The 288,358-nt window shown below is 38.3% G+C and overlaps 12 protein-coding genes across 14 annotated transcripts; 5 read left to right on the top strand and 7 right to left on the bottom strand.

Moving 5' to 3' along the window:
* Positions 1-17,467: 17,467 nt before the first annotated feature.
* Positions 17,468-29,623, top strand: LOC140242905 (neogenin-like). Its single transcript, XM_072322653.1, has 7 exons — positions 17,468-17,606; positions 18,614-18,808; positions 20,802-20,969; positions 21,414-21,551; positions 22,255-22,415; positions 26,079-26,229; positions 29,370-29,623. The coding sequence occupies exons 1-7, from the start codon at positions 17,468-17,470 to the stop codon at positions 29,621-29,623; spliced, it is 1,206 nt and encodes a 401-aa protein (XP_072178754.1).
* Positions 29,624-74,338: 44,715 nt separating this feature from the next.
* Positions 74,339-100,421, top strand: LOC140240381 (CWF19-like protein 1). The gene is given in 15 exon segments (XM_072320155.1): positions 74,339-74,403; positions 77,350-77,434; positions 79,185-79,269; positions 80,319-80,420; positions 89,552-89,763; positions 90,448-90,648; positions 91,390-91,515; positions 92,295-92,451; positions 93,084-93,119; positions 93,122-93,156; positions 94,386-94,478; positions 95,407-95,523; positions 96,938-97,051; positions 97,725-97,822; positions 98,401-100,421. Coding segments are annotated over 15 exon segments (1,623 nt in total). The 5' UTR covers positions 74,339-74,380; the 3' UTR covers positions 98,540-100,421.
* A 1,892-nt stretch (positions 100,422-102,313) lies between these two features.
* LOC140246190 (U6 snRNA-associated Sm-like protein LSm3) lies at positions 102,314-116,777 on the bottom strand. Its single transcript, XM_072325636.1, has 4 exons — positions 116,672-116,777; positions 107,124-107,237; positions 105,957-106,052; positions 102,314-105,179 (listed from the first exon to the last, which is right to left on the bottom strand). The coding sequence occupies exons 1-4, from the start codon at positions 116,690-116,692 to the stop codon at positions 105,093-105,095; spliced, it is 318 nt and encodes a 105-aa protein (XP_072181737.1). The 5' UTR covers positions 116,693-116,777; the 3' UTR covers positions 102,314-105,092.
* A 1,674-nt stretch (positions 116,778-118,451) lies between these two features.
* On the top strand, positions 118,452-133,302 carry LOC140246189 (DNA repair protein complementing XP-C cells homolog). Of its 2 annotated transcripts, none has more exons than XM_072325635.1 (16): positions 118,452-119,880; positions 120,337-120,451; positions 120,886-120,967; positions 121,782-121,939; positions 122,521-122,641; positions 122,991-123,083; positions 123,629-124,394; positions 125,840-125,983; positions 126,531-126,683; positions 127,859-127,916; positions 128,481-128,592; positions 129,460-129,549; positions 130,015-130,192; positions 130,836-130,929; positions 131,544-131,637; positions 132,945-133,302. In XM_072325635.1, the coding sequence occupies exons 1-16, from the start codon at positions 118,500-118,502 to the stop codon at positions 133,203-133,205; spliced, it is 3,900 nt and encodes a 1,299-aa protein (XP_072181736.1). In that variant the 5' UTR covers positions 118,452-118,499; the 3' UTR covers positions 133,206-133,302. The 2 variants fall into 2 exon arrangements, with proteins under 2 accessions (XP_072181736.1, XP_072181735.1); XM_072325634.1 differs by lacking the exon at positions 130,836-130,929 and adding an exon at positions 130,685-130,778.
* Positions 133,303-136,606: 3,304 nt separating this feature from the next.
* Positions 136,607-144,256, bottom strand: LOC140240371 (uncharacterized). The gene is made up of 6 exons (XM_072320144.1): positions 144,059-144,256; positions 142,764-142,887; positions 141,734-141,832; positions 140,723-140,950; positions 138,622-138,730; positions 136,607-136,921 (listed from the first exon to the last, which is right to left on the bottom strand). Exons 1-6 carry the CDS (start codon positions 144,187-144,189, stop codon positions 136,683-136,685), a joined length of 930 nt encoding a protein of 309 aa, XP_072176245.1. The 5' UTR covers positions 144,190-144,256; the 3' UTR covers positions 136,607-136,682.
* Positions 144,257-150,750: 6,494 nt separating this feature from the next.
* On the bottom strand, positions 150,751-172,755 carry LOC140240363 (uncharacterized). The gene is made up of 3 exons (XM_072320132.1): positions 172,635-172,755; positions 156,895-156,984; positions 150,751-150,935 (listed from the first exon to the last, which is right to left on the bottom strand). The coding sequence occupies exons 1-3, from the start codon at positions 172,657-172,659 to the stop codon at positions 150,751-150,753; spliced, it is 300 nt and encodes a 99-aa protein (XP_072176233.1). The 5' UTR covers positions 172,660-172,755.
* Positions 172,756-186,970: 14,215 nt separating this feature from the next.
* Positions 186,971-201,296, bottom strand: LOC140242894 (ataxin-10-like). Its single transcript, XM_072322644.1, has 9 exons — positions 201,238-201,296; positions 199,533-199,724; positions 198,163-198,342; positions 197,415-197,585; positions 194,441-194,702; positions 193,541-193,649; positions 192,707-192,885; positions 189,315-189,378; positions 186,971-187,390 (listed from the first exon to the last, which is right to left on the bottom strand). The coding sequence occupies exons 1-9, from the start codon at positions 201,294-201,296 to the stop codon at positions 187,179-187,181; spliced, it is 1,428 nt and encodes a 475-aa protein (XP_072178745.1). The 3' UTR covers positions 186,971-187,178.
* An 8,299-nt stretch (positions 201,297-209,595) lies between these two features.
* LOC140240353 (lysine-specific demethylase RSBN1L-like) lies at positions 209,596-218,932 on the bottom strand. The gene is made up of 5 exons (XM_072320121.1): positions 218,428-218,932; positions 214,236-215,253; positions 213,495-213,668; positions 212,205-212,310; positions 209,596-210,421 (listed from the first exon to the last, which is right to left on the bottom strand). The coding sequence occupies exons 1-5, from the start codon at positions 218,792-218,794 to the stop codon at positions 209,981-209,983; spliced, it is 2,106 nt and encodes a 701-aa protein (XP_072176222.1). The 5' UTR covers positions 218,795-218,932; the 3' UTR covers positions 209,596-209,980.
* A 5,517-nt stretch (positions 218,933-224,449) lies between these two features.
* Positions 224,450-247,097, top strand: LOC140240341 (3-hydroxyacyl-CoA dehydrogenase type-2-like). Its single transcript, XM_072320110.1, has 4 exons — positions 224,450-224,612; positions 228,063-228,227; positions 229,871-230,273; positions 245,583-247,097. Exons 1-4 carry the CDS (start codon positions 224,589-224,591, stop codon positions 245,771-245,773), a joined length of 783 nt encoding a protein of 260 aa, XP_072176211.1. The 5' UTR covers positions 224,450-224,588; the 3' UTR covers positions 245,774-247,097.
* Positions 231,483-238,979, top strand: LOC140246188 (uncharacterized). 2 transcript variants are annotated; one of them, XM_072325632.1, is made up of 5 exons: positions 231,483-232,216; positions 234,018-236,664; positions 237,122-237,332; positions 237,622-237,709; positions 238,169-238,979. In XM_072325632.1, the coding sequence occupies exons 2-5, from the start codon at positions 234,033-234,035 to the stop codon at positions 238,385-238,387; spliced, it is 3,150 nt and encodes a 1,049-aa protein (XP_072181733.1). In that variant the 5' UTR covers positions 231,483-232,216; positions 234,018-234,032; the 3' UTR covers positions 238,388-238,979. The 2 variants fall into 2 exon arrangements, with proteins under 2 accessions (XP_072181733.1, XP_072181732.1); XM_072325631.1 differs by having other exon boundaries at positions 231,483-232,221.
* Positions 247,098-249,745: 2,648 nt separating the features above from the next.
* On the bottom strand, positions 249,746-285,690 carry LOC140240325 (uncharacterized). Its single transcript, XM_072320107.1, has 18 exons — positions 285,206-285,690; positions 277,036-277,286; positions 276,167-276,299; positions 275,346-275,474; positions 273,985-274,143; positions 269,810-269,950; positions 268,543-268,680; positions 267,489-267,629; positions 266,968-267,099; positions 265,938-266,072; positions 264,981-265,106; positions 264,091-264,225; positions 263,253-263,381; positions 262,285-262,401; positions 261,381-261,501; positions 252,176-252,320; positions 250,940-251,057; positions 249,746-250,365 (listed from the first exon to the last, which is right to left on the bottom strand). Exons 1-18 carry the CDS (start codon positions 285,252-285,254, stop codon positions 250,205-250,207), a joined length of 2,460 nt encoding a protein of 819 aa, XP_072176208.1. The 5' UTR covers positions 285,255-285,690; the 3' UTR covers positions 249,746-250,204.
* On the bottom strand, positions 256,254-257,319 carry LOC140246330 (uncharacterized). Its single transcript, XM_072325804.1, has 2 exons — positions 257,315-257,319; positions 256,254-256,632 (listed from the first exon to the last, which is right to left on the bottom strand). The coding sequence occupies exons 1-2, from the start codon at positions 257,317-257,319 to the stop codon at positions 256,254-256,256; spliced, it is 384 nt and encodes a 127-aa protein (XP_072181905.1).
* Positions 285,691-288,358: the final 2,668 nt, after the last annotated feature.

Here is a 288,358-nt window from a genome sequence, read left to right as displayed (position 1 = left end):
CTTCGTATCAATGCTAACGGTGATCGGCAGTATCATCAACAGCGCCCTCTACACTACCGGGACCATGCCCCTTTAAGCGTCTTTGGCTCAGACGTTATAATGAAAATCTACCAAATAAGGGGTAGTGAACAATGGGCACTGCGTATGAGCGCACTTTGGTAACGACATGGCTCCGCAAAGATCACAGGACCACTTTTGACCAATCAGTCTTCAAAACTCACAAGCCGAAAACCGAGTTGGCCAGACTCTCTTTATATACGGCACTGGTTGTTTTACAAGCGGAGCGCCACTACGACAAAATATTGAAAAGTTTGAATGAAAAGCCCGGGCCGAGCCAAAGAGATTTTTCTCCTCCCACTGGGGAAAATCTCTTTGGACAGAGCCCTCCACTGAAAACGAACAGAATTGCGCGGCCGAGTACCGCAATTCGGTGGATTCCAAATACGGTGCCCCACCTATCGGTTGTAGCGGACAGGCCGATTTTCAACTTTGGGGTCGACATCGCGCTATGCAGCTAGAGATACGCTGCAGCGCAGCAGACAGTAGCTGCATGCGCAATGCACTGTTTACTGTACTGGCCTAGCGCCTGGCGATCGGTATACGCGGTAACTAGAGGTACGCGTTACGGTCGCCACAAACAAACCCAAGGCCCAAGGCGAAAGTAGCAGACCCCCAAGACCTAGCTGTCTTCCGGCGAATGTGAGTCGACGAACTGAAGAAATACCTGAACAGAGGCGCCGGAAGTAGGGGGGGGGGAGGGCGGCCGCCCTCCAATCCAAAAAGTGGGGGGGGGGGGGCAAAACGCATTTTGCCCCACCCCCCCCCCCCACCCCCCCCCCAAAAAAAAAAATAAATAAATAAATAAGTAAATAAATAAAAATAAATAAATGAATAAATAGATAAAAAATAAATAAAATGAAATAAATATACATAAAAAATAAAATACAAATAGGGAAATTTATTAGCCGTTCGCTGTTAGCTAAGACTAGTAATTCTAACTCTCATAAATGTTTAGACATTCATTTTTCGTTGCGTGTGAGCAGATTATCTCAACCGCATTCAACGGTAACCGTTGCAGTTTTTAGAGGCCTTTGGCTATGGAAAATCGTGTAAATATCAAAATGTTAGCTTTAAGCACTGGCGGATTTAGAGGCGGGCTCAACTGGCCCTTGCCAACCCTCCTTTTGAAGCAACTTTTTAAAAATTCTTCTTTGTTTTGTAATAATTTTCATACGTGTGCCCCCCCCCCCCCCCTTGAGAAAAAAAAAAAAATCTTCCATACGTCCCTCTTCCTCCGCTAGTTGTTACTAACGTGACACCTGACGTAGCTAGCGCTCCCGGAAAAAAGTTTTAACCCCCGCCCGGTGCGTTCCGTTCCCCCCCCCCCCCTTAATTTCCAAAGCGAAAAAAAGTATAGCTACAAAACGGCAGTTTTTATACTGTAAAATGTCAAAATTTTCAAGCTCGCTCGCATTTAATCGTTATGCCATTGTAAAACAGAATGTTACTGCCAGTAATAACACGTTGTCAGCAGTTGCACCTGGGCCGCCCCCCCCCCCCCTTTAATTTCCAAAGCGAAAAAGAAAATATAGCTACAAACGGCAGTTTGGGGACTGTAAAATGTCAAAATTTTCAAGCTCGCTCGCTTTGCTTGCTCGCATTTAATCGTTATGCCATTCTCCTAACGTTGCTGCCAGTAATACCAGCAGTTGAGCCCGGTGCGCCTCCCCCTTAATTTCCAAAGCGAAAAACATAGCTACAAACGGTTGGACTGTAGAATGTCCAAATTTTCAAGCTCGCTTGCTTCGCTCGCTCGCATTGAATCGTTATGCCATTCTCCTAATGTTGCTGCCAATAATTGCCAGCAGTTGCGCCCGGTGCGCCCCCTTACTTTCCAAAGCGAAAGATATAGCTACAAACGGCAGTTTTGGGACTGTAAAATGTCAAAATTTTCAAGCTCGCTCGCTCCGCTCGCTCCGCTCGCTCGCATTTTATTGTTATGCAATTCTCCTGATGTTGCTGACAGTGCTTGTCGTTTCACACCGTCATTCCATAATCCATGTAAGGAAAACTTACAATGTTGCTCAATGACTGCGTTGTTGAATGTATCACATTCCGTAATGTATTGTAGTCCCATTAAAATTGCAGACTGACAGCGCACGCACACACGCACAAGCATACACACCCTCAAAATTACTCTTCCACAAGGTGTCCCCCCCCCCCCCATGTCTCGACCCACGGTACGCCATTGTACACACACACACACACACACACACACACACACATATATATATATATATATATATATATATATATATATATATATATATGTGTGTGTGTGTGTGTGTGTGTGTGTGTGTGTGTGTGTGTGTGTAGGGGAAGGTGGGGCATGATGGGACTCGGGACAGGATGGGACAATGCGATAGTAGAGGGCACTATAATCTGCACTGATAAAAAGCACGCTGTCAGGAAGCCATCTTTCGCTCTGTGAAGCTGAGATTCTCTTGAGCTTTGGTGGACAAACGCAAAAATTGATATCGATGACGGCAGAATCTCTGCAGTTAAGAAATGTATAGTATCCCTGGCGTAATATGAAGAAAGGAAGAACGTTGATATTGTGTGGGTTTTATAGTATATACATCATGTTAATTTCACAAAATGTAGGCAGACTGTATGTCATTGCATGTGTTATGTAGAGCTTAGAAGTGTAGTGTGTGTGTGCATGGGGCAGGATGCGACATCCATCTCGGGGCAGGGTGGGCGGGTGTCCCATCTTGCCCCATCATATTTGATAAGGTTAATGTGACGTTTTATTCTTTTTTCAGTCTCAGAATGGTCCGGAATTACAAAAGAAAGAGCGACCATCTCAAATGGAACACGGAAATATGCGTCTTCGTTGTTTGTCCCATCGTGCCCCACGTAGGTGGGGCAGGATGGGACAGATTTGATTATTTTGAGATGGCTATTACGTAAAATAAAAGTAGGCAATTAAGATGATATTACGTGTGATAGTGTAGCCTTACACAATCTTTGTAAATCCTGTTTCATGTGGAAGTTTGTGAAGTAGTATTTGAAATAAAACACATTTAGTGAAATGTGGCCCATCCTGCCCCACGTTCCCCTATGTGTATATTGTGTAACATAATAATGGTATATCGTGAGCCCCCTCCAATATTTGCCCCCCCCCCCCCCCCAATCCAAAACTGCTTCCGGCGCGCCTGTACCTGAATGATCGTGGCATACCTCCCGTGCAGTCAGGAGAGGCGGGCCTAGCCAGACCAGAAGGCCAAGAAGCACAAGGAGGCTTTGGCAGCCCTGGGTGAGTCTGTTTAGAACAGCAGGTAAGTAACAATTTGGCATGTGAGATTCCTTTTTTTCCAACCAGCTTTGGTGTCTTTTGCCAAAGAAATAAGTCAAAAGCCAAGCCTGCATTTTGGGGTGTACATACGTCGCGTCGAACATGCAACACGGAAAAGCCAGTTTGCTGCTAATACCATACCGTATCAATCTATCTCTCGATCTCGCAATCGATATCCGGCCGGCCCATGCGAGTAATTTTGATGTCGACTTTTTCCCATAAGGCATTGCGGATTTCGGCCTGTCCGCTACAACCGATAGGTGGCGCACCGTATATGGAATCCACCGAATTGAGACCGGCCCAGCCCTGCACTGTAAACGGGGTCTTAGATGTGTGTATTGAGAGTTTTATGACTATGTAGACACGATTGACACACGATGTAATGTTGTATGTAGCTTTGATGATTTGGTGAGTTGATGTAATTTATCATCGGTTGAGTGGTTCGTGATAAAACATTAATGAACATATTTGATATGAAATAAAAAAAAATCATGCACTTTCAATAAAATCGTGTCATTATCACTCTCTGAGAGAAAAAAAGTCGAAAACTGAACCCTGGTAACAGAGCTAGTTAGGGTAGAATAGCAACTTATCATCTTTTTTATCGAATCGTGTTTCTTTTCCGCTAGTTCACCTTATCGCCACGCTCAATCATGGTCGAACATTAACAGAATTGATCATTCAAGTCACTACATAACAAAAAAAAACAAAGAAACTTATATGATATGTGCATGTTTGTTGACATTTTATCATTCTATCAGAGGTTCCTCTTTGGAGATCTTCGATGGCCTTGGCTCCATCGGCACGCATCGAATCGGCGAATTCTGCAACACCCATGTACAGCAGGCTCATTCACTGGATTCCAACGGCAGGTTTCTGACGATCAGATTCACTTCAAGCTACTCTGTGACTAACAGAACTGGATTTGTCGCGTCCTTTCAATCGCGTGAGTATCTCGTGTGTCTGGATGTCCTTTTGAAAGAAACCCACAGAACAACCTTTTGTGATTTGTCGACTTTATTTAGGTGACTAGCAGGATATTTCACCCTGACACATCACCATACAACCGAAAAATAAGCAGAAATATCTATCTCTCGTGCGCATGGAGTAATAATATAGTTCAGCATTAACATGTGTGTCAGATCACTGTTAGCACGGGAACGGGGAAAGAGTAGGTAAAGGGGCGCTTTCCTGAAAGGACTGAGGGAGTTTAGTACATGAGGAAGTTAGGAAATATTTGACGCATTAACCAACGATCTTACAAAGATCATGTTTCAGTCACCAATAAGACTCATCATCCTTCACGATAAATCACATAATGAAGTAGAGAAAATTTACTTGTCATTTGCATTTTTTTTTCAGTGAAGGTGCCCATGGACTATGCGTTTTAGTAATATGTTTTGTTCAGGGAAAAGGATCGTCATCAGCACCAGCAGCAGCAATAGAACCATCATTAGTCATCATGAATATTTCCACAGGACCTAATTCTCGGAATGATATGGACAGAGAAATAGTTCAAGCTCCGTCTCTTTTATCATTCCTTTAAAAATACACTCAATTTTGTTTGTACTGAATTCATTTGTGTAGCAGTTTTCTTTATCTCGTTCGACACTCTTAGTTCATGCAGTTCCTTAATTGTGTCTAGACCTCAGTGTAGACGGGGGATTCGGGCGGGTGGTGCTCTGGAGAGACGGACCGTCCATTTTAAACAATGGCCGTTCCTTCACTTTCTCTGCGCGCGCCACTATCTTCCGCCGCGGTTGCAACGTTTCAGCATCTCGCTCGCTGATGATCATGCCGCTCTTTCGTGATTAAGTAATGAACATTCATTTTGTTATTTTCTTCGACGTGCACATTTCCCACTTCATAAGCTGTCATTCGTTACACAAACGGATAGCTTCTGGGAATGAGAGCCCTGCAAGCATATAATATTATATACATACTTCTTTGTAGATTCCTCATGTTTCACAAGTATTCATTCTCTAATTTGTTTGTATTCGACAATATTTACATTGAATTCTTGAAGTGTTAATAATTGCCGTGGAAATTGTTGAATATGGAAAAATGAAATTAATGTGTCCTTGTCCAAAGATGTAGGCGCCAGAGGTTTCGAACTCGGGAGTCCTGCACGAGTGTCGACAGCATTAGAACTCACGACTACTAATACTACAGTGTTTTTAATGGTCCCTTAAAGGACAAGTCCACCTTCATATACATATGGATTGAGTGAATGCAACAATATTAGTAGAACACAACAGTGAAAGTTTTGGGAAAATCGGACAATCCTATCAACAGTTATGAATTTTTAAAGTATCTGTGTAGTCACTGCTGGATGAGAAGACTACTACAGTGTATGATGTCATGTGCGTACGATATAAAGAAAATAAAAAGAAAATTTCACAAAACTTTACTTTTTGAAAAAAAGGGTGATATTATTCCTCCTGCCTTCTGAAAGAGAGAAGTCAAGTGTTCTTTTGTTATGCGAGAAAAGTGAAAATATGTTAAATTTTCTTTATTCTTTCTTTATAACGTTGTACTCATGTGACATCACAAGCTATAGTAGCCTTCTCATCCAGTCTTGAGTGAGCAGAAACTTCAAAAATTCATAACTTTTGAACGGATTGTCCGATTTTCCTTAAACTCTCAATGATGTGTTCTACTAATATTGCTGCATTCTATCAACCCACATGTCTATGAAGGTTTGTTTGTTTGTTTGTTTATTTATTCCCGTCACAATCAATCAAACATATACAAATATAAAAAATAATACAATGTTGAAAGCGGCTGGATAAGCCTCACTCAGTAAATATTGCCATCATGGCTTACTGTTTTTCAGGAGGGTCCAGTTACATTTACAAATCATATACTACATAAAACTACTTATTACACAATTACACACGAACAAATCAAAAACGTCCTCCCCCCCCCCCCCATCCTAACAAAAAACCCAACATAATCAACTTTGATTAAGCTCAAGCCCTGCATAGAGCATTATACCTGTCTATAATCTGTCACCATTTATAAACGTGTACTTTATACTCTATTACCGTTTTACTCTGTAACATATATTATATAATCTAATAATTATAAAACACAAATCAAATCTATTAGCCGGAAAGACCCATTAACGAATGAATATACTCTTTGATATACCTTTGAAATAAATTAAAAGTTGTTGCCCTTTTTACATTAAAAGGAATCACATTAAAGTGAAAGCTCCCTCTATAAGAAATCATTCTCTTACAATGATTAGTCCTTGGTGTTGAAATCTTTATGTTATAATCAGGTCGCAATAAATATCTATTCTCTTTAACTTGAAAAAATTCACTTAAATAAGGCGGTACCAATCCATTCAATGATTTATAAACTAATTGAAGAAGATGCTTTCTTCTTCTCGAGGCAAGGGAATCCCACTTAAGAATTTCATGCAACCTAGAATTAGAAGTATGATTGTATAAGAAAAAGGATCAATTTTCAAAATGATTCTCCCTGCTCTATTCTGAAGTTTTTGAATCATATCCATTTGTTGTTGTTTTTTTTTTGCCAGAATCCCAAAATATCAGCATAATCTAACTGGGGCAATATGAAAGACTTCGTTCATCAATAATACGACAAAGTCTTCCCGTAAAGCTTATCATTTTACTCACTCTCCTACAAACATTATCAACTTGCATATTCCAATTTAACTCTTCGTCAACTGTAATACCCAAATACTTAACACATTTCACCTGTTCAAGGCTTTTAGAATTCATACTCAAATTTAACTCATTATACTTATTCAACAGTTTTCTATTACCAATTAACATACAAACTGATTTGTCACTATTTAAACTGAGTCTGTTTGTACACATCCAATCAAAAATATTATTCAAATCTTTTTGCAACATCATTTCAACTTTTTGAGGATTTGTGTCAGCAAAATACAATACTGTATCGTCGGCATACAGGTGAATGTTACATGCATCAACTTTATATACCATGTCATTTATATAAATGACAAACAATAGTGGTCCCAAAATCGATCCTTGAGGGACCCCGTAAGAAATATACTGTTCATTTGATAATGTGTTGTTTAATTGCGTTACAATTCGCCGATCACTTAGATATTCTCTAAACCATTGAATGCTTGTATTACTAACACCTAACTTTACCAATTTACCTAACAATATGTCGTGCACCACCGTATCAAAGGCTTTTCGTAAATCGACGAAAACTGCACCAATATAACAATGTTTATCCATTGCATCAAGCCAATCATCCGTGACCCTGATGAGAGCCGTTAACGTTGAATGTAGTCTTCTAAAACCAGACTGCTCTGATGCTATTAAAGCTCTGTGTTCTAAATAATCAGACAACTGCTTATGAATAACTCTTCCAATAATTTTGAGACTACTGGTAGCAAAGAAATAGGTCGAAAAATATCTGGCTGACTCCTATCACCCTTTTTAAACAGTGGAATTATTTTAGCTACTTTCCATCGGGCGGGTACTACTTTCTCAATAATAGACCTGTTGATTAAATAAGTAAGAGTTGGTGCAATCTCTTCTGCTGCCAATCTAAGTATACTAGAAGATATTCCATCAATACCCGTTGACCGTTTATCTTTAAGTTTCCTAAATTCCAACAAAACTTCATTTTGAGACACACATTTCAATTCAAATTCATTTTCAAATAATTTTTCTTCATTTACAAATAATCTACCTTGCTTTTTATATGGAATTGATTCAGACAGCGTCTGGCCTACTTTAGCAAAAAATGAATTAAATTCATCAGCTAATTTCTCATTTTCTTCATAAACTGTTACATTTGAAGATTTTTTACCTGGGAACAACGTTTTCATTGTTTTCCACGCTTGAGCAGAATTACTTTGATCACCCGTTAACTTCTTAACATAATGATTTCTCTTTGCTTTTCTAATTTCTCCTGTTACTTTGTTTCGTAATTGCCTATACTGACTCATCAAATCATCATCCTTCTCTTTGCAAGCTCGTAGTTTCAGCCTATCACGCTTTTTAATGAGTCTATGAATATGAGAATTCATCCAAGGGGAAGGCTGTTGCCGTACTCGCTTTTTTCTAATTGGCATGTGTTTATCAACCACTTGCATCAATAATTCTTCCCATCTGTACACAGCATCATCTAAAGTGGGGGACTCTTCAACAGTTTGCCATGGTTGTTGATCACGTCTAAAATTATCCATATTTATTTTATTCATATTTCTGTACTCAATATACCGTGGCTCAGCTTTTGGACGATTCCATTTCCAAATCAAGTAACTCATGGAATGATCACTCAAGCCGACATGTATTACTCCGGATGATTTCACATAACTAATGTTGTTTGTAACCATAATGGTCTATCAAGGTTGCAGAGCTGTGAGTACGCCTAGTGGGTTCACATGAATTAACTTTATTCACATTAGACATTATTCACATTCATATATTTGACACGAGAAGAATTGTATTTCATATCCATGATATCACAGTTTACGTCCCCCACAATTATTATATCAGCATTAAAGCTGTCCAGAAATTGAAGTAAGTTTTCATACAATTCTAAAACTTCTAATCTTGCACTTGGTGGTCTATACCAATTCACGAAGAATATGGGTTTTGATTTAAGTGGACATAATTTGATACAGATTGCTTCTAATTTGGATAGGGAAATATGTTCAATGACCTGAAACTCAATACTAGATTTTACATAAATCGCTACGCCACCACCCATGCGGTCTCTGTCTTTACGAATAACTTTGTACATAGGGACAAAAATTTCTTTCTCTATAACACTGTCGTCTAATCTTGTTTCATTTAAAGCAAAAATATCTACATTATTTTCGTTTAGAAACAAACGAACCTCATCGATATTTTTCAACAAACTGGTAATATTCAAATGAGTAAACTTTAGACCCTTTTCAGACAACTGTTGATATATAAGGACCCGACAATTATCATTAACATTTTCAAATTCATGAGAGATATTTATACCATTCACCGTGACCTGTTCAATTTCCTGATTTACTTCTTCACTAAATGGTAGTATAGCAAATATACATTTTGGGCACAACCAATTCATAAAATGTTGTAACGGGTCATTATAGATAATGTCGGAAATGTTAGCACACGATATGTGAATCCAATTATGACATCCTGTACATAAAAGAGCTTTTTGGTTTGATTCTACAGATTTTTGGCAACAGCTACAAGGATACAGTATCATGAATGAGAAATATGGGCTATGAGATATACAAAGTAGCAATTGCAAAAGTAAAAAAGAAAAGAAAAGAGAGAAAACACACACACACACACACACCAAACCCCACAAAATTACAAAACAAGTAAACTGTTCAAATGTCAAACGATGAAAGGAGAGAGGAGAACCTCCCAGGGTACATAATTTATGCTGTGTTTCATTTTACCTCAGTTTTCGTGCATCTTCGATCGTACTTATTACTTTTCTGATGGACTTGGCATTTTCCGCAGGCAGCGCTACGAGAATTCGCCCATCCTGCGACCATGCTGCGGAGATTTTGGTTGACAACCTTGCTTCCTTGAGTATTTCATAGTTTGACGCGGTCAGATCCTCAGCGATGGATATCCCTGTGTTTTTGAGCCGGTGTCACAGGCGATCCGTTCCGGCCAGTCGATAAGTTCCGCCGGAACTTATCGGCGGACTTTGGCCAGTATATCAGATCCCCCAGATCCAATCGGCGGGATTTTTGCCTCACCGCCGATAAGATCCCCCACCGCCGATTCGATCCGGGTCTCTTCCATATACAATGTATACAAAGTGGTAATGGGGAAACACCCCTTCATTAAAATGTACTCTTCCAGTCTCCCTCTACAGCCAATGAACTTCTCCAAATCTCTCTGACCAGCCAACCGAACAAAGTTGCCAATTTGAAACCCGGACTACAAAGCGATTCCTTTTTTTCCCCCTCCCTTATCTCTTTCGTCGTCATGGTGGCCATGGTACAGTCACAGAACTCTGCTCTGTAGAGTTCTGCACGATGTGACGTTGGTCATGCCAACCTCTCTCTGATTTGAATGATTTTGAACAGAATAACCGAAGGAGTTACTGTAATTGGGATGTTCGGCATGCTTCATGTTAACTACTGTAATACAAGGAGCTTCATATTAAACATACTATGAGCTCAAATAGTCCACCTTCATTTTAATGTCTATGTTCAGGGCACAGAGTCTAATCATTATAGTGCGATATAACGACCAATATAATCGCCAACGTCATACATGCATGTTCGTTTGGTTCATTATTTTTTCAGTTGTAACAACTAAAGATGACGGGATGAATTTTGTTTTTGTGTGTTCAGTTGTCTTTATTATATCTTGTGTCCGTGTGTATGTGCATATGAATGTGTGTGTGTGTGTGTGTGTGTGTGCGTTTTCTCTTTTGGGGAGGCGGTCTATCAATACACAGAGATTACTTCAAACAGGCAAGGTATTCTAAAGAGATACAGAATAGTTTTGGTTGAGATGGGCGATTGAAAATCTAACGTTTTGCAAGATAATTAGAAAGCACATTTGAAATAGAGAGCATACGATTCTAAGAGAAATTGAAAGTACATTATACAAAATCGGTTTGGACTGAAAAAAAAAATACATGTGTAGTGGGCAGATAAGGTGGGTCCATCCTTTAATTAGGGTCTCTTTGTTTATACAGTGCGTATAATATATATATATTTTTTCGGATATCTCTTTTTAACTTTACATCCCATGCCCCTGAACACGGCCACCATTCCTTCCCACACAGAGATTAGCTCTTTTCTACATCTCACGCACAGCTCTGCGAATCATTGTGGCTTGATGGCGTAGAGCTTCAAATTCATCAGTGATTCTTTGTCTCAGAGTTGCAATGTCAGGTTGAGGGATTATGAACACTTTGTTCTTGAGATAACCCCAAAGAAAAAAAAAATCGCAAGAAGTTAGATCCAGAGATTCTGGTGGCCAATCCACATCATGATACAAGGCAATCACCCGATTTCCAAATACCTCAGCCAATCTGTTTTCTTACTGCAACTAGTCGATGGGCTGGTGCGCCATCCTGTGCCCACCATAGGCGTCTGAACACACCACTTTGTTGCACAGGAAAATTTTCCATTAATTCAGGAATCACATGTTCATTTAAAATTTGTAAGCATCCATTTTCGTTGCGGTTGTTTTCAAAGAAGAAGGGCCCTAGGTATGTCTCACCAGTCTGAACATTCCAAAAAAAAAAAAAAAAAGGTGAATTTAAAAGGATCTATGCTGGTCTCACTAACTGAAACTTGGTCCCAAGTCCGATTTGACCCATTGTCCAAGAAGAATGATTACTCAGCCATCCATGACCGTGTAAGAATAAATAAGATGTTGAGTTCAAATTTCATATTTGCATTTTCTCAATGATGAGATTACAAAATTATTGACAATAAAACAAGAATACCAAATATATACAATCATGTCTTTTGATTGAAGAAGAAGAAGAAGAAAAAACATTCTTGACACAAATGTACATGGTCATATCATAAAAAGATGTCACAAATGAGTATCAGAAATATGATTGGGCCTACATAAAAAGCTTTAACGCTTGTAAAACTGTAGGTTCCCAAAAAAAGGCATATAATTATACAAAGAACGGATATGTTTGTCTTGACCAACTAAAATTATATCAGTACAAAAATCGATAAAGATAAAGTAATGAACCACATAGATATCGCACAAACCAGACTGTATACGGTTCTCGCGGTGTTTGAAAAGGAATGCTATGTATTAAAAAAAAAATGTATCGCTACCATTAAATAACTTTAATAACTTGAAGCTGCGGACAAGGACAAAAGACTGGGAGTATTAAAAAAAAAGTTGCTAAACACTTGGAAGTGTGTATGCACTAAGTAATAACTGTTTTAATTTGCGTTTGAAGGTGAATAAAGACAAAGAAGAAGTAATATCTTGAGGGAGGTCATTCCAATATCTGGGTCCAGTAAATATTATTGTTTTCTTTGCAAAAATGGTGCGAGTACGGGGAAGGTGATAGGCGTCACTCTGGCAAGTGGGATAACAGCGGATAGAGCGATTCCTTTTGAACATGTGGACAAAAACAGATGGTAATTCGTTAGTTGTTAGTTTATACATGAAAATTCCGAGATTGTAATAAAATAGGTCTGGAATTTTCAGAATTCTGTTTTGATGAAAAAACAGTTGGTATGAGCCAAATATCCGGCGTGGTTTATGATTCTTATTGCACGCTTTTGAATACGGAGAAGGGAATCTAATAATGAGTGAATTGCATTTCCCCACACCATTGGAAATGGAAAAATTGGATGTCATTGGTAAGAGGAGATATGGCTTTATGATGTTGCTACTTACTTTGGAGTAAAGTAAACACCATCTTCACAAATTCGAAATTAAATCTTGTTGCTTTTTTATACGCACTGTAGCTACATATATCTCAGCAATTTGAAGCTAATTTGTGTAAAATGAACTCTGAATTCTAAAAGAATTGAATGCTGTTTAATATTGCAGGTTTCTCATTATTTGTTTGTTCTGAACACCATCTTATAGTCAATACTGTACCATCCGTTCAATCTTGAATGTCTTCCCTTTTCATGATAGGGACTGCGGCCCGAAAAAATATCTTCTGTTAAAAGGGGATGGCTAGTAACTGATCATTGGGAATCAGTGGGAATGCTGGGGGGTGATTGTTCCAATCCTTGGGGGATACATTTAAGAGTACATTTTTTGTTCTGTGAAAATTATTTGCTTCATAATGGTCTCACATTCAAGTAATGTGCAGTTTAATGTTTCCGGGTTAGCATGCCTGTACAGTGACGGGGAATTAAACAACACATTACTTGAATATGAGACCGTTCTGAAGCAAATAATTTTCATACAACAATAGATATATTAATGTACTCTTTAATGAATCCCACTAGAATGGGAACAATCATTCCCGAGCATTCCCACTGATTCCCATTGATCAGTTACTAGCCCTCCCCTTGAAAGAAATTAGAGTGCATGCAAAATATGGGGTATCACAAACTCACGTAAATTTTCTGACTTCTAGTGATACCCTAACTTGAATATCCAAACAGTGCACCTATGTCCGAAATCTGGTGTTCCACAAAAAAAAAAGTTACATTTTCTCTTCGTAAACATTAAGTTTCATTTATATATGTACAAACATTTTTAATGGAAATACATATTACATGCACATGTAAAAGGTGCGAAGCCAATAGTGGCGATGGGATAGACAGAAATTGAAAGAGATAAGAAAATGAAAAACAGCTATAGTAAACTACATGTAACATGAATTGACAGGAAACAGACAGAAATATGGCTTAATGTACCCCAAAATGGAATCTTTATTAAAAAAAAAAAGTAAAAAGGGTAAAAGCGGTAGACTAACAAAGAGAGAGAAAAAAAAACCATAGAATTAAAAATAGAAAATGAAGAAGAGATTGAGAGTGCAAAGGAGAAACGTAAGCAAAGGAAAATGTTATTTATCTCGAGTTATAATAACTTTAAATCAACAGCTTAAAATAAAGAAATTTTAATCCATAAATTTTGTCTCATTATGACATACGGGAGAAGGCCTTGGAGTGGTTCAGGAGAACCGAAAAACAATATTCTCTGAACGAGAATAACTCAAGTTTCAATTTATCAAATGTGGCGTCCCTCAGGGTAATATAAATTAGGTCCTTTGCTTTTTATAGTTTATATCAATGACTTCTGCAAATCATCTGACATATTCTCATTTATGCATTTTGATGATGATTCAAATGTTTTCTTTTCTCATCAAAACCCATTTACTCTCGTAGACACCGTCAACTCTGATTTGAAAAAAAGTAACTCAGTGGATAAGATCGTCATAAAACCTTCAGAAAATTAAGTATACACTTTTTAGTAAATCCTTATAAATATTAAGCACAGAAATTATTTTGATGATACTCGATTAGATCGTGTATCCTAATGTAAAATTTCTTGGTATCAGAGTAGATGAAAAACTTTCGTGGAGGCCTCATGTTATCAAAATAAGTAAAATGATTACGCGTAATATTGGTATCGCATTGCAACGTCTTCTTTGTTAAAATTGTATTTTCTTTAATAAAATTACCTTATCTCAAATACGAAATTTTAGCATGGGGCAGCGCCCATCAAATTTTATTAGATAAATTATTGTTATTGCAAAAAAATGATCACCCTATACACCTAGGCGGTCTGAGTTTCATCTACCCCTTTTGAGAACCCTAAGCTCAAAATACATTTATATACACCGGCTCTAAATTTTGAAATTCCTTAAGTTCTGAAAAAAAAAATCTCCATCATTATACTCTTTAAGCGTTATTCATTTTGGTTTTTTTTGTTAAATTGTGGCAGAGATATTTATTTTTCATTATCTATAATAGGTTACAGCAAATAAAGATTCATCATCGGTAACACCCTAACGCAATGAAAAAAATCACATTATAAAGTAATGAAATTAGGCATTTCATTTCCATAATTTTTCCACAGCTGCATACAGTCACCAGCTGCTGTCCGAAATACATCCTCAATCATCAGGCAATAATTGAGCAAACTGAGGCTGGATAGAACACTATGGTTCTTTTCTACAATTCCTTTATCCAATCTATTGTCATGTATAACTTGATTTGTTTTTATGGCAATCTTACACAAAAGGACAAGGCTATAGAATAGATAGACCGCGAAAGTGGCAAAATATCATTGGGTTGGAATTGCCAGTGGTACAGGATTTACACGTGGAAAGAATGATGGTCAAGGTAAACAAGATGATGACCGATTTAATACACCGTCTGTACGGTTACTATTGCCTGAACAGATCAGGTATCAGACTCTGTCCTCCTCGCACAAAGCGTACCCGTTTTAGAAGTGCTTTTGTCCCGGATTCCATTCACACGTATAATGCCCGAGTAATTTATAAGTTGTAATGATTAGTTTTTGGTGTATTTATTATTATCATTAGTATTATGCTCCCGCATATCCAAAGAGTATAAGAAGGTATACAGGAATTGTGTGTGGTTGGTCGGGCGGTCGGCCGGTTCGTCGCAAAGTTTACGTCGCGAACTTTTCTACAGCTCTGAATTAATTCTGATGAAATCTGGGGTATATGGTGATATTGAGTGATTATCTTTATACTGTTGAAGTAATTGAGTTCAAATTTGGTGATGATGAAAGTGAGGTGTAGATTTGTAGGATATGTTTCTCGTGTGTGTTTGATAGAGAAAGCATTGTTATGGTAATCTTATTTTTTTTTATATTTTGTTTTTGTTTTTTATTCCCACAGTATTTAAGTTATGTAATTTTAAATTTGAAATATGTAATGATTTACAGGTGTATATGCAAGACGCATTTGGCGTTATTTTGATAAGGCGCTGCCATGGTAATTATTATTATTATAATTATTACATATATATATCTATATATATATATATATATATATATATAGATATATGTATATATATATATTGGAATTTTTTGGAGTGAATTATACAAACATATTGGGATATGTGGTGATATAATTGTTTGGTGTATAATGATGATGTATGAAAGGATATTATCAAATACATTTATGAGTGGAATAATCATATGAAAGTGATATACAGCTGTATATTAATAGTTTTTGTATACATGTAGTTGTAAATGTCGGGTTAATGTATTATGTTATTATGGTGCATACGTTACTGTATGTTAATGTGAGTGAGTTTCATTTTGTACTCTATGACATGTCTGATTGTGGTGTACCTGTAATGTATTGAATGTTAATTTTGTTGCGATATCCAAAGTATAAAGAATTTCCAGAGTGGACAATTTGAGTAATCAATCAATAAATCTCCTCTTCCGTTTATCCTGTTCAGCGTGTAGGCATTCTCTCTCTCTCTCTTTCTCTCCTTCTTCCTTTAATTTTGTTTTTGCTCTAATCCTTTCATTCGTATATTCCCCTCAGTTTAGTCATGTCACGTTGTTGTGTCTCTGTTGTTTGTTTCATTTTGTCTTATATCTTTTGTATTATGCATAATTACGTACTTGTAATTATAATAAGTATTTTTGAAGATATTTTAGAGTGGTCTAAAATCTACAAGCAATGCTCCTGGTCAGAGAAGAAGAGAAGAAGAGACGACAAGTGTATGCAGGGTAGTTCTCATTTTTACCCTGCAAACATAACTTTGTAATTCCAGTATGTCTGCATATCTTTATTAGTTTGTTAATTACCATTGAATGTCATACTTTGTAATGTATGTTTGCTTATGATTGCATTTTTGATTTACTTTGTGTTATGTTTTGTTGAAAGAAAAATGAGAATAAAATAAATAAATGAAATGAAATCCACATGCATAGCTCCATTTTAGTCCCCTGCATACACATTAACAATTTGTTTGCAGACTATTAGACCAACATTCTTTTTTGTTTTGAAGTACAGCTGAACAATAATTTTCTTATCAGAACAAAGCTCACCGAAAAAAAAAAAAAAAACATGTTTATCCTTGCTGTACCCTACCAGCAAAACCTCCCTCTCTCCTCCTTCCCACTTCAAGCAGTCTCTTATAAATGTAGGACCTATAACTATAGTATTATCATGCTCTTTCGTTGAACTGTTCTTTGAAGTTTTGTCTATAAGAAGGCTAATCGCACACTGTCTGTGCAACGGCTCCAGATGATCGACTCGTACGTATTTGTGCATGCTATTTAGCTAATACATTGTAAGCCCTACAGTGATTCATTTCTTCGCGCCACTTGTACGAGGCTATAATATGATTCATTTAAGGGAAATTATCAGAACGTAAAAATAGGTTTGTCCTTGATGTCATTTTAAAAATGAAGAAATAGCTTTCTTAGATTTTTGGCTTTGGTATAGGCATCCACAATAATCAGATATTATTTTGTTTTTAATGAGGCCTACTCGCACAACCCGGATAGGATCGGCGGTTGCGGAACGTTTCTGCGTACTGCCTATTGTGCGGTATATTCGTTCCGCGGAACTAATCGACTGGATTCAGCCAGTATATCGGTTCCCCCGGAACCCGGAACGGATCGACTGTGACACCGGCGCCTCACTGCCATGATGGACTGCCGCGCACGGTAAGTCGCGAATTTCACGATGATCGGCCGGGGACGTTTCTCGCTACTCCGCTTGGCTTCCGATCCCGATGCGACCACGGCCCATAATGTTGGAGTTGACTTGGTTTGCGATTCTGATTTCCTCTGCCGGTCCGGAGTTGCCGTGATGTTGCAGATTGGTGAGTCGTCACGGCGTCCCCCCTCTGGATTGCCCCAACACGGTGGCTACGGTCTATGTCTTCGATGCGAAGATCAATCCGAAGTTTGTCTTTCGCGATACGAAGCATGATTTCGTCAGTATTTTCACCCTTGTTTTCCGTTATTCCAAATACTCTTACACAATTTCTCCTTGAGTACTGCTCAGCATCCTGCGATCTGTGCTGGAGTTTATTCATTGCTTCTTGCTGGCTGTCAAGGCGTTTCTCAAGATTCTTGATTTGTTTTGCTTTACTTTCATTTTCAATTTCAAGCGTGACGATCTTTGACTCATTCAAATCAACTTGTTTCGCAACTTTACTAATTTCCTGCTTTAGTTCCTGTAGTTCCTCTCTGATCGCTTTCTTCACCGTCTTCTTGATAGTTTCTATGAATTCTTTGTTGCCGATGAGATCCAACACTGTCAAGCACGAACATGGTGACTCACACACTGCCTGTGATTGTCGCGTTTGCCTTCCAGTGTGCGAGTTTCGCGCACTTTTCTTATCAGACGACGGGCGATCTGGGCCATCCATTTAGATGAGTAATTCGAAGGGTTGCACACATCAAAAGACGAGATGCTTCCTTTTGTCACAAAACAAAAGAGTTACTAGAGCTTGTGAATCAGAGTCGCGCAAGTTCGAGTTTACGTTGACCGATTTGGAAGCTTCTCGTCACCCAGCTCTGGCCCCGTGGAAACTTGGCGGAATGCCGTACGTCAAAACTGCATACACCATCTATAGATAAGACCACTTCATAACGTATATTTATTAACTAGATTGCACGAAATAATGTTCAGACTCACTCCTGGGAGGTCCATAATAAAACGGGAAAGAAGCCAAATCGTTCACATGTCGGATGAAACTTGACAGATGTCGATGTAAAAGTGAAAATTTGAACTAGAAATTAGGCCCGTACGTGTCCGTGTCCGTGTCCGGTCATTAGTCATTTAATCTTGTCCTTTAATTTCCCCAATCTTTCTCCGGCTTAGATGAAGAACCAGTGTGTGGGGCACCTGCCAGCTCTGAGCACGCCATCATTGAACTTTGCGCACCTCCATTTACATCGGGCACCATTTGTAGATACACGTGTGAGCTAGGTTACAGGAGAAGAGAGGGAAGCCCGCTACGGATCTGCGAACCACGTGTAAAAGGGTGGTTGGGGAAGCAGCTGATTTGTGAACGAGGTAGGACTTTTGAAATCATAGTTGGGATAGGAGCATTGTTAGAAGGGGAACCATGTTTACCGTAATGAAGACACTCTTTAAAAGTAACGACGGCGTTTCTTTTCATTGTATCTATTGATTCTTACAACTTTAAGAGTCGATTTTATGCTTATTCATATCGCTGGAAATTGTAATATCATTATAATGATTTCATGGTCATCCCCGTCTTCGTAATATTTCATAGAGAATGAGGAAGAAGTGAGATAAGAAACGTCTCTACTACTTTGAAGGTGAAAATAGCAAATTATGGACTGTAGGCCTATGGTGTAAGGATCATAGCAACAAGTTCTTTTGCTTTACGGGACTAATAATTTCTTAAGTTCATGTTGAAATGAGTGGTGACCGCTAGTTAGGATAATATAATTTCCAATGCTGCTTGCTCATGTAAATCATCGGTGCAAAACAACACTGTCAATCAAAACTGACATGATAACAATACTTTTTCGCATTTTGTGCATTCAAATTCGTATGTTTGAAGGGGTGCACTGGCTTTGGTCAAACGATTTCATGTTTAATGCTTTTAGATTTGTTTTAAGGCACCTAAATTAGTGGTCACAAGTTCAAATTCGGATGTAAGCATTCAATTTTGTGTTAGAGCGCGGATTTCCAAGTTTGTGCATTCATATTCGCGCGATGGGCTTGATAAGCACTTAAAAGCACTTTCAACTTCGTTTTTGAGCAAACGATCTTTGCAATTGAGTATTCAATTTTGTAATGCACGTACACTTATAAATAAGTAAGAGTGACTATGTACAGCTAATTATTTAATGAAACTTTTATTCTTTTTTTAATTTTCATCATCATGAGCATTATCATTGTTCATTTGAACATCCATACCTTTTTTATGCTAAACATGATATGTCAACTTCAATACAAATTCCTCCTTTCATGTCATCACATGGCACTATATCTTTATCTCTAATTTACATCTTTATTTTCATTAAGATCATCATAAACTATTGTTTTTATAATTTTCAATTGACATAATTGTGATCATCATACTGTTTTGTGATCTTCATCCTACATACTTATTTGTATCATTGTGTGAGCCACATGTGGATCACACAATGATACATTGAATTTACATTCAATTTAAAGTGCAGTACAAGTAATGTACTTTTTTAATGGACATCATTTATGTTTAATTTGAATGATACTTTTATGAACTTGTTTGCCCATATGCGACAGAATGCTCGGAAAGAGGTGGCGACAGGTGGAGACGACGTTGAATTACCATTGCCGAGAATGTATGCCCATTCGATCAATTAGAATGAGCAGATACGAAATCGGTTGCCAAAGTAGACAATTTGAATGAAGAAAAACGATTTTGAATGATGGTATTTCGATGCCTGAGAAAATTTGACGAACATGAATGCTTCTGATATGAAATTGAATGATAAAACAATGAAAACTGGCCTAAAAACCTATATTTTGATGTGATATGATAGTTATGATAATGACTTGATGTGATGTGATATTATATGATATATGATCTGATATGATATGATAAAAATTATGATATAAGAACAGCATTGGTTTAACAAAAAAGCATTTAAACCTTCAGGCAGAAGTCAACATAAGTATGTTTTCACGAGAAAGAAAATGAGCTGGTATAACGTTGAACAAAAAACCACAAAGTACAAGAAACATAATAGGGAAAGAAGTCTGCGGTATCTACACGACAAGAGATCGCAGGAGTTGTGATGGGGCTGACACCGCTACGGACAGGGCACCTATAGATAGCACACGAATGGGTAATAATTGATTAAAAGCTACTTGTTGATACCGTAAGTTTTATGTAAGTACGATTGCAAAAGAAATATTCTGTCTACCAGTCTGTAACAACCCTTTGCTTCGTAACCAACGACCAAGGATGTTTAAAATGAGGATATCTTTTAACAATGTTGGTTCTTTTGACATGTTATCATTTCTTCCTTTCTATTTACATTATCAGTCAATCCGGTTCAAGAACCAGGAGGCAGTTGCAATGTTGACCTGGAGTTCCTAGACCGACCAGTGAGTCGTCAAAGCTTTGAAAATGACTTGATCCAGCTGGACTGTGTGGTGAGCGACCCTAATGCTGAAATAGCTTGGTACAAAGATGGACAGAGACTACGATCAGGTGATAAAAATGAAAGCAATATTACTTATTTCGCTTTCACCGAATTATCAGTTGAGACCTTTTCTCACTTGTATCTTCATTTTCAGCCCTGTATACAGTCTGTAAAATTTGGTGAAGAAAGATTGTAACCTTTCTCACCTCCGAAATCTTGACCTGAAATGTGTGTAGTGTATATATATATGTATATATATATATATACATGTATATATATATATATATATATATATATACATATTATAATGATTAACGTCAACTAACCTAGCTCACAGTAATATGACGTAAGTGGCGCTGGAAGCAGGGTTGTAATTTTTGAAATTTAAAACGGCATTTGGTCCTTGTGTTTGTGTATGCAAAGGAGATATAGAAACGCAAAAGAATATCTCGCTGTGTTCAAATCAACTAAATTATTATTAGTGATGGTATATAAATCATTCTTAACCCTAGGCAGCGTTCCGGGCATTTTCATTCAATCAGCCAACGACCTTCTCATCATACCCGCATTCGACTTGACTCACGAAGGCCAGTACGCATGCTTGGCCTTGGTGAATGGCACCGAATGTCTCAGAGCTGACCTAAACATCAGTAAGTCTACATCTTTATGCTTTTAAGGTTGTGCATCAATACTCACAGGAATAAAATATTTTGTAATTACATTTGATAATATAGGGCCCATGGTCAAGACGTTATGCTTTATCGACTGCGGTTAAGTCGGGCGTACACATATCATCTGAAGAAGAATAATCATGTAGGCCCCAAACACATTAAAATTGTGTTTTGCAGAAGACCACGCGAAAAATTAGGTACTGTATTGCTTTTTCAACAGAAAATTGATAAAAATCAAACTTGCATTATCATTGGTTTCTGGAAGGAAGGAATTAGAAAATACTTATACAGGGGTAAAATGGATAAACAAAGCTATAATACAGCATTTCCAAGATTTGCATCCTGATACTGGTGAGAAATAGTGTCAGTTTGTAAAGAAGTACTATAATGACATTGTATACTAAAAAGAAGTACACTCGGTATTACTTCGAAACTGAATTTAACAGTAACCCTACGCTTGTGCAAATATGTCAATGAGTGTGTATCCTTCTACCAATGACAATAATGCAATCCAAGTATTCTTCCGTTTCCCTCAATTTAATCAAGATGAATTTTACAAACATGACATCCTATCAAGGCAAACACCTTAGATTGACACAGACAAGTAGCGATACTTATGCAGGGTTTGGAAAACTTCAAAAGGAGTATCATCATTTTGGTTCTGCATTTCTGCACTTTCTAGCTTTCAACACAATGGGCTTTTTCGCCCAAACACCCGAAGATGCCTTCGCCGAAGAGGGCGAAGAACATTTGTTTCAGTGCGTCCCTGAAGATCCAACATATGACGTCACGTGGTTCAAAGGTGACGAAAGAATCTCCATCGGAGATGCAGATGTCATACAGGTCAGACCATTACAATTCATTAGTGTTTTTCAGTAAAGTTGGTTCCGGACCTCTGTAATCTGATATGCTGATTTGCTGATTGCCATGTATAGAAGAATAATTAGAACTCAATGCCAATTGTGTGATGGTAAAAGTAAAAACCCACGTTTACCTTGACATATATAGGGAACAAGTTCTTACGACGCTCAGTACTAATAATTGAAATTACCTTATGAATTCCTGAAGAGCTGAATTAGCGTGATGTAATGTTGATGTGTAAGTGGTGGCCCTGTCCTTTGGAGTTTCTAGGTTTATCCCTTCGTTTCGTTTTATTTCATTTCCAACACATATGATTACAACATCTGAATACACATTATGATACTAATGATACAGCATTGCAATAAAAATGAAACTGTGTACAATTCTACAATTAAATATGTGTAATTTCAAGACAAGTACAGAAAAATAATGGTTGGAAATGGAGGGAAATGCTAAAAAGCAAATATTGTACAGGCCGGCGCAGCGTTTTCAAAAGGCCCTCAGCTCATTCGCTCCCCTTTTTTTTTTTTTTTGACAAGCAAAAAAAAAAAAAAAAAAAAAAAAAAAAAAGGTCTTCAGACAAAAACATACTTCAAGATCTCTATCTATTTCTATTTTAGTGCCACTTACGTACTTCCGGGTTAAAAAAAGTGTGGGGGCCCAAAGTGATGACACCTTATGTATTCCTTTGTATGGTGCACAAAAAGTGTGGGGGGCCCCCACGGCTGCGCAGGCCATGTTGTAGTCTACAGTCCCCTCATAGAAAAACGAGGCAGAGAAAGTGACCTATGACAGAAACGAAGTACTTGGTATATACAGACATTAACAAACACGAGACAGCTCTTTTGAAATGAGGGAAAGAGGAAGGTGAGCAAGCGTGGAATAAAATGACAGGAGGAGACTATACCTACGACTATCTACACAGTGGACAGAAAAATGACGGATCAAAATCGGGGCACGTGAGGCATGACATATAAGCTCGCCAAAATAAAGGAGAGTAAAAAGGAGTTGTAGTAAACGATAAACGATTGTGGAATAAATGAGACTTGAAATCATGGCTTACAAAGATACAGCTCATTCTGAAATATGAAAACTTCTTACAAACTTCTTTATTTAAAGGTAAAGCTAGGTATTCAAACATGAAGCTCCCTTTATATTACTGTCAAGTTAATTCCAAGATTTCGGACCAGAAAAAGAGAATACAGACTAGCTTAAATAGTTCTGGTTATAGGCAAACGAAATTCATTCGAGTGCCGGGTAGGATATGAATGGACAGTTTTGTTTTTGATGAACATAAGAGTCAAATAAAGAAGGGAGAGAATTATTGTAAATCGTCCTCAATACAAATGATACAAATCTTAAATCTTTAAGATGTTGTTTTCATGAAATTAAGCATCGGCATGACATCTCCAGGATTCCTTACTAATAATATGAAGAGCTTTTTTCTGTAGTAATAATATTCTTTCATAGAGTTCAGTATAACATTAAAAACACTTTTTAAAAGAAAAAAGATTAACTTTATTCATAACGCCTATGTTTCTTGAGATACTACAACAGTTATATGGAGTCAATATAAGTTCCAAGTAAGTCTTTTATAAAGAATTAAACCAAGGAATTTGAGAGAATTCGGGGAGAATATTCCTTGATAGAATTTCCAGGGAATTACTGAAAAAATGCATTGAGGTTTTCTTTTTTTACTTGTTGAAAATTCATTTGCTCTTATCCACTAAAGTAATGTCATCAATTCTATGTTTAAAGTGTTAATCATTACGTCAGGATCAGTGTTAGATAAAAACACATTAGCGTCGTCGGTGAATAATAGAAAAGTAAGAATAATTGGTCATATCGTTAATATAAGGAACAAATGGAAAGGGGTCCAAGTAAGCTCCTTGAGGAACATCATAACTGACGTTTTGCATAATAAATGTGTAACCATTAATAAATACATATTGTCTGCGATTTGAGATAGCTCCTGAACCATTCCAAGGGCTTTCTTCTGACTCTACAATAAAATTACTGCTTTTGGAGAAGTACATCATGTCAATGGTATCAAAGGCCTTTAAACTCCAGTAACAAGTATGATGAACTTTATCAATGCATTTTGAAAATTTGTCAAGAAAGGTAAGGATTGCATGGGATGTATTCTGTTTTTGCCGAAAACCAAATTGATAATTAGAAATAATTTCATGAGTATCTAAGAACCACAAAAGACTTGAATCAACAACTTTTTATAATACATGTAATTTCGACACAGAAGTAAGTAAAGAAGTGGGCCTATGATTACAAACATCTTCCTTATCTCCTTTCTTATACACTGAAATACCTTGGAGACTTTCATAGCCATCGCGACAATACCATTACTTAGAAGGATAGATTAAACACAATCATGTACCAGCGGATGAATAATGAAATTCACAATATTTTTCAAAAAACACATTGTCGATGCTGTCATGCCCGGCACTTTTTTCCAAATTCTGGACGATATCCATTAATTCGTTTCTATGCAGGGGAACAAACAACAAAAGCTTTAGAGGGAGTTGGTAAAGAATCAAAAGACTTCATATTCATCTGAAGAATATTTTTGTGCAAGATGACTTCCTATTTGCGAAAAATATTAATTGGAAATATTTGCTAGTAATGTAGCATCATCAATTACAAAATTATCATATCTAATTGAAGTAATGCAGGGTTTTATATCCTTATTCTTGTCAATGGTTGTATTGATGATTTTCCATGTATTTTGAATATCATGTTTAAACAAACAAGTATTTACGTTTTTCATAACGTAATATTTGTGTGAGGGCATTCTTGTAATTATGAAGTATACTTATTATGAGATTCCTAATTACATTTCATCCCATCAACATGATACAAATTATTCCTTCGGTTAATTGATTGTAGCAAAGACTTAAATATCTCTTGGAGTATCAGAACTCTTTTGTAATTTTCAAGTTTTTTTTTTCTTAATGATAGGAACATGCTTATTTACAAATGAAATGAAAGTACCTATTAATAAATCATAAGCTTCATTTGCATTCTCAATATTATACATCAGACCGATCTGCTCCGCTAAATTAATCTCGTAAGCTAGCTATTATTTGACGTTACCTTCCTTGAAGTTACTACAGTTGCACATAAAATAATCTTATAATCAAGGGGAATACGAGTGAAAATATGATAATGCTCTGACAAATCTGATAAAAACAATATACTAGAAACGGGAAAAGGATTAACATAAAATGTATTATCAAAGAGAGTTGTCGAGTGATTAGATACCCGAGTAGGTATGGACATCAATGGTAGAAAAGATGTATACAGACATCATGATATCAAGAAAAGACTGAGCAGTATTGGTTTGAAACTTAGATATAGGTCAATGTTAAAATCCCCCATTATATAACAATTCTTTTTATCATATTGGATTATGTGTTATAATAAAGATTGTAATTAATTAAAGGAATGGGTATTTGAATTAGGAGGTCTATACGTTATCAATTTCAACACGACATCATGTTCTTTGAACAATGACGACTTATTGTAACTTAGCTGATGCTGAACTCGTTATTCTTAGCCTCATAATAGGGACCTCCTTGTCGTTGCAGAAAGTGCAGCCAGTGTGAAATTAAAATCCTGTCATGAATACAGATACCGGGCGGTGGTCTGATTCTGCGCAATCTTGAGCTCGAGGACGAAGGGAAGTATACTTGTGTTCTAACAGACGTCGAAGGAAGAGTGAAGGCTCGGGCGCACGCTTTGCTTTTTCTGGCAGATCCGCCAATCCCCGACATACCTAATCGTAAGACATCACTAAGCAACAAAGAGTTAATGTACGATAATTTCAGGTTTCTAAATCATAGATTAAGCCTTTCCGTCAGGACGAAAAAAAAATATCAGAAGAGATGTGTAAGTTATCTTGAGTTCAAGACTCTGGTAAACTTCTTTCTAGACAACAATGACAAATTGCACATTACCAAGTTCGAGTGTCACATGAAGGAACAATGAATGTTTCACTATATGGGTAAGATTTGTCAATCATGTCAATGAAAGTGGTCAAATTGAGAGTAAGAGGCCATCCTACACGACTACTGCATGGTTTGTGTTTAGGGTTTCTTCTAACCTTTTATGGTTCATAACCTTCAACACGGCCACGTTGTTGATAACTTGGTCACTCTTACAAAGGCTAACCCATTACCTTTTTTCTGTTTTCATACGAATCGAGAGAAATTGATTATGTGAGTGGGCTTTTGAGGGAGTGACCAAGTTATCGAACAGTGTCGAATAGGAGGCCATATTAAAGGTTATGGATCATAAACCCTAAACATAAACCTGCATTTGTACAGCTGGCCTAATTTGACCACTTTCATTGACAAATCTCATCCATTCAGTTAGACAGTGTTCCTTCATGTGACGCTCAAACTTGGAAAAAGTCAATTTGCAGTTTTTGTCATTAAAGTTCAGTCATGCATGACATTTTTCAACATTATTAGATATCAATGAAAAAGAGGAAGAGTTCCCCTTCCTCACGACCAACATTGAGCTCTACAATTGTGAAATAGTAGCGCTCCAAAGTTCGATTGCCTCTTTGTCTCTCCCACCGGAGGTGAAGGCGAGACTAAGGGATCCAAATGGCGTCGGTCCGTCGTCCGTCGTCCGTCCGTCGTCCGTCCGTCGTCCGTCCGTCGTCCCTCGTCCATCACAAATGTTAAAATTTACCTGCAAGACTCTCTTATGATGCATAACTTGGCAACTGTTACAGCAATGGCAGCCACACTTGGGTGATAGAAGCACTAGAGGTATCTTCAGGGTATGGTGTTGTCGGAGGTCATGTGATGATGTCAAAGGTCATTTGAGGTCATATATCAAAGAGTATGTGCAACACTCTCTTTTCTATGTTAAAGTTTACATGCAAGACTCTCTTTTGACAAATAACTTCACATACGTTGCTTGGAATACAACCTAACTTGGGTCATAGATGCACTTGGGGTACCTTCATGTTATGGTGCCGTTGGAGGTCACAGGATAAGGTCAAAGGTCATTTGAGGTCATACGTTAAAGTTTACTTGCAAGACTCTCTTATCACACGTAACTCGACACATGTTGCTACAATGGCGATCAAACTTGGGTGATGGATGCACTGGGGGTACCTTCATGTTATGGTGCCGTAAGAGGTCACATGATAAGGTCAAAGGTCATTTGTGGTCATACGTTAAAGTTTACTTGGAAGACTCTCTTATCACATGTAACTCAGCACATGTTGGTACAATGGCAATCAAACTTGGGTGATGGTAAATGTCTCTTGGGAAGTTGAAGGTAACCACAAGGTCAAAGGTTACAGACAGGGGTCAACGAACTTTTAGGGCCCAATGTTAAGTTTTTAGGGCGCATTTCGTTTATGGCTCATAACTTTTGATCCCTTTGTCCGTTTGTGACCAAACTTGGATGGAAGATGTCCCTTGGGGAGTTAAAGGTCATCACAAGGTCAAAGGTCACAGAAAGGGGTCAACAAAATTTTAAGGGCCCAATGTTAAGTTGTTATGGCGCGTTTCGATTAAGGCTCATTACTTTTGATCCCTTTGTCCGTTTGTGACCAAACTTGGATGGTAAATGTCCCTTAGGGTGTTGAAGGTCACCACAAGGTCAAAGGTCATAAGCAGGGCAATTAACTTCTGGGAGTTATAAAAGATATTAATTCCTTGTACGCGAATGGGCGAGACACAATTTGGCGATTGCCTTGTTTTTATACGCACTGTTTAGTGATGATCATTTTGACAATAATAATAAATGATAAATTTTGTTTCATTAATGACTTACATGAAAATTTATGGGCTGTTCAGTTTCACCACTGTTCTTTGTCATTTTACACGAAAGAAGAGGGAAAGAGGGACAATGAACTCATTTAAGTTAATTCAACCCGACTTTGCGTGTAATAATGTGCGCATATAATTATGATACCGGGAGAATTTTTAAAACATTTTGTTTTTAAAGAATATCATTATGGCTTAAGAAATGTGCATAAATGCTTTGAGTTATTTAAACCACGAAGCAATAATAAGAAATATAAGTACAAACCAACTAGATTTCTTCGTTCATCCACTGGTCACACCCCTTCGAGTTCCCCGTACTCATCATTCATGGGGCAACAGAACTTTCACCCAGTATGGATCTTCTCTCTGGAACTCACTGCCTTTGAAACTGAGAATGGAGACCTCTTTCCCTCTGTTCAAGAGGGAAGTGAAGACCTTTTTATTTCAGTAACTGTTCTTTCTTTCAATTGGGATCTTTTCCTGAATGAGGCAATGTGGGAGGAGGTCTTACCTTTCTGCGCCAAGAGTGCCACTGTGTGACAGACATGGCGCATTACAAGACTCCATTATTATTATTATTATTATTAAACAGAGTTTTTTCATGTCGAGGAATTAAATTAAAAAATGTCCTTCACTAGATTTAAATTGAATAAATAAATTTTGATTAACGAGACTCTTTTCAGTGATGGAGTCATGTGTTTTGTGTATATTTGTTTGTTTATTCTTATGTAAAATTCTTATGTAAAAGTCCAAACATGTATAGATTTTGCGTAGAGTTATTTGTGTCCGGGGGGAGAGGGAGGGAGGGGAGGGGAATAGAGAATGTGATATGTAGCCTGTAAGCTCAAGTGTTTTGTTTTTTTTTCTTCTTCTTCTTCTCCTTCTTCTTCTTCTTCTTGTTTTTCTTCCTCTTCCTCTTCTTCAGTATGATTTTGTGTACAACATATTATGCTGTTTTTGTATTACCAGATGTAACTGTTGTTTTTTTTTTAAGATGCACGGACTTGTTGAAGAACAGCCTGTGGCTGAAACAAGTGACCGTGTGGAATTAGAAATAAATAAATGAATGAATGAATGAATGTAATAAACCAGTGTCTCCTTTTCTCTTGTCTGTGTATCTGTCAATACATAGAATGCGAGGCACTTGTTACACCGGACCACGTGATTGCTGGACCCTGTTCGCCTCCGTTCACCGCCGGCACGCTCTGCACCCACGAATGCGAGCCGGGCTATAGGAGAACGGGCGGGAGCGCGAGGCGAATCTGCGAACCAGCCGTAGGTTGGCTGGGGATTCAGCTGACGTGCGAAGAAGGTAGAGCAATGCGAGGCACGCTAGTATCACCACAACGCTTTAAACTTCTGAAATATCTGATTTCAAACATATAGACGGTGTGTTGATACTCTACATACATACCTAATGTCATTTACGTGTACAAGTGATTATACCAAGAAATCATAAAGTGGAGACGTAGGTTGGCTGGGGATTCAGCTGACGTGCGAAGAAGGTAGAGCAATGCGAGGCACGCTAGTATCACCACAACGCTTTAAACTTCTGAAATATCTGATTTCAAACATATAGACGGTGTGTTGATACTCTACATACATACCTAATGTCATTTACGTGTACAAGTGATTATACCAAGAAATCATAAAGTGGAGACAGAGAAAAATTATATCTTGTATGAAAACTAAAACCGTCTTCTCGTGCGTAAAGGAAACTGGGTGTCATCAATAATGTTTATTGTACACTAGTATAAGCCAACTTTGTTCCCTTGTACCATGGTTACTGACTTTCTTACAGTATAACAAAGAGAGGGAGAAAATATAACCTGACTTGAAGGCGCAAAAAACATCAACTTATGCAAAACCTTTTCCCTCCTAAAAAAATTACTATGAAGCAGTGAATCAGGTTGATAACCAATCGTAAACAGTATTGAGACAAATATCGTTGTATGAGAAATGCTACAAATAGAATATACAGCTTTAAACGGCTGGTCGTTGTATGTTACCAACAGATTTTGAACTTCGTCAATGTTCCTCACAATTCCCATCATCAGTCGCTCAAGTTCAAGAACCAGGAGGCAGTTGCAATGTTGACATGGAGTTCCTAGAGCGACCAGTCAGTCAGCAGAGCTTTGAAAATGACTTGATTCAGCTGGAATGTGTCGTGAGCGACCCTAACGCCGAAATAGCGTGGTACAAAGATGATCGCAGATTACGTTCAGGTGATCACAATTTGTAAAACAAGTATATTATGTTGTCATCAAAACTGAAATCGTGTTCTCCTTTAGATTCCTCTCTAGTGGGTTGTCGTAAAAGTCGTAAATTTATTTTCCCTTGATTTTTATTGTTTTTGCTTTGGGTAATACTGTATTTCATCCACTTAGCTTAAATACTTTTTTCTTTATTTCTGTTTCCATATAGAATCTTAATGAAATCTCGATCTGTTTTCACTCTCTTTTCTAACTCCACTTTTGTACATCACATTTGCATAACTATTTATTTTCTTGCAGATAATCTAACAACCTTATCTTCTTTTAACATTATACTATTGCAGGTCGATATCAATTTTGATATCATGTTTACCAGGAATCCTGAACATAATATTGGTTACTTTGTTGATGTATTTACTTACCAATGCTCATCGTTTCTTCAAGTGCACCTTGATCTAATGAATGTAATTACATGTTATATCTAAATCACCATGCAGAAACGAGACATATTAAAGGACAAGTTCACCTTCATAGACATGTGTTTTGAGTGAATGCAGCAATATTAGTAGAACACATCAGTGAGTTTGAGGAAAATCTGACGATCCGTTCAAAAGTTACGAATTTTTACAGCTTCTACTCAGTCATGACTGGATAAGAAGACAATCATATAGCTTGTGATGTCACATGAGTACAACGGCATAAAGAAAGTATAAAGGAAATTCACCTTATTTTCACTTTTCTCGCATAACAAAAGAACACTTGACTTCTCTCTTACAGAAGGCAAGGGGAATAATATTATCCTTAACATACATTAGTAACAAGTCCAAGAAATGTGCACTTTATTCAAAAAGTACAATTATGTGAAATTCTCTTTTTATTTTCATTATATCGTTGTACGCATGTGACATCATACACTGTAGTAGTCTTCTCATCAAGCAGTAATTGCGCAGATACTTTAAAAATTCATAACTTTTGAAGGGATTGTCGGATTTTCCTCAAACTTTTACTGATGTGTTCTAATATTGTTGCATTTACTCAATCCACATGTACATGAAGGTGAACTTGTCCTTTGATGAAATGAAGTCAAATGCGTCTATAGCCTCTATATATCTCTTTCGACATTTGCTATCTCTGTGCATTATATCTCAATAATTTTTAGCAATCCTACGCATTTACCTAAACTGATATTTTCAGTCCAGTGAACATCGATGTGGCGTAGAAACATAGAGCAGGAGGCCGATCAATTTTGAGTGGATAAAAATCATCATCCCATTCAGTAATCACGACAGTGAGTCGGCTATAGCGTTTTAAAGAATGCAAGTTATATTGCAATGATATTTAGATTTGTCATCTTTTGGGGATATCTTATTATATTCAAAGCAACTAATTTCCCTGTAAATTATTGTTTACCTTAGGCAGCGTTCCGGGCATTTTCATTCAATCAACCAACAACCTTCTCCTCATACCCGCATTCGAATTGACACACGAAGGCCAGTACGCATGCGTGGCCTTGGTGGATGGCAACGAATGTCTCAGAGCTGATCTGAGCATCAGTAAGTCTGCTTTTATCCTTTTTAGCTCATGCTCACTCGCAGGAACGAAATAATGTATTTTGATATTTACCATGGGTAATCATACCATTACGTCTTTATCGACTGTGGTTCAGTTGGGTAAATATTCAATTCAATTCAATTCAATTTTTTCTCATTTTCCCAACAGAACATAACACAGTATAAATTAGGAAATACATCACAAACTATACATACAATTTTGCAAATGATATCAAATGATACAAATAAAGTTTCATATATGAATATATATATATATGCATGTACACTTGCAAAAATAATACAAGGTTATGTTTCAGTCGAGAAAAAAAAAAGAGAATTGAGAGGTCCACTAAAAAGCAAGCTTGTAGATTGTGAACCACTCAAAGAAAAATCTACTAAAATACTTATTTGTATAATACAGCACAAATATAACTTAAAGGGGACCTCCGGATGATTTTCATACTTTTACACCTGAACAACTATAAATTAGTGAAACCGAGTACAGAGTTTCTGAATTCATAGTGATTGGGATGAGAAATGAGAATGTTTCCAAAATTTATAACAAATTGCAGTGAACAAGGATGATGACATGGCAGCCTCACCATAAGAATGCATGAGTTGGGGCGCAAGGATGCAGAACAAAAGAAGAAAGCATGCATAGATTCTTCACAGGTGTACTTGTTAAGCATGGGGTATTGTAATGGAATTACACTGCTACATTTCTGAAGTATGTGAGGCTCTGATGTCATCAACACTGTTCAGTGTAATTTGTTTAAGATTTTCATTTTATTGGTTTCTCTGCTCAAGGGCAACAATAAATTACACGAATCTATATGGAGCTGTTGATTTATGTACTACATGATGTTGAATTATGAAAATCGTCCGGAATGCCCCTTTAAGACAAGACAGAACAAAACAGGAGACACACAGCAACATGATACGACTAGACAGAATGGATGTAAAAATGGAAGGAAAGAAGAAAAAAAGAGAATGGCTACACGCTGATCAAGGAAATGGAAGAGGGAATTGAAGAGGGAATTGAAATATACTTGACAACAAGTAGAAAAAGAGAAATTCAATTTTAGTGCTTTGCAGACGACATTGGAGGATGAAACAAAAACCGAAATGCTGGAGCTACGCATCCTTGTCAATAGTCCTGTTGGAAGAAGGTGGTGTGCTGTACCGTCGAGTGGAGTTGAGCACCGGCGTGGCCAGGATTTGATCGGGGGGGGGGGGGGGGGAGCATGTGTCCCCCTCCCACGTCAGAACTTTTTGCATTTTGATGTTGTAAATGGTGCAGTTTGACGCATGTTTTTGCGTGTTTTATCGACTTGAAACGGTCCCACTGCTTCAGGTATAAAGGAGTAAATTTTGATGTTGATTATTATTGAACACTTTGTCTATAAAATGGTATCATTGAAATAAACTTGTATTAATTCTTACACTGAATGTCGTGAACACGACCGAGCCCGAGGGAAAGGTAGCGAGCGAGGGGGAGTGGGTGTTCCCCCCTCCCAATGAGAACTTTTTGTATTTTGATGTTGTAAATGGTGCAATTTGATGCATGTTTATCCTTGTTTCATCGACTTGAAACAGTGTCACTAAAAATGTCTTGTTTAAGGTAGCAGTATATTTTGATGTAGATTATTGAACAATTTGCCTATGAAATGGTATCATTCAAATAAACTTCCTGCATTAATTCTTACACTGAATATCATGAATTCAACCGAGCCCGAGGTGGCGGAGCGAGCGAGGGGGTGGGGCGACCGGGAGGGTGTGTCCTCCCTCCCATGGTGAGAACTTGATGTTGTAAATGGTGCAATTTGATGCATGTTTTTGCATGCTTTATCGACTTAAAACAGTCCTACTTGTTTAAGGTAGCAGTATATTTTGGTGTGAATTATCATTGAACAATTTGCCTTTACAACGGTATCATTTAGATAAACTTCTTCAGGGGCGTCATCAGCTTTTTTTTTTTTTTTTTCAAGGGGGGGGGGGTGCGTTTTGACACTAAATGTAACAAGACTTTTGTACAGACATTTGGAATTCAGGAAGTTCTCAATCCCCAGACTTTTAGGATTTTTTTTTTTTTTTTAGGGAAACCAACAGGGAAAGGGCTCCGGCGTAGCTAGGCGGATTTCATTTTTTTTCCCCTTTTTTTGGGGGGGTTTTGTTTTATGGGGTGGGGGGGGGGGGGGCTATTAGTATGCGAGAGAACGAAGCGACCGAGCCCGAGCCCGAGGGAACAGAGCGAGCAAGGGGGGGGGGGGTTGTGGGAGGGGGTTGTCCCCCTTCCACGGTGAGAACTTTTGGCATTTTGATGTTGTAGATGGTGCAGTTTGATGCATGCTTTTGCTTGTTTTATCGACTTGAAACAGTCCCACTTGTTTAAGGTAGCAGTAAATTTTGATGTCGATTATTACTGAACAACTTGCCTATAAAGCAGTATTATCAAAATAAACTTCTTGTTTTAATACATGTATTTACACGAAAATCATGAACGCGACCAAGCAAGAGCAAGCGGAGGGAGCGAGGGTGTGGGAGGGGATTGTCCCCCCTCCCACGGTGAGATTTTTTTTTTTTTTTCATTTTGGTGCTGTAAATGGTGCAGTCTGATGCAGGTTTTTGCGTGTTTTATCGACTTGAAACAGACCCACTTGTTTCAGGTACCACTACTTTTTGACATAAGATATTGAACAATGTGTCTATAAACTTAACTCTTTATGTGCCACGTTCGCACGTCCGGCTCAGTCGACGGCGTGCCAACTTCGCATATTCTGCTCAACAAACAAAGCCGCCAAAACCGATCGATAAATCCCTAATCACTGCTAATCCCGCGGCACAATGAAAGCGTTTTTCGTGCTTTTGTTCCTCTCATTATACGGCTTGCATTCTATGTGGTGATTGACTATCAAGCGGTTTTCCCAACTAGATTTGCTCGTACATTCTAAGTTTCTGTCACGGTTTTATGTGCAAAAGTCACGCCTTTACAGTAATGTAGCAACTGGTCATTCGAAAGAGAAATTGAAAATAGATTCGTCATACAAATTATGTTGAAACAAAGTTTGACATTCCTCTTTAACTTTGCCTACTATTATGCCCATCTTAACAGAAATTTGTAGAGGTTATACAAATTAAAAGAACAGAATTCTTTCTCAAAGCATGACTACCTTCGTGTCTCGGAATAACGTGGCACACAGGGCGTTTCCACCATGGCACATAAAGAGTTAAATAAACCTCTGGTATTAATTCTCACACTGATGTCATGAACGCGACCAAGCCCGAGCAAGCGGAGCGAGCAAGGGTTTAGGGCGTGGGAGGGGGTTGTCCCCCTCCCACGGTGAGAACTTTCTGCATTTTGATGTTGTAAATGGTGCAATTTGATGCAGGTTTTTGCGTTTTTATCGACTTGAAACAGTCCCACTAAGGCTACGGTCACAAGTTACAACTCAGAGCAGCGACCGACCGATTATTTTGTAGCCTGCTCGGTCGCTGCTGGAATTTTGGCACCGCTCAGCCGTTTTTGGAGATGTTGAGCAGGCTGTAAAACCCTAGCGATGACCGGGCAGTGCCCTGTCGATTTTCCGTCGGTCACCGATCAATTTTCAGAAAAATTTGGGCGAAATATGGGGTTCAGCAACGTGCAGAGTCCGAGCAGTCTCCGAGCGATGCCCCATCGGCAACTGGACAATCTCCCACCGGCCACCGGCCGATTTTTACGAAATCGCTCAGCGACCGACGGGTGATCGATAGGTCATCTACCGGTGACCCGTAGGCGTACAGGCGGCCACCCGCCGGTCTCAGGCTGCCGGAAATTTTTCACGAGCTACCTGTGTTTATTAATGTATCTTTGTGATTTATTAATGTATCTTTGTGATTTGTGATGTGTTAATTAATTAATTACTAAGATAAAACTAGAGGCAAAAGATCTGAGTTAAATTATCAACTAACAAACCTCAGCTATGTGATACCACAGATAACTAGAAATTGGAAAATAAAACAAAGGGAGGAACACCCAAGATGGAACAAAGATTAGAATAGATTAGAATCTTCCAAATTATCTGGTTGGCTTCTATATTTTACAGTATTTTTCTATTCCTATCTAATTTCATATTCTAATTTTCCCCATCTCTTGTCATTCATTCTTCTTCGATCAGCAGGCATTTAATGAATGATAAGGTAACCAAACCATATTTTACAACGTGAACATATCGACACCAACTTTTAGCTTTCATCTCTTTTGCCTCAAAGTGGTTGCCTCTCACTTCCATGTCCCTCATGTTGGTTGCCGAGATGTTGAGATGCTGAGATGTTGGTGGGGTTTCCTTGCCTCTTATCCCTCCTCCTGCTTCTTCCACATTGCGCTAGATTATCTTCTCCATCTAGTCCCTGGTTTCCTTCAGTGCTTCTGTCATTTTTGTCTTAACATTTTTAGTCCTTAAATCGCTCGACGGCGACCGCTCGATCTATTCTCTTGGTTTTCTTCTGTGCTGTTGTCATTTCTGTCTCTATTATTTTTGTTCCCTAAATCGCTCAGCAGCGACCGCTTGATTAGGTCAGTGCCTGGGCGGTTCCCGCTCGGACACCGAGCGTATTTTGGGCAGCGAGTGAAAACTGATCGGTCGCCGCTGAAATTTTAACTCCGCGTTAAAACTTCAGCGGCGACCGACCGATGCCCTAAAAATCAGTGGTGCCTGGTCGGTCACTGGTCGGTCATCGGTCGTTGTCCGACCGGTTTAGGCTAAAAACTCGCCGACCGGTCGCCGAGCAGGCTGATTTTGGGGGTTGTGACCGTAGCCTAAGGTAGCAATACATTTTGATGTAAATCAGTATTACACAATTTGCCTATAAAATGGTGTAATTTCAATAACCTTCTTGTATTTATTCTTACACTGAATATTATGAACGTTGTCTGTTAAGCAATCAAACAGAAACAGAACAGCATGCACACGACTCGGAGGGTGTTCATATAAAGGGGCATTTCTCCTCCCAAACGAAGATGATTTTGTATTTTCAGACCTGAAATTCAGCGATCTGGTGCAAACTTTTGGTGCAATACAACTGTACTTGAATTTTTCGCAGCCCCCTCCCAAAAAATAATAATTTAAACAAATAGTTGGGGTTTTTTTTCGGTGAAATGTTAATGGCTCTTATTCCGAGTGTGCATCAACTCTGTGTATGTACAAAGAATAGTGAGATAGAGCTTACGGGAGGATGTGGGAGGGGAATACCCCCTCCCACTCGACGGAGCTTTTGAGTTTTTAGAATTGAAATAAAGCGATTTGAAGCACACTTTTTGTGGAAAATCCGGAAATTGTCATTCCCCATAGTGTACAAAGTCTATAGAAGGGACAAGGCAATGGGAATGTGGTAAGATACCTCTCCATATTCGATTATATTTTTTCAGCCTTCCAAATCCCCGGTCAAAATCTGGTGGGGGGGGGGGCGACTGCCACATCCCCCCCCATACGCCATTGGGAAAGGGCTAATTGTTAATTGAAAGGAGATCATTATCCCCTCCCCCACGACGGAACTTTTGCATTTGTTTTTATTAGATAAAGTGACAGAATTGATGCACACTTTCGATAAAACATATGTAAATCTGTCATTCTATAGGTGTATTAAGTCCATGGAAAATAAACCGAACGGGGGAAGGTGTGGGAAGAGGTATCCCCCTCCCACACGTGAGAGACTTTGTTTTTTAGGATTGAAATTCAGCAACCTGCCATCTGGTGCACACTTTGTGTGAAATAATTGGACAGGTTTCTAACAAAAAAAAAAGGGGGGGGAAGAAAATCTTTATATCTCGGGAATTATAATTTTGTGGGGTGGGGCAGATATAGTGCGCTTGCCCCTCGAACATTTCATGGAGGCAACTTTTTTTTCTGTCAAAAAGCAAGAAAATCTTCTCATCTCGCTAATTATCAATTATGGGGTGGGGGCAAAATTATGATATGCTTGCCCTTCCTATGTTTTTATGGGGGTAAAATTTTTTTTCTGGGGTAAACTTTTTTTTTCTGGCAAAAAAAGCAAGAAAATCTCATCTCGGGAATTATGGGGGGGGGGTGGGCAAAATTGTATAGGGACTACTTGCTCCTCCAATTTTTTTTTTTTTTTAATGAGGCAAATGCTCGCCTTGGGCTCGCATTATCAATATGGATTGGTCAGAAGTAACGTGCTGTACATAGACCCTACATACTTGTAAGTATCACACGTATACATGCAAACGTGTACAGGCGCGGTGGAGCACCCCAATTTGCATCTCATTATCGCCCCGTTCTATTTGAATTTCCAACGGGCATCCACGGCTGCCCGAAACTGTGTGCATGAAAAAGTCAAATCTTTACCTTCTCCTTGTGCCGCTATGCGTGCCGCTAGTAAACTCAAACTCCCCACACTATCTAAGTTTTTAAAAACCTTCCTTTTGATGAAAAAATTATGAAATTTGCTGCACTAGAACTTGAGATATTAAAGCGTTTTGAAAATCACCTCTCGCAAAACATGCTCTCTGTTTTTTTCCGACTGGACTATGGCCGGGCTCCAATGTGTCCGAAATTGGCAACATAACTTTATCAGGCCTCCATCCATATATGGTGAAAGTTTTCGCTTGGTTCCACCTGTACTTTTTGAGAAATCAACATGTTTCTACAGGGTTTGGAATAGAAAATTGTAGTAAGCGAAACAATTGAAAATGACGTCATTTCTTTTCCCGTAATATTGGGCATGCGTGGTACGTGAGATTCAGGATTTCGTGCTCATTGTTGGTTTGCATGTGACGCAGTCAATTTTGCTGAGTGTCGCACGGCGGTGACTGCTGAGCTGCTGCCGCGCACGCTGCATGCAGCAAAGCGTTGTGTGTGCTGTGACATGCAACGCTACAGTCACGCGATTATAATACATGGGACCGACCTGTACGCTTTGCGTTCGTGTCATTTTTGACATCACCTTCTGTTTTTTTCCGACACAACCATGGCCGGGAATACTACGGTATGACATTTAAAATGCAAGCAGATAAATAAATTTCGGTGTACTTTGTTCGAATGGCGCTTTAGTTCCGCAATCACACTTCGTGAATTTTAGGATGATTTTCGAGGCATATTTTTGGTAATTTTGCTCGCCAGGTTTTCGCTAAAATTTCACATTTTGTCATTGTCAAATCATTTAATATGTTATATGTGCATATTCGGACATGTTTTCAAATTCAAACTAACTCAATTTTAATCCGAAAATAGGTTTCCTTAAATTGTTATTAGCTTGAGAAGTTGTTTACTTTTTCTCAACTACGCGAGTACATGTTGTTTACTTTATGCAAATGAGGCTCGGCTGGCGATGGATTTCTGCGAGATAATTGGGGTGCTCCACCGCGCCTGTGTACGTGCTCCGTACCGTACGGATGTACAGTACGGTCGATAAATAACAAATAATCAACGTTGGTGAAGGTGATGGGACAAACTATCACTTCCGAGGCGATCTGGATGTAGCTATCTTAAGAGAGCGTACACAATCAGATCGCCGAGGAAGTAATAGTTTGTCTCATTGCCTGAAACTAAAAGTTGATTATTTGCTTTATATTCCACATCTAGGGTCCTAAAAATTCCCATTTTATTCCACATCTGAAACCGTTTTAGCTGTCTTTTGGTATCCTTAGGGCTTAGGCTACGTGTGCGCGCTGGACGTTCTCCTCTCCCTGCGTCGTGTGGAAAAGTAGCTTTACGCTGGGACGGAACGTATCTATATATATATAAGTCTCGAACTACTGCTGCTGCTGCTGTAGCCTTTAAACAAGGCGACTTGCTCTGCGTGCCCCCGTATAGCGCGTTTACCCCACAAACCTGTTGGCCGGCGAGCGGAGCGAGCCGCCTTTATCCACTCGTTCAGGGATGTGTACTTTTGTCGTTGTTGTTGCTTTATATTCTTTGACAAATTTGCGTACAAATTTGACGCAGAAAATACACACGGCACCAAGGCAAGCCTCGTTAATATTAAGTAGAATAAGAATAGTTAACCAATCATAATTACGATCGCTCACTATGTAAGCAAGTTCTTGCTATGGCTAATCTATTCTATAATGTATCATAATCTATCTATGCTTAGATAACCTATTTCAAATTTGCAGAGACACAGAAAAAGATTTGTTTTACAATCGTGATACGTTCAACTACTCATTTACCCTGTACTGGAATCATCATGTCTGCTCCGCACGTGTTATCGCAAACTTCGATCGCGATGGCTTGTGTGTAGAGGGGAAGCATGGGGCCGGGGGTGAAAAAAAACACGCAGCACGTACACGTGGCATGGTACAAACAAATCGGACGTAAGAAGTCGAACATTCATGAGCTAAAACAGACAAATAGCGAAATCAATGTCCACTGAAAAGGTCTTGACACTGTAATGTATGTTCCAAAATCATGCTTGGCTTAGTTTTGAGAGGATTTTGTACACTCTGAAGGTTTTTCTCGCTCGAGATCAGGAATGAGATCGCTGAAGTAGCTACTCATACAACATGTACTGTAACATGTGACTGCTGCAGATGCATCGAAGTGCGAGAGTGCGGCAAGAACGCTGGGAATGCACCAGCTACGCGGTGTGCTAAATTCTTGGGGCGAAATTAGACTTCATTGTTCAGCTCGTCTAGTATTTATATTTTTATAATAATTCCAATTCTTCGTAAAATCACGATTAAAATACTTGATATGTTCGCTTTATATTTTAGAAGCGTAATATGAAATATTTTTTGGGCTTTTTTCAGTCCGAGAGAAAAAAAAATTGAATAAAAAAGTAATAATAAATAAAAAATTCTTAAATCAAGTCTAAATTCCATGCGCCTTCTTGTAGTTACCCCGCAGTTGCCCACGGATACGATGCATAAGTAATCAACTGTTTACAGAGTCGTACCTACCCTACTGCTCCTGTTAGATTGTAATTGAGAGCGATTGTAATTTTTTCGGTGGTGTTTATAGTTTTATAACCCTAGAAAATAAAAAAGACAAATTCAATCATCAAATGGTGTGAAAGTTTTAGTCAGAATTCCCTATCAATATCACTTGTTGCCACGATAGTTTTCAGATTTCACTTGCTTCATTGTCGAAGCTGTTCGACGTTTGAAAGAACTGCTTCACAAGAAATCACCTTTGATTTACGATTTGTTTTCACAAATAAAAATTTTATCACTTACATATTCTTTTTATCAGGTTAATCACCTGCTATCACCTGCTCAGCAGGCTCTTTTTTTTTTCATTGATTTAACACAATGGTGAACGCAGTACATCAGATTATAAGTTCAGTTCTAAACAATTCATTAGTTGAAAAATTAGCTAAGAAAACGGGATTTCATCGAGTTCTAAATGAAAACTTAATTAATTAGCATCGCCATTTAGATCTAATATTCACTACAGAAAAACCTAATGCAAACTTATTGTCAAGCTTTTGGTTGAGTTTCTTTAGAGGCACAAATTTTGGTAGCACTAAACACGAGTGAACAAGCAAAATGAAAAAAAAAAAATAAAATGCAGGTCTCTAGACCATTCCCGTCTGTGCACGAGCGAGCATCAGCCACCGTTTCAGTGCATAGGGCTAGGCTACTCGTGTCATACTCGCCATCGTCAACGTCATGCTCATGAGGTCATGGTCACACGAAATAAATTGCATCATCATAAGGATTCGTACATCAACATCACCAGAATCATGGACATTATCATCATCATCACTATCATCTCAACCACAGCAAATCCCTGAGTATCACTCCCATCATTATCATACTCTTCACACTCACAAAACACATCAGCAAACGAGACGTCAAGCTAGACATTAGTTATACACGACTTAGGTGGAAAACGAGTAATGAATACACGTAGACTATCGACAATGGTATTTTACCGTAGAAAAAAAAAATACACAGAACATCTTGCACCGGAAAAAAAAATCGAGGTAGAAAACTACGATGAGGAAAACTAGGGTGAAAACCAGATGCCTAGATTCTGGAAGACGAACGATGAAGACACTTTACGGTAAAAATGCTAACACGAAAACAAACGAGTGGGTACCATACGTACCATAGTGTACGATGTTCTCGCACACACGTAGATAATCTACATCGTGTTCAATAAAAAAACTCAACAAACACTCGAACAAAAACTCACCTCTAAATTGTTGCAAACTAGATAATTACTTAAAAAAATGAACAAAACACGCTCAGAAGTACGATTGAACTCTGAGAATAAAAGACATAGAATGATACGAAAGCGAAAGAGAGAAAAGAGAGAGAAATGGACGGGAAACCTAGAAAAGTTACACAACACTCACTAACGTAAATGGAATTCGACACTACACACACAGGTAATTATATATCGTCACGCACTCATCTCTGAGGAGATCGATATACCGATATCACGATACCGCGCGTAAGAAATCACTGCAGTTGCTGGGGCAACAATGATACATGCGCGCTGTAAACATGAATATCGATTAGTTTCTCAGCAGTCTCGAACCCCTGGTAGGTGTTTTGGCCAATAAGAGACATTCTAAAATAGATTTCTTTGCATAAATTATTTTTTTTTTGTCCATGAAGGATCTCTGTGATTGGCTAAAATTATTCTACAGCTCCTGGCTAAGTCTAGCCTTTTGTCAAGGCCCTCTCGCTGTAATGGGCGAGCGAAGCGAGCCCAGCCGAGCGCGCCAGCGCGAGGACCTTTTGAGATCTGCTTCCCACATCATTATTCACGTTAACCCTTCTGAATACTCATTTTAATGGCTTCCGGTCAACCAATGGAATGACGCGCTCCCCGCATCCTCAGCCTTGGTGTTGTCATGCCTCTTCACCATACAGCGAAAGGGCCTTGACAAAAGGCTAGGCTAAGGTCTGAGTGTCTGGGTAAGCACTATTTGGGCACCCGTCCTGCTTCATCATGAATATTCATCATCTACATGTATCCGTAATACCGTGGAAATACATGATTTTTACATTTCCCGGCAAAACTGAACATTTTTCCATCTCCCGGCGAGACGTTTTAACATCCCCCGTTGATGCAATTTTTCGTGATTCTTATATTTCCCGGCGATACGTTTCTACATTCTATGGCACGTATCCAGCGTTCTGCCATTTACTAGTACACTAGTATAGAATCTTACTGCCTGATGAATATTCGTGAGGAAGCGGGACGGGTGCCCAAATAGTGCTTACCCTAAGGAGTCTGAGGCACAGGTCGTAGGATGCCCTCTTTTGGTCATAAATAATGCACCCCACGCTGGATGTGGGGTATCCCGCGAATGGGTTAAAGACTCCAAAATCTATATCTAAGAATGACAATGTGTGATTTCTTATTCTCATGCTAAGTAGATATAGTATGAGATACAAAGGTATGAAATAATCATTTGAAAACACATTAAATGTAGACCTGGAGGGGCTTTTTGTATAAACACACTTACAAAAGTAACTTCTTGACCTTTGCATTTTTACCATTGTTTATGAATGGTATAAAATGATTTGTGGACTGAATGTCTCTTTCATGAAAAAAAAAAGCTTATCCTGCAATTAGTCCAACATAAAAAATTGAGATGATTGAAATGAAAAAAAAAAATGTACAATGCATAGATGAATGAAAAATAATTGAGTGTATGATAAGAATTAAACAAAATAAGTGAAGTGTGTGGAATATTTCAAATGAATCAAGAAAATATTTGAAGTGCATGTAATATCTCACGTGAATCAAAGAACTGCCCTTTATTGTAAAAAAAAATGGAAAAAAAATTACAGAAAAATCAACACATGAACAACTACATAGGACTACTAAAAATTACACAAAATAATTCTATGCCAAAAAAATAAAAACAAAAACCGCAAAAAATTACAGTCACAAACATAACTACATAAAACTACCAATGATACTTCTCAACTACACAAAATAATATGCAAAAAAAAATATCTTTTAAAATCAATTGAAAACAAACTAAATGAAGATTACTCAATACTACACAAGATAAAAAAAAATACAATTCTACTGTATGCCCAAAAAAGAGAACAATTCTGCCATAGAAAATAAATTAAAAAACTATATAAAAAACTACTTATACAAAACTAAACAAAAAGTTCTATGCAGAAATGAAAATAAAAACAAATTTCTACCATTATTATTTACAGTTATAAACAACTACTCAATACTACCCAAACAATAATTTTACTTCGTCAAAATAATAACACAAATGTAAACTATACACCGTTAAACGACACTGTCACCAAAATACATATCCCACAATTGCGTTTATAAAAAAAAACAATTACAGTATGCTTGGGTGACCCGCACCTCTTCATAGTTAATTTTTGTTCATATTTGAATCACATTTCGTCACTGAAATTCTATGAAATCACCTTCACATACAGGAAAAATGCTGAAAATTCCAATGGAATCGCACGTTCACTGATCGATATCGAAAATTTACAGCTATCGTCGCCAAACGCGAACGATGCGGAATAGTTGTGCGCTAAGGAAGGGGCCCCGCAACTCGTCACCAGCGTTCCCATAGACTTAGCACGTAAAAGACGTGTGCGGGTGACCGTGATGTTCCCATAGACATACACGTAAAAGATGCGTGCGGGGAAAGTGGTGATAGCATTTTAACACGTATTCCGATTAAAAATTTCAGATTTTCGCGAAAAACTGTTCGGTTTTCACCACAATTTGCTTATAGTAGGGCAGATATGTAACAAAAACTGGTCGAAATGCTCACATCCGGCGGAAAGTATGAAATTTTGCATATAGGGGTATTTTGGGGCGCTGATTTCAAATATTGCCGGATCCAAGAGATCTGACCACGGGGTTGGCCGCCATTTTGAATTCCAATATGGCCGCCATCACAAAACAAATTCAAAGATCCCTATCTTCAGTTCTGAATGACCTGTGGCACCAAAATTTTATACACATGAGCGTTTTGACACATTGAATTTGATGACAGATTGATTCTGAGTGTCTGACAAACATCGAATGGCCGCCATGTTGAATTCCAATATGGCCGCCTCGACGAAATATTCAAAATTCCTATCTCGATTTCTAAGTGGTGAGTGACCCTGAAATTAGGTGTAAACAAGTATTTTAACATACTGAGTTAAAATATTAACTGATGTGATGTGTCTGACAAACGCAATGCCTGCTATTTTGAATTCAAATGTGGCTACGAAGACAAACATCACGACTAACATTCACGGGCATGTCAAAAAGTGCAGCAAAAAGGAAGCATAATGCACCTTTCACTGACGTCACAATGTAAATACATCAGCGCGCACTCTATCAGTTACAAACGCGCGCTCAATCAGGTAGCCTATTTTACAAACCCGAGATAGAGATTTTCAACACTCCAACATGGCAAATATGTATGAAAATAAAAATTGGCTGCCGTGCAGCTTGTCAGACATATCAAATAAGTCTGTTATTGAAGTCATCATATCACCATGCTTTTATATATCAAATTCCAATGCCTAATGTCATTCAGAACTGACGATAGGGATCTTTGACGGCGGCCATATTGGAATTCAAAATGGCGGCCGACCCCGTGGTCAGATCTCTTGGATCCGGCAATTTTTGAAATCAGCGCCTCAAAATACCCCTATATGCAAAATTTCATACTTTCCGCCGGATGTGAGCATCTTTTTCACATATCTGCCCCACTATTAGCTGTGGTGGCCCTGCCAAGTTTCCAGCGTACTGAACACATGCCCGGTCATAATTTTTTGTTTAGTGTGCTTAAAACAATAGCGGGGTGACGGTATTCGGGCCCCTGACGAGGTGCCTCGCTATACTTGACAAGGGATGCCGAGGCGCGTAGCGCCGAGGCAGGTAGTAAAAAATAAAATCGCGCCCCAATATGATCAGTGCATGAAGAAGCTCTCTACGTCGCAAACTGTGCGGACGTGAAAATAGCCCAGTTCGCGTAGTGAAAAACTTAAATAAGGCCGCGTTTATAAGATTTTGCGTGCCCAGAATCACTGTTTTGAAACACTGCTTTGAAACACTGTTTCAGATCAGTTTCGTCAGGAGAGCGTTTATAAGGGTGCGTTCGAGCGCTCTAAAGCGAACCAAAGCGAACTGAACTAAAGCGTACCGTACCGTACCATGCCAATTTTGGAGCGTTCGAGCGCTCTGTGGAGAAAGCGTACTCACGAGTTATTTTTAGAAAGGTCACGCTTGTTTGTAGCAAGAATGTCATTCACCCCTGGCGCTTGAACTACTTACAGCTGTCCAGAACAAAGAGAATGATGTTTTTGCATTGTGACGTATGCGCATGATACGCGCATGCTTTACAACGAACTTTTGGTACGCTTTGGTCCACTTTTGGCTCGGTACAACAGTACGGTACGGTACACTTTAGGAGCGTTCGAATGCTCCTGGCGCGGGTACGGTACGGTACAGTTCGCTTTAGGAGAGCGCTCGAACGCACCCTAAGGCCAAAAAAAAAAAATTGTTGCATTGGCGTTACCCGCCCGACCCTAAAAATTCCGCCGACCCCATGTTTTTTTATTATTTTTTTTTTTGCTATCGATATCAAATATCTTGTTGATTGCGATCGCGATCGCACAAACCCGGAAGTGGAAACGGCTCTGGGGATATCGGATGTACGAGGGAGAGATCTAGCGCCTCGCATAAGCCTTCCTTGATCAGTACGTCATCTGTTTCCAACACGGACACGTACTCTAACAACATTTATTCAGTGTATACGTAGCATTCAGACTGCGATGTATTGTACACAGTTTTGCCGTAGGTTTCTTGTGTGGAGAACTTACACGAATCTGTATATGTGGGACTGTAGTAGAGATCGCCGTGTGCGATCAAAAGATCGTACATATGGGTCAATTTGCATCTATCTTATCTAAGTCAAAATAGTAAAATATGAAGTGAAAACATTCAGGATAGGGATTTCAACATCTTTAAATTCAGTGAAGGGGTATAATTCCAGTAATATCGGCCTCATAAATGATTTGTAGAATAGATGAACACAGCACATTCGGTGTAGCAGTTGTAACTGTTTACTGAGCTGAGCACGAGTATTACACGTAAAATGCAGGTAGCAAAAAAAAAAAAAAAAAAAAAATCCGCCCAACCGACCCTATTTGAAAATCTCATGTTACGCCAATGCAACAATTTTTTTTTTTTTGGCCTAAGGGTGCATTCGAGCGCTCTAAAGCGAACCAAAGCGAACTGAACTAAAGCGTACCGTACCGTACCATGCCAATTTTGGTGCGTTCGAGCGCTCTGTGGAGAAAGCGTACCTCACGAGTTATTTTTAGAAAAGGTCACGCTTGTTTACAGCAAGAATGTCATTCACCTCTCGCTTGAACTACTTACAGCTGTCCCGAACAAAGACAATGATGTTTTTGCATTGTGACGTATGCGCTTGATATACGCGCATGCTTTACATCAAACTTTTGGTACGCTTTGGTACGCTTTTGGAGCACATCGGGAAGTGGTCCACTTTAGGCTCGGTACAGTACGGTACAGTACACTTTAGGAGCGTTCGAACGCTCCTCTGGCGCGGGTACGGTACGGTACAGTTCGCTTTAGGAGAGCGCTCGAACGCACCCTAAGATTTTTTTCTCCAAGCGTGTTAGGGCTCTGGCTCAGACTGTGCCATTGCGCAACTCACTCTGCGCAGTTTTTCCTCGGCAAAAGGTCAAATAGGGTGCGCGCAAGACATTGTGACGTCACATAAACAGTGTTTGAGATCACGGTTAGCGTTTATAAGATTTTTTTTTCTTGCTAGAAACACTGTTTGGCCATAAACAGTGTTTCAAAACACTGTTTCTGGCCAGAAGAAAAATCTTATAAACGCTAGGCGACGCAAGCTAAAAATAGATTGACTTTACGCGCGCTACTGCGCACGTTCAGAACATGTTTTTTTTTTTCCTTTGAACGTCCGCGCGTATTGACCGATTCTGTGACGCGCTATGTGCATTTTTGGCATGGGCAGCGCCATTACGCCGTGTCTCAGCCGACCCCCCCCTTCCCACTCCCCTTTCCTCTCCCTACATTAGCACGCGCGCAGAATGAAAAACTGATGGTTGCTTTAGCCAATGGGCGTCTCGTACTGAGTGCGCGAATGCTTGCTTAGTGCGCGAACCTTTGTTACAAGTGCGCGGTAAACATGTTGCCCGGGGGTGGGGGAGAGCAGGGGGGGGGGGTCGGCTGAGACACCGCAATTTGAGCTCATGGCTGCGCCCAGTGCCATAAAATGTCTGCTGCCCTCAACGAACCCGAATCGGTCAATAATATACAAATGATGCACAGGATAGAGTGTGTTAGTGAAGGTGCGGCGCGCTCGAGAGTATTGACAATGGTGCGACATGCACGAGGCGCAGCCGAGTGCATGTTTGCAACCGTTGTCAATACTCGAGAGTGCGCCGCACCTTCACTAACGCCACGAAATAATCCTGTGCATCATTTGTTTTATAAAATGGGTCGAAAACTAACAGCATTATTCACGTACCTTTGTGGGTCAATACCAGTCAGCTACATGTAGCACTCGCTCAAAAGTCAAGATGTCCGAAGATGTTCGTCCCAAACATTTACGCACGTCGCACTCGGAAATCCCGCACATAAGTACTGTACGTACGTATAAGAGTATACGTACGCCACGTGTTATGCACAAGAAAGGCCGCCGGCTGTTGTGGCAGCCCGCGGCCCGAACTAGAAGTTGTTTACAGGATTGACAGCGCGTATAGTAGCGCGTAACGCACTTGTAACAACTTATTGAGTGCGCACTGCTAGTGTAAACATTGTGACGTACGTCAGGCCAGGGAGGTGGAAGAGAGACTCTTCTTAGTGCATTTACTAAGAAATTAATGCACGCACACGTGACTCATTTCAGCGCTTCCAATTGGCTACATTCTTAACCCTATAAAGCCCAAGCTATTTTGACCCCTCGCAGGCCCAAGGGGGGGGGGCACATTGGGCCCCCCCCCCCCTATATAACTTTTTTATAATTTCATGTACCATCTTCATATTTGGCACATGGGTAGAGTAACTCATACTCTACATGACGGTACATTTGAATGTTCTCAAGGTCACCCATGGAAGACGATATTTACCAAAATATAAAGAAATACATAGGAAATATGCTAAAAACATGATTTTTCTGTATAATTTCTTTATCCCCATTATATATGTCTTATTATAGACCAATCATTTTCACATTTGCCTCAAATGATAAGAAAGCAAAATCTTATTATTTGTTATGGTTGAAATTTCTCAAGGTCACCACATGAGGGCGCTATTCATATCAACATAAAGAAATACATTATGAGACCTGAGATGAAATGTTTGTGACGAATACATGTACAGTTATGACATTTCAAATTTGCATAATAGTGGAATTTTGAGATTGCAAATTGAAAATATGATAAACTAATGATATTAGAGGCATAACTTGGGTGAAGGAATCAAAATAACACAAAATAGAAGGGAAATCTTTAGAAAATATTATTGTTTTCAATTATCTCCATTATATCTATTGTTTTATGCCTTTGTAACATAAAAACAAAGGAAATAATAAAAAAAACTTTCCAGGACCATAAGGTACTTCAACTTTTGCTCCTTAACAAATTTCAGCCAAGAAACACCCATTTCATACACTGTAATGCTGTAAAATGAAATGGAAACAGAAAAAGATGCAAAATCTGACTGACATGGTTGTCAGTTTATGGTTGCCATGGCAACCAGGAACACCAAATATAGCTAAATTATATATCAAAATGTTTGCAATAAGATTTTAGGAAAAGTCACCAAATTTGGTTGAAATCGGACTAAGGGTGAAGGAGTGGCAAATGAAAATCTGGTAGGGCCCCCCCCCCCCCCCTTGGGCTTTATAGGGTTAAACCCATTTTATAAAATCTAAAGCTCCCTAATGAATTTGCTGCGCGCACCGCGCGGCACTGAAGTGGAAGTGCGTTGCACTGTGTACTATCAAGTGACAAATAAAATCTAAAGCTCCCTATTGAACAATTGATGCGCGCACCGCGCGGCACTGAAGTGGAAGTGCGTTGCACTGTGTACTATCAAGTGATCTAGTTAAATGATAGGCCCAAACCACTATTTCGGTGCAATTGGTCAAAAATCGCGTCGCTTATGTTCCTACTCACCTAGGAGAAATAAAAAGCTCTTTCAAAATGTTCCTGTGATTCTATGTGATGCCAAGGGACATATAAGCAAAAACTAAAATCATTTCGAAGGCGAGATTATACCACTAAGCCATTGATGGAGGGTTAAGTTCGGCCAACAGGCTTAAAAGTTGTATGTCGCCAACGATGATTTTTTATGTTTTCTCAACTTTGTGGGAAAATTTGAGCATAAAGAAGAAGCCTACTCACAGTTTCAGAAAAGTAGCTTAACGTTCTATGAAAACCTAGCACAACATTTTAAGCTAACCATTCTTTAACAACAAAATACCTGATGGAAATGTGTCGCCAGATCTGCTGAAACATACGTTACCATCTTTGTACAGCAAACTTGGGTATGCTATTCTATACAGTGAGTACTACACAATATTGTATTGTTTTTCTGACCAAAAGGGGTCTAAGTTTATGTTAAAAGATATTTCATCACTTAGCTTCAAGAGACATGCGACTGATAATCTCGCAAATATAGATTTTAAAAAGGTAGATTTAAGAGAAGTAACATACGTTACCATCTTTATAAAAAGTATGAAGGTGCATGGCTCTGAATGATTGTTCTAGAGTTGAGACTAATGGAGTAGATTGTCCTCATACCCATGGGTGGCAAAAGATTCATTATTATGTTGCTAACTTATACGATTTAATCCACAAGTGTAACATACGTGATGTAACTTACGTTACCACCAAATGACAGAAAACTTAATACACCATTAATTACCGTCTAAATGTACATTTCTCTATCTGTGCCAACGATTTGAGATCATGGGCTAGCTCATCAACCTCTTTCACTGGCATCTTGAGCATTGGCAGCGCGAAAAATACCTTTACATGATGTGTTGAAAAACTGAGTAAGTATTTGATTGTTGGAAATGTGTTGTTTTTCATAGAATCATGCTTTACTTCTGTTTATTGTGTGTTTATTGAGTCAGTAGTTTTCACCGTAAAAATCCATTATTACTTTGCTGTACAGGTTTATTCTTTTGAAATAAATCACTCAATTTATTAAGTAACGTATGTTTCAAATTTTGGTAACGTAAGTTTCAAGATGTTGTCATGTCAATAACAGACAATCCATGGAAAAGCACATTTAATTTGAGATAATTTAATTGTTGCAGTTATGATGTTGATGAGTTTCCCCGTCAAAAAAATGTTCTTGTTTGTTTGGAGGATGCAGTAAAAGGGGACATAATCATAGTATCTTTTAAAAAAAATCGTTTGGTGGGCGTTGATGTTCAACTTGGTTTAATGATGTCATATTTCAAGGACATAATGAATTTAACATTTTTTAAGAAAATTCAATGAATAGCTAATAAAATTATAGATTACGCAGATTTTTACTTCAAAACTAGTGGATCAGGTCCCTGCATTAATGTAGAAACGTAAGTTTCTAGTTTTGGTAACGTAAGTTTCATCAATTCATGTCATTGAAAAAGGATATTTTAGAGAATGTGCGTGGATAAAAATAATATCTAATTGTTCTAGAACTATTGTTGAAGGAATTCTGCAGGGAAATACGTCTTTTCAATTATATTTATCTTCGGTAATCATAAGCCAATATGGTGATTTACTACCTGACTATTTTTAACGGAGAAAATTAACTCAAATTTGTGTCGTAATATCGTTGATGATCTCACATTTTGAATGAAAATACAGAAAATACAATGCATTAAAGAAATGTAATTTCAAACTATTACTGTGTATAATATCATAGATCAGGCCTACATGATAATAACAATGATCATAATAATAGTAATTATAGTAATGTATGTTTCAGTAAGTTATATGTTTAAGACGTTAACATTTTTTCCTTCCTTCTCGGTGAAGTTAATACAGTTGCAATGGGGAAGAGCAGTGCTTAAATTCTAACCGCATGTAAGCTGCAATCAGATTGGGGAAAAGGCATATCTCTAGGCAAAGATTCAAGAAAAAAAAACAACATGTACCCGTCGCATAGTTGACAAAGAAAAGAAGAAAAAAAAAGTCGCAGTTCTTTTTTTTTTTTTTTTTTTTACCCTACCACATCAGGGTAACTATACGGGAGGGGGTTCGGGGTCCCCCGCCCCTTTGCCAGCAGTCAAAATATAAACAAAAAGAAATAAAAAGAAAAAAATGAATCGCGGAAACCCCCTCGCCCGTTTGAAAAAAAAAAATGAAATTGGGCTTGTACTGGCAGTATAGAATTGAGCTGAAGCCTTTTCTTTTATATTTCTTCAATTTTATTTTCTTCCCTTTTTTCTTGCTTGTCAGTCGATGAAACCCGGCAAAAGAAATGGAAAAAAAATGGCACGGGAGCTTTTATTTTTCTGCCTGTCAGGTGATTAAACCTGAAAGTAATCATTATCAGTACCTTTGTTGTGCATGTTAAGCAACTTGTCCTTTCAATTTTCTTTTTAAAGATTCAGAACATTTTTCCAGGAGACAATCGGATACGGCAAGAATTATTAATACAAGACTTGTTATTCTTGTTATCCTTGTGGAATATGATGTTTTATGCATACATAACAAGAAAAATCGAGTTCGTCATTTTACTAATGACAATTTCATTCATCCTATACCCAGTATTGTGCTAATGCAACCGTGTAATTTGACGTTATTTCATGGACCTCATTTGCCATAGCCAACTTAGTAAAGTGGTCGTTTATTTAATTAACAAAGAACATTTCTTGGTTCCTTCTTTCCCTATCTCTTGTTTACCGAGTTCAGGCATTTTAAATACAAGCAATACGGCGTTATTGTTCTTTATGAAGCACTTTAACAGAGTAATCATCTCGTTTCTGCCGTTTCTTGTTTCATACAGGTGTTAAAAATTTTGTGAATACTATTTTATTGCAACTGCTATTTTCAAACTGTTCCTGCATAGAGTAACTGTTGAGACAGCTGATGAGTCTGCAAAGTTATGGATTCGAAACATATCTTTCAACAGCATGAAGATAACAAGTTACAAGACATCGATATGAAGATAACAAGTTACAAGACGTCAAGCATACGAAAACTTTCATTATGATAAAATTAAAGTGAAACCTACGTTACCCATCACTCGTTTTATATTACACGTACATCATGACAATATTTTCGTCCGGATAGGCCCGAAACAGCATGTTCCCAACTCTTATCATTTCAATGCCATAAAATCATTAGTATGAAGCCAATTGTCTTCAAAATATCAACAGCTACGGATTACTGTTCTACTGCAGAGTTTATACGCGGACATGTTATAAAGTTTTGCAGTTTTACAACTATTTGAATTTGAATTTTTGAGAATTGTATCGCCATAATATTGCGACATCGTGTTATAATGTACGTTCACTTAGAGTTGACGAAAAATCAATGTAAGAATATATACCAAAACCAAAAAGAAAATGTACCAAAAGGAGTTGCACATGTAGTAGTATTATCTTCGTAACTTACGTTACATTAACGTGAAACATACATTACGTGGAATCTAACGAATATATTTTTACGCACAAAGTTTCACATGTTTCATCGATGATACTCAAGAATTGGGTGGCTATTTGGGACTGATAAATGTTGAAATTATTTTCTGAAGAAAGTCTGACGTCAAATCATCGAGAAAACAAATGAACATTACATGAAATAAGGTTTAACACAATAGGACATGCTGTGTTCTGTATAGCATACAGGTCATTGGCCATCCTTCCCATCTGCAGGCAGCATTTACAAACATGGCAGCCGATGGGATACTTCACATCTGACGCATAATTATCTCAATCATAGACTGTAGTCACCAATCTTAAAGCATTTGAAGTAGAATGACATTGGTAACGTATGTTACATGATGAAATTTACGTCCCATGAAAGAAATTATCACACCACAACAATAAAACAAAATTATGTGTTCATATTTTTCAAATACAAACTTGAATATTTGTCTCGTGGATTGGTATAAAAATGAGACCTGTTCTAACAACTCTAATTTTCCCGTTTTGTGATTGTCCAATTGTGCCGAAATAGTGGTTTTGGGCCGATAGTGTAGAGATCTTGGGCATAGAAATGTTTTGCGAGATTTAAAAACGAATACATACATGTTCGGTTCTTCATTCCTGTTTCTTCCAGCTTACAACATGCTGGGCTTTTTCGCCCAAACACCTGAAGATGCCTTCGCTGAAGAAGGCGAACAACATCTGTTTGAGTGCGACCCTGAAGATCCAACATATGACGTCAAGTGGTTCAAAGATGACGAAAGAATCCCCATCGGAGATGCTGATGTCATACAGGTTGGACTGCTGGATTTTTTTCTTTCTTTCTTTCTTTCTTTCTTTTAAATAAAGTTAGGTCCCGAACCTCTGTAATCCGACTGGCTGTTTGCCAGGTAAGAATGATATTAATTGAATAATTTCACTTTGATTTATGCGACGGTAAAAGTCGTCCAGGTGATAATGCAAAACTCTGTGGGCGACAGGTTCTCACAACGCTCAGTGATTGAAACACCTTTATGGATTCCTGAAGAACAGAACAAGCAGGGTAATGTTAACTTGTCGCCAGGAGCTTCTGTGCTTGTCACCTGTCCTCCGGTGACACGACATTGCTCCTGTGACAGTTTCTCCGGTCCAGTGTTTTCTTCGAGGACTCGGAGTTAGGCCGGAGGTTTTGAATTTTGATATGGTTGTATATAGGGTTACTTTGATGTGAGGATTAGGATTATGGTTTGCTTTATGTTTCATGAGTAGAATTTATGGTTAGCTTAGCGTGGAGGTATTTCATGGGAGCAAATGTCAAGGAACCCTACTTACCCAAGCTCATTAAGAAGTGTGAGTAAAAAAAAAAAAAAAAAAAAAAAAAAAAAAAGAGGCTACTGCTAGGAATAGCCTAGGCAATATTCTAATATGTTGCAGTGATATGTCACTTACGATATAGATCCGTATATCACAGATGTATTGATATAGCATGATAATTTGCATCAGTTGTATGTTGAAATATTTTCTTCCGATGTTGCTCCAATGGAGAGTACTGCCTTATTATTTGCATTATTTTATTTTATGCTAAAGCTACTGCACAACAATAATTACAACTTTACGAGGTATCTACTGTCACTTTTTTTTCTTGTTTTAAAGCACCAAGTCACTATTTTTCTTTTCTGGTTTTTTTTTCTGTAGCAAAATGTGTTTTGTGTATTAAGATTAAGAGTTTTATGAGTACATATATAATTGGTGTTGTATTACATTGGTATCACATATTCAGATAGGGCCTCATCCACGTCAAGCTCTGCTTATGATGACGGTCCCTGTATTGATTTCTCCTTTGTTAATAGATACAGTATGCCTTAATATTATGTTATTTTGATTCATAATTATGCCACTTCAGACTGAATGTTGTTACGCAAATGATTTTTCTTTGTGTTGATTTGTATGTATCTCTATCATTTTGTTTTCATTTGCAATTGTATTCGGAGAAAGAAAATGCAGAAATAAACCAAACAAACAAACAAACAAACTCTCATATTTTTTAAAGTTAGTATTTGCCTATCCTTCAGCAGGTTTATACATATTACTATTACTTCTATGTCCTTTGTACAATGATAGCATTGCAACTTAGCTGATGCCAAACTCGTTACTCTCGTTAGTAGCTAGGGGGCCTTCTCGCCTTTCTAAAAAGGTGCAGATTAAGTACAATAAAATCCTGCCATGAATACAGATACCGGGCGGTGGTCTGATTCTGCACAATCTTGGGCCCGAGGACGAAGGGAAGTATACTTGTGTTCTAATAGACGTCGGAGGAAGAGTGAAGGCTCGGGCGCATGCTTGGCTTTTTCTGACAGATCCGCCAATCCTTGACATACCTAATCGTAAGACATCATCAAAGCAAGTTAATTTCAGGTTTTAAAACGGAGAGTATCTGTCAGAACCGATTGATAGTGTAATAAAGGTGTAAGTCATCTTACACCTTTTTAATATCATACGAGTAAAAAAAAAGAAGAAAAAACCCTAAAAACTCGCGTTTACATTCGCTAAAGTTATTATCACATAATTTTGAGAGGAACATTGAAAGCAGAATAATTATTAAGATCAGTTACATTTCACCAAGAACATACCGAGAGAATTTTGGACAATAAGTTAACTCAAAGGAAACAGATACATATGGACATAAATGACTGTCATATTCGCAAATGTAAAGGGGAAATCGAGATTGACACAATTCAGAATAGTACCTGCTTATATAATTCAAGCATTTACTCTGAAAATTGTCTTATATTTTGATTATTTTTAATTATCTTTTCTTCTATACCCATTTCTCTCTGTTTGCCAAATCATGCTTTGTCGAGAGACGAAAGGACCTTTTTTGTGTCACATCTAATCCAGGATAATTTTACTTTGCCGTATCACAGTCTGCGGAACGATTGCAGTTCAGAATGACCCGCCAACCGTGACGGAAGGAGTTCCCTGGTCGATCTTTTCAAGTTCCGTATCTGAATCGGATTTTGAATGGAGTGATTCTGATGAGAGGAACAATCGGTATAGGATCATCGGAGGAGGTCCTGTGGAGGAAGGGACGGCTCCCTACATGGTTCGCTTGTACAGCACCACTGACAGAAAGACATTCTGTGGCGGCACACTTCTCGACCAGCAGTGGGTGTTGACAGCTGCACACTGTGTCCCGCCCTACAGATCTGACCACATTGTACTTTACTTCGGTGATCATGACACCCACTCTCGTAGCAGTCACGAGTTCACAAGAGATATAGCAGAAATAATCAAACACCCTCGCTACAGGAAAAACGATATCGCTCTAATCCGTCTACGGCAACCCCTGAGGGAATTCACAGATTATGTGAGGCCTATTTGTCTATTACCTTCAGGCTTTTCACGTCACCTTCTGGCTAGAGCCTCTATCGGTCGTGTCACAGGCTGGGGAAGTCAAGTTGCTGGAGGGGCGCCCTCTACTGTACTCAGAGAAGTAAATGTTCCGGTGGTACCACGAGCACAGTGCCAAGTGCCTGCTCCGAAACCCAACCTGTTCTGTGCAGGTGCACCTGATAAGGATTCCTGTGAAGGCGACGGTGGTGGTCCTTTCGCAGTCAAGTATAGAGGGCGCTGGTATCAACTGGGAATAGTTATTGGAGGTACTTCAGAGCAGTGTGCGGCACCCGGCGAGTACAGCTACTACACCAGCATTGCTCCTTACCGAGACTGGCTGCAGTCCTACAATGTGACCATCGCTGCTCCGCAATTCCTTCAAGACCTCTATGGAGGAAGTAGCGACACTAATGTGGAACTTGCCTTCGTCAGAGCATCCGGGAATGTGACGATAGCTGAGGGTAGTCCACTGGATCTCGAGTGTATTCCAAACCGAGATGATGCTTCTGTGGAGTGGTACGTCGATGACGTTAGAGGTAAGTGCTCTGCAGACGTCGTTACATATACACCTTGCATCTCTCTCTCTCTCTCTCTCTCTCTCTATATATATATATATATATATATATATACATACATACATATTGTTGTTGGCATTCTTTTGTCTCGGGAGACAGTGGAGTTGCGTAAAAAGTCCATCAGTCTGTTATTTTTTTCTACACCGTAGTATGTTATCTACATCGCCTCCTGAGGCTGCGTAGCCATCTTTGACAGGCACTCCCTCTGGCAGATGGCGCAGATGTAGCGGAGATTTTTGCCGGGCTGCAGGGTTGTAATGTCATATTATATAGTTTCTTGTTGTGGTCTTTCCTTGTCTTTTCACTTCTCTCTCTGTCACTCCTTTTTTATCCCTCCTCTATATGGTGCTCGATCTCTGGCTGATGGCCACGGCCTTCAGTTGTTGGTATTGACGTCGCAATTAAGCCTGCATGTCATGTTCTCTTTGCAGACATCTGCCTTCCAACGACCCTAGTGCCGTTAGCACGCTCCCCGTAGAGTATATGTCCTTGTGGCGATTCTGTCATCGTCCATATGACTAACATGACCAAACCACCTTGGCCCTAACGTCTTTGTGTGAGGAATGCAAACATGTTTAGGTTTTCTGCTTGCATGAGGACATCTTTTGTTTGGGACACGGCGAATATAACCTGTCATTATTTTGATGTCAAGGATTTGCCGGAGACAGCATTTCTGTTCTGTCTTGGTTAGCTTATTGTTTTCTCATGCCCGTCTGGAGGGTCAACCATGGGCCATCACAGCAGGTGCCTCTTGGGATAGATTGTGGATGAGGGTATCCTAGAGCCAAGACAGGTGAACTTCTCATCCTCTTGTAAACTGTGGTCCACAACGTATATGTATATTTGGGATGTCTGATGTGTCCTGACCCAAGATGTTTGTCTTCTTGAGGTTGATAGAAAAAAGGCCAAAGTCTCTATACATGCTTGCTCAAAACAGTTTCAGTTGGTCCACGAGCCTCGATCTGTTGGGCTTCTTATGGGTGTGATCAACGGCGTAAATCCGTACTGAGGAGTGGGGGGGGGGGATGGTCACCATCACCACGATTACAAGCCCATAACCGGACCGGGGGGGGGGGGAAGAAGCTTGGTGCCCCCCCCCCCCCACACACACACTTTACAGGGACCGGATGTCCCACTCTTTTGCATGAAATATAAAGTTGGAGGAAAGTGGCAGCAAAAATATGAAGACTTTTTGTTCTTGTTGCTTTCTTTTTTGCTTGTCAGATGACTTTCGGCGGAAAATCAGACCTTAAAAGTATGAAGACATTTTTTTGTTTTTTAAATATCTGTGAGAGGGAGCGGAGCGACCGAACGGGTGGAGGGTGTGTAGGGGGGGGGGGGTATCCCTCTCCCACACGAGGAAGATTTTGCATTTTCAGACCTGAAATTCAGCGATCTGGTGCACACTTTTGGTGAAAATTTTCTTTTCTTTTCTTAAAAGAAAAATAAGAAAATGAAATATTCACAATATATTATTGAAAGACTAAATCGTGGTATCTCAGCTCTTGCTCCGCCTGTGCGACATCACTGTGAAGGCCTACTAAATAATGGGGCCTATCACCGGCGTAGACAGGATTTGACCTATAGGAGGAGCGGTTATGTGAGGGAGCGAAGCAAACGGGGGGGGGTATAAATCTTTTTGCATTGAAAATTTTGACATTTTACAGTCCAAAAACTGCCGTTTGTAGCTATATTTTCGCTTTGGAAATTAAGGGGGCACACCGGGTGCAACTGCTGTCAATCACTGGCAGCAACATCAGGAGAATGGCCGCTATTTGATAGCGATTAAATGCGAGCGAGCTTGAAAATTTTGACATTCTACAGTCTAAAAACTGCCGTTTGTCGCTATACTTTTTCGCTTTGGAAATTAAGGGGGGGGGGCCGCGCCGGGCGCAACTGCTGTCAATCACTGGCAGCAACATCAGGAGAATGGCATAGCGGTCAAATGCGAGCGAGCGGAGCGAGCGAGCTTGAAAGTTTTGACATTTTACAGTCCAAAGACTGCCGTTTGTGGCTGTATTTTTTCGCTTTGGAAATTAAGGGGGACACACCGGGCAAAACTGCCGGCAATTACTGGCAGCAACATCAGGAGAATAGCATAACGAATAAATGCGATCGAGCGAAGCGAGTGAGCTTGAAAATTTTGATATTTTACAGTCCCCCAAACTGTCCTTTGTGGCTGTATTTTTTCGCTTGGGAAATAAAGGGGGCGCACCGGGCGAAAACTGCTGGCAATTACTGGCAGCAACATCAGGAGAATGGCATAATGATTAAATGCGAGCGAGCGAAGCGAGCGAGCTTCAAGATTTTCACATTTTACAGTCCAAAAACTACCGTTCGTAGTTATATTTTTCGCTTTGGAAATTAAGGGGGACCGCACCGGGCGCAACTGCTGTCAATCACTGGCAGCAACATCAGGAGAATGGCATAGCGATTAAATGCGAGCGAGCGGAGCGAGCGAGCTTGAAAATTCTGACATTTTACAGTCTAAAAACTGCCGTTTGTAGCTATACTTTTTCGCTTTGGAAATTAAGGGGGGCGCACCGGGCGAAAACTGCTGGCAATTACTGGCAGCAACATCAGGAGAATGACATAATGATTGAATACGAGCGAGCTTCAAAATTTTCACATTTTACAGTCCCAAAACTGCCGTTCGTAGCTATATTTTTCGCTTTGGAAATTGAGGGAGCGCACCGGCCGAAAACTGCTGTCAGTCACTGGCAGCAACATCAGGAGAATGGCATTATGGTTGAATGCGAGCGAACGGAGCGAGCGAGCTTTAAAATTTTGATATTTTACACTCCAAAAACTGCCGTTTGTAGCTATATTTTTCGCTTTTGTTTGTCCCACTTTTATGGGAGAACCATCCCCCCCCCCCGATCGACGCCTCTGCATATGAGGGTGCTTTTGTTAAGTGAAAGATCTGCTGCACCCTCTTTGATGAATTAGGGATATATACGTCAATGTCAAAAGTGTACAAAGTTTATCGAAAGGGATCCTGTATAGCGGAGCTTTTGCATGCTTATGATTGCAATACAACGATCTGGTGCATAGTTCTGGGGATATTTGGACAATTTTCCATTAAGAAAGTTCGAGATTTGTCCTCATCTCGGGAATTGCTTGGGGGATAAATGATTTTTCTGCCTAAACACTTCCAAAGGGGCGGGGCAAATGCCCCTTTGCCCCCCCCCCCCCCCCGAGATAGATTTGACGCCCCTGATCTTCCCTGGGAATGCCCATAGATGTATCCTGACCGAGTAATCAGTCACTGTCGTTTCTCAGGAATGATTCAGGAAATGGAGGGGATTCAATTATGACGATATAGTTTTTGTTACTGTTTGTTTGTTTGTTTGTTTTCGTACATATTTTGCAGATGGTCCCCAGTTACTCGCGTCATAGCATGTTTACATGTAGACCTATACTATTTGACGTTGTCAACGTCTCAGCCATACCTTACAGTGACTGTATGTCGATGTTACTTTCTTCGCGAGCGAGCGAAGCGAGCGAGCGCTTGAGAAAATTATGTATACATTTTCCTACAAGATAGAATACTGTTCAGCTATGTTACCTGTCTGAAGGCCGGCGTACAAACGTCATGCAATAATTATGTCAAAATTGTTACAATCACATTTCTGCTTCCTCCATTTTTTCCTCAAAATTCAGGGGGGGATGATTGTTTATACAGGCCATCCCCCCTCCTCCATTTCAGGGGGGGATATATCCCCCCCATCCCCCCCCCCCGGGATTTACGCCCATGCTACCAGAGCAGCAGCATCAGTAGAGGATACTTGATAAGGATACTTCTGACTTTAGTCTTGGCACGCGGACGTGGGAAATTGAATACTTCCCGTCACTTCTGCTAGTGTACAGACTGCAGAAACACTCAATCATCTAATGTCTCAAAGGCATTTGATAGAGGCAGAGAGAAGAATATGTCAAATAATGTTGGAGCGAAGACCGTAACGTACTCCGTTCTTTATTATGGAAGGCCGCTGGTGTTGAACCGTTGTGTTGTATGGTGCCTTGCGTAATTATCACGGAAAGATTTGAGAATCCTCGGCAGCTTTGGTGGACAAGCAAGATGAAGAGGTCCTTTCTACTCACCAAGACATAGGCCTTTGTTAGATCGACGACAAATGTAATGACATTCTGTGAACTTTTGGACTTCTCCTGAAAGCTGGCGCATATAGAGAAGATCACGTCAGTGGTTTATCTGCGTCTTGTAAAGCCTACTTCGATTTTGGGTATATTAGAGAAACGAATAGTTTTAGCCTGATCGAGATTACTCGGGTAAAGGTCCTTCCAACAGTATTTAGAAGAGATATTTCATGATAATTGTTGCAATCACAAGGGTCACCTTTCTATTTGTCGAGCATGATAACATTGGCATATATCCCTCATATCCTAAGGGAATGTACTCTTTTTCCATTAGCATTAGCATTTCTGTGCATTCTACTTTTGTATTCTTTCTGGAGATGCTTTCTGAATAGTTTCATCCTATTCAAAAGTGACAACACGTTTGTGGATGGACTTCAATAACTGACACTATCCTACCTGTATTACTTAGCTATAGAAGTGGAACAAGAAACTGACTTGAAAGCTTGGTCCAAATGTTTTTCGTTATATCTACTTCTGTAGAAAGTTTGTTTTATTATTATTGTTGTTGTTGTTGTTGTTGTTGTTTTATGATAGCAGAGAGAAATTTTGGATTTCCAAATAACAGGTCATCATTAAAAGTAGCATCACATCATATCCCAACGCTTGTATGCTCTTTTCAATATTTTCCATGTGTTATATGCAGTAAACTCAGCTACAAGGGTGGACCCAGGAGTGCAAATAGACGCCACGGGGTTGATATTTCGCTTTGCCGAGGTCAGGCAGGATTATGCGAGGACCTACACGTGTGAGGCACGTGTCGGTGAAGATGATGAGGAGCAAGTCATTAGTGCCCGGATGTACTTGAGTAAGTTGGCCCTTCAGCAGAAGAGCATTCTCTGAGCCCCCACCACTATTAAATACCATTGTATAGTCTTTTCATTCTACAATGTTCTTTTTACCTTATTCTCTGTTTAATGAAGTGAACCATAATGTTTTGTCGAAAAATGAATTAAACTTTGAAATTGAAATTGAAATTAGTGTCTCTCTCTCTCTCATACACACACACGCACACACTAACATTCAAACAATCAGCTTACGGAGATCAATGGGTCAAAAATCTTGCTAACATTGTTCACTTAATTCCCCTCTAGCATGCCAATGCAAAGATTATATTGTTGAAGGGTTGTTTCTGCACAAGTATCTTATGGTTAGCAGTAAACCCTTACCTTGCATGATGCTGGTGATTTCATTTCATCTTGTTATTGTCTTGACAAATGAACTCTCAACAAATTACTTTTATTCGCGCTATATCATTATAGGCAAGTTATGTTCACGCATTCTCCATCTTGTTCAGGGAGAGTTTGATGTTGTGCACTGATTACCGGTGCTCAAAAAATGATTACATCTCCCCACAGCGTAATCCAAAATATAGCTGCCTATCGTATGATAACAACGGCTTATTTGTCTTTATTTTTCAACCTTAAAATCTAATACAATCCAAATAACATTCTGTTTTAAGCATTTACAGTGTGTATGGTTCGTTAGCAAATGCCAACATTAAGAGAGCTATATGTGATCGTTACTTTTATGTAATTTTAACTATAAATGGAACCTGGCTTTTTTAATTTGTTTGTCTACTTCTCTCTTCCACATTTCTGTCAGCTGTGACCGAAGCACCGGGACTCTAGACAACTAAATCTGCTACATGTCTTTTGAAGTTCCAAGTGACATCTGACAAGATATCAAGCGTCATCTCTTCACTTCTTCGAAGCGTCTCAGCATATTCAATTATCACAGTCATTAACAAGCACCTTCAAATATCATCCAATATTTCGCAAACACTATATAGTGGAATTCGCGTGGTTTTTTTTTTTCCATATGCAAGAACCGCAAGTTAATATGATTCTCATTCCGTCACTGCGTCCCATGGACCATGTAGGGCCATTATTACATTATGAACATCCAGACAAATGGACACTCTGTATACAAGTATGTCGCTATGACAGCATTGCCACGCACATTTAGTATTATGTAATAAATGGTGATATGGATGCATTGGCTGCTGAGAGCAATCATGTGACCAGTCTTTCATTTCTAACATGTTTTTGTATCAATGATCGATACCGATGACCGGTACTAACGACCGCTCAGAGATATTATTTCATTAATTTGTTCAATAGTCGGCTTGCCGTAATCTCAAGAAGGCTTATGAAATACTAGAGGAGTAGCCCCAAAAAATGTCGGATACGGATAATATGCCAGCATAATATAATGTATGTATTTTTACCTTATCCAGACCCTCATATATTAGTTCAACTAAAGAATACTTGATTACATAATATCTCAATTTGGATAAAGTCAAAAAGGTTATGACTGAATGTGCAAAAAAAAAACAACAACAACTGCCCCAAACTAAAAATATGTTATTCAGTAATATTATACCCTCTCTTCCAGATGATATTTGCTTTGATGATTGTTTACTTGATCAAGAGAACTTTTTTTCTTCTTGTTCTGTTCTTTTAAACTTTATTCAATTTGATTCTTCCTTATCTGCATTATGGACTTTTGGCCTGGGGTAACTCAAGTAATTTTTTGATTGATGAGAAGGTTCTCCGTATTATTTGTAACACCAACTTTTATTCACATGTATACCTCGTTTAATGAAGAGGACAGTTTATGCATAAATTCAATCAAAATGAACCTCCAAAGATATCATCTGAAATGTTTATTAGAAATAGTTCGGTTCATAATTACCCGACAAGACAGTCTAACTCAATGTATTTACCTTTGATTAGAACATTATCTGCTAACAATTTTTTTTTTTTTACATTCACTAGGGCCTAAACTCTGGAATTCATCAGAAATAAGTTTAAAAGAAATAAGTATGTTGAGTAATTTTAAGAATCAATTTAGGAATGAATTATTACAAAGATATTCTGTTTGAAATTATTAATCCTCCTGCTTGATATCCTCTTCTCTCTCTATCTCTTCTTTCCCCTCTAGCTCATCTCAACTTATTCCATATTCCATTCAAAATCCTCTCCTCTTATCACACTCTCTCTCAATTTGCGGAGCTTCAGTTTCAGTTATTGTTGGGATTCTTTATATTATTTCAATATACATTCTGTTTATTGTTATATGTCTCCTGTCATTGCTATTGGTTTATTCTGGGTACTAAGTAGTACAAGTTATACTTTTGATAATAGTCTCCCCACTTCGGTTCTTTTGGCTCTGTGTGTTGCAAGTAATGTTATTATAGTACATGTATTATCGTTTCAATTATTTTTTATTTAAAAAAAAAATGACAGAACATTATCATGTAGTAATAATTGAAATAATCATAACTTAGTTATATTTGTTTCATGCTTTTGTGAACTCAAAGTGGAAATAAATTCAAATCAATCAATCAGTCAATCAATCAATCAATCAATCAATCAGTCAATCAATTTAATTTTCTGCCGAAACTATCTTTGTTCGAGTTGACTCATTACCTTAACCTGTTGCTTTCCATGGTAACGATCGTCTGCGCCATTCCACCATAAAGCAATTAGTCAATACACATTACTTACAGTCGGGTGTTAGTGCAAATTATCCGCCCTCTGTAACTTTGGAACAGTCCAAAATATACTTCGCCTCGTATGTTTCACTGTTCCAAAGCTACTAACGGGTGGATAAATTTTACCAACGCCCTCTGTAATGTACATTAGTGCACTCCCGTTCTGGTTACAACGAAGTAAAAATTCAGGCCGTAATATTATCCACTGTATGTATTTATAGTCTATATTTGTCCGGTTATGACGAAATTTCGATACAACGAAAGACAACAGCCTTTCCCAAGGACTTCCTTATAATGGGATTCCAATGTAAACAAGAGTATTACTCATAGGGAAAACGCATATTTTAGTTTTCCAGTTGTGATCACTTTACGAGTGTGTTCACAATGTATTGACATCCATATCTAATTGGTGTTGTCGTCGTTACATCACCGACTGAAAGTGATCCACTTTGTGTTACATTCTATTTTGATATTCAATACATAATAACGTGCTGTAATAGAGAACAGTCTGTCTGGCAATATAGGACCACTCATTTTGTAATGCATGTATTATGCATATGAAAGTCCTTTTTCGTATGGTCACGTGTAATTTTTAATGTACACCGTCAGTACTGTTATGCAACTGGTATAGTCTGGAGCGGCTAACCATGTTGTATAATACAATTATCAAAAAACTTTTAAAAGAAACTTCCCATGGCATGGTATGGTATGAACATTTTAATTAAAGTGTTTTTATTTCATTGTGGTTCACTTCAGAATACTAAAACATAAACATCTTTGCAGAATTTGCAGAAAACAATATTATTATTTCTAATGTACTCTTATCATGTCATCTATTTTGAAGTTTTGATATTCTTTTCAATGCTTGCGTCTTGAAAAAGAAAGATAATCTAAAGAAAAGGAATGGAAAATTAGTAACAAGAATAATAAAGGAACAGGACTCAACAGAATAAAATCAATGGCATGAATGAATATTACTTGTACAATGTGTCGTTATGTTGTAAGACAGGGAATAAGAGTCTGCTTTATTGTGACTTATTTACTACGTAGTCCTATACATTACACGTCCCCATATGAAAGTCGTGCGTCAATTTTATTGTGTGTGTGTGTGTGTGAAGGTTATATGATTTTGACTTTGTGTACAAGGTGGATGTGCTGCCTTGATATATATACATGTATATATATACATATATATATATATATATATATATATATATATATATATATATATATTGTATGAATTAAAGTCTGTGATGGTAAGAAAGTATGAAAAAGGACTCCTTAACAACCCCCCCCCCCGCCCAAAAAAAAAAAAAAGAAAAAAAAAAACACTTTCTGCATGACGAGTGCTGTGGGAATGGTAGTCTTGTTACCGGCCACATTATACCTGTCATAATATGGCCGGCGCCACGTTTTCAAAAGTGTGTGTATGTGGGGGGGGGGGGGTTCCACGTGAGACTTCTGGTGCCACTTCCGGGTATATACCTCATTGTCTCCAGGCTTCTTCAACTAACAAGCAAAAAAAAAAGTCTTCAGCGCAACAAATAAAACTTTACCGCGTAGCGCCGCTTACGCACTTCCGGGGTAAAGAAAAAAAAAGTGGGGCCAAAGTAGTGACACCTTATGTATTCCTTTGTATGGTGTAAAAACAAACAAACCAAAAAGTGGGAGAGGCAAGCCCCCCCCCCCCCCCCCGTTCCGCCGGCCTTACCTCTTATCATATAGAAATGAATAGGAAAATGAGATTACATCAAGCCAATGCCCATTCCGTGTTCAAATTTGCTGTAAGTAAATAATTCAGCTCAATTCATAATTGAAATTCTACTCCGTTTTTCGACAAGAGAGACATTTCACTTTCTTTCGTAACAGGGAATAAGGTTTCATTAGCAAAACAAAGCAAACTGACAGAGTATGCAATAAAAATTAATGTGTGGAACCTTTTAGAACCTTACAGTATAACTTGGTGATATTCGTGGCAATCCCCTAAGTTAGGCTAATGTAGATTATAGGCAATGATTTCATATCCTCACAATACGAATAATTTGGAAGTCATTTTTTTTTTTCGTGATCAGGAATTTAGCATTTTAAACCCCTCTCCCTTCCAGTGAAAATGTAATTCCACATTAACATAAAAAATTAAAGCAAACAAACGAAATGATAGAACACAGGGGAAAAAATAAGGAGAAAATGAATACATTTTCACTTTCATGTTCTTAACATGAAACTATATGGTGAAAGTCAATAGATTAGATCTGTTTAAGCAAATTGATTTGTCTGCCAACATGGTAGCTACCCACAAATTGACACTGCATACACACGAATGTACATACTGTGTATTTATTTTTCTATTCCAATGTGCAAAAGGAAAGATTACAAAATTGCATAATTTTTCTTTTAAAAAGCAAACAAAATTAAGATTCTGCAACGTCATATTGCACAGAGAAGAAAAAAAAAACGCACGGTTAATTGGCCTTGAAAGGAAATTATTTGTAAAGTAGGCCCCGTCTTTTCGCATAGTCGGTTTCTTTCCATCTTAAAAGTTTTTTTTTTTCTTTCTTAAAATTCAACATTTTGTTGAGACATCACCGCGTAATAACTGTCAATCAAAGGTGAAGTGCGATAACAGACTCTTCTTTTAATTTGTTTTGTTTTGTTTTGTTTACAAGAAAGAGAGAGAGAAAAAAAGATAGAAAGAGTAATGAAGTTTATTCAGCTCTGTCTCTCATGCTACGTTAAAGCCATAATGTTACCTTAATCATTTGTTTCCACTGTTACGCCAAAGCGCAATTAACACACTACGGCGGATTGTCCATTTCTTCTTTTACAATATTTCTTTTGTACCTCGACAAAGAAAAACGACAAAAAATGTGATCATTCATATAAAGATTTGACCTTTATGTTACCATAAAAACAGGTTAAGAGAGAATGTAATTTCATTTAATGATTTATTTGTTTTTACTTTATGGTATTTGTGATAAATCTGAATAAAAAACAAACAAACAAACAAACATGCACACAAATTTTGATGATTGAGGACTGTATATAATTTTGTTTGAAACGTATCAGCTGTTCTCTCACTTACTAGTAATGATAACATGAACTTCTTGTTATTTCGGAAACTTGAACGTGAGAATTTGAAGGGCGTAATGGAAAGGGAACCTTGAGCCTGCAAAAAGGTAATGCTTAAGGGTGGGATTTCACGGAGCACGCGAACGATTTGCGAAGGACGCGAATGACAAAATCCAACATTCGGAAAAGTTTTTCTCCGAATGTTTTCCGACAATGAAGCCGAAAACTATTCTTGCGCAATTTGTTCGAAGTTTCCACGACGCATGTGCGGATGTCGTGTGTATCATTGCTAAAGTACAGCATGTTACGTACACGAAGAACACGCGACGGAAATGCGAACAACGAAAAATTTTCAATAATCATGGGAGAAAATGTACCCAAGGAGAGGTGGAAGCTGTCTTGAGTTGAATTTTTTTCTTTCCTCTGTTTCTCCTTTCTTATTTTTTTTCCTAGGACATATCTCCACTAGTAAAGCCTTTGATCTTTTTTTTTTTTTTTTGCAGTTCCTCCAGCACATAATCTCTATAGTTCTTTTGTTACTATAGTTGTTAATAATTGTTTGATGTTTAGATGTATGTTACGATTTTTATTTGTAGAAAACGTATAGGTCATACATCCCCCAAACGTGCGCTAAACGTTCACGAGAATATCTCAAAATGAGAATATCTCAAAAGGTACGCGAACAGTTTGCGATTAAGTCGTAAAATGTTCGGAAAAACTTCGCAGATTTCGCGTAACATACGCGAGACATTCTCCAAAGTTTCGGAGTCTGTATGGGGTTTCACGAACATTTTGCGAACATCGCGCGTGTCTTGCGAAGGTCTTGCGCATAACATGACGAGGCTTTAAAGACACTTTCGAGAACAATTCACGAGCAAATCACGACCAAGTGTGCGGAAAAGGTTCGCAAAAAATTTCAAACTTTTTTGAAATTCTCGCCGAAGTAAAAACGACATTCGCGAACAATTGACGACGCTTCCGAACCCTCACGTTCGTTTGGCGATCTTTTGCAGACTAAAATACGAATGCTGGATTTTGCTATTCGCGTCCTTCGCAAATCGTTCGCGTGCTCCGTGAAATCCCACCCTAAGGGTGTGATCTCACGGAGCACGCGAACGATTTGCGAAGGACGCGAATGGAAAATCCAATATTCGGAAAAGTTTTTATCCGAATGTGTTCCGACAGTGAAGCCGAAAACCATTCTTGCGCAATTTGTGCGAAGTACTCAGACGTATGTGCGAATGTCGTGTGTATCATTGCTGAAGTACAGCATGTTACGTACACGGAGAACACGCGACGGAAATGCGAACAACGCATCTTTTTTTTTCTTTTTTTTTTTTTAGTAAGCATGGGAGAAAATGTACCCAGGGGGAGTTGGGAGCTGTCTTGAATTGAAGTTTTTTTTTTTCTTTCCTGTATTTCTCCTTTCTTTTCTCTCTTTTTTCTATCATGTGCGTGCCTTGAGTTTTCCTTAGGACCTATCTCCACTAGTAAAGCATTATTTTTTTTTTTTGCAGTTTCTTCAACACTATAATCTCGAGTTTCAAATGCAATTTTGGATTACTTTAGATTCATTTTAAGCGTATTCGTCGGGGTTTTTTTTTTTGTACATCAAACATTTCTTTCTCTTTGCTAGTCTTTAATTTAATTTTTACTATAATGTTGTTAATAATTGTTTGATGTTAAGATATGCTACGATTGTGATTTGTAGAAAACGTAGGTCATACATCCCCAAACATGCGCTAAACGTTCGTGAGAATGTCTCAAGAGGTACGCCAACAGTTTGCGGTTACGTCGTAAAATGATCGGAAAAACTTCGCAGATGTCGCGAAACATACGCGAGACATTTTCAAAAGTTTCGGGATCTATTTGGGGTTTCACGAACATTTTTGCAAACATCGCGCGTGTCTTGCGATGGTCTTGCGCATAATGACGAGGCTTTTAAGACACTTTCGCGAACAAATCACGAGCAAATCACGACCAAGGTTGTGTGCGGAAAAGGTTCGCAAAAAAAAAATATATATTTTTTTTTTTTTAATTCTCGCCAAAGTAAAAATGACATTCGCGAACAACTGACGACGCTTCCGAACCCTCACGTTCGTTTGGCGATCATTTTCAGACGAAAATACGAATGTTGGATTTTGCCATTCCGGCGCGTCCTTCGCAAATCGTTCGCGTGCTCCGTGAAATCACATGCAGCGCTTGAACGCAAGCGGGCGCTAGACCAACCCACCTATACCCGAAAAGGCTCTGTCACCTACCGAACATGACCACACAGCACAAAGTCGCAGTGCGCTATAGAGGGTCTACTCTCTTGGTTTTGCCAAGGAGGTTGAAGAGATGGAGTTCGAACTGGCTGTAATTATTCAAATAGTTGTCACTTTTCTATTGATGTACAAAAGAATTCCACAGGTGCATCTGTGCCTTTGGTGGCGGGGTTTGATGCCGCCGTCTTGCTGAGCAATCTGAAGATTCATTTTGAACGTTAACTTCATGTTGGCTATATTTTGCTTCTTTATCTATTAAATGAAACGAAATCTTACTTAATTGATAAAGCTCATTAAACAAAGGTCAATCCCTTCAAGAAATATGTGCAAAAGTGTAAATCAGAGCTGTATCATGTGAAAGTGTTTAAAACTTTTCCACTTAATTCCTCCAAATAAAACTGTTATGGAATAATCTTCGAGTATAATTCTATATTAATAGATAATCAGATTAGTGGCCGGGCACGGCCAGTCGAGTAATTTTCATTTTCATTTCATCATTTTTTGCGCAATTTCTATTCGCGCATCCCCGTGTCTGTACAATTATCTGTACAATTATACCACCTATCTTTTATAAGTAGGGATGGCGAAAAGTAATTACCATCACAAAGACATATTTTCGTTAGAAAGTGGCTGATGATTATGCAATGAAACATGAGTCAATTGTCTTCCTATCTGCGCGGCAGATCCAGTTTGCCACATGCTTCGAATACTTTCGAGTGGCGACATCGAACGTGACTTCAAAGGAAATACGACAGTTGTGACTCCATTCTCTTGAACCTCCTTGATTTTACTCTAGTTCGCAACGTCGAGAAAAGCTCTCAAATTATCACTTTGATTGATTGTGCGTTTCGGAGTTTTGTTTTAGTGTTTTGTTTAGTCACTTTTAAGCCAATTTATGCACTTTTGGCTCTTCAAGTGACTTTTGTGTTAGCTTTGAATTGAAGGCTGCCTGATCACCTATTATGTAGAGGTCTGCTTATATCTATAGTCCTGAATTTCCCTGAAATGAAGCTATGTCTCTGTAGTGAAAGTGTTCTCTCTCCTATCTTTGATAACACCATGAGCGTCTTTGTTTTACTAAATTGGAGGTGGGAACGTTCGGTCAATCACATTACATCTGAAGTAGAGGACTGGTTCCTGTAGTATTCCGGTGTCAACATAATAGAATTATTTTCATTTTTGATGCTTTATGTGCAATATCATTACCCTTAATTATCATCATTTTTGGTAGGCCTGTAGCTTCTGATCGGATCCCTCGCGATTGTACATCGAACGTGACTTCAAAGGAAATACGACAGTTGTGACTCCATTCTCTTGAACCTCCTTGATTTTACTCTAGTTCGCAACGTCGAGAAAAGCTCTCAACGTCCAGATTCTGGACGTTTTTTATCATTACGCATCCACGCGTTGCTCCACAGCTTATCGCGCTATCCCATGTAAGCGCTCGGTGCCAACAAACCTGTCCGAAAATGCGTGCGTGCGCGGCAAATTAATACACGAACGTACGGTGGGGCATACGCGTGCTGCAGCGGTGTGTGCGCGCGGTAAATGATTACGCAAAACAGTCCAGGCAGTGGACTAAAACAGTAGTAAATCTATATTCAAATCAACGTGGTATTTCCATACTTACAGTAGCAGAAAATCGTCTTTCGTGACCAGTCGCTTTAATATATTTATTTCCTTTGATAGCTTTATACATAGCTTTCATTTCATTGTACCAGCATGGTGTGAGAGTCTACGCAATCCAAAATCACTCAAGCAGAACTTTGAACTTGAACCGAGTCAATAAAAGAAAGGCACACCCCGGATGGTTCGCAACATGAACCCGTATTTACATTGTTATTTGTTATGAATAACATTACGAATCAACCTATGCAGTTTTTATGAACCCAACACATATATCGCTACATCCCCCATTTCATCTAACCATTCACCCATCTCCATTAACAACACATGAATCTATATAAAGAATACGCACATTGTGGGGAAAATTATCAATAGATAGATCCCCATTAAATACAACAATAGAATAGAATAGATGCAATGGTTCGCCGTCATTATGCGGACGCGCATGAACCCTGCTCCAGCGCTATAATACACACCAAAAGCACACTCACCCAGGAACCAGACATCACCGACGACACCAGCACCCATGACAACAGCGCACCACCATGATGAAAAATATCAGCAAGCACCATCTGAAATCCAACACACAAACATCACAGATATTCCAAGAGCAACTCAATCAATCAGAAAAATGAATGAATATAATGAACCATGTATTGTACCACTAGTTATACAGAATAGGAAGTGAATTAGTCAGAAAGATGAAAATCTGATACAATATGTACCATGTTTAGTACCGTACAGAATATAAAATTATGACATCAAAAAACTAATTTCTGCGTGATGAAATCGGATCAAAGGAATGATAAAATAAAGCTATCAAGATTTAAAGCAACAGCCATGATATTTAAAGCTACGGAGTCCCTCGTGTTGTGATACTCATTTACAAATTCCCCCTGAAAAATATAAAAATTCAACAAACTTAATACTGACCAACATCATTTTTAAATGAAAAAAAAAGAAAAGAAAATGACACTGGCTACTAGCAGATCATGTCAGCAGTCCCTTTAAGGCTGAAAAATCATACAAATGTGGAACTGTAATACACATTCAAATTATCAAAATATGAAAATGATACGAAAAACCTCATAAAATTACAAGCCTATAAGCAAGAAAATTGAATTGAAAAGGAGAATTGAATAGAAAACTATTGAAAAAGCTTTAAGAATGATGATTTTTCTTTATTCTATTTAAAACTACATCCCTGATCGTAGTGCTGTACTCTCAAAAACTAACTGAAAAATATAAAAATACAACAAATTTGATATTCACAGTAACAATGGAAATAAATACCCTCTTTTCAAATCACATTGAAAAACATGAAAAGGTACCACTCATAATGACCAACATCATTATAAAATGAAAGAAAAGGAAAATGACGCTGACAGATCACGTGAGCGATCCCTTTAAGGCTGCAAAATCATACAAATTAATTGTCATGAAGAATAAATTGTAATGCACTACCAAATTATGAAAATATGAAAATAATACGAGAATACAACAAACTTAATATTCACTCTAAGAATTGAAATAAATACCCTCTTTACAAATCATATTGAAATATACTGAAATACACAACCAAATTATCAAAATATGAAAACTTAATAATACGAGAAACTTCATAAGATTACAAGCTTAAGCAAGAAAATTAAATTGAAAAAGAGAAATGAATAGAAAACTGTTGATAAAATTTAAAAAAAAAAAAACCTGCCTCCTCATAATTCCCAGGATATGAAGATTTTCTTTCTTTCCTTCTTTTTTTTTTTTTTTTGCTCGAAAATTTTCCAAGTATTTCACCATGTCATGAGGAATAAACTGTACTGTAGTAATGCACAACTAAATTATCAAAATACATGTATGCCTGATGAAATAATACGAGAAACTTCATAAAATTGCAAGCCTAAGCAAGAAACTTGAATTGAAAGAGAGAATATAATAGAAAACTGTTGATAAAGCTTTTAAAAATAATAATAATAATAATAAAATTGAGAAAATTAAAGAGAGGCAGAATTCACTCTTCCAGGTCACGTAAAGCGATTTGCTTCCTAAAATGGCTGCTGTTGGGCTCCATGCATACTAGTAGCTTTAACTGCGAGAGTAGACCTCTTGGCGCACTTCTATGCTCGATTTGTCACGGCTCAAGTTCCGGCTCTTTATACGCACCAATATGCTAATTTAGCCGGGTATTCGTAAGTATAAGTTACACACTGTAGAGAATGTGACATGGCAGAACAGCCACTGAAGATGTGAGTACCTTTCTTCATTGTTTTTATGATTCTGTCATGAACATCATGCTTGCGTAAAAATGTACCACATGTCCATCTCTGTCTCGCAGTTCCTTGAAACGCTAACATTATGTAAATAGACCTAGAAACTAGTGCAACGAGGTAAATTATTGTTAAGCACGCGTGTTCAGTCCCACATGTTTATCTCTATGTTGTAAATATACTGAAGTTTGCTTTGAATAGAGTTCTAACGCATAACGTTTAGGCCTAACGTTAGATCTAGAATGGAGTTGGTCTAGACATGATAACAAGGGTAGATCTGTAGACTTCTATAAACGTTACAGTTGATATTAGGGTATAGATGTTCTAATGAGCTGAGGTAACTATAGAAGGAACGTTAAGAAGAGCAGCCCTAGCCCGACCAGACGCTGTTAATACGCTACGCGAATACAGCGTCTGACCAACGAGCGGGCACCTACAAAGTGGGGAACCACAACACAACTACAAAACTTATGAAAATTTATACGTTCTTTATAAACAATGTACACGTTACCAAACGTTACTCACCTTGAGTGCATGCTTGTATTACAGAAGGTTCGTAAGTCCATTGAGAGCCCTCGTGATAAGTCCGTGGAACCAAAAAATGATACTTTCTGGCGGATTCCCTAACACCGTCAGGGTTCATCGTTGCAGAATTCAAAATGGCGCCTTGATCTCTGCGGAAATCTTTTGCGTGCGTGCGATGCGCGCTGCTTGAGTGTTGGTGTAGCAGCACGGTCGACAGCGCGACCTTTTGAAAGGGCATTCAGATCATGTGACCTCCCGGATATTGGAAATGGCCTGGCGTGAAAGACGATGTACCGTTCGTGAACCGTTCACACATGCTGCATATAACCATCATTTTAGGTAAGTTATCAAATCTAAATTTCAATATTCATAGCATAGATATGAAGTCTCATTATCATTTTGTTCGTCAGATGAGTTTGAAGTGACAAAAAAATGATCTAAAGTATCAAAATTCAATCCGATCGCATGCTATCGTTGGACCCTCTTCGTGTTTGGAGCTTCGTTGGTACAGCCCTGTCGCGCTACGTATGTACAGCGGCGACTGGGCTGTGTATAGTTAGAGCAGCCCTAGCTAGAAATATGGTCTACTAGTCATTGTCAGACATTGTTGTCACATTGTCATTGGTAATGGTATAGTCTATAGTACATTTAGTTGTAATCTTGGCTCTCTAGGGTAGGTCTAGAACCTAGTCTAGTTCCATTCTCTAATCTAACCTACTTTAATGTGGACAGGAAAATCCATCTGTCTGGTCCTCTGGAGGAGCTAGTAGAAGTGGAACTGTAGAAGCAAGACTCAACAGTTTTTATCATTTCTTGTTTAGGATTTTTTTTTTTTTTTTTTTTTTTTACATTTAAATTTACTGTTCTTCTCCATGTCACGATATAGACTAACGGGGGTTAGATCTAAGAGGAGATTCTGTGAAGCCAGATAAAGTCTCGGGGGAATATCTCCAATATTATGATCAGATAATTTACATAAATACACTAGGCCTACATAGGCAAACTGAACCTAGGCCTACACTCTTTTAAGAGCCTCTAATTATTCGTTTCTATAAACTAGTCTAGAGGGCTAGACTCTAGGTCTATTGATCATTATTATCACTCATGCATGAGCTCAGCACTGCTGAGCTACACAGCTAGCTGTAGACAAGCTGAGCAGTGAGTAGTGGCAGTATAATTTACAAAAGATTTGGATCTTCCTAGATGTAGATTGCCTATCTCATGATCATGAAGTTCTCCACTGCCACATTTTATTTTACTTGAAATGTTAAAGGGGAAGTCCTGGAGTCTGGAAAAATAAAAGTTAGTCTAAAGAAAAATCTTACCATACTAGCACAACAGTCAACCAGTGACTAAAGTGAAGGTTTGATCAATATTAGATGAAAATAACCAGCTGATTACTAAATTGTGCCCAACAAAACAGCATGTGGCTAGTTGGTAAAGACACACACATGTGGTTATAGGATCCTACTATAGTACTACACTGCATAAAGTTACAAAACTTGGGAAATCTTTGACATATCGTTCACAACTTTTTTTACTTTTAATCAGATGTTGATCAAATTGCCATTTTTTGCCATATTTTACTCCTTCTTTCCAGGCTATTATTACATTATGCCTTTGAACTGATCTGGGAGTCCCTTGAGGCTTTAATAGCTTTATTAACTTAATTGAACATGTGGGCCGAAGGGTAACTGACACAATGATTGGATTTGATAGGTGTACCAGACATACTTGTTCACAGTGACCTGGTAGCTACGTAAGTGATGAAAACAGACTAGTATCAACTTTATGTACACATGTATGTTGCATATGCTTGGGTGTTTTTAACATTTGAAATGGGAAAGAGTTCCTTATGTCCCCCCCCCCCCCCCACCAACTTGCACAAAACAAACAAACTAGGCCTACTATTCCTTTTTACCGATAATAAGCTAAATAAAGGTTATGCCATTTATGGGAAGACTTCCTGTAACCTTTATTTAGTCCACCATCAGCAAAAAAAAAAACAAAAAAAAAAAACAGCAACCTATCTAACCATTATTTGTGTAAACTAGTGGGGGGGGGGGGGGACATAAGGAACTCTTTCCTCGAAATGAATTGTGCTGTCATGTCTGAAATACACAGTGTATTCCATTATCCGATAATGTCAATGGCAATGTCATGGTCAAGAAAATCATTTGTAAAGTAGATATAGGTAAATGCTATGCTCAACAATAAACCATAGATAGCAGGTGCTAAATAAAAAGGTAATAAAGAGTATGTGCAAAATCTATGTAAACAGAAAAAACAAGTGAAGCCAGGCCAACAGTGATATGATATGTGCCGAACTGTCAATTCAAGGTCTCGTGATATGTTTTGATGCACTGCTCATTTTGTTACATTATTATCTTCCCAATAAAGCCTGGTCTGTGGAGATGTGGAGGGCAGATTTTCACAGCTCTTCACAAGAATTCGAAATGTGATTAAGAAAGCAGGACCATTTGAGGTGAGTCTGGAGATATGCCATGTCCCTGCAGATGCACAACATAGCACTGGCCCATCATTGTGCAATATAAGGGTAGACTATATCAAACAAATGCAATCTACAGTAGCTTTGTAAAATTTAAACAAAAAATGATAGTGAAAAAATGAAATGAAGATTGAGTTAGGCCTACACTGTGTAGTCACAGCAAATTGTGTGTCTATTCTTTACAGTTTCATTTTCACTACATTTCTTATCACCTAGTTGGACCAGCCCCACCCCCTTTTTATGCCTCCGCCAGCGAAGTGGCCGGAGGCATTATGTTTTCGGGTCGTCCGTCCGTCCGTACGTCCGTCCGTCCCGTTTTGTTTTTGTCGATATCTCAAGAACCGTGTGGTGGTTTTGCATCAAACTTGGTATGAGGGTATATCCTTGGGGGATGATACTTTGTGTGGATTTTAGGGTCACAGGGTCAAAGGTCAAAGGTCACAGGTTATTTTGTGAAAAAAAAAAATTGAAATTTCATGTTTTTCTCCATATCTTGCAAATGGTTCAAGGTATCTTCGTGGAACTTAGTATATATGCTTGTACCGATGGGCAGTGATTATCTAGGGAAGTTTGGGGTCATGGGTCAAAGGTCAGGGGTCAAAGGTCAAGGTCAACTCCTCAAAATATAACTACTTTCCTTATATTTATGCAATGCCTGAAGGATTTTTTTTTAAACTTGATGTATGCATGTATTTAATAACCCAATATATATTCTGTGGGAAGTTTCTTGCCAAAAGGTCAAAGGTCAAAAGGTCAAAGGTCAAGTGAAAGTGCTAAATTGCACTTTTTCCTCCATATCTCAAAAATAACTCGAGGTATTGTCATGAAACTTACATATTTATGCATGTTCTACCTAACAGTGATTCTCTTTGGAACTGTGGGGTCAAAGGTCAAAGGCCAGGTTTCGATAATACTATTTTACCATTTCATACTGAAATTATACTTTTTCCCAATACCTTGAAAATTACTCAATGCATAAACTTGTAAAAGGGTCAAAAGTCAAGTGAAAATCATCAGTTCCCCCAAATACCTGCACTCTGACATTTTAATCATTCATCCAATTGAACCTAGTTCTAGGAAAGTGAACATTCAGCACATTTGTGGCAAACCTGTCATTTTGATATTTTGCCAATTGTGTGAAACTGTCGTCACACATTGTCAAGACATTGTACTATAGACCTATTAGGAGAACCATGTATTATGGCGGAGGCATACACCAGTCGCCGTAGCGACATTTCTAGTTTGTTAACAAAGTTTTATTTTCATTATATATTCAGATTTTGAAACACTGCTTTTGTAAGTTTGGTGTTCTCTGTATTTGACATCCAGCACTCATGAAATTGTCTAGTATTCAAAAAGGTGCTTCCTTCTGCTTTTCTGCTTCTCTTTCCTTTTAAATGTCCTCTTCATAGTTTAGTGTTATTTGCATTAGTTTTATAGTGATGTGTACATACCAGTTATGTATGAAATTAATGTAAACTTTATCTTCATGATGCCCTGAACTTTACAGTCATTATCCCTTTCAGCAGCTCCTTTGTGTTTGTGTGAAGCAAACAAGTGTAAATCTCACTTATGTATGTTCAAAGTGTCCATTAATAGTGAACATGCCCAGGACAAGTACAAAATATTTCAAATGTGCCTATATGATCTTTCATTCTCTATTTGCACTGACTGCATTCTTGTGAATTTCATGTGAATAATAGATTCAATTCAATGTGGTTTTCAGATGCTTCTATGTGTGGGAAATTTCTTCGCAACTAGTGAATCTGCCCTGGCAGAATGGAAACTTCTTCAATCTGGTAAAATGGAAGGTGAGATTTTTCAGCCTTTATCCCAAATGCTACTATCATTTGGTGGAGGGGTAGTGGGGTTACAGGATTTTTGTAGGTCCTACTTTTCACCATGACATATCCCCCCCCCTCCGCTTTTGTACCCCTCCCTGACAATTTCCTTCGAAAGTGATATGAATAGCAAGTACAATGTACAAAGATATGCTGTGTTAAGGAAACCATGAGGAGTTCAGCTGGGTTTATTAATTCCTTTTTTTTCCACTTTCTCATTTGACCCATCAGCATAAAAGCTCCATGAAGTTCCATACACTGTACATTGATTCACCAGCTCTCCTATGTGATATAATTTATCCCACTTTATTTTTAAAAATATACCACTAAAATAGACTGAAAAATCTGGTTACTGGATAGACACACTTCTGAGAAAATTGTCTGTAAACCGTAAAGGGATTGTATAGGTTTGGTTGAGACCTAATTTCAGGTTTCTAACATTTTTTGGCGAGATAATAAGAAACCTCTTATGAAATATGAAAGAGCCTGTAATTCCATGAGGAATCCAACGTTTATTTGATAATTGGTTTTGAAATGGCTGAGATATCCAAAACAGAGCGATTCTGATAAAGTGTGGGACCCTCACTTTATTATGATTGCTTTGTTTTACTTTGTGTTTGGATGTTTCAGTCATTCCAAACCAAATTTTCATCAAATAAACTTTGAATTCCTCTTAAAATGGTATGCTCTGTACTATTTGTTTTCTCGGTGTCTCGCAAAAAGTTAAAAGCCCAATTCTCATCTCCACCAATACTGTACTATCCCTTTAAGTGTGGCAAAGCATGTACGTACATTGTAGGGGAATACTCTTTCATAATTGCTCTGGGTATTATGTTAGTACTATATACCAGATAAGTAGCAAACCAGTTAACAGTATCTTACCTGCCAATGATATGCATATCCAATAGTTGAAGATAATTACTTTCATCTGCTTTGTATACCAAGATGAAAACATGTATCTTTGCCAGCCATGAGTAATGCTGAGCGATTTTATTCTGCTCGGAAATGCTCTTTTGCAGTACCCATTTCAACGTACATCTTGGGCCCTAATACTTCAGACCATGAAATCTTCTACGATGACAGTGATGGATGCAGCATTTGTGATAACCTCACTTTTCTTGGTAAGTCCAAGTGAAGCATGCCTAACAAAGGTGCCATTAAAAGCCAGTTTGCATTGGCCTGTTCAGAAACAGATGTTATGTATGCTCTACCCTTTATACTTCAGATCTGTTCTAGATGTTCTCATGTCTCATGGGTGGTCACTTGATGGTAGTGGTGATGATGATGATGGTGATGATTATAATAATAATAATAATGATAATAATAATAATAACAATAATGATGGTGATGATAATAATAGTAATAATAATAATAATAATAATAATAATAATAATAATAATAACTGTGAACTCTTATAAAGCACTCATTTTACCTAAAGAGATGAAAATGGTGCTGTGGAAACAATGAATAGGTGTGTTACATTATATACAACATAGTATCATAGAAGATAGAGCATAAGAACAATAAGCAAACAAACAGTATACATGTACATGTAAACAATCAGCAATTCAAATTAATAAGGTACAGGTGTAGGTATTAGAGGTTCAATTTGAAAGCATCAATAGAAGGTGTTCAGATGTTGGAAGGTTGTTCCAAAGTTTTGGGCCCATGTATGAAAAAGCACAATCTTGAGCATGAAAAAGAGACCTTCCAATTCTCTCTTACAATATAGCACCATCGGTGGCTCATGGCGTCAATTTGACAATGCCTCCCTCTTCACCTGTATTTTTTTCTTTTATCCATAAGGTCATATACATGTAGTGATCCCCCAGTCACAGTTCTGTGCCATTGATGGATGTATGAAGGTCAAGTGTCAAGGGTCAATCTTTAATTGCTCTGTTGATGTTGTGGCACAATTGTTACGACCAAAATCACTCTGAGAATGATCGCACAAAAGAAACAATCAACTAATGTTCAGGCGGTTTATTAACAGTGATATTGTGGGTACAGACTCGTAATCGGTGTTCACATCAGTACAATAATGATCAATAAAAACAATTATAAATCGGTAGTGAAATCACTTACAGCCAAATTTGAAAGCAAGTAATCCTTTGACAGTGTCCAGATACGATGTTCGATGCACAGATGAGTGATCCTTGACGCACCGATGAATGATTCCTCCAACGAAACTCCAGAGGCACTGGTTGCGATAATCCTCGGTATTAATCCGGGGTAAAAATCCAGGATATACGTCCACAGCGAAACGTGCAGAATCCACAGGAAACGGGCAGAATCCAAATGTTATGACGACCACGTCCAGTTGATGCGTTGAATGATGATTCACTTTATTATGTCCAGCAAGGAATCCAGCCCGTCACAGCTTTGCCGTAATAATGTCCGTTGACACTGAAATATGGAGTCTCTCTCCAATGTAGGCAAATTAATTCTCTGCAGGCAAAATGTCTCCCAGGCCTTATCTCCACAAACCCAGTTTGTATAGCAGGTCAGCAGGTAACACAGGACTGACTATAACAAGTCGCTTCAGAGCCAGAAGTGACGTAACTCTCAGAGCAGAGGTGTTGGGTACTCTGCCTACCTCAGAATTTCTCCTGCTTATATACTATCCATTCACCCCTTTCTAGTACATTCTGTAATTTTCTCCAACCTGGGGCCACATACCTGAACATACTAGCAAGTCCAAATTCCAGGAATCCTGGATGACTCACTGCCTAATATGTGCATAACATCATTGCCAAAATTAACTACCAATCACATTGGGTTACAAGGGCAGTGCCTCACTCAGCCAGCACTTCCTAGAATTTTCTGGAATGGGTTAAATCATTCTAGATTGAGTGAGCTATAATGTATTTCCTGTCACATGCATACATGTACTGTAGCTACATTGTATACCACGTAGAAAATTCTCCACTGATCTGGTCAGCCTGTATGTACTATATCTATATCATATAGAATGTTCTCCATTAATCTGGTCACCCTGTGTACATACACATTAAAACAACCATGCATACAGCCTTGATACATGTACATAACTACTTGTGTGTACATTTGTGACACCATCCCCCATGGGAAAAAGAAAGCCTTGCCGTAGCAAGGGTTTCTTTTACCTTCACAATTTCTCATTGTTATTTACAACGAATGTGAAGTACAATCCAAGTCAAGCAACAATAATCACATACTATCACATGCCTTTTGAATAGCTGCGTTAATTCCATGTTCTCTTTTCATGGATACCATTTACAATGATATTGCTTGGATTCTCGAAGCTTATACATGTACAATCATGTCAAACTGTTTTGCATACATTAAGGGATATGCTAAACACATACAATGTACACTGTAAGTGATATGCGGTGAAAACTTTTCACCTTTGATACTCTCTTCATGTTACACTCTTGACAAAGCGTCAGCAATTACATTATTTTTGCCTGCCACATGTTTGATTTTGAGAGCATATGGCTGCGTCATCATGCTCCATCTGAACAATCTGTTGTTCTTCATTTTGAACCGGTCTAGAAAGACCAAGGGGTTGTGGTCAGTATAGACCGTGATCTCCCCTTTGCTATTTGTCAAGTACACTTCATATTGCTGGAGGGCAAGGATAAGACTGAGAGCCTCCTTCTCGATTGTTGAGTACTTCTTTTGGTATGCGTTCAACTTTTTGGAAAAGTAGCTAACCGGTCGTTCAGTGCCTTCTTCATCTTCTTGGAGCAAAACTGCTCCCACTCCTACATCGCTAGCATCTATCGCCACCTTGAATGGCTTTTGGAAGTCAGGAGCTGCCAGAACAGGCTCATTAGCAAGGACGGCTTTTAGTTTCTTGAAGGCTTTTTGACACTCATCAGTCCAGGTGTACTTTGCCTTGCCCTTCAGTAGGTTTGTTAGGGGGGTGACTACAGTGCTGAAATTCGGTACAAATTTCCTGTAGAAACCAGTCATGCCCAGAAATCTGAGCAACTCCTTCTTGGATTGGGGGATGGGAAAGCCTAGTATAGCTTCTACCTTGGTTTCTCTTGGCAATACCTGTCCCTGACCGACTACATGCCCGAGATACACCACTTTGGCCTTTGCAAATTCACTCTTTGCCAGATTAATCACCAATCCAGCCTCCTTGAGTCGATCAAAGAGTTCCCGCAAGTGTGTAATGTGCTCTTCCCACGTGTCACTATACACTAGGATGTCATCAATGTATACTACACAGTTGTCAAGTCCGGCAATGATTTGGTTTGTCAGCCGTTGAAAGGTGGCCGGAGCATTTTTCATGCCGAATGGCATTACTTTGCATTGGAACAAGCCATCTGGTGTGGCAAAGGCAGAAATCTCCCTGGCTTTTTCGGTCAAGGGCACTTGCCAGTATCCCTTTAGAAGGTCTATTTTACTGACATATGCAGAATTTCCGACCCTGTCAATGCAGTCTTCTAGTCTGGGAATGGGGAAAGAATCTGTTTTCGTCACGGCATTTACCTTTCGGTAATCTATACAGAATCTTTGAGACCCATCCGGTTTGGGCACCATGACGATTGGGGAGCTCCAACTGCTTTTACTCGCTTCTATTATGTCATTGTCTAGCATGTACTGAACCTCTTCCCTTACTTTTTGCAGTTTGCTCGGGTTTAGTCTGGAAGGGTTTTGCTTGATAGGGTCAGCATCTCCTACATCAACATCGTGTACAGCCAGAGGGGTGCAGCCTGGTTTGTCTTTACACAGTTCTTTGTACTCATGTAACAGACTAGTCACATCTTTCCTCTGATCTTCAGGTAGGTAGTTCAGTGCCTCATCTACTTTCCCTAACATCTCTGAGTTAGACAACCTGGCACTAGAGGGCTCACTTCCATTCTCATCTTGAGCTTCTCCCTCTTCATCTACTTCTTCTTCTACCACCTGAGCTACGCCTACCGGCTGACTAGCCCTTCTCTCATAGTACTCTTTCAGCATGTTTACATGACACACCCTCTGATCTTTTCGTCTGTCTGGCGTACTGATCACATAGTTCACATCATTGAGTTTCTTTTTGACACAGTATGGGCCACTGAACTTGGCTTTCAGTGGTTCACCTTGTATGGGCAGCATTACAAGAACTTTGTCACCTGGTTTGAAGGTTCGGACTTTGGCATTTTTGTCTGCCTTTCTCTTCATTGAGTCTTGTGACACTTTCAAGTGTTCCCTAGCTACCTCACAAACCTTTGAAAGCCTTTCACGAAACTTTGACACATAGTCAAGTAGGTGGACCTCATCATCCTCAGTCATGAATTTCTCTTTGATGAGCTTCAGTGGGCCCCTAACTTCATGACCGTACACCAACTCAAATGGGCTGAAACCCGTCGACTCATTTGGGGAGTCCCTCATTGCGAACAGCAGGAAAGGGATGCCCTTATCCCAATCCTCGGGATACTCCTCACAAAATGCCCTAATCATTGTCTTTAGGGTCTGGTGGTAGCGCTCCAACGCACCTTGGGATTGGGGATGATAAGCTGACGACTTCAGCTGCTTCACACCCAAACGATACATCACCTCTTGAAATATGCCTGACATGAAATTTGACCCTTGGTCAGACTGCACTTCCTTGGGCAACCCATACCTAGTGAAAAACTGCACTAGAGCATCTACCACAGTCCTAGCAGTGATATTTCGCAATGGGATAGCCTCTGGAAACCGTGTAGACATATCCATGATTGTCAAGAGGTACTTATGACCTGACCTAGTCCTAGGCAAAGGTCCAACACAGTCAACTAGAACCAGACTGAATGGTTCTTCAAACGCAGGTATCGGAATCAATGGCGCCGGCTTCACTGAATGCTGTGGTTTACCAGCCACCTGACATGTGTGACAAGTCTTGCAAAACTCAGCCACATCCACATTCAACCCTGGCCAATAGAAATGCCTCATGATCCGATCCTTTGTCTTTCTGACGCCTAAATGGCCGCCAACAGGTAACTCGTGAGCAATCCTCAAGATCTCACCGCAGTAACTGGGAGGGACAACAACTTGACGGACCACCGTCCAATCCTCATCAGCTGGCCTATGGGGAGGTCTCCACTTCCTCATCAAAATGCCATCTTTGACATAATAGCACTCAGGGACCTTTTCAGCCTCAGCCTCAGAACATGCCGTCTGAGACAAGCCTTTCAACTCAGAGTCTGTCTGCTGTGCTTCAACCAAGGAAGACTTGCTAAACAGCCCATCACTGTTAGCCTCGGAGCCTAATACAGCAACCCCATCATTCAAATCCTTGAAAAAGGTTTCTGCCAACCAAACACCGGAATTCTCCTCCACATCAACAGAATCCGCATCATCTTGAACAGCTCTACGAGCCTGAGACCTAGTCACAACACAATCTGGGAAAATCCCAGGAAACTCCTCCTGCAACTGCTCAGTTTCAGCAACCACCACTGGTTTATCCGAAACAACTGGAGACGCAACCACCTTGTCCCCAGCCAAGTCATTCCCCAACAGGAAGTCTGCCATGGGCAACTCAGGAACAACTCCAACAGTAACAGGACCAGAAACTAGGTCACACTTCAAATCCACTCTATACAGTGGAACTGACATATAACTGTCTGCCATGGGCCTGCCATGGGCAACTCAGGAACAACTCCAACAGTAACAGGACCAGAAACTAGGTCACACTTCAAATCCACTCTATACAGTGGAACTGACATATAACTGCCATCAACAGTCTGAATCAAGACTTTTGCATTCACTGCACTATCTGGTGGAAAAGTCATACCACCATCCACCATCAACGACTGAGAGGCCCCCGTATCCCGCAGGATGACTACTGGCTTACCTGCCTCACCAGAAGTACATGGGGTCACCTCACCATCAAACAAAAAGCTACGATAGCTCTCATCCACCTGCTTCAGCCTATCTTTGAATTTGGGAGATCGACTTTCAATGGCCTGTGTTTCACTGAACGGGACACTGTTTTCGGGTAGGACACTTTTTGACATGACAAATCCCATGTCCTTCTTTGTTTTGTTTTGCAACTTCCAACACTGTGACTTTACATGCCCTGTCTTGTTACAGTGAAAACATTTGATGACATTTGCACTTGTACTGGACCCTTTGTCAGATTGAGGCTTTGGTGCCGATGAAGTTTCAGAACTCGTGCCTTTTTCAGGACCAGCATTCTTTGGATTGCTCGACTGAGTTTTGTCTCTTTTGTTTCCAGAGAAATTCCTGAAAGGTGGTCTGTTGTCATTTCTATGGGTCAGCTCATACTCATCAGCCATCAAGGCTGCTTTATGCAAACTTGTCACTTTGTGATCATCCAAATGCGACCTCACACTGAAAGCAACACTCTTTTTGAATTCTTCCAAAAGAACAACCTCACGTAGGTTATCAAAATCCTGATCCACTTTCAGGGATCTGTACCACCTATCGAACATCATTTCTTTTTCACGAGCAAACTCAACATGTGTCTGGCCTGGTTTGCGGTACGAATTTCTGAACTTATGTCTGTACGCCTCTGGCACCAACTCATAAGCATTCAACACTGCTTTCTTGACTGTAGCATAGTCACGTGATTGCTCTTTTGAGAGAGATGAGTACACATCGGCTGCTTTGCCGACAAACACACTTTGAAGGAGCATGGGCCAAAATTCTTGTGGCCAGTTCAAACTGTCAGCCACCTTCTCAAATGACACAAAATATGCATCAACTCTATTTTCTTCAAACTTTGGCACCAATCGAATGTTCTTGGCCAAATCAAACTCAGAGGGAGCCCTTTCACGATTTCCAACAGTATGTGCATGAGTCAATTCCATCTCACGCAATTTCAATTGTTGCTCCACTTCAAGTTTTTTCATTTCCATTCTTTCCTTCATTTCTAATCTCATCTTTTCTTTCTCCATTTCCATTTCCATTTCCATTTTAGCAAGCTCGAGCCGTGTTTGATCAGACATTTGAGCTTGATTTGGAGTGTCAATTTCTTCTTTGAGCTCCATGTGACCAGCTACCAAGTCAAGAATCTCTGCCTTTCTTACACCTTGTGGAACATCAACATTCAAATGCTGTGCAATAGCAGTCAAATCACATTTGCGTAGCCTTTGCAAATCCTTGAGGGACAAATCTGTCCTCTGAACAAATGCCTGAACATCCATTGTACTGATTGACATTGTCACAATGTATTACACACAATATGCAATTGAACAATCAACTCACTGGTATTTTGTCTGTACCAATATTCTAGGTTCCGGAACGTTCCAAATTCTAAGTTTTGGCTTTAAATTCACTTCCCGGACACAAGCCCCCAATTTTGTTACGACCAAAATCACTCTGAGAATGATCGCACAAAAGAAACAATCAACTAATGTTCAGGCGGTTTATTAACAGTGATATTGTGGGTACAGACTCGTAATCGGTGTTCACATCAGTACAATAATGATCAATAAAAACAATTATAAATCGGTAGTGAAATCACTTACAGCCAAATTTGAAAGCAAGTAATCCTTTGACAGTGTCCAGATACGATGTTCGATGCACAGATGAGTGATCCTTGACGCACCGATGAATGATTCCTCCAACGAAACTCCAGAGGCACTGGTTGCGATAATCCTCGGTATTAATCCGGGGTAAAAATCCAGGATATACGTCCACAGCGAAACGTGCAGAATCCACAGGAAACGGGCAGAATCCAAATGTTATGACGACCACGTCCAGTTGATGCGTTGAATGATGATTCACTTCATTATGTCCAGCAAGGAATCCAGCCCGTCACAGCTTTGCCGTAATAATGTCCGTTGACACTGAAATATGGAGTCTCTCTCCAATGTAGGCAAATTAATTCTCTGCAGGCAAAATGTCTCCCAGGCCTTATCTCCACAAACCCAGTTTGTATAGCAGGTCAGCAGGTAACACAGGACTGACTATAACAAGTCGCTTCAGAGCCAGAAGTGACGTAACTCTCAGAGCAGAGGTGTTGGGTACTCTGCCTACCTCAGAATTTCTCCTGCTTATATACTATCCATTCACCCCTTTCTAGTACCTTCTGTAATTTTCTCCAACCTGGGGCCACATACCTGAACATACTAGCAAGTCCAAATTCCAGGAATCCTGGATGACTCACTGCCTAATATGTGCATAACATCATTGCCAAAATTAACTACCAATCACATTGGGTTACAAGGGCAGTGCCTCACTCAGCCAGCACTTCCTAGAATTTTCTGGAATGGGTTAAATCATTCTAGATTGAGTGAGCTATAATGTATTTCCTGTCACATGCATACATGTACTGTAGCTACATTGTATACCACGTAGAAAATTCTCCACCGATCTGGTCAGCCTGTATGTACTATATCTATATCATATAGAATGTTCTCCATTAATCTGGTCACCCTGTGTACATACACATTAAAACAACCATGCATACAGCCTTGATACATGTACATAACTACTTGTGTGTACATTTGTGACACAATGAGCACATTAGGCAGTTGAATGAAACTTACTACGACACGCTGTGTGTTTGGCAACTATCTCAAAATAGGTTTTACATCATCATGAGGTTGACTAAGAAGAGGGTAAGCCTTGCTAGTAAGTTACATAGAACTATAGCATCACCACAATCTTTGTGGAATACCTTACCCATCTTCCTTTGCATTGAGTCCTTTAAAAATGTGTGGAGAGAGCACCTCAAAACTCCAATATTTTGCCATGCATAGTGTAGTCAAATCCCTTGACTGTGGATTGACCGCCTCAAACTCCTTATATAGTGTACTCCCATTATAACAAACTGTAACAAACACCGTTATAACAAAATTCTGGTTACAAAGAAATAAAATCCAGGTCGCAAAGTGATCGGCTCTATGCTTTTTCTTGTTTATGTGCTTGGTATAACGAAATTTCAATATAACGAAAGAAAACTGCCCGTCCCAAGAACTTCGTCATAACAGAAGTCCACTGTATTTTGTCATGCTTTAAAGTGACATCTATACTCTTGACGAAGTTGTGAAACTAGCAGTATAGTGGGAGATGTTAATTTTCTTGAGACAGTGTCTAACACATGCACTGATAAATGTCTTCTTTTTTTTTTAAGATAGTCATTTATGCATGTAGATGATGGGATTTGCACAGCACAACGACTGTTTTGTATTTGATCACTGTCATATGATGTCCCAGATGCAATCCAAAGAATGATATTGCCATAAGGATATAATTATGATGAGAGTGAAGGGTAAAATGCAGTGTGCTGAACTTATCTCTTGGACATTATGTCATTCTCAACCAAATCCAGGTAAACGGGGCATCTACTCGACAGCGTCAGGCTTGCAGATTGCATACCTGAGTGGAACAGAGTCCAGTGGTGCTGGAGATGCTTGCCACTTCACAAGAGCAGATATAGATGCTCTGGGCTTGCCCCTGGTGTCCAACAGCAAATTCAAAGGTGTGGATGTACTCTTGACATCTCAGTGGCCAAGTGGTGTGACGCAGTATGCCAATAATGCAGTAAGTTCCTATGCACATGGTTGTAAAAACATTGAAGGTCCAGTTAAACCTTTGGGAGCAGTGATTTCAAAAATGTTCAAGATATCACATTTGATGCATATGTGTAGGTCTGTTGTATCACAAAACATCCTGCCATATAAGATTTTTGCAATAAAGCCTAAAATATGAGGAGATATCGGTATTTTTCTCAATAAACCATAACTGTATACGGTTTAGTCTGGAAGCATTCTTATTATAACTATTGTTCACATTTTGTGTATTCAACAATACTTAACATCGATTATACGGATTCAAATTTTTACAGTGGTTGTTTCTATCCCTACCTCACATTTTAGAACTATTTTAAAGCACTAATGTTGGGTTTTTGTTTCATCTGCAACTGGTAAATTATGCCTTTAATGACGATGTCGGGGTCAAGGCTAGAAATCTGTGTAATGTCTGCATTCACGCAAGAAGAAAGGAATTCATTTATTTTTTTTAAGTGTGATCTAATATTGAGATAATTGGTTAATCAGTGATATTCTCTTAATCATCAGGCTTTTGTGATGCAAAGCCATGTCCTGTTTGTGATATCCTATTTGTGATAAATTTATTAATCAAATATATTTACCAATGGCAAAATTGGAACAAAACATGATATTAGGACGTGATTGCAAAATAAATGTTTGTTTCACTGGCTTGCAGGAGAATGTCAAACCTTTGAATCCGTCACCTCTCATCGGAGAACTGGCCCTGGCACTTCGACCCCGCTACCATTTCTCAGCAATGCAGAACGTCTTCTATGAGAGAACCCCGTACAGGAACCACAGGGTCTTAGCAGAGAGTGCCAAGCATGTTACGCGGTTTCTTGGCCTTGCTAAAGTTGGCAATGCGGAAAAGAAAAAGGTTTCATTGATATTTTTTTCTATCCTCCTCTCAAAGCCTGTCCTAGATTAACTTGTAAACTTATGTGACATATTAGATCATCAAAATAGAATTCCTGTATCAATAGATACATTTTCTTGTAAAAATTTTCTGACATATTTCACAATCAAAATAGAATTTTGGTTATCAGTCGGTACTCTTGAATAAGGGCAGGTTTGTGCGATTAACAAATGCAACTTGATTGAGGGTCTTGGTGTGAAAGTCACCTGATATGTAAGAGGAGATGAGGGACACAAGGACCCAGGCATATGAAAGTATTACAGCCCATTTATCTATAGTTTTAACCATTTTGAAGTCATAATAAGGTTATAATCTTAATTTTTTTTAGAAAATGCAAGTACTGGAGAAAATCACAGTTCTATGGTGTAAATCCTAATACAAATAGATTTATATTTGTCTTTGCAAGAACTTTTTATTTGCATTTTTCATGGAGGGCCCCGTAGAATCAGATAAAAAAGAACTACCATGGTGGACAGATGCAGTGTCTCTTTTTACAGAGTAAAAGGAAAATTTAGATTTATGTTAATCCCTCATCACAGATATGACTCACATTGTGAAAATAATGTGTGACTGCTGCATGATGTACTCTATCGACTGTTACCATTAGAGAATATCGGACATCGAGACATTTCAGAAGACGCTGCTTTTGCTTTTTGATTTTCAACATTCTTTGGTTTTTTTTTCCCCCATGTGTTTGTGCAGTATCTGTATGCTTTCAACATCACCCCCATGAACAGACTGAATCAGGCAGAGCTGGTCAAACAGCCGGACGAAGTCACTGAGTGTCCATTCTCTTGGACAAAGAGACCTCGCCAGGAAGAATCAGAGGTATTTTACCAAAGAAAAGACCTTATTCGGCTTCCACTTGTGAGAAGTTTGCAAATGTGTATACAAGCTTGATAACTCGGCATGCTAACGTCAGCACTGCATATTGTACACAGGTGTCAATCATTGAATGTGCTTTTATGTTAATCATCATTGCCCAATTTGGAATGGAGAAAAGCATTGTCTAAAGTATAGTTTCATTTATCCACTGTAATCGTGTGCTCAAAGTATTTAAGAATCATTTCTGGTAGTATTTTGAAACTTATATTCTCGTGCAGTCTGTATTTGAATGACTGAAGTATGGATCATTGTCTGCATGTAGGCCTAATATGTACCTCCAGTCTGTTATCGCTGTTCTTGCTGAATAGTACTGATGAGCCAGGGCCCTGTTTCATAAAACTGTACATAAAAGTTATGAGCGACTTACAAAGGACTGGTGATCAGTTCTGATGTGCTATACTTACCAGAATTTTAATGATTCAGGACAAGAACTGATCACCAGTCGTTCATAAGTAGTTCATAAATTTACAAACAGCTTTATGAAACACCCCCCCCCCCCCCCCCCCCCCCCGGTCATTTATCATGCATTGTGATGTTCATCCCAACAACTGATAGGTTTCATGAAATTAATCGAAGTGTACTTTTTTCTTTTTGTATGACTTCGGAAAGATCAAAAGAAACAGAAAACTATGAAGAATCAATTTTAAGTGTTACGCTGATGCAAAAAGGGAACATTTACGACTGATTCGCACCTCTGTCTCACTGTGCCACCTTCCAACCAGAACAAGCAGTTCTTCTTCTCAATGGGTGACCGGTCAAAGCAGGGAGCACATCAAGGGCACAAGAGGCATCACCACCAAAGGGGCGGAGGTCACCAGCGACAGGAGGGTCAAAGGTCAGATGGAGAGAGGCAACACAAAAGACCCTTCAAGAAGCATCGTAGGTCATAAGAGGAAGAGGGCTTCATCAATAATTACGGCAGTATCAAATGACACCAAGGATCATTGTCGTCAATATTATAGAATGAAAGGGACCTCCTTTAATTCACATACTGTATGGCATGTTCTTCTCTCTGTTTTTGTTGTTGTTTTGTTTTGTTTTATGTTTTTTTTTGTGTGTGTGTGTGTTGTGTTTTGTTTTTTCTTAGTGCTATTGATGATCAAAACTAAAGTAGATATGGTTGGGATGTGAGGAGATGTTTCGTGTGGTAGTTTTGCCTATACTTCCAAACTGCTTTAAAACTAGGATTACAGAAATGTGTTGCATGTACACAAGAGCCATCACATTTTTGTACATTTTTTTTTTTCCTGCAATGAATGGAAAATGGCTTATGATAATAAGGCAACTTTTATCAGAGTTATATTTGTGACATTTGGGCCAATGAGCATGCAAAACGAATGCTTTGGTTTGAACTTTTTCTAAGAAAAAAGTAAATATTATAGCCGTTGACTGTAGTCAGGGAGCCGAGACGACAGATGAATATTAAGTGTGTTCCAGTTCATTCAGTACATGTACCACCTGCCATCATGGGTTAATAACAGCCTTATGTTTTTGTATTTATAACAGCTCAGCCACAGGTCCGTGCTGGTTTTGTCTTGGCAGTCCAGAGTTGAAAAGCATCTTGTTGGCAGTGTGGGAACATCGGTGAGATATCCAATTTCTTGAAATTGATCCGAATGAAAGCATGCATATGCACAGCTTGTAAACATGGTGCATGTTCAAGGAAGTACACCTATCTTGAGCAAGTTGTAGACTGTAACAGCAAATGGTTAGTTATGTTAGCTAGATGTATGCTATGCTTAGACCATTCGAGGTTTGTACAAAGTACAAAGGTGCAGGAGTGAGTACCACACAGATGTATGATTTGTGTGTGTGTGTGTGTGTGTGTGTGTGTGTGTGTGTGTGTTATGAAGTGGGGATAGTATAGATCCTAATCAAATGATTGGTTAAGAGATATCATACGACCAGTCTTTTATTCTACCCACAATAGCCACATTTACTTTTCACTGGAAATATGCTTATGACCAGTATTAACAACCGCTTATCTGCGCTCAGCTGCATTGCTTGTTGATAATAATCATACCTGCCAACTGTTCAGTTTTAATCTGAATATTCAGATTTCTCACTGACAGAAAAATGTATTAATGCATTAACTTCAGTGTGTTCTGATTTTTAGGAAATATCTGTTAATAGTAAAGTATATGAAATTTATGAAAGTTCCAATTTTTTAATAATTTTTCTTTGTTTGTTCAGATTTATTAAGTCTCAGGATTGGCAGGTATGATAAATGCATTACAATTATTCATACATGGTTCAGTATACAATAGCTGAACCACAAGGCAAGTAGGAGTTCAGCACTAAAAATTGACTTATTTCTGGTAACATTTTATTTTAGTGAAATGACAAGGATCTTTCACCATTTTATGAAACAAATAGTGCACATAATTTTGTCTGATGTTAGTAACTATCCGCCTTCTCTCCCTTCAACAGTCCATAGTTACTACAGAGGAATAATTCTCACTAATGTCCTCTATAAAGTGGCTTATTTGTATGATAAGGCCTTTTCTAAGGCAGGCCATTACAGTGCACTCCTGTTATACAGTAACGAACACAGTTATAACAAAATTCCGGTCACAACAAAGTCAAAATTCAGGCCACAACATTGTCCACTCTATGTATTTTTATTGTTTATTTGTTCGGTTATAACAAAATTTCAATATAACGAAAGAAAACTGCAGGTCCCGAGGTCTTCGATGTAACAGGAGTCCACTGTGAATAAGAGTATCACTCAGAGAGAAAACTTATATTTTATTTCCTCAGTTATGATCACTGTACGATTCTGACCACCACTTACTCCTGTGATTCTGCTACAGTGCTATGTGGCCCTAGCCAAAGGAGCACTTGTCTCAGACCACTGCTTAATTCTTCCCATTGGACACTACCAGTCTTCCCTTGATCTGCCTGAAGTAAGTTTTATACTTTTCTGTGTGTTTTCTTGTTTATTTTGCATACATATAGCAGGGCTCCACACTAACTTTTTTATTAGGTAGCCCGATGGGGCCACCAAAATCATCAATTTCAAATTTTTGGTGGTCCGAGAGAAAAATTGGTGGCCCCCCCCCCCCCAAAAAAAACAATAAAAAACATTAAAATTCCTGCTTTTTTGTTGTTGAATAGTCGAATATCTAAGTTTTATCATAGTAGTAAGAACTGGAAGCTGGACATATCAGCCTCAACAAACTCGCAACACTCACTCTCAGGCACTCATTCAGTCCTTTTCATCCAACCTTTAAACAAATTTAACTGCTGAATGGTAAGACTAAGTATAAATATTCATTGACAGGCACATGGGTTGCAACAACATAAAGAAATGACACTTTTCAAAAAATTTTGCCCTTTTTTGAAATTTGGTGGCCCGACTTTCATTTTTGGTGGCACCGGGCCACCGGGCCACCGTTAGTGTCGAGCCCTGCATATAGCTAATGATAGTATACTGTAAATAAGGAATGTTTGCGTGCATATTACTTTCGCTAATTTCTAAAGAGCCAAGATTTACAAAATTAAAATGCACGCAAATGTTCTTGTCTACATTATACGCATTGAATGTTAGAGGCAACTGGTGAGAATTTTGTGCTGTGTAAAAGGGTATTGGATCCAATTTGCGAAAAATTTCATGCCACAAAAATATGTTTTACAGTACATTAACTTCTCACAATGTGTATTGATATTGATTCTTGCCACCTAACAATGCAAATCTTACATTTTCATGTTTGTACCAGTTTATCTGTTGAGGTACATGTTCTTAATTTTCATTGCATCGTTGATGTTTGCATTTATTTATGCAGCATTTGTTGATTTTCATCTGTTTTCCCTTTTTTACCCCCAACATTGAAGGATGTACAAACAGAGTTAGATCAATTCAAGTCTGCACTGAGGAATTTCTACAAGTCTAAGGGGAAGACATGTGTTATCTATGAGAGGAACTTCAGAACACAACATCTTCAGCTACAGGTACACCAGTAGTGTCAGTGTGTTATTTTTTTGTACTTTAATGATGATGCAAGTCTGTAATTTAAAGACTGACCTCAATCCTCAACCCTATGCCAATGGGAATAGCAAATATGTGTATGTGGTGTACAAGTATTTGATCATTGGAAATTACCACTTCTTAGTGGCAATAGCTTATGATAACTTCCTGGCTTTGATGTGTAAATGTGACCCGCTACAACAAAATGATCCTAAAGTTGGGCGAGGTCGATTATTTGAAAATTGCATGATATAATCCCCTAATCTTTCTGCTTTAAATTGATATATAGCACATTTTGTAAAAATAATCGGCTGCAGAGATATCGATGTTTAAAAGAGAGCATGTCGAGACGTCTGGAAAATAACTGTTTAGAGAAAAGCGCCCTAAAAGTCTTCCTTTCGACGCAATCGCGATCAAGGGACACACAAGTTAGTTTTCACCTCTGGACAATAGAAGGTAAGCCCTAGCAACCCCCGAAGAGTTCATTCAAGCACATCAGCGTTGGCGGTCTCCTCACCAACCAATCAGTGACCAGGATGTGAGAAGCGGCTGAGCATAGCGCACCCCGCCCGCACGCACCAGTCGACTGGGCAGTGTGCGAGCTTCACGCTTCGGTTAGCAGCAAGCAGCAAACTGACCAATGAGATCACTCTGGTCGTTGTTAGGGGCGGAGCCTATCTGTGGCGCTCAATCCAAATTTTCGAACCAGTTTCTGCTTCGTTGAAACGCCAAAAAACATGGCTCAGAAAAACGCTATTTTTTAATCTTTCCTTTGATCATTTTGCTTCAAATTTCGACAGATGATAGAAGGCATGTTAGACTCCAATAATATATCAAAATCAGAAAATCGTAAGTTTTGACCAATTTTAATGCTCTGACTTCAAACTCGATTTTCACGGCTTCGACAGTGCGCGACTTTAGGACCTTTTTGTTGTAGCGGGTCACAACTGTACTTGACCCTGATTAAGTACATTTGTTTTCAGCAGTAATCGTTTTAATTTCACATCTCACTTTAACATCTTTGGTGGCGTTTAGCAGAGCAAAGATTCAACTTTACATACATTTGTATAGGTGATATAATCTGTCTTCAGTTACCAAGTAGGACACAGGGCTGGCACTATGTTTTTCAAAGTGAGGGGCCAACTTTATGGGAACAGGGATCAATTCGTTTTCAGGATGGGGGGGGGGGGGGAGGTTGCTGTTACTTTTGTACCAAAATAGGCTGACAAGCAAAAAAAAAAAAAAAAAAAAAAAAAAAGGGGGGCATCTTATATTTCCTGCATAAAAGTAGGGGGGCCAAAAAGTCAGATACTTTCCACAAAAAAGTACCTCAGCCTTTGACCCATGTCTTGTATACAAGAATGTGAGCAATTTTAATAAGAGTTATATGTCATCCAGGTCATACCAGTGGACAAGTCAAAAGTAGATGACATCAAAGAAGTGTTCTTCAGGATTGCAAAACAACACAAGCTGGAGCTGGCAGAGATCCCCAAACATACAGAACTCAAACAGGTAGAGCTAATTTTCTTTTCTTTCTTTCTTTCACTAGTTCTGTTTGTAATTGTTTATTTCTAGCTTGGTTTCAAGGTTTTTAAGAGGATCATTTCTATCACAACACACACTTATTAGGACATACGTGTAACAGTGAGTAGAGAGTTTGGTACCAAACAGTTTCAGAATGTGCGATTTGTAGACCTATCCACATCAGCAGGATTCAACATGGAAGTGGCTGTTATACTTTAATATCACAGTTAGTCATACAAAATGTATAGTGTTTTTTATAATAAAGCAATTCATGTTGCATCTTGTATAATGTATATGAATTCAAAATGCACATCAGAAAGGACTTTACTGAGAAGTGTTGAATCTTTGTGTTTGTCATGAATTTGTGTACAAGCCTATCAGGGAGAGGACTGAATGGACAAACAGACAAATCTCTTACTAACCCAACTCTGTATAGAATGGCAGTTAGCCCAGTTCCAAAGATCGCAGTACAGTTGCCTATGTCAACATCATGTTTTTAACAGCGGATAGTCAAAGCATATGGGAACACCAAAGTGGCAAACTTTAATTGTATGTGCAAATAATAATCTTTAATTTGAAGTTTGTGTGAGGTGATGCTCTTGTATGTCTACCCAGATGTGTTTTGCTCCAGAAGAGTTGACTGTGCTCCTTTTGTGTTTAGATTCTCTCCTGTGGATCCCCATATTTCTATGCTGAATTGAACAATGGTGAGAAGCTCCTTCACAGGATAAAGAAGTTCTTTCCTCTTCAGTTTGGCAGGTAAGTGACTGTGTTTCATTTTGGTTTTATTTGCATGTCGTTTTTCAGTGTATCATACTTGCAGATTTCAATTTGATATATTTAATCATTCATGCAGAAGGCAAACAGACGCCTTATTAGTAAAGATGAGAAAATAGTACTGATAGTGGGAAAATTTAACATGTTTTCACTTTTCTAGCATGATGAAAGAGCACTTGACTTTAGAATACAACTGTCAGAAAGTAGGGGGATTGATATTCCCCTTAATATATGTCAGTAACAAGTTAATGGGATGTGTACTTCTCATGAAAAATTAAGTTTTGTGAGATTCTCCTTTGCTTTCTTTATATCGTTGTCCATAATGACATCATGAACTCTTATCCAGTGATGACAGCACTGAAACTTGAAACATTCATAACTTATGAATCAATGTGATCTGATTTTCCTCAAACTTTCATTGATGTGTTCTACTAATATGGTTACTTTCACTTGATCCACATTTATATGTGGGCTTTGATTTCATTTAACCATGACACCTCACATGGAGAATATATCATTAAAGGCGTACTCTGATATGAAAACTTGCGTCTGTCTTGCAGAGAGGTGATGGCAGCGGAGGAGCTGTTGGACATGCCAGACAGAATCAACTGGAAGAACTGCAACTACACCAAGGAGGAGGAATCCAAGATGGCCGCTGCATTCCGAGAAGACTTTCAGCCGTTTGATTTCAATGAATGACCACGACTCTTCCTGGAAGAGAGGAGCAGACTCTCCTTGGACGTTCACATGACATGATAGGCGCAGATGAGAGCCGACTGGCCGAATTGTGATAACGCAAACACCTTGAGAGTGATTACCTGTCATCTCATAGTGCATGGTCAATTTTGACACCTTCAGAGGTTCACATTTGCACAGAAGGCAATCTCTGTTTGGAGGACCACGACCAAGCCTTTGGCATTGTGCTCAACGTTGACAAAAGGGTGGAATTGGTTGCAGTGCAGGCAAATTGCTGTGAAGCCTGGTCATGAGACTGTTGGATTCCTAGTGGAATTTTAATGAATGCTTCAGGATTTGTTAATCTCACCTCACCAACAGTCTGTACTGCTTTCCTTTTAACACTGTGTATTTCATACATGCAAAAAGAGTTTTTTTTAGAAGCATATATTACTACTTCAGACATAATGCGATACCTTTTGAGGTATCCAAATGCATATAACCCCCAAAAGTGTATTAGTGCAAGCGTGGATCAGTGTGGATCAATAAGAAAATCAATGTATGACAAACGACCAATCAGATTACAGAGATTCTAAAGCCCATTTTATAACACTTACCAGTAAATAATTTGAGTTCCGAAGTGAAGTATCCAGCAAACGACAGGGGTTGTTGATGAAAATCGAAGTAGAAGAGGCATAAGATATCGTGGATAGTATACAATACCTATGCTCTTTAAAAAGTTCAGTGGAATTAAACAGTAAACTGCACTGTACATGCTATATCATATTTGGCATATCAATTCCAGTGATTACTTTCATCTGAATTATCAATTTCTCACTGGTTGTCTTTTGAAAGTTGGAAAATGAAAGCAACATGCTATATGTTATAGTAAAACCAATGGTAATCTTTTAAGTGTTTGTTACAGTATCATCACACATATTTCAGAATGATATTTTGACCATGCATGACAGGTCCAACATAGCATTGCACAGATTAATTTTCCAGTACAGTGCACTCCCGTTTATTAACAAACACGGTTTATAACAAAATTCTGGTTATAATGATTTAAAAATTCAGGCCACAGGCTATCCTCTCTATGTTTTTTATTGCTTATTTGTTTGGTTATAACGAAATTTCAATAAAACGAAACAAAACTGCTGGTCCCACGTACTGCGTTATAACAGGAGACCACTTTAGTGCTGAATTTATGCATTCTGTGCATTTCAGTAAAATCTGATATAAGCAGACCTCTTCGTAAGTTGGAAGTGAACAGAAATGATGAAACCTAGAGAGTAGCCTCCAACACATTTGAAATCAGACTTGTTTGTTTGTATTGAACTTGATACTCATTTACTGTTGTTATTTGGAAATCTTGTTGGTTTTGTTTGGTTGTTTCTTTGTTTTTTGGCCCAATTGGAAAGTAACATAAATATCAGTAGAATGTAAAAAAGTCTGCCACTCCCCAAATTTGGTGATTCATAAAAACCCTGTAAAATGAAGAATTGGAAATTTGATGAAATGAATATGTGAGCAGACAGTGGGCTCTAATTGTAATAGAATCATGGTCAGTGCTTTTCCCTTTAGACTGGCATATGCCTCATGAAATCAACCTCATTTACCTGGACTTAGGTCTGGATAAAAAAATGGTTCAACTTTCTACACGAACTTCAGGGTCCATGTACATCACATTTGCCTCGACTCATTTGATGTTGGACTTTTTTATTGATGTTCAAAATGGTGTGTGTAATGCCAATTGTTTCCATATTTGTCACAGTTGTAAATTGATTAGAATGTGAATAAATTTAAAAAGGCCTTTTTTTTTAAAAAAGAATAAACATTACCTTTTTATTGTGATGAGTGACCTAAATTCCTAACAACAACAAAATAAAAATAAATAGAAAAGTTAGATGATATATGTGCACTTAACTGTATGATATGTGCATCTGTGTATGGTGTTGCTGTAGTATGCTGGGTATACATTTGCTCTCACGTTCAAGTCTTGTGGAGAAGTGTGAACACACTCTTCCAATGCTTCATAAAGCATCATGCTGCCATAGGCACTTTATGGGCATTGAGTGTTGTGCGTGTGTGTGTGTGTGTGTGTGTGTGTGCATGTATGTAGATGTGGGGTAAAGTGGACTCCCGATATCTAACAAACACAGTTATAACGAAATTCCAGTTACAACGAAGTAAAAAGTCAGGCGGAATCTTTAACCATTCTCATGTCTTTTTATTGTTTATTTGTCGGAAGCCGAAAATTGCTCATATATAGATGTACAATAGATTTCCCCATGGAGCCATACAATATGTATTGCTCATGTCCCATTTCAGTGAAAGATAACATGTACATCACTTTTATATGAAACATTACAAAAAAGTGAAGGCATTTGCCAGCTGTACATTTATACTCTTGTGCCAAGCATATATAAGTATCAAAATACACCTTTCTCTTTTTTTTTTCTCCCACATTACTGTTATGATTTTAAAGAGTAACTACATTTTCAAGGTCTTTGTCAACTTTATGTCCATCCAGATACATTGCAGATTTACTCTGGCGTAACTGGTACACATACATGAATACTTGAAATATGTGTATCTTGGTGCCATAGCTATCACTGCTGCTCAAACTACAATGTACAATTCTTCCACTGAACACACAAAATGTTCTGTAGTGCATGCATACTATGAGATCTTTATGTATTTGTGGTATTTGTCACCAATACAAACTGTACTGTATTTGTGACAAATGCCACAAATCCATAAAATCTCATATAAATATACAGTGCGTGTCAAAAGAAGTTCTGAAAACATTTTTGTCCCCGCCGAACGAGTTCGAGCAGGGGACTATGAAACGGGCTCCGTACGTGTGTGTGTCCGTGTGTCCGTCCGTCCGTCCGTCCGTGTGTCCGTCCGTCCGTGTGTCCGTCCGTCCGTGTGTCCGTGTGTGCGTCCGTGTGTGATCAAAATGTTCAAAATGCTACTCCTTCGCCATTTCTAACCCGATTTTGATTCTGTTTGCTTTATATGATAGCACTACATGGGAGCTTTGAAACTTCTATACAAAATTTCAGTTGTGACCTTTGACCTTGACCTTTGACCTATATTGTACATTTTGCTTCAAAATGCTACTCCTTCGCCATTTCTAACCCGATTTTGATTCCGTTTGCTTTATATGATGGCACTAGGTGAGGGCTTCAAAACTTCTACACAGAATTTTGACCTTTGACTTCTTTGACCTTTGACCTTGATTTTTTACCTATATTGTACATTGCCTACAAAATGCTACTCCTTCGCCATTTGTAACCCGATTACAATTCCGTTTGCTTTAAGTGATGGCACTAGGTGAGGGCTTCAAAACTTCTACACAGAATTTTGACCTTTGACTTCATTGACCTTTGACCTTGATTTTTGACCTGTATTGTACATTTTCCTACAAAATGCTACTCCTTCGCCATTTCTAACCCGATTTTGATTCCGTTTGCTTTATGTGATGGCACTAGGTGAGGGCTTCAAAACTTCTACACAGAATTTTGACCTTTGACCTTGATTTTTTTTACCTATATTGTACATTGGCTACAAAATGCTACTCCTTCGCCATTTCTAACCCGATTTCGATTCCTTTTGCTTTATGTGATGGCACTAGGTGAGGGCTTCAAAACTTCTACATAGAATTTTGACCTTTGACTTCTTTTACCTTTGACCTTCATCTTTTTACCTATATTGTACATTTTGCTACTAAATGCTACTTCCGGCGGGGACATATATTACGCACCGCGTAATTTCTACTTTTCCTTGTTATGCTTGTGTTACAGTGTGTATACAACATACAAAATCAGTAAAGACAAATTCAAATTTTTTGTAGAAATATTTTAATAAAAAGTATGTACATAGTTCAACAGGACAAAAAAAAATGAATGTGTGTTTGTAATTCTTATACACACCTACAAGATCAATGGGATATACCCACCACAATGTTCTTCATATCACAAGATTTTTCCTTTGGACCTTTTTTTTTTTTTTTCAAGTAAATGTATTCATGGAAGTAAAACTTGCAGTTCTGATACTGTTGGTCAACTTTTTATTTGAAGGGCATTCACAATGTATACAATAGCTGTGACAGTTTATCATAACAGCACTGAGCAGATAGATACTTTTGATGATTTTAGAAACCTGAAGTGATCACATCACAATTACAACAATCAAAAGTCTACCACACATAAGATCGGCTGGTTCATCACATCCATGAGTTTCACTCAAGTTCTCTTGATTCGTGTTATCTCTAAAATAACATTTTAACATCTTTTGAAAAAAATTATAATTTTAACTAGACTTGTGTAGAGACCTCACAGTTTTGTTTCTGTTTTGTTTTTGTTTTCCTTCTCTGGTTGTTTCTAGATCTGTATCTTCTGATGAGAAGCAAGCTTACATATTGATATAGTATGCAACACACTTACTACAATGTAATTACAATTAAGTTTTCCTTACAAAGCAATAGGCAGGTGCTATCACTTCTCCCCACATAAACTCAGAAATACATAATACAATGTAATTTGATTGCATAATTTAGATATGTATTTGTTGAGACAACTGTAAGTACAATTGTACGTAGACATGGTGCTAAAGCCCTCTAGGTGCAAGTTTTGCAAGCAAGAGATGGCCATCCATTTTCACACTGTATTTTCCGTAGTGTTTCACAAAGATTACTTCAATTTGTGGTAAACTCTAGAAGGTGATCATTAGCAGGTTACCATGAATACAGCACATTACAATTTACTACACTGAAATATCTTCTGAGGCAAAAAGCATGGGTTCTACACCAATAAATAATGCTTCATTCTTGAATCTTCATCTTTCATTTCTGCAGCTGCAGATATTTGCATTATCAAGTTTATCACACAGATGAAACAAACATCGTAGATACATGGGAGTCTTGTTTATAACACGGACACCTGGGGTCCGTTTCATGAAAGTCTTGAGAGACTTTTTGCTCATAAGACACGCATATGAGAGACTTCATGAAATGGATTCACTTCTCTTTGAAAGTCTCTCATGGCTACATATGAGTGACTTTGGCCATTCTGAGATGTATGTCAAGACTTTAATAAAATCAAATGTGATGACTTCATAAAACGGATCCCTGGGCCCTGTTTTATGAAGAGTTCAAATTGATTATATAGTTGATTTCAACTGTAAGTCTCTGGCAGTCTGTGCGGTAAGGAAATTTAAAGTCGATTTTATCTTTTGATAAAACGGAACCCAGGTCTGGCAAAGTTACCTCATTACATCCCACCCTCAGATCTGTACACATAGTATGGCATACTGGTAATAGTGCCGAGCAGGAAAATGGGGGGGGGGGGGGGAGGAAAGTGCTTTGAAGAAATTCTCACTGTATCATGGCACAGACGGGACCTGCCTTTTATCAAATAAGTTTAACAATGAATCTTCACACTGTCTACAAATCGTCTGAATATCTCAATCATCCTTTACAACATAGCGCTGTTGGAGCAAAATAATGGTACTTCAGAAAACAATGTCTTGATACAAGGCTCTACACCAACTTTTCTTCTTGCGGCCTGTTCGGGCCACTAATATCTTTGAATTTGAAAATTAGGTGGCAAAAAAAACCCAAAAAAAACCCTTATTGGCCTGAAGTAAAAGGAAATATAACATATCTATTTTGAATCTTAGGTTGCCAATTCTGGCAACCAAAAGATGGCTTTTTGGAAATTTGGTGGCCGACATCAACTTTTGGCAGCCCAGGGCCTATGGGCCACTGCTAATGTTGAGCCCTGCTTTAGCAACATGTATTGCAGAGATATTAATTCTAAATACATAAAAACAAATGAACAAAATTACTGTCCCTCTTTCGATAGCATTGTGTGTATCTATTCAACAGAAGTATTCTAATTTTGACGAGCCACATGATTTTGCCCACTTCTTGGTTCCAGACAACAAAATTTTCCTTGCTACATCTGCACAAATTCTTTGCTGTTCCTCTTTGGGTTCTTTTTTTTTTTTTTTTTTTTTTTTTTGTTGTTTCTTCGTTTGGTTGGTTGTGTTTTTTGTTGTTTTTTTTTTTTTTTTTGGGGGGGGGGCAAAACTTATCTTGAAACAAAAGAAACTTAAGATTCCCAGAAATTAACATTTCTTGGGTCCCGACAATTTACTCAGTTGAAAGAGGACTCTCATATCTGACCCTCGCTATAACGGGGACTCCCCTGTAGTTGTTTCTTAAAACGCAAGTAAGATACACTGTACTCTATTCTAAACAGTTATGCAAAGTCAGTCTTGAAGTGTGCACAATTATATTGCAAGCAAAACTGTTCATACAATATTCATATCTGTAGTACAGTTGGAACTCATCTTTTCTGTGGATCTGAGCTTATTCTTTGTGAATATTCCCAGCTTGAAGGTTGATTATTCTGAAATAAGTTTGCTTCAAATATCTATGATCTCATCATTACCTTCAAAACCCTTCTGGTAGAGGCATTAAGAGAAAATGATTACAGGACTAGATATGATACCAAACTGAAGTGTAACCCTACACATGTATGTCAGCATGATGCAGATCATGCTGCTATAATGACCCAGACCTCAGGGGTGGAGAGACCAGAATGACACCATCACCTCTCACAAACAGCATCTGGACATTCCTCTTTGTACTCTGGAAAACAAATAAACAAACAAAACAAATCATATAAAAAGAGTTATGAAGATCTAAAGAATAAGTAGGAGGCATGTATACCAGTTAAAGACAGTTGACAGAAGAAATTTGAATGGTTTGAGTATGGTAAAGTGATGTCAATCTACAAATCATTTTCTAGTTGGTCTTAGTGCTGCTTGCATGCTGGAGAGGTACGCTGTAGCACGATCAAGAATTAAATACATTGTATTTTGACAATGTACAACTATCAGGTCAAAATTCCATTGGAAGTGTAAATAAATCTTGAATTTAACAGGTGAATCTTGGTCAAGGAACAGGTTAAAAAAAGGCAGGAATATTGAGGTGATATGACTTTGATGGACTCTTTAACTTAAAATGGACTGTATTTGACCATAAGAGTCATGTACATATCATGAGATCTTTAGTCCCTATCATTGCAGCTGGACTGAACAAAGTATACAAGTTTGATACTATTGCAGTGAGTTTTCACAGTACATGTATTTATCTCTAAAGGTGAGAGTGATATGATTTACAATGATAAATATACAGTTAAACTTGCCCAGGTCGAATCTATTTGGACTGCAGAAATACTGTAGCTTCTAATCAGAGAAAATTTGACTTATGAGGGATTAATATCAATAGAATATAAAAAGAGGACTTGAAAAAACCTTCGACTTAGGTGATTATTCGACTTTACGTGAGGTCGACTTACGCGAGGTAATCTGTAGTATTTTTTTTTTGCATTAGCATAATCTTTGACCTCTTCATCAGACTAACCTTGTAGATTTCTTCGTAGGTTTCTTCGTCAATTTCCACAGTAGTGACTGTCTCTTCCACATCACCAAGGATCATGTTGAGATGCTGATCATAGGCCTGGAATGACATATCAAAATAATACTATGAGAGGTTCACACGTACAACAATGAATGAATGCTGACACACAAATGTGCAAGGTACAGTGGACTCATGTTATAACAAAGTCCTCGGGACCAGCAGTTTTCTTTTGCTACATTGAAATTTCATTAGAACCGAACAAATAAACAAAACACAGAGTGGATGATGTTGCGACCTGAATCTTTACTTTGCTGTCATCAGAATTTTGTTATAATGGGAGTGCACTTACATGTACATTTATTTCGCACTTGAGTTTCTATAGACTAAATTCAAACATCAATTTGGTTTTAACCATCTTTGTAAATTTGGACCATACTTGAACAGCATACTTAGATTTTTTAGCACCATTTGAAATCTGTTACATGCAGTGTATGCAGACCTCATGATTTCTCTACTTCTGATCACACAATCTTCATGAGACTTAATAATGAAAGAGACATCCACATACATTACACCATACAGAACATAGTCAATGTAAGATTAAGTGTCATAGCTCAATTAAGAGAGCACCCAGGCAAATGTCCTCTTGATATGTCCGCAAAAATGAATGGTGCTGCATTTTTTTTAAATCAAGTAAATTTTGGGCATATTTGCTCCTATCTTTTTCATAGACAAATAATTTTGAGGAGAAAAAGATACAGTGATATGCGGCAGGATATAACTTTCAAGGAAGCTGTTGGGCACATGCCTCAAGGACTGTACAACCTGTATTTTTACATATAACACAGGTGCAGATTTCGTAGTCAAGTATATATTTTCAATACACATGTGACATAAAAGGGGAACAGAGACAAGAGAACAGGTAGGTCCATGACAATGAAATTCATTCTTTAATTAATATCTGAATTCAATGTAATTACATTAATCCTGATCTTATCAACAATTCCAATATTACTAATTCTACGATATCTCATACATTCACACCAACAGTTGACTAATACAAAAAAGAATAAAGCATAGATGATGCAACACACAGGAGCTCTTCTCACACTTTCAAGAAAAAAATTAGATCATGAGAAGATATCACAACTGAAGTCCACTGAATCTTACATGCAGTTTTCCTTTCAATTCTCTGTCATTCCTCATCTTGACATAGATCTTCTCATCCAGACTGAGACGAATCAGGTCCAGTGGCTCCTCTACAGTATTAGCTGGCTGTGTGGGCTGTGTGTAGAGGATAAAATAACAACAATTACATGTATATCATTCTCACCTGTTAAATTGCTTTCTCAATCTGTGCCCATGTATATTGAAAGAAAGATTTCCTGTAAAACAGGCCTTATGGGAAGCAGTGTTTGAATTTGGTCTGTGAAATATCAATTTTAAGCTATCAAGAGAGGGAGAAACGGGGGAATGAAATAAGTAAAAGAGTAATAGTGATGATGGTGATATGATCTAGTCAAAGCTGGAAATATTGCTTGGCATAAACTTTGTGTTTTTAAGAATTTGATATATTTTTTTTACTTTTGTTATCTAAAGCTGAAGAAGCACTCTGAGAGCACAGACCTCCACCACAAAAGCAGCTCATTTCCATCACTGATCTTGTTCTTCCAAAGAGATCAGTGATTTCCACCCATATGTATGCATGCTGAAAATCGCCCAATTTGCCGATACACATGTAGAAAGCCTTTAGTTATGTCATCAACTTCCAACTGCATGGCGCGCCTCGCCCTTACAGAAACTAGAGCACGCTTTCAAGTTCGTTGACACTACCTGCCAAAATATCGAAAATTCTTCATAAAATCCATAAAAATTCTAGGATCACTACCAAAATTCAATCAACTGTTCCTTGTCTCATCCTCAACCTCTCCTGTACGTTACATCCAACTTTGGAATGTTCACAACTTTTTGAGTAATTTTGCACAAGACAAACTAACAAACCAACAAACAAACGCCGATGAAAGCATATATAACCTTCTTCCTTGGCAGAGGTAGTAATTTAGGCAGTCATGCACTTTACGGTCCTATTATTGGTACCTCATTCCCCATGCATCAAGGTGATATCCTGAGAAACCCCCACGCACTGAGCAGCTGGCGAGCTGCTCTTCTTGTATGGGCAATAAATGTTGTATCCCCAAAAGTAGACGATCCATTTTACTATCATTATTACCCATCTTCGAGCAGTAAATTAAATCAATACAATGTAGATCTACACTTCCAGATTTACGGTATCAAAATCCACTCAGCGCCAGGTCGAACCCTACACGACTGTGCACAATTCAGGTACTCGGCTTGCTCACAGAGTCGCAGCGATTGTCCCCCTTTTTTCATGCTAACGTATGGGAATTTGCCCTCTGTCCCGAAACTCAGGTATGCTGTTAACTATACACAGCCCAGTCACTGTATAAATAGCGACAGGGCTGTACCAGAGTGGTGCACAACAAAGAGCAAGCTCAGCGCGAATTTTACAATAGCGTTGAGTTTTGACACTTGACATCATTTTTTGTCACTTCAAACTCACTAAATGTAATCTTCATTAATGACACAACATACTTAACATAGCTATGTTATCGATATTGACATAAACATTTCACAACTTACTGAAAATGAAGATTACATACATTATATGCAGCATGTGCAAACGGTACTGGTATGTACAGTAAGGGTACCGGTTTTCGACACATTAGCACATTTCCTTGTTTACCATCAATACTAGCACCGGTTTACCTCGGAATTTCGATATGAAGTTGAGCTACTAAGGCCAATAATAATATGCCTTGAATGAATTCCCATGTGAACGCACTCGTGTTCAATTTTTAAGCGATTTCCGTCACGCCGTCGCTGGCATCAGATTTCGACACCCAGCATCATTTTTCGACACAATCACAGAACGCGCATCACGCATAAATCACATGGCGCGTACAATACGCGTACACTGCACTGTGGACGCAAACCGGCGCAATAACTTGTTGTTTCCTCTATAACATGTCCTAATATGAGAATGTCGAAATCTGGTGCCACATTCTCAAAGCCATGTCTTTCTACAAGTTTGCTCATTTATCACGAATTCAGCCATGAAATTACTAAAGACGATTATGAAATCAAACATCAGGATTTGGCAAACAAACTGATACTAAAGTAAGATAACCGGCATGGGTGAATTTCATTTTACGGCAGTTGTACATACAAAATGCATCATATTGTTTTGAATCCCTGAAAATGGCTGACATCAACATTTCTGCTGACACTGTATTGCTTTTCTCCTAAATATTCTACTGTCGGATCATGATGACAAGTGACAAACGATGTTTATATAAGAAGAGAAATGTGGTCGATAACTTGGTTGATTGTTGAAGTCAGACGTTTGTATCGAGTATAAAATTTACTGTTGGGTGTCGAAATCAGGGTCCTGTCGAAAACTGGTGCACTAACGGTACATCTATTCTGATAATCGGGAGTTCACGCAATCTGAATGCACTTTTAACGTTAAAAGGTTACGCTGTTGACCGTGGCGTGGGTCCATGCTGCTACCAAAGAAACCACCAGAAAGATTCTCGTCAAAACGGTCTGAAGAAGCCGTCCTCGCCCTGAGTGAAAGTGACTCTTCATCCGATGAAGAAAACAACATTGACATTAAGCCGCAAGTAAGGGATAAGAAAGCTTCGGTTACATCCATGCCCAAGTCTCTTTCTGATGACATCAGTTACAATGATGCAGAGTCAAAGGCAAAGCCCATAGACTTACCGTTCGTGTTAACGTTAACAAGTTTCCTAACGTTAGAGGTGCCAGTCAAGTCATTTTTAACTTTTTTGATGAGCCAGAACTGAAGAGCATGAACAAGAGAACTAGTAGAACTTTTAATTTCAATTGAAACTAGAAATATCACTTAAGGTGATTAATACCCCCGCCCCGTGACGACAGTCTTACCCAAGGAATGATCTTTCCTTGATCTTCTGCCATTTAAATGCCATTACCATGGCAACGCAGCTTCCGACACGTCCGAAAAATATGTCTTGCACATCTTCCCACCAAGACAATTGTGTGTGCCACATTTCATAAGCTTTTGTCAAAAACTGAGGAAGGTAGTTCAATTCACAAGATCTTTCCTTGATCTTCCACCATTAATATGCCGTTACCATGGCAACGCAGCTTCCGACATGTCAAAAAAATGTGTCTTGCACATCTTCCCACCAAGACCAATGTGTGTGCCACATTTCATGAGCTTCAGTCGAATACAGAGGAAGTAGTTCAATCCGCCAGATCTTTCCTTGATCTTCTGCCATTTATATGCCGTTACCATGGCAACGCAGCTTCCGACACGTCATAAAATATGTCTTCCACATCTTCCCACCAAGATCAAGGTGTGTGCCACATTTCATAAGCTTTGGTCAAAAAACTGAGGAAGTAGTTAAATCCGCAAGATCTTTCCTTGATCTTCTGCCATTAATATGCCATTACCATGGCAACGTACTTTCGGGTACTGTCAAAAAATGCGTCTTGCACATCTACAATCAAAGGCACACATCTGTACCAAGTTTCATGGAAATTGGGCAAAAACTGAGGAAGTAGTTTGCAACACAAAATTTTCCATCATTTTGGCTCATAATATGTGAGCTGTTACCATGGCGACATACTTTTTGTCACTGTCAAGAAATGTGTCATGCTGACCTATATCCTAAGACAAACATTCAATATGAATTCCATGAGAATTGGAAGAACACAGATGAAGCAGTTTTGCCATGAAGCATTTTGCCCTATATTTTACCAATAACATGCCGTTACCATGGCAACGCACTTTTTGCCACTGCGGAAATATGTGTCTTGCACATTAACATATATTCAGATGAACATCTGTACCTAATTTCATAAAAATTGATCAAAAACTGTGGGAGGAGTTCGCGACGCAAGATTTGTACCCATTTTTGCCCATACTATGCCGTTACCATGGCAACGTACTTTTGGGTACTGTCAAAAAATACGTCTTGCACATCTACAACCCAAGGCACACATCTGTGCCAAGTTTTATGGGAATCGGTTGAAAACTGAGGAAGTAGTTCGCGACGCAAGATTTGCAACGGAGCGAACGCCCGACCGCCCAACCGCCCGACCGCCCGACCGTCCGCTGATTCCTATATACCCCCTTCAAACTTCGTTTGGCGGGGGTATAATTAAAAGTTACCATAGTAACACTACAGTCAGTGACCGACCAGAGCATTTCACTTCTCAGCCAATCAAATCCAGAACCAGAGGCTGACGAAAAGGCCCGGTCCCACTGGCCGACGGACACAAAGCGTATGCAGAAAGGACACAGCGGACGAGCAAAATTTCGGGGATGGCTTCATCCGCTTTCATCCGCTCCAGAAATTGACAAAATTGGCGAAAATTGGCGGTAACAGAACGGAAATAGAACGGACGTGGGTAGTATGTAGCGGGGATGTTAAACGGATGTTCATCGGAAGCCTAGCGGATGAAAGCGGATGGAAGGGGATGACAGCTCCAAAGGGGTTACTGGAGATAATTGCGAAACGGACGCATAGCAGAAAAAGCGGATGCAGAGGGGATGCTTTCGAAATGCTTTATATACGAGATGCATACGCTTACATCCTTTCTATTAACGTGCTATTAACGATGTAAAGACGTTCCACGTACCATATCTTTCCTCCCTCTTTCCGTTTTTAGCTGCAGCGGATGTGAGTTGCGAGGATGCCCAGAGGATGCAGAGAGGATGCAGCGGACGTTTAATAAATTAAGGGATGCCGCACGGACATACAACGTCTGTTGCTCGTATGTCGCGGATTTACATCGTACACAGCGGAAAGTTCATCCGTTCTAAAACTTTTAAGCAGCTTAAAACTTTTTGCGCGGATGAAATCACAGTGGACGGATGCTCGATGGATAGAGCGGATGAAACACGTATGCGATGGGTACACAGCGGATTCGTAGCGATTTCCAACGGATGGCAAGATTTTTTGTATAGTAAGGGTACTAGGTCTCGCGCAGGGACGTAATGATCGCGCATAGCGTAACTGCGTATAGCAAGCGATATTACGCGTAGGACTAAGCGCAAAATTTGCCGATACGCCCATGGAATAAACATACCTGACTTACCGCTCAACATGAGAAGGAAGCAGGTAAGAAATTTTGATTTCCAACAAATTTTCCACTAAATTTCCAATTTTTTACCTTGTACAAACCTACCTTCCCTTAAAATCTGTTCTAAGGATGTTGTAGCCTAGACGTGTCGTCTCGTTGTCTCGTTCGTAGTCGATAGAATTCGTATTTACTTTTGTTCGATCGATCGTTTACCACGTGACGTCATCATACACAAGAACAATGTATGCTGCCAGCTACGCTGAAATACTGTTAATAAATGTTGTTTTAAGTCAAATTTTAACACAACGATTATAATATTACAAAGGAAAAAATATTTCAGTCTATCGAAGTTGAAGTGTGATTTCAATTTGAATTTGCTTGTGATTTCTTGTGCTAACTTGTGATATATTTGTGACAGGGGAGGGTCATAATGATACTGAAGAAAACAAATTAGATGAGAGTGTGACAAATGGGTGACGAAAATGAGAGGGTGACGAATGGGTAAGCACACACACAAACACACACACACACACACACAAATATATGTTCATATTTTACTTTTTTCCATTTTATATTACATGCATATTATTGGTTAAAGTGATTAGAAATACTGTAAGAAAACTATAAATGAAAATCATTAACGATTATGAAAATATCAATTATGATAAAAATAATGATAACGAGACATGAAAACTCGTCACATTGAGGACGAGTTAGGTGATACGCTTGTGATCATCAGATGACAGTCATCTGTGATCGACAAAGAAAAGAATGTGATATAGGCACCTTAAAGTTATATTGAGCGTGCTTGCGAAACCGTTTTTGTAACCACTCGGCCACGGGTCATCCACGGAAATGGTAAGACAAAAAAAAAAAAAAACCCAATGTATAGATATAACAGGGGGAAAGTCAATGCCCACTCAACTAACGTGGCCGTGTGAACATCTATTGCATTGCTAGACGGAAAAGCGGCCTTGTAACGACTGAGGTCGCTATGCCATTTCTGGCAACTTGGAAAAAATACGTCCCGCAGACATAAAACCTATAATCGGCTGGTTTTGATACCTTGCCTTTAATCATAATTTTCAGTGTAATGACGTCATCAAATTACAAAACAATGACATCGTCTTGAAAGACAATTGTTCAAAGTACAACACCTCAGTCGTCGTCATTACATACTATGATCGGTTTGACAAAGTCAACCTGCAAAAGTTTGCTGCAGTCGAAGCAATGTGGTCTCCAACACACAAAGAAGAGGGATATGGCGTGTGTGTGTGTCTGTGTGTGTGTATAGGTGCGTTTATATACGAACGTGATTTCTACATGGACGAATATGTAATACAAAGTTGAGGAAAAAAAACAGTAAATAGCTAAGTATTTTGTTTCGTGATCTTGTGGGGTTCGAACCCGCAACCTCACGTCTCTGAGACGTCGCCTTTAACCACTCGGCCATACGTCTCGACAAGAAAATATGGGGAACATTATGGACTTGAAAGACAGTTGTTCAATATATAACACATTCATCGTACGTTGTCAGTTTGCTATTGACATGACGATCTATCACATGAATATGAGGCAGGTATCATAACCTGTATGAAATTATTATAGGCATGGTTATCAAATTCCCCTAAAATTTCCTTATAATTGCCTTATTTTTACACACAGTTATGCTATCCCTTTAAACTCGTCACAGTTTAATTAGAATCATTAACATCATACATTAGTACCATATTCAGTTCCATAGCTGATCACGTTTGCTAATTAATTAGGATTAATTGTCTAGAATGTGTCATATGGCCAACCTGTATACACACGTATACACACACACACACAATGCTAAATGTATGTATCAAACATCTGTAACACAACTTTGAACTTACTGTAGGAATTATCGCTGCACTTATCATTCATACTTTTTATCACCATCTGAAACTCCACAAAAACCACTAATTGACAAATAATCATCAATACAGAAGACTGACTTAAAGGAACAATGCAAATACCTTTTTTACAATGTATAGCTTGTTACATGTGTAAATCAGCACAAAGTAACCACGACTACATTGTGTTACTGAATTGATATGAACAAATTTCATTTTGTTACAATATACTATATCAGTTTAAAAAGCCCAGCCTGCAAAATTTTGCAGCAGTCGAAGTAATGCAGTCTCCAACGCAAAACAAAGGTATACTGTGTGAGTGTGTGCGTATAGGTGTGTTTACATGCAAACGTGTTTTCTACATGGACGAAGGTGTAGTACTCCATTGAAGAAAAAAAAAAAGTTAAAAAAAATCATTATTTTCTTTCGTGCTCTTGTGAGGATCGAACCCGTACGTGTGCAACCTCATGGTTTCTGAGACGACGCCTCTAACCGCTCGGCCATTCGTCTCGACGAGAAAATTAGAGGAACGTAAACTTATGTACGTGAAAGATGAATCAGGAATCGTTTCGTCCGCATTCCATTCTCATTTTCAGTTTTAAATTGCAAAATTGTCAACCTCATGAGGATATTTCAAAGAATAAAATGCATGATTACTGCAGATTATTGTCACAGCTACAACATACTTAAGTTTCAGAGGAAATGAAGCAAAATCAGCTGAGATAAAGGTGCTTAAACGTTGTCAAGTCAATGCATGGTTTCTAAAAAAATCACCTCCCATAGACATAACACGTAAACTTGTCCGATTTTGCGTCTTTACCTTTAAACACAATTTAAAGCATGATGACGTCATCAAATTTCAAAACTATGACATGGACTTGAAAGGCAAATGTTCAAAGTACAACATATCTGAATTTGGGATAATATTGAGCTTAAACAACAGAGATACGAGCAAATGAATGTCAGAAACAGTACCTTAAAAAATTTAATTCCACTTTTTTTATTTCAGATGATGATATGATGACGTCATAATGTATTCATGGAGATATTGATGCTTGAAACGTTATTTCCAATTCATATGTTTTTGTAATATGCAATAAAAACATAGGGTAACCAGACGTTTTAAAGAGCTATGGCGAAATAAACAAAGACATGTTTTTCGCTATATTTGCACATAGACGCGCACACGAAATTTCAACTTTGCCGCCAACGCATTCCTTTGTTATAGGTCAAAATTGATCGGAAATCAATGGATATTGTTGCTTAATGTATCAGGAATCCAAATCTGTCAAAAAATGTGCATTTTGATTTTGCTTACGCGCACTACGCGCGAAAATGTGCGGACGGACGCGAACGCGCGAAACGCTTAAAATTGTCTGAAACTTCGAGATTTCCCATTGGTAAGTTGTTTTGAGCCTTTTAAAAGTTTGACGCGCGCGTACGCGCGCGTAATAATGTCCTAGGTAATTAGCATTAAAATGTAAGATAGAGCGTGACCTGAACTTAATGTCCACCGAAAATGATACAGAAATGACCTTTAGTTATGAAGTTATGATCGATCATGTAACATGGTCCGAAAATCACAAAATGGCGCCTAGATGACGTCATAGACATGTTACTGTCATGAAAACCTTATTGTGGCTAGATATTGTCATGAGACATGTTCCCTGAAAATGTCATGTCATTCTGTAATGTCACTCTTGAGATATTGATGACACAAAATTGTCCAGAAAGAAAGAAGAATAAAAAGAAATAAAGAGAGATTTTGACAATCACAATAGGTGATACGCTGATAGCGTATCACCTAATAAGAATGATAAAATGATGATGGTGGTGGAAGTGATAATATTAATAATAATAATGAAAATGATAATGATGATGATGATGATTATGATGATCGATGATGGTGGTAGTGATAATAGTAATAATGATAATAATAATAATAACAATAATAATAATAATAATAATAATAATAATAACACATATAATAATAATAATAATAATAATAATAACACATACAATAATAATAACAATAATATACACAAGTTAGGTAAAACTGCTGTTGCTTAACAGGGACAAATTTAATATCAAGTGAAAAAATACAGCAGAGGGGCAGACACTTTCACGCATGAAACTACAGAGGGCAGCTGCGCGATCTTTACATACCCCGAGAAATTGAAGGCAGAAAAAAAAGTCCGACATACAAACGGCGACAGCGCACTACTCCGTCATCGTATCATCAGGAGATTCTGGGAAGTGATTTTTCTGCATTTTCGTGATATTCATTGAGAAATTCAGGTACGATTACGGAATAACTTCTATTATAAGAGCATTTCAAATTTTCGTGCGCGATATCTAGACCCCTCAACCATACGCTTTACATCCTCTTTGCATCCGTAAGTGCAGTGGGACCGGGCCTTGAGGTTGAACACACCCCCCCCCCCCCCCCCCCCCCCCAAAATGCCATCACGGTCGACCGGACACTACGACTCACTTCTTACCCATTCAAAGCTACAGGTTAATTGTACATAGGAGCGTGCCGAGCCGAGTTGCAGGTTGCAAACTTGGCCTTGTACCTGGCTCGTACACACTGTTTTGCCACTGTTTGTACCATGATTTCAACCGCTATAATTCACATTGTCCCAGTCATCATACCCAATTTTCAAATTACTTTAATGAACTTACAACTTCTGCTTCTTCAGCCATGATGATGGTGATCGTTCGCGTTCTCTTGTGGCTATTTAAAGTATTGACTGTCTGTCATCACGTCTCTTTAAATTGTAACGTAGAGGTTAGACTTTCGAACCAGCCTGCCCAGCAATCACGAACACCTCTCTCTACAGCACTCCGCCCGCCCGGTGAAGATTATGAAACATCTGTAATGCAAGACTAACTAACTCTCGCGACCTGGGAAATGTATACATAACATTTGACTTTTGTTGAGTAACGAGATGACTAACTTTCGGTTCGAAGACACGTGCCCTGCAATGTTTCCCGCGAATCTCTTTGCAACCGACAGAGCTCACTCAGTGATATATTGCTAGTATTCAAGAAAGTAATAATATTGGTAAGAACGCTTTATTCATGGCTCAGGCAGGTGGTATGACTATGACTACGAGTCTCCAGATCAGCTGTTTACTCTCCCTCGTCGCGTACGAGTAACCCGAATAGCAGCCTGCGAGCTGCGCCTGCGGGCCCGTGTCCAGCCAGTGAGGTGAGTTTGGTAGAATCAACCGCCCGAACGGCGTTCAACTTGGCATTGCATAGCGGTATTAGGAATAGGATTGGCCAAAGCATTGTAAGAATGTACAAATGAAGGCAGTGTTTTTAACGTAGTGGTAGTGGTACGGTACTCTAATAATTATTTAAGATCTGGGATGATGCTCAGTGATAGATGCAGATGTGCATATGTGTACACTGTAGTGCTCAGCAGAGCAGAATTGACATCATCACAATTCTACAGTACAAGCTGTAAATTACCTTTGTAGTTTGAAATTCTACTCTCTAGCTAGTGCAAATTTATTTATTCTTTTCAAGCAGCACCAGCAGTGCCAGTGACTGAGCAGAAACTTTAAAAATTCATAACTCATGAATGGATTGTCCGATTTTCCCCGCCAAACTCTCACTGATACATTCGACTTTATATTGCTGCATTCACTCAATCCACGTCGGGTGTCTATGAAGGTGGACTTGTCGGTGTCCTTTAAGCCCAAAATGACAAAAAGACAAAGCGTTCCATTTCGCAGTTGTACTGGTCGCACTTTATACCTTTGGCCTTGTAATAGGGAGGAGATGTCAGTAGCTCTTTGTAACATGTCTATAATTGATGACTTGTAAAGTTGTCATATATATACAAAATTATAAAAATCTGCTGTAATTTACAACTCGAAATTATGTAGATCTAAAACAAAAAAAAAAAACTATTATGTAGATCTAACTGTTATGTAGATCTAAAACCCATTAATAACTGCATGTAGATGTGTTGTGCATGGTCAGTAATTTATTGCTGCTTGCTGCTTTTTGAGCATGTGACTGTGAGCAAGTAAAGGGTTTTATTTTAAACAATAGCAGACATAATTTTCTGTAGAACCTGTCAAAGTTTACCCGGTACTGACAACTGTGCTCTCTGTGATATGAACCATCCTAACAGAATCCACATTGATCATTGATGTCACTCTTGCTATGTGTTCATGTTAATTTTCCATTGATAATCGTAGTACCAGTATCAACTTACTAATTGCCACTTGGCTGCAGACCTTATTTTCACTGGTTGCAATTGCAGTGAGGATTTTTTTTTTGTTTTGGTTGTCTCTGATTAACTGCAAATAGTACCATAATTCCCTGTGTTTGTATTAGATATACAACAAAACCATATCCCTCATGTTGCTTGATGTTTGTATGTATCAAAGCATGTTTTTTTTTCTTTATTCCTGCTGCAGGTGGATTCACTTCCTACGAGTATGAGAAACTGATAAAGTTGCAATTGTAATCATCTCTTGAGAGCAATAGAACCATGGCAAGAAGGAAGGCAAGGAGTACGTCACAGCATCCTCAACAAGAGAGATCAAAAGCATCAGTGCAGGGAAAAGTAAAGCAAGCGAGAGAAGAGATTACAGATGTAAAAGTACCATCAAGAAAAATTGACAAGGAGAAAAATGGCAAGGGCAGTATGAGCAAGAGAGTGAAAGGAAGTGATGCAAAGGGACAGTGTCCCAGTGTAGAGAATGGAACCAGACCCAAAGGAAGAAGTTCCAAGCTCAAGGCTGTCCAAAAGATCGCAGCTATGAAGAATGATGTGGCTTCTAGCGATAAGGAGGAAGAAGATGTGGTCACTTTCCACTCTGAATCGGAATCTGAGGACGATGATATTGATGATGATTTTGAGTTGCCAAAAGTCAAAGCTTCATCACGTAGATCGAAGCAGTCTACTAAGCCTGTGCAGACACTGAAGGATGCAAGTGACAGCTGCAAAGCAGAAGAGGTGCAAATTTCAAAGAAACCACCAGAGAGATTCTCGTCAAAACCGTCTGAAGAAGCCGTCCTCGCCTTGAGTGAAAGTGACTCTTCATCCGACGAAGAAAACAGTGACATTAAGCCGCAAGAAGTGAGGGATAAGAAAGCTTCGGTCACATCCATGCCCAAGTCTCTTTTTGATGACGTTAGTTACAATGATGCGGAGTCAAAACCCATAGAGTTGCCAGTCAAATCATTTTTCGATGAACCAGGAGAGCATGAACCAGAGAAGTCAAATAGTTCTAAGAAACCTTCCCAACTCAGTGGAGTGACCTCAAAATCTGTTTTGAAGTCGGAGTACTTTGGAAGTGAGAGTCCGACAGATGGTAAATGTGAGCTGACAGTCACGCAGAAATCAACTGACAACTTCAAGAGGGAATCTCCCCAAAAAGAAATACCAAATAATCTTGTTCCAGTGACTCTTTCAGAAGATGAAGAAAGCGATTCAGGTGATGAAGGAGGAATGAAGGAGCAAGGAAAGAGGGTGGCAAAGAAAGTTGCCCAAAAGAAGAAAAATTTGTCGAAATTGAAGAAAACTGAGAGCACTTGTGAAGATGACGTCTCTATGAATTCATCTACGAGAAGTGGAAGAAAAAGGAAGGGGATAGAACCATGCGGAAAACCATCTGAAAAGCCACCCTCCAAGCGGCAGGCCAAGAAAAATCATCAAAATGTTGATACCCCCTTGAAGAATGGTCCTTCCAAGAAGGGGAGGGCGGTTGTGAAAGTAGAGAAGCTGTCTGGAAAAGGTATGACAAGAGCTAAGAGGAAGATTCAAGAGAAGAACAACATCACCATTGCCGAGGCGAAAACGGTCAAGGGAGATGAGGATGCCGACATGTCATCTGATGACAGTCAGTCAGAATGGGAGGAAGTAGAAGGTAAAGCCTCTTGACATAATAGTAGCAGTCTTTGTAATGTATGGCATGATCATGCATGATTTGCACACAAAGTTACAGTCGGATTTAAGGGGGAATTGTTAGTTGATGTGTCAACTTCACTAAGATGTTGACACAGCACCCATGTGCCAAAATGCTACCATTTGTTGTCATTTTCTGTCATAAAATGCAACATGGTGTTCACAAAACAATGGAGTAATATGAATTTTGTACCAGGTAATCCCTTCTTTATGCACATCAACCTCATTTATGTGATCTAATATCATATCTGTTGATCTTCCTTGCATTCATAAGAATTCATTTTCTGGATGATGTATTCTCATCTGATTTTGGTTAGGCTATATGTTGTAGTATTTGCAGTTTACTGTCCTACATACACACATACACATTGTACCAGTATTCATATTCTTTGTGCCCTTTTCTTATGTATGCTCTCAGACACACCCCTCAATGAATCAGGGGAACCTACCATTAAACCACAGGAAAAAGAAGCAGAGCAGACGTCCCTGGAAATTGACATAGACCTCCCTGGGACATCCAAGGACAAGAAACGGTGAGTCTCTGAAAAGTTTGAAAGGCGTCTTCAGTGATTGATCTAATCCAATAAAGGCAACTCCTGTTATGACAAAGTCCTCAGGACTGGCGGTTTTCTTTCATTGCACTGAAATTTCATTATTTTTGAACAAATCAAGTTTTTAAAGATATGCTAAGACTATAATTTTACTCTGAATTTTACTTAATTGTATCCCACATTTCATCGTATGAACCATGTTCATTATAATGGGAGTGCACTGTATCTTGAACTGAGAAACAATGCTGTTGTAGTCGGTGTTGCCCTCAGAATAAATCCAAGTCTCTTCTATGTTCTCTTGTCAAATGGAATGGTACTATAAATTTCTGGGGGGTTTTCCACAAAAAAAAACAACAACATGATTTTGTTCGATGAACATGCAGCGTGAATTTGGCTAATCTTTTCATCAATTTCAGGAAGAAAGAACACCTCTGGGCAGCATATTTCCAGTGGCAGGTGAACAAATACAACAAAGAACGGCGACTCCAATTACACAAGGTGATTTGTAGAGCAAAGTTTTCTCACCTCTGACAATCGTTGACAGCTTGGGGATGTTCATAGGATTCATTAAAATGGTATAAGCTCCGTTTTTCTGACTTCATGTCAGTGAGTATACACCGTAGTGTCTGACATCTTTTTCTAGTCTTTGTGTATGTGTGGAACTCTGAAACTGTCAATCACGTAGAAGAGGCGGTAATGAATTAGACCCAGAAAAGGATAAAAAATAATCCAACAAAACTCAAACAAAGAAAATTTAAAGTAAAATTCATGTTATATGGATGCACTATTTATGCAGCATGTCTTGTCATTTCAGCAATTTACCCGAATAAGCACAGTTTGATAGGAAGAAGATATCAGGATACAGGGCAAAATATTTTGTGGGTCAGATGTTGCTTATTAAGGCCAGAGTCTGAAATATCATTGTTCACATAACACTGGTGGAACTTCAATAATTTGACCACATTTATCACAGTTTTTACAACAGTGTAACAATGTAGAGGAATGAACAGTTTATTAGCAAAGCATTTTACAGCCGAGTGTGGTACGCGGTCAAGTATGTGTCTGTGAATAGAATAAAGCAGGCTGTCAGTCAACATCAGTATGTCTTCATGGATTATCTTTTCAAAATGTCATAAATATGTGCCTTTTTGTCCATATCTAATATTTCACATAATCATCAGTTTAGAGTTCAGGTTTTACCTTGTACGTGAAAGCAAATATTTTCGGTTGTAAGTCACTGGACTCGCCACAAATCATGTGCAGTGAAGGTTGACTGTCTTGTATTTTTGTTGCTGTTATTGTTCCTTTGTAGGCCCATCTCGTTACTCTAATCGCTGCCTGTCTCCATAGCAACAGAGTCTGCAATGATGAAGAACTCCAGTGCCTCGGACTCTCCATCATACCCAGGGACATTTTGAACCACAGAACCAAATCACTTAACATCAACTTCATCACCAGAGTTGTAAAATGGTAGGTGTGCATTCAACCAGTCCTAATATTCCTTGCATCTAAGGCTGTACGTGATTCAATTTGTTGTGTTGTGCGTAGACTACTAATCTCTTCTGAGATTTTACAGTTGAGATAACAAAAAGGAAATAATGATACTTGTAAGTACATGTACAAAAGATGACACAGATTTTCTTCTTTGCTTTAAAATCCCAAAAGAGGATCCCAAACAAACTGAAATTTTAGACTAAGTACAGGAAAGTATTCTACTTAAAAAGGAAATAGCTTCAAATCATGAAGTTTTTCTCAAAAATAATGATCTGAGTGAGGCACACACAGATATAGTGCCTCACTTGCATTCATGTGCACAGTATGATATTTCCAACCTAAATTCTCAGGATTGGGTGCACAGGATAGGTCCTATGGATGTGGGGAAGAGCTGACATAATTTCCCTGGCCCAAGAGCTTTCTTTGTCTATAAACTTCTACCAAATTGACAAACTGGATCTTGAATGGTTAATATGCTGCATGTGTAACATTTTTTAAAGAGTTTGTCAGACATCTTGCATTTCGTACATTGTTTTATTCATTTTCTACCATGCCAGGTTTGGTAGCTCAGTTGAGGTCATTGATGAAGTGAGGGAGGACAAGAGATCATCTCTATTTCAAATTCTCCCATCTCGCTTTGAGACCAAGAAAGTGGCTACAGAGAGGGAGAAAGTATATGTGAGTAAAAACAAAAACCAATTAAAATCAATTTATTGGCCATACACTTGTAGTTGCATTGGAACAGCATTCATGAATTGTGAGCTAAAGTCAATTTCTCACAGTGTGCATGATGAGATGGCATTACAAATTTCCTCATGTAATCAAAACTGCCTGTTCATACTGGCACCATCTACCTTTTTTATTTCAAGAATGACTTGTCTTTTTTTTTTTTACTTTTTATACAAATGACGCGAGATATTGAATTGTCACTGTGTCAAAAGCATAGCCCTACTGTTGAAATTCTCTATGTAGTGATTATGTGGTTTTTGCCATGCCTTTAGGTTGTTGCCTTTTCTTGCGATTTCAGATGTGTGCCATTGTGCTGAGGGCCCTCAAGGTTGATGTCCGTCTTGTTTTCTCACTACAACCTCTGACCTACAAGGCTAAGCTTCTTACGAAGGTGAGGCAAGGACTCAAAATAAGGAATTTCCTGCTATTTTGATGAATACTAATCATCTCCATGTGACTGTTCGAAATGACACTGATACTATGCAACATTTTGTCAGTCTTTATACAAAGTATCTTTGCAAATACAATTCAACTGACTTCAGATCTTACAAATGAGGGAATTTTACTTCCGATAGGTTGAGATCTGCTATATCTGGTGGTATGATGTAGAAAAGATTAAATGAATTCTTCTTAGGATAAGAAATTTTATGTTTTATTTTTAGTTGAGTTTGGATTTATTTTATGTGATTGAGATATTACATCTGTAATCTTGTAAATCAGTGTTATGAAAATGAAAATATAAAAGCTGTAGAAATAATATAGATTTTGTTGCTGCACATAGAATTGAAGAAAAAAAAATAGGATTTGATAGATTGAGAGTAAACCTATTCTTGCTTAAGGTGTTTGCCAACTTTTAGACTTTCACTTGTTTATGTGCATGAGATACATTGTAAATGACTTTTACAATCATGTCTGTTTCATCTCTGGTATCTGCAGAAATTCAAACGAGAGAATAAGAATGCAGAGGTAAAGAGGCCTCCAAAAAAGGAAGCCTTTAATGTGGATGGACCAGAGGAAGCCTCAACATCTCTAGGTGGCAGTGGGAAATCTCTGGCATCACCACAGTCACAAGGGGAAGAAGCTTCAGAGAAACCCATCAGTGGAAAGGCCAAGACCAAGTCCAAGAAGAGCGCTGGAGAACCAGGGAGCAGAGACACTCACCAAGCTGTGAATCCTGCGTCCAAGGGTAAATCCACAACTTCCAAGAGAAGCACCAAAGGAAGCCAAGAAGAGGCAACAAAGACAGTGAGGAAGCGTGATGTAAAGAGTGATAAAGATCCAACTCCGGAAAGACTGCAGAGGACTCTCAGGCAGAGGACTGCAACAAAGAGGAAAGCTGCCTCCAAGTCCAAAGATAGGGTTGACTGGTCAGACGATGAGGACATATCTGATGAGGATGAACACAGTGACTTCGAGGAGGAACTGAAGCGTTCCTCCACCAGACAGAGACCAAGATCTCAGCCATCGAAGAGAGCTTCCAAGGGGACCCCTCGTCACCCCTCCAGAAAGAGGGCAAAGTTGGACACCTCAGTATCCAGCATCGAAGAGGGGTTTTCGTCAGACAGTGACTTTGAAGTGAAGGTCGTGAACGTTTCCAGGCCGCCTCGGTCAAGTGAGAAGAAGAATAAAAAGCGTTCCAGGAAAATTCTTTCCAGCGAGTCAGGAGATGATGTGATAGTGGGGGAAACTCCAAAAGCTAAGGGTGAGTTGATGTTTTTCACTCATTAAAGGGACTGTACAGTACTGGTTGAGGTGGGTATTCAGGTTTACAACATTCCTAAGTGAGATAATGAGAAACCTCTTATGAAATATGAAAGAGCATGTAATTTTAAGAAGGATTCAACGTTTATTTAATGAAAATTGGTTTTCAAATGTGATAATAAAAAGTGATAATAATAAAAGGCAACAGGCCACGCTTTTTATTAGGATCTCTTTGTTTCACCTTGTTTTTGGATATCTCAGCCATTTCAAAACCGATTTTCATCAAATAAACGTTTGATACCCCTTAGAATTTCATGCTCTTTGACATCTCATAGAGTGGTTTCTGAATATCTCGCAAAACATTAAAAGCTAAATCCTCACCTTAAAGGGATGGTACAGTATTGGTGGAGATGAGAATTGGGCTTTTAACTTTTTGCGAGATACCAATAAAACACTTATAATATAGTACAAAGCATACCATTTTAAGAGGAATTCAAAGTTTATTTGATGAAAATCGGATTTGGAATGACTGAAACATCCAAAAACAAAGTAAAACAAAAGGGGTTGGATATCTCAGGCATTTCAAAACCAATTTTCATCAAATAAACGTTGAATTCCTCATAGAATTACATGCTCTTTCATATTTCATAAGAGATTTCTCATTATCTCGCCAAAAAATGTTAGAATCCTGAAATTAGGTCTCAACCAAAACTGTACGATCCCTTTAACCAGAACTGTACAGTCCCTTTAACCTTAATAGGATTTAACTTTCCATGTGTTGTATGTATGGCCCATTCACAAAGGAACAGGACGATATGGATGAAAAATAACTTTGGATGTTATGTAACCATATTGAATAAAACTGTTCAAAAGTCGTCACCTTACATTGATTCTGGATGTGTGCTGTCAGCATGGTGAAGATTAATGCGTAAATTTGTGTTTGATTGTAGAAATATATAGAGTGCACTAACACACACACATACACACATACACACACACACAAAAGTTTTCTCATCATCTCATGAAGGACATCTTAGAAGACATTGGAGTTGATAAAGTATTGTAGGTATATGTTATTTCATATATGAATTTGTAGCTGCCCAGTAACCTGCCCGAACACCAGTTTTTTACACAGAAAGAGTTCAAGGGTCTAATGAGAGCTTATTATAACGACAGACATCAACAAGTTACATGATGCCGTGTAAGGAGTACTGTGGTTAAATGGATAGGGCCCTGGATGTCTGTACTGCCCAGCGCATCCATGAACAAGATGTTATGCCTATTATGTCACTTGTGATCCCAGCGTGTAAATTAGTACTCCACAGTGGGGATTGATAATTGAAGATAGGCACTCATGAAAAATGATGCATACTCTGAAGAGACTACATAGGAAGAAAAAGAAATGTATGATCATCATGATTACCACTGTTATTGGTGTGATGCCAGGCTCTGACTGTTGGCTTGAAGTATACCTGCCCTCTGAGGGTCGCTGGATCTGTGTGGACTGTGTGAGATCATCTCTGAACAAACCAGAGATGTGTGAAAAGATGGCTACTCAGCCAGTCACATATGTCATTGGAGTCGAGAATGGTGAGTTATTGGCTTCAATACTATTACCCTGGAAACAAAATCCACTCACATGACATAAATACGCTGGAACACCATAATACCACAAGGACAGTCACATTTACAACATGATGCATATACAAAAATTTTACTGTCAATTCTTGTGTTTGTATGGTTTTCTAGTTAAAAGCAGTATTATTATTGATTGCATCTCAACCTTAAGTGTTCTCAAAATAATATCTGAAGCAGGTTAAGTGTTATTAAGAGGTGATCCCAGCAAAGGTCTTGTACCACAATGTAGTATTGCTTTTGCTAAAAAAATCTGTGAGCACTGATTGATTTTAGAAAAACCTCAATATTAAATGACTGGTGTCTAGCAGCTTTCTCAGTATAGCAATGTGTTGTGAGAATGAAACACTCGAAACCACAGTTTGCTCTGTGTTATAACTCTCACCATGAAGTGAAACCAAAGGAGGAGATAGTGTTACCAGTATTTACAATGCTATAAAGTGCTCACTTGCCGATTTGCATGTCATTGAGAATAAAGTCGAACAATCTCTTGGTCCATTAGATGGCTGCATTAAGGATGTCACGAGGCGGTATGCCTCCAAGTGGTTGACAGCCACTCACAAGCTCCGCCCCGATGAAGAGTGGTGGGAGGAGACACTGAGGCCTCTCCGTGGCAACAAGAAGCGAGACAAAAAGGAAGATAATGACTTGGAGAGTGAGTGACCAAGTGCTAGAGATACACAATAGTGTGTTCTGTTCTGAGTTGATGATAAATCAAAACAGTAATGTACCCCGTACCTTTGCACCACTTTTTTGTTTTTTTAATAAAAGTATGATTTACTATTAGCAGAATTTATTTTTGAATTATGTCGAGCTGTTTCTGTCATTACAAATGTTCTCTGTTTGTTTTGTGTTTTCCATTGTAACTATCAGTTCTTGAAATCATTTTGGTGGAGCCAGGTTGTAGAAAGTGAAGGGAATATTGGATGAAATTTCTGAAATTCTTAGATGATTTGATATGCTTCAGATTTAATATATCTCATATTTAGTGTTGGTCTACTTTTATTGAATGACACAAGACCTTGCATGGTCTGACAGACATGCATTTTAGCAGGGAATCGGTGTCTTGGAGAAAACAGTCCTACACTTTATGCAATATACTCCTATGTTTGTGACAGAGGCCAATGTAATCTACAAGACTGTATTGTTAGATTTTTCCAATTTTAATGTATGTATTTTATATTAATTTATGCATAAATATTTTTTTTTTTTGCCTATAAATCAATAAATAAAGCTCCAAGACTTCTAATTTTTGGTGAACATATTTTTTTCAATATCCTCAACAATAATGTTGAAGCAAAAATTCGGCATCATAATTATTTCTTATGTATTTTATTGTTTATTGAATTTCTTATGTATTTCTCTGGGTTTTTTTTCACTTTTTGTTTTTGTTGTTTTTTCCGTCAAAATTTGTCGCAGAAACTTATTAAAGCATAATCAGGCTAAAATAAATCATTGTCAGTCATTGAAAGTAAAAATATATATTTTTATATGAATTAATTGCAAAAATACAATTTGCATTGGATTTGTACACAAAATCATGTTTTTGAGCAATTTTTGGGTTGACGAATTTTTTCAAAGGGGCGTGGCTTCAAAACGGTATGCCCGGGAGCGACAAATTTGGTCTCAAAAGTTGCGCGATACTTGAAAGAAAAAAGTGTCGCGGCGAGAGCATCACGCGTTGCGGAATAATCACGAGAAACGTCAAGGGGGGCCAAAATGCCCCCCCCGGTGGGAATAGGGTTAAAGTCCATGAAATCATGTGTTCCTGTTAGTAGTAGAGTGCAGGACTTCATTAATCGTAAATTGAAACTTGTGTTGTGATTTCAGATGACCTGATGGACAAGCCACTCCCGACATCAATTGCAGAATACAAGAATCATCCTTTGTGAGTTCACTCGTCACCTTGCTCTAAATTTTGTTTTGATGCATCTGTTTCATTGATGAAAGTCCCTCAGTTGCGCTACAGACAGAATTCTTGCCTCATCACACTCTTCGTACTCTGTAACGTAGTTATCCTAGGTGGAACAGTTCCTTCACTGAAACTTGTAAGAATGAGCTCAGTGACACAAGAAACATAAGTCTGTAAGTTTCATAGTCTATCACCCATTCTATATATCTGTAAGGTAACAATCATCCAACCACTCTTATTGTATTTCCAACTGAGAATAGGATAAGACTTAATTATTTATGTGCTGTTTATATTTTTAGCATAGAGATCACATCAGCTAGCTATTACATCTTGTAATTCATGGAATTCATGTGCTGATTTTATTGTAAAAAGGTGCATCTTACTCAACTCAGTACACTGCAGACTTTGTATTGAATTTACTAAACCTGTTGATTGGATGCTGAGTTACTCATGTGTTAATGGTTCCAGTTTTTGGTTATGGTTTCATGTATTTGTTTCTTTTTTCCTCTTCTGGCTTCTTCATACTGATGGTATTTTTAGGTATGCCCTCAAGAGGCACCTGCTGAAGTTTGAGGCACTGTATCCAGAAGAACCAGCCATACTGGGCTACTGTAGAGGGGAGGCTGTCTACTCCAGGGAGTGTGTTCACACTGTAAGTTCATAACCTCCCCTGAACCCACACTTTACATAAGTAGATCACCAATTTTGCGCCTGATGGTGTTGATGTATCTATCATTCTGAATAGATGTCACAAAAGTGAGACTATCAATGAGTTGGATTCATATAATCTTACAAATCCCTTGGTACGGTAATGGATTTCATGTCGGATGTCACATGGACGCACAGTGTTGATAAATGTAGAGTCTCTGTGATGATTAGACTTGAACAGAGACTAACCCACCAATGAGGAACACTAACTTATGGAGACTTTGTTGGTAAGCTCATCTTGGCTAGTCTCTCTGTAGCTCTGTATACAACCAGTCTTCTCATTAGTAGGTTGGTCTTTTTCAAATCTAATCATTAACACAGAAACTTTCCTCTTATCAACACACACACACCTTTCTGGATTTATCCAACTTTGAGTTCAACCACATTTTGGAAGGGCATTGAAATACTCCAGCAAGTCATGGGTAAGTGCATTGGTGCCAAAGTGGTCAGTGCACTCTCTCAGTATTTGGTTCAGAGATGGTAGTCTGGGAAAGTGAATCAAGAAAATTCTTAGCTTTTCTTCTTTTGAAAGAAAAAGATAATATGGCCCGGTATTTGTACTTTTAAGTACAGATGATGCAAGTTTTTCTTGTCTTTAAATCCTCATTAGAATATACAAATGTACTATTTACCAAATAATGTTTATTGCACCATCTCTTCGTTATTTAAAGTGAATAATGTATGAAGATGCCGTGTGCTGCTCACATTTGGTTGGTAAAATATGTATCCCCCCCCCCCCCCCCCCGAGTAAACCTTGCCCACAGTAAAGACTCTGTCAATGCACATTCTACTTCTACATCTTCCTTCCTAGCTGCATACACGTGAGACATGGCTGAAAGAAGGGAAAGCTATCCGTGTTGGGGAAAAGCCGTACAAGATGGTGAAGCCAAGACCAAAGTGGGTGAGTTTTTTGCCATCGGAGCACTCTCAGTGAACCATCATTTTTGTAGGATAATGTTTCATGTCTTTCAGACTTAGTGACTTAAATATCGGTGACAGGTTTGTGTGATGGTGCACTGATAAGCGGGCAGAGAATGAACTTTTCAGTGATAAACAAGTGAGATGTTGCTTTGTTCACAACATGAATGGATTCAACCTCCATGTGTGCCAGTTATACTATATCTGTCAAAGAACAATTCAAGGGTTCCAAAGAATAGGTGATTAGAAGTAAAACCAGTTACTGCTCCACAGTCATTTATGTACATGCTTGATGTGACACGTCTAGGATTGTGCACAGAGCATATTATTTAATAAGACCTATGAGCAGAGCTAGAGCGCAGAACAAGAAAAATTGTTAATGGTCCCATTATTTTGCACTGATGTACGCTATCTCATGTTGCCCCGTTTCTTCCAACCATTGTTGCAGAAAAAAGGAGAGGGCATGATAAAGACCGAAGAGGCCATCCTGGGTGTGTACGGCAAGTGGCAGGTGGAGGACTACATCCCACCCCCAGCAGTGGATGGCAAGGTGCCGAGGAATGAGTACGGCAATGTGGAGCTCTTCAAGCCATCCATGCTTCCAGCTGGCACCGTCCATTTGAAGAGTATGTTGGGATACCAGATGGATTGTTATAATCCTGGGGCCTGTTGCATAAAAAGCTGCAGTCAAGCATAAGTCAGAAAATCAAACATAAGTCCTGTATCTGCCAATCAGAATTGAATATTCAGAGACATGTGTTTGATTTTCTGATTTATGTTTGATGTCAATTTTTTTTACGACAGGACCCAGAGCTGCCAAGTCTCCCAGATTCAGCAGACTTCCTGAAAATATTCAATATTTCTTTGTGTTTTGAAAAAAGAATAGATAAAATCTTCCTGATTCAGGAATTATTTTTGCCCATTAAGATGCATGTAACACACAAGTAGTGTATCTCCCTGCTTGCTCTTTGGGATCTTCCTGATTATGTTGGTGTAAATGGTGTACATCACTGCCAGAATAGCTTCATAGTTTTAAAAGCCACAAGAAAAAAAAAAAGGAGACATACAGATTTCTTTTTACTCCTTCCTACTAAAATCATTTGTGTACATTTGACCAGTTCCTGGACTAAACAAGGTGGCCAGAAAACTGGACATTGACTGTGTTCCAGCTATGATGGGATGGGACTTTCACTCTGGCTTCAATCACCCTGTGTAAGTTTGACCGTTTGTCTCCTTTCTTTCGCATTTCTCCATTTCTTACTTGACCAGTCCCTGGACTTAATAAAGTAGCCCGTAAACTGGACATTGACTGTGCTCCGGCCATGATGGGATGGGACTTTCACTCTGGGTATATTCATCCTGTGTAAGTGTTCTACATAGTCTTTTTCTTTTTTTTACCAAGGGAAGGAGCGCTTGTGAAATAGACCATACTGATATATAATCCCATGTGGCTTCAAGATAAGGTCACTGAATAACATTAGTGAAGTAAGACAAAAGGTTTGTGTGTTTTTTTTTAATCTGTTCTTGTTTGTTTCGTTTTGTTTTATTTTGTTCAAGACATTAGCTGCGACATATGCAGTGTATGTGTGACCCTGACAGCAACCTATGCCAAATGTTCTTCAGTATTCACAGCCTGTGACAATTTTCTGCCTCCCCATATGTGTGTGTGTGTGTGTGTGTGTGTGTGTGTAATGGGTGGGAGGTTAGTTGCTTCAAGTTGGTCTGGAGAATGTTTTGCCCACATTTAGAGTCCATACTGCTTTGTGCACATCCAGGAAAGCTATGTATGTCACTTAAATTGCCTAGCCAAGTCTCAGCATTACCTGTACTGGCAATCTTGCAGCAAAGACACTCACCAGCCCTCAAGAACAAGACTTTGTCAAAAAGCAGTGTTATGTCTCCCCGTGTGGATATTGAATTGACTTATGTTTTTGTTTGCTACCAGAAATAATGTCACATGACTTCTTGTAATTTCAGAATGGATGGGTTCGTGGTCTGCAAGGAGTTTGAAGAGGTACTGGTGTCGGCGTGGGAGGAAGAACAGGCGGAGATGGAGAGAAAGGCAAAGGAGGTAGGAAGATGTATCTTTTTTTCAAATTCAGTCATTTGGTTTGATATTTTTGCCCTTATTAGCACCAGGAGAAACCAAATATTAACCAGTCTTCCAGTGTCAGGTCGTTTGCCAAGTGAACAAGGTACTGAACTGATGATGATAAGATCATTCCAAAGACATGGGAGTGCTGGCAGTCTGGTACCAGTATTTCTTTTTCTCTTTCTGTATGCATCTATCCATCTATCTATCCATCTATCTGTCTATCTATCCATCCATCTATCTATCTATCTATCTGTCTATCTGTCTGTCAGTCAGTCAATCAATCAATCTATCTATCTGTTGATCTGATCTATTTTTCTTTCTCTCATTTTATTTGTCTATCAATATTGAATTTTGAATTATTGAATAATGTACACTTTGATTAATCACTCTCCTGTTTCAACTGTTCTATTCAAACAGTATTCTACTCAGTAACTTTGTGTTACATTTATCTATGAAAAAGAAATACAGAAATAAGACCTATCAATAAACCAATCAAATGTATTATAGATTTGATAGAGAAGTCTTTGATACATTTCCTGTCTTATATCAAATAAATAAAGTGATATGTCTCAAACACATGAGGGCAGTGTAGACCCCAGAATAGGAACACATACTTAAACTACTCTGTACTTGAGATGCCCACCTTACAGTAGTAGATGTTGTTATTCAAAAGATCAACACTGGAGGTCAATGCAGTAACTAGTGAAAATGAAGCGGGAAGTACTCAATCTTGATGCTGGTATTGTACTTGTGGTAACGTTATGAACCATTGAATGTATTAATGTGTGATCTGATGAAGAAATCAAGGCTTTCTCCTGCCCCTGTGTGTGTGAGTTCCAGTCTGTCATTTTGTGTGATTGCACAAGGTAAAATTTCCAACAGGAATATTATGATGAGGGGCTGAAACTTCTTGCTTTGTTTGCCATGAAATTTGCACACGTAGCAAGTGAGGAATTTGTATGTCTATTTCCAACCAACAAAGAACTGAGCAGCTTTCTTAGAGGAAGACACCCACCTTAGAACTAGGCCTGTTGCTGCTAAATGAAAAGAAGCAGTGTTATACAGTAGAACTCCATATTACAAGGTCGGATATTCTGTGATACCTGATGTAGTGTGGTAACTTTGTAGATCCCATGCCTTTCAATACATTCTCTTATTTTTATCCCAGATATAACAAGATAACTGATATAATGACAAAATATCATTGGTCCCGAGCAGCTTGTGATGAGGTTCCCCTATATTCACCAGATTCCTTTTGTTTTTAATTTTGTGAATCCTGCTAGAAACGAGAGGCTCGGGCCATGAAGCACTGGAAGCTGTTCATCAAGAGTCTCCTGATCAGAGAGAGGTTGAAGAAGCAATACAGCAATGCTGAGAGTCAAGCCGACTGCTCGGCAGCGTCGGGGGAGGGGAGGGGTAACAACCAGGTAGACTCCGGCAGCAGCAAGTCCACCTCCTGGCCCGAAAACAAGATGACATCATTCTCTGGTGATGCTTCTAATCTGCTTCCATTTGAGAAGAAGAGCAGAAAGAAGAAGAAATAGTTCACCAAGTATTTTTTTTTTAACATCTCTATGTGCCAAAGTTTGAAATGATTTTTATGTCAGACTTGAGAGTATATGTCACTTCACGTTTGATGCAGCTAACTTGTATTCTCGCATCTAATGAACATGTCTATGTAATCCAAGATTCAAAGACATTGTCACCATGTATTTTGCCCCATGAACTGAGACTATTACAGTAGTAGATGTCTTTATGATTTTCATTTCTGCATGCGTAATGTAACAAGGGTGCCATATTTACTTTTTCAAACCACCAAAATTCATTTCTTCTACATTTGATGCAATGAGCCTTGATTGCAATGGCTACCTCCTTTCCAACTTGACCGAGTAATCTGCTATGAACAAAATCTGAAGTGCTGAGACCTTCATTTTGTGATATTTTAAGTTGGTTGGTATGTACTTGTAAAGATGTTTTATTTACTTAAACATGTATTCCACAATAAATGTGGTTTATGAGCAGAGGTTCATTCATACAAATTGTATACATTTTTTTGTGTGACTGCAAACTTGTATCCATCATGTTATGGTAGCTCTGGTATCCTAGGTGTAGTGGGTAAATCTACGGTCAAAGTTCCACACGTGTCTGGAATCAAGTGGATTTATTTAGATGCAGATGTAGAAATGTGAGAATATGTCCTATATTGAAGCCTGAATACTTTTACACACCTGAAATGCACCACCCTTCAGACCCATTCAAAATCCAGGTTCACTCAATTCAGAAACCTGCTAGACTCATGTCTTCCAATAATGTAAATTACACTTAGCCTACAACACTCATGTGCAACTGCTAGAATGAATTTCTGATTATGTATTGTAGCAAGGTTACCAAGGAGGATCTGGAGTAACCAGATAACGCACTCATCATTCTCAAGTCTCCTTCAATGCGCGCATCATTATTATTGATATGAGTGCATGCATTGCATGGAATAAAAGACGTTGGAGTTAGAAGAAAAACAGCTTTACTCGAAAGCAGACAAAAGTTCATTCAACCAACCATTTGTTATTATTATTTCAATACCTACCCCATTGTTGCAGTACTAAGGATTAACCAGATAATGCACTCATCATTCTCGAGTCTCCTTCAATGCGCGCATCATTATTATTGATATGAGTGCATGCATTGCATGGAATAAAAGACGTTGGAGTTAGAAAAAAAACAGCTTTACTCGAAAGCAGACAAAAGTTCATTCAACCAACCATTTGTTATTATTATTTCAATACCTACCCCATTGTTGCAGTATTAAGGATTATAATTTGGACCCCCATGCACTAGAAGTATCATTATGCCAATCAGGGCTGATTACATATGTCCATCATTATTGAATTTCCCTTTGTTCATCTCCCCACTTGCTTTGTTGTTGTTGTTGTTGTTTTCATACAAAAGGGACATTCAGTACTACACATTGTATTTTGCATGGAAACTGATCAATACAGTGTATGATAGAATGACATTCTACTTACATTGCAAATGTACAGTACTATATTTTTCATGTGATTTATGTGGCCTTTTTACACACTTCGATCCACATTGTTAGCCATGTTGAAGATTTGGAAGGAAAGTGTGTGGTATTTTCACACGTGTATATTTGACATTCTTCTAGTGCCAAACTATACTATGTGTTCACTGCCATAACAGTACATTAATATGCAGACTTGATACACACTGTGTCAGTAGTGTACCATTTACATAGGAAGCTATGTAGAGCAAATTGGTTGACCTGGGCCACATTTCATAAAAATTTGATATGATAGCAACTCTTGCTGGGATGGCAATTGTCATGGTAACGACAATAATCCAGCTTCCTGATTGGCTGTTGCTATTGGAAGTTGCCATTCCAGCAAGAGTTGCTATCCTAGCATCTTTTATGAAATGGGGCCCTGGACCCAGTACTGCAGTAAGTCAGCATTGATTGTGAGACTAATCTCGATATTAAATTAAGGCAAACTACAGTATGTTCTGGATAAACTAAGAGCCTGCATATGATAATTAATGTTTGCTCTCCGTCATGTCTGATTGGCATGACAAAGTCATGTTTCAGTTGATGATTTAATTACAAGTACATATTTGTAATTGCAAGTAATCATCCTCGGTACAGAGAGTTAAAGGGTGTGTACAGTCCTGGTCGAGGTGAGGATTTAGCTTTTAACATTTTACAAGATATTCACAAACCACTCTATGAGATGTCAAAGAGCATGCAATTCTAAGGGGTATCAAAAATGTATTAGATGAAAATCGGTTTTGAAATGGCTGAGATATCCAAAAACAAGGTGAAACAAAGAGATCCTATAAGAAGGCGTGGCCTGTCGCCTTTTACTATTATCACTTTTTTGGATATCTCGGCCATTTGAAAACCAATTTTCATCAAATAAACGTTGAATCCTTCTTAAAATTACATGTTCTTTCATATTTCATAAGAGGTTTCTCATTATCTCACTTAGGAATGTTCAAAACGTGAATCTTCACCTCTACCAGTACTGTACAGTCCCTTTAAGCTAAGAAATGTGAGAGCGCATACTGATGACAAGCAGGTAATCAATCACTTACCGATATTTGACAGGAGTCTGCCAAAGTGAACTCTTCCCAGTTCAGCAACATGTGAGTACACCTGTACCTTTTCCTGCTTTTCATTTCTGCTACCATCATTGCATGCATCATTATGCATATTTTATAATACATGGTACATACAGTGGTTTCTCAGCACACGAGTAGAGGTTTGTTCTAGTCGATGATTTATTTTGCAAAACATCATTATGATAAAAAAAGACTGAAAGACGAAAAGTGTTATGACTTGGATTGCCGGGCTGATTTTTAGTTTCTTTAAGAATACATTTTATAAGATGAATAACTCTGGATCAGAGTCGAGCGTTCATTTCCTGTTGATGTTCAGAATGATGCGAGTCTTATGAGTGTGTCGACATGTGCAATGTTCATCGTGTTTCTTCACCGAAGACGTATTATGCTTGTATGACAGAAATGATTGGTGTGAGATGTACAGGGTAAACACATCCTTGACAATTGTAGCCCTGCTATCAAAACCAATGTGTGTGAAATATCATCCAAGTATTGAAAACCTCCCACAGAGTTATCTTTAGAATCCTCAAGTGTTTTCAGGTCAATAAGGAAGTAGAGCCTGTCTGAGAATCACATCTGCAGCCAAAGAAGTCCTTTGAAAATTGAAGCATGATGAGCATTTTAACAAAACAAAAAAAAGAAGAAAAGAATAATCCTTTCAATTTTCATATACCTTATCATATGTCTACAGTCTGCAGCTACTGTTATTTAATACTGCAGTACCAGCTGGAGTGAAAGTCTACTCCATTATGTAGTCAGTTGTCCCCTACCCCCCCCCCCCTTTTTTTTTCTTGCCAATTCAACACTGGTTTGTGAGTGGCTTTAACAAAAAAAAAAATGTTTGTGTGTGATGAATATGATGGAAATAGTGAAAGTTGTGCTGAAATCTAATTGGGAGGGTTTGGATTGGGAGTTTTGTAGATGTGGCCAGGCGTGAGGCCAGGCGTTTGAGCTCTCCTCATAAGGGGTCTGGCCGGGACGCGGGTGGCTTCGTGGAGTGTAGTGACCTGGGGACCCTGGATTGGTAGATTTCCTGTCAGCTTCCTGGATGGTGTCCTGACGGGGGTCAGCCAGCGGTAGTCTGCCTTGATCTTCGCTTCCAGCTCGCCCAGCTGGGAGGGAGAACCTGATGTGAGCATGTGCAAGTAGAAAGGCATATGTTGTAATGCATGCCTCATTTGATCCCGATTAACAAAAAGAAGACTCTTTACACGTTATAATATCTACCCTCCTCTATACATTCACATCCCAAACGTTGACTGATTTCGGAAATCATTAACTGTTTCCCTGTGTACACTTAAGTACGTGTACACAGTTCTCTGCTGTTATGAGGCAGAATCCTCATGGATGAAAATGTTTGCTGTTATAAAGATTTTACAAGTAGGCCTATCTGATATTTGAGTCTCGCTTGTGAATTACTGCCCGCATTGAGATTAATGATCGATTCGAAAGCGCCTTCTTGGTTAGCCATGCATAAATTTTGATGGAAGACATGTCACACGGTGTGCTTGGGTGCCGCTTAAAGGGAAGGTAAACCCAAAGAGCAATGTGGATTGAGTGAAGCAGCAACATTAGTAGAACACATCAGTGAAAGTTTGAGAAAAATCGGACAATCGATGCAAAAGTTATGAATTTTTAAAGTTTTGGTGTTGGAACCGCTGGATGAGGAGACTACTACAGGATATGACGTATGAGTGGACAACAATACAAAGAAAATATAAAGGATATTCAACAAAAATTCACTTTTCTAGAATTATGAAAGAGCAGTGGACCAACCGCTTTCAGAAAGCAGGGGGAATAATTGCTACCCTTAACATATGTCAATATCAAGTTGATGGAATTTGTAATTTTCATGAAAAATGGATTTTTGTAGTATTTTCTTTATATTTTCTTGATATTGTAGTCCACTCATACGTCATAACCTCTAGTAGTCTCCTCATCCAGCGGTTCCAACACCAAAACTTTAAAAATTCATAACTTTTGCATCGATTGTCCGATTTTCCTGAAACTTTCACTGATGTGTTCTACTAATGTTGCTGCTTTCATTCAATCCACATTGTTCTTGGGGTTTATCTTCCCTTTAAGTCTTGCAATGGGAGATTACTGAGAGGCCGAGATGAGAGGAAACGGAAACTCCAAATTTCCATCATTTCCGTGTTGTCGGCTTTTCTTACCCAGCGTAGCCTCTTCAGTACAAGCAATGTTTCCTCAGAGTCCATGCTATTGTCTTTACGATATTATTGCCATGTGGCTGTTCTACGACGAGATGAAGAGGGGAATTGTGATTAGCGGGCATCCAAAGACTTGGACCCACAATCTTGGCAGCGTTTCATGAAACTTGTCAATCACTGACTACTGTTAAGGAAATCCGTGCTTCTGATTGGCTGAGAGCAAATTTGTCAGTGATAATCTCTATACAAAACACTTGATGAAATGCCCACCCCCTGTTAAAGAAGCCATTTTCCCGTTTTATCTCGATGCACCCACAAAGTCTCAACGGAGAAGAGGACTGTAGTATTTGTTGTGTGACATATTGTTTTAAACCCTTTCTGTGCCAAACAAATCTCACACCCAACCTATGAGCAGGTATCGGGGCAGGTATACATGTAGTATCAGTGGCGGATCCAGAGGGGGGCGCTACCGGCGCACGCCCCCCCCCCCCTTTATTTTTCGTTAAAAACAAAACAAATAAAAATGAAAAAATGAAATGAAACCCGGAAGTGGCAGCAGAAATATTAGTTGCGCCCCCCCCCCCCCCTTTACAGAATTCCTGGATCCGCCCCTGAGTATGACACGCAGGGGGTTATATGCGGACATGTGTCGTACCTTTAGCGACGATAAAGAGGAAGTTTCGGATGCCTTCGAGAGAGATTTTCTCTAGACTGAAGTCGCCTTGCACGGCTTGTCGGAGGACCCGCATCCCATCCTGTCGCACCTGAAATGATTATAATCACCAATGTATTACTCATGCATTCTGCCTTCAACTCGCGTAGCCATGATTGATAATGAATCAATGTGTATGTTTTTTCGAAAGTGATTTGTTGATTTTATTGTGCCATGCAGAAACAATAAATGAAGTAAAATGGAACTGTGTCAGGAAAGAAATACACCATGCATACAAATTACAATACATGTAATTGTCCTTTGTGGTACAAATTGGTACAATGCTCACGCTGACATGATGAAGCTGCCCCTGCCCCTTCTAACTTTTTCGCTTTGGTGTATGCTGATATCAATGACGTCAACATCTTTATTTTGACCCCATCTCTTCTTTTTCTTACTCAAAGAGATGTATTAAATATTTTCCGAATCGATACTCTCGCAGGGAATTGTATATTTTTATATGGGCCTTTTACAGCGGCTTTTTGTACGTTATTTGGTCCCTTACACTTCTGTATTGCATACATTGTAAATGTCGTTCTTATTGTATATGTTTTGTTTTTGTTTTGTTGTTGTTTTTTTGTATGTGGAAAGGACAAAACTAAAAACGCAAAGCCAAACACCAAAATATAAACAAGTGGATTTTATGTTATGCTAACATGATGACAATCACGTGTAGAAGGTAAATTCAAACGAGTGCGTCAAGTTCCGTGACACGACACGATAATCCGAGAAAAAAACTCAAAGCCAGTACTGTTTTGTATATACAGGTTCCACATCACTCTATTCACACGATGGCTACGATTTGACGAAATTTCAGTGGACATAGTAAGATAATACACACTCTTACTGTAAATGTACTATGTAGGCCTGCTGACTGTTATCCATGCCCTTGCTCCAGAGCATTATTTACTTCAACCCAAGAAAGACGGGTATAATGATCAAATGCATTTGACAGACGGTTCCCCTTAAAATCAGAGTCATTGTTTTAGAATCATTTTATACGAGAGATAAAACTCCGTGCATACCGTTCTGCAAATTGACCGCAGATGATCATTTGAGATGAAAAACACACTTTGTCCATAACCTATTTTCACTTTTCGTATTGAACAATGGAGGCCATTAAGCTTGCCGACGTGAGATAACAGATATGACACCGTCCATGTGACGTGGCGTACATGACCGCCGAAGGGTGCAGACAATGCAAGTTTCATAAATCGGTGAAATTTGATCAGAAATCTAAACTTTAGAATTGCTACACGCGTAGCTAGACAAGAAGGAATAGATCAGCATCGCAGAAAGTGAAACTTTAAAGAGATATTTTCCCCCTCAGACTTCATTGTTGGTGTAGTGATAACAGACATGCACAGTGAAACTAAAAGCATAATCAGACAATCAATTCATGAGAAAAGATATTTGAAATAAGATGACTTCCATGTGCCGTCCTCATTAGAGGGAAACTCTATACATTCCAGAACAATGTTGGAAGAAAAAAAAAAAAAAAAACAGGGAAAGAATTTTTCAACTTCTCTTTTTTTCTTTTGAAATGGAAAGTAGACGGTCCCTAGATTTGTCACTGAGATTTATTCTCCATAGGTTGGAAGAGTTAGGTCAAATGCTCTCTTGAGGCCTTATGTTGGGAAACCATATTTTATGTAGTTCTGTTTTCGTCTTCTTCTTTTTTCAACATGTCTTTATATATATATTTTTTTTTTCGGTTGTGAAATCACAAATTGTTGTATGAACTCTCATCTATACGGAGGATGGTACATGAAATGAATCAAATTTTTTAAGAATTCATAACTGTTGACGGGATTATTAAATCTTTTTTACATTTTCATAGATATGCTTCGCTATTTTTTCTGCACAACCACATTAATTATCATACTTTTGTGAAAACTTTCTCCCGAATCATGTCCATTCTTCATGGATTTATTCTGTCTCTCGGCTCTGTTGAGTTATTTTTTTTTTCAAACTCCACCGAAGTCATACTCAGTCAGCACCACCAATGGTTTGATTCTGACATTTTTGATTAATTAACACTTACCAGAAAGTGGTGTTTCTTAATGGCGGGAAGTTTGTACACGGAAATTCTTTTGTCGTCTATCAAAGTCTCGTCGTCTCTTTTCTCAGGATCAGCCTTGACCTCTAGTGACTTCTTGGATTTGAGCTGTTCTGCTTCTTCCTTGTCCATTGTTGGTGCATCGACAATATTCGGACGTGAGGCGACTGATTCATCTTCTGATTTATCCTTCTCTGCGTTTGATTCTGAAGTCTATTAAGCGAATGACAAATTAAGCAGATAATGTTTATGTACGTTGTTACAAATCATGCTCCAAACATTTGTCAGAGCCGATTATGCCCCGCTCCCTTTTTGTTCGTGCATTCTGTCAAAAATATACAAAGTATATTACTTCAATGACAGACATATTCCAAACAGTTCTTAATTTCACAGACATTTCACCGCAATCGTATAGTATATCATACCGCAGGGAAAATAACGCATGTAGGTGTCATATTTCTGGAGGGGGGGGGGAAACGAGGATCTCGTTTTACACTTGATCAGGCATGACAGCTGTCATGATCATGTACCGAGGAAATTGGCCTGGCTTCCATTATTTTCAGGAGGCAGTTCACTGGAATTTCTTCTGATAATTCTTATCTAATATATGTATGTGTTCGGCAGTAGTAGGGAGAAGAACTAGGGGAGGGGATGAGGTACAACTCTTGGGCATTATTGATGATGTCGTCAATATCAGCGTCCAGGCAGTCAGTGTCTAATGATACACTATCCGTAATATGTGAGTGATTGAAGTGTTCCCAGTTATTCTAACCGTGCTCCTCCTAACAACAACAAAAAGACGGGACACTAATGGACAAGATCTCCCTCGTTGAATTTCGTTTAGTTTAAGTCCTTTGGGATAACTGCAATGTGAGACATACTATGAGTAATTGCACATTGAAGCAACAGACTCCTCGTTAAGATCTGTCAAGATATGTTATCTTTTAATCGCGCGTTATGGCGCAAGCCCCCTCTCGACACTCGAGTATTACAAACCTTATCGTCTTCTTCAAGCGGTATCTTTTCTACTTCTTCCTGCACCCCGTGCTCTATTTCCACTGGCACCTCACTCTGCTCCTTGACTATGTCATCAGTCTGAAATGTAAAAGACAGACAAAAATTCTTTATTCTGAGACGAAATGCAAAATTATATTCCAATACAAAAATCAAGAGTAAGTTAAGGATCTCATCGAAAATTACGTGTGAGGATGTGCAAAATCTAATTTTCGTCATGACCATGTTTTCCCTTCAAATCGACTTAAGCTAACTTTGTGCCCGCCCCCTTTTTATCAAGATTTTCAGACATTTAGAAATTAGTGTGTTAGGCCCCAATCATTTTGTAGATGACTCTTTTCAATATCAGCAGACAAGACATACCATTATTATGTATCCATGAATACGATATCACCAACGGTTCCAAAACACTTTACAGATAGCTCAGCCTGTGTGTTTGTTTGTTTGTTTGTTTGTTTGTTTGTTTGTTTGTTTGTTTGTTTGTTTGTTTGTTTTTTGGGGGGTTTAGCTTTTAGGAATATGACAGTTCTGGAAGGAAATTTAAAGATCTGGCACAGGCCTGCACAAACGTTAAATACTGCAGTATACGCTTGATTAGCATTCATCTTTGAAGTGTTGAGCCTCGAATGGGTATATAGCAAACATTAAGAAACAATGGCGAAATAAGCTCAAGGCGGAACGATAGCCGGATGAGGAAGGAAGATTAACCCTCATATCTGAAATTAACATTTCGATGCTAGATGGGAAATGTTGGAAATACCGTACTGCGCTGTCATAATTATAGACCATTATTATTGCAAAGACTGCAGAGATTTAAGAGAGGAATATGGTACCAATGTCTCGGCATTCTACCGGACTCAAGTGACTGTCATGGTTTTACGGGTTTCAATCCGGAATCATGGTTTTATGTGTGGCTATGAGGACTTCACGCTGAAAGAACCTTCGACATCTGAAACTGATGTATCTATATTTATGTGTGTTCATGTGTTTTCTTGGTCCCTTCAACTCGTACCTGTGTTTGGACGTCCTTTCGTGCCCGATCCCCTACGATGATGTAAGTTAGCAGACGACCCACCGAGATAGCGACCCCAGCTGCCCAAAGGCCAAACAGCACTCCGTTCTGATACACGTTGGCGCTTGTTAGTGACAACAAAAGTATACCACTTATTTTCCCACTTTCCAAGCCTTTCTTTCACCCAGTTGGACATCTATTTTGCATTTTACATCGTATACTCCAGAAGAGCTCATACTGATAGGAGGTTATAGAAAGAAAGTCATTTTCGCATTAATGGAATTTATGTTGGTATGCGTGTATGCGTAGGGACCTATGTATCTTATATGGTGCGTATACCCTGTACATAATACGTTCATATCGGAGGTATGATATGCCATATATTCACTCTTCCGTCCTCCCTCCCCCCCCCCCCCCCCCCCGAAAGGGAAGGGGGGGGGGCTAAAAGCCAAGGGCCCCTTTCTGGACAACTGCTTGAGTGAGTACGTTTAAATATTGTAACTATCAGTTCATTTTTTGCGTCTCACGCAAGATGTCAAGTATTGGTAAAATAAACAGTTCATTTGCATCAAAGCAGAACACTAAATAGAAAAGCATCAAAATACCCAGTATGACCAATACGTGAAGTCACAGCCCAGAAAATCAAAGATGCTGTAGTAAGTACCAACATGTATGGGCAAATTTAACCGCATGAGCAAAAATCGTCCAATATTCACTAAATCTAATGTATTACACTAACTACTCAGTATGTTCGCCTACGCCATGTAGGCCTGCAACGTTTTGTATATACTAGTCAATTGAATACTAAAGAGGGGGATAGAGTAAGAGCTTTACTTTAGGACCGAACGGATTTAAAACAAAGATTTAGCAGAAGCCCTGACTTATATTTAATATCATAGCAATTGTCACGGCACATGCAAAGAAATTCCTGAATGTCGGCATGGTTTCGACATCATGCATAGGCCTACGTTTAGGCCTACCTGTATATGCACTATAACCGAAATAGCAAAGCACCGGCTGCAGATATGTGCACGATGATTAGAAAACAGTTACAGGCAAATGTATAAATACGCAGAAGCTATATAGCATATCACGGAAATGGATTTGTAAAGAATTTATATTCCTATTGGGACAAAATAGGTAACCTACTCAGTATTGAGTTATTCCATAAGATAATCACTATTCACCTGATCATTCTATACATGGTCTACGTATAGGAATCTCGTGCATAAATGCTTATCACGCCGGGAACTGAAGCAATATGAAGTTTACCAAATTACCAGTGTTGTCCTTACCACATCTCTTGTTCAACAGAAGTGCTTATGTCGTAGTTGTCCTGTCCCCAGCCAATTTCGAAGTAATCTGCCACTGGGTGCAAAAAAGCGAGAGTAGTAAGGCCCAAAACTGGAAGCCTAGGAAAATTCATTTTTCATTTTCTGTTTCTTGTTATTATTGGTGGTGTGTAGCTCTTGCGTTAGTTTTGCCGTTTTATGTGTCCATTGCTAGGCGATGAAATGTAATAAGCACGGTGGCATCTTGATCCTGTGCCAACGCGCTTCGTCTTGTCAATGACTATGCGCACAGGAAATTATGACGTCATTCGCGCGAAGCAGCGTGACCTGTGTCCCACTTTACAGTCTGCACTGCTGCCGTAGGACTGGTTCCCTGTAATATTGCTCCCTCCCCAGGACTCGCACCTCAACCAGAGTGCACATTTGCGAATAGTAATGACGATAAAGTAAAACCGATTTCGGTATAGCATTGTACAGAATTACGATGAATGGCTTTGTAAGATTGATATCGTATCGTAAATCGATGGCTAACATTTAGAAAAAATTACTTGTTCATACATGGCACTCCTGTACACTGTCTACCCACGCGCACAGATTGTGACGTCACGCTTTCGAAAAAGATGAACTGTGACCTACTTTACTCAGGAATTTCTGCACACTGCATAGACACGCGCATAGATGATTGTGACGTCACACTTTCGAAAAGATCGTGTACTTACTCAGTAGTACATTGTACAGTGTACTTCAATCACATTCTTGGGTTAACTCCCACTTACTGAGTAGGGTTGGGGGTACCACGTATCGACACCCTAAGGATCTGTAGCTTGTTTATTCTAAAAATATAATACAAATCCGCCTAATTCTTACCTCAAATATGCCATAAATACTGCAGTTTTGAATGTCGTGACCGTCTCGTTGATTATGAATCTCCGTTTTAAAATAGCGCAATTTTAGTGCGTGCGTTCCGTTTTCTTCGCGCAGCTAAAAAGGGAACCTTGCGATCGGCACCCCCTCTCCTCCATAGGTATACACGTGAATTTCACAGCATAGGTAATACACGTGAATTTCACAGGCCATAGGTAATACACGTGAATTTCACAGCCATGCGTCGTTACTGATCGGATGTGTAATTTTTAGCTTGGTTTGTTTGAGTTTGATTTTCGTTTCTTCGTTTTTATTGTTTTTATAGCTAATGACACTTAATCCCGCGCGTACTTTTTCGTTCTATACGCAAACAGCCATGATACGCAGGGTGTCGATGGGAAGGTGCCCTGTCGATAGGTGGTGCCCCAACCATACATGTATTTCATTCTCCGCTCACCCCTTTGATCCCTCTAGGCCAACCTACCACTTCGAACTCCCTTCAAACCAATTCTCCCCCCCCCCCCAATCTTTCTCTTTCTCGCTCTCTCTCTCTCTCTCTCTCTCCTTCTCTTTCTTTCTTTCTTTCTTTTCTTCTTTTTTTTTTTTTGCCTGTTGCTCTAGTTTTTACTCTGCTCTCATGTGTGCTTCCTCGCCGGTTAGATTTGTTTGTGTGTTTGTTTGTTTGTCTTTTAATTTGACGATATGTGATTGGTTTTTGTTATGTAACTGTATATGGATATTTTCCGTCATGGTTGTAGTACGTTATGATGCATTTGACTCATGTTGATTAATGACTTTAATTAACTGCTTTCATTAGTTACCATATTTTCTTATGACAGTGGTTTTTTTTTTCTTCTTCTTCTTCTTCTTCTTCTTTGTTGGTAGGAATATGGAATGCGGAAGAATGTAGGAAGTGTAAACAGAAAGTGTTGAAGAACATTGGATGTGCGATGCAGGCCTATGGTGAGATATTGACAATGATTACATGACTCAAGCAACATTGATTGATTACAGTAACGTAACCAATTCCAAGAGACGGGCCGACAAGTAAAATATCCTTGTACATGAAGGCACCGATAGAGCAAGACTCTCTAAATCACTTGGAGAATGCTTACGTCACGTTTGCACTTACCAACAAAGAAGGGGTGTACCTGGGGGGCATTTCATCAAGCTTTACTGTTTTTGTCAGATCATGTTTATCATCATTATTGTTTCTGACAAATTCACTATCAGCCAATTATATGCAAGGGTTTCGGTAGCTTAAAGCAGTTTGTCACAAAATAATCTGACAAAGCGCTTGATGAATTCTCCCCTCCCCCGTTCACTACAAAAATCCCGAAGCTGTACTGAATATTACGACAAACATCCACCAAACGAAAAAATAAACACATGTTCCACTTGAAGCGTTATTCAGCGGTATATGATCTAGGAACATTATTGTTCTTCAGTGAAGCGTCATGAGAACACCGTGTGATGTAGCTCAATCTTGCCATTGTTGGTTTATTCATGCTTATTTTCAGCATTCTTTACAACTTAATCAGTACTTTGTTATGTTATAATTCCATGCTCACTATTTCCGACCCTGATCGTCATTTTCAATGACAAAAAAACAAAAAACAAATAGTATTTCTGCTCGCAAAGAGAAAGGTAGCAAATACTGCATCTGTTTCTCATAATACTTGTAGACTCAATCCGACATTGGCTTTCACAGAGCATTTCATAGTGCTTCAAAAGTACTAACAGCTGAGCATCACATCACTAAAAACACAATTTGCATAGAGAAATATGATTAATCATCATTATGAATCGTTGGCGGTAACAAATTTGGCATGGCAATTAGCATCGTAATTACACTGTTAAAACATGTCACAACAATATATCACAATATAGACAGCCGAACGGAAACGAGACTCAAGTCTGAATTACACTGAAATGTATACTCCATAATACTAATTAAGATAATTCTGGATGGTTCGTGGTAGCGTTAGACACAAAATATAAGTTTCTGGTTGAGACCATTTCATGATGCCTTCAAAGGAATGCGATCTTTAATGGGAATGTACAATTACAACTACGCTCTACACACCTTAAAAGCAGCATGTTTAAGGTTGTTTTTGCTTTTGTTTTTTGCTTGTCTTACCTCCCTTTCGTTATTTTCTTTTTCTTTTTTGTTGTTGAAAAGTAGTCAAGGGAATGTCAGATGAATATGTTTCAAGATCCAAGATAACGAATGGATAATTATAAACGGCTCTACACATGCGCACTCTCAAGGCGCAACGGTTATTTTGTCCACCACTTTACGGTGCACCGTTACTTACTACAGACTTGAGTGATCCCAGGGATTGAATTTCAGTAAACTTTGTAAGCTGCCGTCATAAGAAAAAAAATAAAAAAATCAACAATCAGTAATCAATCACTTCCTGAAGTTGTCCCGTCAGAACCAAGCCTTGATAAGTGATAAGAGCATAAATTGAATAAGAAGCGATCGTTCATAACTGTGGTTCATGGGGGTACTCCATTATGTCTGCATGTTTATATATACTCTCTTTCAATAATGGAGTTATCAAAAATTGTATAATCCTGGCGGTACGTGGTATGGAATACAAGATGGAGCCATGACTGTGAAGAAAGCGAACTGTTCTGTTTGCGTTCATTAAGGGATTCTCCAACAGGAAGAATCACATATACAAGATTTCCGCGATGATGCTTTGATAAGCTCAAGTTTCTCAATCAATGTTTACTGCGTCAATACACGGTTAAAATCTATCGTATACCTTGACTGGCCAATTGTACAAATCGCTGGTATAAACTATAATATTATTGGTTTGTGTTAGACAAAATACTATTTCTACATGGCTTGAATATACACAATAACAAATCTTTAAATTCGAACAATTTACATCGATAAGTATAGAACTGATGTTCCGATAATGATTATAAAACATCATGACATATTTCGTGATAATCACTGTTAAGTGACTATGTACATCATTGTAAGCGATTGCACAATATAATATCCTAGGAAATAGACGTGAGCAAAAAGGTATTTGGCTTCTAAAATGACTACTTGTAATCTAAAAATGTAGGCCCTACTACAATTTCCCAACCAGCATTTAATTCAGGCACGGTTTGTGTCGTGACGATCGCTTTAGATACACAAGTAACCATAATGGTCGCATAAATAGTACAGCTCCAAACTGCATATATACACCAGGTGTATTTACAATCATTGCAGATCCATACACAGACGAGGCAGAGTATATCGTGATTCAGCCACTAAACATGCTAAAGGAAATGCCCTTTCGTTGAAATGATTGGTTAAAACTGCATTAAGATCAAGACAAATTATGAAAAACCATAGATCGCGAAACTGACCAAAATGCTAATCATATTAAATTACATGCAGGAAGAAGCATTATAGAACGTTATTCATAATAAATAAGCTTAAACACGCAAAATATTACTTTTTTGATATCTTACTCATTGCACTTTAGGAACTCATGCCTTGCATTGATAAACATTTCAGTCAGTCAGTCGAATGTAGCTATCAGTTCGTAACTAAAATTGCAAGGTGACGGTTCAACAGCCGCGACCATTTACCCCTCACCAAAGTTCATTTAAAGCCAGCTTGTCTGTTCTTCACTTGTCTGTTCCGATAACTATGAAGCCAGAATTGTACAAAATGGACACATGTTTACAAGTTGTAACACAATGAACTTGTTTCATATTCTATTTCAGACTTACATGGTCGCACTGTCGTATGTCAAAACCACTGGACGATAATCTGCATTTTTTCCTATTGATTTGTTGGGATAAGTTTTCTTTAGTTTGTTCAGAAGCCCTCAAAATCTGCCTAGTGACATGGTGGCGCACGATGATCTCATATACATAAATGCAATGGTGGTTTCAAAGATAAGACACTGAATAAAAAGTATTTGAAGTGGATATAAAGAAATGGCCCTTGGGGTTCTCAAAAAGATAACGGATGATTTTAAGTCTGTTCAGTCTATTCAACGAGCTGAATTTCAAAGCCTAGAAATCAAGAATTTCTGATAAGGTACCTCTAGGACAACGGCTTTAAAACACCTACAGAGTTAAGAATATCTTGTATATATGGATACATATAGATTCCATAATGTGCCCCATCTAATTTTTCTGTGATACATTGGTCTTGGCGTCGTCATTGTTCCCTGTTTTGTTTGGGTGTTTACTCACCAATTGCCATGAACCTCACAGAAAAGAAAAAAGAACAAAAGACCATGTATAGCTAAGGTTCCCTGTGTTAATTTTCTTATCAAGTGTTCTTTGGACCACGCTTCATCTGTCCGTTTGCAGGAAAACAGGATGTTATTTTCTCGAGGATACGAATTTGCCAATTATGTGGTTTACTTTGACAACTTACCGTCTCGGTAAGATATAAGGCCATTTATTTTTTCCCTTCTTGTTCTCTGCTTCGTGTCTGTATGTCTTTGTTGTTATTTTGTGTGTGTATGAATTTAGGTTCAACTTCTGATTTTTGCACTCGTAATTCCTGTTGTGTCACAAGAAAAAAAAAATCCTGAATGCGGAACCCGCTGCACATAATGCCAAAAGCAGAATTCTCATCTTCCCAAGACAAGCTGTCCCCTATCAACAACCTTTGGCGTAATGTAATGAGTTTGGCGCAGGTGAAATACATATCATCCTCTCCGTTCATCGATAAATCATCAGGGGTTTTTTTTTTTAACCGTCTTTTAAAACGTCGTACTCTCACTCTCTTGCTTATGAATGCCCCATTATTCCCTCCGAGTGTTTGAATACCCCATGTTTGTACAATCCCTGCAAACTGTCATATGCCTCGGAGGAGCCAGTTGCAACATCTATCTCGATAGACGTTAACACTACAACGGGCAGTCAGATCTAATTCGATGTCTGCAGAGAAACGGATTTTATATTATGTCAACTCTCACTGCAGAGATATCGATACCGTCATATACCCTGTACAAATCCATCGGACCTTCAGCTTTTAAACATGGCCCGTGCAAACATAATGATTGCTTTCCTGGACATTATTAATAAAAAGAGACACCGCCTTCTATAAACGTTGCTGTCTCTGTAAGACACTGACAGAACACAATTCCGTCGTAAGCGCAAGTCGATTCCTTCCTTACGTGGGAATGTCCTCTTATCATAGTGCTCATCTGTCTCTTGCAACAACTACATGGTAACACATATAAGTATTGACGGTTATCTTCCGTACCGTTTCAATTGAAGTATCGTCATGGTCAACAGGGTATCCTACAGTTTGAATAACAAAGTTCTTTTGGTCTTTGCACAAGTCAAAGATCATCTTTCAGAATTCATGTGTGACAGGGTTGCTTCTGTAATGCAACATCTCAGTGCTAGATTGTTCTCTATGTGGATCGTTGCCTTTCTCTCTCTCTCTCTCTCTCGGTGATCTGTTTACTTTGCTTGACAGCCACAGACAAACGTGGAACTCATCTAGTGACGTTTTACAAAACACATTTTGCTCACATTGGGGAATCTCCGGATTTGCGCCTCATCAACACATTGCCAATCCCATTGCCAATTCCTACGTTGACGTATGCAGCCGGTATGAAGGTCTTCTTAAAGCTTCGACAAAACATTCATGCCGACATCCGTTCCTAAATGCATCTACGAGGAGGTCGAGGGAAATGGCGGAGTCGATTACTAGTACCTCTCCTGTATCGTCAGTCTGGAGATGCATACCTCTTTGCGTTGTATTTAAAGAGACAGGAAACAAACTGGGTATCACACCCTGATCGTGTCAATATATGTGCACCTCAGGGGTTGAGGCAGCCCACCCCTTGCTACACGTTAGCTGGAGCCGTCGACTCGCTCATTCGCACATGACGAGTGGCTCGTGTGTACTTCCGCCGACATCTCATGAGCAGACACACCAGGAGGAAGAGGAGGAGGGGGATGAAGATACAGCCGAGACCAATGAGGAGGAGGACGACGCTTTTAGGACCGCCCACCATCGCAAGGAATAGACCTGTGGTTATAAAAGAAGAAGGTATTGATGATAAAGTTGAGTTACTACTATAATGGCAAACTTCATTGGAAGACAAATGCATAGATTGGACGACAGAAGATGTGCTCTGATGATCGACAGAATTTACACCATCCCGACAATAATGTCATCTTCCGCAAGCCAAACATGTATCAATAACAAGAATCTAATCGTCAGCAAAAAAAAAAAAAAAAATCATTCTGCCCGAAAATCAGCTGCCAAAACAATTGGGGAAAATGTTTATATCAGTGGATGACCCATAACCTTCATCCGTCAATTCCAGTGTTATAATATCCCTTTTCTTTTCTTACGCGCACATTACACCCGCATCTTCCCATGTTTGTCTTCTCTGCGTTTTTATATACTTAGTATATAAACGGTTGTCTATCACTGCAAACGATGCTATATCGTTTACTTAGTTAGGTTAGGCTGTCGTTATCCATGACCTTTGTCTGTTTGTATCTCGGAAAGCTCGAACCAGATGACAGCTCGATTATTCGTCATTGGAGACAGCGACGAGTAAAATTTCAGACATGACAATTTGACCTATGCTGCAGACTGCCAGATCGCAGAGAACATGGACTATAGCTATTTTCAAACAGTACAATATGTGGGTAAGTTTGTGAGGCTCTTGAGTACCAAAGAAAAGTATATACCAAACTATTCTACACAATCATTCCCCTAAGCTCAGGCAAATACATACACACAAATGCACACACACATGCACACACACTTTTTTTTCCAGTGGTATTTATTCATTTCAAGTCAGATAATATAGTTATCTAACAATAATCTACATTGTTAGTATGCACTGTATATACTGATAAACAGAATATTCGCATAATTTGGATGCAATTAATAGAAATATTTCCTTCTTGTTTTTTTTTCTCTCTCTCTCTCACCGTAGAAGTAGACATGAAAAGTTCACAATAAAAACACCCGGTATCTCATTTGTTTCATTGATAAACACACACTTACACATGCACACATCTGGTGAAAAGTGTTACAAACTCTCATGTGGGGGCGAATCAGACGGGGTTACGGGGTAACCCATAAGAAATATGATCTCGTGTACGTGACACTTGTGGTTCAAGTTGGCAAACCCTCAAGTAGATCAGTATGAGCTTTCAGGAATACAATGGACAAACAAACAAAAAATGGGAGGAGATCGAAGTTGGAATAAAATCTTCAAATGTGCAGGTCGACAAACTGAAAGAATTTCGGTCAAATTTAGTACTTATCGTGACCCTTATATACTGCTCCAGAGTTACTAATTAGAGGAGATAGAGTTATAATTCATTGGCGGTGGAAGATACCCATAAACAAGTCGCCGTTAGATATTCAGTGCTGGAGCACTGTATGGGCAAACCCTGGTGGACGACCTATAGAAAAGGTTGATGAAGAGACTGAACCTCGCTAGGGAGAAGGGTTGCGGTCACCAACCTTAACATATCACAGTTCACCAACACGACCAAGGAATAAATCACTTCACCGACAATATTTCTGATCAATTTCGATTCAGTAATTAAGACACAATAACTCTTTCAACATCTTATTCGTTTAAGCACTCTTCTCGTTTGTCAGTCAAGGGCTGCCCCCCCCCCCCTCTCTCTCCCTCTCTCTTCTCTCGTCCCATCACTGTTTTATGATACATGTATACAGGCCCTAATCTCTAAACATTACATTGCAAGCTTCAGATTTACTTGACTATCACAGACGCCGAACGTTGCATACAAAAATGAACACACAATGAGTAAAACAATATTCCCGTCTTGATGCTGATTTAAACGGGACATCATATGAAATCAGGTGAGTGGAAACGGATTATTTCATGAGCTCTTTTCTCACGTCCCATTTACACTGCTACTTTCTATTCTTCGTCATCTCCGGTATGATGGGCGGAGGACTATACAGTATGTTCAAAAAAAAAATTACAATCAGATTTTTGCATTGATAACATCCAATATGATTAAACTGTCTAAATGCTATTTCAAGGTCTTAAAATATAACATCATAGCTCTATTTTACAGAAAACCCCATTCAATTTGGTGAAGCGGTCACAGAGAAACGTGGATTGTTGTAAAGCATGTCATGAGTCTGATTCTTCCAAGTTTAGCACTTTGATGCTCTTGTGTGTGAACACAATAGACAGAACTTGGAGGGAAGAGATTGCTGGCATGCTCTACAAAATTTCTCATTTCTCTCTGACCACTGAAGCACATCGAATGGGGTTTTCTGTAAGATGTGGGCAATGAGTTATAGTTTCATACCCTGAATTTGTATTTAGATTGATTCACTATTTTTAAAGATATCATTGCGGAGCTCCCGTTGTATTTTTTTTTTTTGACATACAGACGGTACATACAGAAAGAGAGAGAGAGAGAGAGAGAGAGAATGTATACATCAAACGCGCAGTTCCCTAATCATGCTAATGACAGCGAATCAGCTCTATAATTGGAGAGCCACCAAGCAGATCTATTAAAGATTTCTATCCCTCTAAAGCATTACGCATAAAAATATTAATGAATTAATGTGTTTACGTTTCTACAGATGGAGTTCACTATGTTACTCTAAATTCGGACAAATACGGTCAGTAAACCTGCATCCACTTGAAGAGAGCACATTACGTATCAAGTGGATCGAGTGATACCTAATAATTGTGTTCCAAAGATTTTTAATCTATCGAGCTTTTTAACCTTCAGCAACTTGGTAGGACCAGGCAAAAATACCCTTCTGATAGTTACGAATCCTAAATTTCATTGATATGTAGAAGATATCAAACTCTATATAACGGAACAGATGCAAATTCTATTTGAAAAGAGTCAACATGATCCTTGATTGGAAAGTCAAAAGCTGTGTGTACATACAAGTTTCATCTGACATCAGACCTTCAGGTTACAAAGTTGTTGTGTTTGTGTTCTTGTTTTCTTTGCAGCGCGACCCTCTATAAATTTGCCAGAAAGAAGATCTCTACACCTCATTTATTAAATCCTTCTCAATTCATTAGTTTCTCGGATACCACCGATCACCGCCACCCTTTAGACACTCGCCCCTTGTTATATTTTGTAGTAAAAGGTGTCGTACTAAAAGACGACTCAAGTTTTGTCGGTTGAGGCATCCATTGCTCGGGGCAATTTAAAAAACATGTTATACAGAAAGACGGCAGTCCGCTCGTGCTTTTTGCTAAATCTCCGTAAATCACGACAGAAAGGTTCTCACCTAACTGCCGATGGGAAACATTACAGGAATCCATATAGTGTGCATCGCGGGTAATTTCTCCTGCACTAGAGTGCGGCTGTACTCCGATGTTGATTAGAGTACGAGCAGCACCTTTGGATAAGAAAGAGCTTGGCGGCAAATGTTGCGAATCTCAATTTGTTATGCTCGCCCAAATACCCTATCTACAATTGTTCATTTGCAATTTCTAATCACACGGTATATGTCACGCACACAGTTTCAAAATTGCAATATTTTCCGCACTGCTTGACGCGAATCGAGGAAGGAAAGATATTCATACATGTTTCAGTCCTCCCGAATTTCTGGTTTCAAGACAATGTCTTCCCAACCTTATAGGGTACAGCAGAAGTTTAAAGGGCATTTTCACTTGTTTGTTTTCAAAATTCGTTCTAATCATTCTTCATGTTCTTCTTCTGCTCCTTCGTCTTCTCCTCCTCCTCCTTTTCCTTCTCACTCTTTTTCTTCGTCCTCCTCATCCTCCTCTTCTTCATTTTTTTTTTCAATTTCTTCTCCTTCGTCTTCATCCACTCGTTTTTTTTCCCCCTGGTGGTTGTATTCCTCCTAGGTGGGATTACCAGTAGGCATGTATGCAGTGTACATTTTTTACTCCCCTCTATATGTAAAAAATTTCTCCTGTCTCCACCCAACTACTTTCATCTTCTTACTGATGCATGTTTTCCCCTCTCCCTCTTTCCCATAGCCAGTCTCTTCCTTCCATGCAGCATACAGCCATCTTCTCATGCCCCAGTCACATGCACATTTTACTCCCATCCTCGCTTCCCTCAGCTTTTGGTTCAGTTGTCTCCCCCTGATTCTTGTTTTGTCCCGATAAATAGGGTGTTCATCAAGAGCTCGACATCAACGAGTCACACAGTCCACGAGCCACACAGCTCGTGAGTCAAGCAGCTCATAAGCTTGACACTATAAGTGAACAAGTCCCAAGAGCTCGACATCAAGTGAAATAGGGCCACGAGCTGTACAGTCTACCAACTAGACACTAGGCAAAGAGGGCCCACACTAAGCAAGTAAGGCCAACGAACTCGACATTACATCATGGGCTTTGCTCACGTAGTGTCGAGCTCGTAGGCCTTATTTGCTTGGTATCTAGCTCGTGGGCTATATAGTAACTCGCGAGCTGTATGACCCTTGGATATTGGTATATGGACCTAATTTCAATGTCCAGCTCTTGGGCCGTATGACTCATGGGTGTCTAGCTCGTGACTCCGATGAATATCGTAGCATATATAGCTACGTCCACCACTGCTACTGCTTGCACATACAGTGTAGTATTGCTGGTGTCATCGTAAATAGTACCCATTTAATTTGTCTGATACTTTCTTTTAATTATCACATTACCCCGTTAACTACCCCCCCCCCCATCGACTTGTAGTGTTCACCCTATATAGCTGCTTGAATTTCTTAATCTATTTCGAGATCTTACCCCTGTATTTTCACCGTTCTAACCATCTGCCGGTCGCTCATTCAACTATAATGTTAAAATCTACTGTACTAAGATAGAGGAAAAATAAACAAATAGGATTGTATAAATTTCATGAAAATCGGTATTAAGTGTGATGATGTCATAAAAAGAAAGAAAGAAACAAATGAGATTTTGGTCAATGATTATAATAGTGATTGCAGCCTTTTCCCAATAAAACTTGTCATCAATGGTTTATTACATAATCATCATCAGTTTCAAATACATAATATTTGTCACATAGTGCCGCTGTGACATGGGTGACGTCACGCCGGCCTTCCCTGTCTGATGCCTGAAGTGGATGGGACGCAGTCGAGCAACTACAAGTCCTTTAATGTTTTCACTCCAAGATGTTAATGGTATCCCTCGCCTCCTTTTGCATTCCATTTTCTCTTGAATTAGAGTCTTTTTGCATATAACTTCTTACTATTACAAAACAACAAAAACTGATAGAAACGATATTTCTTTTTTTTTATATATTGAATGTCAGAAAGATACAAACTCAATGAAGACATGTGTGTGGGCTAGAGAGGTACATTTGTATCATCTCATCTAGTTATACTTCATCTATAACATGCAGACATTATCACTGTATCGTGAAAACATGTGAAGCCATTATCCTTCTCATTTAGCTCTGCTACTCTTTTGTCTGGCATTACTTCACGTAACTGTGGCAAAGGGAGGGGGTCAGGATTGTGTTCGAAAGCACCTGTTATACGCTACACAGTCGCCTTAAATTTTGCTGAAACTCTTGGCGCGGTATAACACCTCCCATACTGAGCCAAATAAGAGAACTAATCGAAATTAGGCTCACCACAGCTATTTATTAGAGAGTGTGACTCATTTCAGTGATCAACAGCCCAGTCATGGTTACGATGCAGCATGCAGATCAGAAATTACGTCATCAGAAGGTCACTGAGAGGCACCACATGGCATGCTGAGACAAAAATTTGTTTGTTTGTTTTTCATAATCAATCCCATCTAAAGTAAGATTTTGTGACAGAAAACTTCAGCAGAAAAAAAAAATGATTAAATTGAAATCGGTTGATTACTGTATCACCAAAATAGAGGGGATACATGGAATTGCATGTGTTCTATATTCTGTTTCCTATTTTTCTAAATCAAGTCTTAAGCATAGATTTACAGTTTGACATTGAAACCAGCATATAAACTGATTTCGTCCATGATTTCGGGTCCTGGCCCATTTGGCCTTTCATGCCAACTCACCCGATGGAAGGATGATGATGAAGTAGACACAAGCAAGGATGCCGATGATAAGCCCGGGTCCACAGTGCAGACCACCGCACGCCTTGCAGCCTGCAGTCAGAGAAAAACACAAGTCAAAAACATAATAATGACAGACATAATATCATCAGATATCAGAACACAGCATAGAATGGCAATATGACAATGATAATTCTCATGTCTCTGTATTCATCAATCATTGTACCGACTATTTTGTTTTCTTTCACTCATTATGCTTAATCGTTTATTCATTTCAAAAGTAATTCTATCTCGTATGCCACATGTCTGCTAATTGATTCATCCAGTGATCCAAATATTTAAATAACCTCACTGGCACTGGTAAAACGAAAATAAACACGAAAACCTTGATTGACTCATGAAACAACCTGTCAAGGTTAGAACTTTTTTTTTCCACGGGTAGATTAGACACAGACACATCCCCGCAGCAAGAAAAGCAAATGAACATATCATAATAGCGTCATAATACAACTAATTCGGTGCTTACTTACGTCGATGTACATGTATTACAATTTGTCAGTTGCATTAAAAAAAAAAAACTCGACGCAAAAGTTTCATTAATTTGTCATAATACCAGTTACATGCAATTATCATGCTTTCTTACAGAGTATCATGAAGTTCAACGAAAAGTGAGAAACAGACGCAATCATTGGGGGAAATGAAAAAAAAATCTAATCTTTCTCATGGCATGTCATTTTTTGTTGACTTGCGCGCGTTTTAATTGGACAATACGGACAAAGTAGAAGAAGCATTTCTAAATCTGCTAGAAAACTGAAGCACATTAGCCCTAATATTAAAGAGACTGCAGGAGGTACAATTATTTTCATAAGTCTATCCACTAAGAGGGTATCTTCATCACACATTCACGACATATTATTTTCTTCGTACCTGATAATAAGTTAAACATAACTTCTAATGGTACTAAAAGAACATAATATTTATTTATGTACAATGTACGTTGATCCCAAACTGTGAAGTCATTGTCTTTTTCAGTTCGCCAATGATGAATACATTGAATATGGGCTAAAATAGCAGTGTCTTGTTAATCTTACACTGCATTTCAGCGTCCATCATCATATTGCTAAGCTACGAAGGAAAAACAGATGCTCATTTACATCTTTCTGATGCATGCTCTTCTGTTGCAAGTGTTGAAGCTCAACTATAAATAGATCTCGCGAATGGGAGCTGCCATACAGGTGTTACTTTTGCTTAATCATACCATGTTTATAAGACTCTTAAATGCTATTCTAGTACCAGTTGCACACAGAATATCAACATATTATGGAATATTATTGCATGTTCACATACAAGACATTCCTTTTGTTGATGACTTAATATTGACTGAAAATTATGGAAAACATGGCAAGAATTTTGCGATAGAACACGACCCTTTTTCTTAATCATAGCCTCGCATAGCCTTTGACATTTCAGTACACGTCTGGAAGCCAAGTTTACGCTAAAGTCTTTAACCATCTGCAGGGAAAAAATGCTCGTTTCCTATCCAGGTTTACAAGGCCATCGCAGTTTTGCCAATCTTTCATCTTTCATTATGAAATTAAACATACACATCAAATAGATACCCTCTCTTTGTTCTAGTTGGTTTTACAACCAACAGTGCAAGCCTCAATAAGAAAGGACTATATCTATATGTGTGTATATGGACATCTTCCAAAATAATCATGAAAATGATTATCATCTTCCAAAGAACAGAATTCTTTTGATCATTCATTAAAACAAGCACGAAGCTTTAAGAACTTAAATAAAAGCTTACAAATGCTTCTTGAAAGGTATCAATGGTAATGGGTTTCATGGTATAGTGAAATGTCTGTGCTTGCCAATGTTTTCTGGCAGTATTTTCAAAAACGTATACTCAGATGATATTCTCTTCTAATCCTATATTATGTAATTCGTTAAGTATATATATATATATATATATATATATATATATATATATATATATATATATATAACATGTCGTACAAAGATCTCATATTTGCAAGTCTGTGAAACTGATTTGTGGTGTGAAGTATATCAGACGGAATCGATTTATCATTGCGTTGATGAGAGAATGTGCCAGAGTGTGTGCATGTGTGAGGTGTGTTTGCAATAAATAGATGCCAAATAAATGTAATCATACAAAAGGAAATAAATGCATTGGAAAGACGTGCTTGAGTTGCAATTTTCACAACAAAGCACCTATGAATGTTTCACACTTTTACACAGGTATAAATTATACTTGTGTGAATGTCTGCATGTTTGTGTCGCTGATTTATTTCTGCGTATGTTTTCTTAAATCAGATAGATATAAAAACAGATAGATCGTAGACAAGATAGATGGACATATAATATATATATATATATATATATATATACATATATATATATATATATATATATATATATATATATATATATAAGGCTCACTTCAAACAAAGCTTCCCTGTGCTCAACGTATAATGTTATAAATTAGATGCCTAGTCTATCCATTCCTAGTTGGGAATAATAATGACAATCATGTGAATTCCTTACCCCACATAGTTAATATATTCATGGATTTTTCCCTCAGGAGAAGGCCGCTTGGAATGAAAGCCGTATTGTAAATGAAACAGATCATTTGAAACTGCATAGAAATCGAATGCATATGCGTCGTCAACTTAACGACCCTTAAATCCAGTGAACGAATAATTCACCAACTTGGCGTTCCATGGTCACCTACCTCAAGCAGTTGGTCATGTGACTTGAATGCCACTTGCAAAGTACCTATACAAATGTACTTATTTAGAAATGTTTTACCATGCTCTAACCGTGTACAAAAAAGACGATTCTGCCTTTCAAGTCACGTACTTACTTACTTGTGTGCTGAATAGAGTATACGAGTTGTACATGATATTGAAACCAAGAGGGTAATTTGAACGTCAATGATATAAAATGTCTTGTTAGAAGAGATAAACATTACGGATGAGGATTTTGATTACACCAACATTTCAACACATGCCACTTTTTTTTTTTTTGCTTTAATAACATATTTCACTCTTGATTCACATATATGCTATCTGATTAACATTTCAAAGACTAACCATCAGGAAACTGAATCCTCCATCCTCTATACATGTAACATCCATGCGCAACATTACGCTCATTTTCCCATAATGTGTTTCATACCATCAAAGCCTTACTAACTAATTCAGTTTCACATAATGTACGTTGTATACCCATTCGCTGCTTGTGTTTCGATCTGTCATTGTAATGCACGCATTGCTAACAGCGCCACAGTCATACATAATACTAACATCGAGCTATTTGACTGCGCGTCACAGATCGATTCGTGAAACTCGATCACATCTCGCTGACACTCCACTGGGTAGGACTCGGCCAATTTATCTACAGCCACCCCGTCATGATCCAGATAGTCTCGTACCATACTGTCAAAACCCATCTCTTCCTATGTTCATCTGTTTAACACGTAACATTTCATTTCATTTCATTTATTAAGTTTCCACACAAATTATACAGTGTTGTATTTGTAACATAATACATCCATGACAATGAAGAGTAACACATAATCTATTAATTTAGTATATAATAAAGACTATCATAATGATATTACATGACGCAAAATGAATTCAAATCACTGTAGAGTACGTTACATTCGTAATGGATGATTAAGATTATGTGCGGGGGGTACATAAAAGCAGATGCTTGTGGGGGATAGAAGACAGCTCCCCAGGAAAAAAAACAAACAAACTAAACTTAACAAGTTACACTCACACACTCACACTGCACGCACGCAACATTTACCACATTCCCACTTCTACAAATCAAATAGTCTAAACCAATTTTATTCTAATCCTCAGTGTGCCAAATTGATCGCCTGTTCATTGGTTAGTGTGTGAAATTTCTTGCGTATATTTGACATGTGGTTCATGGTGTGCAATCGATATTTTTGCCAGATGTTCATTTGGTCTATCCAACGGTTCGTCTAACTCACGTGTTTGATATCCATTTTCGTCTATATAACTCAATGTGTTTGATATCCATTTTTGTCTAACTCATTGTGGTTGATATCCATTTTCGTCTAACTCAATGCAGTTGATATCCATTTTCGTCGAACTCATTGTGTTTGATATCCATTTGGGCTGCAACTAATAAAGTCTATCGTCATCCCGTCTAATCACCTCTGCTTGAAATATCAGTATGTTGGTATAATAGCCACATTGGCTCCTTTCCATATTACCAAGTGATTACAAGGTTTAAGTTTTAATTGGTTTGATTAGTTTAGTGTCAATTTGGTCATTACAGATACTCATAGTGACAGATTTGTCCAAATGTAGAGTACATGCCGTATAGTTAGCGTATAATCAAGGATTTTGGCCAAACATTTACATTGTAGTTATTGAATAACATTAAATCAAGGGAATTTACTGTTCAAATATTCTCTTCGTAAATCTGGTATTGTTACGCGTGCCTGCGAAAAGCTTTTTGAAGAATACAGACTTTGTTCTCGGAGGGTTTGTTTTGTTTTTGTTTTGTTGTATAATGGTAGACGAAGATTTAGAGGACATGGACATTAGATTGGATGAATATTATAGATGACATACACAACGGGGACCCGAGGGGTGATAGATCTAGACGAATCAGATGTAGACAGGTTTGTTGTAATAGACCAACCTGATATGAGAACAATTGATACACAGACGAACTGATATGTACGCGAAATGAGAAGTGAACATGCTGGGTATAAACAACTTTGGTACTGCCATAGGAAGTGGACAACCTAACAATATATAGACTACATGAATCGGTTATAGACCAGGCTGATATGAGAACAATTGATACACGGACGAACTGATTTGTACGCGAAATGAGAAGTGAACATCCTGGGTATAAACAACTTTGGTACTGCCATAGGAAGTGGACAACCTAACAACGGACTACATGAATCGACCTATAAGGAAAAAAAAAAAGGTAATTGTAGCCATACAGGGGACCAACGGATCATTAAAACATAATGGAAGTTATAAAGAACATTATTAACAGTATCAATAATTACCAAAAAAGTATTAACAATTTGATTTCTTTTTTAATGAGAGGACTGCATACTTGACTACAAGCTCTGCTCTTTAGCAGTCCCCTCCATTTCCAACAACTTTGTTTCGGAGTTTACCAGAAAGATATAGCATTTATTTGTATCTCTGTTAACAATTCCCTGTGTCTTTGCATTGTTATACTGATTTCGTGTCATTATTTGTATATCCAAACATTTTATTGCATCCTCAGTTTGTTGAAGATTAAATAAAACAACTTAAAGTAGTCATAATGGGTCTATAATGATAATCGTGGTAGGGCTTATACTAGGTATGAGTTATGTATTTTAAGTGACAAACTGCAAGAGGACCAACTGGCTTTATACCACTGACAACACCCGGACAAAATGGCGCCTGAGTAAACATAGCGAGTGCTTCCCATCGAGAAAATGAATCTCGAGTCCGAACTCTGTTAAGCTATTGTTGCCACATTCAGAGAAACACAATCATTACAGATCGAAAATGCGTTTGCAGCAAATAATTTGATCGCTAAATGTTAAATCAAGGTTCGATCACACCTATTTACGCGCTGACATAGGGATTTTACTCAATTTGTATGGGGGGGGGGGGGTTTCCCAGCCCATAAAGAACAGTATCAAATTGCCTCGCAGTGCAGGTTATGATTAGGTGGTAATTCACATCTGATGCACTGGTACTGTAATAAGATTAAACTACGGAAATTACGAAATTGATTGCATTCATCGACAAAGGTATTTGCCTTTTTAACGTTATACATCTATGCCGCTACAGAGGCATTTGCCTCTCTCTTCCATGAATCATTTCGCAAGGAAAATCAGCACGGCGATTTTAGGAGCACATTCGAGAAAAAGAGCGAATGTATCCCTTTAATATGAACAGCACATGGCCACGCAGAGTCACAGCGACAGTGTCTAGGGTTACATCGATACAACACGAAGTAGGCATATAGTTCGTGACAGTAAGCTTTGTCATCGTATAGCCTCTCTTGTAATTGATAGAGCCTTATGCAGGAAGTAGAAGCACAAATAGTGCAATATACTATACCCTACACCACAACCAGGAATTCAGAGTCACTCTCTATTCTAGACGTCCACGTTTTCTGCTCGTCGATTCTTTCCTCGAATTAAATTACAGTGGTCTTTTTTTATTATGTTGATGCATTTAGTTCAGTAGTAGGTCTACTAGTATACAAAATTATGCACATCAGTGAGGGCATTAATATGAATAACCCACACAAGGTACACCTTTGGAACGGTCTGTATAACACGCCCAAAGCGATGAAGCCGAGGGTGTGTGGACTGTTTCGAAGATACCGAGTGTAGGTAACAATACGGGGATTGTCCTTATGCCCGAACAAAATGTGTATCGTTTGTTTTATGAGATGATAAAGAAAATCCTTGATAAAGAAAATCCTTCGAAAGAATGGCAAATGTTGGCGTTTTAAATACCACGGCAGCCATTTTTGCGAGTAAATAATACGACAAAATCTCATCCCGTCACCATCCCGACGCGAAAGTGCTAATGACCGGTCATAATAAGCGCGAAATTACGCGATAGACAAAATAAATGCCTGGTCACGTTTGCGCTCGCTACCAATCTTGAAGTTGATCAGGATCTGCTTCATAATTTTATATTAGGTCATATAATCACGTGTACAAGTTCATACTTTGACAAATTATCTGGATTGTATGCTAAGATGCTTTTCACTTCTTTGGGATACATTTCATCTGTTATAATAGCATATCTATAAACTGCCCTTTTCGTGCTATGGAACCAAGACTGTGACAATCCTGCTCTTCTCATCTTAGAAGTGAAAGTTTTTCACACCTCTGGTCCTACCAAGCCATTCAATTTAATTCAGTTCACCCTATTTTTTTTTCATACAACATAAGAAAAGTATGAGAAAGGATCTTGAATATACACATTGGTTGACTGCAAGATAAAAATTAGCCTCATAGAGGGCATGTATACATAATAGTTTCAAACCAAATTTGATACATTATGTACTGTATGTTTTAACAACATAAAATGAGGGTTCCAATAAAAGGCATTGCTTGTATAGGCCTATATACTGTGGAGAACTATACTTACGCAAGTGGTTCAAAAACTTATGCTTTCTAGATTACAGTTAAGACAAGACAAAGCACACGGAATCCAGTCACAAATCCTGCATATAATGGCAGAGACAGACCCGTAAGTATGAGCCTTTAAAAAATCAAACAAGATCACCTATACACCATTTATCTTCTACATTTCGACATTAAGTTACATGCAAGCATTTGTCATTCTGTCGGAGCAGGCATTTTCTTTACCAAGCGAAGTAATCGAGACGTGAGGTTTCTTTGGGTGACAAAACACTGAGGGCAGCGAAAGTGCACTTTCCGCTGTCGAAATGGTTGCGTTGAAGCTTTCACACAGATCTGGGGCCCGTTGCATAAAACTCCAACCAGATTTTTTTCCGGTTGAAATCACAAAATTCCGGTTGGAAGCTCCCAACCAGAGTTTTTATGCAACGGATTTTACATTCTTAAGTTAGCAACCTTAAAAAATTTAGGTTGGGCAAATCCCAACCTGAATTTTTTAAGGTTGCTAAAAAAGTTTTATGCAACGGGACCCTGGATATTAAAGGGAAACCAAAACCCACAGAGAAATGTGGATTGAGTGAAAGCAGCAACATGAGTAGAACACATCAGTGAAAGTTTGAGGAAAATCGGACAATCGATGCAAAAGTTATGAAGAATAAAAGTTTTGGTGTTGGAACCACTGGATAAGGAGAGACTACTTGAGTTTATAACATCGTGTGTGGACAGCAACACAAAGAAAATATAAAGAAAATTCAGCATGCGATCACTTTTCTAGCGTAATGAAAGAGCACTTGACTAACCGCTTTTAGAAAGCATGGGGAATAATACCCTTAACATGGGTCAGTATCAAGTTGATGGAATGTGTAATTTTCATGAAAAATTAATTTTTGTGGAATTCTCTTTATATTTTCTTTATATTGTTGTCCACACATGACGTCATGAACTCTAGTAGTCTCCTTATCCAGTCGTTACAGCACCAAAACTGTAAAAATTTATAACTTTTGCATCGATTGTCCGATTTTCCTTAAACTTTTACTGATGTGCTCTATACTAATGTTGCTGCTTTCATTCAATCCATATTGCTCTTTGGGTTTTGGTTTCCTTCAAAATGAAGGATGGTGTGAGTGCAATCATAATTCACGTGCAGATACACGATCTCATTGTGATTGTATACGTGTGCGTTCTCACTTGCCATACGGTCATGATGTGTGTCGGTCTGAACGCACACTCCTTTCTCAATGATGACAAACTTCACTCCTATCCTAGGTTGACTCGACGGGGAATGAGGTAAAAATCGCACAAAAAAAAAAAAAAAATATATATATATATATATATATATATATATATATATATATATATATATTTCATGAAAATCTTGGAAAAACAAGGGAGTTACAGAAATTTTTGATTTGTTCATGCTTTCGCAATAAGCACCATCGGTCACAATTAAGATCATAATTTATGAACAAGAAGTGATAATACTGTAAATCCTATTTGCACTCTAACAGTAACCTACCGATTTCCAATTGCACTGCATGTACATGATAAACATTATGATAGGCCTATATAAATCAATAATATCACCTAATATCATCATGTGATAAATCATCATTGGTGCTTTGGTTCAATGGGAGAATTATCATTTGCACAATCATCAACATAATAAATGTTACACTATATTCTAATTAATCATCAGCAAAACTGATCAGTCAATAAGCATTAGCACATACAGTGAAAAGCAATTAGAGCAAAGAGCTCTTTCATGTTTTTATAACATGCCACTGCGTAATATTGATAAAGAACTCGCGATGTCAACTACGTTAATTGGAGGTTTTTGTTTTGTTCTCACGGTCTATACAATGTGCAATAGCGATATTGGATGTTGTGCCAAATTCTATTTTTTCTGGTTTATATGTAATGAATACCTTTGCTTCTGCCTCACTTCCTATTAATGACTCATTTTAACAGATGTTTCCATGTACTCTCGAATTCCGCCTGAGCTTATAATCATTTTTTTTTTCTCTCCATCCTCCAGCCAATATAATGGCAAACACATGAAAACAGGCTAACTTTCACGTTAACAATATTTCGTAATACGTAAGAGAGAACACAGCCCCTAAATGCCCTGTGCATGGATGGTAAATTGAGTTGATATCATTTCAGATCTTAATAATAATGTATAGTATTTATATATAGACCTAGAGATATTTTTTCTTTCCTTTTCCTGTCTGACAGGCCGGTGATTTGATTTGAGTATACTCAGGATACCAATAATGGAATTAAGGTATGATGAACATGACTGATATTGCGTTATAGCTCGCATCATGTAGAATCCCAGCTGTTTTTTTCCTGGTGGAGTTATTTCCCCCGACTACACGGATACAGATCCAGAAAATGTGCTGCTGACTCCATATTCCCGTAAAACGAGTGATTTCTCATTATTCCTGTAATACGTAAAATGTCACACGACTACCAGTACACGCTTCATCATTTCATATTCGGCTGGAAAGAGAAAGAGTGTGTCGATGTAGAATGTAGCGTCAAAGGAGATAATATTATTCAAAATAAATCACATTAAACCTAAAAATCACGAATATTTTGCAAAATATGTCACATTATCGGTCTTATTCGCCGAAGAATCACGAGCTTTATAAGTTGAATCATGGACCTACTACACAACATGGACTTCATCACCATTGCATTATCACCGCCGCGCGCCGCTACCTCATAATGTGCATCTTATAACGAGTATCAACATTCAGATGTTTGGACAATGGCGATTGTGTAATCGTGCATCGTCAATGACAAAAGAACCGTTTCCCTCATTTCAGTCTTATTTGGCTGAGGTGCCTTTCAGACCCAACTATACCTTTGAATAAACACCAATGACGGGGGGGGGGGGGGGGGGGTGGGCAGCAAACCTCAAAGCATGGCAAATTTTGTGTCACAAAATTGGTAATTAGGCCTACTCTACTGAAGTGGACACTTGTGGACACGCATCTAACGGGGAAATCCAGTCCAAAAATAAGTTAGTCTGATAAAAAAAGAGTAAAATCTTACAAAGTCAATGGTAAATATTTGACTTAAATCGGATGAAAAATAAGGAAGTTATGAAATTTTGAAGTTTTGCTTATTTTTGCAAAACAGTTCTTGTACATTGGATATGAATTTGCAAATGAGTGAGCTGACCATGTCATAACCTCGCAATTTTCCATTAACCGTGTACCAAAAATGATGAAAATTCAATTCTGTCATTGAAGTCTAAAACATGACGTTAATTTTGAATAGGTGAATAACTTCAGAATAGTGACCAGTTATATCATCAGGATTTGAGCCTCGGGCATACATGTAATTGCGTTTGAATGAAAATTGGAAATTCCAAAATTTTATGTACAAACTACAGTATATGGCAAGTTGTGAGGGTATGACCCATGCTTACTTTGCCATTTGCATATTTATATTGACCGTTCAAGCACTGTTTCCTGGAAAAAAATAGCGAAACTTCAAAATGTCACAACTTCCTTATTTTTCACCCGATTTCGATCAAAGTTTTACCGTTGAACTCGTAATATTTTACTCTTTCTTATCAGACTAACTTGGACTGGATTTCCTTTGATGGTGAGACATACATAAACTATCATCCAAAATTACTGTCTATGTTTTCTCTGAAACGATGTGCGAAAAATGGGGGAAAAAACCAACTTGATTATAACAAAGTGCAATCGATCTGCCAAAACATTTGCTTTCTCTTGGAAAGTACGTGTATTTCGCAAATAAAATTGTTTGAGCGATGATTTCGCATTGTAAATTACATTTAACTGTTCATGCATTTCTCTTGATTTGATCTTCTGCGCATGTAGTTTTTAGATTTCTCTTAACTGTTTTTATCCAGGTTGGCTGACGGCGGAAATGATGAGATCAAAGCAGGAAAGCCCGTGTAAAATGTAATTGTAACGCCTTTGACGGAAACAGGTGCCTGAATTAATTAACGAGCGATGAACGTCCCGTGTAGTAGGTTCATGGTTGAATCAAGGATTAGTTGAATCAAACCACTTCAGATGGCAGTTATGACTGTCTCTCTAAAAAAAAAAAATAAATAAATAAAAATCGAGTGAAAATAATCACTCTTGAAGGAGTGAATACAAAAAAGAGTGAATTTTGAGTGAAACTGGAGTGAATTTTGAGTGAAAATGTTCATTTTCACTCATATTGGAGTGACCTCAAGGATCATTCGAAGATTTTGGAGTGATCCCTGAGGTCACTCTAAAACGAGTGAAAATGAACATTTTCGCTAAAAATTCACTCCAATTTCACTCTAAATTCACTCTTTTTTTGTATTCACTCCTTCGAGAGTGAATATTTTCACTCGATCTTTTTTTTAGAGAGAGATGGATCTCACATGCTACGTGCAATCTAGTCCAGACCTCTGTTTTAATTAGTGTTCATTTTGAAAGGATTCGATCTGTGTATGCACTCACACACCATATTGGACAAACATAATACACCTATGAATAATATTCTATTATCGACTGAAAATGACAACATGCTGTTAATGGCTTTAAGTGGTATCGACCTCAGGACTCGGCAGAAGAGGTCGTATCGTCTTGTGTGAGCGATTTTACGCGCGCCCTTGTGTCGGATATATGGATGTATAGCGTTGTATTCACCTGTCTCTCTGTGAGGGAATATTCATGAGATACCAGCCAGCCACAGAAACACATTTTGCCATCACCTTTGTTGGGTGACACTGTAGTCTCTTTATTATAACCCTACGTCGCGTACACTATCTGCAGGGTTTGCGATGACTTTCCCCCATGATTATGGCATTCACAGAAGCCAATAAATGCCAATGTCTTTCACAGGCCTGTTTCCATCAACGTACACTGTGTAGTTGTACTCTGTTTTTCTTACGTGGATGAAAAAGCAGTATTTCATCGTCCCTGAATATTCCCATCTAGATTATGCTACTCAAAGTAGTAGCTTAAAAAGAAAATCGGTTATAATAACAAGTACACTGTATATAATAACAACAAGAGATAATATTATGAGCTCTTGGCCTCTGTTTTCGATCAGTTAAAAGTCAACTCATGTTTCCGTTCCACGGTCATGTTCAAAAATATAGGGACAGCCTCTAAACTAATGCTAGTAGGCTTGGTCTATCAATTTTTTACAACAATCGTGACGGTATAGGCACGGTGATCCGTTACATTTATACAATATGAATTAGTAGAGGTATGATACCATCATACACAAGATCCCACGTGAAATAGCTCCGCCTATATTCTGTCTCTGTATAATGTACACACTCCAGAAACTATAAATCAGGGTTTCCCTTCTTTCATTATTTTGACGCTTATGACTAAGTTTTAGCAATACAGTTGTGCCACATTATTTTCCCTTCCAGTACCCATCCCCCCCCCCTTCCAACTCTACAAAACATTGAGCTCCCTCACCACTCCCATTCAAGCATTAATACATCAAGTGCCAAAAACCATCTTTTGTGGCGTTGTTTTGTTGTTGTTGTTGTTGTTTTTCGTTGCCGTTCCTTTTATCATTATAAATTTATACTCTACAATGTCAGTGTTTCGAGAATTAGAGCCCTTTGTTGTTCACATCATTAATTTTGTATTTGGTTTGGTTGCAGAGTTTCCGAAGGCCGCTTGATTGCTGTATTCATAATTGATTATCTTATCGGCAACACATTTTATATGATCAAGATTAATTATCCAACTTGTGACAATCCTTTAAAGGACAACTCCCCTTCGAAATGGAGAGAATGCAGCAATATTAGTAGGTCACATCAGTGAAATTTTGAGGAAAATCAAACAATCTGTTCACAATTTTTGTTTTCAGTGCCGCCATCGCTGGATGAAAAGACAAATATAGGTTGTGATGTCACATGAGTTGCGCAGAACGATATAAAGAAAATATAAAGAAAACTTAACATATTTTCACTTTTCCGCTTAAAAGAGCACTTGATTTGCTTCTTTCAGAAGGAAGGGGGAATAATAATAATACCCTTAACATCGTATCACGTCACTAACACTCTAGGGAATGTGTACTTAAAAAAAAAAAAAATGAAATGTTGTGAAATTCTCTGTACATTTTCCTCGTGTCGTTCTACACATGAGGCATCATAATAATAGAAGTCTTCTCATCCAGCAGTGACTGCGCAGAAACCTGAAAAATTCATAACTTTTGAATGGATTGTCTGATTTTCTTCAAACTTTCACTGGTGCGTTCTGCTAATATTGCTGCATTCACTCAATTCACGTGTATGATAAGATGTACTTGTCCTTCAATTTCCTTGACACTTGTTGGATTGTGAAATTGGAGCTCGCTCTACTCGTGAAGAATTATATTACACATAATATCATTTGATTCAGTTTGAATGTCTCTGTAGTTTGGCATGGTTGATTTGGGTCCAATCTAACTATACTCATCAGAATCATCTAAACCGAATGCTGTTTTGAAATCGAACGCACAAGATTTTTTTAAGTTTGCCTGCGGTATCGCATCAGATGATGGCAGGGCTATTTTGCTATTATCAATTCATGATCGAAAACTGTCACAGTTTGGTGGCGAATGGGTCACGATCAATTTGCAATCAAAATGAGATGTCCTAGAATTCGAAATGGAGCTCCCTGGTAGATGTTTGTGCGAGGAGTAATATTTCAATGCATGTAGAACGTGACATTTAAAGAGCTTCATTCCTCAGGGCGCGGCAATCTTGCACCAGGGTAAACATTTTAGCGAAGTCTCGTCTGAATATTGATGGGGGGAAAACTCGGCTGGGCGCGTGGAGCATGCGACAAGGAGCTTCGGAGCGCCGAAGTAAAAACAAATGCCACGAGGTGGTATTTCGTGACGGCGATGTATAGTGAACGGTATTCCCATCAGTGAAGCGCCAAATATGGCATGAATTCATTTCATATTCTCATCATTGTCTCTGTATCCATAGGTGTGGTGTACAGAGTCGAAATGAGCTCAGTATATTTAATCACTGTGGTTACAGCATCGGTGTGAGTTCAGTGAACAGAAGACCTGCAATAGGCAATAGGTCTCGACTTTGGCAACGTGCGCCGCATAAGATTACAATGGCGTGTTTAGCACTGGTCCCGAAAGTGTTAATTGCATTAAGACACCATCGCTTTTCGACTCAAAGGCGGCTTGGTGTGATCACGTGATTCAGAGAGATTGGAACCAGGGTACTGAGTATTCTGTTTTATGTGAAGTTCCGGTCAGGAATCCATCATGAGAGGATAAAATGCCAGGATGTCCAATCATTAGACAACTGAAGCTTATGTGCAGGAAAATAAAAGGTGACACCGATCTATTCACGAAGGGGTGGGTATATAGCAAAGGAGTGTAAATATGGTGTGTCGTATATTGTTGTAAGTGGCGGAAGTGAGGTATGTGAGCACTAATAACAACGTATAGGGAGTATAAACAATCGCTATAGGGGTATTCGGTGAAAGGAACATATGTTCAGCTCACGTACTTACTTTGGTATCACTCATAGACTTATCGAGTGAAAACGCAAATATTCATATTAAAGCAAATGGGATCCATGAAATAACAGAAGCGACTTTTGTATGTACTCTATAATACCTTACTATATGTTATAGTGATCAGTGGTGATAAAATAAAGCGTGACTCTATCTACCACTGACGCATTCTCATATAATAATAATAATAATAATAATAATAATAATAATAATAATAATAATATCAATTTATAAAGCGCAAAACCTATAGACATATATTCTTCTGCGCTGCAAAAGCTTCTGATGTGCTTGATAATAACGAACAGTTAAAAGAAAAGATGTGTTTTGAGTCGTGATTTAAAGACTGCTACTGTGTTATATATATATATATATATATATATATATATATATATATATATATATATATATATTATATTATATATCAAAATCAACAAAAATGAAATAGGCAAACACACAAACTTATAACTGCCACAACTGTTGTAATAGCCATTATGTTTCCCTTCATGTTTTGTCGTCGCATCATAGAATTTGACTTCGACTTTTTTTTTTATTTGACTCAAGTGAAATCATGTTAGTTCATGATAAGCACTATACAGGTGCAGCATATACGAATATTAATAATTTCAAGATGACTCAAATGTATTATTTCACTTTTTGATACACAGTTCTTCCATGAATCTCAGCAAGTATAATTACAGTATATTATGCTGAATAGCATAATATGCTAAAACATCCCTGCATAGGCCCGGCATACCATGATGAAAAACTTTGGAGCCACTTAGCTTTTGTACGGCATTCAACCTCATGCAGCACTCCAATATACCTTTGGAGAAAATGCAAAGCATAGTATCATAATCTATTATGTCCATTCCCTTAAATGAATATTACACACTAAATTTACACAATAGTATAAAGACAGGGTCATGCACTCTGAAAACAACAACAACAGATTCTCTTCATTCTAAAAAAAAACATTAAACAGCACGTATATTGATAGAGGGAGGACCGGCCGGTGCGCGAAAAATTATTGGTCGATGTGAAACTCCTACCTTTTTCTACTGAATTCGACTCCATTGTGAGCGTATTGTGACAGCTCGCCTGACCGAAATCCTCTCAGATTTATAAATCCAAAGACGCGTGTTTCAAGTTCAGCGATGCGTCTGTCTCGAGTCCCGAGCACAAGTCATTGTGTGTGGTTCTGTCTGGCTCTGTGGCAGCAGTACAAGTGCACGGCCTTTTCCTATCTTTGAAGTCGTCTGGTGTCGGGATATGAGTCAACCCTGGTGACCGCAACGCCGGTATGTATACGATGTGAGCGTAACATTATCCTTCGTACACTCAAAGTGCTCTGCGCATGACTATTGTGTCCTCGCCAGGAAGGGGGAGGGGAAAGAGAGGGGAGAGGGGAAATGGGGAAATAGGAGAAGGGGGTAGGGGAGAATGAGATGAGGAAAGGGTGAGGGGGAGAGCCTTGTGGATATTGGGGGGGGGGGGTGGTTCACCAGGAGGGGAAGGGGCGGTGGTTGTGGATAAGAGGGGGAGAGCGATCGAAAGCTGAGGGGGGGGGGGGGGAGAATGAAGAGAGGGAAGAATTGGGAAGGAAGGAGCACAAAAGAATGGGAGAGAGGGAGAATGTTGTACACTATGTGTGTGTATGGGAGGGGGTCATGAAAATAGGGTGCGGCGAAGAAAGGAAATGGACAGTCCACACCTGAACAAGGGAGGTGCGACAAATTTTCCCAAAACTGAGGTGTGATTATGCCTCCTTGGTTTACAAAGACAATAACGGTCAGTGGTACTTACTAAGTTGTGTGAGTGTGTGGAGGGGGTGGGGGGGGGGTTGTATCTGTCATAGTAATCGCTATAGGAAAATTAACAGTTCTCCAAAACGTGTTCATCGAGTTTTACGTGAGTAACATCCCATCTGGTATTTATAGTATCCACACACATTTTTACTTTCGTCTTATTCGCATATCATTGTAGAATATACTCTACTTGAGTGTTGTTTTTGTTGTTTTTTGCCGCGAAAGTGAAATAACAGAATAAGGCTATTTTTAATCGGCATTCAGGACAAATGAGTGTTCACCTTAAAGGACAAGTTCACCTTCATAAACAAGGATTGAGAGAATGCAGCAATATTAGTAGAACACATCAGTGAAAGTTTGAGGAAAATTGGACAATCGATGCAAAAGTTATGAATTTTTAAAATTTTTGTGTTGGAATCGCTGGATGAGGAGACTACTAAGGCTCGTGATGTCATATGAGTACAACAGTATAAAGAAAATGTAAAGAAAATTCAACATATTTTCACTTTTTTCGCATAATAAAAGAGCACTTGACTTGCCTCTTTCTAAAGGCAATGGGAATAATATTACCCATAACATGTCAGTCACGAGTCAAGGGAATGTGTACGTTTTTCAAAAAATGAAATTTTGTGAAATTCTCTTTATATTTTCCTTATATTGTTGTACGCATGTGACATCATACACTGCAGTAGTCTTCTCATCCAGCCATGACTGCACAAAAACTTTAAAAATTCATAACTTTTGAACGGATTGTCCGATTTTCCTCAAACTTTCAATGATGTGTTCTACTAATATTGAATATTGAAGGTGAACTTGTTCTTTAATTCAGTCTGTTGCAAACCTTAACTCCGCTGAGATGAGCAGCCAACAATTCTCGCTGAACAATTAAGGTGACCTCGAGTTAAGATTGTCATATGAATCGCAACTCGAAATTGCAAACTTCCATTGTTCATAATATTTCACGGTGTAATACGGACAGTGAACATTTTAGTGGTTTCTGTACTAAAAGTAGTCTATTCTCTCCTTCCGGTATTTATTTCTAGTCATTGTTCAATGTATTAATGACAGTCATACGCATACAGCGAAGTTCAAACCCGGTTATATGGTACGAGTACAGAGAATTCAAGGCCAACAAGATGATTCGTTCAGCCAGTGAGTCATTCACTCATCTGCAGAACAGTGGGTTTGAATAAGAATGGCGGTCTCTATGAACGTCAAGGTAAGGTCGACACATAATAGCAAAGATAAATCCCTCCGGTGCTTGTCGTGGATTAGCCTTTTGTCAAGGCCCTCTCGCTGTAATGGGCGAGCGAAGCGAGCCCAGCTGAGCGCGCCAGCGCGAGGCGCAACCCCACTCAGCTGGGCTCTCTTCACCATACAGCGAGAGGGCCTTGACAAAAGGCTAGTCGTGGATCGGCTTTCTCTCAATGATCGAAGACGCGTATGAATATGATAGCTCAATAGGTCTCTGTAACAGCCGTATGTTGGGAATTTTCTGGTACACCAGCCAATACCGAGTGGATGGCCAGTTTTTTCTGCTTCCTCGAGGACCAGTTGTTCATCATCTTTATCATGGCTACCTCTCATATTTCACAAAGGGGGATCTGCGGAGCTGATCTGCAATGAATGAACACTCATGTTGAAAGCCTATTATGTCATGTGTGTGTGTCTACCACAATACAAAGACTCCAGGGGTGTATTCAGACTTTTCTGAATGTGTACGTGATTCAAAATAATATGTGTCACGACATTATATACATGCATCTATCTTTACCTTATATATCATTATCTACACTAATGTGTCTACGAAATGGACAATTGAATGAAGAAGACCGGCAGAGGTTAATATTGTCAGATTGTATGATGTAGGCATATACGTGTGATATACTCATACCTAAATCAGTCATATAGCAATGTGCTTGTAGCTTTTATCATTTGAAGTGACATCGGTCCTCTCATCAGCGACCCACTTGATTTCACCTTTCAGCACCTAAACTGATTCTTCATGCCTGCTATTTAGTCGGCTCTTACACAATGTATTTCTATATGCCTATAATTAATTTCATTCTTGATGCTGTTTCTTTCGCTTTCGTTCATGTGCAGTGGATTAAAATCAAAACACTGCTAGGCCTATATTCTTCAAGGGAAGTTGAAGTCAATACATGCAGTGTATACTTCAGCAAAATTAATGAATGATAATAATAATAATAATAATAATAGTGGTCTCTTATAAAGCGCTGAAAGTCCATCAATGATGATGCTCATGGCGCTCTTACTTTATGGAAATAGCGATAAATGTGTGTGTGGGGGGGTGTGTGTGTGTGTGTGTGTGTTTGTGGAACAACATAAAAGATAGAATAAAAAAATAGAAGCATGATGACCGCTGTCAAGAATACATAGCGGAATATCTGTGAGAGAGAATATTAGACAGAATGAAAGAATGAGTGAATGTATACTGAGAGAGATATAGGGAGAGATATGGATAACAATATCCCAACTAAAAGGCATAGAAGACAAAGGTAGTAACAATATACTGCTGGAAAACTGGCGGTTGACGAAAAGATATCAATGCTCCCGTCTTGTATGCACTTAAGGGGTTTTTCTTTTTCAGACACTCACAAACCAACAAACCTGCACCTGTCAGCAGCAATAAACGCACAGCAAAAGTTGAATATGGTGAGATATATCGGGGTATGACATGCAGTTACCTTATTTGTGTAATACTGTTTGTAGACATCTTCATTCCACAATATCTCACTGATTTTCAACAGACTTTGTGACAAAAATCCCTGACCGTGGCCGCTAGGTGAGTGACCTCGATGAGTGATTTTGGCATAATGATCACACGTGACTTTATTTTAAGCTATATCAAGGATCTTCAAAGAAGCTGTATATTGAATTATGCAGTCCTAAGCGCGCTGTGTGTGTATAGAGTCCAGTGACCATCATGCAATGTAAGCCTAACATCAAATTCCGTTACTGCGCACTTCTGTGTCCCATAGGATGGCAACTCTTGCTGGAATGGCAACTTCCAATAGCAATAGCCAATCAGGAAGCTGGATTCTTGTCGTTACTATGACAATTGCCATTCCAGCAAGGGTTGCTATCATATCATATTTTCTCCTGCTCATCACTCCTCAGTGAAGGGCGCTGATGCATGAAGTATTTGCATGTATAATTGAGCCCCAGTTTCACTCTGCTTTGAAAAGGGGAAAATTTGGCTTATTTACTCGGTTTCTCTCATCACATCATTATCTCATAAATTGCATATCGCTGAGAAGGGCATGAACTATGCGAGCGGTAAATAGACCAAGGTCTACACCACAGACACGAAAGGGATCTAATTACCGATGGAAATGTAACACGGAGAAGTCTCAGTTTTGTTTGTCCAAGGGAATATCCAAATATAAAAAAAAAAAAAAAAGTCGTAGCACTGGCACCTGATGGGGTGCTAATTTTGTTTGGTTTGATTAAGCGTAATTCACTACAAGATATTTTGTATTAGGGTCTACATAGTACAGTAAAGCCCTTAATGTGCAGTACACAATAATATGGGGCATGAGTAAACTGGTTTGTAGTAGGGCTATGAGGCCTACCGGAAGAACACCCAATGTATCAAAATCTATATTCGGATATTTACTCATCTTATCTTTACCCATTTAGTCATGCAATTATATCATTCTGTGAAAGATGGACCCGGCTTAAGGGCATTAAAAGGTCAATCAGGAGGTCAATCAGGAGGTCCAGTTTTACACTGTTGTAGGAATGAATACTAACTTGACTACCAAGTGGCCTGGAAGAATAACGTTAAGATGATGGAAGAGCTATCTAGGTTTCATCAGCATAATGAGAAGTTTGGTGGCAGATTAAAATATCTTTCGTTTGCAATAATCAGTCGTACCTTTGTTCTCCATGCCGTCCTTGTTGGCCGCCAATCACCACTCCTTCTCTCAACGCCAAAACACCTGTCTCCAAGAGGCTCACCAACCAGAAAGGCTTCAAAGGCAGGGTGAAATGCTCTCCTCCTTTTCTCGTGTTTCCTTGATTCAGATAAGGTCAGAATCCTTGTCCTTTCTAGACATATTCATCACGTCTGCACTGATGGTACAGGATGCCTGGTGGGATTTAGGCAAGGCCTGCCGAGCAATTCGTCCTTACATTCATTTCTGCGACATTGCCGGAGCCGATTGGGTGGCTTTCACTTGAACGCTGCAGGAGTAGACCTGAGATTTTTTGGCGTACATCCTCACTACACTAAACTGCGATGTACATAACACGGCGGATGGATGGCGTACAAGGAGCGAGGATGGAGCAACGTGAATTTTTCATTGATCAGCGGCCGGCGGCTTGCGGCAGAAGACAGTGTGTGTGTATATATATGTGTGTGTGTGTGTGTGTGTGTGTGTGTGTGTGTGTGTGTGTGTGTGTGGGTCTGTAACGCTGACTTCATGGATGCAGCGTGTGTGTATTATGTGGATGCTGTGTGTATGATGTGTGTGGGAGAAATGCTTTGAATGCAGTCTCGTCTCGGGGAGAGGGAGTGCAAATATCATTGCAGGCCTAAACAAGCTGTTTCATTTACCCCGTATTTGTTTTAAATTCTCTTTTGCATTTGGCTTGATATCCTAAAGATGTGTCTTCTGCGTGTTCACGACGATTTCATCATTAGGCGGAATATATTTTTTAATTCAATGATAAGCGATTTTTAACTGTATCTTTTTAGCTGGTATTCTAATCTAGTGAAGCAACCCATTTAGAATGGGAAATGATGTTCCCGTTTCGTTTTGCTAACCCAGATAAGCAGCTGCCTCTACACGCCGCCAACGCAGGTAAATGTCTGTTACAAACGCCGTAATAAGCATTTTCATTATATCGTTAGTGTCTTTAAAGGGTTGTACTAAGCAACCTGAAAAGTGGCTTAATTGTGCATGCTACTGAAAATTGAGATGTTCCATGCAAAGATAATCCTAAATAACAAAAATGATTTATTTCTCTACTAGGTATTTTGTCTGCTGATGGCTGACAAATGTGTACATTTACACATTCTCTAATCTAAGAAAGTACAACTATATTGAAAACAGGTGTAAGAAGTATACCGTAAAAATAATTCAGATCCAAAGAAATCTGTGTGATTGTGAATATAATACATAATGAATGTAAGTGTGCAACATATATAGGCCTATTGTCAGTCTTGCAGAGGTTTATATATATATATATATATATATATATATATATATGTATATTATATATTACATTATATGATTTCTAATTATGTGCAATCTTACATTATTCCAAGTTTTCAAAATTTGAGTGATTTCCTAATATCTAAAGATACATAATGTACAGGCACATTGTAGAAATAATTATGATAAAGCATATAATTATCATTCAACTTTTCCCTTCCATTATACGTCTACACTCAAAACTGATACATCTACTCTCACATTCTTAGCAAATAGTTTCATTTCCCATATTTCGAAAATCCCTATGTGCGTACATGGCATCTCTGTAGGGAAGCAGCGGAACACATTTTCTCGTTCCTTGCTTCGCATCTTTGCCTTTTTCGTCTTTCATCTGCTCACTAAATAATGATAACAAATGATATGAAAAAGTCTATATGGCACTTATAACCAAATTGAAACAAGGAAAAGTAGAAATTACGCGGTGCGTAATATATGTCCCCGCCGGAAGTAGCATTTAGTAGCAAAATGTACAATATAGGTAAAAAGATCAAGGTCAAAGGTCAAAGAAGTCAAAGGTCAAAATGCTATGTAGAAGTTTTGAAGCCCTCACCTAGTGTCATCACATAAAGCAAACGGAATCGAAATCGGGTTAGAAATGGTGAAGGAGTAGCATTTTGTAGCCAATGTAAAATATAGGTAAAAAATCAAGGTCAAAGGTCAAAGAAGTCAAAGGTCAAAATTCTGTGTAGAAGTTTTGAAGCCCTCACCTAGTGCCATCACATAAAGCAAACGGAATCGAAATCGGGTTAGAAATGGCGAAGGAGTAGCATTTGGTAGCAAAATGTACAATACAGGTCAAAAATCAAGGTCAGAGGTCAAAGAAGTCAAAGGTCAAAATTCTGTGTAGAAGTTTTGAAGCCCTCACCTAGTGCCATCACTTAAAGCAAACGGACTTGAAATCGGGTTACAAATGGCGAAGGAGTAGCATTTTGTAGCAAAATGTACAATATAGGTCAAAAATCAAGGTCAAAGGTCAAAGAAGTCAAAGGTCAAAATTCTGTGTAGAAGTTTTGAAGCCCTCACCTAGTGCCATCACATAAAGCAAACGGAATCGAAATCGGGTTAGAAATGGCGAAGGAGTAGCATTTGGTAGCCAATGTACAATATAGGTAAAAAATCAAGGTCAAAGGTCAAAGAAGTCAAAGGTCAAAATTCTGTGTAGAAGTTTTGAAGCCCTCACCTCGTGCAATCATATAAAGCAAACGGAATCAAAATCGGGTTAGAAATGGCGAAGGAGTAGCATTTTGAAACAAAATGTACAATATAGGTCAAAGGTCAAGGTCAAAGGTCACAACTGAAATTCTGTATAGAAGTTTCAAAGCTCCCATGTAGTGCTATCATATAAAGCAAACAGAATCAAAATCGGGTTAGAAATGGCGAAGGAGTAGCATTTTGAACATTTTGATCACACACGGACGCACGGACGGACAGACGGACACACGGACACACGGACACACACACGTACGGAGCCCGTTTCATAGTCCCCTGCTCGAACTCGTTCGGCGGGGACAAAAAACAAACAAACAGATTAAGAATAAGAAATTATATCCCCCGTCCCTAAGATGAGTGCAAAAAAAAACAACCCAAAAAACATGTTCTTGATAAATCAAAAACAAAATACCTTATTATTGAAATGATGTTTTTCTGAATAATTGTGATATAAGTGAAATATGTACATATCAAAACGTGTTGTAGAAGAGTGGTATACAATAATGGAGTGCAATGTATTTTGAGATTCATTAATATTCAAACAGTTTCATTAAGTTTCCACTGCCTTGCTCTTTGTGTTTTACGGTTCTTTCATTTAAAATATCTCTGACATTTTCAAAACAGATTAATGTACAGAAGTGTAAAAGACTTATCATTATTACAAATAAACAAACATATAGAGAACGTTTACACTAAACTAGTAAGTCGCTATGGCGACTGGTGTGCCTCCGCCATAATGCGTGGCTCTCCATTAGATCTAGAGTAAGTCTTGACAAAGTGAGATGACAGTTTTCAATGCAATTCAATTATTCATTTTTCCCTCAATAAAAGAAAATACACAATACAATGTACAAGGTGATATATTTACAAATTCAACTTTCGCAATTTGGATAATGTAAAACATATGTACAGATGGCAATATATCTGCAAAAGTAAAAGAATGATGTACACTTTGTCATTGAAAAAAAAAAGAATTAAATGTGATGATGGAAAAGAGTGCTCCAATAACAAGCAACGCTTGTAGGACGTGGATCACTAAAAACAAACAAACAAACAAACAAACAAACAAACAAACAAACAAAAAACAAACACCTATAAGCCAAAAACGTGTTCCACATAACTGGCAAAATATTAAAATGACACGTTTGTCACAATAGTCTTGGGTGTTTATTTTCCTTGAACTAGGTTTCATTTGGATGGCTTATCGTTTAAAAGAGCAGGTCAAAATATGGAAAAATTGTGACATTTGAAAATTTTCCCTTGACATTTGACCCCATGGCCAAAATCTTTCGATCCCAACGGAATCATTGTGCAGAGTGTATGCATTGAGTAATCATCAAAGTATGGCCCAAAACTTGCCCTAGAGAATCATGTGCATGTATACACTAAGTTTCAAGACAAAACCTTGAGGCATTGCATATATATGGGTGAAATAGTGAATTTTTAAAGAATTTGACCTTAAACATGTCCAACAAGGCCACTCATACACACATAATATGCCAAGTTTCATTTGGATACCTCGAACGAAATTGATTATGGACAGACGGACAGACAACCTGAAAGCATTATGCCTCCGGTGACGCTTCTTGGCGCGGAGGCATAAAAAACAAAACAAAACAAAACATAACAAAACAAAACAAAACAACCCTCAAACTTATGTTTCTGAGACAATTACCCATTTTTTTTTTTATGGGGAGCATCTATATAAATATATGAATATATATATAATATATATATATATATATATATATATATATATATATATATATATATATATATATATATATATACATTATTATACATACATGTTGAGTAAGTTGTCAACGTGTTGGTGTGATAATATCATAAAAAATAAAACTGTTCATGCTGTATTCACCAAGTTTATTTTGGCATTTCGGCACACAAATTTTCAGGCGATTCGCTCTTTCTCAAGTGTTCTTAATACCGAGAGAACAATAACAATCAATCAATATATAGTATGTATATATAAAATATGTGTGCTTTTCTGTGAATCGGATTAGCACAGTACACGGACTGCTTTCAGCAGTGTCTCCAGGGGGGCATTTCATGAAGGAACTTGTCGGATAAAATGTCCGACAAGTCAATTATATCCGACAAGTTTTGAGAAATTCTTTAGTCTGATTGGCTGATTTCTCTGAACTTGTCGGATATAATTGACTTGTCAGATATTTTATCCGATAAGTTCCTTCATGAAATGCCCCCCAGGACTTTTATTTTGCGTATCCATTTATTATGATCATGAATATCGGAATTCAACACTTTCAAACATTCAGAAGAAATGTACGCTTGTTCCCCTTCACACTAGGGGTCTTATTTCAATATTTCAGAACTTTGCCGCGTCCCCGTCTGTTCGTTTGGTTGGTCAAACACAACATCTCTTGGCAGCATTCACATTCAGGATATTCACACACACTCTCTCTCTCTCTCTCACACATACACGCGCGCGCGCGCATGCAAGCACACACTGCATTGGAAGAAATACAAACTAATAACTGACAGAAGGTCCAAGGCACACAGAAATTCATTTTATCATAATATAGTAAAATAAATTTTGGTATATTGTACTACAACATACATTCTTATGCATGGTCCAGTAAATTTCAAGCAAACGATTCATCTGTATGTCCTCACATTCCCTTGAAAAACTGGTTGAAGGTCTTGTTTCCTTTTCTGCATTTTTGAGCTGCAATGAATGCAGAAAACGTTTTTATAATTAAGTACAGTACTTGGTGCAGGCAACTGGAGAGTTTGGCCAACTTCATTATGCAGGGCATAAATCGTATTGTCTCATCGTTTCTACACTGCACATTCTCTCTGTGATTATTCATAATATTACATGTACATTGTAATTCATCATAACTCAGACTGTTGTATGGTACAGGTATCATCACACAAAAAGACAGACAAACTAACATGCAAATTCTGTAATTGATTTCTCTGATGTTTTTCAATCAAAGACAACATAACTTTGTAGGAAAAGTAAGCAAGGCAGAATAGACATCACTTTGCAAAAAGAGAAAAAATGTATTCTTTTGGAAGGAATTAATGGTATTATACACAAGCAAAATGGGCAATGCCACTTTAAACATATTTGAGGAGTTACTACAGGAGTCACTACTTCCTGTACTCATTTACTGATACACTTGTATCACATCATTCGGGATTCAGAAATGACACTTAATATGTATACAATGTACTTTAATTTTAATAAACCCTGAATTGTCATGCATGTAATTTCAGAACATTCAATTAAAGGACAAGTTCACCTTCACAGACATGTGGATTGAGTGAATGCAGCAATATTAGTAGAAGACATCACTGAGAGTTTGAGAAAAATGGAACAACCCGTTCAAAAGTTATGAATTTATGAAGTTTCTGCTCAGTCACTGCTGGATGAGAAGACTACTAAAGCTTGTTATGTCAACGATATAAAGGAAACATAAAGAAAATTCAACATATTTTCACTTTTCCTGCATAATAAAAGAACACTTGACTTGCCTCTTTTACAAGACAGGGGGAATAATATTACCTTTAACATTATACATCAGTGACAGGTTGATGAAATGTGCACTTTTTTCAAAGAGTTAAATTTTGTGAAATTCTCTTTATATTTTCCTTATATTGTTGTACGCATGTGACATCATCACAGTGGTAGTCTTCTCATCCAGCAGTTACTGCACAGATAATATAAAAATTCATAACTTTTGAACGGATTGTCCAATTTTCCTCAAACTTTCACTAATGTGTTCTCATAATATTGCAGCATTCACGTAATCCAAATGTATATGAAGGTAAACTTGTCCTTTAACCCTAATCTGGCTGGGGGGGCGGAATCCGCCCCCCCCTCGACGTTTCGCGCAATATCTTCGCAACACGATAAGCTCCCGCCGCGATGTTTCATGACTTTTTTCTTTCAAGTATCGCGCAACTTTTGAGACCCAAAGTGTTGCGCCCGCGCGTACCGTTTTGACGCGACGCCCGTTCGAAAAAAATTTGTCAACCCCAAAATTGCTCCAAAACGTGATTTTGTGTACAAATCCAATGCAAATTGTGTTTTTTCAATTAATTCACATAAAAATTCATATCTTCACTTAGAATGGCCGAAATTAATTTATTTTAGCATAATAATGCTTTGAAAAATATCTGTGACAAATTTTGGCCAAAAAAACAAACAAAAACAAAAGGTAAAAAACAAAGAAATACATAAGAAATTCAAAGAACAATAAAATACATAAGAAATTAATTTCGATACAGATTTTTTTTTATCCTATGTCTCAGAAGAATGATACAAGAAACATTTTAAAAAAGAAATTAGCTTAATTGGAGCATTAATAAGTGATTTAGAGCCCAAAACTGATTTTATGCATAAATTACAATAATTAATTAATATAAAATATAAGAAAAATTTTTCGGAGAAAGCAACCATACATTTTGATAGAGTACGTCGCGGGCGTCGCGTGTGCCGATTTTCGGCGCAATCGCGCGTTCCATAGGCGAGATCTGAAGGGGGGGCGGAATCCGCCCCACCCCAGATATAGCATAGCCAAAAAAGCCCAGCCTGATTAGGGTTAAGGTAGCTCACGAAGGCAAGAATGAAGAGAATAGATGCTTCTTATGTGGGAAAGTGTAAGCAAAATGGAACAAATATCAAGAAAATTGTCACTATTCCATTGTTTGAGTCATTTCTGATGTGTCACAGACACCTTCTAACAGTCACCTTGATCAAGTACAATAAAATATAAAGAGAATTTCACAAAATTTCATCTTTTGAAAAAAGTACATATTCGCTTGACTCGCTACTGACATATGATGCACCACGCGCTACCCCGGGGTATCGTAGTAACCCGGGGTACCACGTTGTGTAGCGCCATCTCACGTTCACTCGAGTACAACCGCAGAGTTACTGTGTTACGTATGCGCACTGTACTGACCCGTGGTACGGTGCGATACTCAGTATAGCGCTTCATGCACTGACTACACGCACTATATAGCCCGCTAGCTGTGCCAAAGTTACGATCTCGTAGACGTAGTTTCGATCCCGTAATTTTGTAAGCTTTGTGCACTTTGTGCCGAACAAAATATCCTTTCGCAATTAGGATCAAGCTGCAAAAATGCCAGCAGGTGATGGGGGCTATGCCGCACTGAAAGGAAGGGCCGGAAAAGAAGGAAAATTTCCAGAGAGGAGAGGCTGGAAAACGCGAGGCTTCGCGCCACTCGGAAGTTGGGGAAGGAAGGGGCCGCCGATGTTCTGGAGGTCTTTCAGAAGGCCAGTGACGCCGGGGATAAGGCGGAGGCAGATGGCATTATTATGACCCTGCTGGCTCAGGGATTAATTGAGAAAACTACAGGATGAAGAGGGGTTTTTTTTACAAGAACAATGGCCATAATTGAATGTTGAAGAATTAATCACACACAAAAAAATTAATTTCCCACTTTTTGGTAACCCAGGGTACAGCCCTAAAAAAAAAAATAAATAATTCAACAAAATGGCTGATTTTTTTCTGGTACCCCAGGGTACCATTTATGTCATCATATGTTATGGGTAATATTATTCCCACTGCCTTTAGAAAGAGGCAAGTCAAGTGCTCTTTTTTTTATTATGCGAAAAAAGTGAAATTATGTTGAATCTTCCTTATATTTTCTTTATACTGTTGTACTCATACGACATCACGAGCCTTAGTAGTCTCCTCATCCAGCGGTTCCAACACAAAAGTTTTAAAAATTCATAACTTTTGCATCGATTGTCCAATTTTCTGCAAACTTTCACTGATGTGTTCTACTAATATTGCTGCAGGTGAACTTGTCCTTTAAAGATAGAAAATTACAAATATCGTGTAAACTAAGAGATATTACAAATATCGTGGAAACTAAGAGATATTCAAAGAGTGAAAACCAACACAGCACCGTTGTGCTGCACAAACTTGTGCGTGACGAGATGACGCCTCCTATAAGAGCAAATTAAATCATCAACGGCGCCTCGCCAGCAGATGCGCTATCATTTAGATAATATGCGTCACCTATAAAAGAGACCATTCGTCGTGTTGTAAAACAAAATCTGTTACAAGCGGGAGTGCTTTGAATTGAGCTTCCAGAGTCTTTACAAATCAATACATCAATAAAATTAATCATAAGCAAGCAATAATAATTTCGCACTATGATGCCAATAAGGCGCGCGGTTACCATGCTGCTAAAAAACACGCGCCTTTGGCCAGGCAGCCATGGTAACCGCGGGGGCATGTGCCGTGTGCTCATTGAATGAGACTGATGGAGGGGACAATCCTGTCCTCCCACACATGCATTAAGTTAATAATTGATTTAACCCTATGCAGCCCCAATGAGGGGGGGGGGGGGCTTATTAAGAATTCTGCTTCATTCATGCTTGATTCAAATGAAGTTATGGGTGCTTGGTTTAACACTACCCATACAGTAAAATATCCTTCTGTTGTATAGTATTCCTCCTGCCATTATTTTCTAGATTATCAGGCTGTTACTTTTGTAAAACATTTAAAAACTAGAAAAGCACTCTGAGAGCGCAGACCTCCGCCAAGCATGCAGCTCATTTCCACCACTGATCTTGTTCTTCCATAGAGATGTACATGTATTTGTAATTTCCTGTACTTATAGCATTGTGTACTGAAAGTCGCCCGATTTCCCAATACAGAAGTCTTTGTTAGGTCATAAACCCTCAGCTGCACGGCACGCCTCACCCTAGCAGAAACTAGAGCACGCACTTTAGTGCACGCATGCAAACCTCAATACGCGCAGCCTGAACTCCCAAGTTCATTGACCTTACCTGCCAAAATGTCAAAAATCCTTCATAAATTCCCAAAACATTTTCGGATCACTACCAAAATTTAATCATCTGTTACTTGTATCATTCTAAACCTTTCCTGCAAGTTTCATCCCAATCCGTTAACTACTTTTTGAGTTATTTTGCACACGGACAAATGAACACACAAACCAACAGTAACGAAAACATAACCTCCTCCCTTGGCAGAGGTAATAAAACATGGCACTCCTGGGCATTGGTTATGTGGATAGCTTTTTAAAATATGTTACCTACCTGAAACAAGCGTCTGTAAGATTATTTCATATTGTTTTGCCTTTTTCAGAACTTTCATCTGCTATTAACCATCAGAAATATCCAGATTACTTGTATCCCTTCTTTGCACAATGAATGTCATCTACTATTCTGCAAACCACCATCAAATTCAATCTTTCCAAGAACAGGCCTATCCCTTCACCAGAGTCTAAAGATTACAGAAAGCAGTGAAATATTGCACAAAATCTTTGAAGCAATCGACTCTTCACAGTTCTAGGGTGTATCTCCAGCGCTTGAATCTCTTTTCTTCTCCACAGCTGTCACAGACACTTTGCCATCTTCTCTGAGGACCGCTTTAATTCCCAAGTCAGAGATAGTTTTGTTGCCAGCCACACCTTGATTCTCCATGGATGCGATGACAGCTTGGTTCTCCACGTTGTTCTCGCACAGATTACGAATGCATAGTACTGCCCACTCTCGGATGTCTGCAAAAAAGTGTTGTGTTAAGGAACCATGTGACCCGCTCATCAAAACTGACCTACATGAACCACATTGGAACAAGGTTTATGTGATTGCAGGACATTATCATTACATCCAGTGCCCATTTTATACGATAAATTCCCCACATAAAGAATTGGTAAGCATAAAATACCAGGTGATAGAAAATAATTCAAATCACTTCTTATATCTGTCCAACTGGAGAAAAGTGTTAGATGGGTAATAACGCATGACATTTTTCTACTTGTCGTCCCATATTGATAACACGACTCAATGTAAAACTTGAGTACAGAAGTCAGATGTGAAGTTTTTATGAGTGATTGGTGCTTTCCATATTACTCGAATGCACAAGTAATAGTCTACAAGTTTTGTTTGCCATGTCAGTATCCCACCACATATTCTGCCTATTCTTGGTCAGTCGGATTAAGCTGGCCATAGTCCAGAAAATATTGCATCTCGCCAGGGCACATACTGAGAAAGCCTAAGGGATATTATTTGTTGACTACAGCATCCTTCCTCACATTGGCAGCTTTCCATTTCACCTCAATGCCCGACAGTGTTTTTGCACTTCACTTCATCTCCTTCCTTGTAGCAAGTCACACAGAGTTCATACAAATAACCAGCTTCAGTATTAAAGGGACTGTACAGTACTGGTCGAGGTGGGGATTCAGGTTTATAACATTAATAAGTGAGATAAGGAGAAACCTCTTATGAAATATGAAAGAGCATGTAAATTCAAGAAGGATTCAATGTTTATTTGATGAAAATTGGCTTTCAAATGGCTGAGATATCAAAAAAAGTGATAATAATAAAAGGCGACTGGTCACACCTTTTATTAGGATCTCTTTGTTTCACCTTGTTTTTGGTTATCTCAGCTATTTCAAAACCGATTTTCATCACATAAACTTTTGATACCCCCTTAGAATTGCATGCTCTTTGACATTTCATAGAGTGGTTTCTGAATATCTCGCAAAACATTAAAAGCTAAATCCTCACCTCAACCAGAACTGTACACACCCTTTAAAGGGAGTAGTTACCAACTGCAAATCAGTGAGATAGAAATTTCAACTGTGCCCATTTGCAACCTTATATTTCTAAGGCAACTGTATCAGTAGGCATACTCTTAAAGGGCAACACTAACCACACTGCCCAGAGTACTACCACAGTTAAATAGTAAGTAAAATAATAACAGTTGATTTTGAAGTATTGGCATACACTGTACATGGTAATAATGAAGCATGGAATGATAATCACTCAGGAAGAAGTACCAATAATGTTGATCGCTACACACTATTATGACCGACCATCTACACTTACATAACACTTGTCAAATACATGTATAACTGCAAATGAAGCATTTTCTAAACTCTGTTGGAGTTTTTTCCTGTCCTGCACCATTTCCTCCCACCTGCCTGGATAGCCAACAATCTTACAAGACGTTAAATTGCAAAATTGGGAAAGACTCAAGTGTGGTGCAATACTGTACTTCATGTCCTTGTCAGAGTCATCCGTATGTCCTAATAAATAGATTTCTCATTGGGTAACATGCGCATGACATCCCATTTCACTTCCTTGTTATCTATAAACTGGAAATGAGGCGAGCAAGTAAAGCAAGCCACAAAAACAATGGAATTTGTTCGTTACAAGAAAAAGCAACTACTACATTCCATTCATGTTATCAAATTTGTCTAAAGTTGGACTCATCGGGAGGAAACATGAATCAGGTGATTTTTGCATCAGGGCCCCTTTTCAGAAGCTGTGCCCAACTGCAAATTTGATATCACTCATACTGTAACACATTGGCTAATTGTGTAAGTCATAATTAAAACCTATAATCATTTGCAACTCTTTATAGCCTCTGGATACAGTAACATCACTCCATCAGTAAAGTTGATTTTGACAAAAGGATACAGGGATTTCTGGTATCTATGTTACATTGCTGAAGTATGACTGGTATTCCATTCAGATCCCTGACCTGAAAGAAAACAGAAATACATTAATAATTTCTGAAAATGAAGGTTGCATCATGAAATCATTTACATACTGTATATGCCACATATTTATCAAGTCTAAATTTTCACAAATCGGGACTTTCAAATGATTTCGCGAGTGATTAAATTCATGATCGTGGAGTGTAGTACTGAACGGAGAGATATACCTGCAAGTTACATTCATACTGGGATAAGAGTCAATATTTTCGCATGTCTTTAAATTCGCGAATAGCACCTGATTCGCGAAATTCACAAAAATAAAAACCTTGCAAAATATTTGGCGTATACAGTATCTGTAATTTGAGTAACTGCACCATGTTGTACATCTAAGCTTTAGCCTTATCAAACTTCAATCATATTTTGTAAAAATGTCATAAATCAAGTAGAAAAGCACTCTGAGAGTGCAGATCTCGGCCAAGCAGGTTTTTCCACCAATGTTCTGTTAGATCAGTGATTTCCACTCATATGCATGCTGAAAATACCCCATCCTCCCAATATAGAAGCCTTTTATTACATCATCAACCCTCAACTGCTTCAGGGCACCTCGCGAGTCACCCTGGCAGAAACTAGAGCATGCACTTAAGTGCGTACAAACCTCAAATATGCACAGCTTGAACTCCCAAGTTCATTGACCCTACTTGCCAAAATATCAAAAATCCTTCATCAAATCCATAAAAATTCCGGGATCACTACCAAAATGTAATCATTTGTTCTTTTTATCATTCTCAATCTTTCCTGCAAGTTTCATCCAAATTCATTCACAACTTTTTGAGTTATTTTACACAAGGACAAACAAACAAACAAACCAACGGTAATGAAAATATAACCTCCTCCCTTGGTGGAGGTAATTACTGTATTGTCATATTGTCATAATATAGTACACCCATAGCATGTTTAGTCAATTCTTATAAACTTTTCAAGACTGGTATATATATATTTCTGTAAAACCATCACTTTGACAAAGACATACATTAGACAATAAAGTAATCATCTTCATGAATAATACAGTGTACCCCCCCCCCCCCCCCCCATTATAATGAACACAGTTATACAAAACTCTTGCTACATAAAAGTGAAAATTTAGGTCCCAAAATTATTGTCTATATCATCTTTATGAATTTCATCATTTGGCTATTTCAAAATCTTGATATAATGAAAAAAACTACCAGTCTTGAACACTTAACTATAACAGGAGTCACCTGTAATTGCATTAAAAACAAAATGGCCATTATTGCTCCCTGACTGTGAAATTGATAGAATTATTACAAATGATACAAACAATGAATTCATGGTAAGCCATTGATACTCTTGTCAAAACTTGTCTGCTGGAAATAGCCAGAACAATCCAGAGACATATATCATTTCACATATCACATTCACATTTGAAAGTCCTTTTTACTTTAGAAGTAGGCCTAAGCTTCATAATGTTGCCTGTTGCTCCATTTAACTTATCACGAGCTTTAAAATCCACTTGTCTTGATATGAAAATAATATCCTGCAAGATCTCTCTGGTTTGCTTGAAGTACCAAAGATATGAGCCACTTGGGTGATAGGGCCTTTGTTAATGCAGGACCACAGATTTGGAATGAACTAATCTTATGTGTTGTTTCAAGGTTTGCATGGGGATGTAAATGAGGAAGAAAGGTTTGCGGTAGCACCATGAGTATGTAATCCTTGAAAGGACTTCTGTTTGGCAAAAGAAGAGCCTGGAGAGAGGACAGTGGAGGAGGGAAGTGACATCATACAAATAGTGAATGGTCACGAGTGCGATGGTACAAGATTTCGCATGAGGTGAAAGATAGAGGCGCTCTATTCAACAAGGCGAAGCCGAGTTGTTTAGTGCGCCTCATCTTTCACAGAGTGCGAAATCTTGTTCCATTGCACGAGTAAAGACCATACACTATTTGTTTTATACAACACCTCGGTCGTCAACAGATGCGATCCACACAGAATCTTAAATTTAGTGCAGAAATGGCAGCCATTTTCCGTGAGTGGCTGCACAGTCACAGTCAGACGTGTGTACATACATACGGGAAACCGATTGATTGAAGTTGTTTACAAAAATGAGTGACAAAAGTATGCGCTTTTAAGCGCGCCTGTAATTGTAGAGTGCGTGCAAAATATGTTTGTTTATTGTGACCAGAGCCATGCAATGGAACAGAAACTTTGAGTCCATCATGAGTTTAACACAGGAGTCAATGGAAATGGGTGACATCAGCCACGCGCTATCCATTTTTGCTCAAACAAAATTGCACAGCTGACAGCCACAGCATGCGATGGTACTTTTATCTGAATGTCACGTGATGGGCAATCGACCAGTGGATAGCTACATTCTTTTCAGGTGTTGTATAAAGGGAGAAGGTAAGGAGGGCAAATTGTGACAGTAAAGTGGCAACGATGGGCTGGAAGTTAAAGTTGCACTAATGGAGACAGGAGAACAGGAAACAGGGACAGTTGTTAGGAAGGATAGAGTGAGAATCAGGTAAAGGATTCAGAAGTTGGTGGAAGGAGAAAGATGAACTAGAAAGGAGGGGGGGGGCAGGAGAAGGTTGGAGAATCATGGAGATAAGAGAAAAGGGAAAGGTGATGAAGACATGGATTTTGAACAGCAGGGAGCTTTAGATTTGCAGCGCGGACGTTTGAGACGACGCTTGAGCTGGACGTTCTCCTCTTCCCTGCGTCATGCTGAAAAGTAGCTTTAGATTACGCTGAGACGCAACCTATAAAAAATAAAATGGCACCCCCCAAAGTGAAAGGTGCATCAAGTAGCTCTGTACGTCGTGAATTGAGCGGACGTAAAAATAGCACAGAACGCGAAGTGAAAACTCAGGCAACGCAAGCTATAACTAGATCGACTTTGATATGCGATTCTGCGCATGCTCAGAATAGGTTTTTTTCCCTTCTGAACGTCCCTGTCACGAAAATCTAAAGCTCCCTAATGTAGCATGAAATGAAGCGAGAAAATGAAGTTGGTAAGCAAAGAATGCAGAATCAAAAAGTACGAAAAGAACAAAGGGGGGATCTGAAGGAGGACTCCTGTGGGAAAGAGATGTGAGAAAGAAAGAGTAAATAACGAATCTCAGCCCATTGGGGATGAGCTGACTTTGCCATAACAAGCATTTCTCATAGACACCTGCCCGAGTATACTTGGGACTAGTCTTCACTGGGTTACATGTTTCATACTTGCATTCTTGGTCAAGTGTGCATGTGCGTAGATTCACTCTCTCACTGTCTGTCACGCTTTTCTTTTATAGCTGTGTGTCGAGATGATTTCTCACTGAGGCTTGAGCATCTTTAATACTAGAAACTCACCCTGTCCTGAAAAGCACGACACTGGAAACACATGTTCCCTATCAGTTGAATCAGCTTCCCTTTGAAGCCGTGTGCTGCTGATGACGGTTCTCCATCTGAAGCCGGCTCTTTAAACTCTTGGCTGCTGCTGAATGTATTCTCACTGGTCCGACCAACTCTCTCCAGTATATCTAATAACTCTGACAAACCACAATTACATAAAGAGGGGAAGAACAGATCATTACCTCTGGCATTCACCATTAGCTATTCCCACTGGTAATGATATGCACATCACAAGGGTACTAATGCGCAGATGAAGGCAAGCTCCTGTCATATAGTGATGTGATCTTACTTTTAAAACATCTTACAAGGTTCTATCATGCTTACAATAATATCACTCTTTGTACATCATTTACTTTAAAGGTCCTGTTTACCTTTGGAGGCAGTGATCTAAAAAGTGTTCAAGATATCACATTTGATGCATATGAGTAGGTCTGTTGTACCACAGAACATCCTATCATATAAAATTTTCGTAATAAAGCCTAAAATATAAGGAGATATCAGTAATTTTCTCAATAAACCGTAACTGTAAATGGTTTAGTCTTGAAACTTTTTTATTATAACTACTCACATTTTGTATATTTAACAATACTTACCATCGACTTTACTGATTCAATTTTTTACAGTGGTTGTTTATATCCCTAACTCACATTTTAGAACTATTTCAAAGCACTAATGCTGAGTTTCTGTTTCATCTGCAAATAGTAAATTATGCCTTTAACACCTCATCAGGTTTTGTTATGATCACAATAATTTTGTGTATAGCATGATATCGATCCTAATCCATCTTCTTACCAACACTTGCATCAAGCAGAAACTCCATCTGATTAAATGTATGACGGAAAGTGGAAAGAGCGCTTGCTGAACACAGTATCTCCAGGAGGTCGCGTATGACTTGGGGTTTCTGAGCCATAAAAGGAAAATAGAGCAAAATACATGACAAAAACTCTTCTAAGTCATGTAATCAGCCAATTGATCAGAAGGACGTTAACAATGGACTCAGTCCAGGGAGTTAGCACACTTGTAGTTTCCATTGATGTGTTTTTTGTCTTATAAATGTATGTCACAATCATTCTCTTTTCGGGCACAAATGGATGTGCAAATCACAAACAAAATAACTTTTCTTTCATGTGGTTGCAAATTTCACCCATTTAATAATTCGTAACCTGTGACTGAAAGAAGCATTACTTTCGCAGGCCCCAAAACATGGAATAAGAAGATTAAGTGTAACAAGAACCTGGTTGTTGCTAGGAATACACAGCGACGGGCCAATGGTAAAAAAAAAAAAGCTTATGCTTTGACCCATTTCCACGAGTCCGAAGAAGTCCGATCCACTGCAGTCAGTGGTCCGATCACAATTCGGCTCATGATTCGGCTGATGACGACAGCTTTAGCAAACTTCTTCTGTGACGTCATACTAAGAAGCATGCACCCTGGCATCACTATACTGTGTGATGCACAGAGAAGACAACGAAGGCAATTTTACTTAGCAACATCTACGTGCTTTACTCTTGATGACAGCTCAACTTCAACAATCTCCATATCAATGCTAACGTTGATCGGCACTATCATTCAACAGCATCACCGCAACTACCAGGTCTACGCACCTTTAAGACAGCATCTCAGAATATCAGTGTTTTGACCTTCCCCTCTCCACTCTTTCTTATCATTTCATTAGCAAAGAGAAGTCCTCACCTTGCTATTTTCTGGATCATCTGTGGCTAAGGCCAGAATGTGATGAGCCATGTTCCTGAAGCTGTCTGCAAAACAGACTAATGTTGAATCCGAGATGTTGAAATGATGGCTGGTTCCATCTCTGTTTAGCTGCTGCTCAGAGTCTGCCTCAAGACAACTTTTGGCTATTTGCAGGAGGGTCAGTTGACACGATGGGTCCAGATGTTCAAAGACTTGAGCCATGATGTTTGGAAGTTGTAATGTCAACTGGACAAGGAGCAAACTAGATGACATAAAGAGAAATAAAACAACACGAGACATGAAACTCGTCACTGAAGACAAGTTGGTGATACGCTGGGTTGATATTAGATACCGATCATCCGTGGTCGACGATGAAAAGAATGTGAATATGAAACGTTATCTGAAAAGAGTTAAACAATAATCAACAACAAAAAAAAGTGTACTGCGAGCATCGATCCCTCAAATGCGTGCGTGCAAAACCGTTACTCTAACCACTCGGCCACGGAACATCCAAGGAAATGGTAAGACAAAAAAACAAAGTATAGATATAACAAGGGGAAAAGTCAATGCCCACCCAACACACATGACCGCGTGAACATGTATTGTATTGCTAGACGGAAATGCGGCCTTGTAACGACTGATGGCGGTATGCCATTTCTGGCAACTGGGGAAAAATACGTCCTGTAGACATACATGTAACACCTAAAATCTGCTGATTTTGATACCTTGCCTTTAATCACAATTTTCAGTGTGATGACGTCATCAAATTACAAAACACTGACATGGACTTGAAAGACAATTGTTCAAAGTACAACATATCGTACGTCGTCATTACATACTTGCCAACATTTTCATTTGAGAAAGCGGTAGAATCCAGGATGCCTATGCGAGCAGCGCTAGCTTGAATGCTAATGAAATCTTTCAAAAGCGGTAGTCTACCGCCAAATGCGGTAGAGTTGGCAAGTATGTCATTATATACTATGCAGAGTTTAACAAACCCAGCCTGCAAAATTTTGCAGCAGTCGAAGCAATGTGGTCTCCAACACAAAACAAAGGGATATTGTGTGTGTGTGTGTGTGCGTATAGGTGCGTTTACATGCGAACGTGATTTCTACATGGACGAAGGTGTAATACTCCATTGAAGAAAAAAAGTAAAAGATATAAGTATTTTGTTTCGTGCTCTTATGGGGTTCGAACCCGCACGTGTGCATCCTCACATCTCTGAGACATCGCCTTTAACCTCTCGGCCATACGTCTCGACGAGAAAATATGAGGAACGTAAGCTTATGTATGTGAAAGATGAATGAGGAATCATTTCGTCCACATTCCATTCTCATTTTCAGTTTTAAGCTGCAAAATTGTCAACCTGATGAGGAGATTTTTTAAAATAAAATGCATGATTACTGCAGCTTATTGTCTCAGCTACAACATACTTAAGTTTCAGAGGAAATGGAGCAAAATCAGCTGAGATAAAGGTGCTTAAACGTTGTCAAGTCAATGCATGGTTTTAAAAAAAAATCACCTCCCATAGACATTACACGTAAACTTGTCTGATTTTGAGTCTTTACCTTTAATCACAATTTAAAGTATGATGACGTCATCAAATTTCAAAACCATGACATGGACATGAAAGGCAAATGTTCAAAGCACAACATATCTGAATTTGGGATAATATTGAGCTTAAACAACAGAGATACCAGCAAATGAATGTCAGAAACAGTACCTCAAAAAAATTAATTCCACTTTTTTCATTTCAGGTAACGATATGATGATGTCATCGAGTTTTCCTGGCAATATTGATACTTGAAATGTTATACGATTCATATCCTTTTGTAATATGCAATAAAAACATAGGGTCAACGGACGATTTAAAGAGCTATCGCAAAATAAACAAAGACATGTTTTTTCACTATATTTGCAGAAAGACACGCGCGCGGATTTTTCACTTTGACGCCAGTGCATTCCTTTGTTATAGGTCAAAACCGATCGGAAATCAATGGATATTGTTATTTAATGTATCAGGAATCCAAATCAGTCGAAAAAAGTGCAGTTTCATGTTGCTTACGCGCTGTGCGCGCGAAAATGCGCGGACGGACGCGTACGCGCGGATTTTTTTTGAAACGCTTAAAATTGTCTGAAACTTTGAGATTTCCCATTGGGAAGTCGTTTTAGGCATTTTAAAATTTTGACGCGCGCGTAATGATGACCTGGGTAATTAGCATAGAAAAGGAAGATCAAGCGTGACCTGAACTTTATATTCACCGAAAATGATATAGAAATGACATTTTGATATGAAGTTATGATCGATCATGTGACTTTATCTGAAAATCACAAAATGGCGGCTAGATGATGTCACAGATATGTTATCGTCATGAAAAGTTTCATGTATAGAGATATTGATGTGAGATATGTTGACTGAAAATTTCATGTTACTCCGTCATGTCATTGTTGAGATATTTTGTCCACAAAATTCATCAGAAAGAAAGAAGAATAAAAAAAGAGGTGATATGCCGATAGCGTATGACCTAATTAGTCTTGTTTGCCATATTGGGTGGTTTCACCACATAAGAATAGAAAATGAATGCATATCATTTGTGCGCTTCATTTGTCACTTTTCAGCATCTAAATAGACATGTAAACATTACATCATCAATGCACAAACAAAAACAAATACGAGTGCTTTATATCTAGCAGTGATGTCTGTAATATGATACTAAAAGGAGCAAGCCAAATCAACTCTTCATTTACCGTAGTCTATCATACATTTCTCATTGCTTACGAGTAGATTTCAGCATCAGTATAGCATTGGTTGGCAATTGCCACAGAGTAACAAACACACACCATGACAGTGAAAATTTATCATTTCCAGTTTGACCTTGTGACCTGGTCATCAACCATTCCGTCATGAAACCACTTGCAATTAAATTGATGTGGGTAATGAGGAATATAACCGAGGTCACCCCCTACAACTCACCTGAAATCATGATCACTTTCCTCACAGCAGAGCAACAGGACGTCATTCATGATGCACACGCTGCCAGGACTGTCCCGAAACAAGGCACAGCATGCGGGATTCTGTAGACACGTGTGCATGAGCATACAGCTGTACTCCGACGCTTTCTTATCTCGCATTCTCAGAATAGCTCTGCAGAATAAAGGGAATGTCTCATGACTGCGTTGCAGAGATCTCTCCCACCACAATCTGACTGTTTTTCCGCTTTAAATTACCTATTAAAACAGAACTTTACCAAAAGAATCACTATAGTGGTTCAAAAAAAGAAAAAAAAGAAAAGAAGAAGTGAATTTGATCACCTTCAGATCAAGGATTTTTGTAATGTGATTATAATTCTTGAATACTTTGTTTAATGCTTGCTGACAAGACAATTACTGATCTGTGAAGTGTCTCAGGTAGAACATGGAGGAAACTGGATCTACTTTATGCATTTAGCATGTTACTATTAATGCAAAATAATTTGCAGTTCAGACATCTTTGTGAAATTTGCCCTACACAGATATAATGTGACAAATCATAACATGTGAATATTTTAGGAAATATCAATTTATGTGGAAATGTACTCTCATTGACAAAATTGTCAACGACAAAAGCTAACTGAAAGTGGGAACAGCATGATGAATTACTCAGAGAATGTTTTCACTGTAACATTACAAGGAAGACACATCAAAGAGGGCAAGATATTTGAAAGATGATACTGATCACTTACTGCAACATGGATGGGAAGAGTAACTTCCAAGTTTGCATTTGGGCAGCTTCATGACTGACAGTCAAGTTGTTGAGGAGCTGAATGGAGCACCTGAGAAGGACCAAGGCAGGCTCGTCTGCTTCGGGACATGATGTAACAATTTTCAGCAGCCCCAGGACTGCCTGCATAGCACCAGAGGACCTGTGCATAACACAATATGGGGTCTTTGCATCACTTTTACACAGCACACGTTGTAGATGTATGAATTGCTCTGGATATTACATAGATGAAGGATTCAATCAGATTGCAGAGATTCTAAAGCCCATTCTATATTGACTACTATGGCAGGCTATGCCTTCTGATAACACTTTTTTTTTCCCCCAAGGTTTCTGCTATCCTTCACATCAAAATATATCTTGCATTCATCCAAAATGTCATGACTTCATGAATGATGGCATTGACTTCAAAATGTACAATACAAGGGCACATGTTTGGAAAGTGAGTCATTCCCTGTTCAAACTTGGAGCCAATGTACTCCTACCTGCCCTGTAACAACCTTTAGCATTATCATTTTGATCAATTCTTCCTATGGCCACTCACTCAATATGCCCCCCCCCCCCCAAAAAAAAAAAAAAAATTTCCTCACTCTATTAAAGGACAAGTTCACCTTCATTAACATAAGGATTGAGAGAATGTAGCAATATTAGTAGAACACATCATTGAAAGTTTGAGGAAAATCGGACAATCCGTTCAAAAGTTATGAATTTTTGAAGTTTTTGTGCAGTCACCGCTGGATGAGAAGACTACTGCAGTGTATGGTGTCACATGCGTACAACAATATAAGGAAAATATAAAGAGAATTTCACAAAATTTCATCTTTTGAAAAAAAAGTGCACATTCCCTAGACTCGTTACTGACATATGTTATGGGTAATATTATTCCCATTGCCTTTAGATAGAGGCAAGTTAAGTGCTCTTTTATTGTGCGAAAAAGGTGAAAATATGTTAAATTTTCTCTACATTTTCTTTATACTGTTGTACTCATATGACATCACGAGCCTTAGTAGTCTCCTCATCCAGCGGTTCCAACACAAAAGTTTTAAAAATTCATAACTTTTGCATCGATTGTCCAATTTTCCTCAAACTTTCACTGATGTTTTCTACTAATATTGCTGCATTCTCTTAATCCTTATATTAATGTAGGTGAACTTGTCCTTTAAGGAGAAGCATAGTATTTATACCATGAATATAAATTTCCTAGTTAAGAGGTCTTTAAAAATGTGGTACATAAGTCAAGAAACTTTTGAAGAAGGGTGTTTAAAGTTTGACATGCAGTCAGTGCATCATGTGACGAGTTTTGCTGAAGGCAAAACGAAAGTGTTGCCAACTTACAAAATGGCATCTTGATTGACTGCACTCTGTGCACAGGAATTACGAAAGATGCGGATACACTCCACGCAGGGCTGCAGTGATTGCGATGATTTGAATCGCTGCTCGTTTCCATCTTGTCCCTCCGTGACAGTCTCTGCATGTTGTATGAACAGGTCGGCTAGCTGCTGAATATTTTCCTTGGTAATATGATTTCTGTAAATGGAACACAAACAATAGGCCAGGATGATGAGAATAACAGGCCTAATCATGAAATATGTCACCTCTCACCCCCTTGGGTGTCTCTCTATACCTTGGAAATATACCTTGGAAGTATACATTTAAAGTTAATAACTTATTTGCCTCTCGTTATCATCAGGACGAAGAATCCGGATTAGGACACAAGTCTAGTGGCGCTGTACAGCAGTTGATGAACATGGACAGGCAAAGGACTCTTCTGGGTCAAATTGGTCTTTTCTTAACGACCAAAATTTCGACAAGTTGGACCTGAAAGTATTAACTGATGTACTCTCCACCACAGCAGATGGGAGGTTGTTCCATTCATTACTACATCTCTGAGAAAAGGATCCATGTCTAAGCTTTGAGTAAACTCTCTTCTTGGCAATCCTATATCGATGGATAGTGTGTACAAAGTTTATGGAGCTTGAGGTCGAGCAAGAGATGCCATGTAGGGAAGCTGCATACAATATATTACACTGACAAAATGGATGGCAATTGTGGGAGCTTTACACCTTTAGAATGGAAATTTGATGATAATTGATATGAAGCACACTTTTTGGTGGAAAATTTGGAAAATCATTGTCAATCTGAAGATTAGTCCATGAGTTTCTACATAATGTGACACTTGTGTTTTCATCAGGTATATATTAAACAAATTTTGTTTGACCTCATCGCATAAAGCGATTTTTCTAGTTCAGAATTCCATGTACAATATCCATCAAAATGTGACAATCTGGATGCAAAAGAAAGCTTTTGTCTTTGAGTCTGCAGATAGTAGAAAAGGTAAAATATTGGAAACATGTCATTAATGTAATGTTACATACAGTAAAGAACAAGAGAGGTCCAAGCCAAGTAAACTGTCTCGAGGAACACTGCAATTAACAGATTGTTTGCAAGAGTTCCGACCAAATAAAGAAACATCTTGTTTGTGATCGGCAAGGCAGCTCCAAAACCATTCCAAAGGCAAAATAAGGCCTGTGTGATGTGTGCTGTGAGCACCATAAAAGTCCTTAGAAGTTCTACCCACCCCCTCCCTTCCTTGAGCAAATAATCGATGATAATAGAAGCACACTGCGCATACTTTAATCAAAGTGCCTGGCTGTAGGTCATGGATCGGCATATATCGTGTGAACCAAGTCCACACAAATTAGGGCAAAACATGAAAATTTAACTGTCACAGAAAGGATAAACACTGTTTCCCCCTCTCTTTCCGCCTTTTTCCTTGTTCTCTCCTTGCATTTCTCTCGCACTGATTTAACTAATCTGTAGGCAATCTAGACCCCATGGGGTCCCATATTTTCTGTGAAAAAAACCTCATCACATATATTACTTTTAGCTGAATAATTCTGATTATTATTCACAATCTACAGATTATCAGTAAATCACTGGTAATAGTATCTAATGAATATCACAATTTGCCACCTGTCTATTTTACATTACATTCCTGTTCTCTGAGTGTTGACCACTCCAGCTCCAGGTAAGGGCTGACATCAACTTCATGTTGGTGCTCCATTTATTGACCAACTTCCCGAGTGATCCCACTACCATTCCGATTACCAAGCCCATGTGATCCACCTGGCCCTGGCTGGATCCACCGCCATGATGCTACCCGCCACTACCAAGCCCACGTACGAGACGTCCACCCCGCCTTTGCGCCTTGAGCTAGCCGTCGTGGCCCCCAGCGGCGTGCCGCTGGTATTAACAGCTGCACGTGCATTCTCCAACCTCCAGCTACTACTGCCGCGATCGCGCGAGTATGACAAACTCAGAGTCATGGCTCACCTGAATGACGGGTCTTTACTGAAAGTCGCAAGTTGCTGCAATATGACCAGGAACGTGTCTTCCAGTGGTTCCCCAACAAGAGAAGCGAACAAGCAACTCATGGCTTCCTTATCCATAATTGATAATACACACTACTTCGTATAAAAGCTTCCAGCTCACCACAGCTCAGCAGGCTAGGCCCAATGCACATACAACCAGCTGTGTATAAACGCGTACACGTACTAGACTCCACTTTACCTTTGCTTTGCCACCACACCATAGAGCTGTATTTACAGAGCTCTATGCACCACACATGTATCATCATACACATGACTGTGTTTACGTTTTCCACAATCAACGTTGAGGGTAGCACATACAACCTTTTCACAGAGCCCTCTAATTTTACACTGCCTTTTCAAAAATAATTATTATTGCTCTACACTCCAAATAATACACCATCCTAATGTATGTAATCAGCTTGATATATCAACCTAGAAAGGAAATCCTCTCCAAAATTTTTTAGTTTTCACAAGAAAGAGAAAAAATTCCTGCAGAAAAGTGCAAAAATGATAAAAATCGGATAAGAAATAGGCCTATAAGGAAGTTATGACATTTTGAAATTTCAAAATATTTCGGAAAATATTTCTTGACCAATAAAGTTGATATCATGCTCTCACAATTCATTAATTTCATATACAGAAATGAAAAAAAAAACCTCATATTTCAGCTGCATACCAGTAAATATAAAACTTGCCTAAAAACCACACAAATTAAAAAAGAACAATGTTAACTTGGTTATTATTTTGGTATGATATTCTTTTACCTGTATCACTAGTAGCTAAAGATAACACCTCCCCCCCCCCCCCCAAAAAAAAAAAAAAAAAATCATAGATAACATACTTGAATAATAGTGATAGATGGCAAAAAAGAGAGTAACTAAATAGAAAATGCAGGAATGCTGTACTTGTAAACAGTATTACAGTATTCCGAGGGCTGAAAAAGGCATTTGTGTGTGTGTGTGGGTGTGTGTGTGTGTGTGTGTGTGTTTCACGAGTTACATGATTCAATATATTCAAGGGATATAGGATTGGTACATATCAATACTTTTTCGTGAAGAACCAACAGTAGGGTTGATTTATAATCGAGTTATTTATGTTGAAGAGAGATGATTTGCAGTATGAATTGACAAATGGATTTGTTTGTGTTTTGAATTGCATTTGTACCGTTTTTGTTCATGTTACACCCAGAATGGGTTGATTTATGAATGATTTGAATGAAATCAATAAAATATCAAGGAAAAACAAAAAAGTGTGTGTGTGTGTGTGTGTGTGTGTGTAAAAATAGTAGCTTTACTTTCCTGCAATGTAGATATGTGTAGAAATGAAGAGTTTGTTCGCAAAAACCAATGTCCATTTTTGAAGATTTTGAAGTACGGTCTTTGTCATAAAGTACAAAATAATACCTTTTAAATGATATATTGGTCACTACATAATAATATAGGTACACTTTTTAAGTTATGGTCAAAAGAAGCAAACATTTCCTTATTATTCTCTCTATTTTTCTTGACCTTTAATCGCAAATACTGTATCTCCATTTGGCAAATATGGACTTATCGGTATTTGCGAACAAACTCTTCAAATACTGTTTGAGGAAAAGAGCATTTTATTTTCCATGAAACCTAAGTATTTTTGGCAAAAAAAAAACACCCAACAAACAAACAAACCAAAGAAACAACAAATAACTGCAAATAACAGTTGGCTTCACTGCATATACATTCCCCAGTTACACAAACCAGACCACTAAGACACAACAGATATGTGGAATAATAAAGAGTAGAAATGAATGTAAAAGATGATGTTTATTGTATGGTACACAAAGTCAACTCATACAGTAAGGTGAACTCTGAAATGATACTTCAGTATCAAGACTTGTTAGAGACAAACCAAAAGCACATTGACACAATCTACTTCAAAAAAGATAGCCTTACCTTCAGTGTTTCCTACTTAAGCAAAATAAATAAAAATAATAATAGTCTTCTTGAGAGCATTGGTGGTGTACAAAATGAAGATGCCTTACAATTTCATTCCAAAATTCTCAAAAAGTGTACAACAATATTATCTGTGTATACATCACAATACATCTATGCTTGACAGTAACAATTATGCGCACTACAAGTATTTGCTTCTTCCTGACTTGCCTGAGAATTTCAGAGAAATTTCATAAATTATTTCTAAAAACTGCAAATGCAAATTTGTAGAAGACATCGCTTTCAATACAACTTTTGCAATTTTACTATTCATGAACAGAAAACAATGAAATGACATAGCATGTGGAGAGATGGATTTGCCATTCTTTTAGCCATTTGTTTTCACAGTAAGTAGCTAGCAATGCCTCTTCCCACAGCACTCAAAGCTATACATCTACAATAGTCAGCAGCAATGAAGCACTACTCAGATTCCTCAGCCAATGAAAAAGCTCATCCAGAACAAAAAAGCAAAGCTTGTATTATCTGTTGGTTTCTTTTATCTCTGCAAATGAATGACTTTTAGATGAAGCATGACAAAGAGCTAAAATAAATAATTTTGGTCACATTTCACATGAAATATTTGATGGCAAAGAGCCAATATGAAAAAAAAAAAATACAAGCTACACTGTGTTTGATTTGAGAATACAAAGCATTTGTCACTTACCAAAATAAAAAGTAGCAAAAAACAATTGCAATACATCATTTACATGTTCATGTGTACATGGTCAAGTACACACACTATGTACATGTACACTGTAGACACAAATGAACACAATTTTATCTACTCTCCTACAGTATGTGTTGTAAGTGCAACTTTACATATTGTAGTTGTAGCACTGCACAAGATCTGTATTTGCATGGTAGTGTATTAAAGTCATGTACCATCACTGTTGGATGTTTCAGCTGAAATGTGAAGGTAGGTAAACGCAGGTTAAAGCAAAACTTAACACTCGAACAGCAAAGACAAAACAGACAACATAATACATGTATACTCGGACACTGCTGGCACATAAATGTACATTGTAGCTGGCTCTTTTTTTTTTTTTTTTAAACAACTGTAACTAGGCAATACAGATTGTACCACAATTTTTAAATAAATTAGATTGGCATCAAATTGCTATTTCTTATCTTTTTCTGACAGCATCTGTCCAGCTCATAAATACATACTTCCTGTTTCTGTTGCAAATATAATATTTCTGTGTCGTAACATCTATTTTAAGGCAAAAATAATCCACTACTGACAAGCTGGCCAAGGCGATTGTTGCCAATTTGCTGATCCTTGTCTTGTGATTCCAGTAGCTAATAAGAAGTTTTTAATTTGCAACACAGTTGTAGCTACACATATTTACAGCACTTTAAGATGTCAAATTAAGTTGCTAGCTCTGTGTTTACTGTACATTTACTGATTGTTAGCATCACTTATCCAGATTTGAACTCATAATTACCACAGATAAAGGGAAAATTATCATACAAATAACTATAGTAGCATATATATTGAGTTTTACATTAAAAAAAAAAAATGCATAGTGCATTAATGAAACTGAGAATAATTTACATAGCACTTCCCATCCTGGGAATCAATTGCAAGAAAAATTCAAAGTAACTGAAACACTTCAATCTTATACTGGGCTACTGTATTATGATGCACCTCCATCAGTTTGTCCCACTTGGTTTTTCTGGCAACTACGCACGCATCTAAAACAGCCTCACCTTTAACTTTTAGAAAGGAACAATATACTTACTATGAAAAGTTGACCATCACAATCTACTTTCAGAATTGTTCGGAAAGTTAGACCAAAAGGATGGTTTGTTGAAACTGTACAACAAGCCCTTTGTTTCAATAAGGTATCTCATGAATTTATGGGCGCAAAAAAAAAAAAAAAAAAAGGGCAGAGAAAAAAAAAAGCTTGGCAGAGTACTTGCAACTACAAGCCTTCATTTCACACCAATGATAAGCACATGCAAAAGCAGACAAATATTTACAAAAGCTTAAATAACATTTTTGATGCAATCCTCATTCATTGCAATAAATGCACTGCCATCACATCACATTTTCTGCAGTACATGTATATACAGGTGCGTACAGCTGTCTTCGTTTCTATAGTCATGTCACACTCACAGGTGGGTATGTTCCCTTCACAATTATTCAGGACTGTCTCTATTTACTCCCATCATTTCAGGCTAAAGGCAGCCTTACTACAAATGCAACGTAGAGATTTTTTCAACTATTCAGAAAAATCATCATAAAACAGAAAGCTCCCTGGCATGGCTTATGTCGCTAGTTCCCCCCCCCCCCCATAAAAAAAAATACAACACTGATAAATCTGAAATGTACCGTATGTTTTTGATAACCCAAAAACTCCATGTTAAAATGATTGAATTTCATGTGGATTTGAATACATTTTCCTAGTTACTTCTGACATACAAAATCAATTTTCAGCTACAACAGAAATCATAGAACTCTAAAACTCTTCTAGACTTCCTTATTGTCACAAATCCCTGTTCTATTGGATAAATTAAGCCTTGAAATATCATCTAACTTTGTTTTCTTCTTCCTGTAGTTCATCATGACCTAAAACATGATAAAATGTAACATGGATACAATTACTGTAAAAGTGGAAATTTTCGCGGTGTTGAAATTTTCGCGCATTTGGCGCAAACAGAATCTAGCGCGAAAATAAACGCATACAAATATTTTTGCGTGCCATATGTTCCAGTAGTTGATGTCTTGATTCCGCGAAATTAAAAACACGCAAAACTCTTCTTACCCAGCCAAGCTCGAAAAATTAGCCGCACGAAAATATCCACTTTTACAGTATTCTTTCCCCAAATATGAAGAAAATATACTGATACAAGAGAAAGTACATCCAGTTGCAAAACTTCATGAAAGAAGAAGGGTGAGTGTAGTTGAAATGTATACACCGTATTTTTCACAGCTAATAAGCATGAAAGTGTTACTAACACTGATTTTCACATCCAGGGAATGCAAATGCAATAAAAATACAGAAGGCTCTAACCCATCCGGACTACAGCACACAAATCTAATAATGGATAATCTTTGTAAAACATTTGGTGAACACAATGTAGTTTGACCATAGAAATGATGCCTTCATACCTGACAACCCTTCAACACTACTAACAAATGCACAACTTCCTTCACTGCAGTCATGCACAGTTAAAAAAAAAATAATAATAACAATGGCATGCTCTGCTCATACTTGTTAACTCATTCAATGGCAACAAATTTACTCAATTTCATTCTTCAAACAATGTTTTTGTTTTTTTTTTCATTAAATCACTAAAAAAGAAAGTGTTGAAAATATAGCAGGAAAAGGTGAACAAAGACATCTAAACCTAGCATGTATTTACACTACTAGTTAAGCTATCCTTGAGTTCATTTGTATTGCATTGGAAAGGATTCAAACACACGAAATGTGAACAACTCTGGGCGGCTTAGTGAATTGGTTGATGGGTACCAGCATTCTGCTCACAATGCTGGAATCAACACTACCACTCAGCAACACTAGATGAAACAGCTACAGTGTACTCTGCACTGTACTGTATGTATACAAACTGTATGCTCTCCCCTCTCCATGTATCAAGTTTTTCTCCACATTTTCGATGGCTGTGGATGGGTAAAAAGCTCAATGGTCAAAAAACAGTGATTTATGTAAAGTGCACCTATACCTAACCACACTAATTTCTGCCTATTTAATTTTATGCATCAACTAAACTGTTTGAAAACATTTCTTCATTTGTCTTTCTTTGTTGAGGAGGGGGGGGGGGAGGAGGGGCACATTTTTCCTTTTTTATGGTAAGAAGCAATATGAACCCTAGCTTGGGGGAAACACTACTAGTTTTTGATGTACTACCCAGCAGTCAGCTAGCTATTTTTGAAGATACGTGTAAGTATCGTGAGTGTGTATTACATATGCACATCGTGAAATTATACTTATGTAATTTTTCTGACCTGTAGCAAAACAACTTCATTTCAATGCCTGAAGTTAGCAAATTAAGTGGAATGCATAATAAAACAATTACCGGGTACCTGCTGCATCTTTTCAGGTCATGGCTAAAAGTTACTAACACTACACTGCAGCTGCCCTCTGTGATTTCTCAACAGTGCTATGCTCTGAGATGTAGTCGAAGGGCATAGCACTGTAGAGAGATCACCCCGGGTAAAATAGTCTTAACCGTGCCCCTCAGAGCAATCGATATTTGTATACTACAAGCTACGCACAAATATTTTTAAGCTATCTCTATCCTTCAGTTGTTTCCTTCACTCATATCCATCAAATCTAGTTCAGTGAACTTGTAAACATGGAATAATGAGAGAGAATGGGAGAAAAAGGTTTGAGTACATGTACCTTATAACATTGCTTTCTTTGGGTCTCCACCAAGTCATCCACATGTCTAAATTCACCTTCAGGAAAGTAATAATCCTGTTTGTAACATGCTCAAAATGTTCACTTCTGTTTTTTGTGGGGTTTTTTAGCAGACAAAAAAAAAGTAAAAGACAAAACACAATGCATTTAACCACCATGTATTCAAGCATTCCTCAGAAGGATCTTCAGCGATCAATTGTTCAGTTTCATGATATATGATCTTACCCCCAACCTCTACCTTATATTTTTTAGCAAGAAGGATTGCATCTCAACACCCATCTAGACATACAGGCTGCATAGACTTGCGCCCACGGGTGTTCATGCTTGTTGAACTCTTTTCTAGCAATTCGCAACAGTGCAAAATTAACTGGAGCATCTCTCTGAAGTCAGAAGTGAAATAGGATGTCTTAGTACGCAAGGGCAGCTGCCTTACATCATATACAAATCTACTAATTCATGAAAATACAGAGCAGCTTTCTCCCTTCAAACACACCGCAATATCAGGAAGACGAAAGTATGTTTTCACTCTAGCTATTAGCAGCACAGACATCTGCTATCGCTCTAACATGGATTGATTGGTACACATATCACAAGATCATTGTACTTCAAACATATACTGAAATTCTCTCATTAGCTCTGGACATACGAAACTGTCTAAAAATAATTATAGAGATAGCATGACCTTACATGTATATTGATTATTACGTACAAGTAATTAGGGAGCATATAAGTTAGAATAAATTTCATAGCACATGAAAATATCACCTTTTTTGTCAACAACATGCACACTGAAAGAACGAAAACTACTGCTGTATCAAAACAGATTTCAGATGTGGCACCAATGTAGGGAACCAGGTTTGATTAGATCTTGTGCACTAGCATCCTAATTACAAGAGAAGAGTACAGACAGACTCTCAAGAAATTCATGCCTCTTATTACAGGACTTAGATAATCATGGACGTCACATCTGCGAGACAATATTCAACATCTGAGAGATATATTGCTGGGATGTTAAAACAATACAGTTATATCATCTTTTCTTTCTCTATTCTTCATCCTATCATGTGTGATTTTGTTTTTCATCTTCCAAACATCTTATTTACCTTCAAGATAATGATGATTTACCGCTGTTTAACATAGCATAAAATTGCTCAGTGTACAATACTTTATACATATGTACTCTTATCATACACTAAGCTTGAATAGTAAATCTCAAAATGTGCCAGAGACACGGAGAAAATACAGTTTGTAACCATAGACGTTTTTGAAGAATACAAATATCTGAGTAGGTGGGTATTTTCTGCCTTGAATTATGTTCTTAAATCGACTTTTATGTCATATTACCAAGATACACATTTGTCAATGGTCTTCACCTGAGTGGTTCTTTGTCTACAACCACTGGAAAAGAATCACATTACTCCCATCCCACATTCTTGGTCTCTTTTAACGCCTTTCTCAAATACAAAATTTCAAGACAAAAATAACATCACGATTACAAGAGCATCGAGTCTTAAACAGTTCTTTATGTCACACAAACAGAAACCCATGTGACAATTGCAGAGGGGATGATGATTTGTACATTGAATTTATATGTGTGAATCGCTCATGCATTCAGTGACAGATATTTCCCTATGATGTTTGATGAATCTCCTTGATGAATCTCACAAAAAACATCACATCATCACTTGTATTCACTTAAAATATAACATTGTTTTGTGACTACTGGCAACAATAATGCTGAAAAAATAAAAAAGCAACAAAACACAGAGACAACATTTTGAGGAGCACTATCAAACAAACCAAGTTTTAGCAGGCATTCCATAAATGCCATTATCTTTTGATAAATACCATTTCACTTCAAAGACTTCAAAAGACATGATAAAATGGGAGGCATTGAATATTAGAAAACTGCTCTTCAACACGTGGGAGGGATTTACAAATTGTTGATAAATAAAATCGCATTCAGAGTTGAATACCAATGGTCCTGCCATACCTGAGATACCTCAACGTGTACGTGAGCAAATAAATAATTGAATTATTAATGGTACACACTACCTCTGCTACTGCACAACATCACCACTTCCCTCCACTCTCCTGACCTGGTCTGGGGCAGAGTTTGAAGAGTCCATCTTGGAAGTCTCTGTAGTACCTTTCTTGGCATCAACCTCCATCTCAACAGCCTCCGAGTTTGGATCCACGTCCGGTTTCATCTCAACATCTTTCACCTCCTTCATTTCAACATCGGCCGACTCACTCTCATCAGGCTGCATCTTTTCGCTTTCGTCGGCACTCTCCGAGCCTTCCGTCGACTGGGTCGTAGGGTAGTAGTTCTTCAATCTCACATGCCACGCGATGCTGATGCATGCTGAGATGGTCTTAAACTGGTGGACCACGTTGCGAGGAATGAAGTAGATGTCGTTGTCACGGAGACGAATGCGAGCATAGCGGATCCCTTGCCTTCTGAGCTGATTGAGCTTTGCATCTTCTACCCACTGAACACACTGCAAAATTATTAACCAATATATGTTGTAAAAATAAAGGACAAACATGAACCTTCCTATTCTGCATCGTAGTCATCATTTAATGTTTCCTCACAACACAATTTCAAGAGTATAAACACATTGACCAGCACTACATGATAATCATTACCTCATCTAATTTTTTTAATTTTTTTCTATTTTGCATGAATTCAGTATTCATGAATAAAATGGCCTCCAATATGGAGATGTTTCACAGTTATGTATCAACTTAAATCTAATATCTATGTAGAGTACTGCAATGCACTGATGATCTTGAAATACATCAGTTTGTATCAAATTGCATTTCAGTAGCACAGAAGTTTTTGGATGCAAAGATGTTTGTGAAGCAATTTTTTGTGTCAATAACAGGACTGTTAAAGGGACTGTACAGCACTGGTTGAGGTGAGAATTTAGGTTTATAACATTTTTTGGTGAGATAATGACAAACCTCTTATGAAATATGAAAGAGCATGTAATTTCAAGAAGGACTCAACGTTTATCAAATAAAAATTGGCCTTGAAATTGCTAAGATATCCAAAATAAGCGATCCTAATAAAATTGACAGGCCACAACTTTTATAAGGATATCTTTGTTTTACCTTGTTTTTAGATATCTCGGTCATTTCAAAACCGATTTTCATCAAAAAAAAACTTTTGATTCCCCTTAAAATTGTATGCTCTTAACATTTCATACAGTGGTTTCTAAATATCTTGCAAAATGTTACAAGCTGAATCCTCACCTCAACCAGTACTGTAAAGTCCCTTTAACAATCTTTTAAAATTCCCTATGAGAACTGGAATGACATTTGTTTTCAGCAAACTTAAAGCATGAGACAAGATTAACCCTAATCAGGCTGGGCTTTTTTGGCTATGCTATATCGGGGGGGGGGGGGGGGGGGGGGGGGGGGGGGCGGATTCCGCCCCCCTTCAGATCTCGCCTATGGAACGCGTGATCGCGCCGAAAATCGGCACACACGATGCCCGCGACATATACTATCAAAATGTGTGGTTGCTTTCTCCAAAAAATTTTTCTTTTATTTTATATTAATTAATCATTGTAATTTATGCATAAAATCAGTTTTGGGCTCTAAATCACTTATTAATGCTCTAATTAAGCTAATTTCTTTTTTAAAATGTTTCTTGTATCATTCTCCTGAGACATAGGAGAAAAAAAAATCTGTATCGAAATTAATTTCTTATGTATTTGATTGTTTTTTGAATTTCTTATGTATTTCTTTGTTTTTTGACCTTTTGTTTTTGTTATTTTTTGGCCAAAATTTGTCACAGACATTTTTCGAAGCTTTATTATGCTAAAATAAATTAATTTCGTCCATTCTAAGTCAAGATATGAATTTTTATGTGAATTAATTGAAAAAACACAATTTGCATTGGATTTGTACATAAAATCACGTTTTGGAGCAATTTTGGGGTTGACAAATTTTTTTCGAACGGGCGTCGCGTCAAAACGGTACGCGCGGGCGCAACAATTTTGGTCTCAAAAGTTGCGCGATACTTGAAAGAAAAAAGTCATGAAACATCGCGGTGGGAGCTTATCGCGCTGCGAAGATATTGCGCGAAACGTCGAGGGGGGGCGGATTCCGCCCCCCCCCAGCCTGATTAGGGTTAAACATTCTATGTGACTATCTTTTAAAAAACAACAACAACAATAACTATAGTGTGCAGATCTTAAGCTTTTCTGTCATAATACAAGAATGGATCAGTCTATGAAATACTGGACTGACAATGAAGTGTAGAGGCAATCAAACCTGAGATACTGGTGGTTCATGTAGATCCAGTTGCATTGCTTCCACCACGTCAATGAAGTTACCAGAATGAAAAGCAATGACATCCTTCACATCACGGTTTGGTCCGCTGCAAGAGATTTGAAGAAACGTTTTTTTATTTACCACAAATAATAATAATGATGATGATGATGATGATGATAATAATAATAATAATAATAATAATAATAATAACATCAATAATTTTATTATTATTATTATTATTATTATTATTATTATTATTATTATTATTATTATTATTATTATTATTATCCTCATCATTATTATTATCATTATCATCATTAAAGGAAAGCATATACATTACACATAATTAATGCATGTTTCACATAACTCCTACACTCAATGTCTAACTTTGCACTGTAGAGGTGGTTAGCCTAAGCCTTGTTGATTGTTTACAAAATCATAACACACACTAATTATTATTTCCATTTATTACAGTAGTCTACCTCTAAACAAGTTTATCAAATCTGTAATGAGCGCACTATGACTGTTTCACTTAATTAAAATGAATTCATGGTCAAGATGACTATACTTTATACCAGTGTACAATGGCATAAACAAAATGATGAAAGTTTCATTAGAATCTCACAAAAACAAGAAAGTTGTGTAAAGAATTTGATAGTGCATACATTTATGAAGCAGGGACCTTAATAAATTAATAAACTCATATAACATAATGTGATCATGCAACCTCCTCTAAATACTTCTATCGACATGCACACAAAATCTTCTTAAAATACCTCTTTCTTTAAAATGTATGAAATCAATCAATGTTGTCCTTTCTACAAAATTATTCAAGCAGTGTACAACAGCAGACTAGACAATGACTTAAAAATGGGGCTACAAGTAGTAGATACAGTGGTTAAGTTATTGACTAAAATTTATTTCATCAGACTGTTTCAAATCGATAAGACAATTGTAAGTTGATGTCATTATTGCTTCATCTTGATGTGCTGGTGACAGACATCACTGTTTTGTACAACATGAACAATTTTTAAATTCAATGACTGCTTTAGTTTCTCAGCTAATTGTCAAAAAAAACTTTCACTATTCTGTTTTACTTGAATATAGAGTGGAGTTTCCTTTTAAATCAGGAAATTAGGATTCCCTGCAGCCTAAAGATAATGGCCATGTAATGAACACACACACAATTCAAATAATCCACAATTACATTTTTCCCCTTTCTTTTTTCCCTTGCTGTTCTACAGTGACACACTGTACCTACTGGAATCTATCTAACACGGCTAGACTTACCCTTGGTCATTGACATGCACTGCTTTCAGTATGCCTACAGCAGCTGTTGTCATCCTTTCAAATCCCTGTCCAACATGGTCAGCATGGCATCTTGTCCGATCCTCCACCAGAATTTCACGGGGTTCTGACACGCGGGGAAGATACTGCAAGTTCTTCAGCTCATTTACTCCAGTTCTATACCACCATGCAAAAAAGAGTTACCATACATGTATTTAGTTGTTTGTACAGAACAAAACATTAACCTAAATAACTACATATTTTAACATGATTTTAACATAACAGTATGACATGCATACATGCACGCCTCGACTGGACACAATTTTGAAAGAAACATCTACAGTAGGTTAATACATTTTGTAACAGCAAGGGGAGTGTTTAAACACTAGTTCAAGTGCACACAGAATTCAATTTCTACATCTGCCTCGGATACTACTCTTGCTCATCACACTTCTATGCTGGGGGAAAAATTAATCAAAATGTCTTTGATGAGTGGTATCTTGGTAAGGTTTTCAACTTCCAAAAGATAATCACAGCAATACCTACTGACATAGGTTGACTTTACAAACTGATTCTGAAACAAGACTTTCCAAAAGTGTCCCATATTCATACTCTTCAACATTTCTAAGCCAAATCAATTCCATCTGTTGGGAAGAATGTAGGCTCACACAATACTAAAGGCTGACTGCAACTGATTGACACTCATTTACAGCATAAGAATTTTTTTCTTGGAACAAGACTAACCTCCTCTTCTTCATAGGGGACTTGGGCAAATCAGCCGGAGGAACAAGTTGCTCACCAGGGCGGACCCATAAGATGGGGCCATCATTACTCTCACTCCAGGACTCCATTTTTACTGAGGAAAGAGGACCCCAGGGCATGGAATGCTTCAAGAACAAATTTTCCTCCAGTAAACGCAAGCAATCCTCAAAATAGTCTCCCACTTCTTCATTGACTGTTCCAACTAAACTCATCTGCAACAGTGGGCCTGAACGGTAAGTTCCATTGCAGTAAGTCTTCTCCACTTCTGAGGCAAACTCGGGCATGGTAGTAGAAATGATGTCAGACTTGCCCAGCAGCTCCCTTTTCACCACTGTGTTTGGATGGTTTACACAAAAGTACTCAAGGAAGTCTGGTAAGTAAGTTGCAGCGTCGTGAACAATACCCATGACATGCTCACACACCCCTTCCGATGTCTCATTAAACACAAGTTGAAAGTACTTCTCGACAAATTGCTGCATGTGTTCAGCACTCAAATGAGCAATCTCCTGGCTGTACACGTGAATGACAGAGGCACCACCATTTGGTTGCCTTTCCACGTGAATGTACTTTGTAAAGTCAATATGCCTCGGTTCTGGCTCAATTTGGCATGATTTTACCACAAAGTCTCTGTCAGAAAAGGGCTGTGCAGCGTGGGAATCTCCTGGAATTTCAGGCTTTGCTGGTGAAGGCATTTCGGCACTGGATTTGGATTGCTTGTCAATGGGTGATGGCGAGGGAGATGGGGACTGGGATGGTTGTGGCGAAGTGCCCACGCGGCAACTGTCGGGTGGGTAGTCCTGCATGGATCGTTCCTCCCCCTGATGGTGCTGATGGTGGTGGTGACCATGGTGGTGCCGATGCTTGTGCTTTTTGGGTTTGCGGGCGACGATATCAGATTTCTTGATGTGAAGTTTCAGCTCACACAGGCCATCCTTCTTCACAATCCTTGCTGGTGATGGTGTGGCAGAAACTCCGGGGGATATCACTGGCTTCATTTCATCTGAAATATATCATGAAAAATAGCTGGTTACTTAAAAAAAGAAAAGAAAAAAGAAATAGCTGGTTACTTTAAAAAAAAGAAAAAAAGAAAACTCAAAGCCAATATGATTGGATGTACAACACAAACAATGATTTCCATCAGTATAAACAAATGTACAACCTTTAAATAGCATGCTGTGTAACCTTCTTGCAGCAAGATCTGGGTATTCCTACACGTTTCTAGTAAACTGAAGTCTCACTGATCAATGAGTACTCACAAATTCCTTCAGCTCTTCTTTCCTTTTATAAAGTATCATAGTGTACAATGTAGGGATTTATTTTGGCATCCTGTAGAACTACAGTCCTCCCTCCCATCATATCATGACTACATGTCAAACAGAGCATTAACCAGTCCTTCCATTTAGAATAAGATCATGTGGATGTATATTTGCATCCAGCAAGCTGGATGACAGTTGTCATGTTAACAGTAACTGAAAATCATATTCAAAGGTTACACCCCTACAGAAAATAATGAACTTGGAATAAATACCCAAGCTCAATGTCAGAATTTTGGAGCTTGGGTATTTGTTCCCAGTTCATCGTGTCACTGCTGGCAACCAGGGATAGCCCAATGGTAGTGTCACTGCCCGGAGAGCAGTACATGTAGATGACAGGTTTGAGTCCTGTGGTTCCTTTATTTTCCGACATGTTTGTTCAATTACAGATTAGCAGTTGTGATTTTACAAATTTCATCTGTAGAGGGAGACAAATTGAAGAAAATGTATACCTCATCCACTTTTACAGTAACACCCAATATAATTACAATGTTGTACATATTGGTATGCACTCTAGCTGTTCACACTACATTGTACTAAAATTATTCATGCACATACCCATTTCTCCTCCCCCTCCTCCCAACACATAAATGAATTGCACTAGCAGGAAAAAGAAATTGTTGCTGTAACCCTTAGACACTAGTATATTCTGAAGAGAACCCTTTACATTTCCCAAGCCCTCCCTCCCCCCCCCCCCCCCCCCCCAGAGGGAAGAGGTATTAAATATTATAATAAATAAATCACAAAGAACCCTTTTAGGCAACTTGGGGATTAAGGTTGGGCACAGGTACAAATGACCGTAAGATGACGCTGATATCTCAAGTCACAGAATGGTAAATACTGTCATATATTATTGCAGCTTCTACATGATGTCATTACACATCACCTTTGGCAATTAATGCAATCAATGACATAAATACAAATTTTTGTACATGCATGACTGGACTAGACACATGCAGAAGTTGCATACATGTATTTCCAATTCACTCGCACTTTAGTTCCTAACTACTCCTCACATATGATGTATTATAAGCTAGCCGTATTAAAATACACACGTTCTTCTTAAATTAGCCAGCCACTGTGATGAATTGACATGTTCACATTGATTTATGCTGGTGCCTTCTGTAAATGCTCCTGCACTATGGGATGAATGCAGCGATTTCCTCTGAGTAGGCCGGCCCTCGTTCTCCGTTTTCGCCTTCAGCTTCACTCACTCTTACTTAGATTTAGAAGTTTAAGAGTAACATGAGAGGGGGAAAGAGACAGAAAAAACTTATAACAATCCATTGAAGGGAAATTGCCTCCCTCATCCCAAAGTTCAGGAGCATCACAGATGCCAGCATGCCCTGGAGACAAGCCATCACATCAGTTGTCAGTACAGCAGAATGTGCATGTTGTGCAGTCACAGACATATTGTTCTAGAGCTATTATATGCATATTCAGTCAGGTACACATGTTCATGATAATCATCATCAGTACACTGAAGTATTGGTCCCGTTGAGACTTCGCTAGTCAAGTAGATGTCTACATTAGTAGAAGAGGATTAACTGTACTCATAGTAGTACCGAGACTATTTTTTTCTTCTTTTTTTTTGTGTCTGTTGGTTTGCTTCTGTTTGTGCTTGTGTCTATGTCTGTGGGTGTGGGTGTGTGCAACTGGCAACTACCATATTTGTGGGCGAACTCGACCCCTTGTAATGGGGTTGTGAGGGGCTGAGTTTACCCACAAATATGGTATGTTGTTGTTGTTTTTTTATTAGCACTGTATGCATCCAGTAGGCCTACTATTCATTGCAATCACTTATTTAATATTAAAGTCATAATATTTGCTAAAGTTGGATTGAAAAGACATCATGAACACAAAATTACAGAAGCTGAAACATGGGACACACAACCTTACATGTACTCTAGTCCGTATATCACATTCTATAGATTCTGTATGTCTGTGCTGAAGTTAAGAAGCCTAAAACAATTTAGCCTCCTAAAACCCAGGATTGCCCAGGCCAATTATGCTCAAAGATTGTAGATGCAAGTCAGTATTAAAGGAACGATAAACCCCAAGAGCAATGTGAGTTGAGTGAAAGCAGCAACATTAGTACTAGTAGAACACATTAGTGAAAGTTTGAAGAAAATCGGACAATCGATGCAAAAGTTATGAATTTTTAAAGTTTTGATGTTGGAACAGCTGGATGAGGAGACTACTAGAGGTTATGACGTATGAGTGGACAACAATACCAAGAAAATATAAAGAAAATTCTGCAAAAATCCATTTTTCTTGAAAATTACAAATTCCATCAACTTGATATTGACATATGTTAAGGGTAGCAATTATTCCCCCTGCTTTCTGAAAGCGGTTGGTCCATTGCTCTTTCATAATTCTAGAAAAGTGAATTTTTGTTAAATTTCCTTTATATTTTCTTTGTATTGTTGTCCACTCATACGTCATATCCTGTAGTAGTCTCCTCATCCAGCGGTTCCAACATCAAAACTTTAAAAATTAATAACTTTTGCATCGCTTGTCCGATTTTCCTCAAACTTTCACTGATGTGTTCTACTAATGTTGCTGCTTTCACTCAGTCCACATTGTTCTTTGGGTTTACCTTCCCTTTAAAAAACGTTACTGCCCTGGTAGCCTAGTGTAGTGGTACCTTGCTTGGTTGGCTTTAATTCTAGGTATTACAGACCTACAGACAGAGTTGTAGCCACTTTTAATTCCTGACATTAGGTTGAAGTCTTCAACCTAAGTAAAATTAATTAAAAATGAACTGATCACTACTGCTGATGAAGAAGTCATTGCAATTGTGAGGTTAAAATTGTGTGCCCTGGCTAAACCCCTGGCCCTGGATTGTCCTGATGATTTACTTGAAATGTTGTTTGTTCCCCTTGTTGGTGATTGAAGGTCTCTCTCTTCCCCTCTGCTCGAGGACCTGCTGTTTCTCTGGCTATGTCGGCTTGGAGATGGAGAGAGCTCGGGGTCACTTGTGCTTGAGTAGCGCTGCCGATAGGGGTAGATATCCTCCGTGTATCCCGAGCTGGACAGCCTTCGGTAGTCATGCTGCACTCGTCTTCTCTTACCCGACTCAGTGTTGATCACAGTTTGATCATTTGGTTGATTCTCCGACTTCACATCAACAAATACTGGTGTACCCGATGAGATATCCTCACAGGGTGCCTTGTTTTCGACGTCTGAAACAAAGCCTGTTTCAGTCAATTCAGTAGAATCGGCCATGTTGTAACTTGTACTTTAACTTGGTGCGATAAAACGACCACTGCACTACGAGTCACTTCATCTCATTCGAAATATTAAATGCAAGCGCACGTTCTACTTCCATGAAAATATGAAAAACCAAAGTTCTAGATATAGTTTCTGTGAGACGCGTTTAAGACTCAAACAACTTTGTAGGGTAATACCCTGATGTGATGGCTAGATTGGGAGAAATATATAACACAACGTTGCGATGCGAGCATAAAAACATACCCAATTCCGTAATTGTAATTTCACATGTGTGCGTGTATGCGATGCATGCACAGCATGGGCAGATGTACGTGCACTACAAAGCGTACGCAAATTTCCTCACTTCTCTGAGTTCCTTGAATGTGTGCATTGGGAAGTGTGCATCGCGTCATCCATGCATCGCACTCTGGAAATTCATCACGCCGCGTCATCTTACGACAGCGACGGTCGTACACGCGTACGCACAAAGTTGGATATTAGGGAGCTTTAGATTTTGACGCGCGGACGTTTGAGCCGACGCTCTCCTCTCCCTGCGTCGTGTGGAAAAGTAGCTTTAGATTACGCTGGGACGCAACGTATAAAAAACAAAATCGCGCCAGTGCATGAAGAACAAAGAGATTATACCTCTTATAATCTCTTTGATGAAGAAGCTCTGTACGTCGCAAACTCACCGATCTCCCCTAAGAGGGGAGATCAGTGCGCAAACTGTGCGGACGTGAAAATAGCCGAGTACGCGTAGTGAAAAACTCAGGCGACGCAAGCTAAAAATAGATTGACTTTACGCGCGCTACTGCGCACGCTCAGACCATGTTTTTTTTTCCTTTGAACGTCCGCGCGTCTAAAATCTAAAGCTCCCTAATCTAGTAGACTGTATGCGCGTACCCTATTTGTTTCTTTTATTTCGCATCTGTGTTCTCATGTTTATTACACTGTGATACAGTCAGACCGCAACGCTGCTGTTAATGAGCTCAAATCAAAAATTTATCGTACGCGCAGGTTTTTGCGCATGTCCTTCTCAGCACCCGAGATTTTGCGAGACAATTCAGAAACAAAGTGCATGGTCTACGAGATTCACTTATTGGCGACATGAAGATCTACTATCCGTGACCAATTGACATGGTTTGTGAATATTTGAAATAAATCACACCTTTTAATGCTTACATTATACAGAATGAGCTTATGATATCATTATTCATGTCTCTGCATTATATCGATATTTTCCAAACGACCCTGAGACAAATTAGAACAAGGCTTTCTATTTATTGCCAACCCGACCCGTTCATAGGTTGAATCACCACATGAATGATAGTCAACGTTTTAGATATACCTGTTATAACAGCACACTAAGAACTGAATTGGTCCCTCGCTTAGAAAACAATAAAAATTGAAAGTCTCGTCGAGTAAAAATCATAGTGTGGCAATTGAGATACATGCGCTCCCAGGGTATCATTAGATAAATTACTCAGCAATGTATACAGTGGATTAATAAGGAATAATTATTCTAATACCAAAAAGAGAGCCCCAAAGAACTCATGTGTGCAAACACAGTGCTAGATCTTGTATTATTGATTTGTATGCTACTTATTAATGCACTCTACTTTTATCTAGTTGTGCCGGCAAAAAAAAAAGTTCAAGCCAAAGTTGAGCTGTCGATCAGAGTGGAGTGTTGTTCTTGTTGTTTACGTGGAGATCTTACACCAGCTGCAGTTGCCTGAACCTGAGCGCGTATACACACATTGTGCGCGCGCACACACACACACCATATAGGGTCCTACACTGTCATCTACACACAGTGTATTACTGTTATGTAGAGTACACGTTTATTGTCATTCCGCGAGGTGCGTTCAACTCTCCACTCAGAGGGAATTAACCAATCAGAAACGCGTATTCGCGGCAAACTGAAATCTCGTCAAAAATTAACTGTACAACGCAATGATTTATTCGCCAACCTGACCCGTTCATAGGATCAGTCCACATAAAGTCATTATGTTTTCATAGAATGATATTTCCTCTATCATTTTATACCTCTTCCATTTTGGTCCACCTTAATTTCGTCGGTCTAGTGTACCCCTTAAGAAGAATGGAAAATATGCAAATTTTGTGTTTTATAATTTCCTTGTTCAGTATATTTTATATGTCATAACCTTTCAAGTGGTCGAATTTCATCAAAGTACAACTCTTCAGCTTTTTATCGATATATAAATCATGAAGATTGATAATGTCGTTTAGATTTACAGACACTCTAAAAATGTGGTCTCCCAGCTCATTACGTATTCATGTCCGCGAGGTCCATGCATACGCGTACGATAAATGCGAAGGCTTTTCAGGACGTTGCGGTCTGACTGGATACAGTTCCCCAAAGAGGAGTATAGAGAAGTACCAAGGGATGAAATGGATAAAAAGATAAACATATAAAAATTATGAATAAGAAAATAGACATAAAAATATCCTACTAAAGATACAACTGCAGTGTACTAAATTTTAAATACTAAATACCCCTATAATAATAATATTATTATTATTATTATTATTATTATTATTATTATTATTATTATTATCATTATTAGCATTATTATTATCATTATTATTATTGTTATTATTATTGTTATTAATATTATTATTATTATTATTATTATTATTATTATTATTATTATTATTATTATTATTATTATTATTCAAAGGCCGACGATAAATGATTCATTCTTGATTTGTATCAAGAAATCTGAAACTTGAATATCCATAGGAAGTCTCGTGATGGAACTATATTTTCTCTTTCATTTTTAAAGGGCAACTTACCTCATGATAATAACATGTGTATATACAATCATGTGGATTCAGTTGAAATCAGAAATCTTACACATTAGTGAAGTTTGGAACAATTCCCTTCAAAACTTAATGAAATATTGTAGGTTTGATTAAATCCGTGTGCCGACCGAGTGGTAATACTGTTTGTTATGTCACTGTGCAAAGTCCATAATGACAATAAGGACAATTCTGGCAAATCACACTCCTTCGACTTATTACTAAATAATTTGTGCAGGATGATTTTATTCCCCTTGCCTCTTTCAAAGAGTACTGTTGATGTAAGCCCAAGTGCTCTTTCAGCATGCTTATAGAAAATCGAAGTGTATTTATGCTGAATTCTCTTCGTATTTTCTCAATATAAAGAGAAGCTATCCATTAACCTGCCACAATTTACCTCATCACAAAATCATCAGACAATTTGGCAAGTTGATGCCTGTGATCTAATATTGATTATCCGCATGAATTTAATGTCTTCCGCTGTAAAATCAGTAGTAAAATTTTCACATACACACGGTCGTAACAGTCGTACTCACTGCAAGCTTCGTCCCAGTCATATTTCCATGGATACTGCATCTTCTGCGCTCCCAAGGATACGATAACATATAAATGGTACGGTGTATGGTGTATGGTGTATGCCCTTTACTTCAAATTGCGTCGTAATTTTAAATTGCTCATTTTGCACGAAAATAAGGCAACTAGAAGGATTCTTTACTTTTACGTTTGCCTTAATTGAAGACGACACTGGTTTCCTCTGAATTTCGTTTTCCGTTCAGTAACGCATCAATATTTATAGTCACGGGTCATCATCAAAGTACAATTAATGGTTTGAGGCGGGAGCTTATTCTATCTTATAGATCCACCATCTGTATCATATCTTCAATCTATTTATTTCTTCCTCTTCTTCTTTACCGCTATGCCACATTTCAATGGATTAAAGGCATAATTTACCATTTGCAGATAAAACAAAAACTCGGCATTAGTGCTTTAAAATAGTTTTAAAATGTGAGCTAGGGATAGAAACAACCACTGTAAAAATTTGAATCCGTATAATCAATGTTAAGTATTGTTAAATACACAAAATGTGAACAATAGTTGAAATAAGAATGCTTCCAGACTAAACCGTCTACAGTTATGGTTTATTGAGAAAAATGCTGATATAACTTTATTGCAAAAATTTCATATCGTAGAATGTTTTGTGATACAGCAGACCTATAGATGCATCAAATGTGATATCTTGAACATATTTTTAAATCACTGCTTCCAAAGGTAAACTGGACCTTTAAGTAACATATTGGAGAGTCGATAAGACGCTCAGTCAAACTGCCGAGCACATTATATAGGCCTTATACCCACGCAGATGTGCAAAATCTTGGGAGAAAGGGAAGGGGAGGGGAGGGGGATTACTTGACTTTGACACCCCCGCCCCTCCGTGGTGGCAGTCCCCACCCTCATCCTCATGCACTCTATTCAAACAACAACAACAAAAGCAACAACCAAGCACATGTACAAACACACAACAAACAAACAAAATCCGTTTCGCGGCCCCTATAGCTGTTGATTATAACATTGGTTCATTGCATGTATCAATGGAGAAACGAAACACAGAACTTGAATTTAATTTTTAGTTTTGTATAAATATATTTCATTTAAACAGTCATGTTAATTTTAGAATCGACTGCCAAGTTTTCAGGCTTTTTTTAATACAAATTAATCTGAAACAAAATATTAAAAAGAGAATTGCTGAAAAGAAGGTAAAGTGAGTATCCACTTAAAGAAGTGGGCCATACAAATTGGATCTCATTGATGAGGTTATAATATTTAGGCCTATGTAATTATGCGTATAATTTCATTCGTGTCTCCAATCTCCTCTGTTTCCTGACTAATCAGTGCGCGTGGGTGCTCTCTAGACAAGATTCTGTCCAATGTCATTATTTGTTTGGCAGTGCAACAAATTTGCCCGGTGCAAGATTGCCTTTACCAATATGTACTTTTGATGCCCAATGAATGTTATGACATATTTTACTAGTTGACTCATTGTGTTTTTTTTTTTTTACTAGTACACCATGTACATTCGCACAGTACTGCTGGCTCTTGCCCGATTATTATAGGGCTCACACTTGTGAATGAAACGAATGTCCGAGACCCCTTCACAAATTAATACCAAAGATACCAAAATAAATGAAGAAAAAAATAATTAAATATCAATAACACAGTTTGGCAAAAAAACAAAAACACCCCTGAATAGTTGTAGATATTGAGTATGAATTCCTCTACAAACTGCATTTTGGTTGGAAGATGAAAGCTTTTCTCATGGAATTTGAGGGAACTATTTTATTGGGTGCATGTTCAGAAAATGGGTGATTTTTTTAGTGCAAAGAACTCGTAGTCTGGCTTTGTGGACCCTTGGACAGAGTTTGAGCCGAAGAACCCGCCTTGGAAATTTGATGGATGAAAGGGTATATCTCACTTATCCAGATTAGTGAAGATGAAACACCTAATTTCTCCCAGCTATTTTACAGAATTTTTTGAAGTGGGAATTATCTACCCGTGTTAGCGCCCGCAAGCTTGGAACACCATCAGAGGAGGAAAAAGGAATCGCGCCATCTATTGACGGGCAGCAAAAACACGCATGCACGCCATGCGCCAGACGAGTACGAGCCACCGCAGCTGAAATCGGATCGGGTCGTGGCTAGGCCTATGTGGGGGCTGCGCCGGGCTACTGAACTAGAGCGGCTAGGCTGCTTGCGAATTGTCTGCGCCTCTAGAGCTCTAGCGCCTGTATCAGTAGACCGGCCCGTATCGCGCGCAGTAAACCGATGGTACGGTGCAGTGACATACTGAGTAGGCCCTAGTGACGATCTCGAAGACGACGCGACTCTAAGCCGCCTAGTAATAGCTGGGCAGGACGATAAAAATACTTGAAGATCAAGTTAAACCTACATTTCGCTGGGCAGAGAACAAGCACGGAGACTGCTTTGGCGCAATGGCTACAATTCGAGGTGTAAAGGTATGTACAGTAGACCACTATCACTATGTGTAATTTTCAAGGTATTCCAGGGCAGGGGTAGTACTTGACCGACCAGTCTGTCTAATTCCGCGAAAAACTTCTCATTTATAATGATGACATTTGCTGGGTCAGTTTTTCGGAAAAAAAAAAAACTGACCCAGCAAATGTCATCATTATAAATGAAAAGTTTTTCGCGGAATTAGACAGACTTGTCGGTCAAGGGTAGTACCGACGTACTGTCACTGACACTGACTGGTTCACTCACTGGGTTATGATAGGCAGAGACACGGTCGGTCCCACACTCCCAAGTTTGTGTCGGTCAGTCACACAATTCAGGTAATTGCATGATGACCGTGATGTGAACAATTGCAGGAAAAATGAGCTTACAAGAATGATATCCAGTAATTTTCGTAATGCATCTTTTATACACTCCCCCCCCCCCAAAAAAAAAAGGAAGGAAGAAAAAACAACCAACACTTCAACAATAAGTGTTCAACTTCAACTTTTTTATTCATTTTGTAACCAACCTTGGCCTTGTCACGACTCACGTTAGATAAACTTTACCTGACGTCTAGAAGGTTCTAACACTAGTAATTTAACAGTTAGTCTACCGGTACATGAATCACACTTTTTCAGACACAGAATTTTACAAACAAAAATTTACAAGACTTGACAAACGTAGAATCCATGCCTAGTTGGACCTACTAAATTTACTCACCGACGGCTTTTTGATGGAATACTCGAGTATCTTAGTCGACTTAATTAGAAAATATTTTTCAGTTTCAACTTAAATTCATTTCACTATGGCAGAAAGTATGACAAATTCATATTACGGCAGGCTCAGATTGTTGACTCATATTGTACGTGCAGAATTCTCAGCGACAGATGCAAGTGACGTACGGTACTGTGCACTGGTGCAAGCTCATCATTTTAACCCACCGCCTGTTCTCCATTAAATGCATGTAAATCTATAGTGAATGGCCGTTAAGACATGTTAACATCAATAATGTGTACATAGTGCATAAACTAATAAGGATTTTCTTCAATTCTTTTTCTCCCGTTTCCTCGGGTTATTTGACTGTAACCACCTCATTTCTCTTGCTTTGTATAAATGTTTGAATATTCCAGATTATTACCTATACGAGGTAGTTTTGCGAGGCAATTACAGTTGGTATTTTGTAGGGTCGGGAGTTCAGCGGGCGATATTAGAGCATATCACGAGCATCCGGGTTTTTACATATACAGTGGACTCCCGTTATAACGAAATCTTCGGGACCGGCAGTTTTCTTTCGATATGTCGGAATTTTGTTATAACCGAGCAAATAAACAATCTAGAAATACATGGAGTGGATGACATTGCAGCCCAAATTTTTACTTTGTTTTATAACCAGAATTTTGTTATAACCGCGTTCGTTATAATGGGAGTGCACTGTAAAACAGGGAGGTGGGAAGAGAAGGAGTGGAATCTAACCTCCCTGCTTTACATGTAAACATTCCGGTCGACTTCGAAGAGAAAACATTCAAGGAGGTCGCTGCGTGTCGATTACACGCACCGCAGAAGAACGCCGATAAATCAACTCATACAAGGTCGACCACTTCCAGCAGCAAACAATGACTAGTCCATTAGTGCTCAATCACAGTGATCAATAGTTATTACAACTCACCAAATTGAAAAAAAAAGCAAAAATAAAGTGTAAAAGTGTTCAGATGTTTGAAGTTCGCCTGTTACAACTACATATATGTATCTTTGAAGTTGGAGTTGAATGATATACATGTATGAACAATTTGTCAATTATTCGACATGTTGGTGATGATCTACAGGTAGTCAAATGTCGCTTGATCTATATCATAGTGTATAGCCGTATTCACATATTTTCCTAATTTAACTAGGGGATAGGTAATAATTATGATATTGACTGGCCTTGAGGGAGATACCAGAAAATATTGCCCACACTGAAAGAATATTGCCCTCGTCTTCAACTCGGGCAATATTCTTTCAGTTTGGGCAATATTTTCTGGTATCTCCCTCGAGGCCAGTCAATATTATATAAATATTGTGCCCCATCCCTTACATATTGTATACTTTTGATTTTATGTGCAAGAAAGCCATTGTGTGACAGAAATACAAAAAGTACAAATACAATGATGTGATGTGACAAAAAGATCATACAAAAAGTAAGAAGTGGAGATCTATGTCATACTGAGAGTCATAGTCCTCGTTGTCGGGTCAAGATCCCACACAGTTTTACACATTAAATGTACAACGCAGGCGGATCCAAGAATTCTGGAAAAATGAGAAATGACGACTCTTAACACATAAGTAAGCTTACACATATCCACACCACACAGAATTACCAGAGCATACAAGACTAGGCTGGTCAATCTTCATAAACCATTCTAATGTTTTACAATGGCATAAATAGTTTAATTCATTTCAAATTGTCAGAAAGCTATTTTTCATTATCATTATTATTATTATTGTTATCATTATTATTATTATTATTGTCATTATTATTATCATTATTATTATTATTATTATTATTATTATCATTATTATTATGCATTCAACTTCAAACCTAGAGAATTTTGGACTGTTGGTTGCTAATTATATCAACAGGCAGGTGGTCCCATTCTTTATTACAAGTGGTTTGTAAAGATTTTGAAGGAATATTAGTTCTAACATGGAGGTTGATGGAGGATGTTTCTTTGACTTTTAGTTTTAAGTATGAATCTATGAGTTATGGGCAAATAAGTCTTCACTGACAAAATTGCAGACTAGATTGCTAAACAGAAAGTCTGGGTATAGATTCTAGACATTCCAAGACATTCCCACTAAAAGTTAGTGTCCCCCTCCTGGGTTTTCCAAATAGAATATTGGATTTCTTCTTTTCTTTGTCTTTAAAGAGTTTTATACATAAGCCTACCATGAAGTTTAACTTGTGCAGGTAGGTACATTGGCCACTTCACTGGCTTAGCACCCCACACTTTACGATGAATGAATGAAGTGGGATCTTTTTACGTAATGGTTGTGACTCTCACACACACTGGCAGGACCTCCATCTAATGTCCTATCTTCTAATGTTACCAGAGGGACAGTATGACTACACATAACATTGCGCAGGTAGACTCGGGAATTGAACCAAAGTCATTTTGGCTTGGGATTGGGGGGGGGGGGGGGGACAGACATGCTACCAACTGTGAAGCAAATTACCACCCTTGGAATACTACATAGAGCTCCACCCCACCCCTTCCCCCCCCCCCCCCACCTTTATAAAAAGGTGGGTTTTATGGTGGGGTGCAAAAGAAACTCTGCCTCTTATTGTCCATCACGGCTGTGTCCAGTCTTTACCCCAATGTATCAAAATTTTGTTTGTCGTGCCTCACTGTTGAACCAAATGAGCAAAAGAAATTTACACTCTATCCTTGTCAAATGTTTATTTCCTGTGTAAGGGTCTTGTTGGACTAGTTACTGGTGGGGCCTCTGGTCTTGGCAGAGCCACGGCAGAGAGATTAGTAAGAAGTGAAGCTCGAGTCGTCATCGCAGATCTGCCAAATTCCCCTGGGGAAGATGTTGCCAAGGGCCTTGGAGCAGATTGCAAATTTTCAGCGACAGATGTGAGTACACATACATACAATCTGTAATGTGTGTAATTAACATGTCTGCAGGCTAGCATTCTGTATGTTGAATGCTGGAGTGATATTTTTGTTCATTTTGTTGCTCACATTGCTTTTTTTGTCACATTGCATTTGGATCTAATGCCAATTATCTGGATTAATGTAAGAGAAATGTCATACACTGTAGAGCATGTATAAATTCAAATTTAATGTAAATTTCATTGAAATTAAAGGGTGTGTACAGTTCTGTTCGAGGTGAGGATTTAGCTTTTAATGTTTTGCGAGATATTCAGAAACCGCTCTATGAGATGTCAAAGAGTATGCAATTCTAAGGGGTATCAAAAGTTTACTTGATGAAAATCGGTTTTGAAATGGCTAGGTGAGGGCTTCAAAACTTCTACACAGAATTTTGACCTTTGACTTCTTTGACCTTTGACCTTGATTTTTGACCTATATTGTACATTGGCTACAAAATGCTCCTCCTTTGCCATTTCTAACCCGATTTCGATTCCGTTTTCTTTATGTGATGGCACTAGGTGAGGGCTTCAAAACTTCTACACAGAATTTTGGCCTTTGACTTCTTTGACCTTTGACCTTGATTTTTGACCTATATTGTACATTGGCTACAAAATGCTACTCCTTCGCCATTTCTATCAAAACCCGATTTCGATTCCGTTTGCTTTTTGTGATGGCACTAGGTGAGGGCTTCAAAACTTCTACACAGAATTTTGACCTTTGACTTCTTTGACCTTTGACCTTGATTTTTTACCGATATTAACATTTTGCTACTAAATGCTACTTCCGGCGGGGACACATTTTACGCACCGCGTAATTTCTACTTTTCCTTGTTTGATATTGCAGTATCCTTCAGATCACATATCAACGTAGGTGTGGAGGCCATATTTACACTTACAGACCTGAATAGGATAATTTATGGACAGGAAATAAGGCTGTTCAATGAAAATACAGAATGGGTTGAAGGGCAAAGAATTAGCATAACTCTTCCATTTCCCCATGCATTGTGTGTATTCTTAACTATTTGTGTTCAAATAATAGGCTATGATTGGACATTATAACTAAATTATAGTCAACAAATGCTGCAGGATAATTACAGAAACCTATGGCGAGAATTTGATTCTGTGTGTGGAATTATGAGTAGACATCATAACACTGCATCTTCAAATTTCCACGTCTCTGTACTGCTTCAGATAATTTCAATGTTGAACCTGCTTTTATTGTTCTTCAGTCTAGTTTTGTAAACAGAACAAATTGTACACACTGAAGAGAACTCCCTTTACTTTACCCGTGGAATGACAGGAGAACAAAGAATCTCTGGTAATATACAACGTACATGGTATTCAGGATATTATGCCCTGATGGAATTTATGCGATGTTTGACCTATTCAGGTGGGGATTTCTGTTCTATTCAATGTATCACCAACCCTTTTAGTATTTTAATATTCATACATCATTTAATTGATAGCCAAAGGATATCCTCCTATACCTTGATAGTTTCACCAGAACTGAATGTATAGTGTACTAATGTAACAAAATAAGAGAGCTGTTAATTTCCCACACAATGTGCAATACAACTTTTAGTATGAGTATTGAGGCCAGATGTTGTTACGTAATTTTCTTGTCAGGTGACTTCAGTTGATGATGTTACAGCAGCCATCAGCACAGCCAAGGAAGCCTTTGGGAAACTGGATGTCGCTGTGAATTGTGCAGGAATTGGTATAGCTGTGAAAACGTACAACTTCAATAAGGATAGAGCGCACCCACTTGATGAGTTCCAGAGGGTGCTCATGGTCAACGCCGCCGGCACTTTCAATGTGATTCGTCTTGCAGCGGGGGCTATGGGCCAGAATGAACCCAATGAGGATGGCGAGAGAGGAGTCATTGTTAATACAGCCAGTGTGGCAGCTTATGATGGTCAGATGGGTCAAGCAGCGTACTCGGCGTCCAAGGGAGCCATTGTCGGCATGACTCTCCCGATCGCACGAGACTTGTCTTCTCAAGGCATTCGGGTGTGCACAGTGGCACCAGGTATGTTATTCATATTCAGACAGGAGAATGTGTTCACACTCTCAATTCTTATTGTCCCCGCCGAACGAGTTCGAGCAGGGGACTATGGAACGGGCTCCGTACGTGTGTGTGTCTGTGTGTCCGTCTGTGCGTCCGTGTGTGATCAAAATGTTCAATTTGCTACTTCTCTGTCATTTAGGAGCCAATTTTGATTCTATTTGCTTTATATGATAGCACTACATGGGAGCTTTGAAACTTCTACACAGAATTTTATTTGTGACCTTTGACCTTGACCTTTGACCTATATTGTACATTTTGCTTCAAAATGCTACTCCTTTGCCATTTTTAACCCGATTTCGATTCCGTTTGCTTTATGTGATGGCACTAGGTGAGGGCTTTAAAACTTCTACACAGAATTTTGACCTTTGACTTCTTTAACCTTTGACCTTGATTTTTGACCTATATTGTACATTTTGCTACAAAATGCTACTCCTTTGCCATTTCTAACCCGATTTCGATTCCATTTGCTTTATGTGATGGCACTAGGTGAGGGCTTCAAAACTTCTACACAGAATTTTGACCTTTGACTTCTTTGACCTTTGACCTTGATTTTTTACCTATATTGTACATTTTGCTACAAAATGCTACTCCTTCGCCATTTCTAACCCGATTTTGATTCCGTTTGCTTTATGTGATGGCACTAGGTGAGGGCTTCAAAACTTCTACACAGAATTTTGACCTTTGACTTCTTTTGACCTGTATTGTACATTTTGCTACAAAATGCTACTCCTTCGCCATTTCTAACCCGATTTCACTTCCGTTTGCTTTATGTGATGGCACTAGGTGAGGGCTTCAAAAGTTCTGCACAGAATTTTGACCTTTGACTTCTTTGACCTCTGACCTTGATTTTTGACCTACAGTCAACTCCGGATACCTCGAATTCGTCGGGACTGAAGAAAATGGTTCGAGGTACGTGAAATTCGAGGTACGCGAAATTCGAGGTACGCGTACGCACGTCAAATTTTCTTCGACTTATCCGACGTTTATTGATTTTCAACATGGTATCTGTTATAGTGCCTACCGATTGTTTGCAAGCTTATCAACTGGAATTGAATCGATATGGCTATTTCCATAAAATAGGAACCCATTGGCTGTGTTTGGTGTCCCTGCATTTATATCAATGTTTTATTCACTACAATGCTACTAATTTGAGTTTCCTTAGGTAGTATGTGTGCACTGTGTTTCATAATGTCCGTATACAAGTTTTGGGGCACGGAAAAAATTATAATTGGCTTGCCACGAGCAAGAAGTATGGTTGTTGCATTAGGTTTTTCCTAATGTCGGCGTGACATTTTTTACATTAAATTTTAATACATTGTTTGTGTATTTAAAAGTCCTTTTTTTTAATTTATTTTTATTGGAAGTAATGTCTATCAACAATTGTTTAAAATGCTATGCAACTTTTCCACAAATCGGGTGCTAATTTGCTTTCCAAAATATTGGACTTTTAGCCTCACGACGTAAGCGTTGGTGTCCCCGTCCTCACGTATGATAGGTATTGCTTTGGTGAAATATTACTAAGCAAAAACATGTTTTTTGCCGGCAAATATTTCATTTTTTAGCATTAATGAACGAAAATGTAATTTTCATCACATTTTTTTTGTATAATAAGTACAATACATCGTAATTTCTTGAGTTTCTTGGATGACGCGTTCATATTGTGTCCCTTCGATATCCTAACGTCGGTCACGAGTTTATTACTCCGCCAAGCACACTCCCAATAAATTCATGAACGAAATGTACCCTACGTCATATCTCAGGCCCGATCTACGTCATATATCAGGCTCGATGAAAGTAGATCTTTTCAGCGCGCTACAAACCACGATGTGTACTCTGTGTCCCTCCCTAACGTCGGTGGCACTTTCACTGCAAATTACGCCGGAATCATCATCGAGCTCTCAAAAGTAATGTAAGCACGATTTTCTGTAGATTTTAAACATTATGATTATGAATTTTTATTGTTTCGATTATTACGAAAAGCGTAAAATATCGGGACAGTTTTGTGCTCGGTGGTGAAACCTTCACACATGCAATGTTGCTGTTAATGGGAAACCATATTCACCGTGTCCCCGCTAACGAAGTACGAGTATTGACGATGAAAACACTCCGTCTTTCATTGTAGCGGCATAATTTTGCAAGCAACACCTGTCGCAATTACTACTTGCAAATACCGTATCGTTTCATATCCAATATTATGCTTAGATTGCCGTAATCAACATGGTAATACTAGTCATTTGTGGAGCACTGTACACCCAACGTTAGCATGACGACGGGGACGCCTTGAAGTGCAGTGTCCCTTATGCGTCGTGCCGCGTTAGTCCCACATGTGTTAAATGGTGTATTGTGTATGTGAGTTCGTATTTTCAAGTCTTAACTTGCGATATTGGCGGTAATTTTCTGCACTTGAAAATGATAAATCTGACCATCAAAGTGTCATAGGAGATTCAGAAATAATATTTGTGTTTTTAAGTGGATTTAAAGAGGGATACTTGGTCAAAAAGTGGCAAATTTAGCAGCTGGAAACATAGCTATGTGACCCATTCAGTCACAGAATAATCCCCTGAACTCTGGGGTTGGAAGATGGCAGGCGTGGTGTCCAGTTCCCTGGCTGGGGTAGTGGTTTTATGAAGAACTTTGTTACTAAATATTTCCCAAGTAGTGTACTCTATCTAATAAATTCTGATTAGGTAGGCCTAACCATTTCAAAGATTTTGAATAAGATAAGTGTAATATTCTAAGCAAGTTTGGGTGAAAGTGAAATGGAGAATAGACACTAAAACTTTAGTTTATGCTGGTCTACATTTTCCTTTTTTTTTTTTGTTTTGAAGTACCGGGTTTGGGAATCAATTATGCATTCCTAAGAGGATAATATATTTGAGACTACCATGAAGTTTTAAATGTCCAGAAATTAACTCTTGGTTGCATAGGCAGTGATCCGGTGTGGTGTTACCTTACCCACCCCCATAGGCGGCGGAAGCGGGGGGGGGGGGGGGGGGGGGGGGGGGGGGGGGGATGGGGGGGGGGGTTGCGTCCCCCCCAAATTTTTTTGGGTGATAAAAATTTTTTTGGGTGATAAAAATTTTTTTATTGAAACCCCCAACAGACAACAATCGGGGGCAATTTTTTTTTCCTGGATCCCCCTCTTAATTTTGGTTGATAACCTTTTTTTTTTGCTTGTCAAATTTTTTTCCGCCGCGTCCCCCCCTAAATTTTTTTGCTTCCGCCGCCAATGCCCACCCCCTCATGGGAGGGGGTTATCCCCCTTGATTTTTTGAGCTTAATTTTCCAGAATTTGCCAGCACTTTTGATAAATTTTACAGACACTGAAAATGTACTGAACACTTTTCTTTATAAACACTTGAACATTTTTGTCTGGAAACATATATAGCTGAAATTATGTTATGATACCAAAAGTTTAGGGTTATTTCTAGAACACTTCATTAACACTTAAACAAATTTAATATGAAATCATAACCACTACCAATCCCTTTATACTTCATTTTTATTTAACTATTCACTTACCGTATTTACAGGGATGAGATTTCTCCGCGGATTTTGAGTCTGGGATTTTTTTTTTTTTTTTTTCCGCTCCCTCAGACAAGTGTTTCCTCTTTTTTGAAATTTCTGTTTCACACCTGATATTTTTTAAAATTATGCTTTAAACCATATTACGATTTATGAAGTCAATTCTTTTTCATTTAACAGGGTTCACTATTGAAGATGGCTCGCCAATTCAAAGAGAGAGGGGTGGCCTGCAGAGGCGAAGCAAAAAGGTCACCACGCAAAGGCAAAAGGTCACCGTGCAAAAGCAAAGTGAAAGAAACTAAAAAAAAAATCAAACTGCCCTTTGCTCTCCGCATTCGATGCCAAAATCGAGAGGATAGTGGTCAATCAAGTGGGGCCAGTCAGACAAAGAGAAAAAGTAGAAGTGCCAGTACAAGTTGGAGACATAAACTGAAGCAAAATGACCCCCAAAAATACCAAAAAGTGCAACAAAGTGGAAAGTTGTACAGCCAGATGTACCGCCTAAACATGGCATTGGCCGAAAAGACTTTAAGAAAAAGAAACCTCAAATCAGAGGAAAGAGAAGAAGCTGAAGAGTGGCTAGAGAAAAAGAAGAAGTACAATGAGAAAAGTAGAATCCGCCAGCGAAGATTTGCTGAGAAAAAGAAAAAAGAAAGGGAAGAGAACAAGAACAAGCCACACATTCCTGTGACGAGGAAACAAGCTGATAAAAAAAAAGAGTATGAAAGAAACAAAAAACGGAAGCAGCGTGAAGCATACTCAGTCGAAAGACATGAAGCAGTTAAAGCGAGGAGAAGAGAATTATACGCACAGAAGCGGCAATGTGAAAAAGATGTCATCTTACAGGAAAGAGAAAAGAAATTAAAAGCTGACGAGGAGCACCTTAGGGCAATGGAAGCGGAGATAAGAGAGAGAGAAAGGCAACTCCAACTGCATGAAAGAGATGGAGACATAGAGGCAAGAAAACGCCAAATGAAAGAATTTAAAGATGCTGAAGGGAACGATGTACGATCAAACCCAGCTAGACGACAGAGCTTGAAAAGGGCATTACATGCTTTACCCAGCAAGACATCACACTTTGTTGGTACTGTTGTTGACATTCTTAACAAAGCTTCTCCTACAAAACAAGCAGCCTTTACAGGAGCAGGTGTAAAACTTACCAAAACAGCGAGGAGACAGCCTAATCTTGAAGAGGTAGTCACTAAAGGACTGTCATCAAGGCTCAAAGAAGAAAAGAAAAGTCGGAAAATTCTAGCATCGACGCTTCACCTCATGAAAAAATACCGTCTGCAAAGACAGGCCTGTAAGCGGTTTGGTGTAAACAAGAAATTGATAAACAAGAAATTGTCAAAGCAAGGAAGGCCAAAGGTCAACTTGGAAACCGTAAAGCAGGTTCATGAGTTTTATGAAGTTAACTCGTCAGAAATGCCAGACAAGCGACTTGTAAGCAAAAAAACCAGAAAGCCTAGACGCATTATTGATACCTCCATTGCCATTTTACATGAACAATACAACAAGACCTATCCAGATCAACAAGTGTGCTCTTCCAGTTTCTATGCACTCAGACCTAAACATGTAAGCACCAAGAGACAGGCAAAATATCATGGCTGTCTTTGCGAATACTGCGAAAATCTGCAACTAAAATTGGAGGTACTAGCCAACGTGAAATTGAGAACAGTGTATGACGTTGCTAATGCAACTCTCTGTCCAAAGCCAAGTGCATCAGCATTTCATAGGCCAACCTGTTTGGAAAGAAAGTGTGGCAACTGTGGTATCCACAAACTGGACGATATATTTCATGACAAAGAGCCACATGAGGAAGTTGAATGGAAAGTTTGGAAAATGGTCAACCATACCTGTCACACCAAATCAAACAAGACAAAAGAAGTGAAGAAGCGTTCGCTTGTCACCGAGAAGGGCACTGTAGCTGATCTCATAAAGCAGCTTAAGGATGAAGCCAATGACATTGCTGTACATCTGTTCAATAAAGACTGGCAGCAACAGCAGTTCTCAAAACTGAAGACAAACCTACCAGAAGGAGCAGTGCTGAGCATTGTAGATTTCTCAGAAAATTACAAATGCGGTTTCCAGAGAGAAGTGCAAACTGCATACTATGCCCAAAATTCAGCTACTTTGCACCCAATGGTGAACTACTACAGGTGCGAGACTTGCCGTGAAGTTGTGCAAGAATCTTGCATTGTAATCAGTGATGACCTTCGGCATGATTATCATTTAGTGCATGCCATGCAAGCAAAAGTCTGTAAACACCTAGCAGAAAAGAGAGGGCTGAATATCAAAGTTATGTACAGATACTCCGATGGTTGTGCTAGCCAGTACAAATCGAAAGGACCTTTCTCAGATGTGAGTTACTTCACAGAAGATTTTGGCTTCCCAGTCATCCACAACTACTTCGGCAGCAGACATGGTAAAGGCCCGAGCGATGGAGAGGGTGCGGTCGTGAAATCTCAAGCGTCAACAGCAGTTCTAACTCGCAAGGTAGTAATCAGTGATGCAAAAGCGCTGTATGAGTTTTCCAAGAAGCATCTAGACAAGCAAAGCGAAGGCGGCCAATGTTGCAAGAAATTTCTGCGCACATCATTCTTTGTTTCACATGCAGAGGTTAATAGAGACAGGGAAAACAGATCTACAAAGTTGGTGAAAGGTTCAAGAAAGCTACACTGTGTTAAGACCGTGGAGAGTGGAGTAATTTCAACTCGAAATTTAACTTGTGTGTGTGACACCTGTCTACTTGGCCATGGAAACTGCAGAAACAATACCTATGTCGAGAACTGGAAGAAGGTGGACCTGAGAGCTGCAAATAAGCAAGGTAGGGGTCAGGGCCAGTATTCTGAAACTTTAAAAAAATATATACATCTACATCACTAAAAATGTTATTAGCAGATGAGATTGTCATGTTTTCCTAGGTTGCATAATGAATCCCAGTATACAGTATCTACAATTGTTTTATCTATATGTCACATTTTTTTTGTAAGTTTCAGCATATGGGCCTAGAATGTTTCATGAAGATATTTGCATGATGATTACTTAAATCACCCTGACCATGGTCTCATTTGAGGCTAGAAATTACTGCAGTTTGATTCAGATTTGACTCTTGCAGAGATTAAATCATGTCAATCCCATCTATACATTTAGGGAACAGATTCTCAAAGAGATCCTGTCACCTGAAAATTCCATTTGGGAGTTTAAAGAACACCTACAGCTATCTCATATTTTATAAGCAACATGTCATTCACTACAAACCCATGTAATGTCATCCCTCACAGGTATGAGACTGAGAGCAAATACCACTGCAGCCCCAGCTGACCCAACCAGTGACGTTCTCACAGCTGTTGTCCCAGATGATGTCACAGAAACACTAGAACCCCCCACAGCTGTTGTCTTACATGGTGCCGGTACGCCTGCCACAGCACATAGAGATGATCCCCCTGATACTATGAACATGACAGAACCACAGAGCTCTGATGATAGTGAGAGGTAAAACATTTATCATGTTGGGAAATATTTGGCCTGAAGGCGTATGAAAGTATCTATGTTTATCACAACAGGTAAAAACAAGAAATGGATATTTGTTGAATGTGCTGTACAATAATATTCATCTTGAAATTTAAAGCTCTTCATCAACACTAACATTTATTGATCTGGATATTTCAGAAATGTCCCATTTAAAATATTTATTTCATGTCTTCTATCATGAGATCTTAATAAATTCATTTGCAATATTAATCTTGGGATATTCTCTTTTTTTTTTCTTTATGCATTACAGGTACAAAGTTAATACCTATGTTGCAGTGCGTTTTGAAGTATGTGGCAAGAAGACGGATAGTACCAAAGGATTGGTTTACATGGCATTGGTAAGTTTGCTGGCTTGGTTTGTGGGTATTCTCTTACTCTTCTCTGATTGTAATTTTAAACATTCGGTATTTCAAGAAAAAAAAGTCAGAGCATTGAGGAAAGTAAACTGATACTTGCTGTACCAAGCTGTACACATATGCATTGTACTTGTGTTTCACATCATGTGGATAAACTATGTACCTTTGCAGTAGATTTACCCGTTATCTGAGACATCACCAAGTGGTACAGTGGAACCTCATTATAAAGAGGTCGGATATAACAAATCCCTCTTATAACAAGGTAATTTTGTTGGTCCCAGCTCTTCTTTGTTTTTTGCTTTTTACCCTGATGTAATGAGAAACCTATATAACAAGGTAATTTTCATGGTCCAAGGACCTCGTTGCAAAGAGGTTCCTCTGTATTGCATTTCTTACCTGTATAATTTACATTGTACTTGATTTTGTGCTTGATTTTTACAGATAACTGCTGTTAGAGGTGATGTCGTACAAGTCAAATTCCTGAAACGTACAACCGACGGTTTATACAGCTTCTCGCCGGAGCCAGAGGCTGCTCATCCGAAGTCAGACATAGTGGGAAAGCTGCCAGTACCAGTTATGCATCCTGTTGGCAGAAAATTTTTGTATGAATTTGATCAAACAGTGCTGTCAACCTTATCAGGAAAATATGGACTGGAGTAAATTGGACAAGTGGTGCACTGTACTATACTGAGAAGAACAAATTCTTCCAACATTTTATTTCTTGCATTTGCAGGCTGCTAGACCATCTGCCATAACACGCTCATATCGAGCAAGCATACACTGCACAGAATTTTTATTTCCAGGAGCAGTGACTGTTGATACTTTTTGCTTACATACTGGACTGTAGGTAGAATGGTTGCAACCTCAGCAATAAACGTGTAGGCCTCAGGTTTCAATTGGTGTGGCGTCAGAGTTTGTCATCTCATTCATTTTGCAAAAGCAACAGCAATAGGGACCTGAAAATGACATGTTAAGGCCGGGCCACACTAAGCGGTTTCATGCGACGCAATGCAACTGGACGTTTCCATGCCATTGTTTCAGTGTGACATGGCAGTTTTCCCTCGTTGCAATGCAGTTTTGTCGCGTTGGACCTCGGTGCAGACGATAGAACATGTTCTCTCGCAGTTGTCTGCCGTTGCGTCAGACAGGCAAACCGTCCAGCTGCGTTGGGTCACGTCGCGGCAGCTCAGTGTGGCCTGGCCATTACAAGGTCCCCCTCCCCTTGCTTTTACAAGTTATGTTAACAAGGTTCCACTGCATAAGTGTCTCATAATTGTGAATCAAAGGTACTGGGTAAGAGTTTGGGAGGGTAGAATCACTCTTACCCAGTACCTTTAAATTGTGGCAAGAACAGTTGCCCCACGACCAGCACTTTGCCTTGAACTAATAATAAACTTGTTTAAATGTATAATTTGCCATATTTTGAAGTTACTTCCAGGGTTGGTTCAATTACATTTTTAGTTACTTCCAATTATTTTTGGATTTTCCTGAATTAAATATTTTCCCTTTCATTTGCACACAATTACAGTAATTGCAATCAAATTTGAAAAAGTAATTAATCACACGAAAAATGAAATTGAACCCAACCCTGACTGTTTCTCTTTGAGAAGTGTTACAAGTTCAATTTTCTTATCAGAAAGAATCTACCTCATTTCTAAAGTGCCCTACTAATGTTGTGGAGATAGGCATCGTGCTCGTTTCGATCCCTTCCTTGATTAGTATGAGGCAGTTTACATCCAGGATCTTCCGTGAAAGTTCACTAAATGGTCTGTAAACATTCACAGAACAGCATGCGTGCTGTCGTCAGGTGGGAAATGTAAACCTTCAGCCTCAACACAACTTGTAAAACAACTTGTTAGTGAGAAACTATAAGGAATAACAACTTTTTCGTAAGAAGCTATAAATTAGAATTCAAACAAAATCATACTGAAAATGTATGTAAATTCAATTGAACAAATGTGGAAACAGCACATGCATAGTTTGTGTTGAATTCTATGGAGTACTGCAGGCTGAGCAAAATAAAACATTATGTGATGCTTGGAGGCCTCCTTTCGTCTTTGGTAGACACTTCATAGGTTCCTGGTAAGAATGAGTAATGTGGAACATTTGGTGTTAAGGCAATTTTTATGTAGTTTGTACATTGTTGGTAAATTTAAGAGTTCATTAAAGGGAGTGCATGGGGAGCTGGAAGTGAGAGTATGCCCATGTCGTAGCTGCCATCTTGTGCACCTGGCGAGTTTAGTCTCCTTTTTGCCCCAACCCCATGGAATGACCCAGATCTTAGATTTTTGAGATTTTTAAGAATTTGAATTTAAGAATTTGACAATTTTGAGAATTTGAAGATTTAAATATTTGGTGTCCTCCCAGAAGTTTGGAACCTCATTGTAGGTGACTTTGAGAGTGTTTCTATTGTTGAAAGTGTATCTCAATGAGTAGAATGTAAGTTTAAACTAAACATGATACTTATCACTCACTTGTAATCACCATTTTGGGCTTGTGGTCACTATGTAATTGTGGCAAGAACAGTTGCCCCACGACCAGCACTTTGCCTTGAACTAATAATAAATTTGTTTAAATGTATAATTTGCCATATTTTGAAGTTACTTCCAGGGTTGGTTCAATTACATTTTTAGTTACTTCCAATTATTTTTGGATTTTCCTGAATTAAATATTTTCCCTTTCATTTGCACACAATTACAGTAATTGCAATCGAATTTGAAAAAGTAATTAATCACACGAAAAATGAAATTGAACCCAACCCTGACTGTTTCTCTTTGAGAAGTGTTACAAGTTCAATTTTCTTATCAGAAAGAATCTACCTCATTTCTAAAGTGCCCTACTAATGTTGTGGAGATAGGCATCGTGCTCGTTTCGATCCCTTCCTTGATTAGTATGAGGCAGTTTACATCCAGGATCTTCCGTGAAAGTTCACTAAATGGTCTGTAAACATTCACAGAACAGCATGCGTGCTGTCGTCAGGTGGGAAATGTAAACCTTCAGCCTCAACACAACTTGTAAAACAACTTGTTAGTGAGAAACTATAAGGAATAACAACTTTTTCGTAAGAAGCTATAAATTAGAATTCAAACAAAATCATACTGAAAAGGTACGTAAATTCAATTGAACAAATGTGGAAACAGCACATGCATAGTTTGTGTTGAATTCTATGGAGTACTGCAGGCTGAGCAAAATAAAACAATATGTGATGCTTGGAGGCCTCCTTTCGTCTTTGGTAGACACTTCATAGGTTCCTGGTAAGAATGAGTAATGTGGAACATTTGGTGTTAAGGCAATTTTTATGTAGTTTGTACATTGTTGGTAAATTTAAGAGTTCATTAAAGGGAGTGCATGGGGAGCTGGAAGTGAGAGTATGCCCATGTCGTAGCTGCCATCTTGTGCACCTGGCGAGTTTAGTCTCCTTTTTGCCCCAACCCCATGGAATGACCCAGATCTTAGATTTTTGAGATTTTTAAGAATTTGAATTTAAGAATTTGACAATTTTGAGAATTTGAAGATTTAAATATTTGGTGTCCTCCCAGAAGTTTGGAACCTCATTGTATGTGACTTTGAGAGTGTTTCTATTGTTGAAAGTGTATCTCAATGAGTAGAATGTAAGTTTAAACTAAACATGATACTTATCACTCACTTGTAATCACCATTTTGGGCTTGTGGTCACTATGTAAGGGGGACACCATTTTTGGTGTCCCCCTTACGCGTGAAATTAGAATTACATCTTCGGGCAATAAAAATCAGGAATTTTATCTGACTTTGAGTAAGGAAGAGTGTTTCTATTGTTGAAAGTGTATCTCAATGAGTAGAGTGTAAGTTTAAACTAAACATGAATGATACTTATTACTCACTTGTAATCACCATTTCGAGCTTGTGGTCACTATGTAAGGGGGACACCATTTTTTGGTGTCCCCCTTACGCGTGAAATTAGAATGACATTTTCGGGCAATAAACATTTGTTGTGTATTTTTGCATGCAATTGTTTAAGAAGAAGATTCAGTGCTTCATATATTGTGTTTGAGATTAAATTATTCTTAAGAGTGGCAAGAATTGTTATGTCCACAGAGTTTCTTCTACCATATGTCTCAAAATTTCAAATTTTACAGTATAATGGGTAAGCTGTTGAGATTTTTTATTTTTTTTGTATTGAAATGATCCAAACAAAAAGTTGTTCAATGTGAAATGGCATCAAAAACAGACATGAAAACAGAAAAAAAAATTAGAAATGTATACCTCTTGAAACCAGTCTGACACATAAACACCTTGGGTTTGGTGTCCCCCTTACACGTGAAATCTGTTAGGAGCGTGCATGTTTTGGACCAGCCCCACTTTGATGAATTGTACAAAATGGTGAGAATTTTGTTATTTTCCAAAAATTAAGCTATATAGGAAATAAAAAATAATACTTTGATGAATTAATAAATGAATCTAGAATTTGACCCCTATGTCACACATTGAGGTCCTATTTTATGGAAATAGCCATATGTTATATGAATGAATTGAATGAAAATCGGAATTGAAATCAGAATATCAGAAATGAAGATTTTGGTGGCCCTATCGCGCCACCAAAAAAGTCGGATGTTTGCCTTTACTTTTGAAAATGAATAGCGGTAACAATCGGCTCCGTAAGATACTAAAATAAATATCGGATGTTTGCTCATACTTTTGGAAATGAAAAACGATAAGACTCAGCACCGTATGGTGCTAAAACTAATGTCAGATATTTGATTTTGCATTCGGAAATGATTAAGGACAACATTCGGCTCCGGAAGACGCTGAAATAAATGTCGAATATTTGCTTTGACGTTCGGAAATGAAAAACAATATTCAACTTCGTACGATGGTTAGATAAGTGTCGGATGTTTCCTTATACTTTCGAAAGGAAATAGCAATAACATTCGGCTCCGGAAGATGCTGAAATAAATGTCAGATGATCGCTTTTATGTTCGGAAGTTCCAATAACATTCTGCTCCATACGATGCTAAAATAACTGTCTGATGTTTGCTTTTAAATTTCGAAATGAATAACAGTAACATTCAGCTGCGTTCAATGGTAAAATTAATGTTTGATGTTTGCTTTGACGTTCGGAAATGAGTAACAATAACATTCAACTCCTTACGATGATAAAATAAATGCTGGATGTTTGCTTTTACGATCAAAAGTAAATGGCAATAACATTCAGCTCCGGAAGATGCTAAAATACATCTCGAATGATTGCTTTTACGTTTGGCATGTTTGAAAGTGAATAGCAGTAATATTCTGCCCCATATGATGCTAAAAAAAGTATTGGATATTTGCTATTACATTTCGAAATGAATAACAGTAGTATTCAGCTACGTTTGATGGTAAAATAAACGTCTGATGTCAGCTTCGACGTTCAAAAATGGAAAACAGTAACAGTCGGCTCCGTACGATGATAAAATAATATTGTCAGATGATTCATTTCACTTTCGGAAGTGGACAGCAGTAAAATTCGGCTCCGTACGATGATAAAACAAATGTCGTATGTTTGAAATGAATCACGGTAATATTCTGCTTCGTACGATGCAAAAATAAATGACAGATTGTTGCTTTTACATTTGGAAATGATAAACGGTATTAATCCGCTCAGTTAGATGCTGAAACAAATAGCGGATGTTTGCTTTCACGTTTGGAAATGGATAAGGATAGCATTCAGCTCCGTAAGATGCTAAAATGAATGTCTGTTGTTTGCTTTTACATTTAAAAATGATTAACGGTAATATTCGACTCCGTAAGGTGCTAACAGACTAATAAATGTTGGATGATTGCTTTTACAATAAGAAATGAATAACGGTAACTTTCGGTTCTTTACTGTTACAATGCTAAAACAAATGTCGGATGCTAACAGATGTTGGCAAACGCTCCCACTTTTTCATTTCAAACGTAAGTTTTGACCTCCTAAATTTTTAGGCATCAACTTTTATAATAATCTATACGCCTATTTGCTAAATCTTAAAACACAAAATAAGATGATTGGATTTTCTAATTTTAATTTCGAGTAAATTCCACCACCAAAAAATAAAGATCAGTGATACTGGTGGCCCGATAAAAGTTAGTGTGGAGCCCTGTCTATTCTATTCTTTATCATGCTCGGCCTATACTTCCACATCATGTTCCACAATATTTTCATAATCGCATTGCTGGAAAAAAAAATCAGTGCTTGCGTTCTCGGGGAAGAATAAAATGAAACATACTTCGTGAAAGGCAAAAAAAAAAAAGTTAAAAAAGGCACTACGCAGGAGATTGATGTTTGGACAGTGGACCGTGATTAATGCCAAAGATATAACTGTCAACACCCAACACCTACGCAGGTGCGCCACGACGGTTTAGAAATCTACGCGCGCGGTATGACTATCATGATCAAGAATTAAAACACAGTGGTTAAAGAAAAGAAGATGATGGGCAGAGCGTAGTGCTATCGTAAGCACTCCATTGGCAAGGGTGCTATGTGCATACCGTGTAGGTAGGTGTTGGGGATTTTTCTTGTCAGCTGTGTACCGGGTATTTCTTTGGGCGCGCGATTGTTCTGGTCGGGAATTTACAGTCGAGTGTGAAAAGATTTGTGACATGTCTTCTTCGCTGTCCACACGCGCTTAATCGGAGATGCTGAGTGATGTTGCAATTCGATTCGAGCTACATGCTGGGAAAAAACAATAAGTTAATTAAGATCGGGACAGTAGATTTCACTTCGAGGTAACCGAACTTCGAGTTATTTCTTCGAGCTGCGCGAATTTTAATACACGGAAACTCCATAGGAACAATCGGGACTTTCATTTTGCCCCCGAGGTAAGTGATATTCGGCTTATCCGACGTCGAGGTATCCGAAGTTGACTGTATATTGTACATTGGCTACAAAATGCTACTCCTTCGCCATTTGTAACCCGATTTCGATTCTGTTTGCTTTATGTGATGGCACTAGGTGAGGGCTTCAAAACTTCTACACAGAATTTTGACCTTTGACTTCTTTGACCTTTGACCTTGATTTTTTACCTATATTGTACATTTTGCTACTAAATGCTACTTCCGGCGGGGACATATATTACGCACCGTGTAATTTCTACTTTTCCTTGTTCTTCATTTTTTACCCATTTTCTGTCATCAAAACATTTGGCTGTGCTAGAATTCCTATTTCTTTCTCTCTCCCTCTGTCCCAATTTTATTTAAAGCACGATTAATTGGGATTGTTAACAATTGCACAGTATGCTATTTTACTCCTACTTTCCACGTCTTGTAGGAAATCAACTTTGCTTTCACCGCACATAGCTTCCACTGAAATGCTCTTGCTAGTACATGGAAATAGACAAATCTATGTCTCAGTCATTAAAATGAATCATGGGAAATACATTTCGCATCATCTTGCTTTACTTAAGGAATGGTTCAGTAGAAAATATTGCCATTGAATCATGATCAGCAATGTTTCAGATGTTTTAGAGTTTATTAACATACAATGACAATTATGAAAAGTGAAAATTCTATTCCTGGAAAAAAGAAAACCTGAAACATTTGCTCATGAGTTCGTGGATACCTTAAGCCAAACTGCAACATGAATTATTCTGCTCTATTTTTGGCAACCTAGTAGTTGTAAACACATTTGATCAATTCTATCTTTTGTTTTATCATCATTTCATATCACACTTTTCAACATCATGTCATCAAGGATCATTGTGTGCTATAGATAATTATGGCTGTTGTAAGCTGCTTTTTGCCGACATAAAACAAAGAAAATCTTTGCCTAACTTGTAGGAGTGAATAATAATAGTACACATCAAGTCACTTTTAATCACATTTAACACTTGTAAATTTATCTATCATTATTTTTTTGCAGGTCTTTTCGACACACCTCTCTTGGCCTCTTTACCAGAGAAAGTTAGGGCCTTCCTTGCCCGCACGGTTCCTTTCCCAAGCAGACTTGGGGCTCCCGATGAATATGCTCACATGGTTCTATCAATCATCCAAAACCCAATGATGAATGGAGAGGTCATACGCATTGATGGAGCCCTCCGAATGCAGCCATGAAAAGCCTCGACCATTGCGACCCGACCATCATCTGGCTTAGAGCTTTTTATAATATCAATTTTGACATCGATGACATGAACTGAAATTTTGTTGCGCAATCAGACCTCATCTCAGACATGGCTGTATAATGCACTGGTTGATGAGTTCCATAAAATCATGTGGCATTGATAAGTATTCAAGTGTGATCTATTTTTAAAGAAAATCATAGCCCGTGATTGTACTTTGCCAGAGAGTTGGTCTATCTGTTTATTGTCCGTTTCCATAGGAAATTATGATTATAATAAGGTTATAAATGAATTTAGATGAAATTTTCAGGAAAAGGTGATGACACAAGGAACAGATGATTAAATTTTGGTGGTGATCCAGATCACCATTATTTATTTTTAAACATTTTTAAAGATCTTTTTATTATTAGGAAATGGGGCCAACATATGAGGGAATTCAAGCGGTGTCATATTTCAGGTGTGCTTACATGTACAGAATGTGTGCTCAATGTGCAGCAAGAGGCTATTAAATGTAGAGACACTAGAAAGGATTCTTCATCATTGTGATATTTGGACTGTTTTTAGGACAATACTTGGACTGTTTTTAGCACAATATTGATATACATTGTGTATATATGGGTGGAAATGAACTGCTTGCATTGGTGGAGGTCTGACTCTCTCGAGTGCTTTCCTAGTTGTTAAGGTACATGTATGTTTTAACAGAATTTCATCCCACTGCACAAAAATGTAATGTTTTTATGGTATGCAACTTATTTCAGAAGTCTCAAAAGAGACTACAGTACAATGTATTTGAGTAATAATATGAGAGATGCCCCTCGTGTAATCCAGCAAATGCATTCTCATTTATTCCAGCTTTTGGAGTAACCCCTGCAAGGTCCCAGGATTCTTTTCTGGACTACATGTAATTTCTTTTTCTCTTGGATACTGTCCTTTCTTGCAATTCTTGCGTATTCTTTCGGTAAGCATGATTTCGTGTGATGGACTGGATGTTTCCTCTATGTTTCCAGTCATATTCAGCAAACAATTGATAGAATAAGCCTGAGAGAATCCCTGCAATGATAGATAGATTGTATGTTTGTAAGATGAAGTCTCTTGTTTGCATCTTTGTGTGCATTCTCTGCTTATTTGTGGACATAGAGGGAAATAAATGTCCAATTATATATTTAAAAAATCAGCAATAAATAAAGCAACACAAACCCACGAGAGGGTATTTATCTCCAGATTGGACATAATGTTTGCTTTATTTGTGTATGTGCAGTCAACCTTGAACAAGTTGAATCCATTTGGACTGAAGAAATGGTTTGGACTTTGAGAAGATTTGACATATGAGGGATAAATCAATAGAATATAAAGAGAAGAGGACTCGAAAAGACCTTCAACTTATGCGATTATTCGACTTATGCAAGGTTTACTTCACCTGTTGAGGATGAGTCTTGAGTATACTTGGGCAAGTGCCTATGGGAAATGCGTGTTGAAGCAAAATCAGCCCATCCTCAATGGGTTAAGCAAGGTCAACTGTGTAGGTGTGTATGTATAATGTTTCTCAAAATACACAAATCATCACTTTCATATCTTCAGACATGCACACACTCACTTTCTTTATACAGTAGTGTATTATGTTGTATATCAAACTTCTCTTACTCCATTCATGTTGAAGAATGACACACACCTCTTGCACTGCATTTCTCTGATTTTTAGTAGTCAGTAGAACTGTGTGCATTCAGTATCTGAGTGCCACTTCTCTGTGATGGTTACTGTTACTAATATTTATTGTGTTCAAGAAAAAGAACACAGACACTCACACACAACATAGTGGAGTACAAACACATTCGGGTTGTTTAGTTTTATCATTTATTTTGATTGACTGTAATAATCATATGAATTATTGTGGGGTCATAATAGTCTCTATACATCTCCACGTTATCATTTCAAAATACAGACTGTATGAAAAAAAAGAAAAAAAAAGAGCTTACATATATGCAAATAAGCGTAAGCCCTTTCAACTCGGTATTGCTGTTAAGAGGATCAAAATGGCTGATATAAAAAGGCGTGGGATTGAAGGTTGAATATGTTCCCACATTATCTGTTATACAACAGTTTTTTTCAGCTAGTTATGGTTGTATAATACAGAATGATATAAAAATAGACATCTCTCTCTCTCTCTCTCTCGATCAGTTTACGCAAACTCAGTGATAGTGTGGTTTTACGGTTACTGACTTGGGGATAACAAATTGTAAAAACATTATGTGCAGTACTTACAGTGAATGTATAATACAATGTATCATGCTCAACACAATCTTACAGTTGGAGGTGTAAAAGGTCAGTGAGAATATGGCAAGTTAAGGCCTACAATCTCTTCATTGCATTCAGAGAGCACACTTATGGTGATAAGACATATCATACACAATGTAGTATCAGTAAGAACTATTCCACCAATCAATATACATGCACTACACAGACAATTCAGGGGATACATCAGCAATACAATGAACAGGGGAACCTTATTGTAACGAGCTCCTTGGGACCACTGAATTTCTTTGTTATATCAGGGATAAAAATTAAACAATATTATAGGAATGGGACCTGCAAAATCACCTTTTACAGTGCACTCCCGTTATAACGAACACAGTTTATAAAGAAATTTCGGTTACAATGAAGTAAAAATTTAGGCCCCAACATTATGCACTCTTTGTTTTTTATTGTTTATTTTGTTCTGTCAAAACGGAACTTTTTAATGAAAAACGATATGAAAAAAAAACCAAAACGAACTGCTAGTCCTGAGGACTTCGTTATAACGGGAGGTGACTGTGTCAGGTAACCAACCATATCTGACATTGTTCTAACAAGGTTCCACCGTACATATACAGTATTATCTAATGAACCTTGAGGAGCTCCTGTGGCTCGGTAGGTAATGGACTCAATCTGAGGTATGTGGTTCAAGTCCCCTAGCTGTGGTTGTTGTGCCTCTAAGCAAGGAACTTTATCCTCAGTATCGTCTGGTCAATCAAAGAGGACTTAAAGCCTTCAGTCACATGGTAGCTTGCTTTACAAGCCTTCACCTCAGCAGCCATGTCTCGCAAATCGTGATACAAATTCTTCGTTCATGAAGTTTGTATTATTCATAATGGAGACTGGATGTAGAACAGCATGTTTATACACTGTCTATGAACATTCCAAGCACTACAAGAGCTACCAGTGGTGGTACTAATTACGGGGCTATTATAGATTCTCTTTTAGAATTTATCTATTTACGCGTATGTCGTGCACACGGACATAAAGTCTTTCTTCTGATAATGCATACTAAGTCAACTGCTCACAGATCCAAATTTTCCTAACATGGAATAGGAGATATAAATTAAACGACAAATGATGGCAATAAAAATCATGCAGTCAATGTCTAACATCCCAGTAATTACCTCCTCAAAGTTAAAGCAATGAAACGGCATCTGGAAAAACATAACTGGATTATTCAACACCATAATCCAAGCAAAGTAAGTCACTCTGCACACCCATCTCCCCCATAATCCAAAGTGCCCAATAATTTCGGTTCCATTCCAATTTATCAGGTGTGTTAGAATCAGCTGGCAAAAATTTTCTGTAAAAAAATATTAATCAGTTTTAATTCACGAGTACTGCACATATATGTGTATGGAAAGGTACCATGTGGTACCACAGATGATCAAATTCTGTGGGGCCAGATTATAGAAATTACACAGATTTTCCCCATGACACTGTGTCACTACAGTGCACTCCTGTTATAATGAACACAGTTGTAACAAACTTCTTGTCAAATAAACATTCGGGCCCCAAAGTTATGATCTATGTATGCTCATACACTTTGTACAATATACTGTTCAGTTATAATGGAATTTTGATACAATGAAGCAAATCACTGGTCTGAAGAACTTCGTTCTAATGGGAGTTCACTGTATTAGAATAAGCAGCTAATGTTGGTAACCCAAATTTTTAAGGATAATTAGTTTCTCTGTGGCTTGTTACAAAGGAGATATATTTTATTTTCGCCAATTTGTACATGTATGCACTGCATGCACAATGCAACCATGTCTTTTACCATCATCTTGGAGCTGTCTACACTCACTTCATCAGCAACATTAACCACTTCACTGCCAGGGACTATGGACAGTGTGTACAGTGCTGTGGGGTTTCCTGTGCCAATCAGCACCGAATGCAAACAAAGGGTTAAGCAGTTCATTCTGCACAACAAAGTAGTGTTAATCATTACATTTATCCTTCAGAATGTAACAATGAAAGCTGGAGTATATTTGCCATCTGTTTGCATAGAAGCAACATTATATGTAAACACTGGTGACATGTATTGACATTTTGAGGTTTAAATCCACACTAGAGATTGTGGCATGAAGTATCGTAAATACTGCATTTATGTTGCCAACGTTTGCCCCGGTATTCAGTAAGTGTATGGACCAACATTTATGTGAATCAGAAGATATGATGATGAAGATTTCACTGGTTGCCAGTTACTATACGCGCTCCTGGTCTCCGTGACGATCTCAAGATAGAGAATTGTCTCGTACGGCCCAGAAATAGGACTCTGCAGAGACAGATAACCTGTATCAAATCAACAAAAAACAAAAAGGAACAATATCAGGATGTCATCATCTGTCTTGTCTTTCACATTCTTTTACACACAGATAATTTAATTTACATATTGCACAAGACAAACTTGTGTGAATAAGGCATGAAATTTAAAGATGATCATACAAAATCAGCCTGATGCTTACCTTATAATAATGAGAATAAAGAAAAGACCACCGACAGATCATATAGTGGGCCAGTGGTAGAAGTGCAATGACCAAATACTGTAAAAGCTATTGTTTTAGCGAGGGTCTAATTTTTCGTAAATCACTGTTGGACTGTGAATTTAGCAACACAAGAAATATCGCAAATGAACTGGCATTTCATAGTGACCTCCTCATTTGCAAAAATATCTGTAGGCAAAAGACAGCTTTTACAGGACCCCAGTATGGTCATATCAAAGGCAATGAAACGATTCAATTTGCTGTGTTATAGGCAGAAAAATTATGATGCAGTATCTCTTTTAAGAGATATGTATAACTGTCTGCCTGCCAACAATTAAATTTTGTTGACAGGCCACGATAAACTGATATCCCCATTTTTTTACCTGTTGGTTGTCCTCGAGGAAACAGCCGAGTAATGCTGAAATGATTATCTTCATTTCCTGAAACAAGGTTGAAGTATGTCTGAGAAGTGCCCGCATACGAAGGCCGATAGTTAGGAAGCTGGAAGGCAAAGGGTACAAAGGCACAACTTTCAGAAAAGTTACCCAAAGTGTGCTTGTCACTAAAAACTAGGAGTGTTCTTGTGATGAAGTAAAATTGTACATGAATTATGACTTAGTATGCTTATCGGCTGACAATTATTTGAACTCTACATAGTATAGGAATCCCACATTATTATTATCCAAAGTTCATGAGGTATAAGACCGCCAATTGATGAATGGATTCATTCACTCTGAAGTCGGCCTTCTATAGTCTCTGAAACTACTTTCCAAATTTGGAGCAGCTATACAGTACCACACTTTTGTAGCTTTTTAGAGGCGGAAGGTTACATGGTTTCATTGTTTGTTTTTCCTTTGCCCCCTTATTATGTTTAATTTGGTACAGGGGTATGTTGTGTGGAATTATGACAGACTTGACAAATTATCAGCATATAATTTTAAGCATGTCCGTCACCACAAGGTATCCTGGTACAAATATAGGGGACTGTTCACCATACGTTTCATGAGATGGCTCGAGCCTTGCTATTGCGCTCATGTCTTTGTGTAATAGGGAGCTTTAGATTTTAGACGCGCGGACGTTCAAAGGAAAAAAACATGTTCTGAGCGTGCGCAGTAGCGCGCGTAAAGTCAATCTATTTTTAGCTTGCGTTGCCTGAGTTTTTCACTACGCGTACTGGGCTATTTTCACGTCCGCACAGTTTGCGACGTAGAGAGCTTCTTCATGCACTGATCATATGGGGGCGTGATTTTATTTTTTATACGTTGCGTCCCAGCGTAATCTAAAGCTACTTTTCCACACGACGCGGGGAGAGGAGAACGTCCAGCGCAAGCGTCGGCTCAAACGTCCGCGCGTCAAAATCTAAAGCTCCCTAGTATGCTTCAGCCACACTACCACTCTCTACAATATTGTGTATAGGGGTACATATAGGAAATCTGAGCATCTAACAACATGGTGAAAAACACCTCATATGTTCCTACATATTCATTATCAACCCCCCCCCCCCCTAAAAAAAAAAATATGTACATGTATATATCATGATCAGAAGATTATAACTGTCATTCTTATCATCATCATCATCATCATCATCAACATCATCATCATCATCATCATGAACTTACCCCAATGGTGAGGAGTCTGATTGGATTCCGGAGGACCGTGATGCTGGGTAAGGCGACAAAGGTGTGGCTGATGGTGTTGTTGAGATTGGACAGAGAACAGTCTGCCGCATTGAGGGGACAGTTCTTCACACACTGGAATTCCTCACTGAAAAAAAAGAATAATGGAAATGGGGTTGTGATCAGGACAGACTGAAAGTCTTTGATAACAAGTAACTTCATGAAATAGACAAGCAAGAGGCTCATGCATGGAGGAAAAGGAAGATGAATGTATGAGTACATATGTAAAACAGCATTTCAAAATTATGTCAATGCAGCAAAATGTCACACACACTACAGGTATTCTAAGTTTAGTTTTAATGAGTTTACATTCTCCCAACTAAAACAATGTCACCGTTGACACAAAATGGTCATGAAAGTAAGATGTGGACCTCTTGTCTTCATTTCGTTCAACTTTGCAGATGCTCTAAAAGGATAACACACAACATTTGTGAAATCATCAAGGAAAATAAAATCATTTAACAAACTGATACTGAGAAAAACTGATATCTCTCACATTTGTACATTCACTATTGCTTACATTCTGAATCAGAAATGTTTAACATAAGCTAACTTTGTATAATAATTTAATGCTGTGCTTGTTAATGCTAATATTGATTCTTTACAAGCTGATCTAAGTGACTAAATGTATAAAGAAAAGGCCAAGAAAAGAAAAACAAGTGAAGAAAGGAAGATACGGAAGTTACAGAATGAGACTAGCAGTGACCACAAAAAACAAAACAAAAACACAACAACAAACAGATAACATTTTTTTTTGACTGATTGACTGAGTGATTAGTTTATTGTCCACAAAGGAAATTCTTTTTACATTGGATATTACAACAAAATAAACATAAATACATTACAAGTACATCAGAGACATATCGCAGAATGCAACTGAATCTAACTCATCCACCATAACAACATGATACATTAACCTGATGTTTACAACTATGAAACAGAAACTATCAAAGCATATTACTTTTATACAATTATTCAACTCATGAATGTATTCATTAATATCCTTTTCTGCATCATCATTATACATCATCCACATTATATAATAATCAGGAACTGGCCTGTTTCAACAATAAAATTGTTGTAACTCTGGACTGATACACAACACTTCTTCCAACATTTTTCAAAATCCAGACCTCTGTGGTGTCATAATTGTATATAAAACATCACTTGACACACAAAAAAGTAAATTTGCACACACTTCTCCAGTACACTGTGACATGTAGCCATGCCAATAACATCAGAGTTATATGAACTACACAGTTATACTGAACTTCAGTCATATAACTTTATTCCATCAGTATTAACAATATGCATGGAAGCTTTTGTCTGTAGTTATTTCTCAGATGTCTGCAAAAACAATCAGTTAATGGAGGATTATATTTTAAAACTATTGTCACCCTCCACAATATAATACATATGTAACATCATGTGTCATTCTATACAAATGCATTATTACAATCACTTTTTTGTCAGACAAGAATTGAGATATACTAGTTTGACTGAAAAAAATACAATTTGCATGGTGTTCATTAAGAGTTTAGTGACTCTTAATTGTGTTTTAAGTTGTTATTCTGAAAACAAGCTTATCTCTAAATCTATCTCTTCTTTGATATATTCCATCTGTCTATAGTGAATACATGTATATCAAAGCTGTTGAAATATTCTTTGGCTTTGCTGCCAACATTTGATACAATTTCATACATTTGATTTAAATTACCTAGTCACACTATCACAGATATTACTCTCAAAACTGAGTGAACTCGCTGCCAGTATCAGGGTGCAAGCAATTATCCACTCGATTGAAAAAAAAAACATACTATAGTTTGATCATGCTGAATGGCAACAATGTCAGATTTGTTCCATAGAGACTTTACAAAATGTTGATGGGATCATTCTAAAATGAATAGAACATGAGACTAAAGGAACTTTCGGTACCTGACCTGTGGGCAGTGTGACATACAACATTGAAATACATGTACCACAATATCTTTCAACAAAAGTACAGAGTATGTTCTCTGTGATAGAGCATAGTTGATATCAATGCATGCACACTATGGAAGCTCAATCCACACAAGTTACTAGTATGCACAGTTATATAGAATTACACAAAGCAGAAAAGCTCTTGCTCTGTGAAATGCTCTGATTGGCTGATGACAATCAGCCAATGAGAACATTTCCTCATCTCTTGGTAGACATATCCTGGACCAGATAAAAGACAGCTATACTGATTTTAATAGTACTTCAGTGGCATTTTATCTTTTGACCTTTACAAAAGATAACAACTGAGATAGAATAGTCTTCAGGATATAACTACTATTATCTTAATCTGACAAATGTAAGCATCACTTTGGGGTAACGACAATGTAATCTACTTGCGCAGAACAAAATACAGAGCAATGCAAGCTACACCAGCAAATAATTATGAATTAACCAACATTCATTAAAACATGGTCTTTAAAAATGAGCTTGATGTGCTTACCTTGTGGTTAAGCAATGCATTGCAGAACACTGTACATACTGTATCTATCTAGCAATGACAGCATGACATAAAGTTTTCATCTTGTTTCAGGTGAGCAAGTGGTGGGAATGATATGCACAGAATAGCCAGATAGAATATCAATTATACATTATTTGGTATTCTCACTACAACCAAGTTCATATTAGCTCTGAATCATTCATCAAGTGTGATTTAAAGTTTCATTCGTGGTGCTGTGCATGATGTTATTAACAGAGAAAACAATCATAAGTAATGTTCCTCCAATAAAGGCATCCCACTCGTCTCTATTAAACTGTTGTGCATTAGAAATGGACCACTTCATTTATGAAATCCCTATTCATAATATTCATATCACTTGAGCAGTTGGCCAAAGTGTCTGAGGACCATGGAAAGTAGCCATCTATCCGAGGGTTGGAAATGTGAGATTTAACCTACTGTATATGTGACCGTGCATCACAAAACGAACACAAAGTCGCAGCCCTTGATTTTGCGCGAGGACCTCAAAAGGGTGAGACAGGTCAACCAAGTCAATCTTGAGTTTTTCATACTTTCTGAAAGAGCTATTCTTCGTCTAAATTACTCTTAAGTCTGGAGTCATAAAACGAATTGGAAAGTGTGTTTTCAGCAGTTTTTCTACAATCCTTTTTTTGTAGAGTAGTGCGATTAGGTACGTCTTTTGAGGTCCTTTTTCATTTCTGTAGAAATCCTTTGCACACCCTTCACTTTCAACTCTAATAACTTTTGAATAGATAGTGCTACCACCTTGAAAGTTAGCATTTATTATGGACAGAATGTGTTAATTGAGCATGCTCAATTTCAACTTAATCTAATAATCCCTTCATTGTTGTTGCAAGGGTGGTTTACATCCTGTTTTTTGTCCCATTTTTCCCATTTTCTCAGTTCACACCTTTCCAGAGTGTGTGCTTTCTTTCCAATATTTAGATAGGTTAGGAGAGTCCATTTGAATTGAGATATACATCATTTTAAAGCTTAGAATCTGCTCTTTCAACATCTGCGATTCACTAAAAATCCATGTCTGGCGACTTTTTGTTGGTTTTGTGGTGCAGGGTCACATATACTATAGAATATGCATGATTTGGGTACCAATCTTCAAAGAGATAATTTCCAATTTATATACGTCAAGGCATTTGGTACAAAGACTCAAGCACATACTGCTTTACATGATCTTTCATCTTGGCATGAATAATGTATACAAGTATATAACCACTGGTAGGTAGCTCCTCATGCGCAAAGTTTACAACTGACAGACTGAATTCTCATGTCCATGTAAGATCACTCCATTTTGCATGTTCACCAAGTACAAAAATGCATAGATTCTCCTGAATGCAACCACCTTCAGTGCAGATCATGGCTTGCATAGAATTTGCATAGAATTTGAAGCCCAAACTCAACAATTAATGTTCCCTTTGAGTAGGAGCCGCTCCCTAGTCCATTGACTCTGACCTGTAGGTAGGTACAGAAGGATATGACTTCAAATGTCCAGACAGACCTTCTGTCTCTCGACTACTGAAAGGGAAATGGATGAGGGGATATATCCACAAATAACTTGGTCATGTATTCACCGACGAGTGTGGACGTTCCTTTCAGATAGACCTCCATGTACACAAAGATCTCAAACTCCAGAGGACCAACCATGGAGCGCACCACCCTGACGCTCGCTTTGGAGCCCTGCTGCTCCAGCTTGAACGCTTTGCTGCGATTGCCTCGAGGCATGCGGTAGAAGTAGTCGTACTTGGGGTTGTCCTTCGTCTGTATCCGGTATATGACGGTGTCTGCTGGGAAGGCCCCTGGAAGGTCAATGAACTTGTGGCTGATGGAGACTGGCTGAAACAGACAGTATGTGTTCCCATGTTCACACGGCTCACGGATGCAAATATTGGCTCTGCAAGAACAAATAACCTACCATTAGCTTTCAAGGCTGGATGAATATTTCACTCAAATATACTCATAAAAATTTATACCTGCAATAATGCTTTGCACATACTTAGCCAACTACAAAGTGTAGATATATATGTGGGGTATATACTAAATACTCTATATCATGACATTTCCTATTAATAAATACAAAGCACCTACACATTTCCTTCCACCTTTGATATATGCACAGGATAAAAAAAATTGTCTTCCTAATGTCTATAGTGCTATTTGTTTGTTTGATAAAGAAAGTTATTTCTATTACCCCTTTTTACCATTATCAGTTTTAACAATATAGATAAAATTCAAATATGAAATATCCCAAATGTCTGTTTATATCTGTTAACATTTGATTAGTAGTGCAAATAGATATGGTTAGTGTCATCCAAACATTAAGAGACAGGTTTCACTAAAGTTATTTGGAAAATGACATATAAATATCGGTATGTATGCTGTCATATGATTACCATAGGTGTCAACGCTCTCACAAAGTTTGAGTCAATGAAAGCATAGAGTAGTGAGCCTCCATTTGTATGTAGGTATAAATATGTATATGTGAATTTATATACACATATTATGTATACGAGTATGTATGTACATATGTACATATATATATATATATATATATATATATGACTCATATACCTTACACCATTTAAGTTCCTTTAGGAAGCTGAACTGAAATATTTCTTGATATCATTATCTCAACTGGAAGCAGTATAGCAAGAAATCAGCATGAAATCTTTTTATCATCATGCAATTGAGATGTATTCATATTTGCCAGATGGTGGTGGTGACTGAATGAAATTAGGTTCCAATCAACTTTTGCGATTCTTGACTTTAATCAAACATCTATAACTTTATACTAGCAACATTCCTTTTATTATCATCTTCTCATCCTCATGAGGTTCATGTGAAGAGTTTGTTTGCAAAAACCGATAAGTCCATTTTTGAAGATTTCGAAGTACGGTCTCTGTCATAAAGTACAAAATAATACCTTTTACATGATATATTGGTCACTACATATAAAGGTACATTTTTGAAGTTATGGTCAAAAGAAGCAAAAATTTTCTTATTATTCTCTTTATTTTTCTTCACCTTCAATCGCAAATATCTCCATTTGACAAATATGGACTTATCGGTTTTTGCAATCAAACTCTTCATGTGCAATAATTTGTTTTCATCATATTCTAAACCAACTAGCATAATAAAGAATTGTCATTCAAAAATCCTATACTTGCATCTATCAAATAAAAATGAACATACACCTTGACCTTCTTTAAGTTTCCTACAAGTACTGTATACACCGAATATTTTGTGAGGTTTTCATTTTTGCGAATTTCACGAGTCAGCTACTATTCACAAAATTAAAAACACACAAAAATATTGACCCTGATCCTGATATGAATGTGACGTACGCGTACACATTTCTACGTTCAGTACAGGACTCCACGATCGCGAATTTAACCACTTGTGAAATCGTTGGGAAGTCTTGATTCGCGAAAATTTAGACTCGCAAAATATATGGCGTATACAGTATCCAATTGATTCTAGCAAAACTCTGCCATTTAGTGTTATGCCGACACAAATTACACTCTAATAAAAATATACACACAACACAATATGTGGACAGGTATGTTACACAAGACAAGTGCAAGCCACATCACAAACAGGTGGATTCAAAGGCCTTTAACATTTGGGAGTCATCATCATTCAACTCTTAAAGGGACTGTGCAGTACTGGTTGAGGTGGGGATTCATGTTTTGAACATTCCTAAGTGAGATAATGAGAAACCTCTTATGAAATATGAAAGAGCATGTCATTTTAAGAAGGATTCAACGTTTATTTGATGAAAATTAGTTTTCAAATGGCTGAGATATCCAAAAAAGTGATAATAATAAAAGGTGACAGGCCACGCCTTTTATTAGGATCTCTTTGTTTCATCTTGTATTTGGATATCTCAGCCATTTCAAAACCGATTTTCATCAAATAAACTTTTGATACCCCTTAGAATTGCATGTTCTTTGACATCTCAGAGTGGTTTCTGAATATCTCGCAAAACATTATAAGCTAAATCCTCACCTCGATCAGAACTGTACACACCCTTTAACACTGATGCAACTTTAAGAATTTTAACTGTCTACAATGGTCTAAGACCTAGTGTGGATATAGAACACCACCACTGCTCACACACTCTTCAAGCGATGTTAAACTTATTGTTTATGAATAAGGACTAAATAGTCTTACTAACTCCTTTTTGTATAATGACCTACATGGTTTCCTCCAAGTAGGTGGTACAACTTATTTCATAATCATGATTTGGATGAATAAACCAGTCACTTTAATATGATAAATAGCTCGCCAGAAAAGCACGAGCAGATAAATGCTCAGATTATAGGTTATCTGCAGTCCTACAGAAGAGAAAGAGTTGAAACAATATTGAAAACCCCAACTTAAAAACCCCCAACAAATACACATTTGGCAATACGAATACCCCAGAAATAAAAAGGCTATAGCCCTGGAAACAGAATCATTTGTATTTTGTTACATGAATTGAATCCACCTGAGGTTAAATGCATAGAATTCTAAAAGAAGCAGACTTACCAACAGAGTGACGAAGCTCTTCTGTTATGCCATTCATGATTAGTTGAGAGGAAAAGCTGCATCGCCGAAGCAAAAACGACCGCAATGCTGGCACACAAAATTTGCACATGACACTTGCACAAGTACAAACATGGTCTTAGTATATATAGTTATCATTTCTGTATAGCATGAATACAATGCACTTTCAAAAGACATTCTATATAGTTTCTATATAGTTTAATAGCAACACATGACTCCACTTCAATGTACAGAGCATACAAAGTGAAATGCATGGAAACAACATGTTATTGGTCAGAAACACTGTAATAAGATAGCATGCAAAATGTATACATTCACTTATATGCATATATTTTTTTACAAGTATGCTTGTTCCAATCCAAATTTAGTGTAAGGAATAGTTGTTTTTTTTTTTCTGTTTGTATAATGTGTAAGAAGCTGTAATTTTCTTCATTGTCAACACCTAGCCAGTAACAATATGACTTGACGGTGCAAAAACATTTTACACACAGCTGCTGTATGCTTTTAAAGTTTTACACTTGTTATACAGTAGACATTTCTCATTGTTATCATGGTTGAAGAATGATGAATGCTTTCTAAGGGAACTGCAGCATAATTCATATAGTATGTAGATAAGAAACAATTATGTACTGACACCAAATATAGTCCTGGCAGTCACAAAGGCATAATTTTGCAAGAAATATTTCACTGTTCTTGCTGTTGTTGTTGGTTTTTGTTATATACAAGTACGAGGGGAGATCGTGGCATGTTGAAAAGATATGTGTTGTTTGTCTATGATGAACTCAAAGTCTGTCTGCTAGGCTCTAGGTTCTTACAATCAAATAATTTTGAAAAACCATGTTCTAAAACCTGCACCTTTGAAGAATTGTCTAGCTGGACTCACTGCCGCAGTCTTCCCTCACACTATTAAAAATATACTTATATTCCTTTCAAATGTTCCAGAGAGTGATTTTGCTTTTTCAGTGGAAATGGATTTTGGGTGAAGTTCATCAAGCAAGCATGTAGTCCTTGCAAAGTCTTCAGATGTTTGTGAATCACCCCCCCCCCCCCCCAAAAAAAAAAGAAGAAAAAACCCACAAAAAAACAAAAACAAAAGTGGATTGACAATCTTACATAATAACCTTTCATATCTTCATTCACACTCACAACAAATTTCATGCAAAATTATGAACATCACCCATTGATACAGTGTCCACTCTCAAGCAATTCACAACACACTGCACAGTAAATCATGATATCGAATCAATCAATGCATCAAAAAAGCTATATAGACATCAATTGAGAAGCACAGGGGCATAAGTTTATAGAACTATATACATACAATTCAGCATTAAGACCCCTACAACACTCAGAGGACATATGTATACTTGTTCAACAAAATTACACTTTTATGAAAACAAATAGCCAATTTTCTTTTGATACTCAAGTTCAAAAGTGTAAGCAGCCTAACACTAGGGTCTCTGCATCCCGTGACCATTGTATAATAGCTTTTGGGACAAAAGCCCCACATGTTCCTTTTCCATTGACCTTGAACCCCCCCCCCCCCAAAAAAAAAAAAAAAAAAAAAAATAGTGTTCCATGGTCCCTGATTTGTTAGATGTAAATTCACACAAGATGACTTGACCTCACCATGGCATGTCAAAAGCCAGTTTGTATGGACATGTCTATAAATGTCTACTGCAATAATCTACATGACATCATCTTTTACTTCCACTAGAAGGATTATTCTGCCCCTCAGACTTTTAAGATTCACAGGCCAACTCACCACCCTTAATTTCACTTTTCAGGATTCTTTGTTTTGATTTGATATTACAAATGTTCAATAATTCCATGTATTCTTCCTGAATTATGACTTAAATTTGTACATTTTATCACAACATCCAATCAAAAACAATGGTGCTCTAGAGATCAGAAACTTGCATTTGGTACAAATGCCAAGAACTGTGGAATTGCATTAACCACAATGGAATTCATGGAACCCACCTCCCTAACCTTTCATCGCCTATCTTACCTTGTATTCAATGACTATCAGTACTTGACTTGAATACAGAGGAAGGCAAAAACAAATCTTGTAAATGACTTGCATTAACATACCTTGTTTGGAGCCGATAATAGGGCGGACACTGAATTCTCTCACACTTAAAGGCTCCTCTCGTGTTGAAGCAGTACTCATCTTGTAAGCAGTTATCTCTTCCAGTTTCACATTCATCAATATCTGCGATGTATATGATGAATATTATTGAATTTGAGAAATGTTCCTCTCTGCTACTATTGAAACAACATCACAAAGTTGTAAAAAAAGATAATATCTCTATGTGTATGCAAGCTCAGATATGAGCAGATCTCATGAAAATAATATACCATCATACCAAATATATCAAGTGAGTCTCACTAATCCTAAATAGTCAATGGGATTAGTACTGATTTGTGGAAATATGCATCTTTGGCCATAGGATAACATAAGCAAATGTCAAACATGCACATTTGATATTAAGGTATAGTAATCTCGCACCAGAAACATATATCTCACCCCAACTAATTTGGTATCAAAATTAGCACAAAACATCAAAGAAAAGTCATGGAAGATGAATTTGAAAGTTGCAGCAGTTGAACAGCAGGACAATAAATTCTGTAAGGGGAGGGGACTGGGAGCCCCCCTCTTTCAGCTCTTTTGAGGTTGAAGTTACAAACAAAACTTACACTATAATCATATGGGAAAAATCATATGGGAAATTAACATCACCATCTCAATAAGATGACATATGGAATTTTCAATATCACCTCACATTTTATAAGGCTAATGGCCACTGCTTGATTCTCCTACTCCAATGGCAACAGTGAAACCAAATGATAAAATCAAAGCCTTTAACATCAAGATCTTCTACATCACATTTTTCTTCTTTTTTTAAAGCCTAAAAAATTTTTGGCTTGATTCACAAATTAAGGCCACCACAGAAACATGAAAAAAGAATAGGAGAGAAAAACCACAAAGTTTTACCTTTACAGGTGACCTTGTTCTCCATCAGAGAGTAGCCAGAGGGGCAGGTACACACGTAGGAGCCAGGTAAGTTCTGACATGTGCCACGACACAAACCCAGTCGACATTCATCAATATCTATGAAAGAGACAAGAAATAAATATTTGCTCTTGTACAAGCAATCTGGATATACAGGACTTCTCTAGATCTACACTGGCTGGTTTCACCGATCAATCCAGTTTTTTTTTTATCTTATAATAATGTTTCGTGTCTTTCACTCCTAGCTTTGCCAGTGATGCTCTGGTATGGTTGGCAGTTTGTACCATCATATTTATGCACTTTACATGCTTTGAGGATGCAAAAGCAGATGTGATAATTCAAGGAAGTGGTGTTACACTATACAGATGTTGACTGGTCTAGGAGGGAACATTCTGCATGCTCCCAACTACAATGTCATCATCTGTTTAGATTCTATGGATAAGTCAAAGAAAATTTTGATGTCAATTGAATATTTGATATCATCAAAATGCCAGTAGCAAGCACTTTGCAGTTTTTCAGCATTTCCTTCTCAGATGGTGCAATCAGTGTTATATGCACTCTTGAGACACAACATCCTGGGACAATATAAAACTGGGTAGATCAGCCCAGTATGAGTCCAAAATTTAATTTCTCCTCAATTTCCCACAATGGAGAACATCCCTGAAACCAATGTGCATACTTTCAAGGGAGCTCTTTCCTCATTTTGCATCATCCACTTCCATGGTTCCTCTCATTTCTTCATTTTCTCCTTGCAATGATCATTATGAACTACATCTGAGCATCAAACACATAAAAAAGAACATATCAAACTTATAAAAAAGAGCAATTGCCTCATTTCATATATATTTTACCAGCATAAAAGTACAAATGCAGATAAATTTTACTTTGAAGTCAAGTGGGTGGAGAACACTCTGTCACGTGTTGCATAAAAATACATTTAAGTGACTGACCATCACAAGTCCCCTGTTCCCTGTTAGCTTGGTGACCTGCTGGACACTGGCAGACATAACCTCCTTCTTGGTTGATGCACTGCTGGTTGTCTTGACAACGATGGCTTCCTTCTGCACATTCATTTATATCTAAATCACAAAGGGAATATATGAAACATATCACTCTCGAGCATGCTTACCATTGATATTATCTACAGCACACATAAAACATACAAAATATATTACTTCATGCACATTAACCATTAATATCTAAAAGCACATAATAGAATATATATGTATTATATATCTCCTTCATGCGCATCTGTCATAAAAATTGGTGTAATATTTACATGGGAAAACACAAATTGAGAAAGATGTTGTTGCAACTACATTATTAGAGCATTATATACCTATGAAATCTGGTATGTAAAGTTTTACTTTATCATTCAGTTTTATTTAGGTATATACAAAAAGATCACCGCATACATTGTAATTGTATAATCTGAAAGTATATTAGGACTTCACTTTACATGTACATGTATATGTTTGATGCATTATCAAAAAATTACACCGACATGCTCAACCTGTGAAATAGGCCAATAACATTTATACAGATGTTTGATAAATGCATCCAGCATAGCAACTCAATTCATGCAATATTCTCTTTCAGATAATTTCAATAGTAGTTCCGTAACACAGTTTCAAATAAACAGAAGTGAAACATGGGAACAAAATTCTGAGGAATATTCCAAAAATGCAGCAAATGGCTTTCAACATAAAACACAAGACTGGTATTTGAAAAACTGAATCTAAGGCAAAAGAAGACATTCAATATCTTGAGTAATTCTCACACTCTTACCTTCACAGTAGTTTCTGACTGGAAGATACCTATATCCATTTCTGCACATATTTCTGCACTGGTACTGGCCCTGTAGGTTGTAACACCGCTGGTTGGGAAGGCATTCGCTCTGCCCCTCAACGCATTCATTAATGTCTGATTGAAAATAAAAATTGATAAAAATGATTGAATTTTACATTTCATTCTTTTGCTTAAATGACCACAGAATGACCCATCAGTGTCTTAACATGCAGCCACAATTTCCTCTTGCATATTCACACTTTGTCTTCAATTCAACTAGGCTTTACCTTTCAACTTTCATTCTTTCATTCACATTTCATAAATAGATGCCTGTATATAATCTACGCATCCAAAATGTGTCAATCATAATAATTGATTAATTGCCTTGTTGCAGTCCGCTTGTGCCAATTTTCAAGCATTTCCCAGCTTAAGTCAATTCATCTGGTAATAAGTGTGCTTCCAACAAAATCATATAGACCCTTTCCCCCGATATTTTTTTTTTTACTCTAGCCAACTAAATTATTTATTGAAAATTTCTCAATGGCATGAAATCTAGAGAAAATAAAGGTTCTTAGGTAATAGAAAACATTCTTATAAAACTTGTAAGTTGATAGTAAATTTTGATTTGTAATGACTACAGCTTATTAATGACTTTGAACATTATATCTTGACATTCATGCAAGTTTCTAAAAAAAGTCTTAAAGAAATTGATATAAGTGCCAAGCAAAATTATGATTTTTATTCATGAATTGTCCAGTGGTATTTGCTCAGATAGACACTGAACCGGAAAGAAACTTAAGCACCCTTCTTGGTGAAAACAAAGATGAGATTCAGCCATCTTGAGGAAGTAGTTTTCACTGAACCAGGAAAGAAAGATAATTAGTACTCACCAACACACTGTCCATAGCCATTGGGTCTGAAGCCTCTTCTGCACCCACAGCTGAAACTGCCGTTCAGGTTCTGACATACTTCATAGATGGCACAGTTGGCTTGTCCGCGGCGACACTCATCAATATCTGAAGACCAAGACAAGAGAAAAATGACATTAAAAAAAAGAAAGAAAGGTCACAGTTTTAGGTGGCGTATCATCACCCTGAAAATGACTGAAACCTAGAATAATCGACAATACACTTCCATATATGAAGTTTTAATGAACTCTACTGTGAAACAACCAAAATATTGTATTCATGAGCATTGCTCCAACTGTTAATCTGGTCAGGGTGACTTCAGGCCCTGGGAAAGATAGATCAATAAGGGCAGCAGCACCCCCCCCCCCCCAAAAAAAAAAAAAAATGATAATAATAATAAATAAATAAATAAAAATGGGTGTGTTCTCCTATCAATACTCAACATCTCTGTAAAGTTGAAGAAAAGCAATCTAACAATGTAGCTTGTCCAGAGCATATTTGCCTACAAAAGTTTAATACTTAGGGCTCTTTTTCACTAAACCATACTTTGTTTGTTTGTTTGTTTTTTCTAAAAACAGGCAGCATGTCTAAAAGCTTGTCTGTTAAGTGGGCCTCTTTTTCCAAGAACACAATAACTTTGAATATTCTATAGATCTAGGTTAGGCATTTGCTCATTTTCTCTTCTACTTTCAAATGTATTATTATACGTATTGTATTACATTACTGTCATTTCTGAGAGAATTTTTGATAATGGAAATGAAATTTATTTTAATTGAACTGAATTGTATGCCCTAATTGATAAAAGTTCACCTCTATATAATGCGGTAGTAGTGTAGTCTTACTGTTCATGACAGTATGACAGTATCAAACTTCTGCAGTTCCTGTATGTTACATCATAAAAAGGCTTTACAATAACATCAAACAAACAAGCATGCTTACCCATGCAAGCACGTAAAGCTCTGTTGTACTCGAACCCCTGCATACACACAGATGCGCATTCGTATGCCCCATGAGTGTTTTGACACTGAGTTCCCTCACCACATCGGTCATTTCCTTCCTGGCATTCATCAACATCTGCGACAAAATCAAATTAAATCAAATCAAAACATAATGAGCAAATATATATATATATATATATATACATATATGCTTTATTAAGAACTGTAGATAGCAATTGGATCAACACAATATTCATACAAAATTGATTCTCAACTACAGAAAATGTATCAGGGAATGAGTATAAGCTCCAGTCGGAGTAGATCCAAAGGATGTCACTGCATTTTAAGCATTAAGTGTTTCTAATTTTTGTTTGTGATATTGAATAATCAATGCCATAATCTAGAACAGCATTCAAAGCAATCGACTTAATCACAAATTGATCACACTGGCAGAACCTACACATGCAGTGAGAAGACAGTGTGGATGACACAAACTCACTTACACTCAATATCAAACGTTAGACACATGAAAGTCAGCGAAGCAATAACTGAGCATTTACACTGTCTCATGCTGGTTGCAAACTTGTCACCAGGCACCTTGCCAGCTTCTTTCCTCCTGCTACATTAGGGAATGTAAGCAAATGCACATGAGGAATGTCAAGACTGATCTTTTAACACCATTAAAAGTCACATTACACATCACCTAATAAAAATCCTGGCCATGGGAATAATATGTCAAGGACCATAAAACATTTAATAGTATTGTGGTGTGCTGGGGGGGGGGGGAGGGGGAGTGTGAGAGGAGGGGGAGGAGGGGGATCCACCCATCATCATCACCACAATACCACCACCATCACTGGGAAAGGGGACAGGAATCTAGGAAAGTTCAGTGGATTTTCTGGAATTTCTACCTCTGTCTTCCAGATGATTGTTTTTGTGTTTTTGTTTTTTTGTTGGTGGAGGTAAGGGATGGGAAGCCTTCTCCGCCCTCCATTCCATGATCCATGTAATATGTAACATTATACTCCTACCTCTTGTGCATCTGTTATTCTCATCAACCTGGAAGCCAAGGGGGCAGGGTTCACAGTCAAAGCTCCCTCTTCTATTCACGCAGCGCTCTTTAGGTTGACAATTGTGATTTCTCTGGCTACACTCATCAACATCTACATTGAAATGGAAAAAGTCAATAAAATACTTACACCAAGAGTATGGCATACTACAAAATATTTTTTTTTCTTTGGGTTATTCAGAGAAAATGTACGACATGACACATTGTGACCTGTACTATGTAGATGGGTGAACATTTACAAATTACTCATACTCCAACCTTTTCAGAGTTCTTATGGTAACATTTATGGGCATGTTTACTACACTGACAATATCACCCTGGAATGATTCAAGCTAGGAATATTAATTAGTATTCATCATATCAAAGGTTTCTAAACCTATAAACAGGAATTTCTACTGATTTCTGCCACTTTCTAGAACAAAAGTTTAGTTTAAATAAAGGTGGTTTACAGGACTGTAGTCTGGTGCACATTAGTACACTCACCCTCACACTGCTGGCTGTCTCCATTAATGACGTACCCTGTTCCGCATGGAACAGTACGCACACAGGTGAAGCCACCTTCCACATTGTCGCAGCGGAAACCGTCAGGGCAGTCGTGTGTCCCACGGGTGCACTCATCAATATCTAGTCAGAAATATCAAAGGCTGACTTCAATGATGTGCCAGAACACATGATGAAATTATTATTTTTTTTTCTTATAGGAAACTACCTTTTGATTTTTGAATAAACTGTTATAACATATTGTAACTACCAGCATACCAGCATGCAGTTTTTAAGGAAACATAAATATTATACGTGCACTGAAATTTATGTTAATATAACTTAGTATCCTTTCAGTCTTTTGATGATCTTACTCTAAATTTTCTTTCAGTACAGGTTTGTTTATATCCCATCTAATGTCTTTTCATGCATAGGTCACTGTCTCCATCCTAAAAAGTGCAATACAAAAATATATATTCATGCTTAAAAACCCCCCACACCAATATATATGTATAATGCCTTGATATTCTATGTATTTATCATCTGGTAAAAAGAATTGCATTATTTATATTATTAGATAACTTGCTTCTTCTCAGCATTTAAAGGACAAGTCCACCTCCTCATACAAGTGGTTTGAGTAATGCAGCAATATTAGTAGAACACAACAGTGAAAGTTTGGGGGAAGTTGGAAAATCCGTTCAAAAGTTATGAATTTTTAAGTATCTGCACAGTCACTCCTGGATGAGAAGACTACTACTACTCTTGAATACTCTTGAATGTTTGACACAAATCAATGCTCTCTTTCTCCATGATATAACAATATATTACATGAGTAATACTTGTAAACATTTTTAGTTTATCACTTAGTGCTGCCATCCCGTAGGTATACTAGTTTCTTTCTCATACATAACTCATGGTGACCAATGCTCTCTAGAATAAAGGAATACAACTAAATGTTTCATTATCAATATAACAAGAATATCTCATCCATCTAGATACTCTATGTAAATGACTATGTTTCTTGTGTTTTGATAGAGTGTATTATGCTTATTGTCACCTTCACATCGGCGACTCTGCCAGTTGAAGTAGTAATTCTGAGGACATCGAACAGACTGGCACTCAAAGCTACCATAGGTGTTCTGACAGAGACTCGGATCGCCGCAGTTGTGTAAGCGCTCCGCACACTCGTCAACATCTATGACAATTTGAAGAACATTAAAGACGGAACGGTTTGATGGCAAACACACTTGATATTCATATCAAACTAAGAATAGCAGACATCTGAAGACATGCTACAATGTCAATCAAATCACAAACTACAACTCTCTCAAAAAAGATCTTTTAGATTCTCTAGTCTTGGCAAATTGCATGTTTACAGCTTTAAACTTCTTCGCAGGTTCAAGATGGTTGATTACTTGATCTACAGAGAAACTTGGGTTTCATATCATTAAAGGAAACCTTATAGTGAAAGGACAAATGATACAGTACGTCCCAAAAAAATTACAATCAGATTTTTGCATTGATAACACCCAATATGATTAAATTGTCTCAATGCTACTTCAGGTTCTTAAAATATAACATCTTAGCTCTATTTTGCAGAAAACCCCATTCAATTTGGTTAAGAAGTCGCAGAGAAATGTGGATTGTTGTAAAGCATGTCATGAGTCTGATTCTTCCAAGTTTGGCACTTCTGGATGCTCTTGTGTGTGAATACAATAGACAGAACTTGGAGGGAAGAGATTCCTGACATGCTCTACAAAATTCCTTATTTCTCTTTGACCACTGAAGCAAATTGAATGGGGTCTTCTGTAAGATGTGGGCAATGATTTATAGTTTCGTACCCTGAAATTGTATTTAGATTGATTCACTATTTTTAAAGTTATCATTGCAGAGGGTCCCATTGTAATCTTTTTGGGGGACATGCGGTACAATGCCAGCATGTAAATATGCACCTCCACACATTTCCATTTATCACACATCCCCGTAACTTGATAAAAAGTAGAACTCCAGGCATACAAGTTCAACACAGATTTAAAAGGACATGGGCTCATCTTAATTTGAGCTGCAACTAGCCCTCCAAATTTACAGTATTACAGCTGTCTTGAACGTGACATGAACTTTCCATAAGTCTCTCCTACTTAAAAGAATAAAGAGAGAGAGAGAGAGAGAGAGAGCGGAGAGACAAATAGATATGTATGTATATTTGTGTCAGTCTGGTACAGATGTAGATACTACAAGTGTACTACTATTTAAAGAAAAGATGAACAAATTTGAACCTTTGCACCTTTGGAGTCTTACACACGTGACCAGAAGTCAAAACTCACCTACACATCGCTGGCTATTTCCATCATAGCGAAGACCACTTCGGCACACAACATCATTGATACAGCTGAAGGAGCCGATGTTGTTGAGACATCTCTCTGAATAATTGCACACGGGCGTTCTGGAGGCACACTCATCAATGTCTGAATGTTGTGAAATAATGACAAAATATTGCAAATGCTGTGATGCTTCTACATCAGTTTTTAAACAAAAAGAATCTCTGCCAAAATCAACCATTTGTTCACAAGCACTGGACAATTTAAAGCCTGTGATGATCACAATGAGTCTATATCTGTTTAGCTTCATCTTTCTTTCTCAAGTTTTGCTACAAAAATAGAAAAGAAATAAAGGTGGTGACACAGTAAAACATAGGAAAGTTTTGACCCATGGTACGTAAATAATATTTTTTGAAACATTTTCTTTCATGAACACACATCACTTGCAATGAGAAAACAAAATGCTGTTCTTTATCTTTTCGTTTTTGTCTTTCAACCAACAGCTGCACAGAGCACGCTGAAACCAGCACACAACATGAAGAAGTCATTAATAGATGTGTGGTTTTGACCAAGACAACATTCTCAGGCTGGTAGTACACAGTTCTTGCCATTTCCTGGATCTAATGTGAGCCAGACGGAAGGAAGCTCCCATCAACATACCAGTGGGAAAGAGGTTGGGTCCACCTGTCTAAATATTTTCATTGGCTATATATGGAGCAAAATACCTTGTTTTCTTTCACGCATCAAATTTGAGTATGGTATGTTATCGATTCACAATACTATAGGTAGGCGGCTATGTGAATATGTACTGGTTTCTCTTTGTATTGGACATTTTCTGATGAAGGACAATTCACCCGTAGAGGACGGACTGATTTTGCTACAACACGCATTTCTCATAGACACCTGCCCTGGTATACTCGGGACTCATCCTCAGCGGTTAATGACTGTGTTTGAATACCACTCATGAAGAGTGAAAAAGCAGTACATGATGCCTGGAACATTTCTGAAAGAAGCTATGCACTGGACTCTAGACAGCTCCCTCCCTTTAGACATCTCCTTTTTATAGTATGCAATTACTATTTCAGGCCCTTTTTATCATTGCCAATAAATAAAACAGCTAAAGAAACAATTTTAACAAGAGACCCGGGGGTCTTGCGCTCACCTAAGTATCACAAGTTCACCTTTCGCGCAGTCACTAATCTAAATTATTCACAGCTCTACCAAAATTTGACCAGGCATTCTCAAGTAGAAGATGAAAATGTACAATAAGGGCCCAAATTTTTTAAGACTCCATAATTTGGGGGGATTGGGGGCCCCCTGGGGCCCCCTGGGTGGGGCATGGTGCCAATTTTGATCAATTGAGATCCTAACCCCCCAGGGATGCTACCTGCCAAGTTTGGTGAAAATCCATCATGAGGTACCGGTATTCAAGAAGATGAAAATGTATGATTTAGGCCCCCATTTGGACCTCCCCACCCCTCCCCCCTGCCCCTAAGAGGGGCACCCCTGGATTTGCTATGAACAAACTTGACACTACAGTCATTAATGTACTAACTCATAGTATTAACTTAGCTCTATCACTTCTGGTTCTAGAGAAGAAGATTTTTAAAGATTCCTTATTTTTTTTGGGGGGGGGGGTGGGGTGGCGCATGGTGCCCATTTGAACAATTCAGATCCTATGCCCCTAGGGATACTATCTGCCAAGTTTGGTGAAAATCGGTCATGGAGTTCTCAAGAAGAAGATGAAAACGTACAATTTAGGCCCCATTAGGACCCCTGAGCCTCCTCATCCCCTCCCCTGGGTCCCAAAGGGGGCACCCCTGAATACGCCATGAACAAACTTGAAACTACAGTCATCAATGTACTCACTCATAGCATTAATTAGCTCTATCACTTCTGGTTCTAGAGAAGAAGATTTTTAAAGATTCCTTAATTTCAGGGGGTATGGGGCCCCCTGGGGGCCCCTGGATGGGGCATGGTGCCCATTTTTACAAATTGAGATCCTAACCCCCTACAGATGCTACCTGCCAAGTTTGGTAAAAAACGGTCATGGGGTTCTCAAGAAGAAGATGAAAATGTACAATTTCGGCCCCATTAGAACCCCACCCCACCCCCCTCCTCTGGGTCCCAAGGGGGGCACCCCTGATTCCACCATGAACAAACTTGAAACTACAGTCATCAATGTACTAACTCATAGTATTAACTTAGCTCTATCACTTCTGGTTCTAGAGAAGAAGATTTTTAAAGATTCCTTAATTTCAGGGGGTATGGGGCCCCCTGGGGGCCCCTGGATGGGGCATGGTGCCCATTTTTTACAAATTGAGATCCTAACCCCCTACAGATGCTACCTGCCAAGTTTGGTAAAAAACGGTCATGGGGTTCTCAAGAAGAAGATGAAAATGTACAATTTCGGCCCCATTAGAACCCCACCCCACCCCCCTCCTCTGGGTCCCAAGGGGGGCACCCCTGATTCCACCATGAAACAAACTTGAAACTACAGTCATCAATGTACTAACTCATAGTATTAACTTAGCTCTATCACTTCTGGTTCTAGAGAAGAAGATTTTTAAAGATTCCTTAATTTCAGGGGGTATGGGGCCCCCTGGGGGCCCCTGGATGGGGCATGGTGCCCATTTTTTACAAATTGAGATCCTAACCCCCTACAGATGCTACCTGCCAAGTTTGGTAAAAAACGGTCATGGGGTTCTCAAGAAGAAGATGAAAATGTACAATTTCGGCCCCATTAGAACCCCACCCCACCCCCCTCCCCTGGGTCCCAAAGGGGGCACCCCTGAATACGCCATGAACAAACTTGAAACTACAGTCATCAATGTACTCACTCATAGCATTAATTAGCTCTATCACTTCTGGTTCTAGAGAAGAAGATTTTTAAAGATTCCTTAATTTCAGGGGGTATGGGGCCCCCTGGGGGCCCCTGGATGGGGCATGGTGCCCATTTTTACAAATTGAGATCCTAACCCCCTACAGATGCTACCTGCCAAGTTTGGTAAAAAACGGTCATGGGGTTCTCAAGAAGAAGATGAAAATGTACAATTTCGGCCCCATTAGAACCCCACCCCACCCCCCTCCTCTGGGTCCCAAGGGGGGCACCCCTGATTCCACCATGAACAAACTTGAAACTACAGTCATCAATGTACTAACTCATAGTATTAACTTAGCTCTATCACTTCTGGTTCTAGAGAAGAAGATTTTTAAAGATTCCTTAATTTCAGGGGGTATGGGGCCCCCTGGGGGCCCCTGGATGGGGCATGGTGCCCATTTTTTACAAATTGAGATCCTAACCCCCTACAGATGCTACCTGCCAAGTTTGGTAAAAAACGGTCATGGGGTTCTCAAGAAGAAGATGAAAATGTACAATTTCGGCCCCATTAGAACCCCACCCCACCCCCCTCCTCTGGGTCCCAAGGGGGGCACCCCTGATTCCACCATGAACAAACTTGAAACTACAGTCATCAATGTACTAACTCATAGTATTAACTTAGCTCTATCACTTCTGGTTCTAGAGAAGAAGATTTTTAAAGATTTCTTAATTTGGGGGGTTAGGGCCCCCCCTGGGGGCCCCGGGTGGGGCATGTTGCCTATTTTAACAAATTGAGATCCTTACCCCCTAGGGATGCTACCTGACAAGTTTGGTGAAAATCGGTCTTGGGGTTTTCAAGAAGAAGATGAAAAATATAACAAGTTTACGCACGACAGACGCTGGACGAAGAACGATCGCAATAGCTCACTTGAGCCTTTGGCTCAGGTGAGCTAAAAATGTAATCCACTTCCTTGATAAGGCCCGTTGCATAAAACTCCAATATCTTTCATTGCAACATGTATACCATTTGAAAGACAAAACAACGACACCACAAATAAACTGTGTTTAGCCAGGCTGTTTAGACAACACAAGTTTTGCTACTGCAATAAACCTGTGATAAGTTTATCCACTTCTCTCCTACTACAATGAAACAGCCTTAATTTCCTTGACCACATTTTGATCTCAGTTTTTGTGTGACCGTTCAGTTGTTTTTTTCTGTTTTTTTTTTCTACAATATTTGCACATCCACTCCCAGGTGAAGCAGTTAATGGAAACTATAAAACTGTAAATCAAAATATGTCAAAGATACAGTGTTATTTTATGAACATAACCCTCCCAATGAATGTATGATGATTTTCACCTGTGCACGAGTATCCATCTGACATCAGCTCATATCCCGTCAGGCAGGAACACTCATATTCCCTGCCTATCTGTCGACAGTTGTGTTGGCACGGCGCTCTGTCGCATGTCAGGTACCTCGGAGGAGGTGGCCTCAATGTGGGCTCACCTGTATTGCCACCTGCAGGCAACAAGCAAAGAGTGAAGGTGAGCCAAGAAAGACTGACAGTGATTGGCTGATTTCTACAAACTCAATAAAAAAAACCCTGATGTGAAGTATGATGTCAACAGGAAACTATCAAGAAGTTGTAATTGAGGTACCTGGACAGTCTCTCCAAGCTGAAGTGTAACATGTTGCTTTCCAATGGGTCCCCTAAGGGAAGTATGAGCTGAACAAAAAAAAAAAAATGATGTAATTCAGGCATAGATATTGTGACATGATATCTAAACCAGCTAGCATGCATCATGTGTCTGTTTTGTGACTATAGGCTACTGGATTTTTTATCAGATGTCGGAGATGAGTTTTGCCATGACACGAAAAGGGCACTAATTGATTGAGATGTGTAATAAAAATTTCAGTTCGTTGGTTCATGACTCAAGATACCTGGTTGATACCATTTGCCGACTATTGCTAGTCCCCTCATCATTTGCCCATTTTCTGATGTTGCTAAGTTGTGTGGACCACTTCACAAGGTTAACAGCAACCTGCTCTTTGTGAGCAAGTGAAGTGACTCGGGATGTTTATGTGCACTGGTTGTGACTCCCTAACACAAACAGGACCTCCATTTGATGCCTTTCGAATATCTGAAGGACAGAGTGTCTGTGCCTCTTAGTAGTGGGGGTGTCATGATCACACACAACATTGCTCAGCTATACTCAATGGGACTCAAGGCTAGTCCATTTGACTGCAAGGCAAATGTGCTACCGACTGAGCCACCTAACTGTCCTAACTCTTTGATACATCCTCATGAAAGGGAGATCCCTCTTTGATCCAAAAGACTTGACGTTCATAGATGAATGCATTCAGCACTCGGGAAAACACTTCTCAGCAAAGTTGTCCATGGTTAGTCAACTAATAGACTGGTGATGAATACTATGCTGTACTCTCTTCTTGATTTTATAGTAGCATTCCAACAGATATAGCACTGAAATCAACCTAGTTTTAATACAACATTACAAGCCAAAGCAGATTTTCATGAAATTAAAACTAGAAGAAATTCACTAAAAACCTGGAGATTTATCAAGATGAGGGTGAAGTTTTGTATGCCTTCTGCACAAATGAAATTTGTATAGAGGGCAGACAAAATTGAAGAAAACTCATACCTAACTAAAAACCTTTTTGAGCAGAAAAAAACAAAATCAGCTGCAATATGTAATACTAACCAGCAACACATGTAATGTTATCCTCAAGCAAGTGATTTCCTGGGTTGCACTCACACACGTGGGACCCAATCAGGTTGATACAGCGCTCAGTGCACAGTAAATGGCTGGCATAGTTATTACACTCATCCTCTGCAAAAGAAATGAAAGTAGATCATGCCAGACTGTCTAACTAGTAAAGTCCACTCTTTCAAAGGGAACCAAAATCAGTGGTTGTCACGAGCATGCAGTCTTCCTTATACTATATTTCCCTAATATAGTTACCTTATACTGTAGATTCAACTGCAACTGGTTTATGATGTGTTGGGTGCGCTTAGTGATTCCAAACATTCATCAATTTAAGAAAAAAAAAACACGAAATAGGGTTTTTAATATTCTGAAGGTTTGTTATTTTGAAACATGTGAAATTCATATTCCAAGATTTTCTTATTCAAAAATGAAATGAGGTTTTTTATTTTGGAGGTTCATTAATCTGAAAATAAAGTAAGGTTCAATATTCCAAAGGTGCGATAGTCTGAAAATGAAATGAGGTACATTCGTTAATCCGAAAATGAAAAAAAAGTGAATGCTCATAAACTTTCAAAATAACAAATCTTATTCCATTTTCAGATTAAGGAACCTTTGGAATAAGAAACCATTTTTCATTAACTGATTAATGAACCTTCAGATTAATGAATTGCCACCTGTCAATCATGGTCTGCATCTGGTACAGAAATAAAAATGAGTGCATATGGCAGCATAGTGCCACTCAGGGGGAAAAGTATTGATGAAACCACATTAATTCTGGCACCCAAAAAGTCAAATAGCCTAGAGAGAACTCTTACCATCAAATCTTAAGCGGGCAGCGTCACAGCATTGCTGAAATGCCTGGTCACATGATGTGCCAGTCATCATGGAGTTACAGGGAATACCATCATTGTACGCCTTGATACCCAGCTCACAACACTCACAGCATTCCTGTAGAAGGAAATAGAATGCACATTCGCAGAGGTTACAGCTAGATGCGACCCTAAAATTCATAACATTGCTTTAAAAAATAACTTATTCTACAACTTTGACATATCTTCCCATATTATATTTCAGGAAAAAACATAAATCACACCCGCACAATTTCTTTGTAATTCTAGTTCCATAAAATACTCAAGTTATCATGTTGTTATGCATCCCCTTCACAATATTATCTTTACAAATGGTTGCCCCTACATGGCATCACAGATTGCTGTAATCTTCTTATCCAGCTATGACTGCACATGTAACCAAGACTCGACAAACTAATTGAAATTTTTTATTGGACTGTCCAATTTTCCTCAAACTTCACTGATACAATTTTGTATGTATACAAAATATTTCCATATTTTACTGAATCCACACATTGTTCCAGGGGAGAAAGACCTCATATCTCAAGGATCATACATTTTTAAGATAGCAAAAATACCTTGTCATTTTTGCAACATTTCCACAAAATATCATCAATGTTGATGTCAAATATGTAGAAACATTGTCATGGATACAACAGTAAAATTGCAATATTTTTGAAACTCAAAACAGTACTTCTGATATTCAAAATTGAGTTAGGAGACATGTGTTTGAGTACGTGCCAATTGATATTCGAAGTCTTGTCACCCCAGGGACAAAATTCATTTGAGGTAAATTCCCCTTTAATTCCATCATTAGGTGTGATTGGCTAACCCACCATTCCAGCTGATAAACAGGTGTCATTCCTCAGGGTCTGGCAGCTGCCAACAAACATACGATGCTCCACGGCCCGCTCGCAGAGCACCGGGCGCAGCCTATTGGAGCAACAGGATATCATGATGGTCATGCAGGCCTCCCGGTCTGCGGCGCTGATGTCGGGAGTGGTCTCCAAATCCTGGCAGGTGCGCCCCAAGTCGGCGAAGTCCGTCCCTCGTCTGCAGCAGTCCGAGATGATATCCAGCAGAGCTCCTGATGATCAAATCGCATTCAAAGGAGAGAAGGATTCGGGTAAACAAACTAATATCCACTTCGTCTCACTCCAATTCAGTGATTTCCGCTTCCTTCCAGCAGGGAAGCTCTTTTGTCTGTGAACATACTGCTTTTTCATGGGACATTACACAAAACACCAGTAATAACATCATTCCTAAACTGAATGCTGCCCAAGTGTTGGACTGGTGGTATGATGGTACAGTGTACCATCATGCCTTCAAATGCACTAAAAAAACATTTCTTCCCATAATAAGGAAATCAATTTAAACAACTTATAAAGCTTTGGCTGATTATTGATATGATATAACAGGATATCAAAATGCAAGATATAATCAAAAGCAAAATATTAATTCACAGCAAAATATTCACAATAAGCAAGATATCCACACAATGCAGCAAAATATGAAGATGGAAATTCATAAAATATACACACTTAAAGTTGAATATAAAGTGACAGATAAGAGTCTTTGAAGTGGTACTGAAATACATGTATCACTTATTCATACTTAATGAGTAGATGAAGATCATCATTATCCCATTTGCCCATGCGATACTACCATCCTTCCAATGACATCCTACCAAAGAATAGTCGAACCATCTCACTATTACGCATTGAGTGTTGAAGGTCACACATACTGTCTTCTCCTTTCAAAGCTACAAGGCACAAGTGATATCTTTCATACCACTAAGAATGAACCTCAATTTAAAGTGTAAAGTTCTACAAAATGTATGTTATAATCATATCCTTTGAACCCATAGTGTAAAAGAGCTCACTTTTCAGAAAATTTCTTTAGTAATTAGTCACAAGATTCTAGTATCCCCCCAAAACATGCATACCATGGTACCTACCAATGAGCAGTACCGGTAATCAAAATGTCTGCCACAGTTTATAATCAGGCTAATATCACCATCAATATCAAATGTTGCTGTATAGGTACCAACTAACGAGACATAAAATAAAAAATAAAAAAATGGGTGAGAACACACACAAAATGATTTGAATAGTATACAATATAAACGGCTCAAAATTACCCCAAATTTTGCAAAAGTTTGCAAAAATACACCATGATCAAATACTATCATTCATATGAAAGTATTCATGAGTTAAAGTACTTTCTTACATGTTTAAGCCATTAAAAAGAAATGCATTCACACATGATGTGATTTAACTCTGATACTTGCATTTCATTTCACTGATATAATCTTAACTAAATTTTATTTCATATCTGAAAATGAAAGATTAAAGTATTTCAGAGAAGCATTAGCATGTTCAAGTCTTGTCTTTTCATTGTACATGCATTCTCAAATTTGAAATCTGACCTAACCTTGACGATCACTGGAATCAAATTAATAATACCAGCAGACACTCTGAAAGCTCCAAGAAGGATTCACTTGACAATGTAGGTTACTTGCTTATCATAGAAAAAAACATATTTCTTGGAGATAAAAAATGACTCATGATGATGACACTGTTTGGTCAAGTCATTTGGAGTGATCAAAATGAGTGCTCTGTTGATATCTTCTACATGTGTGTACTGACAGCCATAATATCTACCTGAGACACTCTCTCTCCTATCTATAGCTAGGTTGTCACAGAGCTGGCTTAACTTCAAGTTAATCGATTGCTAATTTTGCTAATTAGGCTACTTTTGATGAAAGCAGAGCCCAAAGGGGGAATGAACTTTAAGTTTTTAAAGAGACACTCCCCCTGTTCAGACGCAAGACAGTTTATACCAAAACTCGATAAAGAAACAACATATAAAGAATCATCGCATAGCCGACGGACCGTTCAGACGCTAATTTTGACCATTCCGGAAAAACGTCGTATAGATGTGCAGTTTCTCACTGCGCATGTTGTTGTGGTCATGAGTGACAGGTACAAGGTCACCTTTTGTGCTCGCTCCCATTAAGCCCCGCCCAGTTATACCATTCTATGGTCGCCATATGTTCAAACGCACAATGGACACAATAGAATGCTGATTCGTATCGAGTTCTAGTTCAAAACGATGCTCTGACCGTCGTTTTGCTATATGTCGTTTTGTTAGTCAGCATTCAGAATATAAATTCATCATACAGCTATAGGCCTATCGTTTTGGTATAGCTATACTCTTCTAGTATAATTTTTTTTTTTGCAGCTTAACACCCTGACTGTGATTGTAGTGATTATCTTTGAAGGTTCTTATCCATGTTCCTAAACCACAAGATTTCTTGCAGGTGCAGGAAGACATGAATAACTAGATGATACAAGCACGTACACAGGAGTGTCATAGTGACAGGCCCATGTGAACACATCTATCAGCATGCTGGACCCCTGCGGACATTACATTATCCAGTAAATGAACATCTCTAATTGTTTGCCAGCGATTACATAATGATCGTCTTCGAATTGTGTGCAGTAAGTACTGTGCTCTAAGTCTGTTAGAACACAGCAAAACAGGGATGATTTTACCCAAAAGCTTTAATAAATACATACAATTGTAAATGCTCAAAGTGCGCAGGGGTCATTGTATGCACTATAAACTTCCGGATTTTATCATCAAGGGGTATTTGATCAAAACTACAAGGCTTATATAATCATCAATGACAAGCACCATGTGAACGAGAGCGGAGTTAAGGGGCATTTTTTTTTTTTTGCAATCAAAGCTATTAATCATGGATGTCATTCAAGGGCATCATGAAAACATATGTAGGTAATGTTGTAAATTTGTATGCTACCAGAGCTTTTCTAACGAGTCTGAGAGTTGGATCCAGTGACTGGTAGAAATGGTGTTCCGCTGGCAATCATCTCTCATATCTTGAGGAAATTGTAATCTGACAAGAAACGTGGATCAGAGCAGCCACAAAGAGATTACAGACGAAAGGAAATCCTGTTTGATCACTAAAACAACACAGGAGAACAGCACTGGGCTGATTATGGTTAATGGTATGGGTTTGGGGAAAGACAGACCAAATGTACATTATTGCATTCTTGCAAGCTGGTGGACATATTAGCTGTGTGCAGATCTATGCCATTTGATTGCTGGAAACAAAATCATCACTTCACTCGCTCTATTGTAGTTCAACAATGGTTTATCATTCACAAACATATACATTTTCATTATTCCCCACAAACTCTATCAGTCTGAATGATCTATAGCACGTACGTGACATGCAAAAAGGGCTTGGTGTATGGTAATATGATGACCACACTCAATGCTGCACTGAATAACTACACTTTTGTAGAATGTCATTGACTTTTTGACGGAAATTACCACCAACATACCTAAAAATACATTCTGTCAATGTTAATGGAATCATTTAGCTGACAAAATGCGCCTCGCGTCACAATAATCAAAGGTAACATGTTACTATGAGAACAAGGCAAACAAACCTAAAATGTGTCAGGGTCATCAGGTAGGACGTGAAACATATGTGCATTAATGCAAAATTGAAAAGAACAATATCTTAAGTTATGAACAAATAAAAAGATATATCTTGCAAACATATATATGTTTGCATTTCAATGCATTTCCTGCAATTACTGTGCATAACAATTTACTTATAAAAGATCTAAATGTATTTTCACATCAGTTTATCCATCTACATCACTACTGTTTTTTTTCCCTCAATTCTGACTTTGTCATGAATACAACTATTCATCTCTAAGAAAATAAAATGAGTAAAAACTTTTGAATCTTTGACATGTTGGCCTCCTTTTTGCTTTCTCTTGATCTCAACTGTGATCGAGTCCTTGCAGAAACCAGCTCACTGCTTGTCACCATGCACACTACTGGACTTCCTGATTTTTATTCAGATGGCCTACAATGTACCAGCCTCTATGAGACATAAAGGAAAAATCCCTTCTTTGCTAGGTAGCTGACGAGCTACTATTAGAGTTTTGAGAAGGACAAATGTAAATTCATTCGCATTCCTGAAATAAATGAAAGATGTTATCACTTAAGGTTACTTGCTTCTAACTGTATGTATCAACATCAACTGTTGTTTACCTTCATTGAATGTGTAATCATTCAATTAAATTCAATTCAATAATAATGTCCCTTCATATTCCACAGAAACGTTAGTCATTAACGTGAAATCAAATAAATGAAGCTAAATTTCTGCAAAACCTGAACAAAAAAATAATAATCAAGTTACACTGTATGGGATTTTTAATTTTCATTCATTTTCCCAGAATAAAAAAAAAATACATATATTGGTTGCATCCACTCATATTCAAATGATGCAAGGGAATGATGTCATCTCCTCACAAATCTCCCATTTGTTCATGCTTAGAAATATTCTGAAAGAAATATTTGATTGACAACATAGCAAGTACAGTCAACCTTGCTTAAGTCGACCTCGCATAAGTCGCCTAATCGCCTAAGTCGCGGGTCTTTTCAAGTCCTCTTCTCTTTATATTCTGCTGATTTTAATCCCTCATGAGTCTAATTTTCTCTAAGTCAAAAGCTATTTCTTCAGTCCAAATAGATTCGACTTAGGCAAGATTGACTGTACATGCTCTTCTCTCTTTATTGCTTTTACACTACAAAAACAATTTGAAGTGACAGGTCATATTTTTCATCTATTCCATTGAAAATGAAATTTAGTCATAGTAAAAGACCAGTGTGCAGATGAATAGGAAAAATTGTGCAGTAATGAAATAATCACCTAATTTTATGTGAGATTACAACTAAGTATACTGTTTCATGAAAACATATAAAACTTACAAGGAACAGTGCCTTTATCTTCCATACGATTTTGAGAAGAAAGAAATCTTCTTCATTCTGTTTGTCTGATTTCACCCTGTTTATTCTAAAGTCACCTTGAACAAGGAATGGAGCTGGGATATGTCCATTCCTTTTGATGAATGAATGAAATAAATGTGATCCTAAAAAAAAGTTTGACAAATATGTGATTTTACCTTTAAATTAATGTGGCAGGTTTTCTGAAAGTCAAGGTATGAAACAATGCTGGATCAATCACCATTCATCTGCCATGACTCATAGCAATGATTTGGTGTAGAAACAGTACACACACTTGACAATCCCATATGCAGCAATATTTAAGGAAACGAAAGAGTCAAAAGTCAAGAATAACAATTTTATTCCACAGATTGCACACTATCGTGAGTGATAAGCCTGAGTGGAGCTGGGGAGATGAAAATGTAAGTTCGATAAAGATTTTGCAGGAAGCAGGGATGCAATTCTCACTTTTGTATCGCCTCTCAGCCAAATATAATGACTTAGAGATGTGTTTTGTGTACATGTGTGGCTAAAATACAAAATCACAAAATCTCATTCTGTCCAAAACTTAAGAACTTAAAAAAAAAAAATTAATGTTCATCTTTTTAAATGTAAAACTAGAAATGTCGCTTTGGCGACTGGTATGCCTCCGCCATAATGCATGATTTTCCCAATAGGTCTAGATAGTACATGTGGACAATGTGTGATTACATTTTCACAAAATTGGCAAAATATTGAAATGACAAGTTTGTCACAAATGTGTTGAATGTTCACCTTCCTTGACCTAGGTTTAATTGGATGAATAGGAGAGCATGTATCTAGGGATTTAAGGACTTTAACTTGACTTTGACCCATTCATACATTTAGGCATTGAGTAATTTTCAAGGTACAGGTGTGGAGAAAAAGTGCAATTTCTGAATTGAATAATAAATTGTTACCATTTTCATCTGGCCCTTGACCCTAAAATTCATAAGATAATCACTTTCAGGTAGAACATGCATAATATGTACTAAGTTTCAAGATAACTTGAGCCACTTCGAGATATGGAGGAAAAAGTTAGTTCAGCACTTTCACTTGATCTTTGACCTTTTGACCTTTGAGGCAAAAAAAGAAGAAAAAAAACTTTCCAGAGAATTTCTATTAGGTTACACATGCATACACCAAGTGTAAAAAAATAATAACCCTGCTGGCATTGCATAAATATGAGGGAAATAGTAAAATTTTGAAGTGTTGCACTTGACCTTTGACCCCTGACCTTTGACCCCAGGAACCCTACATTCTCTAGATAATCACTTCCAGTCAGTACATGTATATACTATGTTCCATGAAGATACCTTGAACAATTTTCCAAGGCACAGAGAAAAAAAAGAAGTTTTGATATTTTTACTTGACCTTTTGACCTTTGACCTTTGACCTTTGACCTCATGACCCAAACTTTCACCAGAGAATCTTAATTGGGTAATACATGTATACACTAAGTTTCAAGAAAATATCTTCAGGCATTCAATAGATATGGCGAAAATAGTGAAATTTCATGTATTTGACCCTGACCTTTTGACCTTTGACCTTTGACCTCATGACGCAAACTTTCACCAGAGAATCTTAATTGGGTAATACATGTATACACTAAGTTTCAAGAAAATATCTTCAGGCATTCAATAGATATGGTGGAAATAATGAAATTTTATGTATTTGACCTTGACCTTTTGACCTTTGACCTTGAGCATGTGCACCCAAAAGTTGATAGGCACAACTTCACCCCCTAATACACATACACGCCAAGTTTCATTAGGATACCTCAACAGGTTTTGATAGTTACCTTGTCCACAAAATTCATTATGGACGGACGGAAGGACGGAAGGACGGACGGACGGACGGAAGGACGGACGGACGGACGGACGGACAACCCGAAAACATAATGCCTCCGGCACCACTTCGTGGCGGAGGCATAAAAATTACTATTCCTTCCACTGGTTCCCTACTGCATATCTTAAGGGTTTTGTTGTTCCCCCTGTATGCTGCCAGAGGTATGTGTTCTTTCGTTATGCTAGAAAAATGAAAATATGTCTAATTCCCTTCATATATCTTCATATCATTGTCCTACATTACTATATTGTACCTTCACCTCATGAATTGTTAAAAAGTACATTGTAGTCTTCTCATCCAGTAAGGGTGGTACTCCAACTTTTAAAAATCATAGCTTAAATTCTGGTCTCATGTGATGTAACCAATGCCTAATTTATCAATCCACATCCAAAGATGAAGCTGAGCCCTACAAAAAGACAAGTTACCATCTCTGCTAACAACATCTCATATCCTACATAAAGATAGATATTTTCACATTTATACTGGTCACTTATACCAAAAAAATCACACACATATTTCTTTCAATGTAATTTACATTTAGTAAGAGCAAACACATCCATCATTTAATTCTCTAGTACAAGAACTTCAGGACCATCTACAGTGTACAGTTGAACCTCAACAGTCTATGGTAAGACATTTATGAACTTATACGAGAATAAAAAACGTCAATCAAATACACTTTGTTATTCAAGCTGATATTTACAGTGATACTCCCGGGGGCCAAGGTATTAGATTTTACTTCATGTTTATGAAAATTATAGATTCTTAAAACAGTGATTAAATGTTTCTGCTCCAACCACTGGTTGTGTTGTTTACTGTGACTTTAATATACCTCACCAAACTGGTTATGTTTGATTTCATGTATCAAAATATTTTACTTTTACTGCACTGCATACGCATGGGAATGAAAAATGTTTACTTGAGCTTTCCATACACACAAACACACACACACACACACACTCATTTTTTTTTTTGTCAATCTTTTATTTTTCCTTTTTATTCACATAAACAATATACAAATTAGTTTATTACAAATTACAAAATAATACAATACAGACAGACACACACACACACACACACATAAACACCTGCAAATTGCCTAATACTCTTTCAACATGAGTCGAACAGCAACATAGGCCTGCGACTATGTAATATAGACAGTGCGTTATATGACCGTAATATATTTCTAAATTAAAACTCCACACAAATGCACTCGAAACTGATCGTGCAACCTGACTGAGCGGACAATCACGCAGGGCATTCATAATCAGAAGAGTCCGAAATTTCGCACACGTTCGGAAAGTTACTTACCATGGCAACAACTCCACGTGATGCAAATCAAAAGTGACAGAATCCTCATTTTGAACACAATCTTGAGCAGAGAAATGGGCGACACAAACTAGTCTCTCAACTTTGTTCTTTCTTGTTTGATATAAATCCTGCTAGTTGCCCAGTTAGGACCCAATGGCAATATGAGAGGGGTAAGAATTCGCCAGTCTATACACCATCTCAACTTCAACGCACTGAGCCAGCAAAGTTACGAACAGCTTTTTGTCCGACTACTGAATATCCGTCGCTGATAAACAATGGATGAGCTCAAACGAAACACGATCGCTCAGATCTTTCTCTGTCCGCAAACAAAAACCGGATTTACACCAGCCAGAGACCGAGAGTGGGGATAGTATACTCCAACTCTGATAACATACTATCTCAAAAGCTAAAGTGACGACAGTTATTGTGAAATCCCGAAGAGGAGGATGTTGGACCTAGCAGATAAATTTAAATGAGGCCACATCGCATTGTAGATTTCCTCGCAACTAATGGTCTCACAAACTTCCACTCGCGTGAGGTTTCCGCGCGCGTGGGCAAGGTGAGGAGGCTAGAGACACCATTGGTCGTTTTCTTTGCCAAGGATGGCGATTCGAGGAAATTGCTTCCGTCAACCTGCTTCCAGCTTGAGTGGAGGCGGTGACATTGGGGCTCGTGCCCAAACCCTGGAACGCTCGTAATGTAAACTAAAACATCACCGCGGTGACCCTAGACCTTGATAGACGGGTGTGAATGAGAGCAGTCATCGGATGGCTGTTGTCATATCACGTTTAGTATATCAACTTGAAAATGTAACAAAATTCGACGCGTTTTACTCTCTATTTATCCTCACAGTAACTCAGTGATGGCCCCTAAATCCTAGGATTGCTACTCATTGAGTACATCAAGGACTCGAGAATGAGAGAGACGGGGGCGTGGTGGAAGGAGAACTTGAGAAGAAAAAGGAGCCGAGATGATAGAAGCGATAAAAAGCTTTGCGACTTACATCCTGACTCGTAGGGTGACACAACCTTTATTATAGCACAACATTATCCACATAATTTCCTATTCTTTCAGACGCGCCGCTTCCCCTCCCGCCTTTACTCTTAGCTATCATTACAAGAAACGATCATTTCATTTGGCAGGTAACGGTAAACAAAAGCGGAGATTCAATTCTCCCATGAGGGTTTCTTGGATCACTGCCCATAACTTCAAGGTGATTATATGACGTTTGAAGAGAAAAGAGCAAGACTACATAGAAAGACCCAGGGAAGGGGTTAGCCTTATAGCACTGCACGCAGATTTCATCTTCTCAAGACACTTCTCGAGACAAGTGACGTTGTTTATGCTTGTATCATGATGTTGTATATATTTGTGAACTTAGTGAAGAAATACCCACATTGCTGAAAAAAGTTTTGCGTGGAACGGTGAAAACTAAGAAATATCGACGGTGCATGGGCGCAAGGATTTTTTTTTTTTCAATTTTCAATTCATTTCAAATGAATTTATATGGATATATCATTGCACTTTTCTGTGGTGTATAATGAACGCAAATCAACGATAAAAGAATTGGGACCTTAGTAGAAGATCTATCAAGAAATTAGGAAATATGATATTTTATTGCTCATTTCATTTCAGTTTCAGGAAAGCTAAAATATATCAATCATTAAGCTTCTTATACAAAACCCTTAATCCAAACGCATTGCAAGATGTTAGTGAGTCCCCCATCATCCTTTATAAGGGGAATGGAACCCAAATTATGTATGTGGATTGAAGGCATTATGGAGATATACTGGTAGAGCACGTCAGTGAAGCTTGTGGAAAAGTTGACAATGGCGTTCGAAACTTTTAAACTTTTACAGTTTTCGTATCGCCATCACTATAGATAAGAATACTACAACAATTTGTGATGTATTAGACAATGATACGAAGAAAATGATAGGGCCTACAAAGAGAATTGAGCATATTCGCAAATTTCCAGCATATTGAAACAGCACTGGCTTATCATATACCTCTTTCAGAAGGCAGGGAAAAAATATTACCCTCAACATATGTCAGTAACAAGTCTAAGGAATGTGTCCTTTTCATTAAAAAAGAAAATAATGAAATGGGGGATTCTCTTTCTATTGTCTTTATATCGTTGTCCTATGGTGACATCACAATAATTGAAGTCATCTTATTCCGCAACGGTTGTATAATACCGAAGCTTTAAACGTGAACGAATTGTCAAATTTTCCTCAAACTTCACTGATGTGCATTCACTCAATCCACACATATATATTTGGATGTTATTTCCCTTTAAGTGACGGCGACATGTGGAGGGACACTTAATCAAAACGTGGAAAAATGTAGAATACAGTCTTGACATTCCCATGAAACTCTGTCGGTAGATTGAAATTGCCATCTGTTTAGCACTTCTGACTATCTCGACAAAAGTACTTTTCGATACTAGATAGAACACCCGAGTTTGGCTACTAGTATATTTCTCCCCACTGAACAGGGAGGTGCCTTTCCACCTCCCTGCACTGAATGATCGGTTGACATTCTTGTGCAGATAAAGGCAATTTCAACAATGTGATCTTGCAGGAGTATGTCCAGTGATGAGAAATCAGTCAGAGAGTTTCGGTTGAAGCCCCCCCCCCCCCCCCCCAACACACACACACACACACTTTAAAGGCATAATTTGCCTTTTGCAGATGAAACAAAAACTCAGCTTTAGTGCTTCAAAACAGTTCTAAAATGTGAGTTAGGGACTGAAACAACAATTTAAAAATTTGAATCAGTATAAGCAATGTTAAGTATTGTTGAATATACAAAATGTGAACAATAAGTATAATAAGAATGTTTGTGAACTAAACCGTCTGCAGTTTAATGGTTTATTGAAAAAAAAGAAGAAGAGATATCTCTTTATAATTTAGGCTTTATTACAAAAATTTTACATGGTAGGATGTTTTGTGATACAACTGACCTACACATATTCATCAAAGTGATATCTTGAACATCTTTAAAATCACTGCTCCCAAAGGTAAATAGTACCTTTAATGTTCTGGAACAGCGGGTTACCGTCAGGCTTGTTTCGGAAATGATTTCAGTCCACATTACTCGTCAAACAAATTGTGTTGGATTCTATTTTCCCTTTCAGCAGTCTTATTTCAG

Source organism: Diadema setosum, chromosome 2, assembly GCF_964275005.1.
Source record: "Diadema setosum chromosome 2, eeDiaSeto1, whole genome shotgun sequence".
NCBI lineage: Eukaryota > Metazoa > Echinodermata > Echinoidea > Diadematoida > Diadematidae > Diadema > Diadema setosum.
This window is presented reverse-complemented; position numbering and strand designations above follow the sequence as displayed.

Bases quoted from the DNA above. Each gene is read 5' to 3' on its own strand.
- LOC140240325 (XM_072320107.1), bottom strand. From the start codon at position 285,254: ATGAGGATTCTGTCACTTTTGATTTGCATCACGTGGAGTTGTTGCCAT. The intron at 276,300-277,035 runs GTGGGTTAGCCA...TTCCTTCTACAG, and splicing joins CCTGTTTATCAGCTGGAATG to GAATGCTGTGAGTGTTGTGA. The intron at 266,073-266,967 runs GTAGGAGTATAA...ATTTTGTCGCAG, and splicing joins GAATAACAGATGCACAAGAG to ATGTTGATGAATGCCAGGAA.
- LOC140246189 (XM_072325635.1), top strand. From the start codon at position 118,500: ATGGCAAGAAGGAAGGCAAGGAGTACGTCACAGCATCCTCAACAAGAG. The intron at 120,452-120,885 runs GTGAGTCTCTGA...CATCAATTTCAG, and splicing joins ACATCCAAGGACAAGAAACG to GAAGAAAGAACACCTCTGGG. The intron at 123,084-123,628 runs GTGAGGCAAGGA...TGGTATCTGCAG, and splicing joins AGGCTAAGCTTCTTACGAAG to AAATTCAAACGAGAGAATAA.
- LOC140242905 (XM_072322653.1), top strand. From the start codon at position 17,468: ATGATCGGCCGGGGACGTTTCTCGCTACTCCGCTTGGCTTCCGATCCC. The intron at 20,970-21,413 runs GTGATAAAAATG...TCTTAACCCTAG, and splicing joins TGGACAGAGACTACGATCAG to GCAGCGTTCCGGGCATTTTC. The intron at 22,416-26,078 runs GTCAGACCATTA...TCATGAATACAG, and splicing joins GAGATGCAGATGTCATACAG to ATACCGGGCGGTGGTCTGAT.
- LOC140240341 (XM_072320110.1), top strand. From the start codon at position 224,589: ATGGCTACAATTCGAGGTGTAAAG. The intron at 224,613-228,062 runs GTATGTACAGTA...TTCCTGTGTAAG, and splicing joins CTACAATTCGAGGTGTAAAG to GGTCTTGTTGGACTAGTTAC. The intron at 228,228-229,870 runs GTGAGTACACAT...TTTTCTTGTCAG, and splicing joins GCAAATTTTCAGCGACAGAT to GTGACTTCAGTTGATGATGT.
- LOC140242894 (XM_072322644.1), bottom strand. From the start codon at position 201,296: ATGGTAGTGGGATCACTCGGGAAGTTGGTCAATAAATGGAGCACCAAC. The intron at 194,703-197,414 runs GTGAGTTGTAGG...TATGTCATCTAG, and splicing joins GAAAGTGATCATGATTTCAG to TTTGCTCCTTGTCCAGTTGA. The intron at 189,379-192,706 runs GTGAGTTTCTAG...GTTTTCTTTCAG, and splicing joins GTCGTGCTTTTCAGGACAGG to GTCAGGGATCTGAATGGAAT.
- LOC140240363 (XM_072320132.1), bottom strand. From the start codon at position 172,659: ATGGAGTCGAATTCAGTAGAAAAAG. The intron at 156,985-172,634 runs GTAGGAGTTTCA...CTCTGACTGCAG, and splicing joins GTCGAATTCAGTAGAAAAAG to GCTGCAAGGCGTGCGGTGGT. The intron at 150,936-156,894 runs GTGAGTTGGCAT...TTATAACCACAG, and splicing joins CATCATCATCCTTCCATCGG to GTCTATTCCTTGCGATGGTG.
- LOC140246190 (XM_072325636.1), bottom strand. From the start codon at position 116,692: ATGGCTGAAGAAGCAGAAGTT. The intron at 107,238-116,671 runs GTAAGTTCATTA...CTCTACACACAG, and splicing joins TGGCTGAAGAAGCAGAAGTT to CCCACACAGCCAGCTAATAC. The intron at 106,053-107,123 runs GTAAGATTCAGT...ATGTCATTCCAG, and splicing joins AATTGAAAGGAAAACTGCAT to GCCTATGATCAGCATCTCAA.
- LOC140240371 (XM_072320144.1), bottom strand. From the start codon at position 144,189: ATGAATTTTCCTAGGCTTCCAGTTTTGGGCCTTACTACTCTCGCTTTT. The intron at 142,888-144,058 runs GTAAGGACAACA...GTCACTAACAAG, and splicing joins TCTGTTGAACAAGAGATGTG to CGCCAACGTGTATCAGAACG. The intron at 140,951-141,733 runs GTTTGTAATACT...TTCGCTTAATAG, and splicing joins CGCTTGAAGAAGACGATAAG to ACTTCAGAATCAAACGCAGA.
- LOC140246188 (XM_072325632.1), top strand. From the start codon at position 234,033: ATGGCTCGCCAATTCAAAGAGAGAGGGGTGGCCTGCAGAGGCGAAGCA. The intron at 237,333-237,621 runs GTAAAACATTTA...TATGCATTACAG, and splicing joins AGCTCTGATGATAGTGAGAG to GTACAAAGTTAATACCTATG. The intron at 237,710-238,168 runs GTAAGTTTGCTG...TGATTTTTACAG, and splicing joins GATTGGTTTACATGGCATTG to ATAACTGCTGTTAGAGGTGA.
- LOC140240353 (XM_072320121.1), bottom strand. From the start codon at position 218,794: ATGGCCGATTCTACTGAATTGACTGAAACAGGCTTTGTTTCAGACGTC. The intron at 212,311-213,494 runs GTAAGTCTAGCC...AATCTCTTGCAG, and splicing joins GTGCATGTCAATGACCAAGG to CGGACCAAACCGTGATGTGA. The intron at 210,422-212,204 runs GTTTGATTGCCT...ATAATTTTGCAG, and splicing joins ATGAACCACCAGTATCTCAG to TGTGTTCAGTGGGTAGAAGA.